Source organism: Salvelinus fontinalis, chromosome 4 (genome assembly GCF_029448725.1).
Source record: "Salvelinus fontinalis isolate EN_2023a chromosome 4, ASM2944872v1, whole genome shotgun sequence".
In the NCBI taxonomy this organism is placed as follows: Eukaryota; Metazoa; Chordata; class Actinopteri; order Salmoniformes; family Salmonidae; genus Salvelinus; species Salvelinus fontinalis.
This window is the reverse complement of record NC_074668.1, coordinates 45131998-45420355: the sequence shown is the minus strand read 5'-3', so window position 1 is coordinate 45420355 and position 288358 is coordinate 45131998. Positions and strand designations below refer to the sequence as shown.

Here is a 288358-nt window from a genome sequence, read left to right as displayed (position 1 = left end):
CAGTGGTGCAGCGGTCTAAAGCACTGCATCACAGTTCAATCCCAGGCTGTGTCGCAGCCGGCCGCGACCAGGAGACCCGTGGGGCAGCGTACAATTGGCCCCGTGTTCTCCGGATTAGGGGAGGATTTGGTCGGCCGGGATGTCCTTGTCCCAATGCTCTCTATCGACCCCTTGTGGCGGGCCGGGTGCATGGATGCTGACTTCGGTCACCAGTTGTACAGTGTTTCCTCTAACACATTGGTGTGGCTGGCTTCCGGGTTAAGTGAGCAGTGTGTCAAGAAGCAGTGTGGCTTGGCAGGGTAGTGTTTCGGAGGACGCATGGCTATCGACCTTCGCCTCTCCCGAGTCCATGTGGGAGTTGCAGCGATTGGACAAGACTGTAACTACCAATTGGATTTTGGGGAGAAAAATAACAACAACAAAAAAAATCTTTAAAAAAATCACCAAGTACAATTATTTATTTTCCAGTGGTGATGCTTCCTTTGTTCAAATGACCCCTGAGCAATCCTTTTGGTTTCTCCTGAGGATCCCAGGCAACTTTTGCGTGTTTCACTGTTTGAAAGAGGTTAAGATTGTGTTTTTCGCTCTTGAACTCCCGGTGATATTTTTGGTGGGATTTAAAATGGATGGTGCTTAGTGCGTCTGATTTGTGGGCTGAAGTGTGTGCGTCTGATGGAATATGAATATTCTGGTGGGGTAACTCTGCCACCGTTAACTGTAGTCCCACTGGTAGATGATTACCTTGACTAGTGGTGAGAACGCCCATCTGTCCGCTGTGCTTGTACACTTGGTAAGTGATATGGCTCGGCTATAGCTCGGCCATTATTTAGAAGAGGATAATAAACTTGTTGGCTAGATCGATTTGGATGCATTAACAGGGTCGATGCTCCGGACTCCAACAACAACAAAGCACTGATACAATCAGCAGTGCAAACACATAGGTTGTAAGAAAGGCTTTTTTGTCAAAAATCGCCATGATCTGCCTTTGCATTGTGTTAAGTTTGCAAAATGTCAAACTTCTCTCCATAAAGAGCTCGAATTACATACTGACCACACTGCTCGCATCGTGTGCGCTCATGTTGCAAAATAAATTTACACATACATGTTATTCAATCATTGCACCCACACTGTTTGCGCTCGTCAACGAGCGTTTAAGTAGCCAGGTGTTCTATTTGTGACGCTTGACGCGTTGCAAATCCCGCCTCTCCCATCTCCTCATTGGTTTGTAGAAGCATATACCCACGTGGGTGATTGAAAGATGAACTGAGGTCCACACTCCAGTCCAGTCGGTGGTGGTAATGCACCTTAAAGTTGGTTGCCAACCGCCAGAAAAAGTCCAAAGATGAAGAAGAAGCCTGAAGGAGGAGAGATTACTAGAAACAATCTCGGTTTACCCTTTTATCTGTGGATGAATTGCCGGAGTAGAGGACCTTGTGCATTTCAGGTAAAATAACTACCCAATGTTTATATCCCAGAACAAATTAGCTAGCAACAGCAAACTAGCTAAATTACCATAAATATTGAAATATTTTTGACCTGTCCCCAAATTAATATAGTAGGTTCAGAGTTCGTTTTGATATTTCAACCTGTGTCAACATCAACATGTGCGCGATGGTGGAGGCACGAGCGAGAGTGGTCTGGTCAACATGTTAGACCTTGATTTCGGCTCCTACACAGGTAAGAAATGCTAGCGGCCATGGATTGTGTATGTGTGCCATTCAGATGGTGACTCTATATAAGCAAGCTAAAGTTGTTAATGAATTGGCCATTGCACCCAGATGGATGGATGTCCCAAGTCTACAGAGAGCTACTTAACAGTGAACAACCTGACCAGAGAGGTTCAGGACCTGAAGAACAGTTTGCAGTTCTCCCAGGGTCAGCTAGATGAGTTGAAACAGGAGAACGGCAAGATGACAGCAATCTGTAAATCATTGAGAGAGGACATCAGTTCTGTGTGTGAAACCATGATAACAATGACGGACAAATCAGACCATCTCGAGGGACAATCAAGGAGGAACAACATGGTTGTGGATGGAATTGCACAGTCTCCACATGAGACCTGGATGGAGTCTGAGGATAAAGGGAGGGAAATTAAGATTGACCACAGGAAGATTAAGGTGGAGCACGCCCATAAGACTGGAAAATTAACCACCGGCCCAGCTGACAGGCCCACGCCGATAGTGGTCAAGTTCCTGAGATTCAAGGACAAGGTAGCTGTTCTGGAAAGAGCCAAGAACTATCTAGAACAGAAGAACGTATATCTTCATCAACAAGTACTTTCCTGAAGCTGTGCTATCCAGAAGAGGAAAGAACTGATCCCAGCCATGAAAGCTGCAGAGCACGTGGGGACGTTGCTTACATCCACTATGACAGGCTCATTGTCCACCCTTCCTCCCAGTAGCCTGGAGGGGATGAGAGAGCCAAGGTTATGGGTTTGTAGCTTCAACCACGCAGCACGCACACACCAATTGATTAATGGACTGCTGAATGTATATTTTTTTTCTCTTGCTTTGTTTGCTCTTTTCAGTATTATGTCTATCTCTGATAAGCTACCCAGGAAAGGACTGAAAATAGCCCATATTAATATAGAAATAAAGTTAATGAAATCAATAACTTCCTAACATCAGATAACAGTCATATATTAGCCATTTTTGAGACTCACTTAGATAATTCATTTGATGATACAGCAGAAGCAATATAACATTTATAGAAGAGACAGAAATGCTTATGGGGGAGGTGTTGCTGTATATATTCAGTGCCATATCCCTGTAATGCTTAGAGAAGACCTTATGTCAAGTGTTATTGAAGTGTTGTGGATTTAGGTCTACTTGGCACATCTAAAGCCTTTTCTTTTGGGGTGTTGCTATAGGCCACCAAGTGTGATCAGTCAGTATCTCAATAATATGGGTGAAATGCTTGATAGTGTATGTGATCTAAGCAGAGAGTTCTACTTTATTGGGGACCTGAATATTGATTGGTTTTCGTCAAGCTGTCCGCTTAAAACTTCTCTGGGATATGTGGGACGCTAACGTCCCACTTGGCCAAAAGCCAGTAAAAATGCAGAGCGCCAAATTCAAATAAATTACTATAAAAATCAAACTTTCATGAAATCACATATGAAAGACACCAAATTAAAGCTACACTTGTTGTGAATCGAGCCAACATGTCTGAGTTCAAAAAGGATTTACGGCGAAAGCACACCAAACGATTATGTTAGGTCAGTACATTGCTACAGAAAAATACAGCCATTTTTCCAGCCAAAGAGAGGAGTAACAAAAAGCAGAAAGAGATAAAATTAATCACTAACCTTTGATGATCTTCATCAGATGACATTCATAGGACTTCATGTAACACAATACATGTATGTTTTGTTCGGTAAAGTTCATATTTATATCAAAAAATCTGAGTATAGGCGGGACGCTACTTTCTCACTTGGCCAAAAGCCAGAGAACATGCAGAGCGCCATTTTCAAATAAATTACTATAAAAATCTAACTTTCATTAAATCACACATGAAAGGTACCAAATTAAAGCTACACTGGTTGTGAATCCAGCCACATGTCAGAATTCAAATAGGCTTTTCGGCGAAAGAAAACAATGCTATTATCTGAGGATAGCACCATAGTAAACAGAGAGAGAAGCATATTTCAACCCTGCAGGCGCGACACAAAACGCTAAAATAAAAATATAATTCATGCCTTACCTTTGACGAGCTTCTGTTGTTGGCACTCCAATATGTCCCATAAACATCCCAAATGGTCTTTTTGTTCGATTAATTCCGTCGATATATATCCAAAATTTATTTGGCGCGTTTGATCCAGAAAAACAACAGGTTCCAACTTGTGAACTTGACTACAAAATATCTCAAAGTTACCTGTAAACTTTGCCAAAACATTTCAAACTACTTTTATAATACAACTTTAGGTATTTTTTTACGTAAATAATCGATAAAATTGAAGACGGGATGATCTGTGTTCAATACAGGATTAAAACAAACTGTAGCTAGCCTTCTGGTCATGTGCCTCTAACAAACAGGACACAACAAGTGACCCTGATTTCAAAATGGCTGTACTTCTTCATTACACAAAGGAAAAACCCTCAACCAATTTCTAAAGACTGTTGACATCCAGTGGAAGCGGTAGGAACTGTAAGAAGGTCAATTAGAAATCTGTATTCCCAATGAAAATCCATTGAAAAGATAGTGACCTCAAAAAAGAAATCTGAATGGTTTGTCCTCGGGTTTTCGCCTGCTAAATAAGTTCTGTTATACTCACAGACATGATTCAAACCGTTTTAGAAACTTCTGAGTGTTTTCTATCCAAATCTACTGACAATATGCATATCTTATCTTCCGGGGATGAGTAGCTGGCAGTTGAATTTGGGTATGCTTTTCATCCAAACGTGAAAATGCTGCCCCCTATCCTAGAGAAGTTAAGAGGAAGCTTCTTACTATAACCAGCGCCTGTAATCTGGTTCAGGTCAGGGCCTAAAATAGTGTATAAGAGATCATACAAAAGATTTTGCTGTGACTCTTATGATGTTAAAAAAATTTGTTGGTCTGATGTGATTAGTGAGGAGCATCCAGACGCAGCACTTGATGAATTTAGGAAATTGCTTCTTCCAATTATTGATAACATGCACCTGCTAAGAAACTGACTGTTAGAACTGTTTAAGGCTCCATGAATTGAAGAGTAATTTAAAAACTGTATGGTTGAAAGAGATGGGGCAAAAGGAGTGGCTAATAAGTCTGGCTGCACATCTGACTGGCTGACTTACTGCAAATTGAGAAAGTATGTGACTAAACTCAACAAAAATAATAAGAAACTGTATTATGAAGCCAAGATCAATGATATAAAGAATGATGGGAAAAGAAATTGAAATTATGGGCAGAAAGAACATCAGATGGCTTATTCATGACAAAACCATTTGATGTCGCCAATTATTTTAATGATTACTTTATTGGAAAAGTGGGCAAACTTGGGCAGGAAATGCCAACAACAAACAGTGAGCCATCATAATCACACATAAAAAAAACGAATAATGAAAGAAAGGCATTGTAAGTTAGAATTTTAGTGTGGGAGAGGTGGGAAAACGATTGTTATCGATCAATAATGACAAACTTCCTGGAAGTGACAATTTAGATGGAAAGCTACTGAGGATGGTAGCTCACTCTATAACCACTCCTATCTGTCATATCTTTAATCTGAGCCTAGAGGAAAGTCATTGTCCTCCTGCCTGGAGGGAAGCCAAAGTCATTCCGCTACCCAAGAGTAGTAAAGTGGCCTTTACTGTTTCTAACAGCAGACCTATTGCCAGCTCTTAGGAAACTGTTGGAAAAAATTGGGTTTGACCAAATACAATGCTATTTCTATGTAAACAAATTCACATCAGCCTTTGAGCATGCTTATATAGAAGGGCACTCAACATGTACTGCATGACACAAATATTTGGTTGAAAGAAATTGATAATAAGAAGATTGTGGGAGCTGTATTATTAGATGTCAGTGCAGCCGTTGATATTAACCTCTCTGGGATAGATGGGACGCTTGCGTCCCAACAGCCATGTCAAAATGTAGAGCGCCAAATTCAAAAGAATTATATAAAATTAAACTTGATTAAATCACACATATAAGATATCAAATTAAAGCTACACTCGTTGTGAATCCAGCCAACATGTCAGATTTCAAAAAGGCTTTTCGGCGAAAGCATAAGATGCTATTATCTGATGATAGCCCAATGTAAACAAGAGAGTGTAGCCTATTTCAACCATGCTAGCGCTACTCAAAACGCTAATATAAAATATAAAACATGCATTACCTTTGACGAGATTCTTTTGTTGGCACTCCAATATGTCCCATAAACATCACAAATGGTCCTTTTGTTCGATTAATTCCATCCATATATATCCAAATTGTCCATTTATTTGGCGCCGTTGTACCAGGAAAAACAGCGTTCAATTTGAACAAAATCACGACACAATATCTAAAAAAAAATACCTCTAAACTTTGCCAAAACATTTCAAAGTACTTTTGTAATACAGCTTAAGGTATTTGTAAACGTTAATAATCGATCAAATTGAAGACAGGTCAATCTGTTTTCAATACAGGATATCAACAAACTCACGGAACATTTCAGGTCTTGCCCAAATCTCAAACATAAACAAACGACGTCCCTCCACTTCCGGGTCAATATCTTGTTCACCTCACTAAGAAAAAACCTTAACCATTTTCCATACAATGGCGACATCCAGTGGAAGCAGTAGAAACTGCGCATTTACTGATTAGAATTCTGGTTTGCCCAAAACAATCCATTGAACATAGAGGAACTTAACAATAAAAAAGTTAGTCCTCAGGGTTTTGACTGCTATATAAGTTCTGTTATACTTACAGATATGATTCAAACAGTTTTAGAAACTTCTAATTAATTATATGCATATCTTAGATTCTGGGGATGAGTAGCACGAAGTTGAAATTGCGCACGCTATTTTTCCCTAAGTGAAAATTCTGCACCCTATCATCAAGAAGTTAATGACCATAACCTGCCATATCGTGGATTCAGAGCTGTTTATCTAATAGAACTCAGAGGGTTTTCTTTAATGGAAGCTTCTATAATGTCAAACTTGTAACGTGTGGTGTACCACAGGGCAGCTGTCGAGGCCTACTCTTATCTGTTTTTACCAATGACCTGCCACTGGCATTAAACAAAGCATGTATGTCCATGTATGCTGAGGTTTCAACCATATACGCATCAGCAACCACAGCTAATGAAGTCACTGAAACCCTTAACAGAGAGTTGCAGTCTGTTTTGGAATGGGTGGCCACTAATACAAACCTGGTTTTAAAAAACAAATAAAGCAACACCTCACGGCACAACGCCTCTCCCCCATGTGACCTACTTGTTGTGCGTATGTACTGACATGTCTGTGTAACTGATAGATACACACACATACACACTGCATATGTGGCGGACCCCAGTAAGACTAGCTGTCGCCATGGGCGTCAGCTAATGGGGATCCTAATATATCAAATCAAATATATTGACAATTCAAAGTTCAATACAGGATTGTAACTTTAGCTAGTCCAACTAAGCTAGCAAGCTAGCTAATGTTAGGTTACCTCTAATTGAGAATCTTCCATTTTGTTGTGAAGGGAAACAATTTATGGTACTTCTCAGCTGTCGTCGAAATGGATTCCCCATCAGTTCAGCCTGAAAATCCCTCTTATAACCTTATTCACTGCATCATTCTTGATATCTGAAATCCACTAGTAGAATTTAGGTAAATCTCTGGTAGGTAGAATGGTGAAACACATTTTCACACTTGTTTGTAATTAGCACTGCCAAGCACAGAACAGCACACAGGCATGATGACAAACATTAGTGAAAAGCAAACTTAAAAAAAAAATCTTGCCTGTAGAAGTTCTGAGATTACTGTGTGCTGGTCAAAAGTAAACAACTCCATTATTCAAGTTTGTGGACATGCCCTCTCTACCTAGCGAGCGGTATCCGCGTTCACTATGAATGCCAGACTTTCTGGTTCACTATGAGCAGACAAATGCACAGGGAGTCAAACCTTCTCCATTGTACCAGTGAAAGGAAAATGTGTGAGTCTTAACTATTGGTTTGGATAGTTGTGATGTTTGTAATAAAAAGTTAATGTTGTTAATATAGTAATGCCTACATGCCGTGGCAGAGCCAGGGTGAAATTCCCTTGTAATGGACACACCCACAAACTCTGATATGTGGTATACGATGTGGTGCTGACTGCGGTGGAGCAGCTCTAGATTACAATGCCAGACCTCAAAGGAGCACGGAGTACTTGAAATCAAATGGCAAAATGCATTCAAAAGCTACTGGCAAAGAGATGACTGTCCGGTCCTGACCAATGATGTACATAAACCAGCGTTTACCACAAACTCGGTCCTCAGGACCACAAGGGTTGCACGTTTAGTTTTTTTCTCTAACACTACACAGCTGATTCAAATGATCAAAGCTTGATGATTACTTGACTATTTGAATCAGCTGTGTAGTGCTAGAGCAAAAACCAAAACATGCACCCCTTGGGGTCCCGAGGACCGAGTTTGTGAAACCCTGACATAAACCCTGGATTGCTGATGCAATGTAATGGCCACTGGTCAGCCATATTGGCACTCCCCAGAAGTGTTAAATGTCACACAGATAAAATGACAGGTATTTAAGTATTTTCTGTTGTTGTAGCGTGGAAAGTAACACAAGAAAGGATTTTATATATTTTTTAGTTTTTGCATTTGGTTCACAAAATATAATTTAAAAGTATATAATTGAAGTTGTCTGTAATAGAATAAACAAATGTGACAAACAAATGAAGACATTCATAAATGCAATAATATAGCTTCTGAAATACTTTTCAGAATGGTGGTGGTGTGCCACGATGGAGGCGCGGGGGGCTTCAAAACAGTGCCCCAGTCAGACATCTAGTGTATATATAAATCATTAGTCTCAACCCATGTTTTTACTAGCCTCGTGCCTGTGGGCCGTCGTTAATGTTGAGCCCTGGCTTGGATATATTTATTTATAAACTCTAAATAACTATGCATGGCTGGATAATGTGTCCCTAGCTAGCTAAACACGGCTGACTGAGCTGAGGAAGCTAGCTAGATAGCTAGCATTAGTGATTCAAAAGACACAGTTAGTTAGCTAGCTAGTGCTATTAAAAACATATATTTATGAAAACTGTTTCTAATACCGACTCAAAATGTGGTTATCTTAATGTACTCACCCAATGCTGAAATGTGTGCTTAGACCACTGAATCGGACCAGGGAACTTGAAAAACAAAGATAAGCTCAAATTTGAAGCCCATACACGGGTAGTTTCTAGCATTCACTCGCGAGACATTCAGAGATTTCATTACGGTTGAGCCAACATGTATTGTTTGATTCACTGGGCAGAATTACTCATTGAGTCAACTTCTCAACAATTTCTGGCTAGGTGACTCAATGGGGCAGCATATAGCCTAGTGGTTAGAGTGTTGGACTAGTAAATGGAGCTGACAAGATAAAAATCTGTTGTTCTTCCCCTGAACAAGGCAATTAACTCCCTGTTCCTAGGCCATCATTGAAAATAAGAATTTGTTCTTAACTGACTTGCCTAGTCAAATAAATGAAAACATGAAGAATCATGTCAAAAAATGTCAGTTGAATTCACCATTTTTCTTTTGAATTGACTTTGGAAAATGAGCTGAAACAACTAAAAGGTAAGGTTAATTTTTACAGTGTACACACTCATGTCATCCTGGGGGCTGTATGGGAAATTGATGTGCTTCATTTCACCAGCTATAATATCTGCAGTAGTAACGGTCCAGGCCCCCTAGAGGGCATGTGGTGCTGTATTAAAACTGTCCATCCTCCCCTGGCCTCACACAAACGCACACAAACACACAGAGACAAGTGCAAGCATGCACACATACACTAACACACACAAAGACGAGCCACACACACACATGCAGTGCCTTCAGAAAGTGTGTTGTGTTACAAACTGAATTTAAAATTTAGAAAATATTTTTTTCACCCATCTACACACAATACCTCAATGTTTTTAGAAATGTTTGGACATTTATTGAAAATGAAATCCAGAAATATCTAATTTACATAAATATTCACACTCCTGAGAAAATACTTTGTAGAATCACCATTGGCCGTGATTACAGCTGTGAGTCTTTCTGGGTAAATCTTTAAGGGCTTTGCACACTGTCACATTTACTACCGCTCCACTTCTCCAACGCTCAATGTCGCCAGTTGCCTCATCATTATGCACTAACTGTTTCAAAGTCACAATTGGCCTCATGGTGAAATCCCTGAGCGGTTTCCTTCCTCTCTGGCAACTGAGCTAGGAAGGACGCCTGTAACTTTGTAGTGACTGGGTGTATTGATACACCATCCAAAGTGTAATTAATAACTTTACCATGCTCAAAAGGATATTCAATGTGTGCTTTTTTATTTTTAGCTATCTACCAATAGGTGCCCTTTTTTGAGACATTGGAAAAACTCTCTGGTCTTTGTGGTTGAATCTGTGTTTGAAATGATCTGTTCGACTGAGGGACCTTACAGATAATTTTATGTGTGAGGTACAGAGATGAGGTAGTCGTTCAAAAATCATGTTAAGCACCATTATTGCACACAGAGTGAGTCCATGCAACTTATGTGACTTGTTAAGCAAATCTTTACTACTGAACTTATTTAGGCTTGCTCTAGCATTATTGAAAGCCTCTGTCATGTCTGGTGTCCTGGCCTCCCAGTGCACCATTGACCCCCCGGAGGTGGTAGCCAAGGGAACAACGGATTTACACAGTATAGTAAGCAGTGTTTATATGTGTTTGTGTGTTTAGACTGTGGGTTCGGTTCATACAGTATGGCAGACAGCAGCGACTCTTTTAGCCTGCCATGTTGGAGATGGAAAATACAGCAACAGTGTCCTGTAGGGCTGACACGGGCGGCACCAGCCTGCAGTTAAAATCACCCCAAACTCAAACAGTAGCTAACCAACAACAGAACGGGTGGCAGGTAGATGGCAATAAAGTAAAGCCTAAAAACACGTCAATATAACTTAAGGGGAGTTGGGTTTGATGGCTTTGAGAAGGAGTGATACTGATACAGTAAAACTTCCCCAACTCCGAGTGAACTCTGGACTTAATTGAAGTCTTCATAATAGTCTGAATAACACACAAAAACTGTTTTTTTCTGATTATGACATGTTATCTGTTGGTAGATGAAAAACAAACCAGTTTTGATCTGAGTGAGTCAGACCAGACACCCCTGACACAAGCAACATATTTTTTTATTATATTATTTTTATTATACCTCTGATGCACAGATTCATTCAACCCTACACACGAAACATAAAAAGCCAATATTAGCATGCACATTATTAGCACATGTAGATACCCTGAAGTAGATATGATGGCAAAAGTACATGTCTCACAAAGTGAAATATTTGGGTGGTTGTGAGATTGTATTCAGTCCTCAACAGTGGTGTGCTCCAGAGTGTTTCACCCTTTCAATTATTATTGTTTATCTGGAGGTAAGAGAGGAGGAGGGAAGAGACACAGGGCCTTCAGAAGGGAAGGATGATGGTGGAGACATAAAAAATACAAAGGAAAATAACAAGGATACAGTAACTACAACATATCTTAGACTAATAGGAATCTGCTTTATGCCTTTTATGTTTTGTCATTCTGACATAAGTCAATCAATTATCACTGAAACAACTTAGCTACAGTAAATGCATTGTTTACAGGGTTTACCTACCCTCCCTTCCTCCCTGTACTGACGCATCATTGCTCCCTCAGCACCAGTCATTGGTCTCATCTCTCCCCCACTGTATAACTGCCTTAATTTCACTGGACCCCAGAAAGAGTAGCTGCTGCCTTGGTAGCAGCTAATGGGGGTCCATAATAAATACAAATACACTGCTGAAGTGGTGCCTTGTATTGACCAACATTTATAAGCCTGCCTTCCCAACAACACTTTCAACTTGTAGTGGGATCTGAGGCCTGCATGCTAACAGTTTGGTTTTACTGGCATACAGCATTATGTGATCATTGTTTTACAAAAATGATGTGACACTGCTTGCTAAGTGCACGTTTGTTGTTGTGTGGATGTACAGTACACTAGAGCACAGTAAATGTATCCCCTATAGAGTGATGCACTCGGTGATGCACCCAGGAATCAGGGAAGACTACATAGAAAGAAAAGGTTCCATAAAGGGTTCTTCGGCTGTCCCCATAGGAGAACCCTTTTTAGTTCCAGGTAGAACCGTTTTGGGTTCCATGTAGAACCCTCTGTGGACAACCAAAGAACCCTTTTAGGTTCTAGAGAGCAACTTTTTTTTCTAAGAGTGTACTGTCATCATGATCCCATATGTCATTGCCTTGTGATTCACAACATGGTGTTGTGTTGTCAAGCTAGCCATGGTTCAAATCACCCCTTTTAAACGCTTACATTTAAAACCAGTACCATCAGATAACGATTCCACCCCACCATGGCTCACTCACTCACCCCTCACTAACGACATCTTATTTTGTTAGTGTGCTCTGCTAGCTTCAGGTCCTCTTTTAAAGGAAAACTCCACCCAAAAACTATCTTTGTTATTCGTTTAATTTGTTTGTTTATATAGTTCCAAAATGTTTTGCATGTCAGCAATCAAGTTTTCAAGATATATACAAGCAACGTTCAAAATACAGAAATACAGCTGGTATTATGATTTATTTCGCATCATATGATGCAAGATGCATCATACCGGCTGTATTTCTGTATTTTTAAAGTTATATACTGTATCTTGAAAACTTTGCTGACATGCAAAACATTTTGGGACTATATCAACAATGGACTAATGAAACAAATAACAAAATAGATTTTTTCGGGGTGGAGTTTTTGTTTAATGTCATTGGCAACTGTTTGGAGTAATTTCAACTGCAGCACACACAGCTCTGGGCTCTGTCAATATCAGAGGGGAAAGAGACTATGGTGAGCCATTTAAATCAGTTGGCTGTACCGTGGGGGAATGGGGAACTGGGTGTTCCCCCCTCCCGAGCACATGAACAGGTCTCTGCCATAGACTCAGCAGGACTCAAACCAATTTGTCTGACACACACACACACACACACACACACACACACACACACACACACACACACACACACACACACACACAAACAGCCAGTGTGCCGTCTAACGAGGCTGAAGGAGAGGAGGAACTTCAGCTGCAGAATCATCTCTGTGGTTCTGATTTGTCTTTTTCCTCAGAGGCTCCCCGAGGAAAATATTGTGCTCTGTGTTTGCTCTCTTTCTCTCTCTTTTTACTCTCTTTCTTTCTATCTCTTTCTCTCTCTCCATATTCCTTCTTTCTCTCTCACCCTCTCTCCTCCTTTTTCTTCATCTCTGTTTTTGCAGGCTCTTTTTATCTGGACGTGTATGTAATGTGACTGCTTGTGTATGCAGTATAGATCTGTTTGTGCCTGTTATATTCCAGTGCTGTAGCCTACTGTATAAGTTACAATTCTTCTGTCAGATCATCTTGGATAGTGTTTAATGTTTTTTAAAAGTGGATACCAAAATATAGACTACAAACAGAATTCAGCATAAACAACTGAGATTGTATGTTTTTGGGGAAATACATATTCAATCTCTCATTTGATGTATTAGATTCTGAAAACAGACGTAACCAAAACACAAAGTTATAATTTTAAATTACTTATAACATGAATTATTAGTAATACAATGTTCTAATATTGGATTAGCTGCCACCTGAAACAGTAGTGTGATGTCCATGTGAACACTTGGAAAGCTTTTTCCCAAAGGGCTGCGTAAATTGAACCATGTCGCCTTGCAAGACTTCGTTACTAAATTACAGAAAAATATTATATTTTGTACATGCAATAGATAAATGAGTATTCATAACCTTCCAGGTATACCCAGTAGTAAAAAAAGTATACAATTCAGAGAAGGGCCTATTTCTGGCTGTGAGCCTAGCATATGACAGATTTCTGGTTATTTTCCCGTGAGATGTATTAAGAGCAGATTGAGCTTATCAGCATGACCCAGATAGATGAGGTACAAGTGTTGCAGAGGTTGGTCCTACTTAATTCCACTGACTCATCCGGCTTTAGAAAAACGCTTTCATTATAAGGGGATACATCAGGCTGATAGGCCTCCTGCCTCCTGTTCCTTTCCTCCCCGGAGACAGCTAGCTCAGTACAATCCTGAAGTCTCGCGTCCCTCCCGCATTGCAATTCCAGCTAGCCTCAAGGAATGTGCGGCAGTTCCTAAAATTGGAACAGTATTCTGGGTTGTAGGGCATGAAATATTCAGTGGCTATATGACAAAAGATTGCCTGTGTTAAGGAGGGAGGGGAAATGACTGTGACGCTAACCTGCTCTAATTGAGCTTACAGCCAAACTGACTATTAAATATCCAAGCATGCAGTTGAAATGTTGTATGTTTTACAATAAACTTTCTACTGAGACATTTACTTTGTTAGTATTCATATCTTTTATTAGTTATTATTGTTGTTGCATTGTCGAGAAGGAACCTGTAAGTCAGCATTTTGTTGGACAGTGTATACTATGTGTATCAAATAAAATCGAATTGTATTTGTCACATGCGCCGAATACAACAGGTGTAGACCTTACCGTGAAATGCTTACTTACAAGCCCTTAACCAACAATGCAGTTCAAGAAAATTTGGTTAAGAAAATATTTACTAAATAAACTAAAGAAAAAAAGAAAAGAAAAAGTACCACAAAATAACAATAATGAGGCAATATACTGGGGATGCAGGTTAGTCGAGTTAATTTGTACATGTAGGTAGGGGTAAAGTGACTATGCATAGATAATAAACAGTGAGTAGCAGCAGTGTAAAAACAAAGGCGGGGGGGGGGGGTTAAAGGTAAATAGTCCGGGTGGCCATTTGATTAATTGTTTAGCAGTCTTCTGGCTTGGGGGTAGAAGCTGTTAAGGACCTGTACATATGACTAAAAAGTGGACGGTTATCTTTGTCTTACCTCTAAAGTAGAACAGGCCTGACTTGGTGTTATGAATAGGTTGAACCACGGTCCACGGGAGGCTATTAATTCCTACCTCCCCAAAGCACCACACACACACACACACACACACACACACACACACACACACACACACACACACACACACACACACACACACACACACACACACACACACACACACACACACACACACACACACACACTGTCTGTAATGTCTTTTTAGTTATGTGTCGCCCCCCCAGTAAGACTAGTTGTCACCATTGGTGTCGACTAATGGGGATCCTAATAAAAATCTACAAAATCTAAAGCACATGCACACACACACTCGCCTCAGTCACACAGTCATTTAAATAAGCCGAAGCCGTCAAGCGGCACACAGAGCTCCTAGCAAATACCACAGAGTGATTGAGCCGGAGAGATCATGAAAGTAAAAAGATAGATAGATAAATATCTTAAATTGAGGCTGATCCCATTCTCTGTATCAGGACAAATGTACCTCGGTAGATGAGGAGAGAAATAGAACACTACGTTTGGTGTTCTATTGTGAGTGAGTGAGTGAGTGAGTGAGTGAGTGAGTGAGTGAGTGAGTGAGTGAGTGAGTGAGTGAGTGAGTGAGTGAGTGAGTGAGTCTACCTTTGGTAATGTTAGACCATTAGACTGTATTCAGCTCTGTGCTGGGTGATTAAGTAGCTTAGATCTCTGCCATTGTTCAATGGAATAATGAGCAGTTCCAAGGTTTTCAACTGCCACTCACTCTGCTGGGGAAAAAAAGAGAGAGGAACTGTAGAACTTCAATGCTCCATCTTTATCATATCATCATCGCCTGATTTGAAAGGAAAGAAGAGAAATGCTTTTATGATTAAAGACTTTGGGGGGGGGGGGGGGAGATTGAGAAAATGGAGGCTGCCATTGCTATGAGATAGAACATGAACAGCATGGGCCCACCAATCCTACGTAAGAGTCATTATAGCTATGCCGTCAATGGATGGTTGCATGCCAACAGTTTCACAGCTTGAGTGTGTCTTTATGACTGTCAGTTTCACAGTGTGGTAATTGTTGCTTCTTCCTCTGTGTGGGAGTGTGGGAGGACAGTCACACAATGACATGTTGCCACCACCCAAGTCTCCTTCTCTCATTCTCTCTTTCAGTCGCTCTCACATGGTGTGACTCACAGGAAGCAGGGAATGTGACAGTGAATAAAAACGATTCCAGCTCAATAATGGGTTGAGAATGACACTCTGACTCTTGAGACTGTCGCCTGTCACACGATACCATGCTTTGTTCTCCAGTAACATTCTCCACTGCTCAGTCCGCTGTCTGATAGATTGAACCTCTTGTTTAAGGAAGTCCTTGTAACAGCAATCAATGTCTCTTAATTACAATGCATTGTGATGAGCTATGTGTCAGAGGGAATTTGTGAACAAATTCTCAGATCTCAATCGTTCCCAAACAATTCATTGGGCAACATGGTAAAACGCAGATTGATTTTCCAATGTTTATTCTGTGGAACATGTGTAGTTGGAATTTCAGATCTCACAAAGGTGTTTTGAGAGTGGTGATATAGAGCAGACTAGGGTGTCATTTTACCTAGCTGAGGAGCATGGTTAAATTGACACACAATCATCAGCACCAACAGCAGGATGCATGACCAGCAAATGTCATGCTGGTCAATTATACCTCACTAAATCAGTCTGTTTCCATTTGTCAGTATTTGTAAGCATAAATTGGTCCTCTTTCAGTAAAACCATTTTTTTTAAATCATGGGCCATTAAAATCTTACATTGTGAAGAACGGGAGGCCTTTTTGATCAAAGACTCATGAATAGAGGCTCCATGGTTAAGTCCAAACTATTTGCTAGAATTTTGTTTGAATGAATATGCTGATTAGATTCTTTGTGCACTGTAAACAACATGTTGCTAATCACAGTGATGTTTTTAGTTATCCTTGATACCTAGTAACCAGGTTTGAAAGAATAAGGACACACACAGACAGACAAAACATTTGCTGAATAATTACAGTAGAGTATCCTGCACACACATAGGCTCCTGCTTTGTCCGTTAGGGATAATTTGGAATGAACTCGTGGATACAATTTTTTATGTATCTGCGTCCAGTATAAAGGACGTGTTAGTGTTAGCAATTGCGCAAACGCTAGATACTTCCTTTAAACTGCATGTGTAGCAGTGTGATGTTGTTCCCCTAGATTACGCACCAAATTGCACACAAGGACCAATTCAAATAGGCCAGGTCAAGAGGGGATGTTAATAATCTGATAATAATAATAATAATTCAGTGTATTTTTTTATTTAATTACAGCTGCATAGCTAATGTTTTTATTTGGTGTACAAACACTTTTTCATACCAATATTGTACATACAAGTGATTGTAAAAGTTTTGTATATTTTGGTTTGGCCCATCGCGGGTTATCTGTATCCCCATACCACTTTATCATTCTCTTTTGCCTGACCCTCGGCTAGCAAGGTATGTTGTCCTTGGCTCCGAAACTGTTTAATATAAAACCGTCATAAGGTTATACAATGTACTGTTTTGCAACCATACGTTTGTTATAGTGTGGACAGTGTAGGAATTTATGTTAACAAGTTTCACAGAGCTCACTGACTGGGGTATCTGTTGTAACTTCTAAGTACTTGTGACAGTGGTTGAGTGAGTGTACATGTGCTCGCGCAGGTGCCGGATAGCTGTGACTGCACCAAGGGTAACGTGTGTGTTGTCTCTTCGTGTGCAGGTATGTCTTTTATTTTGTCAGAATTATGTTCTGTATAGTTTTACTTGTATATGCTGTTGTGCAGCGAGTGTGTGCACGCAGCACCTGTTAATTCCTTTTGGCGCTCTTTTGCCTGACCCTCGGCTAGCAAGGTGCCGGATAGCTGTGACTGCACCAAGGGTAACGTGTGTGTTGTCTCTTCGTGTGCAGGGCAAATAAAAAGATTTCAACGAGCAGACCATCAGTTGTGGCAGCGTCTTCATTAAGAATTACACAACGCAGAACGAACCACGCTACAAACTGGTGCCGCGACCTGCCGACTGGTTAGCTCAAGCTGACCACCGGAGCTGTGCATGTGGAGGAGCTGCGCGACCCGCGCATGCGCACTTGTTGATGGTTTGCTATAAGTGAATGTATACTGTAAATAGTGAAGGTGAATGTAGCATATTCACTAGATAATTGTATTGGCGTTTATTTGCATGTTTTGAGGGAATTTGTTTATTGCATTTTTTTTTGTATTTGTATGCAGTAAATTACATTGTAGTTTAGTTCTCTATTGAGCCATGGAAGACTCTCAAGTCCATAAGATGAGTTATGCTGGGGATTTTGGTGTGGTTAGTGTGGGTAGAGGGAGGGGTGTCCATGCATTTACACCATTGGTACAGTCAGCTCCTGGGAGTAGAGTGGCTGCTAGTCCTGAGTTTACAAGCACTGGGAGGGGTAGGCTGTTTACTCCACCTGACCAGGGTATCCCACCTCTGTCTCTTGATGTACCATTGTCCCCAGTCCTCAGTAATAATGGGACACCGAGTCAGCTTAGTGACCTTATTAAGCAGATTGGTTCAGAGATAGGAGAATCTATCAGAGCGAGTTTACTGCAGCCTGGGGCTTCAAGTCTTTCTCCTGCCCATTCCCCTGACCAATCCCAGCAGTTTCCCCTGCCTCAACAATGTGGGTCAACTTTAATTGATGCGTCCAAGCTGAATCTGGTTGTGAAGTCAGAGGTTAGTGCTCCACCTTTCTTCAGGGGTGATGGCTCAGATAAGTACTCTGTCCTGGAGTGGGAGGAGCTAATGGGAGTCTACCTAGAGAAGAGGGGTTACACTGGGTCTGAGAATGTTGGGGAGGTGATGTCTAGGCTCATGGGGAGGGCACGGGATGTGACCAAAGTCTGGATGCGTAACAACCCTGTTGTCACAGATGTTAAGGCAGTGTTCAGTGTTCTCAAGCAACACTTTGGGGATACTGTCTACTCAGGTATGCCATTAGCTGACTTCTATGCAATGAGACCATATGCTAATGAGGGTCCACTAGATTTCTGGATTAGGCTTAACAAAGCTGCAGAAGCAGCTGAACAGTACCTTGTAAGTGAGGGTAGAACCTTGCCCAATCAGTGCTCAGAGTTGGCAGTCATGTTTGTACGTAACTGTCCTGATAAAGAGTTGGCCCAAGTGTTCAAATGCAAACCCCTTCGTGACTGGACAGCCAGTGAGGTACAGGATCGTTTGGATGAACTGTTAAGGGAGCGTAAAGCATGTAGAATACAACTTTCACAGCAGGTGGCTGCTGTCTTCGACTCCCCCCAGGAGGAAGTGGATCCTGAGAGCAGACCTAATGTGTTATCTTTTTCTCGATGTGGCCGTGAACCAGAACAGGCCCAATCTGTATCTGAGGGTGGGACATTAGAGAAAGTTTTGAGTATGCTAGAGAAGGCTCTTGTCAGCAATACTCAGTCTGTGAACAGAGGGCCCCGTAAACAGTTCCCCAAACGTGAGCGTGAGTGCGCTGTCTGTGGAAGCACTAATCACTGGACCAAAGCTCACTGTCAGATGCACCAGCTGTGTTTCAAGTGCTTCTCTCCTGGCCACATGAGCTTTGACTGTAGTGAGACTGGGAAGCGAAAGAGCCCTGTATGTGGGCAGACTGGCAGGTCTCAGGAAAACTAGAAAGTCTCCATTCTGAGGAGGGCAATGTGAGGCAGTCTAATTTTTCCTCCACTGATGATGATATCCAATCTGTTTATTCTTATTTTTGTGAGTCAGTACCCAAGAACAACACAGTAATTTTTCAGAACACAATGAGAATTTCTCAGAATGACAGTTTGTTTTACACCACCGTGCTAGTACAGGATAAAGTTGAGCTGAAGGGGATGTTAGATAGTGGGTCCATGGCTACTACTCTGCGCGCAGATATTGTACCTCGGTTGAGGGAGGCAGGAGTGGTAGAGGGGAACTTTCTAGCTCCTTCAGACATCATACTGGTGGGTTGTGGTGGGACGCAAACTAGCCCAGTGGGCATGTGTGACTTGAAACTACAGCTTTATGGCTTCAGTTATGTAGTCCCAGTGCTGATTGTAGATGGGCAGGTTGATGAACTCATTGTTGGCACTAACGTGTTGAAGTCTCTGATTAGACAGTTCAAATCAAATGACAGCTACTGGCAGGTGGTGGGTACGCCAGGTCCCTCTGGACAGTGTGAGGACAGCCAGTTCCTGCGTCTCCTATCAAATCTGGAGAGATGGAGAGGAGACTCCATCCCAGATAAAGTGGGCACCATTAAGTTGAAGAGGGCAGTAACGCTCCAACCCATGAGTGAGCATCTTGTGTGGGGCCGCTTACCCCCAAAGACAAAACTCTCTGTGGGCAGTACTGTTGTTGTCGAACCCAGCACGTCTCGTTGTGTGAATCGACACATACTAGTAGGGAGAGTAGTTACGCCTCTGTGGGGGGATGGATGGCTCCCTGTGAAGATTGTGAATCCAACAACTTCGCCAGTTACCCTGAGACGAAATGCTAAAGTGGCAGATGTGTACCCTTGTATTGCATTGGAGGATTTTGATGATGTCAAGCAGAAAGCTGCTTACCAGAACGTGGCAAAAGCACAATGTGACAGCTCACATGGCAGTCTTACAGCCAAGAGTTCAGTTGATGGCAGTGTAGTTAATGGAAACAGTACACTGAGCAATCTTGGACTTCAAGGCCTGTCGGTTGAGGAGTGTCCAGTCTCACAGTTCTGGAAAGACAAACTTGTCGGTTTAATTGAGAAGTATGACACGGTGTTCTCTAGACATAGCCTGGATTGTGGAGAGGCAAAAGAGTTCTGCCATCGCATACGGCTGACTGATGACCGCCCATTTCGATTACCTTATCGTAGGCTTTCTCCAGCTGATTACCAAAAACTCAGGGAAACACTGGATGATATGGAGGAAAAGGAAATCGTCAGAAAATCCAGCAGCGAGTATGCCTCACCATTGGTGCTGGTATGGAAAAAGAATGGGGACTTGCGTCTATGTACTGACTTTAGGTGGTTAAACGCCCGCACAGTGAAGGATGCTCATCCCCTGCCTCATCAGGCTGATGTACTGGCGGCGCTGGGAGGTAATGCCTTCTTCAGCACAATGGACTTGACATCAGGGTACTACAATGTGCCACTGCATGAAGAGGATAAGAAATATACTGCCTTTTCCTCTCCTTTAGGTCTGCACGAGTACAATCGTTTGCCTCAGGGCCTTTGCAACAGCCCGGCTACGTTTATGAGAATGATGCTGACCATCTTTGGGGACCAAAACTTTCTAAGTCTCCTTTGCTATTTGGATGATCTGATGGTTTTTGCTAAGACGGAGGAAGAGAGTCTGCAGAGACTTGAGATGGTTTTCCAGCGGTTGCAGGAGCACAATCTTAAACTGTCTCCGTCTAAGTGCAAGTTTTTGAGGAGGTCTGTTAAGTTTTTGGGCCACATCATTTCTCAGGAGGGCGTAGCCACTGATCCTGCTAAGATTCAAACCATTTTGAATGTGACTGAGAGTGAGATGATGGAAGCTGATGGTGTCACTCCGTCTCCTAGCAAAATCCGTTCTTTCCTTGGTATGGTAGTATACTATCAACACTACATTGAGAATTGTTCCATGGTTGCTAGGCCATTGTTTCAGCTGACTACAGGTCAGAAGAAGCCTAGGAGAGGCAAGGGCAGAAAGAGGCCTGGTCCCTCTCGCAGGCTCACTGCTGCAGACTGGACTGCCGAGTGTCAACTCGCTTTTGAAGCTTTGAAAGCAGCACTAGTTGACCAGGCACTGCTGGCTCATCCAGATTTTTCTCAGCCATTTTTGCTTTCTGTTGATGCATCTACTAGTGGTTTGGGAGCGGTACTATCCCAAGTGCAAGATGGGAAGGCCATAGCCAGGCCAATAGCTTTTGCTAGTAAATCTCTTAATCATGCACAATCCAAGTATCCTGCTCACCGGCTGGAATTTCTAGCCATGAAATGGGCCATTCATGATAAGTTCAGCCATTGGCTGCGAGGGCATAAGTTTACGGTGTGGACCGACAACAATCCACTCAAATATATTCTTACAAAGCCGAGACTTGATGCATGTGAGCAGAGATGGGTTGCAAAGCTGGCACCTTTTGATTTTGATATCCAGTACATACCAGGGCCCAAGAATGTCGTTGCTGATGCTTTGAGCAGAGAGCCATTTGTCCGCCCCAAAGTTCTGCACCGACTGACAAGAATTCCATATGATGTCCTGCTGGAGGAAGCCAGAGGTCTTCGACTGGATGATGTACAAGACATGTTCCGTCTCTCCTGTGAGCAGCCCGAGGCTGGCTGTGGAACGTCTATGGCTCCTGGGAGTGAGTTGAGTAGAGCTGGAGACGATGTCAGTGGGTTGGTTTCCTGTGAAGAGGTGTCTGCTGTCCTCCAAGCCCATCGCCGATGGGATGATGGTGCCACAGTGAGGTCCGTTTCACATGTGCAGCACCTTGAGAAGTTGATGTCCATGGGTCAGAGCCCTTTACCTGTCCTTACACACAAGGAGCTGTATGATAACCAGTCACTGGATCCTATCATCAGCAGAGTAATGTTCTTTGTAGATAGAGGCCGGCGCCCATCTAGGAGAGAGCGAGTCTTTGAAGCTAAAGAAACAGTTTATACTCTAAGACAGTGGGGGAAACTCACCACGCGGTTAGGGATTCTGTATCGTGTCTCAAAACACCCAGTGAGTAAGAAGAAAATATTCCAGTATGTCGTACCTGTGTCTTTGAGAGGCCTTGTGTTGAAGGGAGTTCATGATGATGCTGGTCATCAGGGTCAGCAGCGCACATTGTGGCTCACGAGACAGCGGTTTTACTGGGAATCTATGGAGAAGGATGTCAAGGAATATGTGGCCCACTGTAAGAGATGTGTGTTGAGTAAAGCACCTGAGCCTGAAGCAAGAGCCCCACTTGTCTCCATTGTGACAACGGCACCTTTAGAACTTGTGTGTATTGATTTCTGGACTGCCGAAGATTCAAACAACAAGTCTATTGATGTGTTAGTAGTGACTGATCACTTTACTAAGCTGGCCTGTGCGTATCCATGTCCAAACCAGTCTGCTAAGACTGTTGCTCGTGTTCTCTGGAATAATTTCTTCTGCATTTATGGGTTCGCTGATTGCATCCATTCTGACAGGGGTGCAAACTTCGAGAGTTTACTTATTGCAGAATTACTTCAGTTATCTGGTGTTGAAAAGTCCCACACCACACCTTATCATCCCATGGGTAACGGTCAAGCAGAACGTCTGAATCGCACACTGGGTGGGATGATTAGAGCTCTGCCAGCTAGGTCTAAGGCTAAATGGCCTCAGATGTTGAACACATTGACATTCTCCTATAACTGCACTGTTCATGAGACTACTGGGTTTCCACCCTTCTTCTTGATGTTCGGACGCACCCCTAGGTTGCCGGTAGATGTTATGTTTGAAAGTGTGCTGTTGGATGGGGACACAGTAGATGTGGATAAGTATGTCCAGTCTCTGGGTGAGGATCTGAGAGAGGCCATGACATTGGCCCAGCAGCATGCCAGTAAGCAACAAAAGAGACAAGCCGAGGTCTACAACAGACGGTCTAAGGGTCACTCGGTGCAGAAGGGAGATAGAGTTCTACTTGCTAACAAGGGGGAGAGGGGCAAGAAGAAACTGGCTGATCGCTGGGAGAGTGTGGTGTACATAGTGGTTGCAAAGAACAGCTCACTGAACACATATCGTATCCAACACCCTACCACTGGACGCATCAAAACTGTGCATAGGAACCTGATTATGCCAGTCAACTTTCTGCCTTTACCTTCGTGGGAGGAACCTGAGGGTCACGGATCTCTATCGAGTGGTGACGTGATCTCTGAGATGTCTGCAATGTCCAGCCAAATGGATGGGAGTGACGCCAGGACTGTCCACTGGGTAGCAGGCCTTCCTGAGTCTTCTGGGAGGATACTCCAAGAGGATGGTGAAGTCCCGGCTGATGGAAGTGAGGTGGAACAACCGTATGAAGTCCCCTTAACCTGTTGGGGATGGGGGCGCTGTTTAGACTATTTATGCTAATGTGGCTAATTTTTTAAACGGCTTCCCACAAAATCCTTGATCGTACAATATGCATATTATTATTATTATTGGATAGAAAACAGTCTATAGTTTCTATAGGAGTTGAAATTTTGTCTCTAAGTGGAACAGAGCCCATTCTACAGCAATTTCCCTGACATGGAGTCAGATTTGAGAAACGTTGGCCACTTTTCTGAAGTCATTTAAAAGGGCTCTGTCGTTGCTATGACTATACATTTACATTTACATTTAAGTCATTTAGCAGACGCTCTTATCCAGAGCGACTTACAAATTGGAAAGTTCATACATATTCATCCTGGTCCCCCCGTGGGAATTGAACCCTGGTCCCCCCGTGGGAATTGAACCCACAACCCTGGCGTTGCAAGCGCCATGCTCTACCAACTGAGCCACACGGGACCACTATACGGACACTTCTTACGTCTTCCCCTGGATGCCTTTACGTGATGACGATTCCAACGGGCTCGATTGCTCGTTCACAGGCCCTACAAATGAAAAAAACCTTTAGCTAGCAAGTCTTTTCTTGCTGCGTAACGCGCGTGGAAGACACCGACCCTCTCCTGTTCCAAGCGTTAGTTTAGCCTGTTATATTTCTCCGGTCATCTTTTCACTCGTTATAGGAGTTACAAACATCACAAAGTAGTTAATTTAAAGCGTTTTATAGCAATTTATATCCGTTTAGTGCGATTTTGGGACTATTATTTTTGCAACGATGTGAAAAGTTGGACACGCTTTTCAGTTCATCCCGAACGTAGTTGACATTTCCACATGGCAAGAGGACAGCTTTCCACCAAAAGACGATTTCTCCCAAGAAAGGATCCTTTGCCCAAGATACTGATGGAAGAACAGCTCAAGGTAGGACATTTTTATTATGATAAATCGTGTTTCTGTCGAAACATTTTAGTGGCTTAGGACGCCATGTTTTTTGACGTAGCTTCGCTTGGCGCAAACTGTATTGAAAAGTAAGGATAAATTAAAAAATGTAATAACGCAATTGTATTAAGAATTAAATTGTCTATCAATCCCTGTCCACCCTATATTTTTTAGTCACGTTTATGAGTATTTATGTATAAGAGTAGATCACTGTCTAAGTGGCGCAAGGACGTTTTCTTTACCAGCTTGTCTACATTTCACATTGTCTAACCATGATTTTGGTGGCTAAATATAAACATTTTCGATCAAACTGTATATGCATGTTGTAATGTGATGTTACAGGAGTGTCATCGGAAGAATTCTGAGAAGGTTAGTGAAAAAATTAATATCTTTTGGCGATGTTGACTTTTATCGCTCACTTTGGCTAGAATCAATGCTGGGCTGCTAATTGCTATGTGCTAAGCTAATATAACGATTTATTGTGTTTTCGCTGTAAGACACTTAGAAAATCTGAAATATTGTCTGTATTCACAGGATCTGTGTCTTTCGATTCGTGTATGCTGTGTATTTTTACGAAATGTTTGATGATTAGTAGTTAGGTAAACACGTTGCTCATTGTAATTATTCTAGTCCATTTGTGATGGTGGGTGCAATTGTAAACTATGCCATCTACCTGAAATATGCACTTTTTTCTAACAAAACCTATCCCATACCATAAATATGTTATCAGACTGTCATCTAATGAGTTTTTTTGTTGGTTAGGGGCTATAAATATCTTAGTTTAGCCGAATTGGTGATGGCTACTGGTGTTGGTGGACAAATAAAAGATGGTGGATTATGCTAATGTGTTTTTAGGTAATAGATGTACATCTTTACATATTGTGTCTTCCCTGTAAAACATTTTAAAAATCGGAAATGTTGACTGGATTCATAAGATCTGTGTCTTTCATTAGCTGTATTGGACTTTAATGTGTGAAAGTTAAATATTTTAAAAAAATATTTTTTTTGAATTTCGCGGCACTGGTTTTTCAGTGGGGGGGGGGGGGGGGGTGCCGCTAGCGCCACGCTGATCCTAGACAGGTTAAGTGAGGTGTGCTCAGCAGAAGTGGACCAGAGAGATATCCCCGAAGCCTACAAGAGTTCTGATTGCGAAACTCCATTCAGTGTGGATGATGTTACCTTGGTTGAAGATGCTTCGTCAGTGTGGTCTGTGACAATCTACCAGGATTCTGATCAGTCGTCTGACACTACTAGTGTTGAGTCGGTAACTGAAAGTGTGCTGGCTCCGGAGATGCGGATCTGTAGTACTCCCCATCCTGAGGTTAGACCTCTGAGCAGGGTTAGTGCTGTCTGTGACATTCCTGCTAGGTTTGTGGGTGAGGGTGTTCGGACTAGACTGGGTAGACTTATTAAGCCAGTGGATAGGTTAATCCAAACTATGTCTACACAGGAAATGAAACAGTTCTTGTTTTCTCAGTGACGGTAGGATATTGCCTACCTTTTCTTTTGTAGGAATGTATGAAATCTAAGCATGTCTTAGAATGATTTGTGGGTTTGTCTAATATATTTGACAATTCATGTAACTTTGTGTGTAGTCCATCGGCATAAAATGTATATGGCATTTTTCATATACGGTTGAATAAGGGATTAGCTACCCCTTATTTTTCCTAATCCTTCGCGGGATAGCTTTTCAGCTGATCGACCATTTGTGGGTCTAGAATTAAGGGACTACACTGGGTTACTCTGTCGCCCTGTGGGTGTGAATTTTTTTTCTTTCTTTGCTTTGTTACCTTTGAGGTAATGTGTTTTGTTTTGGGCCTATAATCTAGTGTAAAACAGTGGGGGTGAATGTAGCAGTGTGATGTTGTTCCCCTAGATTACGCACCAAATTGCACACAAGGACCAATTCAAATAGGCCAGGTCAAGAGGGGATGTTAATAATCTGATAATAATAATAATAATTCAGTGTATTTTTTTATTTAATTACAGCTGCATAGCTAATGTTTTTATTTGGTGTACAAACACTTTTTCATACCAATATTGTACATACAAGTGATTGTAAAAGTTTTGTATATTTTGGTTTGGCCCATCGCGGGTTATCTGTATCCCCATACCACTTTATCATTCTCTTTTGCCTGACCCTCGGCTAGCAAGGTATGTTGTCCTTGGCTCCGAAACTGTTTAATATAAAACCGTCATAAGGTTATACAATGTACTGTTTTGCAACCATACGTTTGTTATAGTGTGGACAGTGTAGGAATTTATGTTAACAAGTTTCACAGAGCTCACTGACTGGGGTATCTGTTGTAACTTCTAAGTACTTGTGACAGTGGTTGAGTGAGTGTACATGTGCTCGCGCAGGTGCCGGATAGCTGTGACTGCACCAAGGGTAACGTGTGTGTTGTCTCTTCGTGTGCAGGTATGTCTTTTATTTTGTCAGAATTATGTTCTGTATAGTTTTACTTGTATATGCTGTTGTGCAGCGAGTGTGTGCACGCAGCACCTGTTAATTCCTTTTGGCGCTCTTTTGCCTGACCCTCGGCTAGCAAGGTGCCGGATAGCTGTGACTGCACCAAGGGTAATGTGTGTGTTGTCTCTTCGTGTGCAGGGCAAATAAAAAGATTTCAACGAGCAGACCATCAGTTGTGGCAGCGTCTTCATTAAGAATTACACAACGCAGAACGAACCACGCTACACATGCAAAGACATAAAAATGGTATCCACAAGTTTATCTGGCTCTGGGGAAGTAGATAATGCACCTCATTGCCAAAATCCTGAACTATCCTTAAAATGTTGGTTTATTTACAGGGACAGACCAATTGTAGGGCACTGTCTCCTGTGCTGCTGTACAGATTCAACTGGCCTTCTGCTCATACACACTCACACTGATCCAAACACACACTCTCTTGCCTCATTGACAGGCTTAGCAGAATTTTTTAAAAACCTTTTAACCTTTATTTAACTAGGCAAGTCAGTTAAGAACAAATTCTTATTCACAATGACAGCCTAAGAACAGTGGGTTAACTGTCTTGTTCAGGGGCAGAACGACAGATTTTTACCTTGTCGGCTCGGGGATTTGATCTCGCAACCTTTCGGTTACTGACCCAACGCTCTAACCACTAGGCTTCCTGCCACCCCGAATGTGCCCATCCATGCTGTGTTTGTGCCTGATTAAGAGTGTGAGTTACTGCCAATGCCAGGGAAGTGCGTGTGTGCGTGCGTGCCAAGGAAGTCCTCGTCCAGGGCTTTTTTAAACAAAAGCCCCTCGCCAGGACCAGAGGTTAAATACCCATTTAGATAGGCATGGGTAATGGCCGAGTGAGTGTGATTCTGTCTGACAGAGTTAGAGGCTGCATAACAAATGGCAGCCTATCCCATAGGGCTCTGGTAAAAAGTAGTGCACTATGTAGGAAATAGGTTGCCATTTGGGACACAGTGTAGTTTAACCTCTAAATGTCTACTAAGCTAAGATATGGAATTATTTTAAGATGGTCATACCAAGTAACATGTAGCTATTTGATTTTGAATTTTAGGTACAAAAAAAATCTTTACAAATTATAGGATTTTAAAAGGCTCTTCTCTCTGTTCAAGGACATTATTATGAGACTATGGTGACCTCACAGTGGTAACCAGGACAATAAAACAACCCTAAAACACTATCAGTGTAGGCTACATCATCATGGAGACAAATTCACTCACTTTTGGTGGTGCCTCCAGCATTGTTTTGTGTTGTTCTGAGAACTCAAGCTTTGATGTCGAAAATCAGAGACTAGAATTCAGTACATACTGACAGCAAATAAAATGGAGAGCTCAAAACCCCCAGTTCAACGTATTTGTCTGTCAGTCTGTCTGTTGCTGTAGTTGTGGTGTTGGCTGCCATTTCTGTGTTGTTTTTGTCAGTATTTTTTAAATCCCCTTTAACCCTGTCTGGATAAGAAGTAGTCCTTTCTCTCGCTCTCTTCTCTCAGCATTCAGTAATTTGCACAATCACAACCCCTTGCATCTCTGCACCAAACTCCACCAGAGGTGAATACATAAATGCCCAAACACTTGCTCCAAACTAGAGCAGCATCCCAAACGGCACCCTATTCCTTAAATAGTGAACTATTTTGCACCTATTCCCTACAAAATACTGTATTATATAGGGAAAAGGGTACCATTTGGGAAGCAGTCTGGGAGTCTTATCCTGTTTCTTTCACATTAGACAGGGTCAATGAGGAAGACAGACCTTTGTCTGGGATGCCAGGTCCTCATGGGGATTAATCAAAACTTTAGACCTGCACAATAAACTCTAACAACACTCCTCGGCGAGAGAGAGAGAGGCGGTTCTGAACAAATTGATAAACGCCTATCAAGAAGACAGCAACTGTCTGGCTGCCTTAATGAATTATTTATCCCGTCTACTCTATTCTGCTCCTCCTCGTCAGTTGGTTCGTTCTTAGCATTCTGTTTTGCTTTACATGAAATCTGATTTAGCCGCAGATTAAATTCAAACTCGCATGCAGCCCACACTGTGAATGGGGAATTATATTTTCCCACAAAAGCCTGAAAGCAGCTCAGCAAACTACCTCAGATTGGAATGTGTAATTGGAAAACGGTAGGGCTTTTAAAAGGTAATTATGCCTAATTGTCTCTCGGTTTCTTCTTCAGTGCTTGAAATGTGGTCCCATCAATCACTCAAACAAGCTCCTCTGTCTCTGTTGTGCATCTTCAAATAGACTCATCCACTCTTTGAGAATAAGAAGACTGGGTAAAAAAAGGAAAATAAAATAATCACCTATTACATAACATCGTGTAGTTTGATGAGATCAAGGGAGACAACGTCTGTCCCTGGCCCAGGGTTTTCCTACCAGAGGTGTGGACTCACATAATTTAGACTCCAGTCTGACTCCAGTCACAAATTTGATAACTTGAGACTCGATTTGATAGAAAATAAAATAACTTGAGACTTGACTTGAACTTGGAGCCTTAAGACTCGAGACTGGACTTTGACGAATTGAAATGATCCTTTCACTCATTTTGTGGCAAAGAGTCTCCGTGGACTACTCTACACGCCCCCAGAAACAGTATCGCATTTGCAACCAAAAAAACTGATTGGCTAGTGAAACGCAAATTCGGGCCTCTGATTGGACCAGTAAACTGTTAATCTACACTGTTCGGGTGCCCTAGCTCAGTGAGGTTTTGTGGGGTTGCAAGTGTGAAACTAAATGGGAAAAATCATTTTTTTTACCAAAAATATTTAAATAGGCTACCCACAGCCTACCATTTGTATTTTATATGTATACCCTTACTTATTCGATCTGGTCACTAACATAGGCATTGCACTAAATTGTTGTTCACCAATGACCAGTCATCAGCATTGGAACGCCATCGCTGGCGCACATATCCAGATTAGTGACCAGAAAGCGCTTGTTGAGTAGCCTACCTATGTTAATATTATCCATATGAAGTACCGTTAAGCAATCTGCTACGGACGCATCTTTGCCACAAAGAATTATAATTTTTTTTGTCGTTATTGTTCTGAACCCTATCGTCGTTAAATTCTCATCTATGCTTCAGAACCACAAAGTTGCGCGTGTTGATTGTTTACCAATGACCAGTCATCAGCATTTGCGGCAAAATTAGGCGTGGATATCCAGATTAGTGACCAGAAAGAACGTTTCATTTCTTCCAGTTTTACCTGGCAGGAGCATAGTAGTGGCAACGAGCACTCTGCAAAGTGATGGCATGGTGCAGACAGAACATTCTTTCCATCCAATCCTGCAACCTCCGTTTAGTCCGCTACAAGTAAACCGTATGATGTTGCTTGCTTGAGAAAGGACATAATATATCCCTAGATCATATTGGCTGCTAAAATGAATTACTTTCAACTCCAAATGCAGATGTAAAACACAATTTATTTCTAGGGCCTATCTTGTATTTTGATAATGCATCACTATTTATGGCTGTAATGACAGGCCTTAATTTGCGAAGCGATTGTGCGCGTATGTTCGTGCGTGCACACGTGCAGGTGGATGCGTGCTTGAGACCATGGTTGTGACAAACCTTTTTTGACTTGCCCTTTCTTTTGGCTTGACACAAAAGGTCTGTGCACAGCCCTGGTACTGGCAATCGGTCTAAAGACAACTGTAACGTCACACTACCTTCAATACTTATGGGATGAAGATGTAACATATTCTGGCAAATTAATTATGATATTTGTGAAGAAAAAAATGCTACAGACAGACCATGTCTTCTGTCCGATCCTGCAACCTCCGCTCCATACAGTTAGGCCATATTATCCCGCTTGTCCCGGACGGCTGGACTACAGAGAAGTGACAATGTGATATTGACCACTAACATGAATGACTTTAAGGTCAAAATGCAGGTGTAAAACGCTGTTTATGTATGTTCTTGCGTTTTTTAAATGCATCACCGTTTATGGCTGTAATGAGAGGCTACATTTGTCCAGCGATTGTGCGCACGTGTTTGCTCGGTGCACGAGTACATGTGCACGAGTACTGGTCGCAAACTTTGAACCACTCCTTTTTGGGGATAGCTGGTCAAAAAGTTTGAAAACCACTGAGCGGGTGCAGCACAACCTCAAATTTTAGGGAGAGAGGATTGCCATAAATGAATACGCAGTTTCAAAAAAATGTGGTAATCAATAATATGAACCGTTTACTTTGCATGTTCAACAGCAATGGGGCATCAAGCAACAATTACTAGCGTATGTCTTCTGGTCTTTTGGTATGTCAAAATTGCTTGAAATGTATAATTTACTTATGAAGATTGCATTTGGAAATTGTTGTTAAAATGTATTGTTAAGTCATCAAAATGAGTTGTAGACAACATAGTGAAAAGGGCTGTCTGGTAGCCTCAATAAGTAGACAAATATTTGTAGTTGAACAAGTCATTGCCTGTACAGATATATTTTTACTTGACTTGATTTGACTTGACTTGCTCTTAGAATGCACGACTTGGACTTGACTCGAGACGACCCGTTCTACTTGGGACTCGACTTGGACCTTGTGACTGGAATAATAGTGACTTTGTCCGACCTCTGTTGCCAACCACCCACCCATGGGTCTCTGTTTGATCACAAGGTGTTATCATCTGGATTCCATATGATACAATTGGAGGGAAAGGCTCATGGCTACATTATAGAACTATGGAACTACATTATGGCATTGGATTGGATTGTTTGTGGGCGAATGCATTACAGATGGTGATTAGATTGTTTGTTTGTACTATGTGAACAAATCCCAGTTACCGTAGGGAACATAATCAAACACGTATTGGATATCTAGGATCCTTAATTATGCATGAACATTGCAATATATAGCAATGCTGTGCAGTAGCCATGACGGGCATTATATTACAATGTTATTACTATGCAACTACATTGCTGTAGTGTCTACTTATAGCTGTTTTAGTTTTGCATAGGAGATGACAGTCTTGGTCTGACTCTGTTGCTGCGTTTCTTCCCGAATAACTTATGCAACCATTACGAAAACTGATGGCCGGTGTGATATTTCTAAAGATTACCGTGCGTTGTGCTTGGCTATTGTTTCGGCGGATTTATATTTATATAAAGAGGGGTTGTGGTTGTCAGTGATAACAAATGCACTAACAAATACCTGGACAGCGTGCCATTTGGAATTCATTTAACAGGCAAGGTAAAGATAAACTCCCCTGTCTGGACTCTGGTCGGTAAATCACGGAAAAGAGACAATGAATTAAACAGGTGAAGAAGTCGGCTCTGAAGGACGGACAGCACCAATGCAGACCTGGGTTCAACTATTATTTGAAATCTTTCAAATAGTTTTAGTGTCTGCTCTAGTCTGCCTTGAATATCAGATGGACACGGTTTGCAGTTCTCAGACTGTTCTATTGGTTCTGTTTAGCCATGCAAGCTCAATCAAGCGCAGCTGAAGTATTTGAAATTGATTTGAATATCATTTGAACCCTAGACACTGTATATTCATCAGAGCCCAACGTCCTGCCGACAGACACTATAGGTCACTGCTCACTCCGCCAAAACGTCACCACGCTGTCCTTTTGGAATTTTAGTGCAGTCAGCAGTACAGAGTAAGACAAATATCTCACATTTACATCTCTGGTTTCTGAGGATTCAATTCTAGGGAGTCATCCAAAGGACACAATCTCCTTCAATCATGCGGTGACCCTGAGGAGAGGAGAGAGGATGAACAAAGGAAAAGAGGCGAGTGAAGTAAAGAGCACATACTGGAAGGAATATACAAGCCAGGCTTATCTTGACCATCTGGGTTTGTGGTATGTGGGCCAGACCAGCTACTGTACTGTACCTCTGTCATCTGGAATAGACCTAGCCTTTTTGGAGGAAACATAAGTCTGGCAAATGAACCTATATAGACCCACTCTGTCTTGTGGTATTGTCAGGATTTTCACAGTGGGTACAACATCTCCTATGCACTTCCTGATAAACTCATTCACCGTATCGGTATACGTGTCGATATTATTTTCTGAAGCTACTCTGAACATGATCTGCGTGATCAATAATGTAAATCATTATTTTGATATTTTGGTAACCCGTTGTATAAACGTGATAATGCCCTCGGAGCCAGTGTGTCACGTTCTGACCATAGTTGTAAGGGTTGTGTGCAGAGAAGTAGTGGAGTGAAGCGCAGGACACAGGTGTTGAGCGAAACCACAGCGTTTACTCAAAAATTCAGCAAAATTCCTCAAATGGAATAATAACAAACACACACGTAATAACAACAACCACTAACGCAACACACAATCACGGACAAAACAGAAATGAATGCCAGAGGGTTAAATAGGGAACATGATAGGGGAATTGAAACCAGGTGTGTATAATACAGACAAAACAAAACGAAACTGAAAAATGGATCGATGGTGACTAGAAAGCCGGTGACGTCGACCGCCGAACACCACCCGAACAAGGAGAAGGGCCGACTTCGGCGGAAGTCGTGACAATAGTTCTTTTGTATTTTCTTTGTTTTAGGATGGTCAGGGCGTGAGTTGGGGTGGGCAGTCTGTGTGTTTTTCTATGTTGGGGTTTTGTGTTCGGCCTGGTATGATTCTCAATCAGAGGCAGCTGTCAATCGTTGTCCCTGATTGAGAATCATACTTAGGTAGCCTGGGTTTCACTTTTGGTTTGTGGGTATTTGTTTCCGTGTCAGTGTTTGTCGCCACACGGTACTATTTAGTTCGTTCACTTCGTTTATTGTTTTGTTCCAGTGTTCTGTTTTGTTTATTAAAAAGACATGAACACTTACCACGCTGCGCTTTGGTCCGATCCTTCTTCCACCACAGACGATTGTTACACAGTGTTTGGGATGTGCCAACATATCCTCCAAACACCAGCTTCTCGGGCATTATCACTTAAATAGCTCAACCTATTGGCTACAGCTGAAAATAGTGTATAGTCTAGCTGAACCTACGGCCCTGTCACTTTGATTCAGACATTGTTCAGGAATCTCATGTCATGGCTTTGTTGGTGATGAATTGATTTCATGCGCCATGTCATTTTTAAAGCGACAAGTCATTTACATTTTCCCCTTTTCAATTTCTGAACTTGAATGTGCATCTTAGAACTTGCTCTGGTTTTCAGTGCAGTGCAATAGAGATGTTTCATTTTTAATAAGCAGCAATGATACACTCTTAGAAAAAAGGTGCTATCTAGAACCTTAAAGGGTTCTTTGGCTGTCCCCATAGGATAACCCTTTGAGGAACCCTTTTGGTTCCAGGGAGAGCCCCTTTGGGTTCCAAGTAGAACCCTTTTGGGTTCCATGTAGAACTCTCTGTAGAACGGGTTCTACTTGTAACCCAAAAGGGTTTTTACCTGGAACCAAAAAGGGTTCTCCAATGGGGACAGCCAAAGAACCATTTTTGAACCCTTTTTTCGAAGAGTGTACTGGGCTCATTTGCGAACAGTATAGTATTGAGTGGCTGTCGGGAAAATGAATTGATGGCAGATGATGATCACTCAGATAAGAGATACAGATGTTCTTCTAAATTGTATTCAATTCTATTTGCAGAAGATATGTCAGCAAATTCGTTGAACTGAAGAAGAAACTAAAGTAGTGCAAATACAGAGAGTCACTTCAGATCCATGATATCGCCATCTTTACAGAAGATCGTGCTACAGTTCAAACTTGCTAAGCAGGTTCATACATGATGCACCTTTGAGTTGGAATAGTACTGTATGTGAAGTGTGGACATGGAGACATGAAAATACTGTATTTCCTCGAGTGATAGATAAAAGGGTTCAACCATGGGTTGAATTGGAGAACAATAGATCATACTTCCTGTTCTTGTAATGGGGTGCGTAACTGGTGGCAGTGAAGTCAGACGCAGGAGAGCAGAACTAGGTAATAGCCGGAGCAGTTTAATATCAAAACCAACAGCATTAAGAATAAACCAACATGGGTACAAAACCCGACCCGCACCAGTAAACATGTGTGTACAAGCACTTACAACAAACAATTCCACACAAAGACATGGGCGGAACAGAGGGTTAAATACACAACACTTAATGAGGGAAATGAGAACCAGGTGTGTAGGAAAACAAGACAAAACAAATGGAAAATGAAAAGTGGATCGATGATGGCTAGAAGACCGGTGACGCCGACCGCCGAACGCCTTCCGAACAAGGAGAGGAACCGACTTAGGTGGAAGTCGTGACAGTTCTAATTCAAGTGACTACCTCACACACACGGTCATTACCAGTGGCAGTCGGTGACATTTATATTCACTGTTTATCCCCGTTTTTTCCATTTGCTTCCGTTTAAGAAAGATTTTTCAACATAATCGGCGGAATGAATACACCACTAATCACACTTACACCCCTGAACACACTTTCATAGCAGCCACATACAAGGAGCAGGAACATTTTGCTTAAAGTATCACGTTTCAGGTAAGACCCAGATGCAGACAATGTTGAAGTAACAACAGTTTATTAATCGATCAGAGGCAGGCAAAAAGCAGGTCAAGGGCAGGCAGAGGTCAGTAATCCAGATAGGTGGGGCAAAGGTGCAGGATGGCAGACAATCACAAAGACAGATGAAACAGATTAGGGTGTGACACGTTGGATAATTCCTTCTATATTCTATGCACTCTCCTCCTATCACCTTTTTTTTTCGCTTCTGGACTTCATTGCACAATACATCAGCTTTCTGTAACCAGGCGGTGGAAAAAAATTCCAAGCCAAAGCATTATATCATAACCGCTAACCAGAGCCTATTTCATCGTCACCATATCAGCTAACGATGTTAGTAACATCACAGTCAACATAGCTGCTAGAACTAACTCATTAGTAAACCTGCTACAATCATGTAGTACAGTGTACAGTCAGCAAGCAGTTTAGCAATTACACTGGCGGGCCCCAGTGGCAAATTAATAAAACCAAAAGCTTACCTTGACTTGGAAGAGTTCCCGTGTTGGATAGCCATAGCCAGCTAGCTAACTTAGCACACCTCTATGTTTGAACTAGGTGTTTGAGTAGGCTAAACTAGCTAGCTGCATTCGCTAGCTACAGTAAGTGAAAGTGAAAAAAATACAACTAAATCTCTCTTTCTCTCTCTCTTCATTTTAAAAGATTTTTTTTTTTTTAACTGTTCAACAATTGTCTTTATCTCTCTTTGAGTCAGCTACTCACCACATTGTATGCACTGAAGGGATAACTAGCTGTAGTTTATGCTTTCAGTACTAGATTCATTATCTTTGATTGGGTGGACAACATGTCAGTTCATGCTGAAAGAGCTCTGATATATTGAAGGACGTCCTCCAGAAGTTGACATAATTACTATGTTAGTCTATGGAAGGGGGTGAGAACCATGAGCCTCCTAGGTTTTGTATTGAAGTTAATGTACCCAGAGAAGGACGGAAACTAGCTGTCCTCTGGCTACACCATGGTGCTACCCTACAGAGTGCTGTTGATGCGACTGTAGACCTTCTTTGCAAAACAGTGTGTTTTAATCAATTATTTGGTGACGTGAATATATTTAGTATAGTTTTATCTAAAAAGGATAACTTTAATGTTTCACTATTTACATTTTTATGAAATTCACTGAGGAGGATGGTCCTACCCTTCCTCCTCTGAGGAGTCTCCACTGCTCATTATGCGGTTTAGAGGAGAGAGCAGACTAGGCATTGGGGACATCCTTATGGCTCTGTAAATAAGTGCCAGAGTGACGGCTGGCTCCCAGATCCCTGCTCCCTGTCGTGCATGTGTACGGCTCCAGGTGTGAGTTAGTTCTCCATGCTGTGGGCTTGGGGGAGAGGCTTTACCAGGCTTTACAACCTGCATGTTTGCTTTGTACCTCCAGGAGGATGGATGGATCCACAGATTGTGATGGAGGACAGATGTAACTGACAACCAGCGTGTGTCAGCTGGGTGAGGAGCCTCTGTCCTGCGTCAGGCCTTTGTATAATCACACGGAGCTCACACAGAACTCTTAACACTACGACTAATGGACAATGTTGCTTCAAGTGGTGGAAGACACACGTATATACTGTATATATTCAAGACTGAGTTTTACTCCCAGCTGCCTGCTGGGAGGATGGATGGATCCACAGGTTAGGATGTTAGACAGAGGTAAGTGAAAATGGCACCCAGTCGTTAATGGGTGAGGATGTAACTGACAACCAATGTGGTTCAGCCGGGTGAGGAGCTTCTGTACACACACACTCTCTCTCCATCCTCTATGGGATTTCGTATCGGCAGTTCCATGGCTTGTACAGGCATGACAGCACTGCATGGACGCCCGTGGATGCAAACTAGGAGATGATCCTGCTACTCTCTGTCTCTGTCTGTCAGTGGTGTTGCTGTTCTCTGGCTGTCTGTGAGATCTCATGTGATATGCATATAGCCCTATCCCAGCTCTCCCTGAGGCTCTCCCCATGGGTCCAGTGGTAGATGTAGGACCGTTTTCCTGGACATAGATTAATCAAATAAAATGTTATTTGTCACGTGCGCCAAATACAACAAGTTAAGACTTTATCGTGAAATGCTTACTTATGAGCCCTTTCCTAACAATGCAGTTAAAAAGTAAGAACATTTACAAATAGATTTAAAAAATAGTAACAATAAAATAACACAATAAAATAACAATAATGAGGCTTTATACAGGCTATATACAAGGAGTACCGGTACCGAGTCAGTGTACTGGACTACGAGGTAGTTGGGGTGATTGATTGAAGTACACTGCTCAAAAAAATAAAGGGAACACTTAAACAACACAATGTAACTCCAAGTCAATCACACTTCTGTGAAATCAAACTGTCCACTTAGGAAGCAACACTGATTGACAATAAATTTCACATGCTGTTGTGCAAATGGGATAGACAAAAGGTGGAAATTATAGGCAATTAGCAAGACACCCCCCAAAACAGGAGTGATTCTGTAGGTGGTGACCACAGACCACTTCTCTTCCTATGCTTCCTGGCTGATGTTTTGGTCACTTTTGAATGCTGGCGGTGCTCTCACTCAAGTGGTAGCATGAGACGGAGTCTACAACCCACACAAGTGGCTCAGGTAGTGCAGTTCATCCAGGATGGCACATCAATGCGAACTGTGGCAAAAAGGTTTGCTGTGTCTGTCAGCGTAGTGTCCAGAGCATGCAGGCGCTACCAGGAGACAGGCCAGTACATCAGGAGACGTGGAGGAGGCCGTAGGAGGGCAACAACCCAGCAGCAGGACCGCTACCTCCGCCTTTGTGCAAGGAGGTGCACTGCCAGAGCCCTGCAAAATGACCTCCAGCAGGCCACAAATGTGCATGTGTCTGCTCAAACGGTCAGAAACAGACTCCATGAGGGTGGTATGATGGTCCGACGTCCACAGGTGGGGGTTGTGCTTACAGCCCAACACCGTGCAGGACGTTTCGCATTTGCCAGAGAACACCAAGATTGGCAAATTCGCCACTGGCGCCCTGTGCTCTTCACAGATGAAACCAGGTTCACACTGAGCACATGAGCACATGTGACAGACGTGACAGAGTCTGGAGACGCTGTGGAGAACGTTCTGCTGCCTGCAACATCCTCCAGCATGACCGGTTTGGCGATGGGTCTGTCATGGTGTGGGGTGGCATTTCTTTGTGGGGCACACAGCCCTCCATGTGCTCGCCAGAGGTAGCCTGACTGCCATTAGGTACCGAGATGAGATCCTCAGACCCCTTGTGAGACCATATGCTGACACAGGCACATTTGTGGCCTGCTGGAGGTCATTTTGCAGGGCTCTGGCAGTGCACCTCCTTGCACTAAGGCGGAGGTACCGGTCCTGCTGCTGGGTTGTTGCCCTCCTACGGCCTCCTCCACTTCTCCTGATGTACTGGCCTGTCTCCTGGTAGCGCCTGCATGCTCTGGACACTACGCTGACAGACACAGCAAACCTTTTTGCCACAGTTCGCATTGATGTGCCATCCTGGATGAACTGCACTACCTGAGCCAGTTGTGTGGGTTGTAGACTCCGTCTTATGCTACCACTAGAGTGAGAGCACCGCCAGCATTCAAAAGTGACCAAAACATCAGCCAGGAAGCATAGGAACTGAGAAGTGGTCTGTGGTCACCAACTGCAGAATCACTCCTGTTTTGGGGGGTGTCTTGCTAATTGCCTATAATTTCCACCTTTTGTCTATTCCATTTGCACAACAGCATGTGAAATTTATTGTCAATCAGTGTTGCTTCCTAATTGGACAGTTTGATTTCACAGAAGTGTGATTGACTTGGAGTTACATTGTGTTGTTTAAGTGTTCCCTTTATTTTTTTGAGCAGTGTAGTATGTACATGTAGGTAGGGGGTGAAAAGCATAAAGTCCGGGTAGCCATTTAATTAACTGCTTAGCAGTCTTACAGCTTTGGGGTAGAAGCTATTCAGGAGCCTTTTGGTACCAGTGTTTAATAGTCACATGTACAGGGTTGCAGGTGTGATTGCCGGGTACAGTGAAAATCTTGGGCTCCGAGTTCCAACATGCAGGACTAAGTGAAAGTAAAATAATGAAAAAAAAGAATAGAAATAGAAATATACACAGTACGAGTCAAGTTTGGACACACCTACTCATTCAATGTTTTTTATTTATTTTTACTATTTTCTACATTGTAGAATAATAGTGAAGACATCACAACTTTGAAATAACACATATGGAATCATGTAGTAACCAATAAAGTGTTAAACAAATCAAAATATATTTTATATTTGAGAGTCTTCAAAGTAGCCACCGTCTGCCCCTGTGACATTGCAAATGTTAACCTGTTTAAAGGTCTTACTCACATCGGCTACGGAGAGGGTGATCACAGAGTTTTCTGGAACAGCTGATGTTCTCATGTATGGTTCAGTGTTGCTTGCCTTGAAGTGAGCATAGAAGGCATTTAGCTCATCTGGTAGGCTTTCGTCACTGTGCAGCTCGCGTCTGGGTTTCACTTTGTAATCCGTGTTAGTTTGCAAGCCCTGCCACATCCGACGAGTGTCAGAGCCGGTGTAGTAGGATTCGATCTTAGTCCTGTATTGATGCTTTGCGAGATTATTTAAGTGTCCAGATTTGTGTCACGCTCCTTGAATGCGGCAGCTCTAGCCTTTAGCTCAGTGCGGATGTTGCCTGTAAGCCATGGCTTATAGTTAGGTGGGGACTACGCCGTTGATCCACTTATTAATGAAGCCGGTGACTGATGTGGTAAACTACTCAATGCCATCTGATGAATCCTGGAACATATTCCAATCTGTGCTAGCGACAGAGTCCTGTAGTTTAGTGGCCGCTTCATAGGACCATTTCCGTATTGAGCGCATCACTGGTACTTGCTGTTTGAGTTTTTGCTTGTATCCAGGAATTTAGAGCACAGTGTTATGGTCAGATTTGCCAAATGAAGGATGAGGGAGAGCTTTGTATGCATCTCTCTGTGTAGAGTAGAGGTGATCTAGAGTTCTTTTGCCTCTAGTTGTATAGAAAAAACAGCTTGATTTATATTTTCCATGTCCTTGTTCAGCCACGACTTGATGAAACATAGGATATTACAGTTCTGCAGATCACGGTGACAGGATAGCCTTGAATGGAGCTCATCCAGTTTACTTTCCAATGATTGCACATTCGCCAATAGAACGTAGGGTAATGGTGACTTATCCACTCGCCTTCGCAGTCTCGTTAGATATCCCGCACGCCGACCTCTATGGGGCTGCTTCCACCTCCTCCAAGTGACGGGGATTTGGGCCTGGTCTGGATGAGCATTATATCCTTCGCCTCCGATTGGTTGAAATAGATCCAAATCGAGGTTAGTAATCTCGGTTTTGATGTCCAAAAGCTCTTTTCGGTTATATGAAACGATGGCGAAAACTTTATGTACAAACAAAGTTAGGATCAGCGAAAAAAGAAAAAGAAAATTGCACAATTGGTCAGGAACCCGTAAAGCGGCAGCCATTCCCTCCGGTGCCATTATATAACCCTGTAGTCCTAGGCTAAAAGACACTATGGATGGAGAATCTCCATTTCAACATGGTTCTTGTCGATTACGACACAATGGGCAAAATTTGAATCAAATGTGGAAAACTGATTGGATTTGCAAAAAGTCATGAACGTAAATCCAATGACATTGTGAAATGTTTCATATTCAAGGTAGTTGACAACTCAAGCAAATGTAAATCAAAACTAAACGTCGAACTGACGTCTGTGATCAGTGGGTAGGCTTAATCTGTGTCCAGAAAACCTACCCTTCACTCATTTCGCTTCGTAGCAACCCAAACTTTATTCTCTCTGAAACTGGCCTGTAGTGTTTAAATCTGTATCCTGGTAAATTACAGAGTAGAAGTAAAACAAATCAGGTAAGTAAGCAGTGTGCTACTGAAGCACACCTGCCCATAATTTGTAGCGTTATGCATAATGGATTTATAATAGCCTCAAACCAGAGAGCAGAGATAAAGAGCTGTAGAGCTTGATATAAGAATAATGCTTGTCTGTTTGTCTTCCAAAATGTCATGAGAAATAGAGCTAACATAATTGAGGCAAGGGCATTCAAGATTCATTCAAGATGCAGCTAACTACAGCTTATTTATATCAAACCATAGTAACATTGCAAAAATCAGAAACTTTGTCCAAAGATTATGCCGAAGAATTAATCCATGCTTTTGTTACTTCTAGGTTAGATTACTGCAATGCTCTACTTTCCGGCTACCCGGATAAAGCACTAAATAAACTTCAGTTAGTGCTAAATACGGCTGATTGAATCCTGACTAGAACCAAAACATTTGATCATATTACTCCAGTGCTAGCCTCCCTACACTGGCTTCCTGTTAAGGCAAGTGCTGATTTCAAGGTTTTACTGCTAACCTACAAAGCATTACATGGGCTTGCTCCTACCTATCTTTCTGATTTGGTCCTGCCGTACATACCTACACGTACGCTACGGTCACAAGACGCAGGCCTCCTAATTGTCCATAGAATTTCTAAGCAAACAGCTGGAGGCAGGGCTTTCTACTATAGAGCTCCATTTTTATGGAATGGTCTGCCTACCCATGTGAAAGACGCAGACTCGGTCTCAACCTTTAAGTCTTTACTGAAGACTCATCTCTTTAGTAGGTCATATGATTGAGTGTAGTCTGGCCCAGGAGTGTGAAGGTGAACGGAAAGGCTCTGGAGCAACGAACCGCCCTTGCTGTCTCTGCCTGGCCGGTTCCCCTCTCTCCACTGGGATTCGCCGCCTCTAACCCTATTACAGGGGCTGAGTCACTGGCTTACTGGTGCTCTTCCATGCCGTCCCTAGGAGGAGTGCGTCACTTGAGTGGGTTGAGTCGTTGACGTGATCTTCCTGTTGGGGTTGGTGCCCCCCCTTGGGTTGTGCCGTGGCGGAGATCTTTGTGGGCTATACTCGGCCTTGTCGCAGGATGGTAAGTTGGTGGTTGAAGATATCCCTCTAGTGGTGTGGGGGCTGTGCTTTCACAAAGTGGGTGGGGTTATATCCAGCCTGTTTGGCCCTGTCCGGGGGTATCATCGGATGGGGCCACAGTGTGTCCTGATCCCTCCTGTCTCAGCCTCCAGTATTTATGCTGCAGTAGTTTGTGTCGGGGGGCTAGGGTCAGTCTGTTATACCTGGAGTATTTCTCCTGTCTTATCCAGTGTCCTGTGTGAATTTAAGTATGATGTCTCTAATTCTCTCTTGCTTTCTCTCTCTCGGAGCACCTGAGCCCTAGGACCATGCCTCAGGACTACCTGGCATGATGACTCCTTGCTGTTCCCAGTCCACCTGGCCGTGCTGCTGCTCCAGTTTCAACTGTTCTGCCTGCGGCTATGGAACCCTGACCTGTTCACCGAACGTGCTACCTGTCCCAGACCTGCTGTTTTCAACTCTCTAGAGACAGCGTAAGCGGTAGAGATACTCTGAATGATCGGCTATGAAAAGCCAACTGACATTTACTCCTGAGGTTCTGACTTGTTGCACCCTCGACAACTACTGTGATTATTATTATTTGACCATGCTGGTCATTTATGAACATTTGAACATCTTGGCCATGTTCTGTTATAATCTCCACCCGGCACAGCCAGAAGAGGACTGGCCACCCCTCATAGCCTGGTTCCTCTCTAGGTTTCTTCCTAGGTTTTGGCCTTTCTAGGGAGTTTTTCCTAGCCACCGTGCTTCAACACCTGCATTGCTTGCTGTTTGTGATTTTAGGCTGGGTTTCTGTAAAGCACTTTGAGATATCAGCTGATGTATAAAGGGCTATATAAATACATTTGATTTGATTTGATTAGTACCTTTGACCTTTTTGTACCCCAGGGAACAACACTGTACCCTAACCTAGCCCTAATTTTGAGTGTGTGGATATACAGTGCCAATAGAAAATCTACACCCCTTTGAACCTTTTTCACATTTTGCAGCCTTAACTTTTTATCTAAAAAGGGATTCAAAAAGAACATTTTTCCTACAGATCTACACAACCTACTCCACATTTTCAAAGTGAAAGTTCTAGAACCTTTTCCAAATTAAGAAAGAAAATAACTGAAATATCATAATTGGATAAGACTCCACCCCCTTGGTGGAAGCACCTTTGGCAGCCATTACAGCTGTGAATCATTTCTACAAACTTTGCACAACTCTTAGGGTAACATATATCCATTGTTTTTATCAAAATTGCTCAGGCTCAGTATATTTGGTTGGGGATCATTGATATTTAAACCACTCATGAACACTCAACACCTCTTGGAAAACCATTCTGGTGTGTCTTTGGCATGCAATGTCTTTGTAATTGTCTCTCTGGAAAACAACTATCCCATGGTTAGGTTTACAGAAGACTGAGGCATGTTTTCCTCAAACATTTTACCGGGACTATGCTCCTTTCAAATTTATTTTGACAAACTCCCTAGTCCCTGCCGATGACAAGCATAACCATAACATGATGCACCACAATTAAAATGATCAATGAAATCACCATTGTTCTGGAAAAGATGCGTCTGTAGCAGATTGCTGAACTGTATTTTATATGGATAATAATGTAGGCTACTCTGTTTTTTCCAGGCAAAACTGGAAAAGTTAAACAAGTGCTTTTTGGTCATTAATCTGGATATGCGTGCCAATGCTGATGACTGGTCATTGGTCAACAGTGAAGATGCACAACGTTTTGGTTCTGAAGCACAGAATAAATGTTTTTGAAACAAGAATTTGGTGCAATGCCGTAGGCCTATGTTAGTGACCAAATCGGATGAGCAAAGGTATAAATATAAAATACAAATGGTAGGCTATATGTAGCCTATTAAAATATGTATGAAAAAAATTACCCCCAAAAACCTTCTTGTGACCCCAACTTAGAGAACCACCATGCTAGCCATATGACCTGTGTTGATTGAAAGTTTGCTGGTCCAATCAAAGGGCAGAGTGTGAGTTTCACTAGCCAATCGCTTGCACGTTTATTTTTTTGAAGTGCGATGCTCCTGCTACTGTCTCTGGCTGCGTGGAGAGTAATCCACAGAGACTCTGTGCCACAAAATGAGTAACGAAACTTTACAAAACCTGGCCAGATAATTTCAAGTCTCAAGTCAATGTTGAATCTCAAGTCTTGAGGCTACGACTTGGCTAAGTCCAAGTCTAGTCTCAAGTTATTTTATTTTCTATCAAGTTGAGTTTCAAGTCATCAAATGTGTGACTTGAGTGAGAATCAGAAAAGTAGAGTATAGTCCAGTACAGTACAGCAGTGGTCGGACCCACAGTTTGGGAACCACTGCAGGTGTCTAGGTGGGTCAAGGGATGACATGTTTTGTGCATTGCAAAAGTACAGTAGAGTAAAGTAATGAATAGCAAATTTAGTGTTCTGTATTATACCCTATTTTAATGTACTCTATAGAACGAAACTGTACTTTACTCTACTGAATTAAACTATACTGCCGACTGTATTACCTCCCAAGAGATTCTCTTTGGTTATAGTCACAGCCGTGTATATTCTCCCTCAAGCCGAAACCACGGCGATACTCAAAGAACTTCACCGGACCGTATGCAAACTGGAAACTACATATCCTTAGGCCGCATTTGTTGAAGCTGGGGATTTTAACAAAGAACATTTTAGAAAAACGCTACTGAAGTTCTATCAACACATTGACTGCAGTACTCGCGCTGCTAAAACACTCGACCACTGCTACTCCAACTTCCGGGATGCCTACAAGGCCCTCCCCCGCCCTCCCTTTGGCAAATCTGATCACGACTCCATTTTGCTCCTCCCTTCCTATAGGCAGAAACTCAAACAGGAAGTACCCATGCTAAGGGCTACTCAACACTGGTCTGACCAATCAGAATCCATGCTTCAAGATTGTTTTGATCACGCGGACTGGGATATGTTCCGGGTAGCCTCCGGGAATAACATTGATGAATACGCTGATACGGTGACTGAGTTTATCAGGAAGTGTACAGGAGATGTTGTACCCACTGTAACTGTTAAAACCTACCCTAACCAGAAACCGTAGATAGATGGCAGCATTCGCGCAAAACTGAAAGCGCGAACCATCACGTTTAACCATGGCAAAGTGACTGGGAATATGGCCGAATACAAACAGTATAGTTATTCCCTCCGTAAGGCAACCAAGCAGGCAAAACGTCAGTATAGAGATAAAGTGGAGTCGCAATTCATTGGCTCAGACATGAGATGTATGTGGCAGGGTCTACAGACAATCACGGACTCCAAAGGGAAAACCAGAAAATGCCTCCAGACGTCTTGCTTCAGGACAAGCTAAACACCTTCTTCGCCAGCTTTGAGGATAACACAGTGCCACCGACGGGGCCCGCTATCAAGGACTGTGGGCTCTCCTTCTCCGTGACCGACATGAGTAAGACATTTAAGTGTGTTAGCACTCGCAAGGCTGCTGGCCCAGACGGCATCCCTAGCCGCGTCCTCAGAGCATGCGCAGACCAGCTGGCTGGAGTGTTTACGGACATAATCAATATCTCCCTAACCCAGTCTGCTGCCCTCACATGCTTCAAGATGTCCACCATTGTTGCTGTACCCAAGAAAGCAAAGGTAACTGAACTAAATGACTATCGCCCTGTAGCACTCACTTCTGTCATCATGAAGTGGTTTGAGAGACTAGTCAAGGATCATATCACCTCTACCTTACCAGACACCCTAGACCCACTTCAATTTGCTTACCGCCCCAAAAGATCCACAGACGATATAATCGCCATCGCACTGCACACTGCCCTATCCCATCTGGACAAGAGGAATACCTATGTAAGAAAGCTGTTCATTGACTATAGCTCAGCATTCAACACCATAGTACCTTTCAAGCTCATCATTAAGCTTGAGGCCCTGGGTCTGAACCCCGCCCTGTGCAACTGTGTCCTGGACATCCTGACGGGCCGCCCCCAGGTGGTGAAGGTAGGAAACAACAACTTCACTTCGCTGATCCTCAACACTGGGGCCCCACAAGGACGTGTGCTCAGCCCCCTCCTGCACTCTCTGTTCACCCATGACTGCGTGGCCACGCATGTCTCCAACTCAATCATCAAGTTTGCAGATGACACAACAGTAGTAGGCCTGATTACCAACAATGATGAGAAGGCCTTCAGGGAGGAGCTGAGGGCCCTGGAAGTGTGGTGCCTGGAAAATAACCTCTCACGCAACATAAAAAAAAAACAAAGGAACTTATTGTAGACATCAGGAAACAACAGAGGGAGCACCCCCCTATCCACATCGACGGGACCGCAGTGGGGAAGGTGGAAAGATTCAAGTTCTTCGGCGTACACATCACTGACAAACTGAAATGGTCCACCCAGACAGTATGATGAAGAAGGCACAACAGCGCCTCTTCAAACTCAGGAGGCTGAAGAAATGTGGCTTGTCACCTAAAACCCTGACAAACTTTTACAGATACACAATTGAGAGGATCTTGTCGAGCTGTATCACCGCCTGGTACAGAAACTGCACTGCCCGCAACCGCATGGCTCTCCAGAGGATGGTGCGGTCTGCACAACGCATCACTGGAGGCAAACTTCCTGTCACAGGAAAGCCAGAAAGATCATCAAGGACAACAACCACCCTAGCCACTGCCTGTTCACCCCGCTATCATCCAGAAGGCAAGGTCAGTTTAGGTGCATCAAAGCTGGGACCGAGAGGCTGAAAAACAGCTTCTATTTCAAGGCCATCACACTGTTAAATAGCCATCACTAGCACATTAGAGGCTGCTGCTCTATATAGACTTGAAATCACTGGCCACTTTAATAATGAAACACTAGTCACTTTAACAATGTTTACATATTTTGCATTACTCATCTCATATGTATGTACTGTATTCTATCCTATTCTACTCTTAGTCTATGCCGGTCTGACATTGCTCACCCAAATATGCCTTTATCCTTATTTCCATTCCTTTACTTTAGATCTGTGTGTATTGTTGCGAAATTGTTAGATATTACTTGTTAGATATTACTGTACTGTTGGAGCTAGAAACACAAGCATTTCGCTACAGCCGCAATAACATCTGCTAAACACGTGTATGTGACAAATAACATTTGATTTTTACTGTACTCAATTGTACTGTACTCTACACTATTAAACTGTACCGTACTGTACTAAACTGTGCCGTACTGTACTGTGATTTTCAAACTTGTGAAACATAGAATAGAGTAGAATAGAGTAGTCTATGATTCGTTCAGATTTGGATCTGGTCTGCAAATAAATAAATACTATCCAGCATGCTTTACATTTATATTTTGGTCATTATTCAGATGCTCTTATCCAGAGCTACTTACAGTCAGTGCATTCAACTAAGATAACTTCTTAAGGCTAGGGGGTGCTGTTGTCACTATTTATGGTAATCGTGTAATTTTTGAAACGGCTTCCTACAAAATTCTTGATCGTACAATATGCATATTATTATTATTATTGGATAGAAAACAGTCTATAGTTTCTATAGGAGTTGAAATTTTGTCTCTAAGTGGAACAGAAGTCATTCTACAGCAATTTCCCTGACATGGAGTCAAATTTCAGAAATGTTGGCCCCTGTTCTGGAGTCAGTTTTAAGGCCAATGTTATTCCTATGAGTATACGGACACTGCTTACGTCTTCCCCTGGATGCCTTTACGTGATGACGATTTGAATGGGGTCGATTGCGCAATCACAGGCACTATAAATAAAAAAAACCTGTAGCTAGGAACTCTTTTCTTGCTGCGTCATGCGCGTGGCGGCCACCGACCCGCACTTGTTCCAAGCATTAGTGTAGGGAGTAATATTACTCTGGTCATGTTTCTACTCGTTATAGGAGTTAAAAACATCATAAGGTAGTTAATTTAAAGCGTTTTATAGCAATTTATATCCGTTTAGTGCGATTTTGGGACATTTATTTCTGAGACGCTGTGAATCTCTGGGCACGCTTCCAGTTCATGCCGAACGCAGTTGGCATTTCCACATGGCAAGAGGACAGCTTTCCACCAAAAGACGATTAGACCCAAGAAAGGATCCTTTGCCCAAGATACTGATGGAAGAACAGCTCAAAGTAGGAACAATTTATTATGATAAATCGTGTTTCTGTCGAAAAATGTTAGTGGCTTAGGATGCCATCTTTTTTGACGTAGCTTCGCTTGGCGCAAACTGTATTGAAAAGTAAGGATAATTTTAAAAATGTAATTCCGCGATTGTATTAAGAATTAAATTGTCTATCAATCGCTGTCCACCCTATATTTTTTAGTCACGTTTATGAGTATTTATGTATACGAGTAGATCACTGTCTAATATGGCGCACCAACATTTTCTCACCAGCTGGGCTACTTTTCCCATTGTCTAACCATGATTTTGGTGGCTAAATATGCACATTTTCGAACAAACTGTATATGTATGTTGTAATGTGATGTTACAGGGGTGTCATCTGAAGAATTCTGAGAAGGTTAGTGAAAAAAATAATATATTTTGGCGATGTTTACGTTATCGCTCTCTTTGGCTAGAATCAATGCTGGGGTAATGTTTGCACATGTGCTATGCTAATATAACGATTTATTGTGTTTTCGCTGTAAGACACTTAGAAAATCTGAAATATTGTCTGTATTCACAGGATCTGTGTCTTTCGATTAGTGTATGCTGTGTATTTTTACGAAATGTTTGATGATTAGTAGTTAGGTAAACACGTTGCTCATTGTAATTATTCTAGTCCATTTGTGACGGTGGGTGCAATTGTAAACTATGCCATCTACCTGAAATATGCACATTTTTCTAACAACCTATCCTATACCATAAATATGTTATCAGACTGTCATCTGATGAGTTTTTTTCTTGGTTAGGGGCTATAAATATCTTAGTTTAGCCGAATTGGTGATAGCTACTGGTGTTGGTGGACAAATAAAAGATGGTGGATTATGCTAATGTGTTTTTAGCTAATAGATTTACATCTTTACATATTGTGTCTTCCCTGTAAAACATTTTAAAAATCGGACATGTTGGCTGGATTCACAAGATCTGTGTCTTTCATTAGCTGTATTGGACTTTAATGTGTGAAAGTTAAATATTTAAAAAATATTTTTTTTTTGAATTTCGCGGCTCTGCCTTTTCAGTGGGGGTGGGGGGGGGTGTGCCGCTAGCGGAACGTGTGTCCTTGAAAGGATAAACAACATATCACCGTCATAGCAAGAAAAAAAATATGTAACTGTTAATGAGTATGTTATTGTAGTTGAAGTGTTCTGTGGGTTTATTCTCTAGGTTGGACTACTTTGAACATTACCGCTGCCAGTTTTAAAGCTTTTGAAAAAGCTACCATAAGTACATTTGACAGCTGGGAGGAACTCTAAATATCCTGTTTCAATCTTCAGCTGGCTCCTCTTTCCTATATTAAGCTGCTTGAAAAATGACGCTTACTTAATTGAGAATGTATGTGCTGTTGAAATTTCTATGTACAGACCTATTTTCAACGTCCGAAAAAACGTATTTTCAACTTAGAGTAAATACGGATTTTAACCTTTTAATTCAGCACCTAAAATGCACCTAATGTTAGCTGGATATCTACAGTACATCTCCATTACTGGAAAAAAAAATTATGGAAAAGGCAGATGCCACATCCATCCTCATCGAGCCATTCCAATACCAGACATTATCTGAGAATCACGTCTCCAGATGAATGGTGAAATAATGCAGTCTGGTGCTGCAGACACTTGCCTGCTATCTGCAGTGTCTCTATCCAGCACTAACCATCACTGTATTCCCGGGCCCAGCTGATACCTTTTTGATTCTGTCTGTATCAAAATATAATTATGGCAGCCACGCAGTGACATTATTGCTACCTGGCTTTCTATTTTACCCAAACAACATGAGCCCTAGAATATAAATAATAAACAAAAAAAAGCTAACTATATTTGTACTGGAGGTAATGAAATAATTGAATCCAAGACAGAGGTAAAGTTCAGACTAGACAGGCTTCTCCTCTGAGCCTACAGTGCCATCTAGAGGCCGACTGGGGAATAGTCTCATAGAACTCATTGATCCGTATGTATGCGCATGTGTACATGTTTTCCTACACCATCAGGACCAGAATGTCCTGATAAATCACCAGAATATCGTGACAAGGTAGGATTTTTTTTTTTAAGGGATTGGGGTTAAGGTTAGAGTTAGGTTTTTTGTGTTGGGTTATGGAAAATAGGATTTTGAACGGGAATACATTCTTACTCCCCAAAAAGTCCTGAAATGTACATTTAAAAAAGCGTGCTAAAATGCGCACTAGCCTACGTCCATGTCTAAATGGGGGAAGAAACTACCTCTTCAAAAGAAAGAGGTTAAACGGGCCGATGGAAAGATCAGAGTCCCGGGGTTGTTGTTCATTCCAGGGGAATGTAGCCTAGATAATGTTATATTATGCCTGGTGCCACAGAGGGTTTGGTCAGGGCACAGGCTGCCCAAAGGTGCCTCAATGCCCGCTACGGGCCCCTACGTCTGGCAGCTGCACCGTCGTCCAGATGGTCCCCTGAATAATGAGTAGAGATGAGACACAAACAAACAGAGAAACACATTCACACACACTCACTCACACACTGTATATGCACACAGACACACAAACATACACACATGCACACACACACACACACACACACACACACACACACACACACACACACACACACACACACACACACACACACACACACACACACACACACACACACACACACACACACACACACACACACACACACCGGCCTTCCAGCCTGACAAGGCGAGAAGCCATGCACAAAGTTTTATCAGCTTGTCGACACCAGCAGAGTGATAATCCCTCAGCACATTGGAGAGGCACTGCAGATAGATTTTTCTTTGGTATCAACTCAAAGGGCAGTATGTTTCAGGCCTCCCTAGGTACGCTGTTGTCTCTCTCCTGTCTGTATCTGCGAACTGCACTTTCCCTTACACATTTAAGACTCGCATCCTCCCTCTCTCCCCTGATGTTTTGTCGCCAGGCTGGGCACAAGGAACCTTTCCTGTATTGTTAACTAAAATGACCACCCCAGCCTGCTTTCCCTCCCTCCCTCCCTCACAGACACATACAGGCGCACAGACACAGACACACCATTAATGCCACCTTCCTCTCTCCTGAGTCTTTGTGTACAGGTAGTCAGAGTTTTTCTGTATTGTCAACCACAAGCCTGCTCTACCTGACACACATGTACAAGCATGCACATACACACACATACTCTTGTACAAACACACAGCCTCTTCCACCCTCCCCTCTCCTTCCCCTAGGCACCAGCTGTTAGAGCCAGTTGTTGTTCCCGTAGACTCCATAATGGTTGTTGGTGTTTATTGCTGGCAAGGTTTGAGATTTCACTGACTGGCCACATTCCCGGATAGTGGGAAAAACTCCAGGGAAACGGCAGCCATTTTAACTTCCCTCCTCCCTATCTATCTCTTCCACTCTGCATTCAGTGCTTGGTTGGTCTGTTTTCTTTTCTTCTATGACAGTGGTGACATACATGCTGTTAAGAGTGACAGAACAAGAGTTTCCCCTCCCTCCGCTGGGATTCTCTGCCTCTAACCCTATTACAGGGGCTGAGTCACTGGTGCTCTTCCATGCTGTCCCTAGGAGGGGTGCGTCAGTTGAGTGGGTTGAGTCACTGACGTGATCTTTCTGTCTGGGTTGGCGCCCCAAGTATGCTGTGCCGTGGCGGAGATCTTTGTGGGCTATACTCGACCTTGTCTCAGGATGGTAAGTTGGTAGTTGAAGATATCCCTCTAGTGGTGTGGGGCTGTGCTTTGGCAAAGTGGGTGGGGTTATATCCTGTCTGTTTGGCCCTGTCCGGGGGTATCGTCGGATGGGGCCACAGTGTCTCCCGACCCCTCCTGTCTCAGCCTCCATTATTTATGCTGCAGTAGTTTATGTGTCAGAGGGCTAGGGTCAGTCTGTTATATCTGGAGTATTTCCCCTGTCTTATCCGGTGTCCTGTGTGAATTTAAGTATGCTGTCTCTAATTCTCTTTCTCTCTTTCTTTCTCTCTCTCGGAGGACCTGAGCCCTAGGACCATGCCTCAGGACTACCTGGCATGATGACTCCTTGCTGTCCCCAGTCCACCTGGCCGTGCTGCTGCTCCAGTTTCAACTGTTCTGCCTGCGGCTATGGAACCCTGACCTGTTCACCGGACGTGCTACCTGTCCCAAACCTGCTGTTTTCAACTCTCTAGAGACAGCAGGAGCGGTAGAGATACTCTGAATGATCGGCTATGAAAAGCCAACTGACATTTACTCCTGAGGTGCTGACCTGAGGCACCCTCGACAACCACTGTGATTATTATTATTTGACCCAGCTGGTCATCTATAAACATTTGAACATCTTGGTCATGTTCTGTTATAATCTCCACCCGGCACAGCCATAAGAGGACAGGCCACCCCTCATAGTCTGGTTCCTCTCTTGGTTTCTTCCTAGGGAGTTTTTCCTAGCCACCGTGCTTCAACACCTGCATTGCTTGCTGTTTGGGGTTTTATGCTGGGTTTCTGTACAGCACTTTGAGATATCAGATGATGTAAGAAGGGCTTTATAAATAAATTTGATGTATAAGATTGCAGGTTTGTTAAAAAGTCACTGATGCTGGGCTTCAGCCACTCTCCTCTATCCTTTTTGATCCTCTCCTGTATCATAGCAGGGGTTTGGATTGTTTGTGAGAGAGAGTGGCTGCCGCACCACACAGCACAGTACAGCACAGCAAAGCATCGACAGAAAAGGAAAGTTTTAATTGGCTACATGGAACACAGCTATGTTTTGTTGTTCTCTGAAAAAAATATAGACTTCAGTAATACTGAGGCAACACCTGAAACAAATACCAAAACAGTAAACAGAAAAACTGGGGATACGTCCCAAATGTCACCTTATTCTTTATATAGTGCACTACTTTTGACCAGGGACCATAGGGTTCTATATAGGGAATACCCACTGGGCAAAAACTGGTTGAATCAACGTTGTCTCCACGTCATTCAACCCCAAAATTCATTGTGATGATGTTCAATCAATGTGGAAAACTGATTGGATTTGCAAACTCACCCAACTGTTAACCTAATTCCAATGACAGGAGGCCATATTTTGTTGAATTTACGTTAGCTGGCAACTCAACCAAATGTAAATCAAAACTAGACGTTGAACTGACATCTATGCCCAGTGAGTAGGGTGCCATTTGTAGCTATTATTGAGTTAATTAGATTATATCTGTAGCACAGGGGACAATTTGTCAGTAAACTTGGGAGAGAACATTGGAGTAGGAACCCTCCCTCCTCGAAATAAAATCAGCATCATAATCATCTGTTCTGAGATTGGGCTTTTTTATAAATATGCTTATTCATTCAGTGTGACGGTGGTCACACAGAGGGTGGAATGTTGAACAGATTCCTGTTTCAATCAGTCAACTGTAGATACATCCCAAATGTCACCCTATTCCCTATATTACCAGGGCCCATAGAACTAGTATATGGGATAGGGTAGGGTGCCATTTGGGACGTACCCTGTGTGTTGCACCATTTCACGAATAATTATTCAGATGAAATGGATTTTATTCACCCTCCTTCTGAGCTTTCCTGTATTTTTACAACGGGGAGTTGGGAGGCTTTTTGTTATTTTGTATTATGCAGCCCCCCTGGGTATACTTCAACAACTCCAAATCCCCCACAATAGCCTCATGAATGCAGAGGTAGTGGTATTTTATTTGTTGGGCTCTCTGGAATTCACTGTCGTAAAGAAAATGAAATCCACTTGATACAGGGCCTTTTGGATCATTTGCCTGCCAGTAATGCTCGGTAATAAAATGAAATATGACAGGCCAATTTAATTACGGCTTCAGGAGGGCTTGTCTTCCCTTATAGTATAAATATTGAATCAGGGCTTCACTCTGCCTCTTTTCAAAGCTCCTCTCCCTCACACACACTCTCGCTCTCCCTTCTTCTCACTTTCTCTCTCTACCTTTCTCTCCAAGCACTTGGTCTATCCCTCTCTCTTCTCACTCTCCCTGTCCCTCCTCGCTGTCTCGCTCTCCCTCCATCTCTCCTTACTTTATCTCTATGTCTCTCCATCTCTCCACTTCACTCAGTATTCAGTAAACACCAGGTGATGGTGATGCATATCATGCTGTTTGTGTGTGTGGGGGCCAGCTCAGGGGTCTGCTTTGAAAAGTCTCACACTCATAAGATTCCACCAAGGTTCTGGCCAAGCTGAATGTGATGATACCACAAGTCAGTATGCACGCACCGTGCTGCCCATCGTAAAATACACACCATACCCTGACAAAACACACCATTTCCATAGCAATATGCTTTAGAAAATGTAAATGGTGCCACTCAGGGCATAGGCACACCTTTAGAGGGGACTCAGAACAACCGGTGGGGAGGAGAGCTAGGAAGGCTCTACAGTAGTGTGTTTTGTGTGTGTTTGAGAAACTTCACACACAGCCTCTCATCATCCCTCAGCAGTGTGTCTGGACTTCCATAAACTCTTTGACCCCTCCGCTCTGCCATTCCCTCCTGAGTGTACAGTGGGTCAGACTCACAGTAGACCTCACCTGTCGGAGAGTCTCTGTGAGAGCTTCCCCGTTGAGAGGCATAGGCCTGCTTATGCATTCACTGCCCATGTATGCGTGCGACTGCCTAACCACCATCGCCATTCAGAGGAGAAGAAGAAGCTTGCACAAAGGAAGGTTGCGGACGGAATGAAACACAATGAGCTGGAGGATGGATGCCCTTTTAATAATTGAAATAAAGACACCACACACAGACACACACATACCACAGGCATGCTATTAGGGTGCTTCCTCTCTAAACCTGTCAACCCGTTCGCTCTCAGGGTACTCAAACTTCCAGTTCATAATGACTCACATGTGAATCATTACAATATAGCCTTAAGGGTGACATGCCAGCTTGACGCATTGCCAGCTTGACGCATTGTTAACACCATGTCGCAGAGCGAGCAGAGACAGGGGCCTCATCCCAAATGGCACCACCCTATTCCCTACATAGTCAAAAGACTCTGGTCAAAAGTAGTGCACTTTGTAGGTAATAGGGTTCCATTTGGGACGTATCCAGGACCTGCCAGAGGATTAAACTGCCTAACATAGAAGGTCACGGGGGGCCGTCGACGTCGCGCTACAATCCTATTCAGATGCCTACCAACTCTGACTGTCAGTACAGGCAAATGTAAATGTGTAGTTTGAAGTGTACATGAATGCAAGCCTACTTCTCTTACAGGGTGGCATGAGTCGTTCATAGCAGTAGCAGTTCTATTTGTCAATTACTCGTTAGATCTCACTTATGGGTAGCGTCCCCTTTTAGGGACAGAGTCTAGGAAGAGCCAATCACACGTCTGCCGTAGAAAGACAGGAGCAACGGCCAATAGTGGACCACTCCACTTCCCATATAAGGGGACGTAGTCCGCTCCTCTCTTAAATTTTTTCATCCTCCTTTACTAATTCGATTAAGATCCTCTACTCTCTCTCACCTATCAACTTGGGCCTGATTTTCCCGATAGCGATGGAATGTAGGCTTACTAGTGTTTTAACAATGCATCGTTCCTACAATGGCCGAAGATGTAACATTCATTTCCCAAAACACCACGCGGAGAGAAGGGTCGCGAAGTGCATCTTAGGAGCATGTATCGATACCGATAGGATCAAAAGAAAGGGAGTGCCGCTCTCAGATCAGCTTTTTCGATTCAAATCTTTCCTTAACATAACTATTTCCCAATACTGATGTGCAATATCTCCTAGAGAGGTATTACCACCTACGGCTGCAAATATTGAGGCGGCTCATTCTCATGTTTACCCAATAAAAATGCACTAAATCACCGATTGTGCACGTTAGGCTACACAAGTTAGGCTACACATCATGAAATATATTGAGACAAATTACAGACAGTAGCCTACAAGTGGCAAAACAGAACTCAATTGATTGAACATGAATGTATTTCAATATGATTGCAATAGGCCTATAGCCTACTGTTTATATTTGAATATAGTCATCTCGGGTTTTTGTTTGTATCAATTACAAAGACATTGACAACTTTGTATTTTGTAGTCAACTTTGTTCTGAAGTTATCGGTGGTCACAGAGAGATGGATAAACCATGTGATTCTATGTTTAGCAGAGTTCTTCTGTGTATAAAGTGAGGCGGGATGGCAAAAAAGCATCTAACAATGCACTTCGATGTTTGCACTTACGATTGGTCCTAGGCAGGCGTTAGATTAGGAGCGGTTTCAAGTGCAACGTAAGAGATTTAACGACGCTCCTACAAAGGTTCTAACAATGAGCTTAGCCTTAAGATGCTTTTGGGAAACTGGGCCCTGGACCTCTGCTCACCTGTTCACAGGTGGACCGTTAAGGACTCTACCACCGAGCGTAGGACAGCAGCTTCTCGTCGAGAAGATTGAGCTCACACTCTGGCTCAGCTAGCGCCACACAGCTAGCTCTCGTGAAATGCTTATGTTTCTAGCTCCAACAATATCTAGCAATACAATAACAATACACACATAATCCAACTTTTTTTTTTTTAAATAACAAGAAATTAAGACGTACTGAATCAGAACAAGCAATATCAGAACGAGCAATGTCAGAGTCCGGATTATAAATATATTTGTATGTGAATGGTGTGTATAGACAGTATATTAATAGAAAGGGTATGTATAGCAGTAGTTATATAGGATGAGCATTGACTATAATACAGTATATACTGTACATATAAAGTGGGTAAAACCGTAAGTAAACATTATTTAGGTGACCAATGTTCAGTGACTATGTACAGTGCATTTGGAAAGTATTCCGCCCCCTTGACCTTTTCCACATTTTGTTACGTTTACAGACTTATTTTAAAATGTATTAGAAATAAATAACTCCCCTCATCAATCTACTCACAATACCCCATAATGACAAAGCAAAAACAGGTTATATTTGGGGAGTTTCTCCCATTCTTCTCTGCAGATCCTCTCAAGCTCTGGCAGGTTGGATGGTGAGCGTCACCGCACAGCCATTTTCAGGTCGGGTTCAAGTACGGGCTCTGGCTGTGCCACTCAAGGACATTCAGAGACTAGTCCAGAAGCCACTCCTGCGTTGTCTTGGCTGTGTGCTTAGGGTCGTTGGGAAGTTGAACCTTCGCCCCTGTCGGAGGTCCTGAGCAGGTTTTCATCAAGGATCTATCTGTACCTTGCTCCGTTCATCTTTCCCTCAATCCTGACTGGTCTTCCAGTCCCCGCCGCTGGAAAATATCCTCACAGCATGATGCTGTCACCACCATGCTTCACCGTAGGGATGGTTCCAGGTTTCCTCCAGATGAGACGCTTGCCATTCAGGCCAAAGAGTTCAATCTGGGTTTCATCAGACCAGAGAATATTGTTTCTTATGGTCTGACAGACCTTTGGGTGCCTTTTGGCAAACTCCAAACTGGCTGTCATGTGCCTTTTACTGAGGAGTGGTTTCTGTCTGGCCACTCTACCATAAGGCTTGATTGGTGGAGTGCTGCAGAGAGGGTTGTCCTTTTGGAAGGTTCTCCCATTTCCACAGAGGAACTTTGGAGCTCTGCCCTTCTCACCCGATTGCTCAGTTTGGCCAGGCGGGTCAGCTCAGGAAGAGTCTTGGTGGTTCCAAACTTCTTCCATTTAAGAATTATGGAGGCCACGGTGTTCTTGGGGACCTTCAATGCTTCAGATATTTTTTGGTACCCTTCCCCAGATCTGTGCCTCGACACAATCCTGTCTCGGAGATCTACAGACAATTCCTTCGACCTCATGGCTTGGTTTTTGCTCTGACATGCACTGTCAACTGTGGGACCTTATATAGACAGGTATGTGCCTTTGAAAATCATTTCAAATCAATATAATTTACCACAGGTGGACTCCAATCAAGTTGTAGAAACTTGATCTCAAGGATGATCAATGGAAACAGGATGCACCTGAGCTCAATTTCGAGTCTCATAGAAAAGTGTCTGAATACTTATGTAAATATGTTATTTATGTTGTTTATTTTTAATACATTTGCAAAAATGTCAAAAAAACAGTTTTTGCTTTATCATTATGGGGTATTGTGTGTAGATTGATGAGGAAAAAATTACAATAAGGTTGTAACGTAACAAAATGTGTAAAAGTCAAGGGGTCTGAATAATTTCCAAATGCACTGTACATAGGGCAGCAATCTCTAAGGTGCAGGGTAGAGTACTGGGTGGTAGCCGAATAGTTGTCTAACTTAGCTACCTGATTCATGCTGCTCATTCCCGCCAAGGTGGAGGAAAGGAAAGAGACTTCTGAGATTTGGATAGCCACACTAACTTCTACTTCATCACAATCCCGGATCCGGGAGCACCCCCATCAGTAAAAAAGCTGACTAGCATAGCCTAGCATAGCGTCACATGTAAATACTAGCATCTAAATATCATTAAATCACAAGTCCAAGACACCAGATGAAAGATACACATCTTGTGAATCCAGACATCATTTCTGATTTTTTAAATGTTTTACAGGGAAGACACAATATGTAAATCTATTAGCTAACCATGATAGCAAAAGACACAACTTTTTTTTCCCAACATTTTTTTCCTGCATAGGTAGCTATCACAATTTTGACCAAATAAAGATATAAATAGCCACTAACCAAGAAACAACTTAATCAGATGACAGTCTGATAACATATTTATTGTATAGGATATGTTTTGTTAGAAAAATTTGCATATTTCAGGTATAAATCATAGTTTACCATTGCAGCCACCATCACAACTCTCACCAAAGCAACTAGAATAACTACAGAGACCATCGTGTATTACCTAAATACTCATCATAAAACATTTCTGAAAAATACACAGTGTACAGCAAATGAAAGACAAAGATCTTGTGAATCCAGCCAATATTTCAGATTTTTAAGTGTTTTACAGCGAAAACACAATATAGCATTATATTAGCTTACTACAATAGCCAACCACATAACAGCATTGATTCAGGCCAACAATAGCGATAACGAATAAACCAGCAAAAGATATACATTTTTTCACTAACCTTCTCAAAACTTCTTCAGATGACAGTCCTATAACATCATATTACACAATACATATAGAGTTTGTTCAAAAATGTGCATATTTAGCGGCACAAATCATGGTTATACAATGAGAAAAGTAGCCAAACTGCCAACAATATGTCGGGAGAAATCTTGGGAGAGGCACCTAGTCTAATCTGTAACTAATCCTAAACTTGACTAAAAAATACAGGTTGGACAGCAAATGAAAGATACATTAGTTCTTAATGCAATCGCTGTGTTAGATTTTTAAAATTAACGTTACTACGACATACAGCGTGCGTTAAAGTGAGACCGCACTGAGATTAATGGCGGAATAGTATTTTTACATTTTTCAACAGAACAACGAATTAACATCATATATAGTTCTTACTATTTGATGAGCTCCCATCAGAATCTTGGGCAAGGTGTCCTTTGTCCAAAAGAATCGTTGCTCGGTTGTAGATTGTCGCCTTCAACGTTGGAATTAGCAGTAAACATTAGCCATGTGGCAAAGACATGTCCAACTCCCTAAAACGCAGCATAAATAAATATCCGAAAATTGCAATATAATGATATAAACTGATATAACTCGGTTTAATATAACAACATTATGATGTCTTTAACACCTATATCGAATAAAAACAGAGCCGGGTATATCTAAGGGCTATAAAGGGAGCTTTCTATCACAACAGCCAGAGGTCCTTTCTGCGTCAGAGCGAAGAGGACAAAGGACGGACCACACGTTTCCAGCCCATTTATAAGCTCTCAGATCTGTCTAGAAACACCATTTCAATTCTCACTATTCGCTGACATCCAGGGGAAGGCGTATGCAGTGCATCTCAACCAATAGAAGAGAGGCAGATTTATAAGCGGATCTCAGAACAGCCAGCAGAATTCAGCATTCTCACATCCTCATAGGAAAATTGCTCTAGCTCCAGTTCTGTTTTACTCACAGATATAATTCAAATGGTTTTAGAAACTAGAGTGTTTTCTATCCAATAGTAATAATAATATGCATATTGTACGAGCAAGAATTGAGTACGAGGCAGTTTAATTTGGGAACAAAATTATTACAAAGTGCCTACAGCACCCCCTATTGAGAAAAGGCTAAGCTAACCTAGCTAGCTGATGAAGAATGCACAGTGTGCTTGCTGTGCTCTTGCTATAGTTAAGCGATTAACCCTCGAGGTGAACGCTAGCTAACTAAACGCCAGGACTAGCCGGCTGCACAGTTAAGCATCAGCGAAAGCACACGACTAGAAATAGCTCTCTCTACCTACACGGTAGTATTCTTCTCTCACCTAGCTTACCAGTGCTCTTGCTGGGCATGCTGACCGGTCCTACCTTCCAGTACTGCGGCCTTGAACGCTCTCTAGGCTGTACAGCAACTCCACCTTGCGGTGCTCTCTGACTTACTGCGTGCCATTTATAACAGGTTTGGAGCCCACTCCACAGAGTCATGGCTACCGCTTCCCCTTGTGAGGATAACCCAAGCCAGGCACCGGAGCCCCATCTCTGCCCCTGTGGCCTTCGCATCCCAGAGAAAGGTGTCCACCCTCTCTGCTTTGCCTGTTTGGGACGAGAGCATTCTCGAGAGGCAGTCGATTACCCAGAGTCTTGTCTGCACTGCAGCACAGTGTCTAAGGTTAGCAGGAGAAGGATACTAAAAAAGACAGCTCCTGCTCCACTGGCACCCCCACTTCTGAGCCACCCCACAGGGTAGGGGACAAGAGCTCATCTGTACCCAGCTGGGCAGAGGTGATGCATAACCTTGATTATCTTCCTTCATTTACTGAAGACATGATCTCGGGAGAGGGGAGATGACAAGGCTCATGTTAATAGCAGCCTCTCCAACTTTGAGCCAGAGGATGGAGAGGGAGCCCCCGCTTCGTCTTTCACAGGCACCTGCATCTGTCCCCAGGCGCCTCGCCAAGCGCAAAGCTGGTGAAGAGGTCACAAATCCCCCCGGGATTACAAGCTCATCGACATCTGCAAGCAAGCTGCGGCCAAACTCGCAATCGAATGGCCCAATGTCTCTTTGGACCAAGGGGGAGGCAGGGATTTGTACGATGGGAGAAGACTCCCACCACAAACGACCACGACCAAACTTAGCATTCCGGTGGTAGCGTCTTGCCTAATGGAGGGAAAATGTTCCTAGGAAAAGCCTTTTTCCAGTAGACTAACCCCAAGTGGTTCCCCTACCCTGAACATGCAGGGTATGGATGAGTCCGGTTTCCATAAGCCCCCTCCGGTGAAGCCCCCTTTGGCTAACTACCTTAACACTTTTCCGCCACCATTTTGTCATAACCGCAGCCCATTCGGTCAGAGCACTTCTTAACATGTCCACCTTACTTTTGGCTTATCAAGCAGAGCTGCTGGAAAACACGGCAAGGCAATGCACAGCTGACCCTGCTATGTATCTGTGTCATCACAGATCTCAACCTCTGCTCCTCTCGGGAAGCTGTACAGAGTTATGGTCGTACCATGAGCGAGGGCCCTTTGGCTGGACATAGCCAGTCTTACGGTCAGGGTTAAATCTGGATTTCTGGAATGCCCCTATTACACACAGTGGGTTGTTTGGAAAACACGTCAGAAATGCAAAATCCGTAGGACGGAGAACAACGTCTGCATACCCCGCAGTCCCGGGCCCTGTGGTGGATCACAAATGCCCCATTGGGGGTGTTTGGAAAGGGACAACGGATAAGCCTCAAGAGCCCTAAAATCCTGGCCTCGCAGCGATATATTACTACCCAGGCGAAGCCCCACACCCAGGGTCGACCCGGACACACAGTCCTTCGCTGCAATCACTACAAAGTTCTGACCTCTCAAGCAGGTTAGCGTTTTTCATCATGAATCTTGTTCTGAATGCAGCTTTACAGTCATAAAATCTCATTTTAAATCGAACCCTAACCACACTGCTGACCCTAATGCATAACCCTAACCTTAAATGTAGACTAAAAAGCACATTTTTACAACATAGGCCAGCTGCAAAGTCAAAATTGGCTATCTAAAGGGAAATCACTCAGTTCTGCCTCCAGGACAAGACTCAATACAATGAACGTCAACACGCAGCTTTTTAGGTGCTCCCTACCCTACCCTCTCTCCAGTTCAGCAAAGACTTCTCTCCCCACTCGTTGATATGGAGAATTCCTCTACGTTTGTTCTCTTTTTGCACTATACAGAAGCTCTTATTTTTGAACTAGCCACTTGATTTTGTGTCATTGATCTACACATAATACACCATAATTTGTAAGTCGCTCTGAATAAGAGCGTCTGCTAAATGACTTAAATGTAAATGTAATAATGTCAAAGTGGAATTTTGTTTGTAGAACATTTTTTTAAGTTAACTAATTAAAAGCTGAAATGTATTGAGTCAATAATTATTCAACCCCTTTTTATCACAATACATAATAAGTTGCATGGACCCATTCTATGTTCATTAAGTTCATTAATTTAAGTGCAGGTGTTTGTTTACGCACAAGCACATATGTACGCACGCACGGTTGCACACACACGGACAGACACAAAAATGTCTGTAAGGTGCTTGTCAGCAGGTGGTAGCCTACTAGTATGAGTTCAGTAAACACACTACGTGATGAATTGTGCATGTGGTGCTCCCAGGTAAATATGGTTAGACAGCACTGTAACCGTTTCCTACAGCTGCTTGTTTCCATGCCAACCACAGCCCCTGCTCTGCTGCAACTTTACAGCACGATAAACACAAAAGGCTGATAGTTTAATTCATTGTCCTCCTTCTGTTACTGATCTGGGAAGGTGAGAATGTATAAGAACAAAGTGACAGGAGAGGAAGAGAAAAGGTGGCTTTATTGCAGTCCATTGTGAATTTTGCCTCAATGTCCTAGATTTAGTGGTTGATCTTTGATTCTAAATGCAAACCTTGTGAGTTGATTGTTGACTGCATAACATAACATGTATGATTTCAGTCCATGACATTCATGAAAAACTCATACCTTATTTGTTCAGTATATATATACCCCTGTCTGTGTGGACTTTGTGTGTGTGCGAGCTTTGTGGAGACATGTCTTATCATGTTATGAGAACATGGCCATGTCAGACCTCACGGCAGGTATTGAATTGATGTTTTACGGGGCGGCACGGAAAAATAAAACCTTGGGCTTTTCCTCTGCCTGGTTGCCGTTATTGCATTTGACAGGACAGTGACCACATAACTCAATCCTGTCAACACTCAAATTGAGGCCCTTGAGAAAGTGTTCTGCCATTGACCTGCAAATTCTTTTCTGAGCCTTGTGGCCAAGACCATGTTTGCTCACTTCACAGTTGTGGGTTGTGTGCAGATTTGGGTTCAAATAGTATTCGTTCTCTTTTCAAACACTTTGATCGTTCGATTGAGCCTGCCTGAGAATGGCAGATGACAGACTTTGCACTGTTGTGACTATGTCAGTGTCGCAATCACACCAGGCAATCTCAATCAAGTGCAGCTGAAGTATTTCAAAGAACACAAATACTATTTGAAACCCAGGTCTGGTTGTGTGTGTGTCAGGAGGGTGGGATGTGGACTCTAGCCTTTCTAGTGTGCTGCAGAATCAGGATGCTGAAAATAAGCGACGAAGCCCTGGTGATGCTACTTCAGTCTTCAGATGTACTTTTTTGCCAATCATTGGAGTAGAGCAGAATTAATCACTCTTAGAGCTGCCAGTTCCCGTCAGCCAGAAGCAATCCATCTCTGAACCGGCATCTGTAATTTGGCAATAACTGTTCTTTTGATTAATTCGCTGACTGAAACGGGTCCAGGACTTCCAGGAGATCAGCGACAATGACAGATTGATGATGCGTATCCTTTAAGTCAATGCCCTCAAACTTCGCAATGATTGGGCTATATAAAAGATATTAGAGATATATGTTGTAACCCCTTAAATGTGATGATGTATGGATCACTGTGTTGGATGCTCCTTTGTAGCGTGGGGGCCTGTACTTCAAATGCACTTTGTCAGCGGAAGGAAGCTTCAAGCTTGTTGCTTCTTCAACAGACACACTTTATCATTAGCCTCGAGCTGTGACTGAGGGCTGAGCTGCTGAGTGTTAGTGGGTGTCTCAAATCACACCCTATTCCCTACATAGTGCACTACTCTGACCAGAGCCTTAGGTGTTCTGGTCAGAAGTAGTGCACTATAAGGAATAGGGTGCCATTTGGGACACACATAGTGGCACTGGAGATACTTTACAGCGTTAGCTTGTTGTGTTGCGTTTTCAGATGTTGCTTTCTTGTTGCTGCTGGAAAGCACAATTGGTGACATTCCTCAAGCTAACCACGTCCCTCCTGTCTTCCCAAAAGTACAGAAAGGTATTTAGGTATTAAATATATTTGCGCTATCCCACAGTGTTTCTCAAAAGAAAAAGCAGATTCTCTTCACCCTGATTTTTTTTTTTTTTTACAAAATTCATGTTCACTTCAATCCCTCCCCCTCTCAAGAGATTGCAGGGATGGAAAACATTGCTGATGTATTTTGTCATATTTCATTTGACCAGACAGAGAGAGAGAGAAAGAGCCACACCCCCCAACCTTGGGGATGTTTGTTTTAAACACCTGGCATGGCTCTGAATTTTTCACAGACAAGGCCATTTACACTGTGAGAGGAATGTGAGATTGCCTCACTTCCACTATGAATGAGTCATAATAAGTGGTGTGGCAACATTGGGATTCATCAGCCACTTCAGTCAGTCTACTATGGGAGATATACACTAAGTGTACAAACCTGCTCTTTCCATAACAGACTGACCAGGTGAATCCAGGTGAAAGGTATGATCCCTTATTGATGTCACTTATTAAATCTTCTTCAATCATTGTAGATGAAGTGGAGGAGACAGGTTAAAGAAGGATTTTTAAGCCTTAATACAATTGAGACATGGATTGTGTATGTGTGCCATATAGAGGGTGAATGGACAAGACAAAAGATTGATCTGCCTTTGAACGGGGTATGATAGAAGGTCCCAGGCTCACCAGTTTGTGTCAAGAACTGCAACGCTAATGGGTTTTTCACACTCAACAGTTTCCCGTGTGTATCAAGGATGGTCCACCACCCAAAGGACATGCAGCCAACTTGATACAATTGTGGGAAGCATTGGAGTCAACATGGGCCAGCATCTTTGTGGAAAGCTTTTGACAACTTTTAGAGTCCATGCCTGGATGAACTGAGGCAAAAATCCTAAAATCATATTTATCTAGTTCGGTGGAGACCCGAGGAATCTCAACAGTTAACCAACCCTGTGAACGGGTTTGTTATATCATGTTTTTATAAAATAAATGAGGTAAGTCAGAAGCTTGTATAGTAGAGCTTTGTAAACAAAAAGGGATTCATGAAGTGATCTATGGGACTTTAATGAGGACCAGCCAACCTTTTGATACAGGATGCAGTAATGCGTATCAAAACGATCACCTGTGATAAAGCGAAGGGCGCTATGGTAGACCGCGTCCAAAGGTTTAAAAGTAGTGGCTGCTGCATTCCAATAAATGTGTCACCATAGTCAAGAACTGGCAGGAAAGTTGACTGTCCTTCTTGCCTCCTGCTGTTCAGGGAGAGACATGATCTATTTCTATAAAAGAAGCCTAATTTAAATCTCAGCTTCTTAGCTAGCTCATCCGTATGTTTTTAAATGTCAAATTATTATCAATCCAAAAGCCCAGATATGTATAGGCAGGAACCTTCTTGATGAAAGAACCATCCAAGTGTGTAAGACATCTGAAATATTTCTGAGAATTAGAAAGCAGCATACATTTAGTTTTTCCCGCATTAAGTACCTATCAACAAGGAGTTTCTGCAAGAAAACAAAATCAGATTGCAGCTCCAACATAGCCTGGTCAGCCGTAGGGGCAATAGCATACATACGTGTCATCTGCATACAGATGAATGTAAAAGGTTTTTGCAGATAGACCAATATTATTTATATAAATAGTAAATAGGACAGGTCCCAAAAATCGACCCCTGCAGAACACCTTTAGTATTATCGAGGTAACTCCACACCATCAGAAAACAAACGGTGTCCTATCTGACAGATAGTTCCCAAACCACTTACAAGACGCCTGGTTGAGGCCCATTTCAGACATTTGAATGAGTAGGGGATGGTTGACAGTATCAAAAGTCTTGGATAGATCTACAAATATGGCAGCACAGTGATTCCTATGATCTAAGCAATTTAATATAGAATTTAAGACAAGGGTATCTGCTGAAACGGTGCCATGTCCAGGTCTAAAACCAGATTGGTACTCATTAAAGGGATACTTCGGGATTTTGGCAATGAGGTTCTTTATCTAATTGCGCAGAGTAAGCATGCTACCAGATATCCATAGACTTCCAGTCATTGCACTAATGCTAGTTAATATTGGCTCGCAAAGCTCCGTCTAACTTCCTTCATACTGGACAAAGAGAAATAAAAATGGTATCCACAAGTTCATAAGACTCTGGGGAAGTAGATAAAGGGCCTCATTGCCAAAATTCTGAAGTCTCCCTTTAAGAACATAATGTGAAGTTAAATAAGTTCTTAGCTGAGAGTTTGCCAGTGATTCTAATACTTTTGCATGGCAAGGTAGTTTATAAATTGGGCAGTAGTTATCTAGGTCAGAAGGATCCCCACCTTTGTAAAGGAGGAGGACATGCACCGCCTTTCAGATCTCAGGGACAGCACCAGATGCAATTGTTAAATATAAAATGTGGATCAATGGATCTACAATGACGGGGGTGGAAATGGATCAAGCGAATCAGCTACTGTAGATTTCTTTACATCAATGTTTTGCAAGGCACTTACATCATTGACACAAAATGGTTCAAATGAAGAAAAAAAAGACTAAGTGCCTGGAAGTGCATCATTCTCTGCTATTTGTTTAAAGGTGAATAAAGGACTCCCTCTAGTGGAACTTGACGTATTTTCAGAAACCAGTCTTTCAAATAGATGGCCAGCTGAGGCAAAACGGTTATTAAAAGCACCACAAATTTAATTTTTGTCTGTTATGGGAACAGAGCCTGTCATAACCTGCTGGGGCAATGAGGGGATTGAGGGTTTTTTTCTCCAAAGATTTGTCCAGAATTTAGATAGATTTCCACCACTCTTAGATACAAAATTCAAGAAGTATGTTGACTTTGCTTTTCTAACCAGAGTAAGACACGTATTTCTCAAATGTCTGAAGGACTGCCAGTCAGAGGTAGAATCAGTCAATCTTTAGCCCAAGCAAAGTTTCTTTGGTGAAATCTTTCAGGCAATTCATGCATAAACCATGGGTTAGACCTGTCCTTTAACCTTAATCTCTTATATGGGTCATGCTTATTTTCAACAGAGTCAAACAGAGCGGTAAAACATTTAAGGGCCTGATCCAAATCAGAGATAGATGACCTGGGAATCATGCATCCCCAGGTCATACAATAAATGTTGCTCATTGAAAGTTCAGAAATGTCTCTTTGAAATAATGCGCAGGTAAGATTTCGATAGCATCTCTAATGCAGACAATGGGACAATCGTCACTGAGCTCGTTAGCAAAGATTCCATTGGCTGTATACTTATGAGGTGTGTTTGTCAGAATGATATACAAAAGAGTAGATTTTTCAGCATGTTTCAAGTTGGTTTAGATATCAGTCGAGTTAAATTTAGCTCAGTGCAAATACATTTCAGTCTATGATACTGGCGTCAACCAATCCAGGTTAATATTAATAACTCAGATTTAGCATAGTTACACAGCAAGTCAAACAATTGGCTATGAACAATTAGGAGGGCGATAAATTCTCACTAACGTTAGTTGGGCATTATACAATAAAAAACAAAATGGTAGTATACCCAACGAAGAACACAGCATCATGAAAAGAGAAGAGGTTCAAAAGGCTACATCAGAGCCACCGACTGACACCACTGTGTAGGTAGAGGATGTCGGAAGGTAAGGAGAGAAAAAGGAAATCTCTCTCCAGGGGCAAGAGATTACCACACCACTACACCAAAGGAATGGCTGGTGGTTGTTTTTATTCACACCTCCAATTTCAATCACCTTCAAAGGATCCTGGGGGGAAAACATTGTTCAAACAATATCTCAGAGGTTTCAATGGAATGTCAAAGTACTGTTAGATCCCTCTGAATTTTCCAGATGCACCAGAAGGCTGCTGCTCTGCCAATCTTTAATTAAAATCTGACCCGGAGCTCCCATAGGGAATACACCCTCTTCAGAGGAAAGAGGTACGGTGATAGTCACCACTCCAGCTATTTGATACTTGTTATTATTGAATTTGCAGTGCCCATCTTGTTAGGGATCAATTTAGGTACAGCCCAAATTTCATCAGATCTTTCTATTGATTGGAATGCAACGCAGGGTCACCCACAGTCACCTTGTGATCATTTCTAATAGAGGGAAATAGAGAACCAGGATGTTTTTCTAAACCAAAAGTATCCTAGTATTTATGATGTGAAGATACAATGTCGCCAAGAAGGTGTTAGGTGCCTGCATGCCACTTTCCTTCCTACCACAGCATCAAAGGCCTTTAATTGGTGCTGTCTACATCAGGTAGTAATTCAATATGATTTCAGGAGGAACACATAGGAGATTTTGGAAGGGTTATTGCCTAACAACTGGTTTTTGGAGGGTGATTACACGTTCTGGGAAGGCAAGGGGATTTAGAAATGAAGTGACGGGGCCTGAGTCACAGAGCAAACACACACACACACACACACAGTGTATTCCAACTGGTAACGTGTTCTGCCTGATTAATCTGAAAGGAACCACCAGCCTGCTGCAGTGAGTCTCTCTTTCTCACTCTCCTCCCCCAGGAATACACTCCTCACAAAGACAGCCTGCAGTGTACAAAGGGGCCTGATTGTGCTGTATTTCGATTTGACAATATGAATGTGTTTTAAATGGGAAGAAATAACCCCTTGACAGGCTTCATATTTGTATTTATTATGGATCCCCAATACAGCAAAATGAAGGCAGCCATACAACTTTAAAAACATGACAATACATTCACAACACACTGTATGCCCTCAGGCCCCTACTTCACCACTACCACATATCTACAATACTATGTGTATGTATAGTGCTTATGTTATCAGGTGTGTATATGCATGTGTTTTGCCTGTTTGTGTTGCTTCACAGTCCCCGTTGTTCCATAAGGTGTATTGTTATGTTTTTTTAATCTAATTTTACTGCTTGCATCAGTTACTTGATGTGGAATCGAGTTCCATGTAGTCATAGCTCTATGTAGTACTCTGCGCCTCCCACAGTCTGTTCTGGACTTGGGGACTGTGAAGAGACCTCTGGTGGCATGTCTTGTGGGGTATGCAAGGGCGTCCGAGCTGTGCGCCAGTTCAAACAGACAGCTCGGTGCATTCAACATGTCAATACCTCTCATAAATACAAGTAGTGATGAATACAGTTTAGTGAATGATTTGTCCCAAATACAATGATTTTAGTTAAATTATGTAGGACTAATTTATTCCTTGCCACCCACTCTGAAACTAACTGCAGCTCTTTGTTAAGTGTTTCAGTCGCTGTAGTAGCTAACATGTACAGCGGTTGCTCCACTAAAAGTTTTCAAGGGGGAGTTAAAGCAATGATTACGCTTTTGGGTTCTACTGTGTCTCTAACTGACAATGAATGAGCGACATAAACCTAAATAGAAACTGATCATTGTGCACGACTTCAGTACTACCTACTAAAACTGTTGTTACACTAAGGTTTTATTATTTTATTTTGTTCTTACTGTAGGCCACTCCCGACCGGTCACGTTATACAGCGCCTGGGTGGCACAATGGTCTAAGACACTGCATAGCAGTGCAAGCTGTGTTGCTACAGTTGCTGGTTCAATACACGTGCCGCCCTCAACTGGGAGACCCATGAGATGATTGTAGGTTTTTGGTTTCTCTCCCTCTAAAAACAGAAATAAATAATTATAAATAACAAACTGGCTTTACTTACAAATTAGTAACAATGGCTCACCACATGTTCAATGGCCTTTTTCCTCACTCATTTTACATTATTTGAAAACAAAATCTCCAAAATATATATTTTTTTAAACAAAGCAATTATTATTAATTTAGAATTATATAAAAAGCCTGTTGGATATTCTCACAGATATATTATTAACCCTGTTATTAGCAGGACAATATATATTGGTCATGGCTCCCGAGTGACGCACAATGGGATTGACTTTCAGTTCTCCAGCTATATCCACTGAAAGCCACTGAAATGTTCAAGGCATGAGGGCAGGGGGCATGGGATAGGCCACAGAGCCGCGCACAGAAGACCGACCTAGCCCATGGGCAACACTTTAAGGGGCATTGCACTAATAATGGCGCTGACGAGGGAAACGTTCCCGCTGGTCTGTTAGTGCCAGTCTGCATGTTCAAAATAGAACAATGTAAGTAATAATGGCATCTTTATGCTTTCGTTAATAAAATAATGATAAAAATACTCTTTCAAAATGCCAATGTTTATTTAGTTACGGATCCATAACGAATTACTATGGGAATAAATATCACTGAATTACAGAAATATCCTCCAATCCTCTATATGTAATTATTGGCGGAGAGTCATGTCATATTTTTCGATATACCGTAGGCGACATGAGTCTCACTAGTGTTGAGTAATGTGCTGTTAAAAGTGGTGTAGGTCTTGTTTATTTAAAGAGCATATTGAAGTTAGAAGCAATAGGATTTGAAGCAATAGCCTACAACTATTTTAGCACCGTTTCGCGCTGCTCTGAGACAAGCATGTGGACTGGTCTTGATAAATCAATGAGATTTTTATTTTCACTGAATCTCCGTTTCGGTATTGTTTAGACTAGAATTTGAAAATTAGGATGTAGAAATGTTATGCTCTTAGTGTAACCTTTAACTAGGCAAGTCAATTAAGAACATATTCTTATTTACAAGGACAGCCTACTCCTTCTTCCTCATCGGGGAATTGAACCCCGGTCTCCTGCGTGTCCGCACGACACGGAGATTCTTTAGCTAAATAACCCAGTACTTTACTCCCGACTATCACGTTGTACAGCTCCATATTTTACGTTCCATCCTAACGGAAACCCAAATTCTTATTTTCAAGGACAGCCTACTCCTTCGTCGGGGAATTGAACCCTGGTCTCCCATGTGCCTGCATTCTCTAGTACAGCCACCATTGAAGGCTATCAAATGCTTCACAAATATGCCCTCTGGTGGTCAAACTAGCACTAACTAGCATTAAGAATACCAGTGGTTCACACTTAAATAACGTGCCATAGAATTCTGCAGCACCATGCAAGCTGCGCCGCAGTACGCTGCAACTTTTAAAGGACGAACCACTGTATAGTGTTGAGTAATCCGCAAACAGACACACTGGCTTTACTCAAAGCCCGTGGCATGTCGTTAGTAAAGATTGAAAAAAAGTAAGGGGCCTAGACAGCTGCCCTGGGGAATTCCTGACTTTACCTGGATTATGTTGGAGAAGCTTCCATCAGTTGTGCAGCCAGACTTTTCCTTTTGCCTCATCCCTCTCAGCCATACAATTTTTTTATTCCACATAAATCCACAGGGATTGAATCATTTTTACAGTCATTTTATTAATGGGTGCATGCTTATTAGTAAATGGAATAAGCAATTTCATAAAAGTGCAGCATCTGTTTGCTCCTCATTACACACCACGGACCAACAAATATTCTTTACATCAACAACATAGGAATCACTACAAACTTATTGTATGACCTCTTATACACTATATTAGGCCCAGTCTTTGGGACTTTGGTTTTCCTAGATATGGCTACTATATTGTGATCACTACATATGATGGATCTGGATACTGCTTTCAAGCAAGCTTCTGCAGCATTAATAAAGATGTGATCAATACATTATGATGATTTCATTCCTGTGCTGTTTGTAACTACCCTGGTAGGTTGACTGATAACCTGAGCCAGGTTGCAGGCACTGGTTACAGTTAAACTTTTTCTTGAGTAGGCAGCTTGATGAAAGCCAGTCAATATTGAAATCACCCAGAAAATATACCTCTGTTGATCTCTCATACATTATCAAACATTTCACACGTGCTATCCAGATACTGACTGTTAGCACTTGGTGGTATATTGCAGATTCCCATAAGAACGGGCTTTAGGTGAGGCAGATGAACCTGTAGCCATATTACTTCAACAGTATTTAACATGAGATCCTCTCTAAGCTTTAGAGAAATGTGGTTCTGAATATAAACAGCAACACCTCCACCCTTGGCTTTTCAGTCATTTAAAACCTTGTATTTCTACCACTGTATCAAAGCTATTATCTAAGTGAGTTTCAGAGATAACAGATGCCATTCATATTCTGACTATTAGCAAATTATTGATTAAGCTACATATGTTAACGTGGGCTATTTTGAGCACTTTCCTTCTGGGATGCTTACTTGTTTTCATTGTTTTACTAGGAAGCTTAGCAGAAGTAGATATGCTAATGTTATTTGTGTTAGTGCAGGGTGCGCTGCACACAGTGGACTTCCTACTAGGGCACACTGCCTTAGTGCTAACAGCATAAATCTGGTTCATAGGCACATGACTACTGCATACAATAGCTGTAGGATCAGCAGAGGCATTCAGGGCAGTTATAGGGACATATAATTGGGTTACTTACATGTGTCTACCTAAGCCCCTGGTATCATGTACATTTGCTGAAGCATTACGACAACTCACCGTCACAATGGTAGGGATTAACGGAGCTGGGCTTGGGTCATTGACAAGTCCTTGTCTCAACGCAGCTTTATAATGTTGTGAAAGGATCCATGAACCCAAATTATTTGGGTGGATCCCATCCTACTTATAAAATGTGTTTTGTTTCCAAAGGGTATCACAATTGTCAATAAAGGTTTCACCCATTGATCTACAATAATCACATAGCCAATTGTGAAGACAGAATCCTGCTAAAGCATTCAATTCCACGATTCATAGAGGGCACATATAATGGGTCTTTTATTAGAGTCGATCAGAGAGTAAATCAGCTCTTTAAAATCCAGGTTCAACTGTTCTGAGCTGCCTTTCGTAATGTCATTAAAACTCGCATAGAAATCGATTCTATTGTAGTCCATGTCCTGAAGTAGTACATTCGGGAGCAGCTTAGTAATGTAATTTAATCAAACTCTGGGATAGGACATTGTTTTTGCACCGGGAACGGTCACATTTCTTACCATGGAGATGCCCAAAATCTCCGGGCCTCTTATTGTGAGTGTAGAGTGCTTTGTGGAAGGCCGCTGCCTTCGGCTTCCCCGGCTCATGACATGCGACCAACGTTGATGGCCTTGCTCTTCTTGCTGTGCTCCTTCGACTCTGCTATCAGATGGGGGAGCTCCGGGCAACACTGGCCAGATGGATAACGACAAGGCAGATCCAACAAGTGCGACCGCCGTCCAGCCACCGGCATAGAAAAGGTAAACATTCCACTCTGCATTTTCCTGTTTCTTACGTAGGCTGGCGACCTGCGTGATCAAGGAAGCTACCGCAAGTCTATAATCCTCGGCAAGCAAACTGCCGCCACATTGGAACTCTGAGTGATCCGGTTTGTCCCGAAACAAAGCGTAGTAGATACAGCTTCTACAGCACTGGAAACGTTCATTTATTTCTCCAGACAATGAGGGCTCCATTGCAAAACTCATCTGGGACTAATTTTGTCAGCTATCGGCTATCAGTTTAGCGGCTCTGTCAAGCAGGCTTCGCCCTGTCTGTTAAGCGGGATTCCGGGACAAAAATACCAGTTCTAACTGTTAAAAGCTAACCGCGTCGTGGAATTCACACAAAAACAAGTTTGGTATTTATAATTAACGAATATTGGTTATGTTTAGGTCAAAAATGTCAAACAGTGTTTCCAGCATACAGCGTTCAGCTGCGCACCCTCAAGACTTGAGATCCTCAGTCTACAAGATAATGGAACAGCAGGATAGGGGCAACAGCTCGAGTCACAACAAAATAAATTATAACATTGCGGATAAAGTTCGGAATGACACATTTCACGTGTAGAACATCTAAAGACCTGTATCACTACACTGAGAGCTTTGTAGTTTCTAACAGGATGTATTTGGGTGTTTTTGGAGACTTGGTTCATGTTATTTCAGGACCCTCATACTACACAACGATGAGGTGGTGATTTTTGTTTCTCAAAAACAAGTGAAATCATTAAAACGGTGACTGGACCCTTCTATAACATCCCATTTACATAAAAAATAAAGATTTGCTTGTTGAAAAGAAAACTTTCATTTAAGACCAAAATGCCAATTTTTCTTTCATGACTTTTTACGATAAAGCCAATTTTGACTTTGCAGCTGGCTCATCTAGCATTAAAATTCATTACAATAAACGTCAACCTGTGAGCCAGGTTCCCTTCACGTTGAAAACAGACCCGGACAGTGTTTTTTTTTGTTTACACAAAGTAAAAAACATAACTGCAGCCAGATACAATAGAGAATGCAATAGAACGCCTGTGGTCATGTAAAAAAAAAAAAAATACTGTAATTGTAAAAACAACCCCACAACAAACGGTGAACATGAGTTGTAATCTAAAGATTCAGATCGCATATCATATATCACTGCATGTCAATGTTTACAAGCTTCCTATGCCTACAGGGCACCATTTTGATGGCACTGGTAGTACAAATTATGCACTGACAAACCACTTATTAATCTTATGCAATGATCCTATCATCCCACTGCCACAACTTCCTATCTGTGTTTAATGTTCCACATTAGAGGGGAAGTGGCATAGAGTATCAATAGCTCAAAATATGTTCAAAATGTTCCTTTGTAAACAACAACAAGGTCAGGGTCGACAAAACAGATGCACTACAGCTTGAGTCCAGTCTAGTGCTGGCAGGAGTTCACTTCTTTGGCCTAACACTGTGTTGGGGTCCAGGGCCTCATGGCTAGAGCCGGGATGGGTGGAATAACAAAGACATATATGCACTCAGTAAGAAGTAATGCCATATTCATGAGAAGAACATAACAGTGAGGGAGGCCATGTAGTGCCATATTCAAGAAAATAACAGAAAGTGATATGATAATAGGTTGGAGGCAGCATGGAACCTTTAACAGTGGCAGATTATGTAAGGGATAAAAGCCAACTTTCTGTACATTACCTTAGAAACAATGGACAACGCAGTGGGATGAGGTGGAGCCGGGTCCCTTGCCCGAGTACACATTCACTGGTAGAAATTACATGTTTTCATTGATTTATTTTTTTAAGTAAATTCAAACCTTTCCATCCTCCCACCAAACCTGATTGATAGTCCATTGCCAAAGACGTGACCCAGTTGTTCATTCTTTCTGTTCTACATCTATGGGCGCAACCCAGTGGTTCGTTATTTTTAATTTGGTTGCCATGCTGTCAGGCAACGTTCTCATCCATTGCTAGCTGGCTAGCCAACTACGGCTTACACAGTCAAGTCAACCTCTGCAGCCAGAATAACAGCAAAGTAGCTGCATTTGCTTTTATTTAAGCTGTTTTCTAGTGACATTAATTTGGATGCATCTATAACAATGAGCTGATGATGCACAAATTTGCCTGGCAAAGAAAGATTTTCCTTCTCGTCAGGACACTGTTCATTACGAGATCACATTGTATATCAAACCCAATATGAAAACACACACAAAACATGCTGTGTAGCTACGGTAACAGATATCCCAGCTGTTAAATCAGAGACTGATGAAGATAGACTATTACCTGATAATAAGACTGGTGGTGTTCTGTGAGGAACCAACCACACAGCTAAATTCACACTTAAGTCAAAGGACCAAATTCATTCTCCATTGGTCCAGACCTCAATCATAGGGTTCTCTTGTACCCACTGTACTCACCAAATACTGGTCCCCAAAAGGAGCAGCAGTGTCAGCTAGAGTTATATGAGTGAATATGATCATTTTACATTCCTTGTTCTGCCACCATTTCCAATATCAGTGAGCCACACTGGCAGAATCTGTATTTGTGTGTCCAGGCTGATAATTGGCTGTTTCACCTTTGGTTTCTGTCATTTCTGTGAGAAACTTACAAGGACCATCCATTTTTTTTTTTTTATCACTTTCAGTTAAAACCCTGAGCTTGCCAGTAGCAGAACCAAGGAACCGACTAGAACCAAGGAGCCGATTAGATAGACAATAGACAAGCAAACAGTCGCCAAAATGTTTTCCCTTTCTACTAAGTCCAGGTGCCATGAAGCAGCAGGAAAACATTTGATATTTTTGCTCCATTTCCTTTCCCACTCACTGCCACTAGCTAAGCCTACCTTTCTTAATCTAAAGCCACATGCACCTAGTTCATTCCACCATGCATTCCCATCCAAGTCAATTTTGCCCCCCCCCCCCCCTTTTCTTTCAAATTACATTTCAAAGAGTCCTTGGAGACAGCAGTGGCCTGAGAGTTGGTCGATCACATTTTCTCATTAATATAGTGGCGCCGTAGATGCCTTCTGATTACAGCATGAATAATAAATAGGCCACTGCTGAGTCTCCCTCCAGTGGGTTAAGCCCTACTGTTTAATTCACGGTCAATCCAACAGTATTAGGGAAACTGCTTCTCCACAGCGGCAAATGGAACACGACATTGTTGTTCCAGGCTTAATAAACAACCAGTCAAGTCCTGTAACTGTAGGGAAGGATATTCTCAGAGAATCAGTCAGGGCTCATGAGAATAGTCCTGTGGCGTTTTACATGCTGTTTCGGTTTGACATAGATTTGAGAAAGTAAACTGTGTTCCTTAATAGCGGTTTCAGATTGTGTGTTGAATGTCATTACATTCACAAATGAATTGGTCGCTATATCTTTATGGTTCTGGTTCTAATAGTTGCTTGAGTGCCTGTGTGCCATTCTTAAACGAGTCCATTTTCCATTTAGTCTGACAAATCACATAACTAGATCTGTATTCACGTGGAGTTCCATAAAAGCATAAATAAACAAAAGGGAATCAATTTAAGCTTGATTTTCCACACTTCAATCCACTGCAGATGAAAAAACAACAAATACAAAACAAGTGTCTGGGAGTGGTCCCTAAGCGACGGCTTCACTGGCTCAACATGCAGTTCTTCATTAACTAACAATTACACGGAGATCTGAGGGCTTCTGAACATGCAGCTAATCTTTATTTATGTCTGATTAACATAATATTAATGGAATATATATTACCAGTCAAAAGTTTGGACACACCTACTCATTCAAGGGTTTTTCATTATTTTTACTATTTTCTACATTATAGAATAATAGTGAAGAAATCAAAACTATGAAATAACAAATATGGAACCAAAAGAAAGTGTTAAACAAATCTAAATATATTTGAGATTATTCAAAGTAGCCACCCTTTGCCTTGTTGACAGCTTTCGCTCAACCAGTGTCACCTGGAATGTTTTTCCAACAGTCTTGAAGGAGTTCACACATATGTTGAGCACTTGTTGGCTGCTTTTCCTTCACTCTGTGGTCCAACTCTTCCCAAACCATCTCAATTGGGTTGAGGTCAGGTGATTATGGAGGCCAGGTCATCTGATGCAGCATTCCATCACTCTCCTTCTTGTTCATATAGCCCTTACACAGCCTGGAGGTGTGTTGATTCATTGTTCTATTGAAAAACAAATGCTAGTCCCACTAAGCGCAAAACCAGATGGGATGGCGTATCGCTGCAGAATTATTGGTAGCCATGCTGATTAAGTGTGCCTTGAATTCTAAATAAATCACTGACAGTGTCACGAGCAAAGCACCCCCACAGCTTGTCCTCCATGCTTCACGGTGGGAACCACACATGCGGAGATCATCCGTTCACCTACTCTGCGTCTCACAAAGACACGGAGTTTGGAACCAAATATTTTCAAATTTGGACTCATCAGACCAAAGGACAGATTTCCACCGGTCTAATGCCCATTGCTCGTGTTTCTTGGCCCAAGCAAATCTCTTCTTCTTGGTGTCCTTTAGTGGTTGTTTCTTTACAGCAATTCAACCATGAAGGCCTGATTCACATAGTCTCCTCTGAACTGTTGATGTTGTGATGTGTCTGTTACTTGAACTCTGAAGCATTTATTTGGGTTGCAGTTTCTGAGGCTGGTAAATGCTAATGAATTTATCCTCTGCAGCAGACGTAACTCTGGGGCTTCCTTTCCTGTGGCGGTCCTCATGAAAGCCAGTTTCATCGTAGCGCTTGTTGATTTTACTACTATTTTATTACTATTTTACTACACTTGAAGAAACTTTCAAAGTTTCAAAGTTTTTGACATTTTCCAGATTGACTGACTGTTATGAACCCCTTTGGCCCTGCAGTCTAGGGGGGATGGAAACGAGACCCGTAACATATCTTATGCAAATCATAACAGTGAGAAGGAACAGTGGGAACTAAAAACGACAGACAACCTAAAATCTACCGTCAAACACTGAGCTGGACCCAAGGAAAGAAATAATAAATATCCAAAAAACCCTAAGCTAGTCTTACCTGCTTCAATAACCGCTAGCTAACTAACCAATAAAATACTGTGGGTGGTCCACCCAGTTCTAACTAGGGTATGTAGACAATGTTTTCCTACGGGTAACGTATGCCCATGGGAGACTTGGCTTGGTATCCCCTTTTCCCACCAACAAACAAACAGTCATACACCACAACAATACATACTCACAGGATAACGGACAAATGTGACATGTAGGCACAAAAACAAAAGAGAGATAGCTCAATCCAAAGAGAGATAGAGAGTTTGGGTAAACAACTGACTGGGGATGTGGAAAGGGGATGTGATTGGGTAAGGGAAAAGGAGCAGGTGTGTCTTCAGTGGCGACTGATTGGCGACTGATGAGTGACCCCTGTGACTAGGGCAGAAGGAAAGAAAACAAATACACATACAGGATACTTGTATCCGTAACACTGACCTTCATGTCTTAAAGTCATGATGGACTGTCCTTTTTCTTTCCTTATTTGAGCTGTTCTTGGACTTTTATCAAATAAGGTTATCTTCTGTATACCACCCCTACCATGGCACAACACAACTGATTGACTCAAAAGCATTAATTCCACAAATTGACTTTTAACAAGGCACACCTGTTATTGAAATTATTATTGACTACCTCATGGAGCTGGTTGAGAGAATGCCAAGAGTGTGACAAAACTGTCATCAAGACAAAGGGTGGCTACTTTGAGGAATCTCAAATATAAAAGATATTTGATTTGTTTAACACTTATTTTGGTTACTACTTGATTCCATGTGTTATTTCATAATTGTGATGTCTTCCCTATTATTCTACAATGTAGAAAATAGTACAAAATAAAGAAAACCCCTTGAATGAGTAGGTGTGTCAAAACGTTTGACTGGTACTGTATATGTGGCATACATAAATAATGCATAATCTTTCTAATTATGTGAAGGGCATCCTTTTGGTTCAGGCGGAGAAAGGTATGTGCTGCTATTTTTCCTCCAGTATTTTCAAGGAAGTATGTCTCCTGCTACAGGTTACAAGGGGTATATTCTCAACTCGCATCACCCCGTGTGACTCAACAACAGGCCATAATAACAAATGCTATACTGATAGGCAAGATAATCATATCTAAACTTTGTGACTGTGCAGTATTTAAATAACTGACAATTACATGTCTGTTTGTCATAGTAAATGATGCATTTAATTTAAAGAGATTCTCTGATACTTTTTAGTCAGTAGTTCTGAAAGTAGCACTCACAATCCAAAAGTGGTCCCACATCATTGCTCTCTCTCTCCCTCCCTCTCTGATGTGTCCACTGAGCCATTGGGCCCACCCTGCAACCTCATTGCTAGCTGTCACTCCAATGCGAGGGGCTGAAGCTCATTGGCTAAAATTCTAATTGCTAGGGGCTGGCCCACGTGGGGAGAAATATAGGGAAAAAGGCACGGCACAGCTTTAAGAAAACAGTCGCTTCCCAAAGTGGGAGGTTTAAAAATACTTTCTTAGTCACCAAGTACCGGAGCATGTCTTTTACTACACCAGCTTAACCCTCCAATGTTGTTACTGTATTCTTTACGGACACATCTATTGCGCAGGAGATAGTTGAGTTAAAAGCTTTTCATATAATATAAATAAATATAACATACTCAATAATTGACTTTTGAATTGATCCATCACACAAAAATGATGGCAACGTGTAACCTATTAATATTTGACATTTATTATTATACCTGAAACTTTAACAAATACTGTACATAATAAATAAATACTAATTGTATTATTATAAGTATTGAAGACATTCAAAACAGCTTTAAAAAGACCCAAGACGTATCAAAACAAAGTCAACAAAGTTTACATTAGCTCTGAAAGTTTTTCCTTCACCTTGTCTTCAATGCTCGCAAAGTATTTCATTTGTGAGAGAAGTGCTTTGGCAGCTTGAAGCTCTCCTGTTGAAAAGAAAAATACTGTATGTGGAGCAAAAAGAAAGTTGAACCATGTGACTCACAAGCACATGTGAAAGCATCTGAATTAACACCATAAGACTGAAGTGAGTAGGAGGGAGAGAAACCTAACACTTTAGTGGCTGAGGGCAACATACCTTTGTGCAGCGATGCATCTATTTGTTCAGTCAAGTCTGTCAATTTCTCTGCAAGTAAATGGGGAGAAAACAGTTGAAATACATTTTGCATTGAAATGCATTATGGTACAATTTCCAAAAATCACATCCGTGAGCTTATCAAAGCCATTACTGGAAAAAATAAACAATACACTTATTAATTTAGTTGAACTCACTTCCTGCAGATTCAAATCAACATATTCATGAAGTGAAATTAGTAGGCTGAGTAAAATGATTATTTTAACCCACACCTTTCATAGAGGCACCTATCTTGTCCGTTTCTTCTTTGCTCTGTGCCTCATCCAGTGCTTCGTTATCTCCATCAATGCCATAAGAAACATAGGATTGGCCCCATTATCCGTCCCCTCTATGTGCATGATCTTCAGCTCCAGCTGAAATAGAAGCAGGAAGTCACTTACAATGACTGATTCAACCTTTCCGTTTTATGACATGGAAGGAAAGACAACATTCCACCGGTTGTCACAGATAGCAGGCAGTCACATAAAAAGACAGGATTCAAACTGTTCATTTTCCGACATTGAAGGGAACAACACTCCACGACTGTCTGGGATGCTACAAAAACAACCAATTAAAAGTCTAGACGAACTGATGGAGGCTTTGTGCTGCTGATTGCTATTTAGGGGGTCAAGGCTGGGTAAATGTAAAATACGTTGTGACAAATATTGCTGTTAAAATGGTTAGGCTACATATATACTATTTGATTAAATTGGTTTTTAGAAAAGGGACTTAAGTGAAATGGTGCAAACATTCATTCAAAATGGGTCTATTTTAGGGCTCTCCAACCCTGTTCCTGGAGAGCTACCGTTCTGCAGGTTTTCCATCCAACCCCAGTTATTGGAATCAGGTGCGCTAGATTAGGAGGGTTGGAGAGTAAATAGACAGTAGCTCTCCAGGAATAGGGTTGGAGAGCCCAGGGGACTCATTTATCAACCTTGCATATGCACAAATGTGTGCATAAACCACGCGTGGGATAATTTCCATGCAAAGTGCACATATGAACGTTTGCTTGACAGTGTGCGTAAATTTATGCACAGCCGTGAGCATGCGTAAGCACAGTGCCAAGTGGTAGAATAATCTGAAATAGCCGAATCTACTAATTTGAAGGGGTGTCCACACACTTTTGTATGTAGGTAGATAGATAAAGTTGAAGTAGGAAGTTTACACCTTAGCCAAATACATTTAAAATCAGTTTTTCACAATTCCTGACATTTAATCCTATTAAAAATTCCCTGTCTTAGGTCAGTTTTTATTTTAAGAATGTGAAATGTCAGAATAATGGTAGAGAGAATGATTTATTTCAGCTTTTTTTCTTTCATCACATTCCCAGTGAGTCAGAAGTTTACATACACTCAATTAGTATTTGGTAGCCTTGCCTTTAAATTGTTTGTTTAACTTGGGTCAAACATTTCAGGTAGCCTTCCACAAGCTTCCCACAATAAGTTGGGTAAATTTTGGCCCATTCCTCCTGACAGAGCTGGTGTTACTGAGTCTGGTTTTTAGGCCTCCTTGCTCATACATGCTTTTTCAGTTCTGCCCACAATATATTCTATAGGATTGAGGTCAGGGCTTTGTGATGGCCACTCCAATACCTTGACTTCGTTGTCCTTAAGCCATTTTGCCACAACTGTGGAAGTATGCTTGGGGTCATTGTCCATTTGGAAGACCCATTTGCGACCAAGCTTTAACTTCATGACTGATGTCTTGAGATGTTGCTTCAATATATACACATAATTTTCCTCCCTCATGATGCCATCTATTTTGTGAAGTGCACCAGTCCATCCTGCAGCAAAGCACCCCCACAACATAATGCTGCCACCCCCATGCTTCACGGTTGGGATGGTGTTCTTCGGCTTGCAAGCTTCCCCCTTTTTCCTCTAAACATAACGATGGTCATTATGGCCAAACAGTTCGATATTTGTTTCATCAGACCAGAGGACATTTCTCCAAGAAGTACGATCTTTGTCCCCATGTGCAGTTGCAAAGCGTAGTCTGGCTTTTTTATGGCGGTTTTAGAGCAGTGGCTTCTTCCTTGCTGAGCGGCCTTTCAGGTTATGTCGATTAGAGGTCGACCTATTAATCTGAATGGCCGATTAATTAGGGACGATTTCAAGTTTTCATAACAATCGGAAATCTGTATTTTTGGACAACGATTTGGCAGATTTTTTTTTTTTTTTACACATTTATTTAACTAGGCAAGTCAGTTAAGAACACCTTCTTATTTTCAATGACGGCCTAGGAACGGCCGTGTTCAGGGGCAGAACGACAAATTTTTACCTTGTCAGCTCGGGTATTCAACTTAGTGTATGTAAACTTTTAACCCACTGGATTTGTGATACAGTGAATTATAAGTGCAATAATCTGTTTGTAAACAAGTGTTGAAAAAATTACTTGTGTCATGCCCAAAGTAGATGTCCTAACCGACTTGCCAAAACTAGTTTGTTAAAAAGAAATTTGTGGAGTGGTTGAAAAACGAGTATTAATGACTCCAACCTAAGTGTATGTAAACTTCTGACTTCAACTGTATGAATTGCACCCCCCACTCTTTAACATGTCTCCTCCCCTTCATCTACACTGTTTTAAGTGGATTTAACAAGTGACATCCATAAGGGATAATAGTCCTCACCTGGATTCACCTGGTCAGTCTGTCATGGAACGAGCAGGTGTTCATAATGTTTTGTACACTCAGTTTATATTCTTTTATCAGATCAAATTTTAATCATCACATTCTTCATTAACAACAGGTGCAGAATACAGTGAAATGCTTACAATAATGCAGAGAGAGAGAGAAAATAGAGATATTTGAAAAGTAATAACATGTAATAATAAAAGTTATAAATACACGAGTAATGCTAACTTGGCTAATATATACACGGGATACCAGTACTGAGCCATTGTGCAAGGGTATGGGGTAATTGAGGTAGATATGTACATATAACTAGAAATAAAGTGACTAGGCAACAGGATAGATAATAAACAGAAGCAGCAGCTTATGTGAAGAGTCAAAACATTTTAGTGCGAAAGGTTCAATGCAGATAGTTAACCAAATAGCTACCCGGACTAACTATTTAGCAGTCTTAGGGCTTGGGGGTAGAAGCTGTTCTGGGTTCTGTTGTTTCCAGACTTGGTGCATCGGTACTTCTTGCCGTGCGGTAACAGAGAGAACAGTCTATGACTTGGGCAGCTGGAGTATTTGAACATTTTTAGGGCCTTCCTCTGACACTGCCTGGTATAGAAGTCCTGGATGGCAGGGAGCTCGTTCCCAGTGATGTACTGCACCATACGCACTCCTCTCTATCATGCTTTGCGGTCGGGTGCCAAGCAGTTGCCGTACCAAGCGGTGATGCAGCCAGTCAAGATGCTCTCAATTGTGCAGCTGTATAACTTTTTGAGGATCTGAGGGCCAATGCCAAATCTTTTCAGCCTCACTACAATCCCGTCGGTGTGAATAGGGGTGTGCTTGGCCCTCTGTTTCCTGTAGTACACAATCAGCTCCTTTTTCTTTCTGACGTTGAGGGAGAAGTTGTTGTCCTGGCACCACATTGCCAGGTCTCTGACCACCTCCCTATAGGCTGTCTCATCGTTATCGGTGATCAGGCCTACCACCGTCATGTCGTCACGAAACTTAACGATGGTGTTGGAGTCGTGCACGGCCATTCAGTTGTGGGTGAACATGGAGTACAGGAGGGAACTAAGCACAAACACCTGAGGGGCCCCTGTGTTGAGGATCAGCGTGGCAGATGTGTTGTTATTCAATCATTTCATCCAAACTGCTAGCACGCATCAACGAGCGTCTGCGTAGCCAGGCACTAAAATAGAACTTGGTTTTAGGTGATTGAAAGATGAACGAGCGCCACACTCCAGTCCATCTGGTGGTGGTAATGCACTTTAGAGCTAGCTAAATGTCCATGAATGTTTCATGTGTGTTTCAAGCTGTCCCCAAATTAATATAGCTGGTTCTGGTATTTTAACCTGCATGTCATGAACGCATCTGGTGTGGCTAGACAAAATCAACACGCAGAAGCACGGAGCCGGTTTGGTCAGCATGTAAGCGTGAGAACACAACAGTTCACCTGACAAGACTGAATCCAAACATTACACTGTTGAATTTATGTGCATTTTACATTGACTGTACTTTTCACAGCATTTGTTGAAAAAGAAAGCTGAAAAATACTCTGGATACATTCAGTAACATAATAATAATACAACATGTGGGGTAGGTGCAACATAAGACCAAACAATTACAAGGGTTTGAGTAAGAGGACTAACTGTTGTCTCCAAGGCCACACACCTCTCCAAAGTGTGCACAGTTCCAAAGCAATTTCAATGCACTTTGATGACCCAAGAGAAGAGCCTTCAGCTATTAGTTGCCTTTGTTTAGCTCTCCTAGCTGTGCAATTAGGGAACTAAAGCAAGGACATGTTTTGAACACAGCCCTGCATCCCCACCATCACACAATTACTGTTGTTGTTTACGCAAGTCAAAAACGGTCCATTATAAATTGTAATCTGGGTCAGTTGGACATCATTTGGAAGCGTATTCTATTGCCAACATGACAAGCTAAGCTATAAAATAAAATCTTTCAGTGTTAGGCTTTCACAAGGCACTTCAGAGAAACAGATGGTAATTTTGGTGTGCATAGAATAAAGTTTTTCCGCAGCTAATTTTCTTCATAATATGACAAACAGGCCAATTCTGTTCAGGACAACCCAAGGTTTGACGCCATGTCATCATTGAACCTGTACATCAAACATAGCTATAATAAATGTTGATAACGTAAATAGCATGAGTTTAATCATATGGAAATGTTAAGTGCATATTTGGACTCACAGGTGTGTGGTTTTCTTGTATGACATCAAAGCGGTATTTATTATAATCCTCGACATCTCATGTTTCAGAACAAATCGAGTCCTCTTGATTTACACCATCTCGCTCACTCAGACAACAAAACATTTGCAAAAGTATCCCAGTTAGCAGGAGGAATGGGAGCATCTTCCTTTTGAGGGTGGTCCTCACATGTGGGTCGTTCCATTTGAATTTGATTACTTTATGATCGCACCCCTTTGGATTTGAATGAAACCTATACATATTTGCCCATGGTAGAAGTGGTCAGAATGTGACTTTTTGGACCTGAATGCCAAAACATTCAGGAGATAGAGGTGCTCAACGTTGCATTCTCCACAATACTGTGAGACAAGTCTTCATCACTGGAAAATATTTACTGCTATTGTCAGAGATGTTGAGGAGTGAGCTGAGGTAGAGTGGGGACTTGCCTATGAGGGACTTGTAAATAAAGGGCCAGTTGACCAGGGTGTTAATGTCACAGTGATGAGTGTTGAAGGGGGCACTGGTAACGAAGTGGATGCACAGCAAATTCTCCAGTGTTAAATTTATATTGAGAGTGTTAAATTTAAACCAAATCAAAAGTAGTGGGTCTGATTGAAAAGTGCTGGGGCAAATGCTAGCTCGCCACACGCTTGCTGGCGACCCTGCTGTGCTGATCTTTGTAACGTGGATAGATGGAAATTGCCCCACAATTCTACAAATGAAGAAACATATCGTATATGTACGATCTACTATCTCAAGTGAGCATCTCGAAATGTTGATTTCTGTATATCGAAATATCAACTAGTATCTCCAAACATCAAGACAGTATTGAATAAAAAAACATATATAAAGAATAGTGGTGGAAATGGGCTTCCACACTATATTGTTTAATATTATATGATATTTAGATTCGATTATTCCTCCGTTACTGGATCTAAAATAGGTTTCAGTGTCTGAAATGAAAACCCTTGCCTAACTTGTTCAAAACCTTTATCTACTCAAAATCATGGCCTTTATGAAAGTCCTAATGGAAACCTATATAACCCTAGTACTTGCCTCAAAACTCAGAAAATTACCAAAACCCCAACCCAAGTACTCCCAGCCTTACTTCTGGAAACTGACAAGACCTCAGCCCTCTGTTCATACCATAGTTTTCTGGCTGAAATTGTCAGGGTGTAGAGACCGCTGGAGCTTCAGGTATGTTTTCTGCAGCCTTTGGGTATCCATTGCAAAGGTCTCGTCACTGAAGAAGCAATGGCAGGACAGGTTAAGCATCCATTGTACTACCTTTGGGTTTATTTAGGTTGTGACAACATGTGAATGCAATGAGTGTGAGCAAATTAAAGGGATAGGAATAGGCAACCTGGTGTCAGAGCACTTCGTATTATGTACGTAAATCTGAGATGCTCCATTTAGTACGATACGTTACATTTTGTATGGTATGTATTCATTTGTGGATGTCCTTCATCCAATTTTTCGTATGATATGTTACGAATTACAATTCAAATGATAGGTTACGAGTTTGCAAAATGTACAATATGTTACGAATACATATATTTTTTTAAACAACAATCATTTGCAAAACGTATGATATGTTACGAATTTCAATTTTTGTGGCTAACGTTAGCTAGGTGGCTAATGCTAACGTTAGCTAGTTGGATAACATTAGCTACGTTAGGTTAGGGTTCAGGTTAGGAGTTAGGTTAAAGGTTTAAGGTTAGGGGAAGGGTTAGTTAAAGGGGTTAAAGTTAGGGGAAGGGTTAGGTAATATTCTAAGTAGTTGCAAAGTAGCTAAAAAGGAGTAAGTAGTTGAAACATAGTTAATTAGATAAAATGCTAAAGTGATGAGATTCGAAAACACGCAACCTTTGTTTGCTAGACATTGGCGTTATACACCCACCCATCCACCCTCCTTTCATTTTAGATTAAGTAACCTTCTTTTTTATGTAACTATACCAAACATAACATATCATACTAATGTGAGTGTCCCGGATTTAAATTGACTAAATTACGTCTAGTCTATGAGACCAGGCTGGGATAGGTTGTGTGTGTATGTGTGCACAAACATAGTTTATGCTTTAGAAATGCGATATGATCACTCACCAATCCATAATCTGGAAGAAGGATGCTCCCTCATCTGGAGGCTGGACAAAATTACAATTTAAACAGAAGAAGGCTGGAGTTTGTTCAGCAGACTGTCTACAGTTCAGCTTTACAGACGCTGTGCAGAAAGTAATTTCCAGTGAATTGACATGTTTCACCTTACTTTCATTCTGTGATCTGAAATCTATGCCGTTTTGTGCCTAGTGTCCTTACTGCTAGTGAAGGTGATCGAGTTGTTGCATAGTTTGGATAAAGTTGCTGTGATCGAGTTGTTGCATAGTTTGGATAAAACATGGATTAGCTCGCTGGTTATGATCATCTAAAAACATAGCCATTGAGCATTTCCTGGAGAAGCATATGTTTATTCTTCTATGGTGTGACAAGCGACAAAAAGCGTACTATTGCCACCTATTGGAAACTGGTATAGCTGCAGGCTGCAGTGCTCTGTTAAAGACAACAGATGAACAGAAGACAAGCTAGCCACATACCAAAATGTATTTCTGCAAGCAGCTAGCCTGTGGGGAGCCAAACTGAGTAAGTTTTCTAATAACTAGACTCTAGTTAGCTAAAACGATATTCAACACAGGCCTTAATTCTCTGGAGTTGTTTGTACTTATGCCGATCGATTGAACGTTCGCGTGCTGGCTATGCTAGCTAGCTAACAAACATGCTGACAAATGTCAGCTAGAAAGCTAAGTTAGCCAACTATATAGCTATCTAACCATCTTAGCTATTTTAGTTGCAGTAGTAAACTAATGTGATGCACGCTATCACTGATATGATAACATCAAACAATGGCTAATTACCAGTCGACTATAGCTAGCTAGCAGTTGAACTTCAATCGTCTGCGCACCATAGACCCCACAGATAGAACAATGCGAGACCGGTTTTATCTGGCATGACTTGGCCAGCGAGCATGGTGATGTTAGCTAAGCTAGCTTTGCCATTAATTTAATGACAAGACAAAGGATAGCTATCTATTCACCGTAGAAATTGCATTTGTCGTTAGAATTTTTATTAGACTATATATAATATTACTTGTATCATTTTGTCCGATTTTGCAAACTTCATCTCACATCATCAGACTGCTGAATAAACTCCTGTTAGCTATGTCAACCTTATGGTGTCACCCTTCAAGTGCTTAACATGTTTTCTTAAGGAATGGGATGTTAGACTTATGTAAGCTTAAGCTATTCGTGTTATACACAAATATAATATTTTAAAGTCTGTTTGTCTGATAGGTATTAACTTACATACGGTAACTAACCCCAGTGCTACCAGACATCAGGAAAGAGTTGCTTGCTAGTCCTAATTATTCTTCTATTTTTCTTTTGTTTTTAGATCAGCCAACCACCCATTCCTATGAAGATAAAAGAAACCTGGGCTCATGAGGATTGCTGGGCACACACCGAGTGGGATATCCACCAAGCACTGGAGTACAGATAACACTGCACTACCACCACTGTGGTAAGAGCATCAGATGTCTTGATACCTGCACAATTCACATAAATCAGGCTAATCTCACAGAGATGTTGTCTAGACATATTAATTTACTCAGTTTTCTATTGTCTCTACAGTACTCTTATCAGAATGTTTGTGTACTTTGTAGAATATGAATAGGAAGTTGAGTCATATATTTGGATACAGCCCCTCGCCGAGTGCTGATTTAATTGTGGTAATAATGGCCCTGTAGAAAGAAGTCTTACCACTAAATGCTTTTTATCAGCACTCTAATGGGATGTCTGGTCTCATAATAGGGTGAATTGGGCTGAATTGTGGTGACATTGTGTGTGGGAGTAGACTTATATCGGAGGTCTGACTGAGCTGAATTAGGCTGTGGTGGGCCGGACAGGCGACAGACTTCTCATCTCCACAGGAAGTCTGTTCTGTCTGTCTTCCTTGCTGAACAGATGAGGGGCCGGGGTGGTACCCTACATTCTCAGGAATTTGTTCTTTAGGTAATGTTCCAAAAACTTTGCAAATAACAGAGTTGGCAATAAAGAAAGCACATGTGGATTCTCCAATCCTACCGCATTATATGTACTTTATTCTTTATTGGCATACTTGCAGCAGTGTTTTTGGAACTGGTTCTAAACAACTAAATAACATGTTCCTGAAAATATAACCTAGTCTAATGACCATCCTGAGAGGAGAAGGGCCATTAGGTGAGGGCCGGGGCACAGCCAATGTTCCTCCCAGCAGGGAGACATCCAAGGGTAGGAGACACGGGGTACAGTGTTAGAGGAGGAGGCAGCGCTGGCTGTCTCCAGCCCCTAAGGTAAACAGGATCTTGTCCTGAAGGTTGCTGGAGTGCTCCTCAAGGCCACTGGAGACAATATCCTGGGTGTTATTATCGGAAACGACTAAGAATAGAGAGAACGGTGGTTGTCGTGCTTTTGGTTTGTGTTTTGACCAGACGAGCCAAAATGGAAGATTCCGCTATAGAAGTGTTACGGTTGTGAAGATAATGTCCTGGAAGGGAGTGGCACGAGGTGGGCACATGGTAATTTGATTTTGATGGTAAAATGTCTGAGATTTTTCAGCCTGTCTGTTATAGAACTTTTTAAGATTGAGTTGTAGGCCTACCTCTAAATAGAAAATACATATTTTGTAAGCTTTTCACAAATGGAGACATAATGTTCTACTGTATTTTATTCCAGATTTTGTTAGTCTTATTTTTTTTTATATATGTGATACTGGGCATATAGAATAGACTACCTAGACTACAAATAAATGTACTCATACGTGTTATTCGATCATTTCAACCAAACTGCTCGCACGAGTCTCCATAGCCAGGCGCTAAAATAAACTTGGTGCTATTTGAGATGCTTGATGCGCTGTAAGTCTCGCTTCTGCTATCTACTCATTGGTTTTCACGAGCATACTAACCCACGTGGGTGATTGGAATATCAATGAGGAGAGACTAATCAAAGAAAACGAACTAACTAGGTTTCTCAAATAGGGTCACCTAAAAAGGATCCACCTAAAGGACCTAATGTGTTTCAGGTAAAATAACAACCCAATGTTTATCTCCCAGGACAAATTAGCTAGCTAAATGTCCATGAATGTTTCATGTGTGTTTTGACCTCTCCCCAAATTGATATAGTTGGTTTTGGTATTTTAACCTCTGTGTCATTCATGCGTCTAGTGGGGAAAGACAAAATCAACATGCGCGCGATGGCACACACGGGGCCTGTTTGATCAAGGTGTCAGTGTTTGTCTTTATAATTGAAGTGATTTACAAGGTGGACCACACACTTAAATGACTAATCTAACCTCTTATGAATTAGATTACTGCTAAACTGACTTTGGTCTTCTGAGACAACGTGTGTGTTTGCCGAGGTAATAAAAATGCTGTCCAATACCTGCCCTATGGGAGTTAGATTAATTGGACCTGCTTGACATTGGTGAAATCAATAGCAAAGCAAACTCCAGTGTAAAGCATCAGAGATTCAGGTGTTAGACCATGCACGTGATTGTCAGTCTTTTTTCATTTCATTGCTACACCTTTCAAATGAATCATTTGGTATTTTCTGATGGATGACCTATCATGATGCCATTGATTTATGTTGCTGCCAGTACAGGCTATGTAGTACACATCACATTCATTCAATGTAGAATGCTTATCTTCTCTTTTTTTTTATAATGCCAGAGGCAAGCTATGGTAGACTTCATTGATTTGAGTGTTAAATGGCTTAAAGAATGTAGCCTGTTATTAATTGCAGTAGCTAATCTGTTGCATATTCCATACCATTTTTGATGGCATAATAAATAGGGTCTTACAATAACAAAAATATGGAATTTCAAATTGGAGGTGGAGGCCACCATTATAAATGGCAAGTATTTCAGCAAATGTCTTGCTATTCTGTAATTTGATAATAAGAAAAGTTGAACAGAACGTGCTGCGTTTCAAAATGCATACTATGGCGAGTATGGACGTCAACTGTCATTTTTCAAGTGCGATTCCAAACGTAAGTACGTGAAAAGGCAAGTATGTACTAAGTTTACCGGAAGTTCCATAAGCGTACTTGGGAGGTCTGGAAAACAAAGCACGCATGGGAGCATACTTTTTCATTCACTTCGCGGGGAGGCTATCCCATAACACCTTACGGCGCAGCAAACATTTTTCAAACTTCTTAATTAATGGCGGACTAAAGTCCCGCTTGGGAGATCAATTTCAAGAGGATTAAGAAATACTTTTGTAAAATGTAAGTCTTGTGTTTTTATTCAACAAATTGTTAAAATGTTAAAATTACTTTCTTATGAATTTTGAATTCAAATGTTGAGTCACTGGTGTTTATCAGCCTGATGGCCACGATAGTTAGCTCGTCGGACGTCATAGGTAGCTAGCAGGCGATCTTGTCCTGCTAATCAGCTGTTTTAGAGATTAGCAACTAAACTAACTAACCGTGAAGTTGGCAGTATGTCAATTGTGAAGATCCAGACATTTTTTGAATTTTTTATCCTGAATTGGTATACTTGCTAGCCAGCTAATGACAAATTCAAATAGTTTTTTGTCCGTTTGTTCTCAGGGACAGATAGCAACTGATGCGTTAATTTTACTCCATGGCATTGTCTTGGCAGGACAAAAGTCATGCCCGATGGTTTGGATGTAAGACATTTTAACAACTGATTAAAAACTTGGGAAATGCAGCTAGATGTGTTCTGTTCAATCTAGGCTTGCTAGCCAGCCAGCCAAGTTATTTTTGCTTTCTTTCATGATTGTTCAATACATGCATGTAGTGTCTGTTAACTAAGGTTAGGTTAACTTAATTCTTGTTACTTTCCCCTCCCCTCTTGTGTTGCATCATTTGCATATTAAGAAAATGGGTTGAATTATCAACTAAAAGTAAATCGGTGACCACCTGATCAAGCCTATGAATATTCAAAACTTTTTACAAAACCATTGCACATTTGTAAAGGTAGCTGTTTCTCAGCATCTTGAACCAGGGGTGTGACCATGAGTCCAAACTAAAACGAGAGATTCTATTGGACAAATTCAGGTAGGTTCCGCCCCGTTTTGTTCCGTTTAAGAAACGTTAAGAATCGCCAGAACGAATTCACCCCAGCACAAAAATTTGAGCAGGTTAATCCCCCCCCCCCTTATGTTTCTGCTCTGTTCTCCTCAGGTTGAAGCACATCCCACCCTAACACCTAGACACATGTAAAGAACTTGGAAACCTGCCGTCCACCAGAACAATCACCCTATCCCAGGAGTTTAGTCAGGAGTTCATTTAGCAGTGTGCAACATCACTACAGTAGATCCATACATGTTATCTTCTATCATGTAACTTATGAAGCTCATTCTAAAATACAATGAGTTCTCTTCTAGGGGAACTTCACAGTGTGCAAGTTTTTATTCCTGCCCTGCACAAACACCTTGTTCAACTATTCGTGGTCTGCAATTTACAGGAAAATAAATAAAAGCGACCATATTTATTCAAAATAACAAGTGTTGATGTCTCCCCACAATTCTGGTTTTGAGGCTCGGCATCTGGGGGCTGCAGTTAATCTGTCTAATTCCCTACAAGGAGAGAGACAGGCATTCATAATATTACAATGGTGTAATTATTTAATGTAATTCCTGCTTGATATGCATGCATATAATTAAAGTGGACATTGTCCTTTAATACGCCAGTGTTTGTTTTCTATCCAATGCATTTAGCTTACACTAGGATGAAGTGGCCTTCTAATCTAGTTGTATTGTATCATATCGCCTATCATTTGGTTATCAATGTATAAAGTGAATGTAAAACCAAGTTATCTTGAACATCGTATGCATGGGTGTTAGTTGTATGAATTTAGCACTGAAAGCCTGCTCATTAGAAATGTAATGTTAGATTCGCAGTGAAACACAAATTGCCAGAATATTGATCAGTCTTAAACTGTAAGCAAAATAGTTTATTTCGCTTTTATTTTGTTTTGCTTCAAGCTTACCTGTCATACGTCCACAACGATGTAGCAGCAGACCAAGTAATGTGCGAGAGGAGAACCCCACATAAAATATTGATTCTGGTCGGTGTTAGCTTAATTCACTAACACGTACTGAGGAGAACGATTCTGTGAGAACAAATGTAGCTAGCTGTCTGCATGGTGATGCGGTTTCCTGTTTAGGTCAGTCACACCGAAATCCGTTTCAAGTTTAACCGATTTTTTTTAAATTATTTTTTTTATTTTTTAAGCACTGTGCGTTCTCCATTCTAGACAGTATGCTTTCTCAGGTGTCCTTGGAAGTTCACCCTTGAAAGAACTGGTGAACGCAGGTGCGCATTTTGAAACATGGCCATACTGTATGTCATACTACTCTCCCCTTCCCAGGTAAACCATGATCCCCATCACTGAGCTGCGTTACTTTGTAGACTGTCAGCCTGCTTACCGTATCCTGAAGCCATGGTGGGACGTCTTCACCGACTACATCTCTATCGTCATGCTCATGATCGCCGTGTTCGGGGGCACGCTGCAGGTCCGTGAGCGGATATTCCCTTTTTTCAATGTACTTTATCTTATTTTTGTCCAGCTCTTGTTACATTTCAAATTAATCTTGATTTGTTATATGCACAGGAATTAAATGCTTATTTTGCTTTTTTCGATGTATCTAAAATCCTCTCGTTTCATTCTGCAGGTCACTCAGGACAAAATGATCTGCCTGCCCTGCAAGTGGGTGGTCAACCAGACCTGCAGGAGGTATTTCAATGCCACCCTGTCGGGCCCGCTGATGTTGGAGCCCAAAGGGATCCAATACAACCTGGACCGCCACCAGTACAACTACGTAGACGCCGTCTGCTACGAGAACCGCCTGCATTGGTTCGCCAAGTACTTCCCCTACCTGGTGCTACTGCACACGCTCATCTTCCTGGCTTGCAGTAACTTCTGGTTCAAGTTCCCCCGGACTAGCTCCAAACTGGAGCACTTTGTGTCGATTCTCCTGAAGTGTTTTGACTCTCCCTGGACCACCAGGGCTCTGTCTGAGACGGTGGTGGAGGAGAGCGACCCCAAGCCGATGAAGATGAATGGCTCAATGGATAAGAAAGTGTCGTGTATCAGCGAGGATGTGGAGGCTAGCGTCCCCATGCTCCAAAGGACAAAGTCTCGCCTGGAGCAGGGTATTGTGGATCGCACAGAGACAGGCGTCCTGGATAAGAAAGAAGGTGAACAGGCAAAGGCCTTGTTTGAAAAAGTGAAGAAGTTCCGCATACACGTGGAAGAGGGAGACATTGTGTACAGGCTCTACATTCGACAGACTATTATCAAAGTCATTAAGTTCATTTTCATTATCTGCTATACAGGGTATTATGTGCACAATATTCAGTTCAGTGTGGACTGTAGTGTGGATATAGAGAACCTCACTGGGTACAGCATGTATCGTTGTGCTCATCCTCTGGCCACGCTGTTTAAGATCCTAGCTTGTGTCTACATCAGCTTAGTGGGGGTTTACGGATTAATTTGCATGTATACCCTCTGTTGGATGCTGCGGCGCTCGCTGAAGAAATACTCCTTTGAGTCGATACGAGAGGAGAGCAGTTACAGCGACATACCGGACGTAAAGAACGATTTTGCTTTCATGCTGCACATGATCGACCAGTACGATCCGCTGTACTCCAAACGCTTTGCCGTCTTCCTGTCTGAAGTGAGCGAGAACAAGCTGCGGCAGCTCAACCTGAACAACGAGTGGACTCTGGACAAACTGAGGCAGAGGATCACCAAGAACTCCCAGGAGAAGCTGGAGCTGCACCTGTTCATGCTGAGCGGCATCCCAGACACCGTGTTTGATCTGATCGAGCTGGAGGTAGTTTGTGTAGAATTACCAGTGTTCCTTGTTGGCTGTGCCTTTGTTTTTGTCTTTCTTTTCAATGTCTACACTGTAGCAACTTTGTGATTTGTTGTACAGTTTAGGAAAGCACTCGCACATATGAGTCAGCTTGTTGCAGGTGTGTGGGAATAAATTAGGTGATAGAAACTAGCACATTGCTCTTGCCTGTGTGTGTCACTTCAGTTTATTGGGCTTTCGGCACAAATGTATTATTATTGATGATGTTCTAGGTGCTGAAGCTGGAGCTCATCCCAGACATCACCATCCCTCCAATCATCGCCCAGCTGGTCAACCTGAAGGAGATGTGGCTATACCACACCCCGGCTAAGATCGAGGCTCCGGCCCTGGCCTTCCTCAGGGAGAACCTCAAGTCCCTCCACATCAAGTTCACAGACATCAAGGAGATCCCTCTGTGGATCTATAGTTTGAAGAACCTGAGCGAGCTGCACCTGACGGGGAACCTGAGCGCAGAGAACAATCGATATATTGTTATTGATGGGCTACGGGAGCTGAAGAGGCTCAAGGTAAATATTCACTTTTACAGACTAGCACACTCATCGATGGTCCTTATCAGTGAGGCATTTTTGTAGCACCTACTATTGTTATTTTAACTGCCTTGTATTTTTTTTCACTCTACGTACATAGAGTTTTGAGTTTTCTCTAACACTATAAAAATGCTATATACATTTAAATGCATTTATTATTAAGGTCCTCCGGCTGAAGAGCAACTTGACCAAGCTGCCTCAGGTGGTGACGGATGTGGGTGTGCACCTCCAGAAGCTCTCAGTTAACAACGAGGGCACCAAGCTGATGGTTCTCAACAGCCTGAAGAAGATGGTGAACCTGACTGAGCTGGAGCTGATACGCTGTGATCTGGAACGCATCCCACACTCCATCTTCAGCCTGCACAACCTGCAGGAGATTGACCTCAAGGTAAGTTTGTCATTGCTGTTTGTTACGATCAGTGTACTTTTTATGTGTTCTTGCAAATATTATGTGATTTTCTTGTTTTTAATTCATCTTGCTGATTTTATTATGTAAAGTGCCTTTGGTTTCTCGGGCACATTAATTATAGTCCTGGACTAAAAACCATGCTCAATGGAGATTCTCATTTGGAATCTTTTTGTTGTTGTCCAGGGCTAAGCTTAATTTGTGTCTGGGGAAACTGGCACTGGGTGTTTTGAAAAGTATGAATAAAATGTATTATTATTGTCATCATTGAAGGACAACAATCTGAAGACTATCGAGGAGATCATCAGCTTCCAGCACCTGCACCGTCTGGTTTGCCTTAAACTCTGGTACAACCAGATTGCCTATATTCCCATCCAGATCGGCACCCTCAACAACATGGAGAGGCTCTATCTGAACAGGAACAAGATCGATAACATCCCCAGTCAGCTTTTCTATTGTCGTAAGCTACGCTTCCTGGACCTGAGCCATAACAACCTCACCTACATCCCAGCAGACGTGGGGTACCTGCAGAACCTCCAGTACCTGGCAGTCACAGCCAACAGAGTTAGTGCTTTCGTTTTCAGCTTTGGTTTGTTGTACTAGACATTTCTGATGGGTTATAAATACAATTTATTCTGGATTCATTATTTATGAGGAATGTGTTGTCTGTACTGTAGTTGTGTTTACTTATCTGAGAACTATGAATCAAATCGCATTAAAACAGTGATTTGTGTTTCATTTATTTGATTGGGTTTTCTTAGTCTGTTATAACTAGGTTTAACTCCAGATGTTTTGTCTGATAATTACAGTTTTACACATTGCAGTGTTTGTGTCACATATCCACCTGATATTATCTTTCTATCTGACTTCTCCCTTTTTTCTACCTCTACCGTGTTTAGATTGAGACCCTGCCCAATGAGCTGTTCCAGTGTAAGAAGCTCCGTACTCTGAACCTGGGGAATAACTGCCTGATGTCTCTGCCGTCGCGCTTCGGGGAGCTGACGGGGCTGACCCAGCTGGAGCTGAGGGGGAACAGGCTGGAATGTCTGCCCGTAGAGCTGGGAGAGTGCAAGCAGCTGAAGAGGACGGGCCTGGTGGTGGAGGAGGACCTCTTCAACACCCTGCCCACCGAGGTGAAGGAGCAGCTGTGGAAGGTGGACAAGGAGACAGCCTGAACAGATAGGGGTTGGAGGTGGATGTTAACTCCGTTGAAACGGACACAGCCAGGGCCCCTGGAGGACTGAGGAGGACTACACAGACCCAGACAGCACACTAACCGAGCAGGACCTGCTCACTTTGACTGTACTCTACTGCAGGGCTGCTTTTCAAGGGAATCTATGCTAATGTCCCACCGTCATGCTACTTTTTTCCTGCAGTAACAGTTGTGAAATGCAGTTTCAAAAGGGACATTGGTAAGGAAAAGTGTTAAGTTTTACAAGATGTGTGTGCATTGAATGAGATCAGATGTGTTGCATATGAGATTGCAAAATGCAATATTCCTGTAAGAGAAAGGACTTCCATAATTAGCCAGCAGAGGCATTTTCTGGTGGGCAATGTTATTGTCATTCAGACAGGGTATATTATCTTGTCATATCGTATTGTAACCCATTTATATAACACAATGCAGTAGACTACCCTTGATCCAGATTCTCTAGGGTGCTACGGGATGGTTAGAGATTTACGGAACGGGGACATGGAGAAAAATGGGGGGAAGGCTTCAGGGCCATGCTTTTTACATTTCAGGTGCGGGGAGGGTTTAGTATTATTTTTTTTTATCGAGTCCTTTAATTGATCAAATTATGTTTTCTCGGTTTTAGAATGAGTTGCTTACTATATAACGATGTGTGCCCGATGCCGCCCCAAAACCCTTATTCTCCTCTGGGCACCCAATTTCAAGTGACCTATAGTTTATTTGCTGTGATCCCAATCAAATGATCCATTGCTTATAGGCCTAGGCTATACGAAGTGCATGCTTGGAGAAGCACAGGGCAAAGTTATATTTGTAAGAAAATGAACTTCCTGAATGTTTTGCGCTGCTCTGATGGTGTAAATTAAACTAGACTACACTGCATTACACACTGCAATGGATATTCCAATCAAGAACCCCGGCCTGCTCTTGCTGATCAAAACCTTTTTGTGCTGTCTAAACAATGGCTGTGCTGTGCAAGGTGGCAGTACAGGAGGCGAGTCAGATTTCTTCTGAAAATAATTTTTCATTCCGGTAATTTGAGTAGGCCTAATTCATTTTGAGTCTTCATTTTAATTTAACTTTACTAACAAGAGGGCTTTGTTGGAGCCTATTTCTTCCTATTTAAGAAAAAGAGGTAGGCATACCTGTCTGACAGACGAAATCATAGGATGTTATAAATAGATTTTCTCGGCCAGTTCCCCCACCAACCATGCACTCTTTAAAAACCTCTGTCAGTGAAGGGCTTGGTGTGTTAAGTGAAAACCACGGCTCGAATTGAGGGGGTATGTGAGAGTTTCCCATACCTTTTGTTAAAGAAAATGGAAAAAAGCATAGACCTACCCTTTTTTTATTTAAAATAAAATAAAACGGACCCTATTATATAAAGCAATCTATAATGGTGCTTTAGTCCGTGATGCTTTATGCTAGAAACAAGCTGTAAAATACATGGAAAAGACGAGACTCCGATGCATATGGGGATATATTTGGTTTGTCTCTATGACATTGAGGCTGAGCTACAACCATCTATAGCCGACGAGACAAAAAAATTGACTTTGCTTGGAAAGTAATCTAATATGTGTGATTCTGTCGCTATCAATTGAGCTATTAATTTTCTGTAAAATGTTTAAACTCACAACAGCTTTTAGGGAAGTATGCAAGGTCAACGCATTCCTCTGACACAGCAAAACACTTGAGTAAGAGGAGCCTGCTTGTCATCAGAAACGTGGATTATAACACAGCTGCAATGATCATTACTATGGATGAAGACAAGATTAACAAAATATGGTCTTATGACAAAAGTACAACAGATACATCATAGGAATGATAGCTGGCTATCGCTATGTAAACCTGGCATTGTATGTCAATCACTAACTACTACAGTGTGCAATACTACCTTTGCTCCTTCTAGCCAAAGGTTAATACAGTATGATCCCCCGAAAAGGGGATTCTTTTAAATAGGCAGTACATGGACATTTTCACATTTCAGTTAATGGGAGGAGAGATGTGAATAAGAAGTCAAGAAGATTTAAAGGGATTTATTAAAAATATATATATTGCACTAGATGGAGGAAAATCATCTTATCTACAGGTAGAGGATAGTCTCGTATTACACAGTTGGACAAATGCACAAAAAGCACAGTGTGTAGGCTATGTTATTGGAGGTTATTATGAAATGCAAATGTCCTCAGCAATGCTGGCGTAGACAATCAACTCTAATTTCATGGTGTATTTTCAGTGACATTATGCATGTTATAATGGAATTATGTACATATTATTGCTAGATTACATAGAAAGTGAGACAAGACTAGCAGTAAGGACCGGATTAAGCCTAGTCCAGGACTAAAAAGCATTCTCCGTCTCAATGGAAATTCTAATTTGAAAGAGGTTTTTATTCCAGGACGAGGCTGAATCCGTCTAGGAAACCGGCCCTAGATGAGTCCTGCCCATCGAGCGTTGGGTGACTTGAAGAAACTATCGCCATATGTCCTGTGCAATGCCGTTTTCAATATGGAAACTGCATTTGATGCACAAGGTGTTTGTTGAAGTCTGAATCAATGTGTCATCCCATAGAAACCCATTTAAATCTTTTTTTTATCTACTCTCACTCACTCACTAGCCTAGCTCACTAAATCAATCTTATTGAAGCCACTATTTTTAGGTCGGTTTATTGAGTGGTAAATGAAATGCAAGCAATACTTTATGATATTAATTTGAAAAACTGTCACACTTAGACATTCCGTTTTTCTTCAGTGTTGATAGCTATTAGTACAGTACACCAACACCTTCTCAGGAAATTGCCATTCAATTTTATCCTTGCATCCTTTTGTTGCCATTTTTTTTAAATATTCCACTCAGTATTTTGATGTTAATTTAACAGTTGTTATACCACACATTTTTATATTTCTATACTTTTTGAAATGTTGTGTTCTGGTTTTTATTAGCATTTAATATAAGAATTGCTGGTTCGAAATTGTCGAACTTTGAATAAAATATATCTGAAATCAGACATCACATGGGGCAATTCATTTCTATGTCTTCTGTTTGTTAAATCGGTATTATTTCAGAATTTAACTATGTTAAAGGTTTCTTTTGGTTCTCACTTGAATTAAGAGTATCGAAGGAAAGTATGTTTCATGTAGTTCTGTTTTTAATCGTAATTGTCATCATTTCCAACATGTCATTTTGACACTATTATTTTTAAATCTCATTACTTTGTTGAAGACTGACAACCCCAGTTTTACTTTTCATTCGGACACAGTGACTAGCAGTCAGTGTAGCAGCAGTATTACATTTATTATTTAAAAAAAATTAATTTAGCACTTTTAGACAATAACCTTGCTATTTTGTTTAAATGACATGAATGTTGTGAACTGTGTGTAATCCTAATTACCCCCTTAAGCATTATCACCATTCCCCCCTCCTTTACTCTTTCATTCCTGTTATGAAATTATAGTATAATAAATGTAATTATGCACATACTGGTCTCATTTTACCATGTGTTTCCTGAATCAATTTGTTTTGATAAATTAAGTGAGCAAAAATCAAGAGGCTTTATATGGTTATGAAATTAGTTTTTTGAAAAAGAGATTTCAGATTTTCTAATAGACGTTTGAACATTTTGTACTTTGTGTACAGAGAGAACCAAAGGTCTCAGCACATGTAAGGAACTTGACAAAAACATTATTTCATGGTGTTTCATTACTTTAACAGAACGTTTCCTTTAATGTTCCCTATTTTTTTTTGGTAATGTTCTTGGAACCTTCGCCAAGTGGTTTGACATGTTTTCATATAGTTTGAGAACGTTGTTCTTCTGTGAGAATTTCAGTACTTCAGAATGTTTTCTGCTCGTTTCGTTATGGTTCTATTTGAAGTCATGTTTTCAGAACATTAAGAAAACTTTTGATAAAACCCACAACACGGTAACATTCAGAGAACGTTCGAAGAATGTTATTTAAATACATTTGTAGTCGGTTCTCAGCGTCAACACAACTCTATCCTTGATCTTGTTAAGTGTGTTGGCTGCACCCACTAATTGGTCACACCTGACCTTAATAGTCATTTGTTTCCTTTGAAATGGGGTCTGTTTGAATATACTGAAATGAACAGCTTTGCATGAGTAAAAAACAACATAGCATGCTAGCTCCATACTGGTGGCACAGTGGACTAATTCCATGGCTAGAGAGCAAAATATCATAGGTTTGGAATCTCACTGACACCAATGCCACAATAAAAAAAGGAATGTGTTTGCATATTTAATGCCTAAGCAAATTCCTTTCCATATGTCCTGTCTGCTTGGAGTTCAAAACAGTTAAGCTAGCAGTGTTATTAAACGTCTTATTGTAACATTTAGTGAAAGTTTTAAGGAAGTTATTTAAAAAAAAAAAAAACTCAAAATAACCTTTACATTTTGTTCCCAAAGATTCCCAGAACGTTATTGAATTACCTTCAAATAACCTACAATTTCCGTTCTCAGAACGTTAATAAAATCTCCCAGAAAATGTTTAGGGACCAGAGTAAAATGTTCTCAGAACCTTCCTGCAACCAAAAAAGTGTCATTCCCAGAACATTCAGATTTACCGGTCAGGCAGCCCAGCCTCACATTCAATTCGCGCATATATGTACAAAATGTATTTCAGCAGATTTCGTGCGTTTTTGTGCATTTTTGGGGTGGTTCAATTCTTTTGAAAATACACGAATTTCTGTGCTACTTAATTCGTGCGAAAATACACGAATTTCTGTGCTACTTAATTCGTGCGAAAAGACACGAATTTAACCAGTAGGCGACACACAGTTGATGAAATCCTGTTAAGACAGACAATCAGGTGAGAGGTCCTAACTAGTCAATGATCTAAATTTATCAAAACTTGTAGACACTGTAGCCTTTAAGGACTGGAGTTGCACACATGCCATAGAACAACATGAACAAGGAAGTGACAGACTAATAGTGCAATGTTGGTAAATGGTGACAGACTGACTGATCTGCAAGTAATAATAAATATGTATTTATTATGCAAAGTGATTTGTAGATCAGTCAGTCTGTGTGGAGAAGGATGAAGACCTTTAGTGACGTGCAGGACATAGTAAAACACACACGCTATCAATGACATGCAGCTTTTGTCATAGACGGGGGAGGTTACTATGTGAAGGAATGTGTTAGGATTGGAAGTTTTCTCTTTATGTTTCTTTTGAGATGGTATGGCCTCTGAGGACCCCCAAGACCAACTGGATGAGGCTATTAAAATGGCAGAACGCCTTGCTGAGGAGCTCAACCCAGAGAAGGACCCACAAGCCCAACTGGACGAGGCCATTAACGAGGCAAAAAGACTGGCTGAGGAGCTCAACCCAGAGAAGGACCCATAAGCCCAACTGGACGAGGCCATTAACGAGGCAAAAAGACTGGCTGAGGAGCTCAACCCAGAGAAGGACCCACAAGCCCAACTGGACGAGGCCATTAACGAGGCAAAAGGACTGGCTGAGGAGCTCAACCCAGAGAAGGACCCACAAGCCCAACTGGACGAGGCCATTAACGAGGCAAAAAGACTGGCTGAGGAGCTCAACCCAGAGAAGGACCCACAAGCCAACTGGACGAAACCATTAACGAGGCAAAAAGACTGGCTGAGGAGCTCAACCCAGAACGGGTAATGTAACAAGTCGTACATTACCGGTAATGTAACCCCTACAGCTCCCATACGTGCATAAATATTCCCAACACAACCCCAGCACCACAGCGTTATGATTTATCATTGCTTTTTATTTGTCAAAGTAGACCCCACATGGCACAAATGTGAATTTAAACATAGACTCCGTGATATGATCTGAACACGGGCATCAATGATGTTGCCCATTGAGCATGAGGCACAAGGGTGCACTAATTAGCACCCATGTGAACTTCTACACGTGTTAGCAGTGTGAGTGAGCCAGAACATGGGTCTACTGCAGGTGCCTTTCCTCAGCTGACAAATCACTTCACCTTATGTGGAAATAAAATGATTGCTTGTGCTCCATATGTGCACAAGCGAGCCATGCTTGTGGGAGAATTTTATTAGTGGGCCATCCATGATAATTGAAATGCACTTTTTAGGAAAATAAGAAGAAAAAGACAAACAAGCCTCCAGGGATTAGGTTCAGATGGAGACAAAGGGATGAGAGAGGACAGATTGTTTCTCAAACCAGGAAGGCAACTACATCCACTTCTTTTGGTGAGTTTCATCCCGTCTAGGTGTTTAATTTTATTGATCCCTGATCTGACTTTTTCCTTTCAAACATAATGTATCATAATATATCAAACTTTTGTTGCCGTGCCATAGGCCGGTCTAGTACCATCTACCCACAGCACATAATATATTACATGCAGGTCTGATCCCACCTTTCCCTTTCCCTAACTGTTGTCTCTGATGAAAATACATATTTAACGAAAGGAGGGTCAGAATTCCAGCAAATCTTTAGAATTGAAACCTTTTTATTACCAATTATTTCAGCTCCAAGGGCCAGTACATCAAGAGCCAGACTAGTGCAACATTTAGGGCCAGTCACTGAGGAAGAATCAGGTATTGATGAGCGATTGAATATATTAATCTATACAATTCCTTGTTATTCAGTGGCCTTGTAATTAAATTATTGTATTTTTATTAAATCTAATTGGTAGTTGAAACAATAACAAAGCACACTCCCCATCCCCTGTTTTGGTTAAAAGCTGAGTGATGGGGTTGGCGAAATGTAACCACTTGAATTTATTGAGAGAGCTTTTATTGCAATAACTTACCATCAATGTTATTAAAATAATAGTTTTAACCATATAGCATTAATATAAATCCAAAAATGGCTTTATCAACTTCTGAATGTTTTTAATTCTAACTCTTTCCTTTTTTGCATATCTTATTTTAGAGACGAGTACCAGTGGTTTGGAATCCACTCCAGTTTTAAACATTGATGAAGAAATATGTATGTTTAAATTGTTTTACTTTCAAAATTGGGGTCATCTTGGTGTTACTGAATTATACTGCACTACATCTTTATTTTGACAGTGATGCAACATTTTTAAATGTGTCTCCAGAATTTCGGATTTGAGATCAAATGTTTGATATGAGGTTACAGTACAGAATGTCACCTTTTATTTCCGGGTATTTTTAGACTTTTCTGATTTCCCGTATCGAAATGAAGGCACTTTATATGTCTAGTTGCAAGTTTTATTGGTCGTATGTACAGGATACTGATGGTAACACAATCCAACGAAATGCTTACTTGCAGGTAGCTTCTCGACAAAGCAAATTAAAATGCTGGAGTGTAGAGACAAATTCAACATTTTAGCATCACTGTCCAAATACTTATGTAGGGGAGTGCAATAATAACATCCTGACAGAGCTTTTTCTTCCACATTTCCTTTAATATGAAGCAATCTGCCATTCCACATTATGGAATTATTCTTAGTTGAATTCATTCAAATCCACTATTGGAATGTTTACACAGCGTCGTTCCTTTTGTAACCACTGTCTGTAATTGTGGAAGCTGGAAGCATTTGCCTTTGAGGAGAGTTTACTCTGTAGTCAAAATACACTGAGTGTACAAAATATTCCTAATATTGAGTTGCACTCCCTTTTGCCCTCTGAACAGCCTCAATTCGTCAGGGCATGGACTCTACAAGGTGTCGAAAGCGTTCCACAGGGATGCTGGCCCATGTTTCCCACAGTTGTGTCAATTTGGCTGGATGTCCTTTGGGTGGTTGACCATTCTTTATACACATGGGTAAATGTGGATCGTGAAAAACCCAGCAGCGTTGCAGTTCTTGACACAAACCGTTGGACCTGGCAGCTACTACCATACCCCTTTCAAAGGCACTTAAATATTTTGTCTTGCCCAGTCACCCTCTGAATGGCACACATACACAATCCATGTCTCAATTGTCTCAAGGCTTAAACATCCTCCTTTAATCTGTCTCCTCCCCTTTATCTACACTGAAGTGGATTTAATAGGTGACATCAATAAGGGATCATAGCTTTCACCTGGTCAGTCTGTCAGGCAAAGAGAATGTTTTGTACTCAGTGTGTTGTTGCTGTTTTAAGAATATTCAGAATTTTTATTTGACGATGGGATCACATTCTATTGTTTGATATTCCAATTTAGACTTTACTCAACATTTTGGTCTGCCCTGTAATTGAATTTACTGTAGAATCAAAGCTGAGGTTTTTGGCTTGTCACACCATAGATTGTGCAGAGATATATTTGCTGTCACCCACTTACAGCCCTATGTGCATTTTAATATATTAATTATATCATATTCTTAATTGAATCATTTTCCCATTTTTGTGTTTTCAAAAAAGCAATACTTCATAGAGAAATTAACATCCTCCTAGCTGACTTAGAAGACCCTGAGTGTTCAAATCCTGCTGTGCCTGGTGCATCACACAGTTGGAGTGTGAGGAAGGAACTCTCACAGGATAGGTGGAGGGAGTCCAGGCCTGAGATTGTAGATTCTCTGCTGGCTGCAGAGCATGCTTCTCAGAAGATCTGTCAGTCATGCAATGTGAAAAGGGCTATTCTGCGATGTAGAGACTGTCTGCCGAAACAGCTTTACTGCGAAGACTGCGATGTCTCTACACATGCAAAGTTCCCCCTGCACAACAGAGAGTCCATGGTCGAGGGGTTCTACACGCCCCTTCCTCCAACTACAGCCATATCCCTCCACAGTGATGGGAAATATGCACTTCATGAACAGGGTGTGTTTAAAAAGAAATTGCGGCTGATTGTATTATATCAAAGTTCAAATGTATTGTTGTTTATTGTTGTATATAAGAATTGTCCCTAGATTGTTTCTTACCATTGGATGTACCAGAGGTGATATGTGTTTGCCTGACAAGCACCATCCATGTTGGCCCTGGGAAACATATCATCCTCGTAGGAATAAATGGTATGTGCAATATCTACAAGAACCAAACAGTGATGTAGCAATGTACATTGTAGCAAAAAACATTAATTCAGACTAAATTTTTTCCCTCAAGGTTGCTACAATGTCACAGTGCCTGTGCTTACCTGCACAACTTGTCTTAGCACCTGGACAGCAAACTTGGCAGATCTGATAAAGAATGGGTACTGGCCTGCCACTGTCAACTGTGACACCATATACCAGGTAGATCTGTTCAGCTCTTTTGAGGAGCTGAAAGTGTCACCCCCAGGAATGTCCCGTCTGGCGTTTATGCGGATTTTGGAGCAGCGAACTGACTACTTTGGCAGGGTAACAATCAATTATACTCAGCTTTACCAATGTATGACTTCAGGTTAACTATGTTACATTTTGTTACAACACTTTGTGTAACATAACTTTATTTCCAGTACTATAACTATGTTAAAACTTCAGATCTCTTGCTACAGTATGTGTTAGCCTCCTGCACCACTGTCCTGCCATGCCCCTTATCTGTGCCACTCTTGCTACAGTGTGTGTTAGCCTCCTGCACTACTGTCCTGCCATGCCCCTTATCTGTGCCCCTCTTGCATCCAATATTTCTGCTCTTTACAACATAAATACTCGTCTTACTTTTCCATTGACTTTCACCTGCTTTGCTGTCAACACTATGTACTGGCCCTACTTTAACTCAAATCCAGTCAGCCATAGTGAATTATAGTATGTTTTGTTTATACTATTGTTGTAAGTTATTTAATATATTTTCTATATGTATTTTTCCCTTACCAGAACGGACTGATCTGTGGGGACACTTTTCAAAAAAGCTTCTTTGAGTGGACGTACTGCCGCTCTGAAATTGATCAGGTCTGTGATATACAGTACTTTGACTGCCCAGCCTGTTCACCCAGCATGCTTGCAGTGTCAGTGGACGGGAACAAGAAGCTGTATCGATTCAAAAAAGGGTATGTAAAACTATTCTTAATTTATCAAATAACACCGTACTCTATATCATTTAAACAATCCAAACAAGGTTTGCCTTTTCTTTGTCCAGTGTGAATGTTTTCAAATGCAGTTGAGGTCATTCTTAGCTTAAATGTTTTGAGTTTGTAATGAAATGAATTATCAACATTGTCAAGTGTCCCACAATCAGTTACTGAGGTTGATTGCTATTTCATGTCGCTTATTTAATGTTTTTCACTTATCCTTTCAAGGACTGATGACAAGGGATTCTTTGATGGCGTATTTATCTGCAAGGATGAGGATGTGTCTGACTTTGTCAACTATGTCCATACAAAGACTAAACATGTACGTTTCCTGTGTATCGTCTAATCTGTGAAATAGGACTGGCCTCGGGCCATCTGACTCAAAGGCAGACTCGTTATACACTATTCCAATAAAAACATATAATTTTGGAGAGATGGTAATCCTCTCTTTTCAAGTCCAGGGTCGTTACACCACTCCCTCTGTTCAGAAATGCAATACACTTTACAAGTGCTTCTTTTTGACAGTCAATTTCCAACTTCTGATCTCCATTGTAGGGAACACAGGGGGTAGCTCAGCGCCCTCAGCTAGATTTTAAAAACCTAACCACTGTCCCGTTAACACTTCCCCCCACAAAACATTATTTCTACCTATACTCTTCTACTCCCTTGCCTAGGGTTATGGAAAAGGGGTATGTGGAGCATCCCAGTGGACAGCAGCTAAAGAGTCGTCAAGGAAAACAAACAACAAACTTGATGAAGAGGGACTGGAAGTTGCCGTCTGCCGCCACGGAATACTTCTAAGGAGCCTCAACATGATGCGTGGAGAGATATTTGCGTACCCACTGTTCTTGCAGAAGGAATTGTCTGGCAGCAGGAACATACAATTCATGTGTACGGATGTGATCTGCAAATTTTGGTCAGGATAGTTATGAATTTGTTACCAAAAGCAGTAGGAAACTACACAACTACACTCCCACAACCAAATGTGCTAGCTGCGAGAGCTTGAGACATACGTTCTAAATGTTTATTTATATTCCTTTTTCCTCTTTGCACCATCGGTTCAGCTCTGAACTCCAAAACGGGGTGTAGTCCAAGGTTACTGTCACAGAGCTACTGGCAGTGCCAGGCTAAATATAACATAGTAAAATAAGATATTGATTAAAACTGTTTATTTAAAAAATGTTTAGTAAATGCAGCAATGGTTCTCAGCAATATAAAAACATCTGAACACCTGTAAAAAGAAAAGGACACATGAGAGTTTGTGGTCTCGCGCCTATTCATTTGATTTAAAACTCAGACACTTTTGTAGGATTGTCAAACGTTTGCCTGCTGACAGTACTTGGCACCTCTGAACAGTGTCGGCAGTCAATCTCTTTGGTGTTCACTCAGCAAAGACCCAACAATCTATATAAAACCTTGATTGCTAATGCTATGTATTGGCCATTGAGAAGCTTTGAAGCCACCAGTCGGCCATAATGGTACACCCCAGTAGGAGCAGTCATCCATAGGAATCAAGGGTCGGAACCGGTTCAGGGAACAGAACCGAAAACTGGAAAATAACTCAATTATTTGAGGAGCTGAAAATGAAAGTGATCTATACTGTTCTGGAACAGAACCATTATTTCAAAAGCATGGAAACCGGTTAATAACGTTTTTTTACATTCCAGATTTTTTTTTCAGTCCCCACAAAAATCACAAAAAAGCACCTATGCAAAGTCCTCACTCTGTCACTCAGAAACGTATTCCAGCATCTCCCTGCCAGCTAGAAATCTTTGCCTATGGGTGTGCGTGTGTGTAGGCTAACTGAGCCTCCCCTCTGAAGCATATGTTACTGTAGCCTACTGATGATGTTACAAGCATAATTCAGAAATTAGGGAGAGATGTTTAATTAGAGAAGAATGGATTGACTTTTCCAATGCCAGTTAAGGCTACTATAGTTATCACGTTTCACATTGAATTTATTAAATACAAAAAGGTAAGACGTGTTTTTAATTCTAGTGCTCCTCTGCACACAAAAGCTTGTTAGCTGTCTTGCTAAAGTTTGCTCTGGTCCAGTGTTAAACCAACTCGGAAGTTCAAAGATTCTGCAATCTAGAATCCGTAGGTTCGTTACTACTGTGTCAATATCAACGATTTATATATACACTAGGTCTCTGATAGGCGGTGTTGTGTTGACGCCACGGTGCCTCCATCTTGGCACTCCCACACCATTGTAAAAAATATACAAATGCATTTATTAAAGTCTACATTCGTTTTTGCCAAATTTATTATATTACAGACACCTTTATGCATACTTTGAAATTATATTATGTGACCTAAACATACAAATACAAAATAAAAAAAGATATAACATTTTCCTTAAAGTATATATTTTTTAGATTACTACACCAATACAATAACAAAAAATATTTAAATACATGTAATTTTGACCTTAAAACATTTTATGTAAATGCTGTAGAAATGCCATTCTTCCCTATGGAGGACCGCGCCTACTGGTGAGTGCCAATATGGCCTACCGGTGGCTTCAAAGCCTCTCAATGGCCAACACAATAACATTCCAGGGTTTATATACATCATTGGTCGGCCCCCAGCAGGTACCGCTTTTGTTTTAATAACAAGAGAAGGAACGGCTTGCCACTGTGATAAGTACCTGTTGGCAGTGAGATTCTCTGTGTGTTTCATGCTTTAAGCTACAAACTTTTGTTTGCGGCTCCGCTAGATACCCAGCTAGCACATTTGGTTCCTTGGAAGTTGTAGGAATGTACTTGTTTGGTTTCCCATTGGTTCTGGGAATGAAGCCATACTTTTCCTGACCAGTAAAACTGCACAACTGCACAACAGAAGTGAATTCTGGGAAGTACATTTTTAGGTTTCAGGGAGGTTCTGAGACAGTTTTACTATGGTTCCCTGAAAGTTTTCTCGGGAGGTTTTATTAACGTTCTCTGAACGGAAATTATAGGTCATTTGAATTTTATTAAATAATGTTCTGAGAACGTTCTCTAAACATTGAATGTTTTGAACAAAATGTAAAGGTTATAGGGAGGTTTTTTAATAACTTCCTTAAAATGTTCACTGAATGTTTAAATCATACTTTTAATAACACTGCTAGCTAAGGTTAACTGTTTTGAACTCCCAAGCACAGACAGGACACATGGAAATTAATTTGCTTAGGCATCCATCACGCAATACCTATAATCTTCTGTTCTCTATCCATGGAATTAATTAGTCCACTGTGCCACAAGGATGGAGCTAGCATACCATGTTTTCTTTTTACTAATACAAAGCGGTTCATTTTAGTCTATTCAAACAGATCCCATTTCAAAGGAAACAAGCACTCATTAAGATAATTTGTGGCCAATTAGTGGGGCCAGCCAAGACACCTGACACTTAACAAGGTAGAAGATAGAGAAAGTTTTGTTAATGCTGAGAACGGAATCTATATATTTTTTAACAACATTCTTAGAACGTACTTTGAACATCACTAGGGTTTTCTTGTGGTTTTTCTTGAAAGTTTTATTAATGTTCTGAGAAAATGACTTTAAATAAGACCATGAGGAAACCTGTAGAAAATGTTATGCTGAAGTACTGAAATTCCCACAGAAGAATGTTGTTTCTTAACGTCCTCTGAACTATTTGAGAACATTCCTAGAACATTAAATGTTATTCAATGTAACCATGTTTGAACTTTTAGGAAACATTCTGTTGAAAGTAATGAAATACAAAGAAAATAAAAAATAAAGTTAATAAAATAAAGGCCTACCACTCCTCTTTCTATTCTGGTTGTGCTGTTCTGTGAAGGGAGTAGTACACAGCGCTGTACGAGATCTTCAGTTCAAAGCATCACCCAGGTGGATGCTACACTGTCGGCAATGGAAGATCGGCTACTATGGAGGAACTGGGAACATCGGACAAAGCAATGGGCCCCGATGGCCCTGATAAAGAGCTCCTGGCTTGTCTGACTTTCTCATTGGCTGCGCCCTCTGCTCAATCCATGTTGACTTTTCCGAACTGCCTAAACTCCATTCGATTTCCATCTTTAATCTGTTGTTAATTTATGAATAATGTATTATGTTAACAATAAGACCACAATGGAAAGAAGTTTAAAAATGTTTTTGTGTTATCCTCTATGATTTTTAAATGCATTGTATCCACTGACCATCTCCAATCCCACCGTACCTTCTCCGCTGTGCAATCCGGTTTCCGAGCCGGTCACGGGTGCACCTCAGCCACGCTCAAGGTACTAAACGATATCATAACCGCCATCGATAAAAGACATTACTGTGCAGCCATCTTCATCGACCTGGCCAAGGCTTTCGACTCTGTCAATCACCATATTCTTATCGGCAGACTCAATAGCCTCGGTTTTTCTAATGACTGCCTTGCCTGGTTCACCAACTACTTTGCAGACAGAGTTCAGTGTGTCAAATCGGAGGGCATGTTGTCCGGTCCTCTGGCAGTCTCTATGGGGGTACCACAGGGTTCAATTCTCGGGCCGACTCTTTTCTCTGTATACATCAATGATGTTGCTCTTGCTGCGGGCGATTCCCTGATCCACCTCTACGCAGACGACACCATTCTGTATACTTCCGGCCCTTCCCTGGACACTGTGCTATCTAACCTCCAAACGAGCTTCAATGCCATACAACACTCCTTCCGTGGCCTCCAACTGCTCTTAAACGCTAGTAAAACCAAATGCATGCTTTTCAACCGTTCGCTGCCTGCACCCGCACGCCCGACTAGCATCACCACCCTGGACGGTTCCAACCTAGAATATGTGGACATCTATAAGTACCTAGGTGTCTGGCTAGACTGCAAACTCTCCTTCCAGACTCATATCAAACATCTCCAATCCAAAATCAAATCTAGAGTCGGCTTTCTATTCCGGAACAAAGCCTCCTTCACTCACGCCGCCAAACTTACCCTAGTAAAACTGACTATCCTACCGATCCTCGACTTCGGCGATGTCATCTACAAAATAGCTTCCAATACTCTACTCAGCAAACTGGATGCAGTTTATCACAGTGCCATCCGTTTTGTTACTAAAGCACCTTATACGACCCACCACTGCGACCTGTATGCCCTAGTCGGCTGGCCCTCGCTACATGTTCGTCGTCAGACCCACTGGCTCCAGGTCATCTACAAGGCTATGCTAGGTAAAGTGCCGCCTTATCTCAGTTCACTGGTCACGATGGCTACACCCACCCGTAGCACGCGCTCCAGCAGGTGTATCTCACTGATCATCCCTAAAGCCAAAACCTCATTTGGACGCCTTTCCTTCCAGTTCTCTGCTGCCTGCGACTGGAACGAATTGCAAAAATCTCTGAAGTTGGAGACTTTTATCTCCCTCAACAACTTTAAAAATCTGCTATCCGAGCAGCTAACCGATCGCTGCAGCTGTACATAGTCCATCTGTAAACTACCCACCCAATTTACCTACCTCACCCCCTTACTGCTTTTATTTATTTTCTTTTCTGCTCTTTTGCACACCAGTATCTCTTCTTGCACATGATCATCTGATGATTTATCACTCCAGTGTTAATCTGCTAAATTGTAATTATTCGATTTATTGCCTACCTCATGCCTTTTGCACACATTGTATATAGATTCTCTTTTTTCTACCATGTTATTGACTTGTTTATTGTTTACTCCATGTGTAATTCTGTGTTGTTGTCTGTTCACACTGCTATGCTTTATCTTGGCCAGGTCGCAGTTGCAAATGAGAACTTGTTCTCAACTAGCCTACCTGGTTAAATAAAGGTGAAATAAAAATAAAAATAAAATAAAACATGAGGTTGTATTATGTTTTTTTCTTTTGTCAAATAATTCAAATCGTACATATCCCGCGTCCGAAGCTACATCCATAATCGGTAGACCGTTCTGATTGGAGAATAAACAAGAAACTATGAAAATCAGTTTTTAGCTTCTATGTTTTGTGCTAGAGGTCTGGTATTGGGCCAACACACATGCTAAACACATTCGGTAATTCAATGCTTGCAGCTTTGTTAGTCCAATAATATTATTTTGGTTTGAAATATTACTTGTGTTTTACATTTTGTACCAAATAAAGTATTTTTAATAAAGTGTGTTTTAATTTTTCCATCATGTTGATAAACTTGAATCGCCTTCGTTTGTGAAATCCATAAAGAAATCTACATTCTGCCATTTGTAGTCTCATTTTGATGACGTCGGAAACTTGCGTAAATAACTTGGGACGGAGTTGCTAAACACTGCCACGAGTGAACTTGACCGATTTCACAGATTTAAACCTGGTTGTAGTCATATAAAAGCAGTCATGGCTTCAGAGGAAGGATTTAAGGTGAGTCAGAATGATTTGTGCATGCTCATGTTAGATTAGCACACTGTCAAACGCTGCCTATTGCCTTATCCGTTTGCTTAAATCTGTTGTAAACTCGACGAAAGCACTATATCCAAATGAAACCTTCATTGGACCTTAATGTTTTTGTTTACATTTATTTTTTGTCTCTTTAGGTATCATCTTTGAAAGGCAAAGTGACTCTGATCACAGGTGCCAGCTCGGGCATCGGGGCAGGGACAAGCATCATGTTCGCTAAGCTCGGTGCCTTGCTCGCATTGAACGGGCGCGACGTGGAAAACCTCACCAACATAGCCAAACAGTGCACGGACCTGGGTGCTGCCGAGGTACAGTCCAGTGTGCAATTCATGTCATTGTCATGTTGATACAAAGTAACAGATCGTTTACGCTGACATGGTGTAGTATTTGTTACAGAGTAGCTAACTATAACGTTCTACATTCAGTCCAGTTGGGTGGGTTGTCACTATAATAGAATGGTCTAAATTAAAATGTGCAAAATCCGCACCGAGGTAAAGACTCCGGTTGGATATTCGCCTGTAGCTTTCCTTATGTGCACCAACAGCAGTTAGGGACTGTCAACATAGTGATAAATCAATTTTTTCAAATTTCAATAGCTCTTTAACCATTGCTCCTAAAACTTTAACTGGTTCTAGGTAACCCGATGGCGCACATTGCGCACACTTTTTTTTTTGTCGATTTACATCTCGCACACTTTTAAATTACTTATTTACATTTTTGAATTTCAGTAGTCCTTGGTCATGTAACCTACTGACCTCAAACAAGGTTTAGAATGTCCACTGACTACCCTTCTATATTGCAGACCCTTCAGTTTGTCCCTTTTCATCTCACATGATTTTAATTTTTTTTTTCTCCAAATTTAACATTTCATAAGTTCCTTGGTCTTGTGACCTACTGACTTCAAACAAGATTCAGAATGTACACTCAGTGGACCTACACATTGCACACCCTTTAGTTTGTCCATTTTCATCTCACACGATTTTAAATGAGCTTTGTAATTCAATAGCTCTTTGGTCATGTGACCTACTGGACTCAAACTACTTTCAGAATGTCAACGGACTGGCGGAGACTGGCGCCGTGAGGCATCCAGTGCGGTAACGCGACCGATCCCGGAGAAGCTGGCGGAGCCCCGGGGAGAGTTCTCTTTTATTTTTGACGTGCAGGGTTCCCTGGAATAGGTTCGCACCGAGAGAGGGGCCCAAGCTCTGGAAAGTGTTGCGGTTTCGGTGCCGTCCGGTGAGCACTCCCTGGCACTTGAAAATCCAGGGGAGAGGGTGTAAATCTTACGCCAGGCCGTACCCATGTCCGCAGCAGGTCTCCAAGGTGAACAGCCTCTGACAGGTGGGGAGTTTGACTGGGGAGGTGCACCTGTCAAAGGGTAATGCAGGTGTCCTAAGGCGAGCTTAGGGAGGACATAAACTTCCCGTGGAGCAGAAGGGCAAAAGCTCGCTTGATCTTGATTTTCAGTATGAATACAGACCGTGACAGCGAGGCCTCACGATCCTTCTGAATTTTTGGCTTTTAAGCAGGAGGTTAAAAGGTTGGATTGGGGAGCCTGTTTTGGGTTACCAGGTGCACGTGGTTCCTGCCAGCGGGACTATAGACGCCATGGAGGTTGGATTGGGGAGCCTGTTTTGGGTTACCAGGTGCACGTGGTTCCTGCCAGCGGGACTATAGACGTCTTAGTAATTCCAGGGAGAAAGCTATACTCTAAGGCCAAGGGAGAGGGGTGTTGACCGGGTAGGGAGAGTAGGTGTGGAGGTCTGTAGTTCCAGGGAGTAAGCTATACATTCTCAGGCCCAGGGAGAGGGCGGGCAGGGAGAATAGGCCTGGAGGCCAGGAGTCAGAGGTCACCAGGTCAATGGGGGTCAGCCTGGAAGTCAGGAAGGCCCAAGTGAATAGGTGTGTAAGTGACACGGTCCTTCAGGGGGGCAGAGCAGGCAAATGAATGTAAAATCGTGTGAGATGAAAATGAACAAACAAAATGGTGTGCAATGTGCAGGCCCACTGATTTGACATTCTGAACCTTGTTTGAAGTCAGTAGGTCACATGACCAAGGAGCTATTGAAATTCTAAAGTTTACAAAATTAATGTAAAAACATGTGAAATGAAAATGGACAAACTAAAGGGTGTGCAATATAGAAGGGTAGTCAGTGGAGATTCTGAACCTTGTTTGAGTCCTGTAGGTCACATGTCCAAGGAGCTATTGAAATTAAAATGTGAAGGAAGTTTGTACTTTGTTTGCGCTGCCTAACTAATTCAACTAGGAATCCAAAATTCTGCTCACATTTCCATGTTTATTAGCTTTGCAAAGCAAATTAATATCCAAATCGTGAAAGTAAGACCTGTGCAATGTTGTGCGCAATTTTTCCAACATCATGACACTCTTTTGGAGTCTGTGGCTCAAGTGGTTTGAAAGCTATTGAGGTTAGAAAGCGTGAATATCTGTCAAATATCCAACTTGAAACTGTCTTTACCTTGGTAAAATCCGCCCACTACTGTTTTTACCTTGGTAAAATCCGCCCACTAGTTCCCGTGGCGAGCTATATCGAATGCTCCTAATTGCAATACCTGTATTATGACAGTACCACACCAACAAAAGGGATGAATGAGTAACATGATCTGTCCATTGCTGCCCACCAGCCCTTGCTTGTACCAGGGGACCTGACTAACGAGGACACCGTAAAGAAGACAGTGGAACTGACCATTGCCCGCTTTGGCCGGCTGGATGTGCTGATCAACAGCGCTGGCATTCTGGCCATGGGCAGCATCGAGACAGGTGACCTGGCTCAGTATGACAAGGTCATGAACGTCAACGTCAGGTAGGATTAGCAGACCCTATAATATCCTGAAGAATAGACTTCATGATAGACTGAAGATTATATGTAATGTAGGGCCTTGAATGACATATCTAGGGCACCACAAACTACAAAGAAGCTTTCATTGGATGAAGCCTGAAATCTATGTTCTGTGTTTATTAATTGCAGTGCGTTGTTATGCAAAATCATGTACGAGACGATCATGTCAGTATTTTTCAGACACTAACATCTCTACTTGGACTGTTTCCCCCCTCTTTTCTTTCTGAATGTTTTTGTTATTCCACAGATCAGTGTACCATCTGACTCAGCTGTGTGTGCCACACCTCATCAGGACTAAGGGTTCTATTGTCAATGTGTCCAGTGTCAACGGGCAACGATCAGTAAGTATTAACAGACCATCGGGGGGGGTGTGTGTGTGTTTCTTTGTCATTCTTTTGTAACGGAGGCAAGTCAGACTCATGCTCTCATGATGAGATGGCCCTGCCTTTGACAAAAAATCAATAATCAGTGTCACCTGCCCGAAATGGAAATGTACTCCTAGCCTTATGGTTAAGATGTTGGATTCCCAAACAGGGGACTGAGCTTCAGATTCCACCTGTGACACTATTCCAGTATGATTTCTGATGCACACAATGGTAAATTTGTTTCTAGTTCCCAGGTGTCCTTGCCTATTGTATGTCCAAGTCCGCTATTGACCAATTCACACGATGCATAGCACTTGGTAAGAACGATTTTGTTTTTCTCCCATTCACTTTTCATTCTTTTATCTGTAATATGTATTATTATAGTGGGTGAAAATAAAGGAGATACTCATACGACTCATATTTCTCCCAGAGCTAGCGTCGAAGCAAGTGCGTGTGAACTCTGTCTGGTATGTCAAGTCTATGTTTTGTTACTTAATTATTATTTGTTATGTAGTTATTACGACCATATTGATCTCTCTCTCTCTCTCTGTGTTGTCTTTCCCCTTCCAGTCCTGGTGTGATCATAACAGATGTCCACAGGAGAGCAGGGCTGGATGAGGAGCAGTATGCTCAGGTAACCTACTATGTTATACAGGGACCTAGCACATTGTTTTACAAGGTTGTGTTCACTGGCTGGGGTTCCAAAATGTATGTATTGTAAAATGTCAATGTTTAGAGAGCTCATTGCTTACTATATGACAGAGAATGTTGTCAGTCACCTAGTTATAATGCAATATTTTTCTGTCTCACTGAACTCACTCACTTCCTCCCCCCCCCCCCCCCCCTTCAGTTCCTTGAGAAGTGTAAGCAGACCCACGCTTTGGGGAGACCAGGTGAGGTGGAGGAGGTGGCCCATGCCATAGCCTTCCTGGCGTCAGATGCTGCCACCTTCATTACCGGGGTCAACCTACCTGTGGATGGGGGGCGCCACGCCATGTGTCCAAGATAGTATCCTGTGACATGATCATTGACTGGCAGCCAATACAAACCTGAACTGTCTCACTTGGTTTGTGTCATTTAAAAAAATGTGTATGTTTGAGTCTAGACAGATATAATATAATGAAATGTAGAGTATGGCCTAGTCTAGGGCTATAAAAGTGAAATAATGTCAAGATCCTTTAGTTCTTCTGTTTTCAACTAGATGACTGTAAGCTTAGATGGGAGATTGGGTTTCAAACTGGAACATGAGTGCCCTCGTGGTGAAGATGTAAAGTGTAAGAGTTTTTACACTTTAAAAGGGAAACCTTTCATATTTCAGTTGCAATAATACGTTAGCTATTTTACAACAACAAAAAATCCTCGATGTATGCACTATGATAGTAATGAATTCAATCTTTTATTGACAACTTTTATTAAATACTAACTCCGTTCAAGGTGTCTTTTGTAGCTAACAATTTTAAATGTTAAAACGCAATGATCTTCTTGGGTTTCAAATATTTATTGAACACCTGAATGTTGAAGAAAAGGAAAGTGAAAACTAGAAGCTGCAATATGTTGAAGCAGACAGAGGATCTGCAAAGATGAATGAATGAGCATTATAACCACTAATATCTATCCCTTCCCCCTAAACAAAAATATGCTGTCTCACTCAGATGTGTTACAGTAACGGAAGAAATGCAAATGGAGGGCTCTGAGTTGTGTGACGAGAGGTATTCTGAGTTTATGGTTGGTGTGATGAGAGGTATTCTGAGTTTATGGTTGGTTGGTCTGTAGAGTATCACAAACATGGTCAACAATAAGGTGTAAAACAGTAAGTGTAAAAGCATTAAACGGTCTAAATACAGTACAGTTTTGAGAAAAAAAAGAAGATAACGAAATCCATGAAGCCCCAAAGTTATGCAAAAAATAAAAATAAAATTAAAAAAATGCTCTGATGATGGGAAGTGTAATAGATGACAAAGTCGCAAAACCCATAGACATTAAATAACATAAATTAGCATGTTGGGATCCACTGTATACGACAAAAAGCTTTGCATAATTATATACATTTCAACAAGTAATAAAAATAAGACCTAAATCTCCAATAATAGCTTCAGACTCGTACAAAGGGGATACAATAATGATGCAGGGGGAAAACGCTGTTTTGTTAGCTTGAAAAGTGAATTTGTTTAAAAAAAAAAAAAAATTGCATTCATAATGTATAAAAAAAGATTCCCTTTTGAAGTATAAAAGGCATGTAGATATATTCTGTCAAGATTAAACAAGACCCACCACAGGAGTCAGTTAATTATTTTAGCACAAGGTATCAGGTGTCATCTCTGTTTCTCTTTTAGTTGAAAGCACCATAGCTAGATGAGAGATGGGAGGTAGACAGACTGACACTCTTCTGGATCCACTCTCTTACCAGCTTCAATTCACTTGACTAGGGAAACGCACATCAGAAATGTTTGTGTGTGAACGCAATAGTTTTTTGTAGACTGGTGGGCATTTCTTCTGCACCAAGTCACAAGGACAAGTCGATTCATACCTCATCTGCAGACTAGGCAGGAGAAGATGGCTGGAAAGCATACACCTGTGGATGTATGCTAGGAACTCTTCCTACACCTGAATGTTATGTTACTATTATATCCAATGTTTTGAGATCACTGTAAACCTGAATTGCTTTGAAAAGTTGCAGAACAAGATGTCTATTGCACTTTTCTATTAAGATATACATATAACATGTATAAATAATATGTGTGTGTGTATGTATGACATTTAACAAGGTAAGATGTACTGTATAATCGTTCCCTATTACTTTATACATCTTTCATTACATGTTGAGTGCAGACCATGAAAAGGAATAATTTAAAAACGTTGTCCAAGTGTGATGTCAGAAGAGAGATTGTCATATTATTTTCTCTCACTCTGGCATTCAGGGCTCATACTGTGCAACAGTAAAACAAGTCCCTGAAAGAAGCCAAAGCTTAATATCTTCTCCTCAGGCAGGCGGTAGGAACTATAGTGCGAGATGCCCCAGTATCTCTGCAGTTTCTCCTGGTCAGTCCCTCAATGGCGCCCCCTTTCTGTTTCTGCAGTCCGAGCATATGCTGCAGGGTAAGGGACCTGACCTGCCCTGCATCTGCTGATGGGCCCCGGTATATGGGGACAGGGAGCCCTTCCTAACCTCCACCATCCCACTTAAGTCACTCCTATGAGGAGGCTGTGTATGCAATGTATTTTGGGCTTCTATAACAACAGGCCTCTATAGGAAGCACACAGGGCCCACCTCTAGGTGGTAGTGCGAGCCAAGCTCTGTGGCTGGTAGGTTATACACGTCCAGGATGGGGAGTAAGTTGGGGTCCTGGGTCTGGAAGATGAAATGGGTCTGGTGCCAGTGGCCATCTTTGATCTGAAAGACAAGGAAGTTGAGATAAGAGAACAAAATAATTTGAATATTGGAGCACAGATTATAAAACATAAAATGCAGAGACGGAACAGTATTTGTTCATGCTTTACACTATTTGCAGATTGATATGAAATACAGTGCCTTCAGAAAGTATTCAGTCGCATCCCTTGACTTTTCCAGAATTTTGTTGTTACAGCCTTAATTTAAAATGGATTTACTTCAGATTTGTCACAATTTCAAAGTGGAATTATGTTTTTTAAATGTTTTACAAATTAATATAAAATGAAGAGCTGAAATATTTTGAGTTAATAATTATTCAATCCCTTTGTTTTTGGCAAGCCTAAATAAGTTCAGGAGTAAAAATGTGCTTAACAAGTAAGTCACAAGTTGCACAGACTCACTCTGTGTGAAATAGTGTTTAAAAATATTTTTGAATGTCTACCTCATCTCTGTACCCCCCACACACACACAATTATCTGTAAGGTCCCTCACTCAAGCAGTGAATTTCAAACTCAGATTCAACCACTAAGCCCAGGGGTTTTCCCCCAATGCCTCAGAAAGAAGGGCACCTATTGGTAGATGGGTAAAACAAACAAAAAAAGCAGACATTGACCATCCCTTTGAGCGTGGTGAAGTTATTATTAGTTACACTTTGGATGGTGTATCAATACATCCAGTTACATAAATAATACAGGCGTCCTTCCTAACTCAGTTGCCGGTGAGGAGAAAAACCGCTCAGGGATTTCACTATGAGGCCAATGGTCACTTTAAAACGGTTACAGAGTTTAATGGCTGTGACAGGAGAAAACGGATGGATCAACAACATTGTAGTTACTCCATTATACTAATATAATTGACAGAGTGAAAAGAAGGAGGCCTGACAAAACAAAAATTCCAAAGTATACATACTGTTTGCAACAAGGCGCTAAAGTAATACTGTAAAAAAATATAGCAAATTCAATACATTACCAAGTACCACTCTCCATATTTTCAAGCATAGTGATGGCTGTATCATGTTACAGGTGTGCTTGTAATCATTAAGGACTGGGGAGTTTTTCAGGATGAAAATTAAACAAAAAACAGCTAAGCACAGGCAAAATCCTAGAGGAAAACCTGGTTCAGTCTGCTTTCCACCAGACACAGATGAATTCACCTTTCAGCAGGACAATAACCTAAAACATAAGGCCAAATATACACGGGAGTTGCTTACCAAGAAGACAGTGAATGTTTCTGAGTGGCCGAGTTACAGTTTTGACTCAAATCTACTTGTAAATCTATGGCAAGACCTGAAAATGGGTGTCTAACAATGACCAACAACCAATTTGACAGAGCTTAACATTTTTGAAAATAATAATGTGTAAATGTTGCACAATCCAGGTGTGGAAAGCTCTTAGAGACTTACCCAGAAAGACTCCGGTCTAATCGGTGCCAAAGCTGCTTCTACAAAGTATTGACTCGGGAATGGAAATACTTATATAAATGAGATATTTTCTAAACATTTGCAAAAATGACAAAAAACATGATTTCACTTTGTCATTATGGGGTATTGTGTGTAGATGGGTGAGACATAATTTTTTTTATTCAGGCTGTAACACAACACATTGTGAAATAAGTCAAAGGGTATGAATAATTTCTGAAGGCACTGTACAACTGGGTAATTACATTCTGGTTAGATAAGTAATAATAGAGTATCCTTATTACATGGTATATTGGCGCATTTATGCAAAGTGTTGCAGAGCAATCTTTGACTGGTCAACATACCCAGCAGTCATCCCTCACTATGTGGGGCTCTAAGAGTCCTCCAGCCTGGATCATGTCTCCACTCCAGGCCTTGAAGCGCACAGCGGTGGGGGAGGGCTCCAGGGAGGAACTGTTGGCCCACACGGGGACGTTCAGGCAGTGGATGGTGACGTGTTGCATTGCCTCAGAGCTCAGGAGGTGGAGGAAGTTCATTTGGATGCGACCTACACCAATCTCCAGCTGCAGACCGAGACAAACATCAACTACCGTTACAATTCCATCTGTAGTCTCTTGTGACAGACGAAACACCAGCAGGCATGCAAGATTTGGTTCTAGATGCCGAGATTACTAAAACCCCGAAATCCTATTTGAATTTAAAGGTTAGGGCTTGTCAAAAAGCCACAAAAGCCAGGAAATTCAAATGAGCCAGATATGTGAGAGCAATAGAAGTTGATGCTGACCTTGGATACTGTGATGGGTTTCAGACAGGTCTGTCCGCCGCTGCTGAAGTTACACGTCACTTCGATTGTGTCAGCTGAGCAGCCGAGGTTTGGGTCGATCCAGTAAGTGCCTTAAGGGAGGGACAATAAACTGAGTGAAAAGGGATTTTGGATACAGGAGTAGTGTAATTTCACCAGAGTGGACACGTATTGACAGCTGAGTTCTGAGGGGCTATGGCAAGGATGTAGTGCTTTTGGAAGAGGTGTCACTAGCTCCGTCAGGTATATAGACTTATTGTTTATGTCGTGGTTATAGACCATATGAGCCCAGAGTTTTTCCTTGTCAAGTCACGTGCAGGTTAAACTATTGGCCCTAGGATCTAGTAACTGAATAAATGAACCTTATATTTTTCTGTGGAAATAATGTCACGGCTTTTCATGTCTTTCAGTCGACATAAGTTCCAACTTCCTTACCATCGTTCATCCTCTGTTCACAGTCCTTGAGGTCTCGGCAGATGCGTGCTGGGTTGTCGCGGGTGCCTAGCGGGTTCTTCAGGCTCTGGATCAGTGTGCTGAGGTAGTGGAGGGTCTTGAAGATCTCTGTACCCTGGTGGTCCAACATGGGCAGGTCCACGACATGGTAACTCTAGAATGGAATGAGGACAATGGTCACACAGCACCAATAGGAGATAAATTGCCACTGTATAAGGCAGACACATGATAATGTGCTAAAATGTATGAAGACAAAGTCAACATATGGCCCATAATCATTGCTTTGTAAGAGACTTACTTCAGTTTTGTATATTTAACTCCATATAACGGGCACCATTATTTGATGGGCACAACATTTTACACACCAACATTAACACACACAATTATCCTCTAGCCACATTGATGAATTCCCAAGGGATCATCTCACAGAGTACTCACCTCTGACCTCAGTGCAGCATGGGAATCAATAATGACTTGGAAAGCAGCTCCAATAGCCTCCTTTCTCTGAAAGAGATGACAAAATGACACAGTAAGAAGACCACCCTGGAACACTTACTTTCACGCCTCCTCTTCATCCTTCCTGAGACGGTCAAGTTTTAACATAAGGGTAAAGCAGACTTACAAATGTCAGAGAACCAGGGAGACCCTAGAAATCAAAGGAGGGAGGTTTTTAATGTATTGTACAGTCATAGTACAGTATACAAAATTATTCATATTAAAATTAGGTTAACACTGCCACAGAGTAACATAAATAACACAGAGGACTTACTGGGGGCCCAGGTGGTCCACGTGGACCAGGAAGGCCCCTTGGTCCTTGCACCCCCTGTTTATGAAAAGAAACAGAAACACGATTGGATTAATAAACCCCAAATACCCTAGACAATAATACTCCAACTGGGGACTGGTCTTGACCAATCAATATCATGGATTTCATCATTTAAACTCCTTTACCAGGAGAAGCAAAAGCAGCATCAACCAGCAGTCATCTCTCACTGTCTGAAATTATTCCACAACAGAGGAGCACTAAGGGAAATGAAAAGGGCTTTGGGCGTCGAAGCTAAATGTACTTTAAGTAGTGTGCTCTCCATACTAAGCATGGGTTGTGTCTGAAATGGTACCCACTATATAGGGAATAGAGTGCCATTTCAGATGCAACCTCTGTCTATAGGGGATAGGATTCATCAAAGATATGGACACGCACCGTCTCCCCTCGACTCCCTTTGTCACCTTGGGGTCCCTGATGGAGAGAGAGAAAAGAAAGAGGGGAAATCCCTCCATTATTGCCAAATAAGAGAGAGGGTTAACATGTTTTGCATATCAGAAGGTATGAGATATAATGATGTACATACTGGACTACCACTGGGTCCGATGATACCAACTGGGCCTATGGCACCAACATTGCCCTGGAGAGAGAGAAAAGCCATGGTGATAAAGTAGAAATATAGGTAGATATCTGACAAGGCAGTGACAATAGCCTGAGAATCATTTTTACCTGGCCTAACCAGGGGGGAAAAATGTATTTGTAGTTACAGCTACGGCCCAGAGTTTTCCCTGTTCAGGTATAAACTCAGGATCATAATGTCCACATTTTTTCTTTTCTCTTCTTACCATCAATCCATGTGGCCCTTTTGGTCCTTGTATCCCGGCTGGGCCCAGATCTCCTGAAGGTCCCTATGGAGATACAACAGCCAGGTCACTCGTTATACAAGTCAGTATTCAACGTCCATCCATGTCTGAGGATGTCAGGAGATGGGGAAACTAGCCCCTAGAGGCAACAGTGAGCGCTTTTACCTTCAAGCATGTTTCGATTTTGCTAGGGTGTTGTGGACGGGGAAGCATTTGTCTTCCGATTCCAAAGGTTGCAAGTTCGAATCCAGCGATAAAAAGTTGTTTTTGATCTTTTTGTTTCAAGCCTATCACAAACCTTAACCCTTACCTTAACCATTCAGAGTTAATGCCTAAACTTAACCTTAAACACTTCACTTTGGAACAACTTCGAAATTTGATGTTTGAGGAACATGGATTTAACGTCTAATTCTGACATGAGACTGAGAACTTGTTGGATACAAATACATGTGTTGCCAAACATATGTATTATCAACATGTGCACACAATGCACACTGAATGTGAAGTATGACGATATGGGCTAAATGAGTGGAAGATTGCACCATATGGGTATATCATCTGTTTATCATCCTCTGTTGTGTGACACTGTATATCAAACTGAAACAGTAGGATCATCTCCAAGTGGAGCACTGGCAGTCATACGACACACTAAATTACTGCCTAAAAGTTCAGTAGAAAAAAAGCCTGCTAACGTCTCTGTTTTCTCAGCTGGCCAGCACCTGCAGAGCAACATCACTACAGAGTAGCAGAGTAACAAAAGTTATGGCGTGTTAAGTGACGTTATGCGTGGGTGCGTTAAACTTATTGTGGACCGTTCTTCTGTCCCAATGCAGCAGTCTTTAATTCTGATTTATTCCTTTCAGAGCAAAAAACTAAAAATGCTACCAAACCGTTTGAGGCTTTAAATTCCTCTCAAGCTCTCTAATAATCTCCAGACAATCTCTGATTTACCACTGAAAATGGGTTAAGCTTTTTGCCATTGTTTTATCAGAACCATATTTTTGGCCAATTGAGAAGGAGAGGGTCCTTCACTAGAGACATTTAATTATTTAAAATATTTATGCAAGTATTAATTCAAGAGCAAGATGTGTTTGTTGTGTTTCATTCATACACCATTGCAGGATTTTCTCTGGATCAAAAAAGGGCTTAGGTGGTGGGTGTGGCAGGGGGCGTGGTAGGAGGCGTGGCAATGAGCGTGGTCGGCCTTTGCGTGGCTACATTTGAAAGCACATTTTAGAGGTCTCTTTCTTGGCGCTGCAGAGAAAATGTCAACATTTTAAGCCAATTTCCTGCAATTCTACAAATTTCTTCCTGGAGCTGAGAATTTGTTTTGCAGTTTAAAAGCTAACTTCCTGCAACTCGACACATTTTGCCATGCAACTGAGAGAAAATGTTGCAGTTTTAAATTTCCTGATATTCAATATAATGTGCCATGGAGTGGAGATAATATTTTGCAGTTTTCAAGCTAATGTTCCTGCGATTCTATACATTTTGCCATGTTATCAAGTTTTGCTGTGTTCTTTTGCTCAAACATAACACAATTAATACTGCTGAATTAATTGTTTTTGGAATTTTCAATTCTCCCTGGCTGTCTAGCTTTTATTTTGGTGATTGTTAGTTGTCACTAGATTATATTCTAAAAAAATATAGACGTCCATTATCTTCTCTACATACTTTATATCTGGTTTTAGTCGTTTAAGTTGATACTTAAAACATTTTTCCATCCCGAAAATGAATATGAGAGAGAAAGAGAGAGAAAAAGAGAGAGAGAAAGAGAGAGAGAGAGAGAAAGAGAGAAAGAGAACAACCACAATTAGTGAAAGAGAGAGAAGCTTCCATTAAAGAAAACCCTCTTGAGTTCTATTAGATAGATAGCTCTGAATCCACAATATGGCAGAGGTTGAAAAGCCATAACACATACTTTTTTCAACAACAGGCTATGGTCAATAATATCAAAGGCTGGACTGAAATCTAACAGTACAGCTCCCACAATCTTCTTATTATCAATTTCTTTCAACCAATCAGTAATTTGTGTCAGTGAATGCCCTTCACTATAAGCATGCTGAAAGTCTTTTGCTAATTTGTTTACAGAGAAATAACATTGTATTTGATCAAACACATTTTTTCCCAACAATTTGCTGAGAACTGGCAGAAAGCTTATAGGTCTGCTGTTAGAACCAGTAAAGGCCGCTTTCCAACTCTTGGGTAGCGGAAATACTTTGGCTTCTCTCCAGGTCTGAGGACAAAGACTTTCCTCTAGGCTCAGATTAACGATATGACAGATAGGAGTGGCTATAGAGTCAGCTACCATCCTAAGTAACTTTCCATCTAAGTTGTCAATGCCAGGAGGTTGGTCATTGTTGATTGATAACAATCATTTTTCCACCTCCCCCACACTAACTTTACAAAATTCCAACTTGCAATGCTTTTCTTTCATTATTTCAATGTGTGTGTGTGAATATGATGGCTCACTGTTCATTGTTGGTATTTCCTGGCCAAGTTTGCCCACTTTGCCAATAAAGTAATCATTAAAAGAATTGGCAACATCAAATGGTTTTGTGATGAATAAGCCATCTGATTCGATGAAGGATGAGGTTGAATTTGTCTTTCTGCCCCTAATTTCTTAGCCAAGAGAGACTGGCATGCGTAGTATTTATATCAGCCCGCTTCCTGGTCACAGACACCTTCAAAAACAGGTAGGGGTGTGGAGCAGAAAACCCGTCAGTATCTGGTGTGACCACCATTTGCCTCATGCAGCACGACAACATCTCCTTCGCATAGAGTTGATCAGGCTGTTGATTGTGGCCTGTCGAATGTTGTCCCTCTCCTCTTCAATGGCTGCGCGAAGTTGCTGGATATTGGCAGGAACTGGAACACACTGTCGTGCGCGTCGATCCAGAGCGTCCCAAATGTGCTCAATGGGTGACATGTCTGGTGAGTAAGCAACCCATGGAAGAACTTTTTGTGTACAGAACCTGACAACATGGGGCTGTGCATTATCATGCTGAAAAATGGGACGATGGCGGTGGATGAATGGCATGGCAATGGGCCTCAGGATCTCGTCACGGTATTTCTACTGTAAATACATTTGTACACAACATTTGAGAGAAATAAGCTTTTTGTGCGTATGGAACATTTCTGGGATCTTTTATTTCTAGTTAATGAAACATAGGACCAACAGTTTACGTGTTACGTTTATATTTTTGTTGAGTATATATATATATATATATATATATATATATATTGCTTTCCACACCTGGATTGTGCAACATTTGCCCATTATTCTTTTCAAAATTCTACAAGCTACGTCAAATTGGTTGTTGATCATTGCTCAACAACCATTTTCAGGTCTTGCCATAGATTTTCAAGTAGATTTAAGTCAAAACTGTAACTCTGCAACTCAGGAACAGTGCTGTTGCGGTGACCGTATTACCGCCACATCGGCGGTCACAATCCATGAAGGCAGTCAAATTCCACATGACCATTTAGTCTCAGTAATTAGGAATCCAAAGTTCTGATGCTGCTGTTGGTCATTAGTAGCCTGCCAAACTTGCTGACTGCCTGGTACTCAGCACTCTTGTCCCTCTAATCACTCTGACATCAATGCAAATGTATTCAAAAATCTAATCAAAGACTTCATGAGAACCCATGAGCTAATGTTGTGCAACATTTCTATAGGCTATGCAATTGTGTGAGAAAACAGAGTGATGGCCTCTATTAAAAAGAGGTTCCCATCAGCTTTCTATAGGCTCGGACTACTATATTTAGTTCTCAACTTTCCTAATATTAAGCATATTGTTTATCTTTACAACAGGAGTATAGCCTACCTGGCTGGCATGAAAATGAACCGTGGGAAAAGTCATTTTTTTGTGACTTTTTTGAATCATAGTTGCACACCTCATGTAGCCTAGCCCATAGTCCTATATGTTTTGATAAGGTTTGTATCGCAACTAAAGTGGCCAAATAACTTAAAATTAAGCACATTCATCTGCTTTACAAGGGCTGTAGAGCCTAACTGGCATACAGAAGCAGCACATGAGTTTATAGCCTACTGCCCTGTGCGCATTTCTGCGCTTATAAATGTGAAGAAATACCGTAAAAATGTATAAAAATTTTAAGCTAAACGTTCTGATCTGTTGCGTAAGCCTCATTGCATAAAACCGTTTTTTTATGCCAATGGTTGTATTAATTTGGGATCTATCACAACTGTCCTAGACTATGTTTGGAATATTTATTTTATCACACAGAATGAGTCAACTTTTGTACTATGGGAATAGTAGATTGACATAGGCTAGTGCTTTTGCTGTTCGTTAGGCCTACTCATCTTGTTGGCTGATTTGCCCAAAATATAACGCTTCAGGACAAAAATGTAATTGCTTTGCCACATTTTTTGCAGTATTACTTTAGTGCCTTGTTGCAAACAGGATGCATGTTTTGGAATATTTATATTCTGTACAGGCTTCCTTCTTTTTACTCTGTCAATTGGGTTAGTATTGTGGAGTAACTACAATGTTGTTGATCCATCCTCAGTTTCCTCCTATCACAGCCATCAAACTATGTAACTGTTTTAAAGTCACCATTGGCCTCATAGTAAAATCCCTGAGCGGTTTCCTTCCTCTCCGGCAACTGAGTTTGTAGTGACTGGGTGTATTGATACACCATCCAAAGTGTAATTAATAACTTCACCATGCTCAAATGGATATTTAATTTAAATTTTTATTTTTACCCATCTAGCAAAATGTGACCTTTCTTTGCAAAGCATTTTGGGCTCCCAAGTGGCGCAGCCGTCTAATGCACTGCAAGAGGTGTCACTACAGTTCCTGGTTTGATTCCAGGCTGTATCACATCCGACCATGATTGGGAGTCCCATAGGGCGGTGCACAATTGGCCCAACGTCGTCCGGGTTTGGCCGGGGTAGGCCGGCATTGTAAATAAGAATTTGTTCTTAACTGACCTGCCTAGTTAAATAAAGGTTACATTTAAAAACATTTTTATAATAATTGAAAACCTCCCTGACTTTGTGGTTGACTGTGTTTGAAATTCACTGCTCGACTGAGGGACCTTACACATAATTGTATGTGTTGTGTACAGAGATGAGGTAGTCATTCAAAAATCATGTTAAACTCTATTATTGCTCACAAAGTGAGTCCATGCAGCTTATTATGTGATTTATTAAGCACATTTTTACTCCTGAACTTAGGCTTTTCATAACAAAGGGGTTGAATTCTTATTGACTCAAGACATTTCAGCTTTTCATTTGTAATTAATTTGTCAATTTAATCAATTTTTAATTCAGGCTGTAACACAACAAAATGTGGAAAAAGTCAATGGGTGTGAATAGTTTTTGATGGGACTGTAATTAGATTAGTCCATGTCTGAAAGGGGAGCTGTTGTTTTAGCACCTGATAATGCCAAGCTGTTATTGTGTTATCTTGCACCCTTTGCACAATAAATAAAGTTTTATTCTCAGTGTACGTTTTAAGCCTTTAAGAGCACAAGGTGACAGCCAGCCTTGTCACACCCACGTTTACGGCTTAGGTCGTCCTTGTGGGGGAAACTGAATTGTTTCATTCGATCATGTGACTCAGGTGGGAGATGAAAACGGAGGGAAGTGTAGCGTACCTTTGGTCCGAACATTCCGAGAACCCCTGGGTACCCGGATTCACCTGTGTCACCCTGAGGAGAGGAGAGAGAAACATCTTCATCTTCATCGCCAGCATCATCACATATTCTCGTCATTACCGTAAGTCTATGGTCATTACTCATTACCAACCAAATAACCTTTGAGTTACAGATGCAAACGATGACAAACCGGTTTGGTGACCAAGAATTTTCAGTCAAGTGAGACTGAATAGGGCTACATAATGAGCAACTTCTTCTCTGACTCCGCACTATTGCTATGTTACTCACAGGCTGTCCTTTGGGCCCCTGGTGACCCTGTTTCCCTGGCAACCCCATTCCACCAATGTGGCCTCTTTTCCCTGAAGGTCCAGTTTGGCCTGGGAGACCCCTCTCTCCCTGTGACAAACGCACACATGGACAGAAACCAGTTTTAATGGAATAACAAGCAAAGTGCATATTCCTTTGTCTCAACACCTTAAACACTGTCAAACATGATAAACATGATGGGTCTCTATAGTTCATTGGAGCATGTTCTCTTCTCTCTCACCTTCGATCCAAAGAGGCCCTGATCGCCTGGAAGCCCTGGCACGCCCGTTTTACCGTGTTTTCCAGCTTTGCCGATAATACCAAACTCTCCGTCGTCCCCTTGCTCCCCCTGAGGAGTGAACACACAGAGCTGATGATGACTGAAGCCTTACAGAAAACATAACTTGAGCATTAAGATGCATTGATATTTTACGAGCCAACTTTTTAAGAGTGTTTCTCGAACAAGCGCGTCGAGAGAACGTTCGCTATACGTTCTTTGTTAGACCATGCTTCGATACTGATAGGATCGAAAGAAAGGAGTGCTGCTCTCGGATCAGCTTTCTCCATTTAAATCTTACCATAACATTAGAACTATTCCACAATACTGACAACGAATCAGCTCCTAGAGAGAGATTACCACCTATGGCTGCAAATAGGCTATTGAAGCAGCTTATTGTGCTTACCCAATAATAGTGCACTAAATCATTGCACACATGTTATCACACATCATGAAACACATTGAGGCAACCCTTTTTTGTGAGTACATACCGTGCATAATTGCAATAATGACTATAGTTGCTCTGCGAAACTCCATATTTTGGTGAGTACCAAATGTATTCTGATGTTATAACATCTGCAGAGTAGGTTAATGGGACTTTGAATTGAAGGATCCTGAGTGTCAGGATCTCCTCAAGCCCAGGTACTGGTTCATTGTAGCCTATGTATTTATTAACGCAGTCATCTCGGTTTTCATTTGAAGCATCATTTTATCCTTCACTTGTTTGTAGCAATTGCAAAGACTTTGCATTTTTAAGTCAACTTCGTTCTGAAGTTATCCGCATTCACAGTCAGACGGATAGCTTAGATATCTTGATTCTATATTCAGCGGAGATCTTCTGTGAACAAAGTGATGTGGAAGGGCAAAAAAAGCATCTGACGATGCACTTTGGCTGCACTATGAGTGTTCTGGATCACTCGTAGACGTGCAACAGTTTTTAAGAGTCATGTTACCAAAGAAAGGCTCTGGGAAACACCTTGGCTACTAAAGATACATTCTAAGAACGTTCTAACGATGATCTTAATGCTACAAAGGCGCTGAGAAATGAGGCCCTGGTCATTTCATTCTCAGTGAGTTATTGTCTGTTCTTACCATTACTCCTTTGTCTCCGTCTTTCCCAGGATGGCCGTCCATTCCAGGCTGGCCCTCAAGGCCTTCTCTGCCCACAACTCCCTTTGGGCCAGGATGACCCTCTGGACCCTAGAAAATACACAGAAAAAAGCATATATACTGTATCATAACCTGCATTTTAGTACATAAGAAATCCTGCTATGCCCTCCGACGAACCATCAAACAGGCAAAGCGTTAATACAGGACTAAGACTGAATCCTACTACACAGGGAAACACAGCCGTGAGCTGCCCAGTGACACGAGCTTACCAGACGAGCTAAATGACTTCTATGCTCGCTTTGAGGCAAGCAACACTGAAGCATGCTTGAGAGCACCAGCTGTTCCGGACAACTGTGTGATCACGCTCTCCGTAGCCGATGACCTTTAAACAGGTCAACATTCACAAGGCCGCAAGGCCAGACGGATTACCAGGACGTGTACGCAGAGCATGCACTGACCAACTGGCAAGTGTTTTCACTGACATTTTCAACCTGTTCCTGACCGAGTCTGTAATACCAACACGTTTCAAGCAGACCACAATAGTCCCTGTGCCCAAGAACACCAAGGTAACCTGCCTAAATGACTACCGACACGTAGCACTCACATCTGTAGTCATGAAGTGCTTTGAAAGGCTGGTCATGGCTCACATCAACACCATTATCCCAGAAACCCTAGACCCACTCCAATTTGCATACCGCCCAAACAGATCCACTGATGACGCATACTCTATTGCACTCCACTCTGCCCTTTCCCATCTGGACAAAAGGAGCACGTGGGAATGCTATTCATTGACTACAGCTCAGCATTCAACACCCTAGAGCCCTCAAAGATCATCACTAAGTTAAGGACCCTGGGACTAAACACCTCCCTGTGCAACTGGATCCTGGACTTCCTGACGGCTGCCCCCAGGTGGTAAGGGTAGGTAACAACACATCTGCCACGCTGATCCTCAACACGGTGGCCCCTGAGGGGTGTGTGCTCAGTCCCCTCTTGTACTCCCCGTTCACCTATGACTGCATGGCCAAGCACGACATTAAGTTTGCCGACAGCACAACAGTGGTAGGCCTGATCACCGACAACGATGAGACAGCCTATAGGGAGGAGGTCAGACACCAGGATAACAACCTCTCCCTCAACGTGATCAAGACAAAGGAGATGATCTTGGACTATAGGAAAAGGAGGACCGAGCACGCCCCCATTCTCAATAACGGGACTGTAGTGGAGCAGGTTGAGAGCTTCAAGTTCCTTGGTATCCACATCACCAACGAACTGTCATGGTCCAAACAAACCAAGACGGTCGTGAAGGGGGCACGACAACGCCTATTCCCCCTCAGGAGACTGAAAAGATTTAGCATGGTCCTCAGATCCTCAGAAAGTTCTACAGCTGCACCATCGAGAGCATCCTGACTGGTTGCATCACTGCGTGGTATAGCAACTGCTTGGCCTCTGACCGCAAAGCACTACAGAGGGTAGTGCGTACGGCCTAGTACATCACTGGGGCCAAGCTTCCTGCCAACCAGTACCTCTATACCAGGCGGTGTCAGAGGAAGGCCCTAAAAATTGCCAAAGACTCCAGCCACCCTAGTCATAGACTGTTCTCTCTGCTACCGCACGGCAAGCGGTACCGGAGTGCCAAGTCTAGGTCCAAAAGGCTTCTTATCAGCTTCTACCCCCAAGCCATAAGACTCCTGAACAGCTAACCAAATGGCTACCCAGACTATTGTTATTTATTTATTGTTTACTTCAGTTTATTTAGTAAATACTTTCTCAACACTTTTTTCCCACCCTTAAAACTGCATTGATGGTTAAGGGCTTGTAAGTAAGCATTTCACTGTTGTATTCGGCGCATGTGACAAATACAATTTGATTTGATTCAATCAATGAATCAATCAATTCAATTAGGTACATGTTGCATTGCTTTACAAACTAGGTGTCCCACTTACCAGTGGTCCTTTGGTCCCAGATTCCCCTTGCTTCCCCCATTTGCCTTTCTGACCCTGGAGTAGATCAGAGTAAACAACAGTCAACAACCAACTGTGACAGGATGTCATCATACCATAGGTTAAATCAATCACACTGTGTCTGGTTCAAACCGATGTCATGGTGTAAAATGAACAGGTGTTATGGTATACAATGACACTGGATACTACAGATATGTTGTTACTTGTCAAGGTCTTTTTTCCTTACTTGATCACCTTTGGATCCTTTTGGCCCCTGTATTCCCCTTGATCCAGGATGTCCCTGCAACAGGAATGCATGCATGATGAATAACTGGATACTGTGTTTATGTGGATACTGTCAGTGTAAGTAGTCACATATTAGCAAGTCATAAACATAACCATTGGCTCACAGGTAGTCCAGTTGCTCCAGCCTTGCCTCTTTCTCCATCCACTCCTTGCTGGCCCTGAGAAGTAGACGTGTGTTAACATATCCACGCATGAAGCAAGTTTATTCAAGTAAAGTAACTTTCTTCCTAGATTGGTTATTACCCCTATTTTATACAGTATATCCTGGCCAATGAAAGAATAACGTCAAACGATGTCCCACTCACTAAGTATCCGGGGTCACCTGGTTCTCCTCGGTCTCCCCTGTCTCCAGTAGGACCCTTGTTTCAGATGAGAAACATACACAGTAAAGCATATAGATAATTAGCTAAAGCAGCACACCAACACCAAACACTGCTGTAGGCGGAGGGATACATGATGTGAGGAACTCACTCTGTCACCTTGTGGACCAGGAGGGCCTTCCACCTTACTGTCTTCCCCCTGTTCCCCCTGGAAAACATTATACAGGAAAACAAATGTATTTTTTTATGCATCTTATGTATGATCATTGCTGCAAAACCAATTTGCCTCCAGGACAATACATTTAAACTTCAAACTTGAACTTGAAACTGTGTAAGGTGAAATTATGTGAAATGTAATTGGACTCCAAAACAATGGAGTATTCAAATAAATCGAGGGCTTTTGTTGACAGTAACCAGCAGCTTCCAATTAAATGGAATCAAGATGGCATTAAACGTTCCAGTGACTTTACAGGGATTGATGAATGATGTGGGATGCTTGTAGTATTATATAGTGCATGTGCTGTGTATGTGCTTGGTGATATAGAAGAGGAAACAGGGGAGAAGGGATCCAAAACATAACGATTTATGAGCAGTGGCACAATTTGGGTCTCATTAGAAAGTAAGCAAGGTTGTCAAATGTCATTATGAGTTTATCATTGTCGGTAAACAGGAAACTGCTTCATATCGAAGTCCTATTCATCTCAACTGTACCATGATTGATCTCCTGAATAAGGATGACAAGGAGTATTCCAAAGCAGTTTGTGGCCAATGATCTACGTTTGATAGCATGCCCCCTGAGTTAATGAGATGTGCCTTGGTGCATGTCATCAAACAATTATATTTGATCACTTCTTGCAGGATTAGCAAACTATAACAGCAACACAGGCAGTGAGATCGACTCTCTCAGTGTATGCACACATGCAGCTATTGCCAATGGGTAGGGCCCTAAAGTGTTGTACCTACCTAGTCAGGAAAGACGAGCCATACCAATTTGTTATAACAGGATATGTGGGACATAATGTGGATTGACCATAGGACAGACAGACGAAATAACATACAGTGTTGGGTCAATCATCATTAAACCCAAACCTTCACAGGCCATGAGTCCAGACCCACTTGGATAGTAGAATTTGAGAGAGCTATTACAAACAGACATGACTGTGGGAAGTGTACCTTTTCACCTTTTGGTCCAGGAGGTCCCAGTGGGCCCTGTCGTCCTGTGTGGCCCTAAAATAACAGATAGTGTAAGTCATCACGGAGCACAACTCAATACTTTTGACTTAGTTTGGGCAACCTATCGTGCAAAATATCACAGACGACAATGCTCTCTATTGATCAATCATCCGACTATCTTTAGTTTTTCTAGATTCTACAAAAATCTCAGTAATATTGAGTCAAAGACACCTAAATCAATGATATAAGGGTCATTCTTACCTCATATCCTGGCATGCCTGGTTCTCCTTGTTGGCCCATTCTACCCGGGGAACCCTGTGAACATCAGATGATCAGTCTTAGTGACCTACAGCATTAAGAAACCTCCACATCAGAGTCAGATCTGTAGAAGAGCCTTACCACTGGTCCAATGGTTCCTCTCGATCCTTTCGGCCCGACAAATCCTGCCTCTCCTTGTTCACCAATTGGCCCAGTCTCTCCCAGGTGACCCATATGACCCTTGCTGCCCTGGAGAAGGGTCGCCAAAGAGCAGGCATACAAAATTAGCAAAGGTCACCTTTCAGTCACTAGGAAGTGGTGTGTGGATAGTTTTACTATGTCTACTGTCCATTTTAAAACTGCCCATTGGCTGAGCACTTTAATCATAGTGCGGTGGCTTGGAAGGCCATTGACCCTTATGTCCGTTGACCACAATTACAAGCAGTCATCAAACTTTCTTTACAAAACAAGACTATGGTAAAACGACTAACAGGTTTCAGGGAATTAAATGAGTGTCAGACGGAGGCTTATGAAATAACTGCAGGCACTGAGCTGATATACAGTACATACCTTCTCCCCTGGTTTTCCTCTTTCACCAAACTTGCCAGGTTTACCCTCCTGACCCTGGGAGACATGAGTCAATAAACCATTACTTGAACTGCAATAAACATATAATAACGTATGACGAAGACAAGGCAATGGTTAGAACAATGTCATAAGCAGTTTGCTTTCTACTCAAAGAAAGTAAAACAATTGTTTGTTGGAGAGACAAAGAAGGGTTATGAATCCTACAGTATTTGGCACATAGTAGACTACATTGGTCACCCAACAACCAGTGAGTTAAGTCATCAGTCTGACTTACGTGAACCTGAGAGTCAAGTACAGGAAATGTAAGGCTTATATTTCGTAATGTAATAATCCTACGTTTGTACACTCACCCTCAAGCCCACTAAGCCAGGAGGTCCAGGAGAACCTTCCTTTCCTTTCAGTCCGATCTCACCCCTCTCTCCTTTACCGCCCTCAGGTCCCATGTCACCCTTCTCGCCCTGAGCACAGAACCATAGGGAAGATGCACTCAGACGGGACCAGATACAATACTTCACTGGTGTAGATCTTGGTGGCAGTAACAAATATTCAAATAACTTTGAAGGCCGACGTGGAGAAGTGTTCCATGTGATCAGCAGTTGAATATGGTACAGACGTGCATCTGTGAGTTTTAAGGCGTTAATCCACTGCACTCATAGGAGAGTTGTCCTGCATCGTTTGACATTGGTAATATGTCGATTGCAGGAGATAGGATGATGATGTGTGTGTGTGCGAGCAAGCGCTTCTGTATGTGTGTGTGTGTGTGTGTGTGTGCGTGTGTTCATGCACAACACAACACTTACTATCCAGCAGCTTGGCTCAGATGGATATGAAATCTCCTTGTGCTTCTCTGAATCACCACTGTATTTCTATAAGAACTCCTGACAGACGGAAGAGCTCAAAATAGGCCAGCTGCCTATTTATTTTCACTCTGTGTCAACAGCATACAGTACATATACAGTACTTGAGTCTGACTGAAAATAACTGTCATTCCAGCTAAGTGTACAGTACAGTTCATTAGCTTCATATGAATATGGCTTTGATGATCTGATAAAGGTTTGAATCGCCTTCTCTTGTGAATGGCTGATTGAAATAGTGAAAGTTATCATAAAAACGCCCTCTTGTGATTTACACAAAAGAATAATTGGCCCAGCGTCGTTTGGGTTAGGGGAGGATTTTTGCGGCCAGGGATGTCCTTGTCCCATCGTGCACTAGCAACTCCTGTGGCGGGCTGACACGGTTGCCAGGTGCACAGTGTTTCCTCCGACACATTGGTGCGGCTGGCTTCTGGGTTAAGTGGGCATTGTGTCAAGAAGCAGTGCGGCTTGGTTGGGTTGTGTTTCGGAGGACGCACGGCTCTCGACCTTCGCCTCTCCCGAGTCCGTACGGGAGTTGCAGCGATGAGACAAGACTGTAACTACCCATTGGGGAGAAAAAGGGGTGGCACCAAAATTGTTCACTGATGTCAAAGTTTATACAGGCAGCCCAATTCAGATCTTTTGCCAATTATTTGTATATCTGATAACTATCTGATTTTTTCCAGAATGTGTAAACAAAAAAAACCCCACATGGAATCTGGACTTTTGACTTCCAATTTATATCACCTTCTTAGGGTGGCTGTGAAAACACAGCCAAAGAGACAATGACCGTCAACTCTTGGCCGAGACTTTCAACTAAAGCTAGTCATTGGGATGGATCCTATTACCATAGTGTTATCTCTTACCTTAGGTCCATCCGGTCCACTCTGTCCTGCCTCCCCATCGATTCCCATCTCACCCTGAAGGAGAGGAGGTTTCAGTACAAGTTAATAAGGCCAATGTTACCACTAGAAGAATCACTGACACGGGCACAAGTGAACTTTGGGGTACCCACCCTCTGTCCGATGAGGCCCTGCTCTCCGAGGTTTCCTGCTGGTCCAAGGGAACCCTGTCACACAGGTCAATAACACACTAAGCACATGGACACTTAACACAGGTCAAAACTACACTAAAACACATGGATTGTGTGGCCTATGGACATGCATACAGTAGATTGATATACAGACTATTACTGGTTCTGTAAGTTATGGCATTGGAAAGTGAGACGTTGAGTGACCCTTGATTGAAGTGCTGTTGAATACATCAACTATTTTTCTGAGCAGTTGAGGGTACTATCTTACCTTCTCTCCTGGTTCTCCTGGCAATCCCCACTCCCCAACCTTTCCAAGGGGACCCTGTCATATAAAAATCCCCATTGACAATCAAATTAGACAGCTTAGTGTTCAGGCTCCAATGACCAATGCCTATGTGCATGGCACACTACACAAGCAATTACAATAACCTATAGAAGCCACAATACTACTGTTTGGCATGTTTATGGAGTGTGGGGAAACTTACCTTGAGGCCCATCTCTCCCAGGGGACCCATTGTTCCTGGTGGCCCAGTTGGTCCCTAGGATGATAAGACCGAGGCAGTGTAGTGATGATTGACCACAAAAATACATAGGCCTATGCAGCCCTTATATCATAGTAACTACACTTGAATAACTAAGTACATTGCGGATAAAAACGACACTAGAATTACTAAGTACATTGTAGATAATAAGCAAATGTACGGGAACACAGCAAGGATAGAAATGTGAAACAGGCAGCAAGATTATAATGTGAAAGAGGCAGCGAGGATAAAAATGTGAAAAAGACATTGAGGGTAAAACATGGAGTGGTGGAGATAAATTAATCTAGACTTGAGATCCAGATCAGCTCCTACTGCTAGAGACTTAGAACACAGAGCCAAAGCTTTTGTAGGCTATGTGGTGGAAAAAACCCAATGTTCACATAAAGCTGCCTCTCTGCCTCTGCAGGAAAGTCCTGAGTAAATCATCGTATCTTACAGTATCACTGTATCTCTCTCTCTCGCCATAATGCAGGATTAGGCTTCCCTGGGCTACTCAACCAGCAGATGCTGCACCATTTGAGGTATCGGAATGAAGACGTACTGTAGATGTACACCGAAGTTTACAACACATGGAGATGCAGATATTTTGGGAAATTTCCACTAGTCACTTCCTCTCTAAGTTGTTGGTTGGATCCAATAACCCCTGGTTTCAAGTAGAGGAGCAGTAGAGAGAAACCCAAGGAAGGGTATTTGTATGGAGACAATGCAGTAAACAAAGTTAGGGGAAGTAATGAAATCAAAGACAGCTTTCTGGCTTGAAGGTGAAATATAACGCTAACCTGATGTGGCATTAAGTGTTGAGCTCTATAGGAATTTAAACACAGGATATATCTCCCATATCCCTGGCTGGGCCAGAGACACTTAGGACTGACAAGGATTTGGCAGATAAACCCTACAAATATTTAGACATAAAAGGACTTACTAGCTCTCCTGCTATTCCTTTGGCACCTGGAGGTCCTGAGAGTCCTTGGCGACCCTGAAATAATATAAACCCAGTTATTATAAATGCAGATAGCATTTAACTAAGAGCACAGGAAGACATACCATTTCCACTATACACACCGTTTTTATACCCTATTTCATGATATCCAATTGGTAGTTAGTCTTGTCCCATCGCTGCAACTCCCGTACGGACTCGGGAGAGACAAAGGTCGAGAGCCTCCTCCAAAACACTACCCTGCCAAGCCGCAATGCTTCTTGACACACTGTTCACTTAACCCGGAAGCCAGCCACACCAATGTGTCGGAGGAAACACTGTCCAAATGGTTACCGTGCCCTGTGCATGCACCCGGCCCGCCACAGGAGCCGCTAGAGCATGATGGGACAAGGACATCCCGGCCAGCCAAACCCTCCCCTAACCCAAGATGACGCTGAGTCAATTGTGCGCCGCCTCATGGGTCTCCCGGTCGTGGCCGGCTGCGACACAGCCCGGGATTGAACCCGGATCTGTAGTGACGCCTCTAGCATTGCAATGCAGTGCCTTAGACTGCTGCGCCACTCGGGAGGCCTATTCAGACACAGGTTTAATGTACCAAGTGCTACTCACAAGCCTCTCTTTTCTCATAGCTAATGTTTGTCCACAAACCCATAGCAACTCTCAACTTCATATTCTTTATATATTTTCCCCCATATTCTTTATATATTTCCCCCCATATTTTACCAGGTAAGTTGACTGAGAAAACATTTACAGCAACGACCTGGAGAATAGTTATACAACTGCATGCCCTACATGCTACACACAAGCCTCTCTTTTTCCATTGCTAATGGTTGCCCCTCCAACCTGTGTCCACCCTAAAGGCATGATTAACCTAAAAGAGCACTCTGTTAGCCCCAATCACTTACTGGAAATCCTTTAGGCCCAGCTTCCCCAGGCTCCCCAATATTTCCCTGGAGCAAAATAGCATGGAGAGAAATAAGGGTTGAAATTAGTATCAAGCACATAATATGGTCATTAAGCAGAAACATTATGGTTGTTTAGCAGACACATTTATCCAAAGTGACGCACGGTTAACATCACACTCTAACTAAATGAGCCATTGGGCCATTGGAACCTCTAATGAAAATGTGTTAACACGTTGAACAGGATATGAATGGGCACTCATAGTCCTACACTATTCATTACCAGTCAGGAAATGATGTGAACACTAAATGAGGGGTAAATGCAAAGTAAACATGCAAAGTAAGGTAGGAAAGACTATACCCAAAAGCCCACGAGTTGAACGTAGCCATGAGTAGGAGGGTATGAGCAAAAACTGTTATTAAAAACATAGTGATCTTGAAATTGCCTGTACGTACCATCTCCCCTGGGAAGCCAAATTCTCCTGGTGGACCATCAGGACCCTGTAAGAAAACACGTGTCAATCTCACTTACAGCTTCACACACTTTACACATAAGAGCTCTTGTCCTAGATTCCCCCCCTTGTGTAAAAAGTGTCCTTCAGATGTTGAAAATAATCAAACTATTTAAAGACTTGTGAACAAAGCCAATTGAAAAACTCTTATATGGACATATTTAAGTATCAATTTAAGACCTAAACCAATGCCGCATTGCAGTCCATAGCCACGTGAAGTAGGGGTGCTGAGGGTACTGCAGCACCCCCTGATAAATTGAAATAATTTTGCCAAATTATACTGTATAATTACTCCTGTCTGAACACTGACTGAATTTGGGCAGCATGCTCGCCAAATATCGAACAACTTGTTGCGTTGCAGCCATACAAATATTATCCATAGAAGGGTTTTGGCTCACCCTGGCAATTTGACTGGTAAACACATGGGTACATTCAAAATGGCTGCCAGTCCTGACTTGAATGGGCACTTTCGTTCTGTGGATTCTTTCTATGCATTCTATATCTCTTCGTACTTTCAGTGAATAGCAATAGGCCTTTCACAAATGTCTAAATACAATTTTGGTAGAGCAAATGCCTGCTGCTGAAAAGAGAAGACTAATCTGTCAGTCGAAGATACCATTTTTTTCTCACAACAATTCACTGATTTTGAAAGTAGCTCAGGCCCATCTTGAGACCATCACCAGTCAGAAGCCTAGGCTACGCATACTCATGCTGTCTTCATCATTGGGTGAGTCAGTGCCACTGGAAAGTTGATTTAGTAGCCTATAATATACAGTATATTTTCTTCTAATATTGTACAATCTGTGTCTACCTTTTTTTCATTAGCCCCGGTCCAGGTCAAGACCAGTTCATTTGAATTGATCTGTTTGACAGCGTTAGAGTAGCCACTCATTTCAGTCATTTGTGTAGTATAAAAAAATATTCTGATAATGTATTTTGTCACGTAGGCCTAAATGACACAGAATTGCATGATATGCGTTTATAAAGACACACCCAACTCAAAACATCTTCCCGCGGCTGTGGCAGTATCCATGTTTTCCATTGGCTGTGGCTAGTGTGTTTCCGTAAAGGAATGAGGAAGTCGTAGCATTCAGTAACTGAGTCAGGTCAGATGAAGTGGAGCAATGGAGCAGAAATACTGTATTATGTAGCCTTTGATGTAGCCTTTGACATATGAGCTTTGAACTTCATCCTCACCTTTCCGCCAACTGACCCCTTCTCCCCAGCTGGACCATCAGGACCCCTCGGACCCTGTAGGAGAGAGAGGGTGTGAGGGAGAGAGGGGGGAGGGAGAGAGAGGGGGGGGGAGCGAGAAACGAGAAAGAGAGAGAGACAGAAAGAGAGAGATTCATTCATGAAATATGAAGTATTCTCTTCTCCATGAAGGGCTCTTCGGTCAGAAAGGCTTTAACAAACGTCCAAATGTTCACACTTAAATGTTCCCATCCTAACGGCAGTGTCAATTGGGGAAAGTGCTTAAAAACACAACTCCGTGGTTGCTGAGAAGAAAGAGTTATTATTGGAGACAGAGGGAGATGTGACTGTGGTTGGTTCAGTAAACACTAGTGGTTTTCCCTATACAATGCACACTGATGTCGATGTTCTTTTTCCCAAGACCAGCTATTGTATGACCATGGTATTCAACTGAACATTCGGGAACAGTGTCACACAGAGAACACATGACCTTTACAAGACTAGAGTCTTACTGCTGACTAATCATGACCTGTCATGACCTTTCCATCTGACTGCTGACTAATCCTGTCATGACCTTTCCATCTGACCCTACCAATTAGATGTGAATGCCTATACGGCTCCATACTAGGATCACTGTGGAAAAAACTTAGTCATATAATTGAATGGTTTCACAAATTCCTATTCATTTTGATAAAGAATTGAAGAAATTCTATCCATGTGCCTCGGGGATCTAGCATGAGTCCATAGGATATTAGATACTATTCTGAAACTTGAAAAGTTGATAGATGGATAACCACAGGGGAAATAGGAGGTCTGGGAGCCATATCCAACAGTGAATTGGGCTCAGAGTAGATAGTACTGCTAGGACAGCCCTGATATCCCCAAAGACATTTCATTGATCTTGGGAGTTTCAGCAGTCCAGTACATCTGCTGATGAGGGTACTATACTGCATGGCACAGGAACAGACAAGAATGTAAATACAGTCATACAGTTTGCTGAGTTCTCCCATCTGTCTCTCTCTCTTTCCTCTCCCGGAGGACCTGAGCCCTAGGATCATGCCTCAGGACTACCTGGAATGACAACTCCTGGCTGTCCCCGTCCCCAATCCACCTTCGTGCTGCTGATCCAGTTTCTGTGGTTCTGCCTGCGGTTTTGGAATCCTAACCTTTTCACCGGTCGTGCTACCTTTTCCCGGACATGCTGTTTCGACCCCCTCCTCTCTCTCTTTACCACACCTGCTGTCTTGACCTCTGAATACTTGGCTATGAAAAGCAAGCTGATGTTTACTCCTGATGTGCTGACCTGTTACACCCTCCATAACCACTGTGATAATTATTTGACCCTGCTGGTCATCCATGAACGTTTGAACATCTTGAAGAACGATCTAGACTTAATGGCCATGTACTCTTATAATCTTAAGCCAGCACAGCCAGAAGAGGACTCGCCTCCCCTCAGAGCCTGGTTCCTCTTTAGGTTTCTTCCTAGGTTCCAGCCTTTCTAGGGAGTTTTTCCTAGCCACTGTGCTTCTACATCTGCATTGCTTGCTCTCTGGGATTATAGGCTTGGTTTCTGTATAAGCACTATGTGACAACTGCTAATATAAAAAGGGCTTTATAAATACATTTGATTGATGGGAAATGGCCGGCCCTGTTTCTTTTGGAGCAGAGATGATCATGACGCTGACGATTCTTCCCTCACTACACTGGTCCATTCTCTCCACTAACAGGGAATGACATGATTCGTTCTGCATCGTATCTAGTCAACCAGACCATGTGTTACTGCTGTGTCCCTCGATTATTTTCATCTCTGTGAATGCTACGGCTCTCGGTCTTAGAGCCTGGATGTACGGTTGAGGTCAAAGATTCAAGGTGGCCAACATGTGCTTGGTAATTGCACACATAGGATTCGACGAAATGCATCCCTTGAGGATTGACGAGTCATGAAGATAACTCACACCAGAGGGGGTTAGAGTCCACGACAGAGCTGAATGTATAACCGCCTTGTTCCTCTCTAACCTAATTCAAAGCCTCACTGTCCAACCTCAACATACGCAGCAAACACACGATTAACAAAGGAGGACTTGGAATGATGCTATTAAACGGTACTATCTGTTGTTGGAGAAGTACTCTTACTATCCTTCTCTCAGACATAAACGGTATGTCTAATCTCTCTCCCCAGTGCTGCTGTGGTATTATCTGGCAGAGTCAGGGCAGATCTTTGTTTGTGGTACTTCCCTGCTCTATATAAGATATGATTGTTTCACTCCGTTCTTTCTCAGACACATACTGAATCTATCATCTCTCTCCCCAGGCTGTTGTGGTACTGGCTTCTGGAGTCATTGCAGATCTTTGTTGGTGGTGCTTTGCTGATCTAAAGGATATCACTGTCTGGCAGGGTTTGGGTAAATCTGTATTGGAGGGACTTTATGAATACTGATTTATGAATACTGATATACTGTCAGAAGATTATTGCACCACTAAAGAATCTCTGCCCCTTTTCCATCGCTTAATGTGCCACATCTGAGTTTAATTGCATTGATCTTCTATGGTTCATTTTTATAGACCTTTTTAGAATGAACTGCTATTATAGGTTATTAAGTATTCAATCTGTGAATACTTAGAATAGTAAACAAGTTATGCAAAATGATTAAACAATATCCCCAAATTATACCACTTATGCATATTAGAGAGATCAGTCACACAGTTGAGCAGTCCTACAGTGCAATAAATGGTGAGGTAACCCTTTATCCAGGCAGTATGTTGTAGTATATTGTACTTTGTTGTACTATTTTGGTTCTCTCACACTAGCATATCTACTGTATAATGTTCAATGAATGTTGTGTCCAGATTTCCATCTAAATCAGTGGTTGCTAACTGGCTGATCACAATTGTTGGCAGCAGGTGCACTTGATTTAGAAGCCCTGTGCACCAGGTAAGCAAATTGTACCCATTTTGAACAATTTAATTTGTCTGAAAAGACAAACTCCGCCTACCTGGCGCACCGGGAGATCTGTGGCTAAATCGTGGATGCTTACTGCGCTGGTCAATTGTATAGCTCACATCACCGTGCCTACAGAGCATCCAGGACCCCGGCCACAGATAAGTTTGATGCTAGCCTACGTAAGATTTGATTTAAAGTTTTAAAACCATGACCACGGAGAGAGACTGTCAAACAATACAGCAAAGAGCTGCTGTTTTTATGAGTAAGTTCATGTTAAAGTTTTTATTCAGCACTTTTAACACTGTTTTTATTCAACACTATTCCAAAACATAAAACACTCACGCAGCAGCTGCAGCTGCAATTAATTAGTAGCCAAGTGTATCGATAGGCCTGCATTTGTATTATTATCAGCAGCTCGTCTATTTTAATATTGAGGAATACTTCACTTTCTCTGGTCAGACCATCGGTGGAAAGGAAGGAGAGAGCAGGGACCGTGAGAGGCAGACCCTCTGCTGCTCTCTCCCTCCGCTGAGACTAATGCCGTGTTCAAAACAACTGGGAACTCAGAACCCTCCGACCTCCGACTTCAGTGCGTTCAAGACAACTGAGAACTCGGAAATAACGAGATTAGACTGGGAAAAATTGTTTTGAACAGTCCTCCAACTTGGAATTCCAAGTCGGAAACTCTGGCATCTTTCTAGAACTCCAACTTTCCGACCTGAAGATCACGGACATCATGATTTGACCTTGTTTTGTTCGGAGTTCCCAGGTGTCTTGAAAGCACCATCACCATTAGATGCAGATACCATCAGTCCAGTAAAATAAAAAAGCTAATTATTTCAATTTAAGCTCTGCAGTGCCTCGCAAGTTCTACACCAACTTATCTATTTTGTTATCAAAGCTCGAGCCTTTAACACAAACTCCGGGGAGTGGCCAGCTGAGTATACGACTGTATCATATCCATATAAATGGATGGGAGAGGTTCCTACTGCCTGAGCATTGTTATTGATGTAAATTCAGAAACGCATTGGGCCAGGGATTGAGCCTTAGGGTACTCCCTTGGTGACAGGCAGTGGCTGAGACAGTAGATTTTTTGACTTTATACACTGCACTCTTTGAGAGAGGTAGTTAGCAACCCAGTTCAAAGACCCCTCAGAGACACAATACTCCTGAGCCAGCCCACAAGAATGGAATGGTCTACCATATCAAAAGCTTTGGCCAAGTCAATAAAAATAGCAGCACAACATTGCTTAGAATCAAGGGCAATGGTGACATAATTGAGGATCTTTAAGGTTGCAGTGACACATCCGTAAGCTGAGTGGAAACCAGATTGCATACCAGAGAGAATACTATAGACATCAAGAAAGCCAGTCAGTTGATTTCCAACACTTTTGATAAACAGGGCAACATAGAAATAGGCCTATAACAGTTAGGATCAGCTTGATCCCCCCCTTTAATAAAGGATGACCTGTGGCTGCCTTCCAAGCAATGGGAACCTCCCCAGAAAGGAGAGACAGGTTAAAGAGTTTGAAGATTGGCGATGAAGTCACCTTGAAGAAAGGGTCTAAACCATCTGACCCAGATGTTTTTTGGGGGTCAAGTTTCAGGAGCTCCTTTGGCACCTCAGACTCAGTGACTGCCTGCAGGGAGAAACGTTGTAGCGGGGCAAGGGAAGAAGAGGGAGAAGCATCGGGGATAGTCGCATTAGAAGGGGTGGGAGGAAATGTTGGACAGGCAAGGAGGCATGGCTGAGTCAAATAGGAATCCTGGCTTAAATTAAGTGGTGATTAAAGAGCTCAGCCATGTGCTTCTTGTTAGTAACAACCACATCAACTTTAAAGGACATGGGCAGCTGTGAGGAGGAGGGTTTATTCTCCAGGTCTTTAACAGTTTTCCAGAACTTTTTGGCGTTAGACCCACAGAGAGAGAACTGCTCCTTAAAGTAACTAACTTTGGCCTTCCGGATAGCCTAAATGCCCTTATTTCTCATTTGCCTGCCTAAACCTCATTCCTACAGCACTATTTTATTCGGTAAATGTAAAAAAATTTAAGTCATGTTAAAAAAACTATCTGAGCGGTAGATTTCGGCTTGCTTTTTGACTGCGAACGTGATCTTGGCTCAGAAAAGGTTGGGGACCACTGATCCACATCAATGCCACCTTGTGTTACACAGCAAGTTCATAACAACCATAACAATTCATAGCAGAAAGTACAGATGCTTAAAGAGGAAACCTTATTCCTTACCCTCCTGCCTTTGAGTCCTCTGATCCCGCCGAGACCCCTTGATCCGGCTTGGCCCTGCAGGAGGAACACAATTAAATGACGGAAGGCAATGACGTTACAACACTCACTGAGATGAGTTGTAGGACTGACTAATGAGAGCTGGACTGGGTCTCCAGGATGCCAGTGAATGCCATCCACCCCTATCATGACCAAAGAGCTGAGATCATGCACTTGAAGGACATGTGTTCAGTCATGCCTGTAAAAGAGATTCTATTGAGATGAAGCTTGTCATTTTATAAAGAACACCTGTTCAGAAGTTGAAGAGTATTTTTCACCTTTTAGAGTAAAGTACTCGCCTGCTGTCTTCTGTGCAGTTTGCTAAAGCAGCTCTGAGACAGTCTGGCATGTCTTGCCACAACTTGTGTGATGTCAGTGCACGGCGTAAAGGGACTAGAGACATGTAGACATGCTATAAAGGCAAAGGGTGGGAGCTGCATTAGCTTTAGCCAGAGGTACTAAAGAAAAGTTTACAGCTGCCTGTTTGAGTGACTGACTGTCACTCTCACTCCCCATCAACAGAGGTATGTGCTAGGAGGGATTTCTCCCAACCGCCCCTTGTGTGAAAAACTCTGTCTTTGGTCTCCAAATGAGCGAAGAGTAAAAGGACTTAGCAGTGTCACTTTGTGGGCCTCGTTACAGACCTTTATTGGCTATGTTTACGTAGCTGGATTCCAAACAAGAAAGGCAACAGACTTTTGAAGAGCCAGAATGGGTAGTCGACTTAGAGTTCTAGTCTGACCTTGAAAGACACTTTAATAAACTACATTCACTCTATGCCAAGCTGATGTGCCAAATAGGACACAAGTTCTAACTTGAAGTCTCATTCAGTTTGTGATTCAGTTTCTGTTTACAGCAGTGATGTCTTGCTTCTGATTTCATTCTGCCATGCTGTATTTTATTTAACCTTGATTTAACTAGGCAAGTCAACAAATTCTTATTTACAATGACGGCCTACTCCGGCCAAAACCGAACGACGCTGGGCCAATTGTGCGCCGCCCTATGGGACTCCCAATCACAGCCAGATGTGATAGAGCCTGCATTCGAACCAGGTACTATAGTGACACCTCTTGCACTGAGATGCCGCGCCTTAGACCGCCAAATGCAAATTACAAAGGATGGTATTTTAGAGTAGTATTGGTGTGATGGGGTTTGTTCTTGTAAATCTGGAGGGCACAGGATGTTTAAAATGGTACCATAACCTTATGGGCCGGTTTCAAAGACCCAATTTAAGACTACTCCATGGACAACAAAAAAATCTCCATTGAAAGTTGTTTTTAGTCCAGAATTAGGCTTAATCTGGGTCTGGGAAACCGGTCCTACAAAGGTAAAGTGAGCAGGCTTTACTTACTGGTATCCCTAGAGGTCCAGAGGGGCCACACTCTCCAGGAGTTCCAGGATGACCCTGATAGACAGACAGAACACCACAACACCATGAAGACATCCATCATACTTCAAACCCATTCAACCCCTTTTTTACATACTCTAAATAATACTGAAAGTGAACTGGTGACTATTGACAATATGTTGTCTGTTTAACAATTTCGATGCAATGTATCTATTCGTAGCCTGCATGATGTGGCTGACTGGACAGTTTGTTAGTTTAAGTACTGAGTCATACTGTATCTGGCCTACTCCAGTTCTCCTCAATAGCTCCATCCTTATGTTTGTTGTCGTACAATAAACAGCTTTGAGTAAAAACAACTAAGTTGACTGAGAACACATTCTCATTTACAGCAACGACCGCGGGAATAGTTACAGGGGATAGGAGGGGGGATGAATGAGCCAATTGGAAGCTGGGGATCATTAGTTAGCCATGATGGTATGTGGGCCAGATTGGGAATTTAGCCAGGACACCGGGGTTAACACCCCTACTCTTACAATAAGTGCCATGGAATCTTTAGTGACCACAGAGAGTCAGTACACCTGTTTTACGTCCCATTCCGAAATAACATATGATTTGACTATGTTGTGAAGATATATACAAGTAATTGACAAAATAAAGGAAACACCAACAGAAAGTGTTTTAATTGGGCTTGATCCACCACAAGCCAAAACAGCTTCAATGCGCCTTGGCATAGATTCTACTGGAGGGATGCGACACCATTCTTCCACGAGAAATTCCATAATTTGGTGTTTCGTTGATAGTGGTGGAAAACACTGTCTTAGGCACCACCCCAGAATTTCCCATAAGTGTTAAATTGGTTTGAGATCTGGTGACTTATCAAACCATTCAGTGACCAATCGTGCCCTGTGGATGGGGGCATTGTTATACTATGCGTGCATAGCCATGGCAGTCAAAATAATGGCCAGTCCAAAATGTTTATACATGACCCTAAGCATGATGGGATGTTAATTGCTTTTAATTAACTCAGGAACCACACCTGTGTGGAAGAACCTGCTTTCAATATACTTTGTATCACTCACAAACTCAAGTGTTTCCATTGTTTTGGCAGTTACCTGAAGATACAAACAATATGGCACCTCCAGCTGTCTTTCTGCTGTGTAAGCAAATGTTTCTGCTTCTACCAGAGAGTAGAGAGTAGATTTAAAAATAACTTATTTGGAAACTTCTGCACACTTAGATCCAACATAAATACTATTCTCGCTACAGTTCATCTCAACATGAAGTCGGCCAGTATGACCTAACAAAAACGTAATTTCATACAAGATATACGAGCTCAAAACATAACTCTTTTTCAATGATACCTATCTTAGTACCCCATTCCTTATCGCCAAGCCCCCACATGGCACCCTGTCCTAACCCTAGACCCCCACATGGAACATTACCCTACCCGTATAGAGTTGAATGCCCCTGGGAAGAGAGACGGGGTCCAGACTTACTCCTTACCATCGCCCCCTTTTCCCCTGGCGGTCCAGGCAAGCCCATCTCCCCACGGTCCCCCTGGGAAAACAAACGTAATTATAAGGACCCTGTATTACATAAGTAAGGCCAGGAGTTTTTCCTGACCACATGACCTGACTAGGAAAAACTCTGGGCCTGGAGTTAGTCCTAGTCAGGTCACAAGGTCAGGGGAAACCTTCTGAATGTATTCATAACCCTTGACTTATTACACATCTTGTTGTGTTACAGCCTGAATTCAAAATGGATTCAATCTTTTTTTCCCCTCACCCATCGACACACAATAGCCCAAAATGACAGTGAAAACATGCTTTCAGAATTATTTGCACATTATTTGCACACTCTTCAAGCTCTGTCAAGTTGGTTGTTGATCATTGCTAGACAGCCATTTTCAAATGTTGACAGATTTTGAAGCCTATTTAAGTCAAAGCTGTAACTATGCCACTCAGGAGCATTCAATGTGATCTTGGTAAGCAACTCTAGTGTATATTTGGCCTTGAATTTTAGGTTATTGTCCAGCTGAAATGTTAATTTGTCTCCCAGTGTCTGTTGGAAAGCAGACTGAACCAGGTTTTCCTCTAATTTTGCCTGTGCTATTCCATTTCTTTTTACTCCCTAGTCCTTGCCGATGACAAGCATACCCATAACATAATGCTGCCACCACCATGCTTGAAAATATGAAGAGTGATACTCAATGATGTGTTGTTAGATTTGCCCCAAACATAACGCTTTGTTATCAGGTTCAAGTTCTTTCTTTGCCACATTTATTGCAGTTTTACTTTAGTGTCTTATTGCAAACTGGATGCATGTTTTTGAATATTTTTATTCTGTACAGGCTTCCTTCTTTTTACTCTGTCATTTAGGTTAGTATTGTGCAGTAACTACAATGTTGTTGATCCATCCTCAGTGTTCTCCATTCACAGCCATTAAACTCAGTAACTGTTTTAAAGTCAACATTGGCCTAAAGGCAAAATCCCTGAGTGTTTTCCTTCCTCTCCAGCAACTGAGTTACGAAGGACGTTTGTATCTTTGTAGTGACTGGATGTATTGATACACCAAAGTGTAATAACTTCACTATACTCAAAGGTATATTCAATGTCTGCTTTTTTCAAATGTATTTCTTTCTTTTTTTAAATCACATTTAACACTATCTGCAACGTATTATGTGACTACTTAAGCACATTTGTACTTCTGAAGTTGTTTAGGCTTGCCATAATAAAGGGGTTGAATACTTTGACTCAAGACATTTCAGCTTTACATTTTTTATACATTTCTAAACATTTTGAAAAACATAATTCCACTTTGACATTATGGGGTATTGTGTGTAGGACAGTAACCCCAAAATCTCAATTTAACAAAATGTGAAAAAAGTCAAGGTGCTTTCTGAAGGCACTGTATATCTCAAGACAGGAAGCAATCCCAGCAGGCAAAACTGGTTGAAATGACTTAATTAGAACCAGATTACAACTGTCTGTAATAACATAATCTCAACCAGTTTAGCCCGCTGGGAAAGTAGAACAATAACATATATGAATCAGATTCTCTTTCAATATGACAACATAAGATATATGACATGAGAAGTCTTCCTGTAATGTCTAACGTTAAGATGCACATCTAACCTTTTCTCCTGCTAGGCCTGTCTCCCCAATAGGCCCGATAAAACCCACAAGTCCCTGAAGAGAGCAACACAAGAAAAGACAGTCAAAGTCCTGTACTTACACCATTGCCTTTGGAGCAGTGGGGCAAAAGCAACACACACACACACACACACACACACACACACACACACACACACACACACACACACACACACACACACAGAGTAAAGTAAACAAACAGAGAGAGACAGAGAGAGAGAGAGAAGCTTTTACCCTCTCTCCAAGCTTTCCGACCTCTCCGGTTATTCCCGTCTCACCCTATAGCAGAAGACTGAATTAGCATTTCATAAACAGATTCAGACCTTTTTAAAGTTCAGATCCGCCAGAGAGAATGTGGTGAGAGGCCAGTTCACCTGGTAGTAGAAAATGTATGTCAAATTTACACAGTTAAATAAGACTTTACAGGTTGGGATAAAGAGAGACAGAAAGAGAGAAACAGGCCAAGAGAGACAAAGAGAAACAGGCAGAGAGAGCCTGGGAGTCCATGTTTAACGACAGATGACAGTGATAGTGATAGATTCAGGTGGCGAGAGAGAGACACTCAGCCAGTTGAATGGTGCATCATTTTAATAGGATCTGACCTTCAATCCTTCGGTTCCTGTTTCCCCCGGGAATCCATGCCTTCCAGGTCTGCCCTGAACAGAAGACAAACATGAACCATAGTACAGTACTTCATCAGATTCAGAGTGAGTAATAGTCACATGTACAGGTTTGCAGGTGTGATTGCAGGGTACAGTGAAAATCTTGGGCTCCGAGCTCCAACATGCAGGACTAATTTTAATAAAATAATGAAAATGGCAATAAGAAAAACAATCTAAATAGAAATAGCAGTATATACACATCATAACAACTGTAGCAGGTTCCTGTAGAACACTGAGGACCCTCAGGGACAGGCTGAATTTCTTCAGAATCCTGAGTTTGAATAGTCACTGTCGTGACTTCTTCACCAAGGTGTCCATGTGGTTACATAATTAATTGTAACGATGTGCGCTGAGAGTCGGGAAGCAAGTTCAGGGAGTGAGTGTTTTAATAAAATAAACAGAACCAAAGGGAGTGACATACAGTTGAAGTCGAAAGTTGACATACACTTATGTTGGAGTCATTAAAACTAGTTTTTCAACCACTCCACAAATTTCTTGTTAACAAACTATAGTTTTGGCAAGTCAGTTAGGACATCTACTTCGTGCATAGCACAAGTAATTTTTCCAACAATTGTTTAGACCTCTACAAGTCTGGTTCATCCTTAGGAGCAATTTTCAAACACCTGAAGGTACCACATTCATCTGTACAAACAATAGTACGCAAGTATAAATGCCATGGGACCACGTAGCCGTCATGCCGCTCAGGAAGGAGACGCGTTGTGTCTCTTAGAGATGAATGTACTTTGTTGCAAAAAGTGCAAATCAATACCAGAACAATAGTAAAGGACCTTGTGAAGATGCTGGAGGAAACAAGTACATAAGTATCTATATCCACAGTAAAACGAGTCCTATATCGACAGAACCTGAAAGGCCGCTCAGCAAGGAAGAAGCCACTGCTTCAAAACCGCCATAAAAAAGCCAGACTACGGTTTGCAACTGCACATGGTGTCACGATCGTCGTAACAATGAAGAGAGGAGGACCAAGGCGCAGCGTGATAACAGTACATCTTCTTTTTATTTGAAGACGAACACGAAACGAACACTGACAAACTATACAAAAACAACAAACGACCGTGAAGCTATAGAACGAAAGTGCAGACACAAGCAACTAACGTAAAGACATAGACAATCACCCACAACCTACCTAATGACTATGGCTGCCTAAATATGGCTCCCAATCAGAGACAACGATAGACAGCTGTCTCTAATTGAGAACCAATCTAGGCAACCATAGACATACAAACACCTAGACTGAACACTGCCCCATAAACATACAAAAAACCCTAGACAATACAAAAACACATACATCCCCCATGTCACACCCTGACCTAACTAAAATAATAAAGAAAACAAAGATAACTAAGGCCAGGGTGTGACACATGGGGACAAAGATCGTACTTTTTGGAGAAATGTCCACTGCTCTGATGAAACAAAAATAGAACTGTTTGGCCATAATGACGATCATTATGTTTGGAGGAAAAAGGGAGAGGCTTGCATGCCGAAGAATACCATCCCAACCGTGAAGCAATGGGGTGGCAGCATCATATTGTGGGGGTGTTTTGCTGCAGGAGGGACTGGTGCACTTCACAAACTAGATGGCACCATGAGGCAGGACAATTATGTGGATATATTGAAGCAACATCTCAAGACATCAGTCAGGAAGTTAAAGCTTGGTCGCAAATGGGTCTTCCAAATGGACAATGACCCCAAGCATACTTCCAAAGTTGTGGCAAAATAGCTTAAGGACAACAAAGTCAAGGTATTGGAGTGGCCATCACAAAGCCCTGACCTCAATAAAAATCTGTGGGCAGAACTGAAAAAGTGTGTGTGAGCAAGGAGGCCTACAAACCTGACTCAGTTACACCAGCTCTGTCAGGAGGAATGGGACAAAATTCACCCAACTTATTGTGGGAAGGTTGTTGAAGTCTACCCTAAACATTTGACCCAAATTAAACAGTTTAAAGGCAATGGTACCAAATACTAATTGAGTGTATGTAAACTTTTGACCCACTGGGAATGTGACGAAATAAATAAAAGCTGAAATAAATAATTCTCTCTACTATTATTCTGACATTTCACATTTTTTAAATAAAGTGGTGATCCTAACTGACCTAAGACAGGGAATCTTTACTAGGATTAAATGTCAGGAATTGTGAAAAACTGAGTTTAAATGTATTTGGCTAAGGTGTATGTAAACTTCCGACTTCAACTGTATATAGGGCAGGTAATCAAGGAGGTGATGCATTCCAGGTGAGTCTGATGACGCGCAAGTGCGCGTAAGGATGGTGACAGGTGTGCGCCATAACAAGCAGCCTGGTGACCTAGAGGCCGGAGAGGGAGCACACTTGACATTAATCTTCTCTGAGATATGTACGCCATAGCGGCCCCGTTGTTGAGGATGGGGGCGTGTCCAGCCTGGTTCCTCCTGAAATCCACAATTAGCTCCTTTGTTTTGCTAACATTGAGGGAGAGTTTACCTGGCACCACACCGTCAGAGTGCCTGGCTCCTCCTCGTAGGCTGTCTCGTCGTTGTTGGTAATCAGGCCTAATACCGTCGTGTCGTAAGTAGAACCATAGTATTGTACCTTACAGTCACTACTACCAAATCTACATTACTACACATAATACGGTAAGTAGAAACTGGAGTCAAGACTTGATGTGTGTCTGTATTGATGTGTGCAAATTATGAAGTTTGCAATGATACTTTCATACAGCTCCATTGTGTGTCCAAGACGTGTCCCCTTACGGAATAATTCGTATACTGTCTTATCTTCCTGAAACCGGTGAGTGACGTGATTAATGTCTTTATTATTTTGAATGAGGGATAAGAAAACATTCCAAAAAGTTATTAGGAGCGCCAACAAAGCACTCAGCTTTCAAACAAATTTGGTGGAATGTCTTCCGCTATTGTCAAAGTTTAATATGCAAAAAAATCTGTGATACTTTTGTATTGTTTTTGCTAAAGCCTTTTTCCTGGCAGAGAATAGAAACGTCACTATCCCACTCTATATTTTTCATTGACTCATAAACAATTCAGCATCAAAGTTCCCTAATGCGTTACAGTATTAAAGGCCCAATGCAGACATTTTTATATTAATATGAAATCATTTCTGGGTAACAACTAAGTACTTTACTAACTAGGTTTCTCTCCATCCACAGTTTTTATGCAAGTAAAGTCATACCGCATAAAAAAAAATCTCGACAGCTGTGATGGAAACAGGACCTTTAGATACTCTTTCAGAAATGCCAACCGATAATTGTTTCGTTTGACACGGTGGGATCTTTTTGTGTCTGTAAAATGTATTATGCGATAAATGGCGATGGAAAAGACTTTATGATGATTATTATATCAATATTTGCACATATCGAAGTAAACTTGGAGTCACACAATGGTATGGTGTGTCATCCTGCCACCATGACTCGGGAAACAATGCAATTTACTGTATTAGGCTACAGATGTAAGTTGTGATGATCTTCACAGGGTGGTGAAACTGCACGGTGATGAGCTTGATGCTCCGGGGGTCTTATTCTGGAGACATGGTGGTCAATGCTTGACTACTGTATGACAAATAAAAACATTCTTGCACTTATCCATTCTAATCTCATCATGTATACTAGCCGCCTGCAATGTATCTGCAAAATGTTGGCTAGAGCGCAGGTGCCAAGACCAGAGTAGGCACATTTGCTATTTAATGCACCAGTTTTTCTGACAAAACTATTGGAAGTGTTGAAAATGCGATGGAAACACATTGTACTTCTGATTTTTTTTAAACAAAAGCGAAAAAGAAAATGTTGTGGTCACTACCTCATTGCACACAATTTGGTGGAAACACAGCACTGGTGGGAAAATGCAAATGTTTTCTTAATGCGGATTTTTGAACATTCTGAAAATCTGTCGACAATTGTATGGAAACCTAGCTACTGTAATGGATTTCCATTAAAATGGGCAAAAATATATTTTTTTGCCAAAAACTACTTCTCAAGCAAGAATTATGCTAGGATTGTCTGAGAGTGGTCTGAGTGGGGAGGAGAAATTGTCAGAGAGGTTTGGAATTGGCCTATTAACCAATTTACTGCATGTTGATGTCACCATGGAAAGACAAAATGTCCGTGCATGCAAACCTGCTGATTAGAAGGTCCTGTACTGCATTTTCAACCAGCAATTATCAGGAAATAACACTGATCACATTTCTTCACACTGTTACAGTCTTAGTTTCATCAGCTGTTTTCAATATGATATTTAAACACAGGGAAACGTAATTTTGACTGCACTGGGCCTTTAAAATATAATTGGATCAAATGTGTTATGTGTTATAATGAATCAGTATATTCAGTTAGTTGTGGTTTCCATCTTTTGAAGATGGCAGTGTAGAATCCTCTGTTATTTAATGTGCTTAGTCAGATGTATGAACTTCGGGTGACTCCAGATTAACTCTCTATTCGGGCTATGATGGATGCAAATTGGATGTCTCTGCAGGAAAATGCAGTACGGTGGAATCCAAGACTACTGTCTTCATCCCAAATGGCACCCTATTCCCTATATAGTGCACTATTTTTGACCAGGGCCACTAGACCCCTGGTCAAAAGTAGTGCACCTTATAGGAAATAGGGTGCCATTTGGGATGCACCCACTAACTGACACAATCAGAGGTTTGGCTTTCAGACCTAGCTTAATGGATCTAGGAGAAGAGAAAGAGAGAGTCTATCCTCATAGATATCCAGATGTTTATGATTATTTAGAGTAAGGAATGGGGAATCTATCTGTCTACGTTGGAGGAGTTTGACTTAACAAGCTCACAAAATATTAGGCAAGAGAGATCGAATAGTTATTATTTCACAACAGCCATTCCAACTGACGTTTTTTAAAATAAAATGTTCAGTATTTTAATTAGGCTTGACACTTACTGTCAGTGTTTAGCAAAATGGCAGCATTCCAAAAGCAACAACTTTAAAAATGAATGCAGGAAGCAGATATTTGGACAGTTTCTTATTTCAAAGAAATCATAATTCTCTAACTGGGATAGCTGACTAGGTGCATAAATGAGTGGCTTTATTTTCATTGGTTTAAAACCAGAAAGCTTTGTTTTTTATAATCCCATCTCTTCCAATGGTGTTGTTTTTGTATCACAGATGAGCACCATGTGGTGGTAGCACAGCAATTTTACTGACCAAACCGTTACCACAAATGCACAATAAGCAGTGAGCCATCTATCAAAATAGATTTTCTGCACAATAGACTGACAGCTAGCCAAGTGCTGCTGGTATGTAGCTAACCAGATCATAGTGATTCAGCTGGATTTAAACACGGACTGCAGCAAATTGCCTCCCACTCTGAAGTGTCATTGTTATGAAACAGGATTTTTGATGGTGGAGATGAACATTTGGGTGTTTTCATGTGCAAAGTGACCCATATTGTGTTTTCGGACTTCCTTGTTTTGGTTTTGAGCTGTCCAATCAGCACTCACCTCTGGTCCTGTTGGCCCAGGTGGTCCCAGTGGCCCCTCATCGCCCTGGAAAACAATATGGAGACAGAGGGTCAAGGCAGGGACAAAAGCACAATGCATAAAAAAAACACTTTGTATTTTCACTGGGCTATGTGGCAATGCCAGATTTCTGTCTTATCTCTTACATACATACTACATAGATAGCCAAAGTAAGACTAAATCTTGACATGTTTAGTAAATACAGAACACTAAAGACAATCCCACCTCTAGTCCAGCCGTTCCTCTAGGCCCTAGTAAACCTCTGTTCCCTGGCTTCCCCTGAGGAGAATGATACAGAATGTTAGATTGCGTAAGGAACCCATGTTGCTGTCCATGATGCACCACTGGCAGTAAAACAGTACTGGTCCCCAGCAGTCACCACAGTCCCCAGGAAAGGCCTCCAAGGTCCATGCGCCTGCTCCTTGCCACCCACCGTTCTTTGTATTCAGTAAAAACCAACTGAACCTCCCAGACCACTTCTCAACACTAAGGGCCATCATTGCTCATAGAAGTACTTGATCCAGCCGACTACGCCAAATGAGGATGTTAAATACACAACCATTGTTTTAAAACAAATGGTGTCATTCTAACCGACCGCATTGCCATGAACTATGTGAAGATGGAATCATCGCACCATCGGACATAAGACATTGATACACTACTAGATATGCAGAAAGATAGTGCCAGTATACATACCTTTGGGCCTTCAGGGCCGTTGTGACCTGGTGGGCCGATGTCTCCTGGGAAACCCTGTGGACAACCAGAGAACAGGTTGAATATAATCCATTACATGATGTCGCCATATAATGGCACTGGAGGACATGGCTGCCATGTTACAGGCTCCTAACCAATTGTGCTATTGTGTGTGTTTCTTCACATTATTTGTAACTTATTTTGAACATAATGTTTCTGCCACTGTGTCATATTACCGAAAATAGCTTCTGGATATCAGAACAGCGATTACCTCGTACTGGACAAAGATTTTTTAATTAACGAGTCGGACACAAAGGATTTACTTCAGACACCGGACAAGGCCCAAATCCCTGTCATTCGCATGAAGAAAAGACTAAGATATAGGGGTTATAGGTCGGGGTGCCTTGTAAGAATCCGAAGGCGAGTGTGTAACCCGCTTCTACCATCAGTCATATTAACCAATGTGCAATCATTGGATAATAAACTGCATGAACTCCGATCAAGACTATCCTACCAACTGGACATTAAAAACTGTAATATCTTATGTTTCGTGGCTGAACGACAACATGGATAACATACCGCTGGCTGGGTTTTCCGTGCATCGGCAAGATAGAACAGCTGCCTCCGGTAAGACAAGGGGTGGCGGTTTGTGTCTATTTGTCAATAACAGCCGGTGCACAAAATCAAATCTCGAGGTTTTGCTCGCCTGAGGTAGAGTATCTTATGATAAGCTGTAGGCCACACTATTTACCAAGAGAGTTTTCATGTATATTTTTTGTAGCTGTCTATTTACCACCACGATGCTGGCACTAAGACCGCACTCAACGAGCTGTATAAGGTCATAAGCAGAAAATAAAATGCTAATCCAGAGGCGGCGCTCCTAGTGGCCGGAGACTTTAATGCAGGGAAACTTAAATCAGTTTACCCTAATTTGTACCAGCAGGTGACATGTGCAACCAGAGGGAAAATAAACTCTAGACCACCTTTACTCCACACACAGAGATGCGTACAAAGCTCTCCCTCACCTTCCATTTGGCAAAGCTGACCATAACTCTATCCTCCTGATTCATGCCTACTAACTAAAACTATAGCAGGAAGTACCAGTGACTCGCTCAATACGGAAGTGGTCAGATGACGCAGATGCTAAGCTACAGGACTGTTTTGCTAGCACAGACTGGAATATGTTCTGGGATTCTTCCGATGGCATTGAGGGGAACACCACATCAGTCACTGGCTTCATCAATAAGTGCATCGTTGACGTCATCCCCACAGTGAACGTACGTACATACCACAACCAGAAGCCATGGATTACAGGCAACATCCGCACGGAGCTGAAGGGCAGAGCTGCCGCTTTCAAGGAGCGGGACTCTAACCCGGAAGCTTATAAGAAATCCTGCTATGCCCTCCAACGAACCATCAATTTGCAGTGCTAGTCGGATGTGGCAGGGCTTGCAAACTATTACGGACTACAAAGGGAAGTACAGCCTGAGCAGCCCAGTGACACAAGTCTACCAGATGAGCTACAGTGGCAAGAAAAAGTATGTGAACTCTTTGGAATTACCTGGATTTCTGCATAAATTTGACATAAAATTTGATCTGATCTTCATCTAAGTCAAACAATAGACAAACACAGTGTGCTTAAACTAATAACACACAAATTATTGTATTTCTGTTGTCTATATTGAATACATCATTTAAACATTCATGTGAACCCCCTAGTCTAATGACTTCTCCAAAAGCTAACTGGAGTCAGGAGTCAACTAACCTGGAGTCGAATCAATGAGACGAGATTGGAGATTTTGGTTAGAGCTGCCCTGCCCCATAAAAAAACTCACAAAATTTGAGTTTGCAATTCACACAAAGCATTGCCTGATGTGATCCATGCCTCGAACAAAAGAGATCTCAGAAGACCTAAGATTAAGAATTGTTGCCTTGCATAAAGCAGGAAAGGGTTACAAAAGTATCTCTAAATGTCAGTCCACGGTAAATCAAATTGTCTATAAATGGAGAAATTTCAGCACTGTTGCTACTATCCCTAGGAGTGGCCGTCCTGCAAAGATGACTGCAAGAGCACAGCGCATAATGCTCAATGAGGTTAAGAAGAATCCTAGAGTGTTAGCTAAAAGACTTATGGAAATCTCTGGAAGATGCTAACATCTCTGTTGACGAGTCTACAAAACGTAAAACACTAAACAAGAATGGTGTTCATGGGAGGACACCATGGAATAAGCCACTGCTGTCCAAAAAAAAACATTGTTGCACGTCTGAAGTTCGCAAAAGAGCACCTGGATGTTCCACAGCGCTACTGGCTAAATATTCTGTGGTCAGAGGAAACTAAAGTTGTGGTGTTTGGAAGAAACATACAACACTATGTGTGGAGAGAAAAAAAGGCAAAGCACACCAACATCACAACCTCATCCCAACTGTAAAGTATGGTGGAGGGAGCATCATGGTTTGGGGCTGCTTTGCTGCCTCAGGGCCTGGACAGCTTGGTATCATCGATGGAAAAGGAATTCCCAAGTTTATCAAGACATTTTGCAGGAGAATGTAAGACTGTCTGTCTGCCAATTGAAGCTCAACAGAAGTTAGGTGATGCAACAGCACAACAACCCAAAAGACAGAAGTAAATCAACAACAGAATGGCTTGAATAGAATAACATACGCCTTATGGAGTGGCCCAGTCAGTCCTGACCTCAACCCGATTGAGATGCTGTGGCATGACCTCGAGAGTGGTTCACACCAGACATCCCAAGAATATTGTGGAACTGAAACAGTTTTGTGAAGAGGAATGGTCCAAAATTCCTACTGACCGTTGTGCAGGTCTGATCCGCAAATACAGAAAACGTTTGGCTGAGTATTTTGCTGCCAAAGGAGGGTCAACATTTTATTAAATACTAAAGGGTTCACATACTTTTTCCAACCTGCACTGTGAATGTTTACACAGTGTGTTGAATAAAGACATGAAAAAATATTGTTTGTGTGTCATTAGTTTAAGCAGACTGTGTTTGTCTACTGTTGTGACTTAGATGAAGATCAGATAAAATGTTATGACCAATTTATGCAGAAATCCAGGTATTTCTCAAGGATTCACATAATTTTTCTTCCCACTGTAAATTCCTTCTATGCGTGCTTCGAGGCAAGCAACACTGAAGCATGCTTGAGAGCATCAGCTGTTCCGGACGACTGTGTGATCATGCTCTGCATAGCCGATGTGATTAAGACATTAAAACAGGTCAAAATTCACAATGCCGCAGGGCCAAGCGGATTACCAGGACATGACCAATTGGCAAGTGTCTTCACTGACATTTTAAACCAGTCCCTGACTGTGTCTGTAATGCCAAAATGTTTCAAGGAGTCACTGTGCCCAAGAACACCAAGGTAACCTGCAGAATTGATTTCCGACACGTAGCACTCACATCTGTAGTCATGAAGTGCTTTGAAAGGCTGGTCATGGCTCATATCATCACCATTAACCCAGAAACCTTAGACTCACTCCAATTTGCATACCGGCCTAACAGATCCACAGATGACACAATCTCTATTGCACTCCACTCTGCCCTTTCCCACCTGGACAAAAGGATCACTTACGTGAGAATGCTATTCATTGACTACAGCTCAGCGTTCAACACCATAGTGCCCTCAAAGCTCATCACTAAGCTAAAGACCCTGGGACTAAACACCTCCCTCTGCAACTGGATCTTGGTCCTGACGGGCCACCTCCAGGTGGTAAGGGTAGGTAACAACCCAGCTGCCACGTTGATCCTCAACACGGGGGCCCCTCAGGGGTGCGTGCTCAGTCCCCTCCTGTACTCCCTGTTCACCCATGACTGCATGGCCAAGCACAACTCCAACACCATCATTAAGTTTGCCGTCGACACAACAATTGGAGGCCTGATCACCGACAACGATGAGACAGCCTGTAAGGAGGAGGTCAGTGACCTGGCAGTGTGGTGCCAGGATAACAACCTCTCCCTCAACGTGATCAAGACAAAGGAGATGATTGTGGACTACAGAAAAAGGAGGACCGAGCACACCCCCATTCTCATCCACAGGGCTGTAGTGGAGCAGGTTGAGAGCTTCAAGATCCTTGATGTCCACATCACTAACAAACTAGAATGGTCCAAACAAACCAAGACAGTTGTGAAGAGGGCACGACAACATCTATTCCCCCTCAGGAGACTGAAAAGATTTGGTATGGGTCCTCAGATCCTCCAAAACTTCTACATCTGCACCATCGAGAGCATCCTGACTGGTTGCATCACTGCCTGGTACGGCAACTGCTCGGCCTCTGACCGCAAGGCACTACAGAGGGTAGTGCGTACGGTCCAGTACATCACTGTGGCCAAGCTTCCAGCCAACCAGGACCTCTATACAGGCGGTGTCAGAGGAAGGCCCTAAAAATTGCCAAAGATTCTAGCAACCCTAATCATAGACTGTTCTATCTGCTACCACACAGCAAGCGGTACCAGGGTGCCAAGTCTAGGTCCAAAAGGCTTCTTAACAGCTTCTACCCGAAATCCATAAGACTCCTGAACAGCTAACCAAATACCACCACCCCATTTTTACGCTGGTGCTGCTCTTTGTTTATTATCTACGCATGGTCACTTTACCTCTACATATGTAGATATTAACTCGACTATCCTGTGCCCCTGCACATTGTCTCTGTACCGGTACTCCCTGTATATAGCCTGGTTATGTTTTTTTATTTATTGTTGCTCTTTAATTATTTGTCATTTTTCTATTTTATTTGTATTTTTTATTGTTTACTTCAGTTTATTTAGTAAATACTTTCTTAACACCTATTTTTTTCTTAACTGCCTAGTTGGTTAAGGCCTTGTGGGTAAGCATTTCACTGTAAGGTTGTATTTGGGGCATGTGACAAATAACATTTGATTTGATATAGGTCATGTGTAATCTTTCCACCCACACACAGATCCTTACCTCTTGGCCAGGAGGGCCAGGTATACCATCAGGTCCTTGGTCACCGGTCACCCCCTAGGAGAGAGATTTCAAAAGTGATAACCTAGTAGTTTATGACGCTTCACGCCCATTGTACATCTTTAGGCAGCAGACAAAATTCCTTTGTCCTCTCACCGTGGAGGAATGGAATGTATGATGGGCCTATGGAGAACCTACCTCAGAATAATAACATGCAATAAATGGACTTTGGGACAATATGTTTCGTCAGCCAAAATGGTAGTAATGACGATAGATGGAATATGAAAATTAATGTCATTTTTGTTATGTTATTAATAGTTAAATTACGACATTATAACGAAAAAATTGTAACTTGAAGAGTTTTCACAATGTACCTGATGTTTGCTTAACCTGTTGGGGATGGGGGCGCTGTTTAGACTATTTATGCTAATTTGGTAATTTTTGAAACGGCTTCCCACAAAATCCTTGATCGTACAATATGCATATTATTATTATTATTGGATAGAAAACAGTCTATAGTTTCTATAGGAGTTGAAATTTTGTCTCTAAGTGGAACAGAGCCCATTCTACAGCAATTTCCCTGACATGGAGTCAGATTTCAGAAATGTTGGCCACTGTTCTGAAGTCAGTTAAAAGGGCACTGTTATTGCTATGACTATACGGACACTTCTTACGTCTTCCCCTGGATGCCTTTACGTGATGACGATTCCAATGGGGTCGATTGCGCGTTCACAGGCCCTATAAATTAAAAAACCCTGTAGCTAGCAAGTCCTTCCTTGGTGCGTAACGCGCGTGCTGGACACCGACCCGCTCCTGTTCCAAGCGTTAGTTTAGCCTGTTATATTTCTCCGGTCATCTTTTCACTCGTTATAGGAGTTAAAAACATCATAATGTAGTTAATTTAAAGCGTTTTATAGCAATTTATATCCGTTTAGTGCGATTTTGGGACATTTATTTTTGAAACGATGTGAATAGCTGGGCACGCTTTTCAGTTCATCCCGAACGCAGTTGGCATTTCCACATGGCAAGAGGACAGCTTTCCACCAAAAGACGATTCCTCCCAAGAAAGGATCCTTTGCCCAAGATACTGATGGAAGAACAGCTCAAAGTAGGACATTTTTATTATGATAAATCGTGTTTCTGTCGAAACATTTTAGTGGCTTAGGACGCCATGTTTTTTGACGTAGCTTCGCTTGGCGCAAACTGTATTGAAAAGTAAGGATAAATTAAAAAATGTAATTCCGCAATTGTATTAAGAATTAAATTGTCTATCAATCCCTGTCCACCCTATATTTTTTAGTCACGTTTATGAGTATTTATGTATAAGAGTAGATCACTGTCTAAGTGGCGCAAGGACATTTTCTGACCAGCTGAGCTACATTTCACATTGTCTAACCATGATTTTGGTGGCTAAATATAAACATTTTCGATCAAACTCTATATGGATTGTGTAATATGATGTTACAGGAGTGTCATCGGAAGAATTCTGAGAAGGTTAGTGAAAAAATTAATATCTTTTGGCGATGTTGACTTTTATCGCTCACTTTGGCTAGAATCAATGCTGGGCTGCTATGTGCTATGTGCTATGCTAATATAACGATTTATTGTGTTTTCGCTGTAAGACACTTAGAAAATCTGAAATATTGTCTGTATTCACAGGATCTGTGTCTTTCGATTCGTGTATGCTGTGTATTTTTACGAAATGTTTGATGATTAGTAAGTAGGTAAACACGTTGCTCTAAGTAGTTTTTCTATTCCATTTGTGACGGTGGGTGCAATTGTAACCTATGCCATCTACCTGAAATATGCACTTTTTTCTAACAAAACCTATCCCATACCATAAATATGTTATCAGACTGTCATCTGATGAGTTTTTTTGTTGGTTAGGGGCTATAAATATCTTAGTTTAGCCGATTTGGTGATGGCTACTGGTGTTGGTGGACAAATAAAAGATGGTGGATTATGCTAATGTGTTTTTAGGTAATAGATGTACATCTTTACATATTGTGTCTTCCCTGTAAAACATTTAAAAAATCGGACATGTTGACTGGATTCACAAGATCTGTGTCTTTCATTAGCTGTATTGGACTTTAATGTGTGAAAGTTAAATATTTAAAAAAAAATTTTTTTTTGAATTTCGCGGCACTGGTTTTTCAGTGGGGGGGGGGTGTGCCGCTAGCGCCACGCTGATCCTAGACAGGATAATGTACGTTCTGTAAAAAATGTCCAGATCAAAGATAATGTTTTTGTAAAGATTAAATGTGTGAAGTTAGTTGTCTAAATTGGATCTGAGTCAAATTTAGACCTTGCCTCGTAACTAGTTACACCCAGAGTACTTGCCCTAAAGGCGGAAACGCCCATTTCTGACCCGAGGGTATAAAACACGCGAGTTAAGAATTAACATTATGACTAGGTGACCACGAGCTGCAGCCAAGGTCCGATTAGTTGTAACCCCAAAACGCAACACGAGGTTGAAGGCGACAAAAGAACCTTTTAACAATCTATGCTACGGATGAGTAGTTGTGTCTAAAAGGATGAATTCAAGCAGGACCACCCGGTTATTCTCTCCAAGGAATGCTTTCATTCCCACGCTGGAACCACCTATATGGCTGATTAGCCGTCATCAGAAGACCCCTCTTGAAGAACGAGGGAGAGGAACCAGACCACTAAGAGAAAGGACACTGCCATTGTTTGGAAACAATGGAAAGTTACAGAGTTACACCCGGTAACAACAGAAGTGTCGCCATCAGTAGAGAAGTCATAACTCGGTCCACGAGGAGATACCCTCTCGGAGACCTTCGACACGTAATTACATCATTATATTCGGACCCATAAGAGCGGCAGATCGGGGCAAGGTTAGGGTTAAACTAAGGATAGTTTACAAATATACCTAAGTGTGCTTTTCTCTCATGCACTCTCTTGTTTGAAATCCCCATTTTGTGTAACAAGTTTCATATTGTGTTGGCCTGCTAGGGACCTGTTTCATTGTAGTAAGTTCTAATCAATAGCCTAGACTGTGTGTATGTGTATCTTATTTATCGTTTTAGCTTGTTAGTAAATAAATAATCAACTCAATTGGTGTGGTACAGACTTATTTAGTGGGACTCGGGTTTGTGCAGATTCCCAGATTATGCGACATTCAGAATGAGACTGTAGAGGAAATTAATTAATTAGCGACTGTTGTAAAATCGATATTCTGATATTCATTAAGTTAATTTGGGAAATAGAAACTCAATAAAGCCAAACTTTCCCATGGTGCCTCAGGTTACTGAGTTAATAATTACCTGATTCATTTAATCACGTAATTATGAACAGTTAATTATTCGATGAACAGCAGTCGTCACATTAATCAATCCAACGCCACGACAGGTTAATGGACTCACCTGTTGCCCTGGTTTCCCTTGAATACCTAGCAACCCAGGTGAACCCTGGATACCCTGTAAAACAATGAGAGCACTTCTGTGAAAAGAAGTTATCCACAGTTAAAACCCAGACACAAAGACTCAGACGACAAACATCAGCACCATCTGTCAGGTGGTAGTGGAGTGAAATACCTTGTCACCTTGGAATCCATTCTCTCCTTGCTCCCCTGGAAGACCAACTTCACCCTGAAGAATGAGACAGGTTAGAAGGTTAAGAATACACTAACAAATGTACACTATAAATCCTAATTTCTATTGATGAGTACTATAGCCAGCTGTGGGCATGAGGCAGATCCAGCATGCCCAGTAGGCAGCTCTAGGGATGTCATCTGGTGACCTGTCGACTGCATAGGAGCACTGCACATCTGCCATTGTTATACACTTGCTGTACTCAGCAAATATGTGAATTTTTACTAAGAAAAGCACATATGTCTCAGTAGCTTATACATATATGTGATACATGGAGCACATAGCAAGCCCAAGCTCTAAATTTGCAGTGATTGATGATGAATGTCACCTTGTAGGCTTCGGAAAGTCTTTAAACTGTTCCTGAATCAGATTTCTAGAGATGTCTGTAGTTTTACCACATATAACCTCATCCCCAGAGAGCCAGCTAGTGGACGAGACTATTTGGCATGCATAATTTGATCTGATGGTTTATTTACGTACAGTAGGCTAATAATGAGGTATTCAGATCACCTTATCACCTTTCAGTCCTGGTTCTCCTGGATTTCCTGGTACCCCCTGAAATTTAACCAATCACTGATGAGCAAACAGGCCTGGTGTTGCCCCGAGAGAAACCCCTCTTGAGATTATGACACCTCCTGCATTGTATTACGCTTACAACATTTTGTAACAGCACGTACAGTAGACGTGAGTAAAGCAGTAGGTCAGTTACCTTGAGTCCACATGGTCCTGGCAAACCCATCATCCCTACAGGACCCATGTCTCCCTGCCACCAACAACACACAGAACACACACTTAGAACACTGTAGACGGAAATGCAGACCTACAGCTGTAGGACAATTATGTCACACACATTCCTAACATGTGTATACAGTAGTTAAGTTGAATGATAGAGCAAGAGTATTTCTCCATGTTCTTAATGGCAACATTTGGGACCTATATTTATCTGTTTATCATCAACAAGACAAATTATAAACTGGGTGGTTCGAGCCCTGCACGCTGACAGTCGTGGTATATCAGACCGTATACCACGGGTATGACACAACACTCATTTTTCCTGGTCTAATTACATTGGTAACCCGTTTATAATAGCAATAAGGCACCTCTGGGGTTTGTGTTATATGGCCAATATACCATGGCTAAGGTCTGTATCCAAGCAGTCCGCGTTGCGTCGTGCATATGAGCAGCCCTTAGCTGTGGTATATTGGCCATATACCCCCCCCCCCCCCCCCCCCCCCCCCCCCGGGCCTTATTGCTTAAATATAGACAGGCATCCCCAAACCAATCAGTGTCCTAGAGAGTGCAGTGGAGCAGAGTGACGGTGCACAATTAGAAAAAAAAGTGCTATCTAGAAGCACAGAGTGTTTTACATGGAACCACAAAATGTTCTACCTGGAACCAAAAAAGAGTTCTACCTGGAACCAAAAAGGTTCTACCTGTAAAGAAAAAAGGGTTCTCCTATGGGGACAGTCAAATAACACTTTTGGAACACTTTAATTCTAAGAGTGCACATGTCACATGGCTGTTTATACTCACAATGAGCCCGGGAACTCCATTAGGACCAGGGGCTCCCAGCTCGCCCTGAGTGAGAGTGAGAGAGAGAGAGAGAGAGAGAGAGAGAGAGAATTTCTCTCTAAGGTTATAGGCTCTATTCTAAACAAACACAGGCAGAAGAGAGGCACAGTGTTCCTTACGCTTCTGGGAGAAGGAAAGGGATAGACCCTAGCTCTCAGAATGTGTGTGTTGGTGTGTGTTGTCCCCTGTGCCCCCCCCCCCCCCCTGTTTGTGTAATCTCCAGCTCCCATCTCGCGGGTCAGGCCAGGCTAATGAAAGGGGGGCTGGCGCGACACACAGAGAAGGGCTTGTTGTCCCCGGTAACTACCCCACTGCTACGTGTCATGCCCACATCCTCTCCAGGTAGAGAGAGAGAGATACTTGATCTGTGAACTGAAATAAAAAAGAAAGCTGAGCAAGCTTGGAAAGAGCTAGTAAAGAAATCAGCAATAGAAAATCTAAATGGAGATTATATACCATACAGATGTCTGCTCTTTTAAAGGCAAAGGAAAAATGTTAAAAGTAAAGTAATGAGAGAATCACCCGAGACCTTGGTGGCAGACTTCTCAATACTATAGGGGAAGAAAACCACAATAAATGTCTTATTTCATACTGAGAGCCCCTCAGCCTGGCACCCTGTTGTGCACGAAATACCCAAAACATTGAAAAGGCAGACAGATAACAATTAATGAGGACAAACTGCCACTGCCTCACCGTTAACGTCAATCATATCGGCACCATCGTGGTCCAGGGAAAGCAGCCTGAGGAAATTCCAGGAAGACTTATAGTCCCTAAGAGAAGAAGCAAAGGAGCAAGCAGCCTCTCCACAGACCACAATCCAGGAGAAGACAACCCCTCCAAGCTCTGACAGCAGACTCGTCTCTCTAAGACTCTCCTACGACATCAAATCTTTCAGAAAGTCTATCTGTTCTCGAAAGAGACTTTTCTGAGTTCAGGGAGAAATCATTGACCTGCCAGAGCAGAAGCAGTCAAGAGCTGACAGAGGAAGACACCAGCCTGGTGACTCAGGGGAAACAGCAGCCCAGTGAGATCAGGGAGCTACAGTCAGCCACTAGAGAACTGGAGGAGGACAACCAGGCCCTCAGAATGTAAGTGCGTCGCCTGAGAGAGATAGTGGCCACCACTGTCGATCACAGCCACTTGCAAGACCTACAGAGAGAACTACAGGAACTGAAGGACGAGGTCATCAGGCACTAGCCCGGCCACACTGCCAGGGAAGAGTCATCAAGCTCTGGTGCCCCACCACATCCACTGCCATGGAGTTGCTCTCAGAGGACATTCAACCTCATCACCTCTATGACCACTTCAGCAAGAACAGAGTCAGGTTCTTCACAAAACCCTGAAAGACACTGCCGGGGACAGGTCCCCCTCCAATACCCACACCAAGCCCAGAGACTCTAATCAGCACTACAAGAGTCCCAGGGCCCCTCAACATCCAAGGAGCCACAAACTACAGGGAGCCCAAATTCCCACTGGCCCCAGTCACCATGCTGCTCCTGGTCCTCATGCCCCCCCACGAGTCATCCCTGACAGAGCACCCACCCAGCCAGCTAAAACAGGCAGTACAGAAGAGTTACGCAGTAGTGACTACAACAGTGTCCTCAGTACTGGACAACCAGAGCCAGATAAGAGACCTGTTGCTGTAATCTGCTTTAAGATACGCATACTGAACTAAAAACATACATCCACTACAGATGTCATCCAGGGTAAAGTACTATATGATATGTAGCCTTTTTTTATTGTTTAATTATTAAAAGTTTACACCTAACTATTATTTTATCCCCATAACATGTTATAACACATGATAACACCCACAATGATAACAAATTGGTTCACATATTAAGCATTCCACTGTTAAACACATAAAGGAGGATTTGAAATATAGCATCCTTAAGGATAAGCAGCTATAACATTCAGGTTTGTGGTCTTCAAACTTTGGTGTGAAAAGCTTCAGACCCAGACTTTGTAGGTACTCTAAAGTTTCCTGTTTCAGCATGACAATGCCCCCGTGCACAAGGTGAGGTCCATACAAAAAGGGTTTGTCGAGATCGGTGTGGAAGAAATTGACTGGCCTGCACAGAGCCCTGACCTCAACCCCATCTAACACCTTTGAATTGGAACACCGACTGCGAGCCAGGCCTAATCCCTAATGCCCGACCTCACTAAAGCTCTTGTGGCTGAATGGAAGTCCCCACAGCAATGTTCCAACATTTAGTGGGAAACCAGCAAAAGGGGGACCAACTCCATATTAATGCCCATGATTTTTGAATGAGATGATTAACGAGCAGATGTACACATACTTATGGTCATGTAGTGTATATACCCTCCACACATTTGTCCCAAAAAATGTCCACCAAACTCACAAAGGAAAAACATTTGCCTGTTTAATAGACTTTCAAAAAGCTTTTGATTCCATATGGCATGAAGGTATGTTCTTAAAACTCATTCAAAGTGGTTTAAGAGGCAATGTATATTATATTATTGATGTGATCTATAAGGAAAACCAATGTTGTATAAAGTTGTCAAGAAAATAAAACTATTCTTTGGTCAGGACAGAGGAGTTAGACAAGGTTGCAATATTAGTCCAATTGTATTCAATATTTATATAATGTAAATGAACTGACTACCATATTAGAACAATCTACATCTCTGGGACACCCTCAAATTAAAGTTAATTGTATATGCTGATTTATATTCTGACAAAATTATTACAAAATATATTTTCCCACAATTATATTACTCCTGTCTGAACAGACATAAATAAGACCATTAAAAATACTACACCAGCAAACATTATTTACTGTAGCCACAGAGGATCAATAGCTTCTACAATATTGCTGTGGATTAAGTTTTATTACAAGCACTTACAGTTGTGAAGGCAGCAATTTGGGCCGTAAGCGTGACAAATATATACTGAACCAAAAAATATAAACGCAACATGCAACAATTTCAAAGATTTTACTGAGTTACAGTTCATATAAGGAAAATCAGTCAATTGAAATACAGTAAATTTCATTAGAACCTAATCTATGGATTTCACATGACTGTGAATACAGATATGCATCTGTTACCTTAAAAAAGGATCAAAAACACAGTCAGTATCTGGTGTGACCACCATTTGCCACCATCCAATGTGACACATTTCCTTCGAATAACGTTGATTGTGGCCTGTGGAATGTTGTCCCACTCCTCTTCAATGGCTGTGCGAAGTTACTGGATATTGGCGGGAACTGAAACACGCCATCGTACACATCAATCCAAAGCATCCCAAACATGCTCAATGGGTGACATGTCTGGGGAGTATGCAGGCCATGGAAGAACTGGGACATTTTCAACTTCCAGGAACTGTGTACAGACCCTTGCGACATGGGGCTGTGCATTATCATGCTGAAACATGAGGTGATGGCGGCGGATGAATGGCACAACAATGGGCCTCAGGATCTCATCACAGTATCTCTGTGCATTCAAATTGCCATTGATAAAAAGCAATTGTGTTTGTCTGTAGCTTATGCCTGCCCATACCATAACCCCTCCACCACCATGGGGCACTCTGTTCACAACATTGACATCAGCAAACCGCTTGCTCACATGATGTCATGCTCGTGGTCTGCAGTTGTGAGGCCGGTTGGACATACTTCCAAATTCTCTAAAACGACATTGTAGGCGGCTTATGGTAGAGAAATTAATGTTCAATTCTCTGGCAACAGCTCTGGTGGACATTCCTGCAGTCAGCATGTCAATTACACACTCCCTCGAAACATCTTTGGCATTGTGTGACAAGGTGCACCTGTGTAATGATCATGCTGCTTAATCAGCTTCTTGATATGCCACACCTGTTAGGTGGATGGATTATCTTGACAAAGGAGAAATGCTTACTAACAGGGATGTAACAAATTTGTGCCAAATGTTTGAGAGAAATAAGCTTTTTGTGTGAATGGAACATTTCTGGGGTCTTTTATTTCAGCTCATGAAACATGGGACCAACACTTTACACTTTTGTTCAGTGTAAAACAGCTTGTTGCATTGTGGCCATAGACTGTTAAACTCAGTTGTACACCACCGATGGCTGCCAGTTCTGACGTGAATGGGAACTGCCATCTATGGATTATATTTATTTTGTTTGTTGCGGCTGTCAATCTGTCAAATGCCTACTGCTGAAAAGAGAAGACCAATCTGTCCGTAGAAGCCAACAATTTTTTTCACAACTTTTGAGCGATTCTGAGCGAACAGCACTGTTTTTCAAAGTAGCTTATCTAGAGATGGCTATTGGCCCAAGTGCATCGGCCATCACCGGTGAGTAGCCTAGACTTCATCTTCATCATTGGGTGAGTCAGTGTCACTGGAAAGTTTATTTATCTAGCCATGATTGGCTTATGGGTCCACTATGCAAGTAACCATTTAACTGTAATGTTTACACTTCCTGCTTCCTGTGCATGTGACAAATAAACATAGATTTGATTTGCTATAGCGTGTGTTTACCAGAGATGGTAATGTGAAGAACAACATGACCTGCATCAAAGTCTGATTAGGATATAGGCCAAGGACTAGATAAAGGGTATTTTTACCACTACTTTTTGCTACTACCTTCAACACTTTTACTCTTAATATTTGGATGTTTACTACACTACCTTACTCGGTGAATTTAGCACATGGCCTCACACGTGAATCCTTAAAGAGATGGGTGGGGCTAAGGCTTAAGAGGGTGTGAACTATGCTGCATGGGTGTAGACAAAGAGGTGCTCTCTAGTAGGTGTACCAAAACATCCACAGGCCATTTTCTAGTCTCTACTTTCATGTAAATAAATAAAAATGTAATGTTGCTACATATAACCGAATCAAGATGGTGGATCACATACAGTAACAGTCAAAAGTTTGGACACACCTACTCATTCAAAGGTTTTTATTTATTTTGACTATTTTCTACATTTTAGAATAGTAGTGAAGACATCAACACTATGAAATAAGACATATGTAATCATGTAGTAGCATAAAAAAATGTATAAACAAATCAAAATATATTTTCCTTGATGACAGATTTGCACACTCTTGGCATTCTCTCAACCAGCTTCACCTGGAATGCTTTTCCAACAGTCTGGAAGGAGTTCCCACATTCTGTATGCTGAGCACTTGTTGACTACTTTTCCTTCACTCTTTAGTCCAACTCATCCCAAACCATCTCATTGGGTTGAGGTCAGGTGATTGTGGAGGCCAGGTCATCTGATGCAGCACTCCATCACTCTCCTTCTTGGTCAAATAGCCCTTACACAGACTGGAGGTGTGTTGGATCATTGTCCGGTTGGAAACAAATGATAGTCCCACTAAGCGCAAACCAGATGGGATGGCGTATCGCTGCAGAATGCTTTGGTAACCATGCTGGTTAAGTGTGCCTTGAATTCTAAATAAATCACTGACTGTGTCACCAGCAAAGCACCCCCACACCATCACACCTCCTCTTCCATGCTTCACGGTGGGAACCACACATGCAGAGATCATCTGTTCACCTACTCTGCGTCTCACAAAGACACGACAGTTGAAACCAAAGATCTCAAATTTGGACTCATCAGACCAAAGAACAGATTTCCACTGGTCTAATGTCCATTGCTCGTGTTTCTTGGCCCAAGCAAGTCTCTTCTTCTTACAGTTGATGTTGAGATGTGTCTGTTACTTGAACTCTGTGAAGCATTTATTTGGGCTGCAATCTGAGGTGCAGTTAACTCTGCTGCAGAGGATAAGTTCATTAGAGGTAACTCTAGGTCTTCCTTCCTATGGCGGTCCTCATGGAAGCCAGTTTCATCATAGCACTTGAGGGTTTTTGCAATTGCACTTGAAGAAACTTTCAAAGTTCTTGAAATGTTCCTCATTGACAGACCTTCATGTCTTAAAGTAATGACAGAACTTTTGACTGGTACTGTATATATGGCGCCAGACCAGGTTTTCCATAATGAAAAATGTGGCACCTGACATTTGACCTGTAGCATTTTAATTTACCAGACATTTGAGAAATTTACTGGGTGCTTAACCTGATTAGGGCATCCACCCACAGTGCTCAGAATGACAGAAATCACATTTAGATTATAGTAATTCATCTTAATAGAACATGCAAGTCGGGGATGCCACAAAGTCCGTCCTTCAGATGCGCACTTTGAAGATGTTAGAATAACAGTCCACATTTAAATTCCCTCAGCCAACAAGACGAGTAACAGACAGCAAAATCACTAGCCTATGTCAATCTACTGTCCCCGATAGTAGAAAAGTTTACCTATTCTATTAGTCAGCTTGTCGAGAAAAATTGCCTATTTCAAACAGACTCTGGGACAGTTGTGGGACAATAGATCCCAAATTCATACAACTAGTTGGCCTAGGATACATTCAAAAAAGTTTAAAAGCAATGAATCTGATGCCTAAGATTAGGACATTTAGCTTAAATGTGTATAAATTATTAGGCCTATTTCTTCACATTATAAGTGCAGCAATGCACAAAAGACGGTATGCTAATGTTTTTTCATAGTACAATTAGCGGGAAAGAAAGTGTGTAGACCAATAAGTGTGTAGACCAATAAGCATGGGTCAAATGTTTTTCCATCGACTGGTATTCCATCAAGAATAGGCTAAAAAGCATTATTTCGCAATGGGATTTTTTTCTTCTTATCCTGAACAATTGGCCTGTGTGCCAGTTTTATTTATTGGCTTTTCAATTTTTTTTTTATCTGTCTAAAGACGGCTATTACCTGCTAACGGAAACCATGCACCAGACAAGTGACCGGGAACATTTTAACTTATCGAATATTTGAGAATTGGATGGATAACCCATTAAGCCGTCCACCCACACAGCCAGTGCCATCAATATATTAGGGATATTGGCCAAATGATATGGCATCCACTGTATGACTTTATTAAGGTAACATCAAAAGTAAGTCAAGGCAATGACTCCCAAAGGGGCACAGTGGTCTAAGGCACTGCATCTCAGTGCATCACTACAGACCCTGGTTTGATCCTGGACTGTATCACAACCGTCCGTGATCGGGAGTCCCATAGAGAGGCGCACAATTGGACAAGCGTCGTCCGGGGTAGGCCGTCATTGTAAATAAGAATGTGTTCTTAACTGACTTGCCTAGTTAAATAAAAAAAATGTTTATAGGGAAAATATGAAAAACTTACTTTGGCCAAAGAAAATGGCCCAACATATTGAAACAAAACACTTGCAAACTGGTTTAAACCTTCACAAATGTCACGTATACTCCCTCTCCGGTGCTCGAGGTCGTCAGGCTGCTCATTATTACGCACACCTGTCACCATTGTTACTCGCACAAGTGCATCATCAGACTCACCTGGACTCAATAACCTGTCTGATTACCTTCCCTATAAATGTCACTTCCTTTGGTTCTTTCCCTAGGCGTTATTGTTTCTGTTCCGTTGTTTCATGTCTGTACGCTACTCGTGTTTCTTGTTCCTTGTGTTATTTCTTTTTAAAAGCCACTCCCTGAACTTGCTTCCCGACTCCCAGCGTATACTTTACAACAAAGAAGTTTTGAACAGGCTATATTTCAGTAATTACCAAGAAAGGCTACTGCCTACCGTACCCAACAAATGACAGCAATAGGCTAATTATATTTATTTTACAGCAGGCCTACTTAACTATCTTAAACTAAATACGGAAAACACAATTCAAAACACAGATCAAACTTAATTTAGCGAACGGAAATGTCTCAACAGAATGAAACAAAACAGGTTCTGCATAGGATATTTAAAGAACTGGTTTAGATTTTTTTTTAAATAGGCTTAAAATAATATCAATGATATACAATATAATCCTGATAAAACAAATTACTAAAAATACAAAAACCTTTATAAATTAAGTTCCAAAATTGCATCCTACCTGAAGAGAGTTGCGCATGTGGCCATCATGTAAATGATGCAAACTGCATGAAATGTGTTTATGAAAAGCCCATTTTTTTCCCACATCCTGCTAAAAATTTTCCCCCATTGTATGGAAGTCCTAAAAACGCGTCTGCTCAACGGTAAGCTAGAAAAATGTGATTATAGATGCATGTAATGCGTTACTGTCTGTAGGGCAGAACTTGGGAGATTCCCTATAGCACTTGAGAAAAGACCTACCAAATTCTGGTGACCCTAAGCAACTGACCCAAAAGCACCAGCTAAATTAAACTATTCGACCACAAATAACAAAATTCAAACAAATACAAATCTCTAATCAAAATGCATACACTAATCATTGGCAAAAACAAAGAAGAAGAAAGACTATGTAAGCACTGTGGGTTGGGTGAAGTACAGAATGAGTCGCACTTCCTAGTCCACTGCCCAAAATGTAATTAAAGAGTTGCAGGATTTTTTGAACTGCCTGTTTAGGAGAAAATCTGCATTTTGTTAAAAGAAAATGTAGAGACGGTAGATCTTGCTGCAGATTATGTCCAGTTCTGTCGTAATATAAGAGAGACAATAGCTTCAGCCATGTCATACACATGAACCCTTGTATATTAAATGTGTCAATTGTTGCTGTTTATTTACTTTTTTCAAGCATAATTTTTTGTTATTGATATATTTTATTATTTTTGCTCAAACATATTGTTAATTTATGTGATACTTCATATACTGTACATTCCTCTGGCAACAGTGGCAACCACCCATTCATGCCAATAAGGCATTTATTGAATTGAGAGAGAGGAGGGGGGGGGGGGGCTTTTTTGAAAAGGGGAGATAGATGTTACGGAGAGGTGTTACAGACCAATTTTAAAGTGTGGTCTTCCGGAACCCTCCACCCTCCTCTCCTCTTCTAACTTCACTATGAAGGAGAGGTTATTCAGCCAACTGGAACTTGCCCTCACCTCGGTTGGAAAGACACATGGTGTTGGAGAGGTCCGCAGAGGTCAGCCAATCACAATATCACTATACAGCTGCCACTCAAGGAGATCTCAGGGTCAAACTAAGAGAGCAAATGTATCTGTATGGAAGACCGCATGTCTCCATGTCAAACCAGGATATTGTGTGGATAGAGTGGGATTAGATCTAAGGAATTGCTTTGGTGAAGATATTATTCCCCTTTTGACCCTTCTGAAGTACAGTATCCGCTTCGTTGCTTGGAGGGGAAAGTTCCCCCTACTGGACTACAGACAGCATGTCCATCAGTGAGCTGATTTTCCCAGTCGTCCCCAATTCAGCTACTGAGAAGTGCATGGGAGTGCATACTGCTCTAGAAATAGCCTACAATACCTATAAACATACTTGGCATGTGAGTACTCAGTAACACTTCATTACAGTGTTATAACCAATGTTCCATCAAAATGTTTCATCACTGAGCAAATTTCAAGTCTGCTGAGCGCAAACTTGATCGTTGCAAATGAAAATTCTGTGCAACTTCCAGTGCATTTACTGTGAACACAGGCTGTACCCACATTAAGCTAGTTTTAGCAATGGTCAATTAGGTGACTGTGGCTATTTGATCATAATGTAGGCCTACCAGAGTGGCCTACCATAAAAAACAATGGAGAAAATGCATCCCATAACACTTTAACATGAAAATAGCTGTTTTGTCATTCAGCGTACAGTAGCAGCCAATGTGTGGTTTTCAATGTCCATGAGACTTTTGAAAAGAACATGCAGGGCTTGACATTAACCTGTTTATACACTTATACACTTCAGACGGAGGTGACTGAAAATGTTGTGTTGTTTGACGCAAGAAACCACTTTACAAAATATAATGCATCATTATTCCCATAGCACTATTAACAGAGAATCAGACAAATTATGCTACCCGTAGCTTATTCAAGCCTGTCTCAAAATACAACACTGCCCCTTTAAGACAAAATAAGCTCTTTATCTGACTTGCTTTTCTAAGATGTCTAGAAGTGCACATATTTTTTAATCTTATAGGAAGCAATCCCTCCCCCATTGTTGACTACAAATGATCTATAACTGGGCTAATAACTCACTAACTAGCAAAGGATATGAACACATGTACAAATGTGCACACATCGCTACATGTAGCTCTCACTTTGATCTCAAAACAAGCGCATCTACTCACGACCGCTGATGCTGTAAAAACAGTCCAGTTCAAAGTGAATGGCACAGATCCATATATGGCAATGGTCTATTTGCATATAGGCCTACTGCAGCTCTGATTGGTTATGGTGCACCGGTCTATGTAGAGAACGTGCCTGAGTCATGCCTGTCAATGCAATATATATGCCTTTGTTATATGTTATATACTGCCTGTTTGGCCCTGTCCGGGGGTGTCTCCCGACCCCTCCTGTCTCAGCCTCCAGTATTTATGCTGCAGTAGTTTGTGTCGGGGGGCTAGGGTCAGTCCATTATCTGGAGTATTTCTCCTGTCTTATCTGGTGTCCTGTATGAATTTAAGTAATTCTCTCTCGTTCTCTCTTTTTCATTCTCTCTTTCTCTCTTTCTTTCTCTCTCTCGGAGGACCTGAGCCCAAGGACCACGCCTCAGGACTACCTGGCCTGATGACTCCTTGCTGTCCCTAGTCCACCTGGCCGTGCTGCTGCTCCAGTTTCAACTGTTCTGCCTGCGTCTATGGAACCCTGACCTGTTCCAGACCTGCTGTTTTCAACTCTCTAGAGACAGCAGGAGCGGTAGAGATACTCTGAATGATCGGCTATGAAAAGCCAACTGACATTTACTTCTGAGGTGCTGACCTGTTGCACCCTCTACAACCACTGTGATTATAATTATTTGACCCTGCTGGTCATCTATGAACATTTGAAGATCTTGGCCATGTTCTGTTATAATCTCCACCCGGCACAGCCAGAAGAGGACTGGCCACCCCTCACAGCCTGGTTCCTCTCTAGGTTTCTTCCTAGGTTCTGGCCTTTCTAGGGAGTTTTTCCTAGCCACCGTGCTTCTACACCTGCATTGCTTGCTGTTTGGGGTTTTAGGCTGGGTTTCTGTACAGCACTTTGTGACATCAGCTGATATAAGAAGGGCTTTATAAATACATTTGATTGATTGAATATAATCCTACTCCGATGCGTTCTGCCTACAAAATCTCTTGTATAGTTAGTTTTGCATACTAATTCTTGCACAGTTTATTTTGTTTTGGTATGTTGCATTGAAAGTGGATTATACTGCGTTGATTCGATCACAATTCCCACAGTAAAGGTAAACGTTGATAGTGTTACGAACGGGGAAAACTCTATAAAGTTGACTGAAGTTCAAACTCATGCTTCTCTGCCCGCACTGATATTTCTTCTAAGTGGCAGTCCCTGGGGAGCTAGACAGAACATTAGATATAACATATGTAATTACGCTGTAACAAGTATTGTAATTAATTTTAATAATTCATAGTTACACTAAACTAACAACATGAAACTGGTGGTAATTGCAGTCTGTAATTACAGAAATGTAACAACGAATGCTTGTTCAAGTTCCCGATAGCAACCGAATGCACATTTATTTCAGTCTGCACGAACCACATTGATGATACCCAGGCACCGGTCGACCTTTCGTTTGAAATGCATTGAAGCTTATGAGCGCTATTGCAAAAACGAGGGGTTTACATATACTGTATATATTTTTTTAAATAGTTAAATAATTGAATGCTACATTTGACCTTGAAAGCAACTGTAGCAAAGGATGGCAGGGCTTGACAACGGGTGAATTACTTTATTAAGCATCAAAAAACATTTTTAACACATTAATAAAAAGTTATGGCTCTTAATAAACAGTTATTCATAAAATTGTGAGCCCATTAAGCTTGGTTGAATAATGGTTAATAAATGCACAAAATGGTCGTAAGACAACTTCTTATTTCATCATGTAACCTTGCAAGGGTTTCACGATTGACGAACATTCTCACTTTTGGATGGGATGCATTACCGATTTCGATTAAATATTACTTATAATTACTTAAAATATGAGTGAAATAGTTTTCCTTCCATTTTTTTCATTAACTTCTCAGGGATATGTGGGACGCTAACGTCCCACTTGGCCAAAAGCCAGTAAAAATGCAGAGCGCCAAATTCAAATAAATTACTATAAAAATCTAATTTTCATGAAATCACACATGAAAGATACCAAATTAAAGCTACTCTTGTTGTGAATCCAGCCAACATTCAGTCAGAATTCAAATAGGCTTTACGAGGAAAGCACACCAAACGATTATGTTAGGTCAGAGCCAAGTCACAGAAATATACAGCCATTTTTCCAGCCAAAGAGAGGAGTAACAAAAAGCAGAAATAGAGATAAAATTTATCACTAACCTTTGATGATCTTCATCAGATGACACTCATAGGACTTCATGTTACACAATACATGTATGTTTTGTTCAGTAAAGTTCATATTTATATCCAAAAATCTGAGTTTAGGCGGGATGCTACTGTCTCACTTGGCCAAAAGCCAGAGAAAATGCAGAGCGCCAAATTCAAATAAATTACTATAAAAATCTAACTTTCATTAAATCACACACGAAAGACACCAAATTAAAGATACACTGGTTGTGAATCCAGCCAACATGTCAGAATTCAAATGGGCTTTTTGGCGAAAGCAAACGATGCTATTATCTGAGTATAGCAACAGAGTAAAGAAAGAGAGAGAAGCATATTTCAACCCTGCAGGTGCAACACAAAACGCAGAAATAAAAATATAATTATTGCCTTACCTTTGACGAGCTTCTGTTGTTGGCACGCCAATATGTCCCATAAACATCACAAATGGTCCTTTTGTTCGATTAATTCCGTCGATATGTATCCAAAATGTCCATTTATTTGGTGCGTTTGATCCAGAAAATCAAACGCGACTACAAAATATCTCAAAAGTCACCTGTAAACTTTGCCAAAACATTTCAAACTACTTTTGTAATACAACTTTAGGTATTTTTTTACGTAAATAATTGATAAAAATTGAAGACGGGATGATCTGTGTTCAATACAGGATTAAAACAAACTGTAGCTAGTGACCCTAGTTCAAGATGGCCGTACTTCTTCATTACACAAAGGTAAAAACCTCAACCAATTTCTAAAGACTGTTGACCTCCAGTGGAAGCGGTAGGAACTGCAAGAAGGAATCTGGATTCCCAATGAAACTCCATTGAAAAGAGAGTGACCTCAAAAAAATATATAGCTGAATGGTTTGTCCTCGGGGTTTCGCCTGCTAAATAAGTTCTGTTATACTCACATACATGATTCAAACAGTTTTAGAAACTTCAGAGTGTTCTCCATCCAAATATACTAATGATATGCATATCTTATCTTCTGGGGATGAGTAGCTGGCAGTTGAATTTGGGTATGCTTTTCATCCAAACGTGAAAATGCTGCCCCCTATCCTAGAGAAGTTAAGTATGTTACCCCAACAACAGAATGGTGTGGGCATATATAGGTCATAAAAAATATTCACGCAAGTAGACCACTGATTGGCCAGTTCATCCTCCTCTTAATCGCTGATTGGCCAGCTCATCCTCCTCGGGGAGATGACGACATGTTCTATGAGGAAATACAAAGCATTTGTTTGAGGTGGGGTTTTTGAAGTGTTTTTTTCTCCAATTTATACTTTGGCCACAAATACCAGTACAGATGTCGGATTTTAATATGACCCATTTCGTCACAGATTGATTGATGAGGTTTTGATGTTTGTGTGCTGTGCCTTTTTTTCTCTACACATAGTGTTGTGTGTTCCTTCCAAACAACACAACTTTAGTTTCATCTGTCCACAGAATATTTTGCCAGTAGCGCTGTGGAACATCCAGGTGCTCTTTTGCAAACTTTTTTGGACAGCAATGGCTTCTTCCATGGTGTCCTCCCATGAACACCATTCTTGTTTAGTGTTTTACGTATTGTAGACTTGTCATCAGAAATGTTAGCATCTTCCAGAGATTTCTGTAAGTCTTTAGCTGACTTTCTAGGATTCTTCTTAACCTCATTGAGCATTCTGCGCTGTGCTCTTGCAGTCATCTTTGCAGGACGGCCACTCCTAGGGAGAGTAGCAACAGTGCTGAAATTTCTCCATTTATAGACAATTTGATTTACCATGGACTGATTTTTAGAGATACTTTTGTAACCCTTTCTAGCTTTATGCAAGGCAGCAATTCTTTAATCTTAGGTCTTCTGAGATCTCTTTTGTTCGAGGCATGGTTCACATCAGGCAATGTTTCTTGTGAAATGCAAACTCAAATTTTGTGAGTGTTTTTTATGGGGCAGGGCAGCTCTAACCAAAATCTCCAATCTCGTCTCATTGATTCGACTCCAGGTTAGTTGACTCCTGACTCCAATGAGCTTTTGGAGAAGTCATTAGACTAGGGGTTCACATACTTTTTCTAACCTTCACTGTGAATGTTTAAATGATGTATTCAATATAGACAAGAAAAATACAATAATTTGTGTGCTATTAGTTTAAGCACACTATGTTTGTCTATTGTTGTGACTTAAAGATCAAGAAGAAGATCAAATTTTATGTCAAATTTATGCAGAAATCCAGGTAATTCCAAAGGGTTCACATACTTTTTCTTGCCACTGCATCTGACACGAATAACAAGTAACAGAATCAATTTCCTCAGTACCTATTAATGAATGAAGTTGACACCGACCAGAATAATTATCCAATGGTATAAGGTCCTCCTCTTGTATATTGCTTGGTCCATCATTTTGAACATGACAGCTAAGCTTGCATGCAAGATATCATACAAGCTACGATTTTTTGACATCGTTTAATGTTTACTGACTGTTTAAGAATGATTAATAGCCAGAATAGTGGTGTTTCAATGTAAAGCTAATATTGCATTAGAGCTGTTCATATTTTTTTTTATTTTCTAATGAGTAGGCTTGCTTTGTGATTAATTCACTACAACTTTCACAACCAAGCATATTATTAAATTACACCAATGTTCAAGATAACATGGTTGTATATTAATTGAAAACTAATATTGAATAGTGATATGATGTAATCTAAATAGATTATGCCTAGGCTACTGTATCCTAATGTAAGCTACATGCATTGGCTATAAAACAAATACTGGCATGTGATAAAGGATAACATAATTATATAAATGCATATCAAACAGGAATATATGTTCAATGAAATGAATACAGTATTGTCATATTATTGATACCTTTCTCTCTCCTTGCCGGGGATTAGACAGATGAACTGTAGTCACCGGATCCCCAAGCCCCATAAAGAAACGTGAAGACATCAACACTAAAAGTTCAAATGTTTATTGGTTTTCCTGTGTCTGTGTATGAGTCCTTAAAACACAGTCCATTGTACAAAATAAGTCATTTCCAAGTGAGGGATATAAAGAAGATTAACCTCCAACATTCATAAATTGTTCAGTACATGAGGGCAAATTTAGTCTTGACACCCATATGTTTTTTTTATAGACAGGACAGGAGTTTACAGGTTTTTGTTCCAGCCCTTGACTAATAGCATAATTCAACACATTTTTGTCTATATTGAAGACTTGCACACCGTGCAATCCGCTGGGACAGAAATCACGTCTGTATTTTAGAATGAGCTTTACAATGTCCTGACAAATCTGCATTATAAAAAATAGCATGGGTGAATCCATTTCTAATTTCAGTGCTGGTTCAAGTCGCTGAAGCCACAACTACTTTTATTAATGTGCAATCGTTTTGTTAACAGTTTTGTATATTTTTAGGCTTGGTATAGTTGTTTAGAGTAAAAGTAGAATAACTTAGCCTCTAATTTGAACTAGTAACACCAACCCCGATGGTGCAACACAATAGGGGATGAGAAAGTGGCAAGAGAAAGTTAGCTAACGTTAACTAGGTAAACAGACACTGCATGCAGGTAGCTAGCACAATAGACTCATCACCAGAATTCACAAATAACTTGGCTGGCTAAACAGAACACAGTTGGTTGTATTTCCTACGTTTTTTTTATCAGATGTTGTTAAAATGTCTTACTTCCAAACGAGTCGAGCAGGAGTGTTTTCTCCTGGCAAGCCACATTTTAAAAATGTTTTTTAACCTTATTTAACTAGGCAAGTCAGGCAAGAACAAATTCTTATTTTACAATGATGGCCTACTCTGGCCAAACCCGGACGACACTGGGCCAATTGTGCGCCACCCTATGGGACTCCCAATCACGGCCGGATGTGATGCAGCCTGGATTTGAACCAGGGACTGCAGTGACGCCTCTTGCACTGAGATGCAGTGCAAGAGGCGTCACTCGATGCAGTGCCTTAGACTGCTGCGCCACTCGCCAATGCAATGGAGTAAAATGTGATTACAGTCACTCAACAGTTGAATGAAAAATTCATATGACAATCATTTGTTGAACATTTTAACATCATTTGCTGAATAAATAAAAGTTAAACCTACATTTCGCAAAGTTATTACTTATTCTTCAGGAATATGTTATCCCAAGCGGGGACTTCTGTCCGACATTAATTATGATTATTATAATATTTTTTTCGCTGCACCGCTAAGTGTTATGGGATAGCTTCCCCGACTAAGGATACATGGGATTGGGACATGCCAATTTTGACATCCTGCCTAGAAATCCTGCCTCAAAAGGAAGCATCCTTATTATCGCCAGCTAATGTCTCGTTAAACCATCAATACGCACTAAATTCACCCGCACAGCTGATCTCAAGTGCAACGATTATTGATCACCTCATTATCGCTCCCTAAAAGAGGATGCCGGTGTCCTGCTTGCAAGTCTTTCAAGATATGTTCGCCCTCTGGTTGGTATTGTCATCTCAACTTATGTCATAGCCTAATGGAGACCAATATATATCTTGTGTTATTAAGATATATAAAATGATGGTTGTTGATGTGTATGGCTGCATTTCAGATAAATGTTTGTACATTTGAATGTTGCAGTAATAGGACCTAGGCCTAGTATTTGAGCGAGCGAGAGAGAACATTATTTTGATAGCAAGCCCTGATCCCAATTGACTGCCCTCACATGGAGAGAAAGAGAACTGCTCATTTTCAGCCACTCACGAGGCTGATCTGAATTTCCTGATGGATCACGCAAATTCTCTGAGAAAAAAGAGTGATCAAGTTAGGATCCGACATCCGTATAGGACTAGTCAACAACATTATTTGGATATGAGTTAACAGAATAAGAACTTTTAAAAGTGAGATTTTGACTGGGAAGTTAGTTTAAGGCAACACGTCAAGATCTGCCCATCTGCGCAATGCGCTCAAAATAACAACAACCTCGAACATGCCCACAATTTGTGTTTACACAGACTCCTAGTGACAGTGTGCAAAGAACCGGGATCAATAAGAAGGTAATGTGCAAAATCCAGACATAAGAGATTGCTGCGAAATAAGCAAAGTGTGGTAGAGTCAAAAACGTACAACCAGGAGAGAGTAGGTAGGTTTTCCATGCATTTTTTTTTGCTTTTTGTATACTTGTGGTAACTCACCTATGAGTAGTTCCTTTTCGATGTAAACACTAGCTAGTTTATTAATGTTAGCAAGCACCATTATTAGTATAATGCTAGCTGTGTACCATAACAACTAGGTAGCTAGGCCTAGCAATAGGCCTAAACCCTAAATGATAGAAATCATGATAATAATGATAGCAGACATATTGGAGGAAGGATTCTATACCGTCTCTGATTATAGCTAGCTAGTAGGCTAATTGTTGTGTATTTGCTAAATTGTCATACGTTATTTTTCTCCACCACAGATTTCCATAAGGTCTCAGAGTCCAGAAAGAAACAGATGAAGACAGATCTTTGTCGATTTCCTAGCCTATACACGTGCTAGCCTAGACATGTGCACTATCGTCTAGGACCAATGGTTCTTCAGAGGTCACAAAAGGGTTCTTTACTCTTTTAATGATATTTGAAATGTAGGGGAGGCGGTTTATTCAAATATTTGGGTGTGTGGTTTGCACACAGCTCTTTTTGTTCTTTATAGAAGCATTCTGCATAAAGGTTCTATAAAATAACCATAAAAAAGGGTTCTATATAGACCCAAAAAGGGTTGTAACCAAACCCGAACCGTTTTTGAATATGTAACCTGTTATATAAAAGTGATAATGCCCTCGAAGCCGGTGTATGGGGGATATTTTGGCACGGTTTGCCGGCCCTTGACGGACAATATACCCTCCAAACATTGGCTTCTCTGGGATTATCACTTAAGTACCCCTCAAGATACACAGGATTTAGCTCGTTAAAATTAAGTGTACAACTAGTAATTATATTTGACTTATACAGATAGTACTCTGTGGTGTACTAGTGGGTTTATCTTCCCACTTGGATGGTAAAGGAGACTCAGGTTGTCATAATGGGAAACATTTACATTAACTATAAGTCATTTTTAAATGTATAATCTGGGATGACACCCATATGGTAGACCCCAGTCAGAGAGGTTGACGTATATCTGATCTGTTTTTGTAATCTCAACCAAATTAACCCAGATTATACACTTTTGGGGTTAACTTCCTAGCAACAATGTGGAGATTTTAAAGAGTGTACATTTACGGGTTGGTAATTAGAGCATAGTGAGCCTTCAACCTTTCTAATCTTGGACACCCAGTGCAACTGTCCACAAGAGATTACAACCTTGTGAAAGTTGTTACTGAATCGGATGCTGAGAGTAGAAACAAAACACTAAATTGGTAAAAAGCATGGTAACCCGCATTTGTTGTACAACTCTGTAATTATCGACTGTAACAATCACAAGTTACATGCTGTTTTTATAGTGTAACTATGAATTATTACGTTTAACTACAATACTTATAGTGTAATTACACATGTTATAGTTATAGTGTAATTACACGTTATTACATTTTAATAAGGACCCCTTAAAATGTAGTGTTACCAGGTACTCTATGTCTCTAAGCATGTCAATGAATGAGCATACGTATGAATGTGCAATGATCCAGATATCACTGAGTCCACAGAAAGCCAAGTTAACAAACAGATCACCGACCATTTCGAGTCCCACCGTACCTTCTCTACTATGCAATCTGGTTTCCGAGCTGGTCATGGGTGCACCTCAGCCACGCTCAAGGTCCTAAACGATATCATAACCGCCATCGATAAAAGACAGTACTGTGCAGCCGTTTTCATCGACCTGGCCAAGGCTTTCGACTCTGTCAATCACCGCATTCTTATCGGCAGACTCAATAGCCTTGGTTTCTCAAATGACTGCCTCGCCTGGTTCACCAACTACTTCTCAGACAGAGTTCAGTGTGTCAAATCGGAAGGCCTGTTGTCAAAACCTCTGGCAGTCTCTATGGGGATGCCACAGGGTTCAATTCTCGGGCCTACTCTTTCTCTGTAAATACCAATGATGTCACTCTTGCTGCTGGTGATTCTCTGATCCACCTCTACGCAGACGACACCATTCTGTATACATCTGGCCCTTCCTTGGACACTGTGTTAACGAACCTCCAAAGGAGCTTCAATGCCATTCAACACTCCTTCCGTGGCCTCCAGCTGCTCTTAAATGCTAGTAAAACTAAATGCATGCTCTTCAACCGATTGCTGCCCGAACCTGCCCACCCGCCTAGCATCACTACTCTGGACGGTTCTGACTTAGAATATGTGGACAACTACAAATACCTAGGTGTCTGGTTAGACTGCAAACTCTCCTTCCAGACGCACATTAAGCATCTCCAATCCAAAATGAAATCTAGAACCGGCTTCCAATTTCGCAACAAAGCCTCCTTCACTCATGCTGCCAAACATGCCCTCGTAAAACTGACTATCCTACCGATCCTCGACTTTGGCGGTCATTTAGAAAATAACCTCCAACACTACTCAGCAAATTGGATGTAGTCTATCACAGTGCCATCCATTTTGTCACCAAAGCCCCATATACTACCCACCCCTGCGACATGTATGCTCTCCGGGGCTGGCCCTCGCTACATATTCGTTGCCAAACCCACTGGCTCCAGGTCATCTAGTCTATGCTAGGTAAAAGCCCCGCCTTATCTCAGCTCACTGGTCTCCATAGCAACACCCACCCATAGCACGCGCTCCAGCAGGTATATTTCACTGGTCATCCCCAAAGCCAACACCTCCATTGGCCGCCTTTCCTTCCAGTTCTCTGCTGCCAATGACTGGAACAAATTGCAAAAATCACTTAAGCTGGAGACTTATATCTCCCTCACTAATTTTAAACATCAGCTGTCAGAGCAGCTTACCAATTACTGTACCTGTACACAGCCCATCTGTAAATAGCACACCCAACTACCCCATATTCTTTCTTTTTTTTGCTCTTTCGCACCCCAGTAGCTCTACTTGCACATCATCATCTGCACATCCATCACTCCAGTGTTAATGCTAAATTTTAATTATTTTGCCACTATGGACTATTTATTGCCTTACCTCCCTAACCTTACTACATTTGCACACACTGTACATAGATTTTTCTATTGTGTTTTTGACTGTACGTTTGTTTATCCCATGTGTAACTCTGTGTTGTTGTTTTTGTCGCACTGCTTTGCTTTATCTTGGCCAGGTCGCCGTTGTAAATGAGAACTTTGTTCTCAACTGGCCTACCTGGTTAAATAAAGGTGAAATAAAACATTTAAAAATGTAAAAAGTCCAGAGCTCCTTCATGGTGTGGAGGGCTGTGGTATAAATTATCAAAGACCAAACAGTGAATGGCTTGTGGCACATAACTATGTAACTAACGGTAACACTTAATAACTAACTATGTAACAAAGTCTCAGACTGGAATCATTATCCGACCAGGACTCAGGAGGAGAAATCTTCAGGTCTTACTTCCAGAAAAAAAACAAGTAAGAAGTAATCAAATGCAGTGCGAGGTCTACATATTATCAATTCATCAAGTGTGACTTATGTTTAGCATGTCTTTCACCATACACATTTTGTGTGTGTGTGCGTGTGTGTGTGTGTGCATGTGTTTAGTTAAAGACTGCCTGGAGGCAAACAGCCATGGTGTGCAGTTTCGCTACTTCAGTGCACTCGTGAAGTGATCAAGTACTCTTAACTGCTGTACTGATATTATGTAAATCAGTCATTCAAATTCTGTAAAAAAGATTGTTTCTGTTGTTGTGCTAATCCTTGAATCCGAACAAAGATATTAAATCAAGTAGACCTACGACTGTATAAAAACAACAAGAGAAACCTTCAAAAAGACATGCTAAACCTAAAATAAAATAGTTTATTAGTATTTGTTTTCTCTTTGATTGAGCCTGCCTGAAGGGCCAGATGGGCAGTCATTGAACTTTCGGGACTATTCCTGTTGGTCCATTGTGCCAGGCAGACTCTATCAAGTGCCGCTTAAGTATTTGAAAGAAACAATATAAGCTGTTATTTGAACCCAGGTCTGGAGTGATGGACAAGGGTGTTCAAGGGGACAGGGGGAGACCTGCTGTTTCACTTACTGGGTTTCCGTCTGGTCCTGGTGGTCCCCGCTCGCCAAAGTCCCCGGGAAACCCCTGAGTAGACAAACACACAGAGAGGAGAGAACAGACATGTTATCACTCTGTATAGTACAGGGGTAGCACAGAGCTCTTACACACTATGGGAGAAACATAGAAACACAACAGTCTGCAATGCAGCAGGCAACCAAATAGCAGCAATAGAAATAGAATGTACTAGACCATAATTGACATGGCCAACCATTACATACCGTTATTTTCCCAAACCCAGAGTTGACCGTGAGAAAATGTTCTTGGAATATTAGGCTTCCGAGTATCAATCACATTGGTGTGGCTATTATCCACAAAGCTACAGTATTCCATAAAGTGCACTATCGTGTTTTATGTTGCTTAACATTCAGTTCAACACAGCAGCAGATAAAAACACCGTGACGATGATCATAATTATACTCATAGTGGGTGTTTGTTAATGTATGATTAACACATTTACCACTGTTTTGTTACTGTACATATTGACAAAATACACTGAACAAAAATATGAACACAGCATGTAAAGTGTTGGTACCATGTTTCGTGAGCTGAAATAAAAGACCCCGAAATTTCCATACGCACAAAAAGATGATTTCTCTCAAATTTTGAGCACAAATTTGTTTCCATTTCTGTGAGTGTGCCTTGCTTCTTTCCCAAGAAAATCCATCCACCTGACAGGTGTGGCATATAAAGAAGCTGATTAAACAGCAGGATAATTACACAGGTGCATCTTGTGATGGGGACAATAAAAGGCCACTCTAAAAATGCAGTTTTGTCACACAACACAATGCCACAGATGTCTCAAGTATTGAGGGAGCATGCAATTGTCCACCAGAGCTGTTGGCAGATAATGAAATGTTCATTTCTCTACCATAAGCCACCTCCAATGTCGTTTTAGAGAATTTGGCAGTACGTCCAACTGGCCTCACAACCTCAGACCACGTGTATGGCGTTGTGTGGGCAAATGGTTTGCTGATGTCGACTTTGCGAACAGAGTGCCCAATGGTTGCAGTGGAGTTACTGGCAGGCATAAGCTATGGACACTAACACAATTTCATTTTATCAATGACAAGTTGAATGCACAGAGATATCGTGACGAGATCCTGAGGCCCATTGTCGTGCCATTCATCCGCTGCGATCACTTCATGTTTCAGCATGATAATGCACAGCCCCATGTCTCAAGGATCTGTACACAATTCCTGGAAGCTGAAAATGTCCCAGCACTTACATGGCCTGCATACCCAACAGACATGTCACCCATTGAGTATGTTTGGGATGCTCTGGATCGACGTGTACGACAGCGTGTTCCAGTTCCCGCCAATATCTAGCAACTTCGCACAGCCATTGAAGAATGGGACAACATTCCACAGGCCACAATCAACAGCCTGATCAACTCTATGTGAAGGAGATGTGTTGCACTACATGAGGCAAATGATGATCACATCAGATACTGACTGGTTTTCTGATCCACACCCCTACCTTTTTTTTAAGGTATTTGTGACCAACAGATGCATATCTGTATTCCCAGTCATGTGAAATCCATAGATTAGGGCCTAATTTACTTATTTCAATTGACTGATTTCCTTATACGAACTGTAGGTCAGTAAAATCTTTAAAAATGTTGCATGTTGCATTTATATTTTTGTTCAGTATACATTCACATTCTCAAAACACAAATTCTTATCACCACTAGTCCCATGTTTCTCCACACTGCAGTTTTGTATGAACCAAACACAAAGGCAGCACTCAGTTAGCAAACTCCATCCCCTTTCGTAGAGGTTCGCGGGAATAAAACCCCAAGCAAGCAACAATTTCAAGCTGCACCCTGCAAACAAGCTCCTTGGTCTCTTCATTGCTAGTAGACTTCGTGCGGCGGTATGACATTCCATGGCTGAGTGTTTGGGAGGGCTCCATGCTGCGCTGAGCCTCGCTGGCAGGAGCCCTAACCAGCCTGGGGGCTGACTGGCCTGGCTCTGGATCTGCTGACTGGGCTCTTCCCTTTCCTCCTCCCGCCTCCAACTGTTCCATTATAGAATCAGAGAACAAGAGCCGCGATGCTCCGATAGGCTAGACTAAGGCTCTGGGAGGCTGAGGGTTCTGCTAGGCCACACGCTCAACGTGTGCTGCTTGTCCCGTTGCCAAGGTCAACAACAACCTGCTACTGCTTCAGCTTCGGTGTTCACCTTTCTCCACACACAGGAGACAAGCGCTGTAGTTAGTGTATGTACTGTCTGCATGATGAATGGCACTATTAGTAGAGGTCTTCTAGCCCCACAGAGTGGGATGGAAAATGTAACATTAGATGAAGCTATGGAGATCTCACAGGCAGTTCTATTATATGACATATTATTCAGATATATAGTCGAAATGTTTCTGTGGCAGGCAATCTTGAGTAAAGCATTAGTCAAAGATCTGGGGGAAAGTAATAAGTTGGTAATTGCTGCAATGTGATGCCATTGAAAATGTGGAAAACTCCACTTCTCTCCAAAACTCCAATAGTACACTCTTTAAAAAAAAGTTGCTATGAAGAGCTTAAAAGGGTTCTTTAGCTTTCCCCATCAGATAAGCCTTTAAAGAACCATTTTTGGTACCATGTAAAATCCTTTCCACAGAGGGTTCTCCCTGTAACCAAAAAGGGTTCTACCTGGAACTAAAAAGCGGTTTCTTATGGAGACAGCCAAAGAATCGTTTGGAACTCTTTTTTCTACGAGTGTACAGGTGTAAACAAAAACATATGACTCCTCCTCAGCTCTTGCATTGTTTTTAACTCAAAGGTGTTACTTGAAAGATTGTAGGTAGTATGACCTCTGCTGCAAGGTAATGCATCTGATTCCACATTCGATGAACTGTCATATGCAAGGTGCCACTGAACTTCCGCTAGTTACTGTGAAAAGATGCTCAGAGGACTGAATGTAAAGAGGCAAAACTAGCTACTGAAGATGAGAAGGAGAAGGAGGAAGGCTGGTATGGCGCCACAGAGACAAACACACCGAGATGCCATCGTCAAATGCAGAAGCAGCACTCTCCTCAACATCTATTGCTGTTCTGTGCCAGCTTTAGTTCTTGTTTCAATGACCATCATCAGTTTAATAAACCACTTCATCATGTACCATTGTGAAGCTATGCTTGGAAAAATATCTCTATTACATAAGTCATTGGGAACATCAGGATTTTCCATGTAAGCACAACTCAATATGTTTATGGGAGAATTGAAAATTCCCATGCAGGCGCCAATGAATATACTTCCCTGGTCTGTGGCTAGCTGCTCTGGAATTCCAAAACCAAAAGTTCCTTCACCACATTGCGCCAATGTAATGGACTTTGTAATAGTCTTTAGATGAACAAAATACAAAACACAGATATGCTCTGTGAACTACCCTTTGAATGAATGCCATTCAGATCTCAATGATATCAATGTTCAACATTAAATGATTAAATATATAAGTAGAACTTGGTGTTCATCATATGTAATAATATACACTGAACAAAAATATAAACGCAACATGCAACAATTTCTAAGATTTTACTGAGTTACAGTTCATATAAGGAATTCAGTCAATTTAAATCAATTCATTAGACCCTAAACTATTTCACATGACGGGGAACACAGACATGCATCGATTGGTCACAGATACCTTAAAAGAAAGTAGGGGCATGGATCAGAAAACCAGTCAGTATCTGGTGTGACTACCATTTGCCTCATGAAGTGTGACACATTTCCTTCGCATAGAGTTGATCAGGCTGTTGATTGTGTCCTGTGGAATGTTGTCCCACTCCTCTTCAAAGGCTGTGCGAAGTTGCTGGATCTTGGTGGGAACTGGAACACGCTGTCGTACACGTCGATCCAAAGCATCCCAAACATGCTCAATGGTGACATGTCAGGCGAGTAGCAGGCCATGGAGGAACTGGGACATTTTCAGATTCCAGGAATTGTGTACAGATCCTTGCGACATGGGGCAGTGTATTATCATGCTGAAACATGAGGTGATGGTGGCGGATGAATGTCATGACAATGGGCCTCAGGATCTCATCAAGGTATCTCTGTGCATTCACATTTTCAGCAATAAAATGCAATTGTGTTTGTTGTCTGTAGCTTATGTCCGTCCATAACATAACCCCATCATGGGTCACTCTGTTCACAACGTTGACATCAGCAAACTGCTTGCCCACTTGACGCCATGCACAATGTCTGCCTTCTGCACGGTACAGTTGAAACTGGGATTTATCCGTGAAGGACACACTTCTCCAACATGCCAGTGGCTATTGAAGGTTTGCATTTGCCCACTGAAGTCAGTTACAACGTCAAACTGAAGTCAGGTCAAGACTGGTGAGGACAACGAGCAAGCAGATGCAGTTTCTGAGACAGTTTCTGCAGAAATTCTTTGGTTGTGCAAACCCACAGTTTCATCAGCTGTCCGGATGGCTGGTCTCAGATGACCCTGCAGTTGAAGAAGCCAGATGTGGAGGTCCTGGGCTGATGTGGTTACACATGGTCTGCGGTTGTGAGGCTGGTTGGACGTACTGCCAAATTCTCTAAACCGATGTTCGGAGGCGGCTTAGTGTAGAGAAATTAACATTAAACATTCAACATTCATCTCTAGTGGATATTCCTGCAGTCAGCATGCCAATTGCACGCTCCCTCAAAACAGCTGAGGCATTGTGTTGCGTGACAAAACTGCACAATTTAGAGTGACCTTTTATTGTCCCCAGCACAAGGTACACATGTGTAATTATCATGCTGTTTAAACAGCTTCTTGATATGCCACACCTGTCAGGTGGATGGATTATCTTGGCAAAGGAGAAATGTTCACTAACAGGGATGTAAACAAATTTGTGCACAAAATCTGAGAGAAATAGGCTTTTTGTGCGTAGAGAAAATTTGTGGGATCTTTTATTTCAGCTCATTAAATAAGTGGTCCAACACTTTACATGTTGCGTTTATATTTTTGTTAAGTGTATAATCACTGGGATATTTGGCAATAGTGTCAATTGGTGCCATAGTTGTACTCCTTCCAACTCTTATCCTATATTTACTAATTATATACTGAATAGACTATGGAAATATACAGACTTATGACTCAAGGGGTAGCCAGCCATCTCCAGAGTGAAAAGACAAATCTTCCCCTCTGGTTGTGTGGAGGTTACCACAACATAAATCCCAGATTTATGGCTAAAGTCAAGGGGGGTCCATACACACTCAAGACTTCCTGTGAATAATAGACATGCCATGCCCACTAAATTACCCTAGACCTACAACTTCTAGGTATCAGAGAATGGAAAAAATAACAGTTGATTTCAAAGTATTGGAATTGTTATAAAAAGGTATTTTGAGAGAAAACTTTACCGGCCTACCCATCTTGCCCTTCTTGCCACGAACACCAGGAATACCCTAAGGAGGTAGAGAAAAAAGGGATGAAAGAAGGAAGGAAGGAAGAAGAGGAAAGGCAGAAGAGAAGAAAGAAAGACCAAGAAGAGGAGACAAAATGTAAATAATATTTCATGTTTATTTTACAAATAGATTATGAATGGTTCTTAAACATAGCCTACTAAAACCAATAAATAATATCAAACATGTCCAAAGAGACTCTCTCTACTATAGACTACAATTTTGCACCACTGGCCTGAGTCCTTCTGGGAATATGAGTCTATGAGTTCTGGTCAGGCTAATCCGAAGCAGCTCTTGCTCCAGCTCCTTAGCATTAGCTCCTGACTATTATCCCAAACAGTAGGGATGGCTGGAATTCCACCAGAGCTTGATCCTGTCCAAATATTGTGAGAAGGGCCTAGGGCTACTCCAGACATCTCTTGGTGGTTTGGTGGAGCGTGCTTACTGGCATTTCATCCAGTGTAAGCACCTTTATTTCACAAACTCACTAAGAGTCAGACCTGACAATCGTGACTGACAACTAATGCCCATAGGAGGGGTTTCAGCTATTGTGCATTTCCCCCCATAGGACTAAGACATGTACAGTAGGGTGTTGTTTGCCTTGCTAATGCATGTAGTAGTAGTAGTAGTAGTAGTAGTAGTAGTAGTTACAAGAGGTAGAAATCATCATTTTCTTGGAATGTAACGCTTTTAGTATCTTTGTCATATTCCTATTTTGAGTACTGTATTAAGAGTTATTCTGGACTACTTACTCTCTCACCATCAGGTCCAGGAAGGCCAAAAAGCCCCGCGATTCCTATGAAACCCTGCAAAGAGAGTTGTGGAATTGGGGAGAAAGGAGGAGGGGGGGGGGGGGGTGAAGGGAAAGGGGGAGGGGTGAAAAGAGGGTAGAGTTAGAGCATAGGAAAGAAGTGAAGAAAGGGATAGGATGAATGGATTGAAAGGGATTAGGGATGAGGAACAAAGAAAATACACATTAGAATGAAGTGCTATACATCTCTTCTTTGGTATCATCCCATCAGTGTTGCTTTAGTCATTTTTGGGAGTTTCTGTTGGCTCCAGGCAGGTGGCTCTTCATGAAGAACCAAGCCTTGAGGCAAGTGTATATGCCCATGGACTGCATGGTGCTGCCTTCCACGATGTAGTCCAAGGGCACATACCCTCACGTCAGGGATCTCTGATGAGTCCGGTCCAAGGGTGCTGCTCAGGGATGGAGGGTGAGAGAGATGGAGGAATGGAAGGAGGAGAGGGAGGAGAGAGAGGGGGAGAGCAGGGGAACTGAAGAACAACGGGTGATACAAATGTTAAAGGGAAAAAATACATGAACTGGACCATGTTGAGTTTCAGATTAGCTATACAAGCAACAACAACAACACCAGCAACAACAATTTACATTCAGTGAACAAGTGATTCAAGACAGTGTTCAACAGAAAGTATTTTCTTGCTAATTGCTTGTACAGTACTTTAAATGTTTTGTTGTACCAACATCACCATAACATCATCACAGAAAACTCTGCAATTGTAATCATACCCAGCTAGCACATTTGGTTCCTTGGAAGTTGTGGAAACATATGTTTTTGGTTTCACATTGGTTGTGGGAATGAAGCCATTTTCTGACCGGGAAACTGAACGTTTTTTAAACAGAAGTGAAAGAAGTGAGAACAGAATTGAAAATTTTGCCTGTTCTGGAAGAAATTAAAAAGTTAAGTTACATGGAGATTCTGAGAACATTTTACTCTGGGATGTTTTATTAACACTCTGAGAAGGGAAGTTATAGGTTATTTTTAGGTTTTTGAATAACTTCCTTAATGTTTCATTAAGACTTTTAATAACCCTACTAGTTTATTTTGGGTTAACTTTTTGGAAGCACAGATGGATATTCATTTCCTTAGGCATTAGTCATGTGAACACATTTATTTTTTTATTGTGACACAGCATCAGTGAGATATGAACACATCTGTTCTCTTTCCATGGAATTAATCCACTGCGCAACCAGGATAGAGCTAGCATGCCATATTTCATTGAATTTTTATGTTAATTTTAGTACATTTGGGGTATTTTATCCCCTTTTTCGTGATATCCAATTACAATCTCATCTCATCACTGCAACTCCCCAATGGGTTCGGGAGAGGCGAAGGTCAAATCATGCGTCCTCCGAAACATGACCCGCAAAACTGCGCTTCTTTACACCCGCCCGCTTAACCCGGAAGCCAGCTGCACCAATGTGACGAAGGAAACACCATTCGCTAGTTCTGTCATTGTACTAAAATTCCCACAGAAGAATGTTGTTTCTTAAAATTCTCGGAACAATTTAAGAACATTACTTTAATCAGAACCATAAGGAAACCCGTAGGAAACGTTATGCTGAAGTACTGAAATGCCCACAGAAGAACGTTGTTGTTAAATGTTCTTGGAACTATTTGAGAACATGACTTTAAATAGAACCATGAAGAAACCAGTAGGAAACGTTATGCTTAAGTACTGAAATGCCCACAGAAGAACGTTGTTTCTTAACACTGAACTATTAGCGAGAATTCCCAATGACAAACTAGTTGGAAAACATTCCTAGAACATTACCAACATTGAAATTAAATGTAACCATGTTTGAACTTTGAGGAAACGTTCTGTTAAAGTAATGAAATAACGAGAAAATAAAGTTTTTTTTGTCAATTTCCTTAAATGTGTTAATAATATTCCAAAGCCAAGCAACTATCCTTCACCATGTCCAGAAAGTTCTGGGAAGATGGTATGCAAAATAACCATAGGACGACTGCGCTCTAACCAAGCTCTAAGAACGTTATGTGCTAGCTGGGTGGTGAGTTAACAGGGCTGTCTTGGACAAATGGCATTTATATCATGTATATTTTTTTGTGACCACTCTGGTTCTATTGATTCATATAACATGCTTTTCACAGTTCATTTAACACAGCAATTGGCAAGAGAGTCTGGAACAAAGTCATCTTCAGAGTGGGGTGTACTTTACTGTAAAAACAGAGGAATTGACTGTATGGCATTTATCTTTGTCTGTATACACCTTACTGTGAATCTGACCTGGGTTCAAATAGTATTTGTTTCCGTTCAAATACTTTGAGCATTTAATAATATATGCCATTTAGCACAGACGCTTTTATCCAAAGCCACTTACAGTCATGCGTGCAACCATTGTACATATGGGTGACATCAGCGGGAATCGAACCCACGACCCAGCCTGTCTAGGGTATCAGATGGATGGGTTTTGCACTTTTGGGACTCAATGAAGTGTAGCTAAATTATTTATAAGAAAACAATGAATACTTAAACCCAGGTCATATCCATGTTACATGGATATGTTGAGCATGCAGGCACTTTGGCTGACAGTGATGCTCTTTGGCCATTGAGAGAAGTCAACATCTTCTAGTGATGACTGTATAGGCAGTGTATTTATACCGTGAGTAAACAGAACATGATAAAAATCTAAACAAACAGGGCTCATTTAGTAAGTAGGTTCATCCTGTATATATCAGTCTATGATTACAAAGATATAACATATCAGAGGGATTGCACTAAAACACTTAAACAGAACAAACAAGACATATCTTGAAAAAAGGATGAACCATTTACAGTACAGTACAGAGATAGTACTTTGTTAATGAACATTTGTAGATCACTCACCCGGACTCCTTTAGGCCCCATAATTCCAAAAGGTCCAGGTAAACCCTACAGAAAAAAAGCATACCAAATGACATTAGAAATGCATTTAGATAATGCATTCCCTAATGCATACAACCCTTTCAATGTACAGATGAAAGTGTAAGTGGATTGGACTCAAATTGGGATTAGTGCTTTCACCATAATAACCGAGTGACAATAATTGGTGTTGGCTGAATAATTCCAAGATGTGTTTACCGGCATGCAGATCCGTGGAGTGATAGTCTCCAGTATGTCATCTTGAAGATGAGCAGGCCTTAATGAACACGGACTCTATTTAGACTGTCCCAACTCCTAAAGGAGACCAAGTGGGCCAGTGATTCACAGTCTACAGATGGAAGGGGGTGCTCAAACCTAATCCATCACTCTGGAGTGTGTATCCAGCTAGGGCGTTACAGCAGTGTGTGCGAGTGTGTGAGTGCCCGCCCGTGTGTGTGAAGTTTGTGTCTATCTGGGGAGTTACAACAGTGACAGAGCTAGAGCACCAAAGGAACAAAGACCCAGGCCTGAACTCTAAGCTAATATAAACATGGTGTAACAAGCCGAGCTGAGAGCTATTTCCCAGCTGCGCGCTTATGTCGGCGGCTTTACAAATGTGCGTTCTGGAGAGGAGGGAGGAAGCATGTTTTACAGTGCAGAGAACCCACATACTACTCAGCAAAGAGGGACTTGATCAAATGATTTTCTCAAGAGGCAGCGCTGAATGGAACTCACAGTGTCAGCTCCTAAAGACTGACGAAAACGTATTTGCATTGAGGGAGCAGCTTACATGAATCACAGTTTAATTGCAGTCACATTACTTGTTCAGTAAAGGTATTGCTTACTAAGTAAAAGGCTTTGGCACTTTATTTTAGTCCAGGGGCACCAATAAGCAACCAAAAATGCGCAACCCTAATCCTGACACAGGTGCTCTTGACAGTCTTACACTTGTGTGTCACTCGTCCAAAGACTCTCTTTAGTTCAATCCCCTATAAAAGTCTCAACAGGTTGTACTGTTTCCATTCCCAATCCCAATCCCAATCCCAGTGCCACTCTCTAACCACTCACTGAAATGGGCTGAGTGTGTTTGGTGTGTGTAGCCCTGCTTAGCCTTTCTGTAAAAGTACTGTATGGTGTGTGTGTGGACCCTTAACCAGCACTGCAACACTAGATTTACTGCACCTGCCTGCCAGGATAACCTTTGGCCCCTGGGCTTCCGTGTGCCCCTCGCTCACCCTGCAGAAAGAGAGAAAAGAAGGAGTGAGTGAGACAGAAGACAAGGAGTGAATAGCTGTCTCATGCCACAATAGTGGCATTCCAAATTCCAGCTTCCCTGGCTTTGAATTGAATCTGTGTAGTATAGGAAGAGAATAATGGAGAAAGATGAATTAGGCACTTTATAAAGAGGCTTTGTGTGGTCAGCAGTGCGTTTGGAAGGCAGCAGAACCATTGCTGATATTGGCTCTATCTACAGTATAGGCAAAAAATTGCCCAAAAATATAATCAATAAAAATAGAATGGGCGTCCCCACTCAAGTCAATGATACCGTAATGGGTGGAATGGTGGCCATTGCAAGTGTACAAATAGGAGCAAAGCAGGAAGTAAAATCAGGAAGTAAATGCAGGAAGTGTTTCCATCAATATGTGCTCTGATTTGTTACTTAAACTCAATTCGACATAACAAAAAATACATTCCATTGCATGAGCCACATCAGTTAACATAATTTGAATGAACATTCTACATTACCATGGGCATCACAATACCAGGCAGCCATTGCAAGTGTACTTATTAGTTTACCAGTCAACTTGCCAGGGTTAGAGGTTCCAAGCCTGTTCTATTGATTCTATTTCTATGCGTGTGTTCGTAATTTGGCTCAGAGTGTGCTCTGGGAGTTCGTAAATTCAGACCAGTGAATTATAAGTGAAATAATCTGTCTGTAAACAATTGTTGGAAAAATGACTTGTGTCATGCACAAAGTAGATGTCCTAACCGACTTGCCAAAACTATAGTTTGTTAACAAGAAATTTGTGGGGTGGTTGAAAAACTAGTTTTAATGACTCCAACCTAAGTGTATGTAACCTTCCGACTTCAACTGTACCTGTTCTTACCAAAACAAATGTGAAAAAGTATTTCTCCACTAGTTGCACAATACATGACTGTCAAATACTATTAGTGTAAAATGTTGAAATATTGATATGTACATTTAGGCAATTCTTGAAGGTCTGTAACAGTTGCCATGATAGATAGCCATTGATATATTGCCCCGTGTAGCTTTTGGAGAGACAGAAGATATATGTAGTTGCCAACCTAAGTGTATGTAAACTTCCAACTTCAACTGTACTTCCCAGCCATTGCGTTAAGGCTGGTTAGCATTGGGTCGCGAAACTGCGTGCAACTTCCTTCATACTGGACACAGAGACATAAAAATGGTATCCACGAGTTCATCTGACTATGGTGAAGTAGATAGAGAGCCTCATTGCCAAAATCCTGAAGTATCCCTTTAAATAGGCCAATGTTCTTCCCTGGTCAGGCCATGTGGTCAGTGAAAACTCCACGCTCTTTGTACTGATAGTACACTACAAATTGCACATTCTTCAGTACACAACACTATTTGTAGTTTTTTAAGGAATCTCGGGGAGTAGTGACCTTAGGGTGTCCAGACTAATTGGCCCACTTTAAGCTCTGCCAGAAACTACATTTCTCTGGCCAAGATTCGCAAGGTACTAATGTGTTCATGTGTAACATCCTCCCTTCAGAAGAAGTAGTGTTTTTCTCTCTCTCTCGCTCTCTCTCTCTCTCACTCTCTCTCACTCTCTCTCTCTCGCTCTCTCTCTCTCTCTCGCTCGCTCTCTCTCGCTCTCTCTCGCTCCCTCTCTCTATCGCGCTCTCTCGCTCTCTCGCTTTCTCTCTCTTTCTCTCTCTCTCTCTTCAGGAATTTATGTTTTGGTCTTCACGGAGCAATGTGTTCTGACAGCCGAGCCATAGCTTAAGCTTTGTTGGGTAAACAGATGGAGAGTCTTTTGTCTGATGTATTCCACTCTAACAGCAGTGGTTCAAACTTCAGACCCAGTCAGGTAGACAGACACATTAACACCAGTAGAGATGGAAAGACGGCAGCTGTTAGAATAACCACTGAAAAATGTACAACCGTATGAGGATGTCATTCATTATGCTAAGTTTTATGTAACTGCATTGTTGAAGCTGTCCTATATGTTTATGTATTGTGAAGTGGAAATTATTGATAAGATATGATCACCGAGGAAAGATAAATGTTATTCTCATACAATAGAAAACAGAATACTCACAGAATCTCCTGGTAGACCGGGGGGACCAGGGTGGCCTTTCTGTCCCTGCAGAGGGAAGACATTAGACAACTTTGAATGGATTTTATTTTGATCACCTAACTCCCCATAACATGTACTGATAGGCTATGCTTCGTTTCAATTGCTGTATACTACCAAGATACAGACTCACATGTACTCAATCAGAGCCCTCTGGAAAAAGAGGATGATAATATTAACCTCCCGGTAGAGGATATGGAGTTTCTGATGATCACACTTCTTATGTAAGTCTACAACACACACACAGCACTGCAGGGTGCTGAAATCCCGCCCCTCCTCAGCATTTTAATCGTGGAAATTCCTCACATCATTAGCTTGTAAAGGAACTCATAAACTGTTTATTTAAGAAGCTATGGATGATTTGGCTTAAATAAACCAAAAACATAAACAACAACATACAGCAGGCCATTAATCACCCTTAAAGCTGTGAAATTGTCTCAGTATACACTACACAGGTACAATGCTTCTATGTGCAGCACACTACAAATGTCAAATATCCTTGATTTATGCATATTACATATTCTAATATATTATTAACATTGTTGATTACATATAGTTTTAAAGTGGTAGCTATTCCAACATCATGATTTGCATAGGCTCTTGAGGAACTCATACACCTATGTAAGCTACAAAACTGTCAGTGGTCAACCTTAACATGTGATGACAATACAACATAACAAATGAACAGGACATTTACTCTCACGGGTGGCCAAAAAATAAAAGCCACGCCCCTACCAAGACACGCCTCCAGTCTTCTGATCTGTCCCGCAGGGTCATATCTTAATAACCCAGCATCAACAACCCAACCTGGCTCTTTTTAAATAAAACAACCCAACTAAGTGACCCAATGCCTGCAACCCAGCAGTTAGTTCATCCAAACAACCAAGCATTTGTAAGAGTGTATGCTAGGTTGAAGATACTGTAGCTACAGTGCATTCGGAAAGTATTCATACCCCTTGACATTTTCCACATTTTGTTACAATACAGCCTTATAAAACTTTTTTTTTTAAATCATTAATCTACATCTATACCCCATAATGACAAAGAAAAACTGGATTTTTTTTTAGCAAATGTATTAAAAATAAAAAACTGAAAAACCTTGTTTACAATATTATTCAGACCCTTTGCTATGAGACTCGAAATTGAGCTCAGGTGCATCCTGTTTCCATTGATCATCATTGAGATGTTTCTACAACTTGATTGGAGTCCACCTGTGGTAAATTCAATTGATTGGGCATGATTTGGAAAGGCACACACCTGTCTATATAAAGTCCCACAGTTGTCAGTGCATGTCAGAGCAAAAACCAAGCCATGAGGTCGAAGGAATTGTCCGTAGATCTCAGAGACAGGATTGTGTCCAGGCACAGATCAGGGGAAGGGTACCAAAACATTCCTGCAGCATTGAAGGTCCCCAAGAACACAGTGGTCTCCCTCATTGTTAAATGGAAGAAGTTTGGAACCACCAAGACTCTACCTAGAGCTGGCCGCCCGGCCAAGCTGAGAAGGGCCTTGGTCAAGGAAGTGACCAAGAACCCAATGGTCCCTCTGACAGAGCTTCAGAGTTCCTCTGTGGAGATGGGAGAAACTTCAAGAAGGATATCCATCTCTGCAGCACTCCACCCATCAGGCTTTTCTGGTAGAGTGGCCAGACGGAAGCCACTCCTCAGAAAAAGGCACATGACAGCCCGCTTGGAGTTTGCCAAAAGGCACCTAAAGACTCTCAGACCATGAGAAACAAGATTCTCTGGTCTGATGAAACCAAGATTGAACTTTCTGGTCTGAACCCCAAGCGTCACGTCTGGAGGAAACCTGGAACCATCCCTACTGTGAAGCATAGTGGTGGCAGCATCAAGCTGTGGGGATGTTTTTCAGGGACTGGGAGACTAGTCAGGATAGAGGGAAAGATGAATGGAGCAAAGTACAGAGAGATCCTTGATGAAAAGCTGCTCCAGAGCACTCAGAACCTCAGACTGGGGGGCGAAGGTTCACCTTCCAACAGAACATCGGCCCTAAGCACACAGCCAAGACAACACAGGAGCGGCTTCGGGACATGTCTTTGAATGTCCTTGAGTGGCCCAGCCAGAGCCCAGACTTGAACCCAATCGAACATCTCTGGGGAGACCTGAAAATAGCTGTGCAGTGATGCTCCCCATCCAACCTGACAAAGGTTGAAAGGATCTGCAGAGAAGAATGGGAGAAACTCCCCAAATACAAGAAGACCTGAGGCTGTAATCGCTGCCAAAGGTGCTTCAACAAAGTACTGAGTAAAGGGTCTGAATACTTATGTAAATGTGATATTTTAGTTTTTTTTTTCTTTATAAATGTGTCATTATGGGGTATTGATGAGACAAAAAAACGGTTTAATCCATTTTAGAATAAGGCTGTAACGTATCAAAAAATTGGAAATAGTCAAGTGGTCTGAATACTTTCCGAATGCACTGTAGCTAGCAACCTAAGCCAACACCTAATAATTATCCTCGTAAACAAATTCCATTACCATCACAATAATCTTTTCGGAGTTAAAACACGCTAAAGTCATGTAGTATAATTGGGAAAGGGGGATACTTAGTCAGTTGTACAAGTTGTCTTCCGCATTTAACCTAAAATCTAAATCAGAGAGGTGCGGACGGCTGCCTTAATCGACATCCACATCTTCTGCGCCTGTGGAACAGTGGGTTAACTGCCTTGCTCAGGGGCAGAACGACAGATTATTAACTTGTCAGCTCTGGGACTCGATCTAAGCTCCTACCCGCCAGGCTACCTGCCGCTTGGCTTGACAGACAATGTTGTATTATTCAACATTGCTATTAAAATAGTACTCATATAGTAATGGGTAATTGTTTACAAGTTGCTAGCTATCGCATAAAGCCATTGTCATATTTGCATCTTTTTCTGTCTGGGAGTGCAACAAATCCAACGGCGGAAAAAATTCAAAGTGCTCCGCATGCGCCAGCGAAAAGGTTCCTCCAGGAACCCTTTGCTAGATTGAAATATTAAAATATTCCTCCAAGAACCCCTCAACTAACCAAAGGTGCAAATATGAACCCACTGACTGCAATGGTTTCTTGAAGAACTCAAGGGTTCCTCAAGTCACCCCTAATTCTAAGAGTGTGTACAAGTGCAATACTTTTAGACAATAAGTAGTCCGCACAAGGCTTTGGCATGCTTTAACACTAGATGGTACTTACACCTTATTCTGAGAAACATACTATAAACCGTAGTATGAAAATGCCCCGAGGCCTACTGTCAATCAGTGTATCAGGGGACAGTTTGGAAACAACGAGCTGCAGTAGCAAGACTGAGGGCACTTCCGTTGTTTCAGAACCTGCAGATCTGACTCCTGAGGTACTTAGCTGACAAACTCCTGGGGAGACAGAGAGACAGGAGTGTATCCCCTGTGCATGTGTGTGTGCATGTGTGAGTGAATGTATCCCCTTCAGTTGTGCCTGTGGCTGTCACTGCAGGCTCCTGCTAATTAGCATGCCTTTCAGCAGCAGCAGCCACACTGAGTAAACCACTGCATGCCAACACCACCATAGAGACAAATACACCAAACACCACAGCACATATTGCCAAGTCCCACAGTGTTACGCGGAGTGGAACAGGGGAACCCCAGAGCAGACTCGGACGAGGAGACTGGGATAAAGTAACCAGGGTATTTATTGAAACACAGGGGGAAGATGGAGTGCAGGTCAGGAGAAGCTCGGGTGGGTTGCTGGATACCAGGTGCGGAGGCTGAGGCTGAAAGCGAGAGGGGTTGAGACAGAGTAAGAAGGTCCGGAGGGGAATCGAAGGGAGTAGTAGAGTGGGGAATGCAGGACAGAGTAGCAGGATGACGATACGTGGAACTGGAGACAGGGACCAGAGTCAGAGTGGGCAGTACTGTAGCGGAGAGGAAAACAGCATCAGGCAAGGAAAACAGGCACAACAGGATAACAGGATCTGCATAGTAACAAACGGCTAGAAACGTAGACTGATTGAGCAGAGATTACAATCTGGCAGCGTGGAAGTGGCAGGGCTGAGTATTAGTAGAGTTCTTGATTATGGAACAGATTGCAGCTGGTGGGGATCTGCTCTGACTCCAGCACACCTGTCTCCGCCCACACATTCACACACACACAGAGAGAGAGAGAGAGAGAGAGGGAAAGAGCACTGCGGAAGGCGGCAGGTCAAGTAGACACAGGAATAGCAGTAGAGGGCGTTGCAGGAGCAGATGTGACACACAGTTTACATACAGAGATGTTGAGATACTTCTATGAAACCCAGTCGTTGTCTTCAACGGGTGATTCAAAACAGAAGGCCCAACAGATTATTATTATTTTAGTTTTTTTTTTACAAATAATCACTGCAACCAATGAGCCAGCACTTGAAGACAGAGGTAACCATTTCCCAGCCTCAGCAGTCCTTGTCTGTGTCCCAAATGGCACCCTACTATATTCCCTTTATAGTGCACTACTTTTGACTAGAGCCCTACGGGCCCAGCTCAAAAGTAGTGCACTACAAAGGGAATAGGTTGCCATTTGGGACTCTGTAAATCTGTTCTATAAAAGCGTCACTACCCAGCCCCCTAGAGCAGAGTAAAAAGTCATGGCTGAGCCACTGCACAACCATGGACAAGGGAAGGGGGGAAGAATGCGTCTGAGTTCCAGAGCCAGCGACATACAGCTGAGTATAGTAAAAGGAGGGAAATGCTGCAGTCTCTGAGAGTCCATGCCAGAGAGACAGAGGAGAAGAGGAGCAGTGTGTGAGCATGTGTCTGAATGTGCAGTCCCGTGCACATAGCCATGGCTCACAGCTCCAGAGAGGAATATTGGTACTCTCTCATTCAAGATGAGTTATTTATTAGACTAGCGGATGTGTAATCCATGGTCCTATTACAAACATTTGCCCAGTTTTGCATCTGTTGGTATACATTGGAATTTTTATAATTTCAAGGCAGAATGCAAATGAATTTTTGCGAATAGCGCAGTAAGGTATTGTATAACCCCTCTTCTATGAAGCAGTAAAATAACTTCAGCAGACAGAAAATATTCTTTCCATTGGATTTATATATTTTAAATGAGAAACTGGTTTCATATTCTCAACTATTTCATCCCCACTATTCAATATTGACTGTGAGAGGGATTATTAGAAAATATCATTTTGCACAAATTACACCTCTACATCAACATCTCCTGAAGAAATAGGAAACCTAACCAAGGCCCAGCCACCAAAAGTGTCAGACCATCACCTACGTATAGTCTGGAATATGAGAGGAAAGTCTAGGAGGAAAAAAAACCTAGTATCTAATAAAAGTAATTCCACCGTGCCAATGCCATCACGGCTGGGCTGGCTGTGGAAAGAGCAGGGTCGGCCAGGACCAGACCCATGTGAGCACGCACGCACGCACGCACGCACGCACACACGCACACACGCACACACGCACACACGCACACACGCACACACACACACACACACACACACACACACACACACACACACACAGCTCCAACACCGTCCAGATGCTCTACATCACAGGTGTCAAACTCATTCCACGGAGGGCCGAGTGTCTGCGGGTTTTCGCTCCACCCTTGTACTTGATTGATGAATTAACATCACTAATTAGTTAGGAACTCCCCACACCTGGTTGTCTAGGGCTTTATTGAAAGGAAAAAACAAAAACCTGCAGACACTAGGCCCTCCGTGGAATGAGTTTGACACCCCTGCTCTACATAGTGTGTCAGTTTCCCCACCGCCTGACTGCAGGGTAACTTCGCCCATTACATCTTTTACACATTTCTCACCAAGGGAGAGGCTCTGCCAGGGACAAGGGCACGGGGTACAACTTCAAGGGGGGCGAGGGGGGGGGGGGGACTAGATGTTTAGGTAACAAATGCACCATTTAACTGCAACAAATGTAAAGTGTGAGATTGTCATTGCTTTACACACTATCGTTTTATATTCCAGCAATGATGCAATTTAAAACATACATAGTAACTGTCAGTCACTTCCCTTTATAATGGAAAAAAAGAAACGCTATTTTCCCATAAACTCCTCTTTCCATTACTCACATCATACAGGCAGCATTCCAAATGGCACTCTATTCCCTATGTAGGCTCTGGTCAGAAGTAGTGCAATAGGGAATAGGGTGGCATTCAGAAAGTAGTGCAATAGGGAATAGGGTGCCATTTACGACGCGACAACAGAGAGAGCTGAAAGAGTCCCCCCTCTTGCCTATTGAGATCAGAGTCTATTTTAGAGTGAATGAAACAACCTTGACTGTAGCCTAGACCGGATGGTCTTTCACCGTCAGCTTGTCCTATTACGTAACAGATTGTTGTTACGCCAGGTTTAGACTTTACTGCTCTCGTACAAATGTGTCCAAAACAGACTACATGAGGAGTGTGAGTGTTGCTAAACAGATCATTACGGAGCCGGTGATAACGTCTAAATTAGCAGCCGATCAGCCCTCAGGTTAAATAGTGCAGCCATCTGTCACTTCAGGTAGACTCGACCATAGGCTCAACGTCTCTGAAAGAAAACAAATACTATTTGAACCCAGGTCAGCACCAGTTGGTTCGAGGCCTAAAGTTCCCCTGGCTGTACTGTACTCAGACTTTCTTCCTGCATTCACAGATTTCTTCTCCCTCTGGCAGCGGACCATGCGTGGAATAACCATGAATCACTGCCTGCCAGCAGTAATTTAGGAGAGGTAGTGTCTCCAAGTCTTTTTCCACCAGCTTTCATTGTATTTTCTGGTAATGAATAACATGTGTTTGCTGTAAGGCAATCAGGTAACTTGAATGTAATATTTTTTGCAATGATGTTTCAAGTAAAGTTTTGTGTTGAGTCTTGTCAAAATCCATACAGCTAATTATGTCAACAAATAGCTGTATCCCTAACATGGAATAAACTGTGTGTGTGTGTGTGTGTGTGTGTGTGTGTGTGTGTGTGTGTGTGTGTGTGTGTGTGTGTGTGTGTGTGTGTGTGTGTGTGTGTGGGTGTGTGTGTGTGTGTGTGTGTGTGTGTGTGTGTGTGTGTGTGTGTGTGTGTGTGTGTGCGTGTGTGTGTGTGTGTGCACGCATGTCTATGTGTGTGGTTGCATGTGTGTGCGTATCTGCTCATGCATGTGCCTGCGTGCATGCCTGTCAGTGCATGATGAGTATGTGTACGTGTACGTGGGCACGGAGCAGATTTCCTTCTTCCCACCTGCGTGTGTGTAATAGTCTCCCATGGTAAGTGATTAAGCTGTATTACAAGCCCAGGGCAAGGCCAGGATGGAGTGAAGCCCGCAGAAGTGCATCTTAAGACAATGACTCATGGATGAACACATACTGCATGTACACTAGCAATAGGATATGTGTAAATTGAGTTGAGACAGTACATGAAAAAGAAGCTCCGCAACAAAATGCCATTAAGATTTCAGCAGAACACTACTGAGTATTGAGGACAATTGTCAAAGAGAGGGAACTACATCATGTATTTTACACTGCATGTGATTCCCACTGTAAATCATTCCCGCCCAAAAAAGACTCTCCTCAATCGCCCCCATCGTGTTGGAAGCATTGACGATGAGGTCACAACTCAGCTAGTATATTCCAATCCAGCTATTCCAGAGTGTGAGCCTGAAGAAGAGTCGGTCTGAACACAGGTGCACTAATTTACAGTACTACTACGCCTGCACAATGTTAGGCTCCTCTCCAAACAAGAGAAGAAACATCCCGTGAGAAAAATGCTCTTGGCTTCGGGTCCTCCTAAACAGTCCTTTTTGAGAGATTCCTGCTGAACACTGCTCATAGGGATTTAGGACTGGGGAGGCAGGGTCGGGGTGTAGCGTATGATTTAGTGCACTTCAATATGGTCCTCTGGACTCATTCGAAGAATCCGATTCATACAGTATCATGTGTGGCAGGATTAAGGGTAAAGTGGTTTCCTACCTTTCTGCTAACTTGACCAGTCAGTCCAGGGGGTCCTGAAGCACCACGGTCTCCCTAGAAAGATATGAATGAGTTACACAGTATATACAGTTAAGTCAACTTCATACTCTTCATTCTCAGGCTAACTGTAAAGTAGCGAAGACATGTAAAACCAGTGATCTCCAGTCTCTGTGAACATGTCTCTGCTACTTTCGTTGCTGCCTGCCAGTAAGTCATTTCGGACAATTGAAAGAATTGGGTTATCGCAAAGCGGGTTTCCATTTTCTCGAGTAACTCTCTACGACCGAAGCAAAATTCTCTGTAACAGATAACTTATTACATTATTGAATTGTGACAGTATCCGGTATTATTACTTTAGCCGGTGTTACACTCTCCTTTTCAGAGAACGACAGAGTGAAACATGAAACACAAGATGCTCACTCTTTCTCCTTTTGGTGCTCTGCCAGGTGAAAGGCCAGGGTCTCCTTTTCGTCCCTTGAACACACACACACAGAGGCAGAGAGAGCAAAAAACAAACGGTTTAGTTTAGACAGATTCCGCTGATTCCCATGACGTCTTAGTCTCCAAATAACGAACAGATGTAGATTTCTGAAATATTTAAAGAAGGTTCAGGAGGGAAACTTCCCCTCAATAATATTAATTGCTGATACGTTTTGGTGCAAGCTGCTTCGGCAAAGGCCAGATGTTGATTTCTCCCTTATACTTAGACTTAAAGAGCCTACTCAATGTAATGAGTCAATGTGAGGTCTAAATATAATAGCTTTATTAACATGTTCTCTACCAGGGCATTCAGAACTCAAGCACTAAAGTTTACATGAAGGCCTACGGTACTCACTGTTGGTCAACGTTAGTGATCCGGTACACACACAATAGCTTGACGTAATAGTGCATTTACACATTCTCTGCAAAGCTATGCTGTTGAATCACACAGAGGTGGAGCATTACAGTAGACACGCTTGCATGCAGTGTAAGGGAGGGAAAGGGTTCACACACAATAGTAGCAGTTGTATTTACACAAGACAGAGTCCATTAATATTTCAGTTTACAGCAAGCTTCTGAAAAGCCATTGGGAGTGACCAGGCACATTCCTTGTCCTTTTCAGGCAGCAGTGGGATGTTGTCTGACTGCTTCTCTACTCCAGGGAACTGGGAAGTGCTTACTTTTAAATCTTACTACTGTACCATAAAGACGTCAGACGCTATTAATCTATGGCCTCAATCATATATAAAACCAGGACCCTTGTGGGGGCCCTCGTAATGACCTTTAATTTATAAGTAGGGCCCAGAGTTTTTACTGGTCAAGTCAGGTGGAAAGGAAAGCAACCCACAACACATGTTAATGGAGCCATTCAAGGATTAACACAGAAACATTTGCAACCAGCTGTAAAATATGTGTTTGTCAAAGGAATTGGATAAAAAGGAAAATGATTTTACAAACACTGGGCTTCTGAACAAACACTGTATGTGAGTAACATGTATGAATGCTCTCCTGCAGTTAACGACTTTCTCCTGTGTGCCTACAATAAAAAAGGTTGGGGAGCAATTTACATCTCCACCTCTGAATGCAACAGGCCTATTTCAGCAGGTACTCTAGCAGTCACACTCCTGTGAAAAGGCATAAACGGACACAAAATAATACAATTATTCTACAAGGTTATTTATTGATGGTGGAAATATAAGCTTCTCCATAATCACCATTGCACCAATAAATTCAAAATTTTCATATAAGCCCCAACATGGCATGAAAAGGGTATGTGTCCCAAACAGCACTCTATTATCCTTGTAGTGCACTACTTTTGACTAGAGCCCTATGAGCCCTGGTCAAAAGTCGTGCACTATGTATAGGCAATAGGTTGCCATTTGGGACAGGCAATAGGGTGCCATTTGGGACACTGCCAAGGTCTTTCTTTAAATGTCCTCCAGAACGGCCTCACCTGGACAAGACTAGGGAAAGGAGGTTGTAACTGGTGCCAACATCTACAGTCAGGAACATTGTAGGATTTCACTGTCCATCACTCTCTTTTATCGGAGAGGAAATTTAAAACAACGTGAAGCAGTTTATTTACACTTGAGGGCCAATTGTACATAAAAAAAACAAGTTATTTAATTGTTTGTCTTAAACTCTACAAAAGTCAGCTTTCTCACTCTCACTGTCTTTATCAGAAGTGTCACGGGCACAGTTCTAAGAGGACAAGACCACATACTGGGTAATTGCACTGGGGTTGTGTCAGAAGAGACAGGGGTTGCACACACATGAGCTTTTTCCATCTTTCCAAAGTTGCGTGTATATAGAGTAGGTCAAAGTGAGATGGACTACCTTTGGTGACGCGCCAGCTCGACTACTTCTCTCTCTCTCTCTCTCTCTCTCTCTCTCTCTCTCTCTCTCTCTCTCTCTCTCTCTCTCTCTCTCTCTCTCTCTCTCTCTCTCTCTCTCTTTCTCTAACTGTCTCTCTGTATCGCTCTCTCTCCTTCTCCCTCGCTTCCTCTTTTTCCACTCTAACACATAAATAAGAGTTATGGTGGTATGAACATGGGCTCCGGTCAAAAGCTGGTATCGATTACGTTTTACTATTGTGAACATGGAGTGGGAAAATGCCCAGTTGAAAATGAATGTGGCCATAAGGATTAAGTACGGAACAATAACATGAAAATGTTTCCATTCTCGTTTAGTAAGTTGTTACTTGTGAATTCATAAAAGACACAGTCAACAGTCTGCAACAGTTGTGGAACAGAGTGTGGAACAGTAGGCTATGTTTTATGACTGATCTGGGTGTACATGTAGTGAATTTTAACAATATATACACTATCTATACATCAACTATACATTAGCTATACATGCCAGGGACATTCAAAGATGTCGTTCAATTACAGTAACCTCCGAATGTACTGGCACCCTTGATAAACATGAGCAAACAATATTCTAAAACTGGTTGTTTGGATCCTGGATTGCTGCTTGGCCGAGCAGCGTTCCAAGCCGTGCAGTATTGGCCATCACAGACACACCTACAGTTTGTCTGCTAACAGTTCCATCTGAAAAGGATCACTGTGCCTCCATCAGAATATCATGTTCATGTCGCTGTCCGAATAGTCTCTTGTATTTATCTCGACTCGCACATTATTTCCCCTTTGCTTCCAGCCTAGCATTTAGTTTGGTACAGCCAGGGTTAATATACTGTATGCCTCGCCATCTGCCTGTCCGACCTCGGAAACAACGAGGTCGGACAGATCTCTGTAGTACCATACATAGATTGAACATTGCCCAGACAAGACAACTTTTTCGGAGCCAGTCGAAATCACACATCAACGTCATTATCGTGGACATTCCAACTAAATGCCAATAGAAAAATAATCTCAAACAAAACGTAATGCAGCTAGTGTACGGTCTCATTCCAGGTTCAATGTATGACGTGACCGAGTTAGCTGAGGTTGGCTAGCGCAAGTGATAAGAACTTTATCCAGCCTGCATAGCAACCGTTTTGTATAGAACGGACGACCAGTCCAAAGATTTACTAAACCTTATTGTTCTATCTGTGACCAGTCCTTTTGCCTAGCACCTACAGTTGAAGTCGGAAGTTTACATACACTAAGGTTGGAGTCATTAAAACTCGTTTTTCAACCACTCCGCAAATTTCTTGTTAACAAACTATAGTTTTTGCAAGTCGGTTAGGACATCGACTTTGTGCATGACACAAGTCATTTTTCCAACAATTGTTTACAGACAGATTATTTCACTTATAATTTACTGTATCACAATTCCAGTGGGTCAGAAGTTAACATACACTATGTTGACTGTGCCTTTAAACAGCTTGGAAAATTCCATAAAATTATGTCATGGCTTTAGAAGCTTCTGATAGGCTAATTGACATCATTTGAGTCAATTGGAGGTGTACATGTGGATGTATTTCAAGGCCTACCTTCAAACTCTGTGCATCTTTGCTTGACATCATGGGATAATCAAAAGAAATCAGCCAAGACCTCAGAAAATTAATTGTAGACCTCCACAAGTCTGGTTCATCCTTGGGAGCAATTTCCAAACGCCTGAAGGTACCACGTTCATCTGTACAAACAATAGTATGCAAGTATAAACACCATGGGACCACACAGCCGGCATACTGCTCAGGAAGGAGACGCGTTCTGTCTCCTAGAGATGAAAGTACTTTGGTGCGAAAAGTGCAAATCAATCCCAGAACAACAGCAAAGGACCTTGTGAAGATGCTGTAGGAAACAGGTACAAAAGTTTCTATATCCACAGTAAACGAGTCCTATATCGACATAACCTGAAAGGCCGCTCAGCAAAGAAGAAGCCACAGCTCCAAAACCGCCATAAAAAGCCAGACTACGGTTTGCAACTGCACATGGGATGGGCTACAGGACAATAGGCAAGCAGCTTGGTGAGAAGGCAACAACTGTTGGCGCAATTATTAGAAAATGGAAGAAGTTCAAGATGACGGTCAATCACCCTCGGTCTGGGGCACCATGCAAGATCTCACCTCGTGGGGCATCAATGATCATGAGGAAGGTGAGGGATCAGCCCAGAACAACACGGCAGGACCTGGTCAATGACCTGAAGAAAGCTGGGACCACAGTCTCAAAGAAAACCATTAGTAATACACTATGGATTAAAATCCTGCAGCGCACGCAAGGTCCACCTGCTCAAGCCAGCGCATGTCCAGGCCCGTCTGAAGTTTGCCAATGACCATCTGGATGATCCAGAGGAGGAATGGGAGAAGGTAATGTGGTCTGATGAGACAAAAATAGAGCTTTTTGGTCTAAACTCCACTCGCCGTGTTTGGAGGAAGAAGAAGGATGAGTACAACCCCAAGAACACCATCCCAACCGTGAAGCATGGAGGTGGCAACATCATTCTTTGGGGATGCTTTTCTGCAAAGGGGACAGGATGACTGCACCGTATTGAGGGGAGGATGGATGGGGCCATGTATCGCGAGATCTTGGCCAACAACCTCCTTCCCTCAGTAAGAGCATTGAAGATGGGTCGTGGCTGGGTCTTCCAGCGTGACAACGACCCGAAACACACAGCCAGGGCAACTAAGGAGTGGCTCCGTAAGAAGCATCTCAGGGTCCTGGAGTGGCCTAGCCAGTCTCCAGACCTGAACCCAATAGAAAATCTTTGGAGGGAGCTGAAAGTCTGTATTGCCCAGCGACAGCCCCGAAACCTGAAGGATCTGGAGAAGGTCTGTATGGAGGAGTGGGCCAAAATCCTTGCTGCAGTGTGTGTAAACCTGGTCAAGAACTACAGGAAGCGTATGATCTCTGTAAGTGCGAACAAAGGTTTCTGTACCAAATACTAAGTTCTGCTATTCTGATGAATCAAATACTTATGTTATGCAATAAAATGCAAATTACTTAAAAATCATACAATGTGATTTTCGGGATTTTTGTTTTAGATTCCGTCTCTCACAGTTGAAGTGTACCTATGATAAAAATTACAGACCTCCTCATGCTTTGTAAGTAGGAAAACCTGCAAAATCAGCAGTGTTTCCAATACTTGTTCTCCCCACTGTATATATATTACTTATTAAACAAAATATTTTTCTCCTTGTATATGTATTAGTATAAAATAATATAATTTCCACATTTAATTTAGCATACAATATAGCTCAAAATTTTTATCAAGGGTGCCAATTATTTTGGAGGTGACTGTACATTACCAAGCTCTCCAGACCATCTTAGAGCATGGTGAGAACCCGAAAGAGAGAAGCTATTCATTCTCACTCATACACTATCACTTATATCAGTCTCTATATTGTCCCTCTAATATTGTCCCCAATCAAATAAATACATACCTTAAGTCCAGGGGGTCCGGGGTGACCAGGGTTTCCATGGGGACCAGGAGGACCCTGCAAAACAGGAAGACACAATGTTGAGGAAAATTAAGATTAAGGAGAAAATGGGTTCATCAACCACACATTTGTTTCAAAGGAGTCACTGGAATCACTGTCTGAGTAATGTTACCGCGTGTGGAGTTTCCACTCTCTGGTCAGAGCTGAGCTCGCTCTCTCTCTCTCTCTCTCTCTCTGTGTTTCTGTAGGTGCTCTGTGGGCCATATGCCAATGCCTGTCTGTCTTTTTGTATTTCTGTCTGTCTAACTGTTTCTCTGCCTGCCTGCCTGCCTGTCTGAGTTATGACATATGGATGTGATTTTCCTCATCACTTTTCCACCAGCATCCCAGAAGCTCACAGAGCAGAGTGAAGGCAAGGCCAGTCACCCATTCCTATAGTCACAGTGGATACTCTGTCTCTCTTACAGGTGTTGTACCACAAACGGTGGGTACATGTATACTCCTTTTGGACCAGGCCTGCCAAATGTTTTAGCAGGGGACAAACTAAATATAACAACCAGATATAAATCCACTGGTGATTAATGGTAGGATAAGTCCTTTTGGGGAAACAGAACATAAATTCCAAACTAACCAAGTCGGCCCCATTCAACAGGGACAGGGACCAATAAGACTAGGGCTGTGCGGTGACCATATTACCGCCACGCCGGCAGTCACGAGGTCATGAAGAAAATCAAATTCACAGTAATTAGGCTTCTCCAAGCTCTGATGCTGGTGATGGTCCTTAGTAGCCTACCAAACTTGCTAACTGCCTGGTACTCAGCACTCTATTGTTCCTCTAATCACTCTGACAATCAATGCAAATGTATTTTGAAAATCTAATCAAACACTTCATGGGATCCCATGAGCTCATGTTGTGCAACATTTCAATAGGCTATGCAATTGCACAAGAAAACAGAGTAATGGCCTCTACTAAAAATAGGAGAATCAGCTTTCTATAAGCTAGGCCTACTATATTTATTTCTCAACTTTCCTAATATTAAGAACATTACTTATTTACAACAGGAGTATAGCCTACCTAGCTGGCATGAAAATAAACCATGGTGGAAAGCGTACTCCATTCGCTATCTAGGTGCATAGATGACATGTATTTTTTTCCCTGCTGACCCTGATAATAATGGTCCATTCTAAATCAAAACAAATTATAACACATATATTATTTAGTGTATGTAAAGACAAGATTAAATGAAGAATAGTCTGATGGGTGACAATATTAACCTATCACTTGTGAATGATATATTATCACTTGAGAATGATGCCCAGCATAAGAAACAATGGCTTATTTTGCGACTTTTTCAAATCATAGTTGTTAATGTAGCCTAGCCCATAGGCCTATATGTTTCATAAGGTTAGTATCACAACTAAAGTGGCCAAATAACTTCTTAAAATTAATCACATTAATACACTTTACAAGGGGTGTGTAGCCTAACTGGCATACATAAGCAGCGTGTGAGTTTCAATTTTGGGGAAGATCATTTTCAATATAAAAATGCACCTTTATAACAAAAGCATTACATTTCGATTTAGAGCATTAAAGAAATTGAATAATGAACGTATCAGAGCAAACCAGAAACCTTTCAATATATACATTCAAACAATACTTTAGAACCATTTAAATATAATACATTTGGTTGTGCGGGAGTATGGTAGATGAAGGAATTAATCTATCTTTTTAGACTGTTAAGAGTATTTATCTGGTCAATATGTCAGTGTATTATGTCTGTTTGTAACAGTGTGTTATATGTGAACATGTGATCGTATTATAAATTGTATTTTAATGTTTAAGGACTCTTGGAAGATTAGTCCAAATGAGGACTATGCATAATTGCATTTGTCACTTTTGATAATGGTGTTTTCTGCTAATGGAACATTCGCGCTCATAGCCTACTGCCATGTGTGCATTGCTGTGCTTATAATGTGAAGAAATAGCCTAATAGTTTATCAACATTTTAAGCTAAACGTTCTGATCTGTTGAGTCAGCCACATTGCGTAAAAAGTTTTTTGGATGCTAGTGATTGTATTAATTTGGGATCTATCGCATCGCAGACTATGTTTGGAATATTTTTTTCTCGCACAGAATAGAATAGGTTGATCTTTGTACTATGTGGGATTGCAGATTGACATAGGCTAGTGCTTTTGCTGTTCGCTAGGCCTACTCATATTGTTGGGTGACGAAAAGTAAATGTGGACAGTTTTTCCAATATTTTTAACATGCACCTCGAATTGGATAAGGACTCGCACAGTTGCATCCCCGATGTGTCTGTCTTCACTTTTAGCCTGTGAGAAAGACCCGGTCACGTGATGGAGCGTGCAGCACTCAGGGAGAAGCGCACATTGGCCACTGGCCGCAAAAGGCATGGATGTTTTTAGGGTGCATTACAGCCACACAAAGGGTATTCCGCCATGATATTCTTGGCTATATGAAGTGGTTGTCAATTTACTGATGTAGTGCGTACAGCCTGCGCAAAAAAAACAAAGTAGAGCTCAAGGAACTTTTCAAATCCAAGCTGGCGTAGCAGTGTAGACGTCTTTGTCCTGTCGTGTCCCGTGTCCCTTGTATATATCTTTTTACATCTTTTTCTTCGCATATCTTTTAAAAATACTTTCTTAAACCTCAACTTCTAAATACTCTCCTGCAACCCGCCTCACCCAATGTGGCGTGGATCTGCTTTTTTCTAAAGTATTTCTATTTACTTCTGATCTGGAATCCATCTACTGAAGATAGCCAGCTAACTGCCTACCAGCTATCAGTTAGCAAACCATTGCTAGCGGTCATCAGCTAACCTTTAGCTCGGAAAGCTCTCGCTAGTTCGAACAACGTGACTAAAACCAGAGCATAACGGACCTATTTCTCTCCATATCCCCGGATTCCTACCGCAAACTCTGAACATTTTCATCTGGATCTTCGCAACTAGCTAACCACAATCCCGGGTGACCACTCCTGGCTAGCGTTTACATCCCGGAGCAAGCACCAATTAGCCTGAAGCTAGCCCGGCTAGGGCTCCTGTGCTACCACTGAAGCCCACTCCTGGGCTACAATATCCGGACCCCTTTACTGCCGGTACGGAGCACGGAACCCCGCCGATCCTCTACGACTGGAATACCGACATAATCTGCCCGAGGACTCCAACAGGCCCCTCAGGCGTGACGCCCGCTGAAGGCCCATCCTGCTAACCTACTAGGCCTGTTAGCTACCTAGAGCTACCTGGAACCCTGCTAATTCCACGACTGGTCTATCGACGTCACCGCACAAAGAGGCAAAAACAGACTTCCCCCCCAATCGCGACGTCCCCCAAAGGCTAACTTGCCTGCCCCGGTCTGCTAACTGCTAGCTTATCTTGCAACTAGCGCAGCCAGGAAGCTAGCACCAGTTAGCAAACACAATTCTACAATTCACAACCTCTCTTTCGCCATCGCTATCCGGCTTGGATTCTCTGTCGACACGACCACGTCTGGTCTGCAGACGTGCCCTCAACCGGTGCCCTCAACCGGCCTCCGTCTGAGCAGACCCCCTCCGTCTGAGCAGACCACCCGCCGGGCTACTAACTTTAAACGCGTGCTAGCTTAGTGGAGGCCTCACTGCTCCATCTACGGCTGCCCCCTGGACACTATGATCACTTGGCTATATAGCTGATGCCTGCTTGACTGTCCATTAATTCATGGTACTCCATTCTGTTTATTTGTGTTTTATCTGTCGGCTCTGTGCCTTAACTCAGGATCTGTGTGTAGTTAATCCGACCCTCTCTGCCTAGTCGTCGCCATTTTTACCTTCTGTTGCTGTGTTAGCTGACTAGCTGCTGTTATCTCACCTGTTGTTTTAGCTAGCTCTCCCAATCATGACCTGCAATCACTTTATGCCTTATTGTATGTCTCTCTCAAATATCAATATGCCTTGCATACTGTTGTTCAGGCTAGTTATCATTGTTTTGGTTTGCAATGGACCCCGTAGTTCCACTCTCCGTACCTCTGATACCTCCTTTGTCCCACCCCCCACACATGCGGTGACCTCACCCATTGAGACCAGCATGTCCAGAGATACAACCTCTCTTATCATCACCCAGTGCCTGGGCTTGCCTCCGCTGTACCCGTGCCCCACCATACCCTGGTCTGCACATTATGCCCAGAATCTATTCTACCACGCCCATAAATCTGCTCCTTTTATTCCTTGTCCCCAACGCTCTAGGCGACCAGTTTTGATAGCCTTTAACCGCACCCTCATCCTACTACTCCTCTGTTCCTCGGGTGATGTGGAGGTAAACCCAGGCCCTGCATGTCCCCAGTCACCCTCATTTGTTGACTTCTGTGATCGAAAAAGCCTTGGCCTCATGCATGTCAACATCAGAAGCCTCCTCCCTAAGTTTGCCTTACTCACCGGATTAGCACACTCTGCCAACCCTGATGGCCTTGCCGTGTCTGAATCCTGGCTTAGGAAGGCCACCAAAAACTCTGAGATTTCCATACCCAACTATAACACTTTCCGTCAAGATAGAACTGCCAAAGGGGGAGGAGTTGCAATCTACTGCAGAGATAGCCTGCAAAGTTCTGTCATACTTTCCAAGTCTATGCCCAAACAGTTCGAACTTCTAATTTTAAAAATTAATCTCTCCAGAAATAAGTCTCTCACTGTTGCCGCCTGCTACCGACCCCCCTCAGCTCCCAGCTGTGCCCTGGACACCATCTGTGAATTGATCGCTCCCCATCTAGCTTCAGAGTTTGTTCTGTTAGGTGACCTAAACTGGGATATGCTTAACACCCCGGCAGTCCTACAATCTAAGCTTGATGCCCTCAATCTCACACAAATCATCAAGGAACCCACCAGGTACAACCCTAAATCCGTAAACAAGGGCACCCTAATAGACATTATCCTGACCAACTTGCCCTCCAAATACACCTCTGCTGTCTTCAATCAAGATCTCAGCGATCACTGCCTCATTGCATGTATCCGCCACGGGTCCACGGTCAAACGACCACCCCTCATCACTGTCAAAGGCTCCCTAAAACACTTCTGCGAGCAGGCCTTTCTAATCGACCTGGCCCGGGTACCCTGGAAGGATATTGACCTCATCCCGTCAGTTGAGGATGCCTGGTCATTCTTTAAAAGTTACTTCCTCACCATATTAGACAAGCATGCTCCGTTCAAAAAATGCAGAACCAAGAACAGATATAGCCCTTGGTTCACTCCAGACCTGACTGCCCTCGACCAGCACAAAAACATCCTGTGGCGAACTGCAATAGCATCGAAGAGCCCCCGCGATATGCAACTGTTCAGGGAAGTCAGGAACCAATACACGCAGTCAGTCAGGAAAGCAAAGGCCAGCTTTTTCAAGCAGAAATTTGCATCCTGTAGCTCTAACTCCAAAAAGTTCTGGGATACTGTAAAGTCCATGGAAAACAAGAGCACCTCCTCCCAGCTGCCCACTGCACTGAGGCTAGATAACACGGTCACCACTGATAAGTCCGTGATAATCGAAAACTTCAACAAACATTTCTCAATGGCTGGCCATGCCTTCCACCTGGCGACTCCAACCTTGGCCAACAGCCCCGCCCCCCCCGCTGCTACTCGCCCAAGCCTCCCCAGCTTCTCCTTTACCCATATCCAGATAGCAGATGTTCTGAAAGAGCTGGAAAACCTGGACCCATACAAATCAGCTGGGCTTGACAATCTGGACCCCCTATTTCTGAAACTGTTCGCCGCCATTGTCGCACCCCCTATTACCAGCCTGTTCAACCTCTCCTTCGTATCATCTGAGATCCCCAAGGATTGGAAAGCTGCCGCTGTCATCCCCCTCTTCAAAGGGGGAGACACCCTGGACCCAAACTGTTACAGACCTATATCCATCCTGCCCTGCCTAGCTAAGGTCTTCGAAAGCCAAGTCAACAAACAGATCACTGACCATCTCGAATCCCACCGTACCTTCTCCGCTGTGCAATCCGGTTTCCGAGCCGGTCACGGGTGCACCTCAGCCACGCTCAAGGTACTAAACGATATCATAACCGCCATCGATAAAAGACATTACTGTGCAGCCGTCTTCATCGACCTGGCCAAGGCTTTCGACTCTGTCAATCACCATATTCTTATCGGCAGACTCAATAGCCTCGGTTTTTCTAATGACTGCCTTGCCTGGTTCACCAACTACTTTGCAGACAGAGTTCAGTGTGTCAAATCGGAGGGCATGTTGTCCGGTCCTCTGGCAGTCTCTATGGGGGTACCACAGGGTTCAATTCTCGGGCCGACTCTTTTCTCTGTATACATCAATGATGTTGCTCTTGCTGCGGGCGATTCCCTGATCCACCTCTACGCAGACGACACCATTCTGTATACTTCCGGCCCTTCCCTGGACACTGTGCTATCTAACCTCCAAACGAGCTTCAATGCCATACAACACTCCTTCCGTGGCCTCCAACTGCTCTTAAACGCTAGTAAAACCAAATGCATGCTTTTCAACCGTTCGCTGCCTGCACCCGCACGCCCGACTAGCATCACCACCCTGGACGGTTCCGACCTAGAATATGTGGACATCTATAAGTACCTAGGTGTCTGGCTAGACTGCAAACTCTCCTTCCAGACTCATATCAAACATCTCCAATCCAAAATCAAATCTAGAGTCGGCTTTCTATTCCGGAACAAAGCCCCCTTCACTCACGCCGCCAAACTTACCCTAGTAAAACTGACTATCCTACCGATCCTCGACTTCGGCGATGTCATCTACAAAATAGCTTCCAATACTCTACTCAGCAAACTGGATGCAGTTTATCACAGTGCCATCCGTTTTGTTACTAAAGCACCTTATACGACCCACCACTGCGACCTGTATGCCCTAGTCGGCTGGCCCTCGCTACATGTTCGTCGTCAGACCCACTGGCTCCAGGTCATCTACAAGGCTATGCTAGGTAAAGTGCCGCCTTATCTCAGTTCACTGGTCACGATGGCTACACCCACCCGTAGCACGCGCTCCAGCAGGTGTATCTCACTGATCATCCCTAAAGCCAAAACCTCATTTGGACGCCTTTCCTTCCAGTTCTCTGCTGCCTGCGACTGGAACGAATTGCAAAAATCTCTGAAGTTGGAGACTTTTATCTCCCTCAACAACTTTAAAAATCTGCTATCCGAGCAGCTAACCGATCGCTGCAGCTGTACATAGTCCATCTGTAAACTACCCACCCAATTTACCTACCTCACCCCCATACTGCTTTTATTTATTTACTTTTCTGCTCTTTTGCACACCAGTATCTCTTCTTGCACATGATCATCTGATGATTTACCACTCCAGTGTTAATCTGCTAAATTGTAATTTCGATTTATTGCCTACCTCATGCCTTTTGCACACATTGTATATAGATTCTCTTTTTTCTACCATGTTATTGACTTGTTTATTGTTTACTCCATGTGTAACTTTGTGTTGTTGTCTGTTCACACTGCTATGCTTTATCTTGGCCAGGTCGCAGTTGCAAATGAGAACTTGTCCTCAACTAGCCTACCTGGTTAAATAAAGAAAATAAAAAAAATTAAAAAATTAGAGTTGCATCATGCAGCCTTACAATGTATTAAATCTAAATATATAGCCCAACCTTTATAGAACAACGAAAGTTACATTATTAACTCTAAATTAAGCCTTTACGAATACGTATTTATTTGTTAACCGCGCAACACAGAATAGCCACATGTGTGCACTCCCTCAAATCGTTTGTAGAAAATATCCTTGTCACGACATCCACCGAAGGTAGCTCCTCTCCCTGTTCGGGCGGTGCTCTGCTATTACGGCTTTCATATTCCTCCTCCTCGGACGAGGAGAGGCAAGAAGGATCGGACCAATTTGCGGAGTGGTTAGTGTCCATAATTTATTAGCATCGAACTGAACACTATATGAAGCAAGATAACAAATAGAAAATCAAACCGACAAACAGTCCCGTGTGGCACAACGACTACATGGAAGACAAACACCCACAAAACACACGTGAAACCCAGGCTGCCTAAGTATGATTCTCAATCAGGGACAACGATTGACAGCTGTCTCTGATTGAGAATCATACCCGGCCGAACAGAAACATCCCAACATAGAAAATCAAACATAGACAAACCCACCCAACTCGCGCCCTGACCAACTAAATAAATACAAGAAAAAGGAAAACAGGTCAGGAACGTGACATAACCCCCCTTAAGGTGCGAACTCCGGGCGCACCAGCATAAACTCTAGGGGAGGGTCTGGGTGGGCGTCTGTCCATGGTGGCGGCTCTGGCGCTAGTCGTGGTCCCCACCCCACCATAGTCAAACCCCGCTTCCGTGGCCTACCTCCCAACGCCCACCCTCCATGTCAATCCCACTATACCAAAGGGCAGCACCGGACCGAGGGGCAGCTCCGGACTGAGGGGCAGCTCCGGACTGAGGGGCAGCTTCGGACTGAGGGGCAGCACTGGACTGAGGGGCGAATCCTGGCTGGCTGGCTCTGGCGGATCCTGGCTGGCTGGCTCTGGCGGATCCTGGCTGGACGGCTCTGGCGGATCCTGGCTGGACGGCTCTGGCGGATCCTTGCTGGACGGTTCTGGCGGATCCTGGCTGGACGGCTCTGGCTGATCCTGGCTGTACGGCTCTGGCTGGTCCTGGCTGGACGGCACTCGCTGGTTCCTGGCTGGACGGCTCTGGCTGGTCCTGGCTGGACGGCTCTGGCGGATCCTGGCTGGACGGCTCTGGCGGATCCTGTCTGGACGGCTCTGGCGGATCCTGGCTGGACGGCTCTGGCGGATCCTGGCTGGACGGCTCTGGCTGGTCCTGGCTGGACGGCTCTAGCGGCTCCTGTCTGGCGAAAGGCTCTAGCGGCTCCTGTCTGGCGGACGGCTCTAGCGGCTCCTGTCTGGCAGACGGCTCTGAAGGCTCAGGACAGACGGGCAGCGCTGGGCAGGCAGGCAGTTCAGACAGCGCTGGGCAGACAGACAGTTCAGACAGCGCTGGGCAGACAGACAGTTCAGACAGCGCTGGGAAGGCAGGCAGTTCAGACAGCGCTGGGAAGGCAGGCAGTTCAGACAGCGCTGGGAAGGCAGACAGTTCAGACAGCGCTGGGAAGGCAGGCAGTTCAGACAGCGCTGGGAAGGCAGGCAGTTCAGACAGCGCTGGTAATTCAGGCAGTTCAGACAGCGCTGGGAAGGCAGGCAGTTCAGACAGCGCTGGGAAGGCAGGCAGTTCAGACAGCGCTGGGAAGGCAAGCAGTTCAGACAGCGCTGGGAAGGCAGGCAGTTCAGACAGCGCTGGGAAGGCAGGCAGTTCAGACAGCGCTGGGAAGGTAGGCAGTTCAGACAGCGCTGGGAAGGCAGGCAGTTCAGACAGCGCTGGGAAGGCAGGCAGTTCAGACAGCGCTGGGAAGGCAGGCAGTTCAGACTCAGGCTGCGCTGGAGAGGAGGAAGGCTCTGACAGCGCTGGACAGGTGGGAGCAGCTGGAGAGAGAACCCGGAGAGACAGCCTGGTGCGGGGGGCTGCCACCGGAGGACTGGTACGTGGAGGTGGCACCGGGTATACTGGACCGTGAAGGAGGACACGCGCTCTTGAGCACCGAGCCTCCCCAACCCTACCAGGTTGAATGGTCCCCGTAGCCCTGCCAGTGCGGCGAGGTGGAATAGCCCGCACTGGGTTATGCTGGCGAACCGGGGACACCATCTGTAAGGCTGGTGCCATGTACGCCGGCCCGAGGAGACGCACTGGAGGCGGCTTCATGACACCCGGCTCGATGCCCAACCTAGCCCGACCAGTGCGGCAAGGTTGAATAGCCCGCACTGGACTAAGCACGCGTACTGGTGACACCGTGCTCTTTACCGCATAACACGGTGTCTGACCAGTACGACGCCCTCTCACTCCACGGTAAGCACGGGGAGTTGGCTCAGGTATCCTACCCGGCTTTGCCACACTCCGCGTGTGCCCCCCCCAAGAAATGTTTGGTTCTGACTCTCGGGCTCCCAGCCGCGTCGCCGCGCTGCCTCCTCATACCAGCGCCTCTCTGCCTTCGCTGCCTCCAACTCCGCCTTGGGACGGCGATATTCCCCTGGCTGAGCCCAGGGTCCCTTGCCGTCCAGGATCTCTTCCCAAGTCCAGGAGTCCTGGGTTTTTTCCCGCTGCTGTTGCCGCCCTTCTCCACTCCGCTTGGTCCTTTGGTGGTGTGTGTTTCTGTTACGGCTTTCATATTCCTCCTCCTCGGACGAGGAGAGGCGAGAAGGATCGGACCAATACGCGGAGTGGTTAGTGTCCATAATTTATTAGCATCGAACTGAACACTATATGAAGCAAGATAACAAATAGAAAATCAAACCGACAAACAGTCCCGTGTGGCACAACGACTACACGGAAGACAAACACCCACAAAACACACGTGAAACCCAGGCTGCCTAAGTATGATTCTCAATCAGGGACAACCGTTGACAGCTGTCTCTGATTGAGAAACATACCCGGCCAAACACAAACATCTCAACATAGAAAATCAAACATAGACAAACCCACCCAACTCACGCCCTGACCAACTAAATAAATACAAGAAAAAAGAAAACAGGTCAGGAACGTGACATCGGCGGTCGGCGTCGCCGGTCTACTAGCCATCACCGATCCCTTTTTCCTTTTCTGTTTATTTTGTCTTTGGTTCTTTCACACCTGGTTTCATTTGCCTTAATTTCCATGTGTATAATTTACCCTGTTGCCTGCCTAGGTTTGTGCGGGATTATTTTATTTGTGATGTAGCTCGGTTAGGTTGTGCCCATTTTTTGTTTCACGCATTTAATAAGCGTGTGTTATTTAGGAGCTTTGTTTGTTCCTCCTTGCGTGATTAACGGGTTCCTCTGTTGTCGAGGGCGTTTGACTTTTTGTATTGTGCCATACCTGTAATTGGTGGACTTGACCATTAAAAGTACGCATTTCAGACATCTCTGCTCTCCTGCGCCTGACTCCTTCACCTAACTCAACACTGTCACAATCCTTTCTATTTTATTCAGCTTTAAATTTTATTCTTCATGCTATAAAATAATGCCACGGAATTCTAAGCAAATGTTGTCTGCTAATTGAACTAGTGTAGCCCACTTGCATTTGGCATTGCCACATCAGGACCTAACATAAGGACAACTCAGAGTATGCTATTCTGTTCTTCTGAAATAGACTTCTGAAATAGACCTGTCTAAAATAAAGAATGAATTTATTGGGAAGGTGTAGGCTATATTACATGGATTAATTAGACTTTTTTTAAATGTTCCAAAGGTATGCATCACTTGATTGTGTGGAAGCCAGGAGATGCTAAATGTGTTTATGTTCATTACTGTCAATTACCGTGAGACTGACAGCTATTTGCTTGACAATCACCAGCTGACAACATTTTGTGACCGCCACAGCCCTAGATAGGACCCTTTGTAAAATAGCATAGTGAAGGTGTCTTGTGAGTAGCCTGATAAAAAAAAAATCAATATTAAATTATGTTGGAGAGAGATTAACTGCAGCGTTTAGACAACATTGGACGTGCTGGGGTTATGTCCATCACAAGCACCTCTGGTTACAGGGATGATGACAGTTGAAGTTAAGACTTAAATGTGTTGATTTAGTTGTACATGAAAAGAAATGATCTAAAAGCATTCTTGAGCACAAAACCCTCTGACTCCCCAGGTTTCCTTTGTGGAGGAGAGAAGAGATAGGGGGGAATTCATCTCAACCACATCCAGAGGATGAGGAGAGACAGAGGAGAGACTGACGAGGGACTGACAAAAGACAAAAAAAGACAGTGGAGAGACAGGGGATGGCCAGGTGCAAGTGTGTGGCTAGTAATCCCGCCTGTCTCTGTTATTATCTGTGCTTTATTATCAGCCTGCAGAAAGGGCAGCAGCCCACTCTCTCCTCCACATGCTGCCCTGTCCCCTTAGCCCCAGTCCCAGCACGATAGCTGCACACAGCCCACTGGCTGGACATATGGAGACACTTACCAGAAGCTCATCTACAGATTTTCTCTATTCAACCATTCAGTGCATCTCACTGGATTTGCATTAGCTTGATATTATTAAAACATATGGAAATCATTATCTCCAAATACAAAGAGGAGAAAAAAGAGAGAGAGAGAGAGAGAGAGAGAGAGAGAGAGAGAGAGAGAGAGAGAGAGAGAGAGAGAGAGAGAGAGAGAGAGAGATACAGAGAGAGTGAGAAGACAGAGAGAGACAGAATGGTGGAGAGACAATATCGTTAGAAGTAGACACACATGCAGAAAGTAACAGGTTAGTTTACACATGGTGCAAGTAATCGGAAGGTAGAGATATATGGAGATATGAGAAGAATTACTCAGTCTATCCTTCAGCCATGCAGTGTGTGGCCTGACATGGGAGGAGTGATCCTCTGTTCTCTCCTGAGTCCTGATAGTATTCGCAGTGATCCCTGTAAAAAGAGGCCTTTGGCTAGCATACAAGGGAAGACCTCTGCCCTGAGTGTGTACATCACACACACATCAGGTCATGCCTAACACATTCGTCACATGCACACACACACACCCATACACACACAAACACACCTGACTCTCTCACCTTGGTCTGGTCCTGACCAGGTTTATAATGTGGACCAACGATTTTTAAAGGGGTGACGCGTAGAGTGTTATATTCTTTAATAATAATAATACTTTACTAATAATTATTCTATTTTAAGCGCTTTTCAAGACACCCAAAGTCACTTTAAATACACAAGAAAATCAGCAGGGTAAAAGGCAATAAAATCACACATTAAAATAAGTAAGTAAAGTGCATTCGGAAAGTATTCAGACTCCTTGACTTTTCCCACATTTTGTTACGTTACAGCCTTATTCTAAAATGTATTAAATTGTTTGTTTTTCTGTGCCTGGACACAATACTGTCTCGGAGCTCTACGGACAATTCCTTCGATCTCATGGCTTGGTTCTTGCTCTGACATGCACTGTCAACTGTGAGACCTTATATAGACAGGCGTGTGCCTTTCCAAATCAATCAATTGAATTTACCACAGGTGGACTCCAATCAAGTTGTAAAAACATCTCAAGGATGATCAATGGAAACAGGATGCACCTGAGCTCAATTTCGAGTCTCATCGCAAAGGGTCTGAATACTGAATACTTATGTAAATAAGGTATTTCTGTTTTTGTTTTGTTTTTTTAAACCTGTTTTCACTTGGTCATTATGGGGTATTGTGTGTAGATTGACGAGGAAAATGTATTATTTAATCAAAAGTGAATACATTCTGAATGCACTGTATATTCAAAGTACACTAAACATTAGACAGAATAAAAAATGGAGAAGACTAAACAAGATGACAGGCTAACCAGGGAAGTGAATTAGACAGAGAGTAAAAGCTAAGACAACAGATAATCAGGTAAGCCTGTATGGAGAGGTGTGTCTTTAGTGTGGACTTGGAAATGCGTATCGATTGTGAGGTTCTGACATGGAGAGAGAGGGAGTTCCAGACTTGGGAGTCTGCACTGCTAAAAGCAGTTTACAGCCCATTAATACAGAACAGACATTCTAACACACGCTGAGGCCAAACGGATCGGAGAGAAACATGACGCCTGGAGCCAGATGACTAGAAGTCAGATAACAGACTTCTCAACGCTCGATTGTGCTCTACAACACGAGTGTTTAGAAATAAAAGGGGAGAGAGTATGTAGATCACATGAAATGACATCAAGGAAGTAACATAATGAAACTGTTAAATACAGTTAACTTAATATTGCAGTGGTTGGTTTTTCCTGGAAGAAAATGTGTGTGTACTGTATAAACAATACCCCAAATGTTATAAACAGTGAATGGAATGCCAGTACAGTGCTGAACGGCACTACGATCGACCTGCATCAGCATTCTGTCAGAACCCACTGATATGCAGCTCCCCTTGGAAAGAACAGCAAAGACCTGATTTGGACCCAGGAACAATAATTTTGACATCCTCTTCAGTGGCACTACCAGGCTTCACTACACTCAGTTTCACTTTCCTTTCTACAGTCTTTTCTTCATGACACAGTGAGCGTAATAATTCAATTAGCATGCTAATGCCCTTCCCTCACTCCATTCGAGGCCTACTGCAGCTACTGCACTGCTAGCTACTGAACTACACAATATACCACCTTCACACTGCCCCTGCTGCCTGCACTGCACCGAGGGTCAGTTCCCTACCACAAAGCCCCCTTTGACTGCAGCCCAGGCACCAGGCCTTTCCCTATAGGGCTGGGTGATATCCTCCTCAGGCAGGGATTTCTTTGAGCGCTAGCCGGCTAGCCGCCCGCAGGCTTGACGACTGGGCTGAGGAACGCAGGTGTGATGCTATCACGTGTCTGAAGAGGAAGAGGTGGAGGAGGTAGTGGTGGAGGTGGTGAGACTGTCTACCCAGAGTCAGACATGACACCTCTCTGTCAAGAAGAGATAGCGCTTAGCGAGCTCAGCAAGCTAGTGAGTTTGCTCACGTTCACACAGCACCGACTGCCACCAACGCTACTACCTACAGAAGCTGAGCTGTGAAGATAAATGGGGGATAGTTGTACGTCTAGACGGCTCGCGTGTGCGCTCTCCCTGTGTGTTGAGCGACGGTTGCTGGATTACATATCACGTCTCTGTGTCAAAGGTGAAAGGTCAAATGAGACCGAGGGCTTCTTAAAGCTTAGGTTTCACGACTTGCTTCAGTCCTGTGAAAACCGTTTCCATAATCAGTATCCACCCTCCAGAGCAATCAAGGACTGTTTCAGAAGGTGTACGAGGGCCATAGAAAAGAAGTGGCGTCTTACTGCAACGCCATTGCACTATTTCAGCGGCGGATCGTGTCTTCGTCCAGATCAGAAGAATCAAAGTGGTTCCTTTGTGTTTCTGTTTGCTGAGCCAAAGAGAAGAGATATCCAGATCCACTTGACAGGCGGGCAGAAACTCAACCAGTTACTTTAGCCCATCATACAGTCTTGGGGGGGCGAATCTTAACTTGCACTTCAAGTCACATTTTCACTTAGTCATGCATTGATGTCAATTGGAGACTAAGTGAACATTTGAGGATTCGACCTGCCCCATACGGTATAAGATATTGCACCGCCAAATCACTCAAGGATCCTTCATTCCATAGTGAATTGTAGTGAGTGGTCTAAGGCTCTTGATCATGAATGAACTGTATGGAGGTAGTGTACTGGAGGGAGGTGGTAGTGAGCACTAGGTTAGCTCTTAAATGAATTTAATAAGATGGGGACAAAGCCCTCTTTCTTCAGTTAAAGTGATTGGGTTCCCACAGCCTACCCCTCTGAGGCCTCGTCCCAGCCCCCAGCCCAGAGACACAGGGCAGGCATAGTAGCACAGTCTCACAGAGTAGGCAGGTACCTTAGCTCCTGCCCACGCACATACAGTACAACCTAGCCAGAGGGCATCTGTCTCTTTCTTAACTCACTTCCTGTACTCCATCCTTGACATCGATTTATCCCAAACACAGAAGACACAGTATCTTGTTTTTCAAAAATAGAAAATCCCCGACAAGCCAAATAAGAGAAGAGCTGATGCTCTATCTTACATTTCTACTCTTGATCCACTGATCAACTAATTTCCTGTGATACTGATAGAACTCTGCTGGGGGTGGATTTAGTCCTGCTTAAAGTCTTTACTGAGCATCTATTTTAATATGACATGGCTTAGATGGGTTAACATGGGCTAGATTGAAAGTGCGACAGCTACAGATAAAAGCATTACCCTATGAGGTCACAGAGAGTCTAACCCCGACGACAACAACAACCGTCAGAAAGAAAAAACATCCACACGTTTCTGTTCATAATAACAAACAAACTCCTACACTGTTCTCAAACGCAGTCAACGATTGAAAAAGAGGTCCCCAAGTGGAGAAGACTGGCAATAGCGAAGGATTCGATTTACACCGCCAACACACTGAAGATACTCATACAAGTAGCTAACCTAACATAGAAGCTAAGTGAAAATGAAGCACTAGCACTGTATAAATACCTGATAGTATGGTATTTTCATACGAATCCAGAGATCTTTATCTCAGTTTTGCATAACGTACTCATTCTTTAACACCTGAATTGCTCCTATATTCCCCATACCTTGAAGACCTTATGTGATGAACTCAATGACTAGGTTTCACTCACTCATTTGACTTTGGTGCCATTGACTATCATAGTGTTACAGCTATTTCTTGTTCTCCAGCTTTAGAGGCATACTTTGGCAGCAGACGAACAGTGTGATCAGAGCCAATGGAAACTAAACCTAGGATGATTTATGCTCCATAATCCAAAGATGTTATTGAGTACTTAATCATAATGCTCAAAAAGCCCGTCTGTTTCAAGTCACTATTAATCAAATTAAATTAAATCAAATCAAATGTTATTTGTCACATGCACCGAATACAACTGGTGTTGTAGACCTTACAGTGAAATGCTTACTTACAAGCTCTAACCAACAATGTGGTTAAAAAAATACCTTAAAAAAATATGAATAAGAAATAAAAGTAACAAATAATTTAAGAGCAGCAGTAAAATAACAATAGCAAGGAAATATACAGCGGGAACCGGACGTGAATGTGCGGGGGCACCGGTTAGTCGAGGTAATTGAGGCAATATGTAAATGCAGGTAGAGTGATTACAGTGACTATGCAAAGGGAGGGGGGGGGGGGCAATGCAAATAGTCTGGGTAGCCATTTGATTAGATGTTCAGGAGTCTTATGGCTTGGGTGTAGTATCTGTTTAGACTTGGCGCTCTGGTACCGCTTGCCATGCGGTAGCAGAGAGAGCAGCCTATGACTAGGGTGGCTGGAGTCTTAGACAATTTTTAGGGCCTTCCAGTGACACTGCCTAGGATAAAGGTCCTGGATGGCAAGAAGCTTGGCCCCAGAGATGTAATGGGCCGTTCGCACTACCCTCTGTAGTGCCTTGCGGTTGGAGGCCAAGCAGTTGCCATACCAGGCAGTGATGCAACCAGTCAGGATGCTCTCAATGGTGCAGCTGTAGAACCTTTTGAAGGATCTGAGGACCAATTCCAAATCTTTTCACTCTCCTGAGGGGGAATAGGTTCTGTCATAACCCCTTCACTAATGTCTTGGTGTGCTTGGACCATGTTAGTTTGTTGGTGATGTGGACACCAATTAACTTGAAGCTCTCAACCTTCTCCAGTACAGCCCCATAGATGAGAATGGGGGCGTGCTCGGTCCTCTTTTCCTGAAGTCCACAATCATCTCCTTTGTCTTGATCAAGTTGAGGGAGAGGTTGTTGTCCTGGCACTACACAGCCAGGTCTCTGATCTCCTCCTTATAGGCTGTCTCGTCGTTGTCAGTGATCAGGCCTACCACTGTTGTGTCATCGGCAAATTTAATGATGGTTTTGGAGCTGTGCCTGGCCATGCAGTCAAGAGTGAACAGGGAGTACAGGAGCGGACTGAGCACGCACCCATGAGTGACTCTGGTGTTGAGGATCAGCGTGGCGGATGTGTTGTTACCTACACTTACCACCTGGAGGCGGCCCGTCAGGAAGTCCAGGATCCAGTTGCAGAAAGAGGTGTTTAGTCTCAGGGTCCTTAGCTTATTGATGAGCTTTGAGGGCGCTATGGTTTTAAACGCTGAGCTGTAGTCAATGAATAGCATTCTAACATAGGTGTTCCTTTTGTTCAGGTGGGAAAGGGCAGTGTGAAGTGCAATAGAGATTGCATCACCTGTGGATCTGTTAGGGCAGTATGTAAATTGGAGTGGGTCTAGGGTTTCTCGATTAATGGTGTTGATGTGAGCCTTGCCCAGCTTCAAAGCACTTCATGGCTACAGACGTGAGTGCTACGGGTCAGTAGTCATTTTGGCAGGTTACCTTAGTGTTCTTGGGTACAGGTACTATGGTGGTCTGCTTGAAACGTGTTGTTATTACAGACAGACAGGGAGAGGTTGAAAATGTCAGTGAAGACACTTGCCAGTTGGTCAGCACATGCTCGGAGTACACATCCTGGTAATCCGTCTGGCCCTGCGGCCTTGTGAATGTTGACCTGTTTAAAGGCCTTACTCACATCGGCTGCAGAGAGCGTGATCACACAGTTGTCTGGAACAGCTGTTGCTCGCATGCATGTTTCAGTGTTACTTGCCTCGAAGCAAGCATAGAAGTATTTTACTTCACCTGGTAGGCTCGTGTCACTGGGCAGCTCTCGGCTGTGCTTCCCTTTGTAGTCTGTAATAGTTTACAAGCCGCTTCCCTTTGTAGTCTGTAATAGTTTACAAGCCTTGCCACATCCGACGAGTGGCAGTTCTACTCTTTAGCTCAGTGCGGATGTTGCCTTTAATCCATGGCTTCTGGTTGGGGTATGTACGTAAAGTCAATGTGGGGACGACATCATTGATGCACTTATTTATGTAGCCAGTAACTGATGTTGTGTACTCATCAATGCCATCGGAAGAATCCTGGAACATATTCCAGCATCTGCTTCATCTGACCACTGTTATTGACCGAGTCACTGACTCTTCCTGCTTTAATTTTTGCTTGTAAGCAGGAATCAGGAGGATACAATTATGGTCAGATTTGCCAAATGGAGGGCGAGGGAGAGCTTTGTATGCGTCTCTGTGTGTGGAGTAAAGGATGTCAGAGTTCTTTTCTATCTGGTTGCACATTTACAATGCTGGTGGAAATTTGGCAAAACGGAACTAAGTTTCCCTGCATTAAAGTCCCCGGCCACTAGGAGAACCACCTCTGGATGAGCGTTTTCCCTGTTTGCTTATGGTGGTATACAGCTCATTGAGTGCGGTCTTAGTGCCAGCATTGGTCTGTGGTGGTATGTAGACAGCTACAAAAACACGGATGAAAACTCTCTAGGTAGATATTGTGGTCTACAGCTTATCATGAGATACTCTACCTCAGGCGAGCAAAACCTTGAGACTTCCTTAGATATCGTGCACCATCTGTTGTTTACAAATATACATAGACCACCACCCCTTGTCTTTCCAGAGGCTGCTGTTCTATCCTTCCGATACAGTGTAAAACCCGCCAGCTGTATGATGTTCATTTCGTCGTTCAGCCACGACTCGGTGAAACATAAGATATTACAGTTTTTAATGTCCCGTTAGTGGAATAATCTTGTACATAGGTCATCGATTTTATTTTCCAATGATCGCATGTTTGCCAATAGAACGGATGGCAGTGGGGTTTTACTTGCTCGCCTAAGAATTCTCAGAAGGCAGCCCGACCTCCGCTCCCTTTTTCTACGTCTTCTCTTTACGCAAATGACGGGGATTTAGGCCTGTTCCCGGGAAAGCAGTATATCCTTCACGTTGGACTGGTCAGACTCGTTAAAGGAAAAAGCTTCTACCAGTTCGTGGTGAGTAATCGCTGTTCTGATGTCCAGAAGTTATTTTTGGTCATAAGAGATGGTAGCAGCAACATTATGTACAGAATAAGTTAGAAGATAAGTTACAAACAATGTAAAAAAAACTAACAAAATAACACAGTTGTTTAGGTAGGAGCACGTAAAATGTCAGGCATCCTCTCCAGCGCCATTCTAATGGTGTTATTTGTATGTATTGATGTTGGAATATAGACAGTACAATGGATCAGACAAGGGAACAGGATCCACAGAGCTTAGCATAAAGAAGGTAGCTAGCTACAGTACGTGATTCTGAATAGAAAGAAAGAGTGAAGGATGGGAGTTTTTTTTAATGAAGCTTGCCTGTCATTGGTTATAGTGCATAGGTTCTCAATCTTTTTCATTTCGAGGTTCACTGAAACTCCCACTTCCTGGTTGAGAATTACTGTTTGAGTGTACACCAAGAGAATCAGGAATACAACAAAGAGAAACTCACCCGTGACCCACTCTTCCCTGGCATCCCTGGTTTCCCAGGAGGTCCTTGAAGTCCCTGGAGAGGGAACATAAAAGATGTCAATGAATTAAAGCAGGAAGTAAGAACACTAACCAACTGTTTACAAGAAAGGGCTTGAATTGATTGATTGAATCCACGTGGGAAAACAGTGCTTGAATAAAAAGAGTTGTGAAAGAACTTGAGAGTTGGAAATGTAACATGCAATCCACATGATGACATGTCACTGCTAGGTAAGCTAATTGCCTTCATTAGCCTTAATTACGTTGGCAGTAAAACACCTCTCCATCCACCCAGTACTGCTATACTTGGCAGCCTCAAAACCTATTTTCAGAAATTGCATATCGAAACAAGGCTTCGTTCATTTCCTTGCTTTTCTCGGTAGGCTATTACATTCAGTACAGCTTAGGTCTTTGGTTTAAATGTTGGCAGAGTCACTGAGAGTGTATTGTTAAGCCTGCTACGGCTCACTCCCACTGAAACCAATATTTTACCAGTTCCAAAACCACTACAGTGCTTGGATATGGAAGTGTGAGTCATTGTGCTGGAAGCAAGCAGGGGGTCCTGGCCTGGACGGTGGACCAGGGCCTGCGTTGCTCGGGTCCAACCACAGCCACTCTTGTTAATTACGGGCATCAGCTAGCTTTAAACCAATTACACACATGGATTAGCCCAGCTCTCAAAGGTCATTGCTAATGAGGGGTCAGCCTCTACAAATCCAAGCAGTGCAGACTATTGGTTTGAAATGTTAGGTTTGGTTCTCATTTCCACATTTCCACTAGCACCAGGCTCATAAATACACAGAGGAAAGAGGAAATGAAAAAAAACAGCTTAATATGACATTCGGTTTTGTTAACATACAGTAGGAACTTAATGGTGTACATATAACATACTTGCTCTGGAGAAGGCTTGATATTTCATAGAATTGTTGATATTTGGACACTTTAACTACCCTACTAAGACTTTAACTTCTACTAACTTTTTGGGGGGGCTTTTTTTTCGGAGCTGGAGCTGAGTCTGAAAATGCACCACAAGACTACTACAAAGACTTCTTTAAACGGACATTGAGACAAGTCTCTATTGAACAAGCCTGTAAGTACCCATTGAGGAGACCTGTTCTCGGAGAGTGCTGCTGGAGTACAGTGCTGAAAGAAGACTGTTTATGCTCTGGTGTGGTCCACAGTTGAAATGACACTGACAGCTTGAATATATCAACGACCATTGTGGGCTGTGGGCCTTGCCAGGACCCATGTGTAGCCGCACAGATGCCAGGCTTGCACTGCAGTGGGGTTCAACAGTGTTTGAAGACTACAATAGTCAGACTGGCGGTCACAAACTCACACGTGAGTAAGGCCCTCAAACGAAGATTGGCGACAGTTCTATCAAAATTCCAGTAAATTTGTAGAATTGCAATGCAATGAAGAATATCTACTCTATAATTCTACTGACACGAATAGAAACAAATTGTAGTTGTGTGATTTTTCCGTTCTAAATTACAGAGTTATTCTAGCTGGTGTAAACCTAGGAAAACAGACCTGTGTTTCATAGCAGCGGAACTTGAAAGGCATTCTTACACATTATCATGCCAGAAGAGGAGACACACACTAGGCCTAGATCCTGGTAACGTCAACCTTGACCAAGCATGAGGAGGATAGATCCAGCTCTGCATCAGCTAGCTCTCCAATAAACCTGTTTCTCACAGCTTTAGGTGGCTATGACGTACATAGCAGTGTGGATGCCCTCACTGCAGAAGTACGACCGAGGCTCTGTGGGCCTCAGTTAACAATGGAAAATGTGGGGGAAAACGTCATCAGTACCCAAGGCCAGTGAATTTCTTCACAGCAGGGCCTGCATAATGTGCATAAATTTATTCAATATAGCAAGTAACAGCCATTATATATACATCCAAAAATGAGCTATGCCATACTTTGAGTACAATGAATGGTCTGAAAAGGTCTGACAAAAATATCTGAGATTTAGCTTTGAACAGAGTTAAGGGCAGACATTGACATAGTAGCCCAAGCAAGTGTGATCAACTACTACATCAACATAAAACATTGTGAGAAGATTTTTGATCGCTTTGGATCTTGACGCCACAATATAATACATGAAAACATCTGAAATAGTCTATGATGAAGGCCAAGAAGTGTCTGAAATGACTGATAACTCACATTTCATGAGATCTTTCAAAAACAAGCAAAGCCTCAAGCCTGCAATCACATCTGGGCACCATAACATTGCAAGGTTCCAACAAGAACAAATGACCTACACGCTATGAGCTATCAATGGTCTGTTACGAGCTGGACAGTCATGCTTGTTATAGTTTTGAAAGCTGTTCAAACATCTGACATGAGTCATAAAAAGGTAATTTCTTAATACAATGTGAGTTTGCTTTCTTGGAAATCCATGTATAATTTTCATTGATTTCCCAAGACGAGAAAGACACTTCCCAAGACACCACAACCTCCACCAAAACCTCCACCACAACCTCCACCACAACCTCCACCACAACCTCCACCACAACCTCCACTACAACCTCCACCACAACCTCCACCACAACCTCCACTACAGGCTTGAAATCCCAACACAGGTTTAACTCAACAAAATGGACCAGAATCGTCATTTTAACACACTCAACAAATCCCATCCCGAACCCAACCACCAAGCCAAGCATTCCTTGCACTTCATATTAGAACCCCAAGCACTTCATGCGACGTATGGTTGGTTCCGAAGCTGTCAAATGTTTCAGAGGTGCTTCATCCACCATGACCTTTGAACCTGCTCTAAAGGTCTCCATTCTTCCTACAGTCACACACCCTTCTGGGAGGAATCTCTCACCCCGGCGCCAGGCCCTCAGTTCAGACACACAGACCACTGGCTGGCGGGGCCCTTCTGTGGGCCCGACTATTTCTACCCATCCCGCTAAAAAGGAAATCTCACATTAGCAAGCAACACTCTGAAGAGTAGCTAGCACCGGCCCACAAGCCATTTATACTTGATAAGGGGGGGGCGCTGGCGAGCAGGCTATAGGGTAGGTCACATTTTGTTGAGCTCCTGCTGAATTACTAGATAGAAGAATAAAAAATTAAAAAAGACATACTGTAGATGAAGCCTATGCAATGTGTTCCAATAAACAGAACAGATGCAGATCCAATAAACAGAACAGATGCAGATCCAATAAACAGAACAGATGCAGATCCAATAAACAGAACAGATGCAGATCCAATAAACAGAACAGATGCAAAACTGAAATCCAGATTAACTATTAAAAGTGACACTTCTAAGTGACACCACACAGACAGGGCTCAGGGGGGCACTTCGATGTCTGTAACCCATGGAAGGACTTCATGTCAGGGGCTTCTAAAGAGGGCTGAACCTACTCCACCCACCCAACCCCCTACCGCCTCGCCATCCACAGAGCGACTTAGCGTCAAGCTCCCTGCTTGTTTTAACATAACGGGTGGAGAAGGGATTTTCGGGGCAGAACAGTACAGAACAGCTCCCAAAGCTCAGTGTGAAATATATCAGGAGTTTAAAATATCAGCCTGCTGCCACGTTAGGAGTCTCTCCTGTACATTAAATATATACATACTGTACATACACACACCAGTGGAGGCTTCTGAAGGGACAACGGCTCATAATAACATCCAGAACGGAGCAAATGGAATGGCATCAGACACCTGGAAACCATATGTTTGATGTATTTGATACCATTCCAATGATTCCACTCCAGTCAGTACCACAAGCATGTTCTCCCCAATTAAGGTTCCGCCAACCTCCTGTGACACACATCTCTATTTAAAAACATGTTCTTACCACTGGTCCCGGTTCTCCCTTTAGTCCAGGTGGTCCCGGCCCAGCCAGCAGTGAGAACTGGGTCGGTTCCAGGTCCCAGGTTTGGAAGCCATCTGTGGCAGGCGGAGTGACAGAGATAAACAAGGTGGGTTTGACAGCCTCCACACTGGTCACTCTGGGCTCCGGTTTCTTTGCAGCCAGCACGGTCAGCTGCTTTCTCTGGATGTAAAGGATGGAGGTGTTTGAGTTTGAAGAAGAGCCTTGTTTGGATGCTGCCGTGGTTTGGAGGTCTGGCTTCTTCTTTAGTGGCCGGGCGGTGGTGTAAAGGGCTGGTGCAGCAGCCAATCTGCTCCCTGTGGGTTTTGGGGTTTTAACACCAGGTTCCACCGCCATGCTCTTTTTAGCACTGCTGTCGCCACGGGATGTTGGCTTTGGGGATGTTTGTGTTCCGCTGGTCCGGAGGGGTACAGTAACAGTTTGAGTCTTGGCCACTAAGGGGTGCTCTAATCCTGGCCTGGCCATTGTCGGTGCGACAGACGCAGGAAGGGACAGGGACATAGTTCCAGACTTTGGTGTGACAAAACTCTCACGCACGGAGAGGGTTGGCGCCACTGTGGGGCGGTTGGTCGGGACAACAAGCTTAGTCCTGGTTCTGTCCCCAGTCAAGACCAGACTAGGACTCTGGACTTTCCCGGTAACCTCAGTCGACAGCAGAGGAGTGTTGAGGGTGACAGTAAAGTTTGGGTTGGAGGGGATCAGAGGTAGCAGGGGTGGGAGATTTACAGGCCTGTAGGTGTCGGCCTCCCTGCAGTGTTTCTTTATGTACTTACAATAGTTATGAGCTGCCTTGGCAGAGGGGTAAATATCAAACTGGCAAATGGAACCCTCAAACTGCACTGAGTTCTGGGCCCTCTTACCCAAGAGGAAAGAGCCCTCGGGATCCAGGGCCTCCTCTTTTTTAGAATGCAGATCTGCATGTACACTAGTCTTCCCACAAGAAGTATATAACGAGACTCTCTGGCCTCGGATGTCCAGGGCCAGGCTGTGCCACAGGCCATTGTGAACGTCATAGTCAAAATGGACAAAGTCCTTCTGGCCAACGTAGACCAGGACCTTCCCCGGGATGAACTGGACCCCCAGCTGCAGTCTCTTCCTCTTGGACAGGACGGTGAAGAGGAAGGCGCTGTTGATGCGGTGGGAGCTCAGGCTGAGGATCAGAGAGAGGTTGGTGGTGGGATAGGAGGCAGTGGGGAGGATGGAAGACAGGGGGGCCTGGATCCGGGCCCGCTGGGTGAGGATGACCCCAGACTTAAAAGGGATGACCCCCTGGGGAGCAGCACGGGCCCCTGAGGATGATGAACCCCCTCCGGTCCTTGTCCCTGTGAGCCCCAGCTGCTGTAAGACGTCCACATCTACAGAGAACCAGAAGAAACACACCATCAGACACATCACACAATGGCCATATCTACAGAGAAAGAGGACAGAGACACACAGATCACAGACATCCCACCATGTCTACATCTGTAGACAAGCAGAAGAAACACACCATCCGACAAATCACACAATGTCACACATCTACAGAGAACCAGAAGAAACACACCACAGATCACACAATGACCACATCTCATACAGTAGGAGTGCGAAACCTATCCAGACAGTCTAGACAGAGAATGGAAGTTCAATAGGGTTAAAAAGTGTTCCAAAACTAGCGTGTTTTAGACACAAAGACTCAACATCAGGGTGCTTATAGACAGTTCACAGATGATGTCAGATTACTGGTTGCAAAGGTGTGATGGGACAGCAAAGTGGCATGGTATTTATCATGATGTTTTGTCTTTTCTGTCTGCCCTCACGAAAGAAGGAGTGAGTTAGTGATGTGGACTTGACGTTCAGCCTTCTTTACAGGATTTCTGAGAGACAGAGAGCCTCTTCTGAGTTGCAAAATGTAAATAACGTGTTTGGTTTAATTCAGTAGTGGCATTCAAACGTTGTCAAAGTCATAGACTGCCAATATGGTCCATCAATCACGGCATGCTTTAAGCAAAACAACAGTGAAGATGCAGGGACAATCTGAGAAGTATAGTTTGATTGTGAACAATGCATTCATTTTCTGATACCAGACATCACTCATGCACTAAAATAGATGGAGAATGCCTTTCTGATACCTTGTGGACAGTGTTCATTGTATTCAAGTACAGCTGCAGGATCAACTCATTTTATAGTCTTATAGTCCATGGGCCAAAGTTATTTGTGGAATTTCTTTCCTTCTTAATGCGTTTGGGACAATCAGTTCTGTTGTGACAAGGTAGGACATTAGACTGGTAAAAATCTGTCCTTGGTCTGATGAGTCCAAATTTGGGATTTTTGGTTCCAACCGCCGTGTCTTTGTGAGACGCAGAGTAGGTGAACAGATGATCTCCGCATGTGTGGTTCCCACCGTGAAGCATAGAGGAGGTGTGGTGATTGGTGGTGCTTTGCTGGTGACATGGTCTGTGATTTATTTAGAATTCCAGGCACTCTTAACCAGCATGGCTACCACAGAATTCTGCATCGATACGCCATCCCATCTGGTTTGCACTTAGTGGGGCTATCATTTGTTTTTCAAAAAGACAATGACCCAACACACCTCCGGGCAGTGTGAGGGCTATTTGACCAAGAAAGAGAGTGATGGATTGCTGCTTCAGATGACCTGGCCTCTACAATCACCCAACCTCAACCCAATTGAGATGGTTTGGGATGAATTGGACCGCAGAGTGAAGGAAAAGCAGTCAACAAGTGCTCAACATATGTGGGAACTCCTTCAAGACTTTTGGAAAAGAATTCCAGGTGAAGCTGGTTGAGAGAATGCCAACAGTGTGCAAAGCTGTCATCGAGGCAAAGCGTGGCTACTTTGAAGAATCTCAAATATAACACATATTTTGATTTGTTTAACACTTTTTTGGTTACTACATTATTCCATGTGTTATTTCATAGTTTTGAAATCTTCACTATTATTCTACAATGCAGAAGAAGAAAAAAAGAAAAAACTCTTGAATGTGTAGGTGTGTCCAAACTTTTGACTGGTACTCTATATATATATATATTTCCATACTATGAAATAGGAATAATACTGTGAAATTGGGAAAATTATGATAATTCCCTTTTAGTGTAAGAGCTGTTTGAAAACACCACCTGAAATTTCAGCCTATTTTTGTGGGATGGAGTTTTGGCCTACCTGGTGACATCACCAGGCGTTAAATTAGTTGATAGACCAATAAGAAAGAGAGCTCCAAACCTCTCTGCCAATAACAGCTTGTTTTTAGTTTTCCCCTCCCCACTCAGAACACTCCCAGATAGTCCTAGCAAAATTGTTTGTTGAGAAATTTCTCTTTGCTATGAAGCAAATCAAACCAAAGTTTGTTTTACCATTTTCAGTGAAAACAATAACAATAAGGTACCCACTGTTTCTCGGAAATGATTTAATGTTGATCATTTGAAAATTGCACCTTTAACAACAACGGATATCCACAGATCTACAGCGCAGACAAAAAAAAAAAGTATATTTTCTTTGTCTGGAAATAATATGTTCTGCTGAGTAAAGATGACTGTAAGAGGAGGCCAGATTTAAGGGTTATTAAGTTGTATTGTGAAAACATTACAGTAGCTTGGATGTTCCATGATTTAATTACATCTTATGGGAATGAATGGAGGTTAAATATAATTGTTGTAACCGTATGCCAGTTACAGTGCTTTGTTTAAAGTGTTAATTATTCCATCAATATTCTATATGTGCAGATTTCAAATCAGGTGAATTGAACTAAAATATAATTTCTAGGGACAACCATGACTCCTTAACCAAGACTAGAAATACTCCATAGTGAAAGTTTGAAGTTTGATCTGCCATCATCTTTTTATTTAACCTTTATATAACTAGGCAAGTCAGTTAAGAACAAATTCTTATTTACAATGACAGCCTATCTACAGGGTCAGCCCCTGGAGGGTTAAGTGCCTTGCTCAAGGACACATCAACAGGTTTTTCACCATGTTGGCTTGGGTATTTGAACCAGCGACCTTTCGGTTACTGGGCCAACGCTTTAACCGCTAGGCTACCTGCCGCCTCTACTAGTAAGAAATACATTTTATTTTAAAGCAGCTTTACTTACAGGAGATCAAATGGTCCAGAAAATGTCTAATAAATCAGATGAGTTGTTGTAGCAAAACTTTCAACACTTGTTACAGCATTGTCACACCTCACTTGGGTTTAAATAGCTGATAGGAGATAAACCAGATACAGTCCAGTCCAGTCTCTACGCCAGGGGTATTCAACTCTTACCCTATGAGGTCCGTAGCCTGCTGGTTCTCTGGTCTACCTGACAACTAATGCACTCCCCTGGTGTCCCAGGTCTAAATCAGTCCCTGATCAGAGGGGCACAATGAAAAAACGCAGTGGAACTAGCTTCAAGGTCCAGAGTTGAGATTGAGGGCTCGACACTGTTAAAATAGCATGACTCAAAACACCTTCATTGTGAATATAAAACCATGAAAAGTCATGCACCTAAGCCGAGATCTGGTGTTTGGAGGGTGTTTGGATGTAAAACCCAATTTATTAAGGGTTGTGATACACAGAATGTGTTTGAAAACAGAATGGATGTACTCTGAAACATCCACTCGTTCTTCAATCTGAATATTGGTGTTTTTAAGAGAGTGTTTTGAAAAACATTTGCGGTTTCAGTGCATCTAAAAAGCAGCATCAAAACACATACAATCAAATGGTTTATAAATGCAAATGGTTTATAGCCTAAATATTGAATGATGATCATTTTCAATCAATATTTGACAACTTATTGTAGGCTATTACAGTTTGCACATTAGTTTCCAGTGATCAAGAGGCAGAGCTGTCATACAGTATTTTTCCCACAACTTGTTAACAACATAAAGAAGATGGATATGTTGGAACTAGTGGATATATGGACGCTTAAATATCTGGATCTAGTGAGATATACATGGCGGAGGCTCAGTCAAGCTAGTCATCTTGACAACTTTCTTGTGCCCTTCTCGCTGGCACCAAAAGTTTAAACAGTGTTGATAGGGGACATAATGCGGGCGGACCATCAAATAACTGGCAAATACATTACTCTTACAGAGTTTCCACATGGGAGAAAATATTGTAAATTGAATCAAAGCCTATTGGATGATAACATGTTTTTGACTAGGACAGAAGAATTTATAACATACTTTTTCTAACATAACGTAGGTACAGCAGATCCCTTTATTGTACGGGACACTTTTAAATGTGCCTTTGGAGGCCATGAAATTCAATACTCATCTTTGAAACAAAAGCAATTTAGTTCAAAAGAGTTTATATTAACAAAGGAAATAGAAGGACTAATAGTGCAGATAGATAGCAATACATAAGTTAGAGGAAAAACAAAAAAATTGAGGAACTTATTCAAGAAAGATCAAGTGTAATATATTTAAAACATCAAGCCAACTGGATGGAATATGGGGAAAATGCACCAAATTATATTTTTTAATCTTCAACATAGAAATGCTACCAAAAATAATTTACTGAAACTTGTTACAAATGACGGAGTAACCCATGATTCACCAAACAAATCCTAAAGAAGACACTGGAATCTGAATAGTTTTCCTAGGGTAGACAATGGCACTAATTATACTGCCAGAGCAAGCAAAAAGGCAGTAACTGCTCATTTGGTCGAAAATTAGTTAATGTCATTTTTCCTACATTAAATGCATGCTTAATCATGTGGACAAGTATCCTGCCTCTATTGTATTGTGTTTTGGGGGAAATGGGGGTCATGTTAGCAGTAACTGCATAAAGTTACTGTGAAACCAAGGTAAATAAAAGCCATTTTTTCTCAGTTCCACATCATGAGCAGTTACTGTTTTTTTGCTTGGTAGAGCAGTATCGGCTACTACAGTTGTCTGGCCCATTGTGAGATTTAAATGATGTTACAATCAAAATATTTAGGGCTATGTAGCAGAAGTAGCATGAGGTAACATACATAATGTGGGCATCTGATATTTGTGTGACAAGGTGGATTTGTATCTGCTTGTCAAGACAATGACTTAGTCCACTCAGACAGTCTTCAGGAATCAACGGTTGAACTGAACCACCATTGTTACATGACCATGGACTTAAGTCAATATTTTTTTGCTGAATTCTTGAACTTCTCTCAAGTCTAAATAGATGGGTTGATTGTTTAGCAACGAAACCAATGTGCGTGCAACTACGGGGCAAAACAGACGGGATTGACTAAGATTGTTGACAACATGTAAACTATATTTTGTCGCCAATGTTTATTGAAAACATAAAGACATTTGCACAATGAGCACTTGTGGTCTATCAAATACGCTATATCGTTACAGTTGTTGGTTAGCTAGCTAGAAAAATCAGTCAAAATAACTCTAAACAAAACATGGTATCAAGAACAAGATGAAACTAGTTGAAAGGAGGCCCGACTTCCCAAGTGGCAGTTTCTTGTCATTGATGGTAGCTATCTGGCCATCCACAATCACAACAATTAACAAACTTCTGCCCCATTGAATCGTGCGCATCATTTTCGTGACGTTGTCAGCTAACCCATCTACAGGGCCTATGGAGAATATTTTTGTGGTATTCCACCTTTATTTGTTCTATTCATTATTTACACAGATTAGAAACAGAGGAGACAGAGAAGAAGTGGGACAGATTATTTAATCTGCAACTTCTGTGGCAGTAAAATGTCACCTTTTGTAATGTTACCCATTCAAGCACACGTTTCATGTGAGGAACTTGTTAATCCCATTGAGCTAAAGCCTGGGCCCCCATATCAGAAGACAAATCTTTTGATTAAAAGCAAAATGTGAACTTCAAACATTGTTCTGTTGTACTGTTCAGAATTCCCCAAGTCACGGGCAAGGAGGCGGATGAACCCTCTACTAGCAAACTCTATTGTTAAGTATAAAAACAGGCAGTTTTGCAGGCACCTCCCCTTGGGCCATGAGGTGGGTGTAAGATGGCGGACAGGAAAAAAAATTGAAAAGTGGAAAATGTTGAGTGAATATGGAGTGGTGGATCACACAGAGGTTTTGGAAGAGGTACAAAAGGAAATTGAAAGTTACGAGAGTGAGGATGAATTAACTGGCAGGTGCGGTGAAGACTGCCAAGCTTGAGCCTCATCCTGATGATGAAAAAGATGATTCTGGCCCAGTGGGAGTGAGATTTTTGGAGAGAATGGATACATGCCTTCTGGCAGATCCATACAGTATGTGTTGTCGGGTTGGGTGGAGAAGAGGTTGAGGAATGTTGTGTCGGTGAAAGAGAAGTGGAATCTATTTTTGAATTTTTTATTATTCCTGCCGGCCAGAGGGAGCATGCTCTCCGCACCACGCGATTGGGGACAATAACTGTGACTTGCTTTCCTCTCTGGAGCAGGGCGCTGTTGAAAAGAGTGATAACTGGAATGGCGTTAAGTGGATCAACTGAAGTTGAAGATTCCCGGTGCAGTTTAGTGCGGCACAGACCCAGTGGACAGCTTGGTGAAACAAAGACACTGTCTGTACTACTGAGTTTTGATGAAGTCTTTATCAGATAGAGTTAAGTTAGGATTTGTCCGTTACACTATGAGCTTTTGTCCCAAATCCATTAGTGTTTTAGGTGTCATGTGGCAGCAATGTGTAGGATGACATGAGACAAAGGAATGTGTAGTATCGATGGAAACAGTTGTGTGTGTGTAAACTTTATGGGTAAATAAAAAGGGGACCATCGATCTCTACCAGAAGCTTGGCTGGTGCGTAAAAACTGCAAATTCAGACAAACAAAAGGTGTAATAGGTCCGCACTAAACTGTATGGGTACCCATTGTGCTGGAGATCAGAGGTGTCCGTGAGAGAAAGGCAGCTTGAGGTTGCCAAGGTCAGAGTAGTGCAGAAGATGTCGTATGCTGAGGCAGTGAAGAGAGTAGTAGAGGAAGATAGGGTCCCTTACCCTGGACCTAAGAGGATCCCTGTGAGTAGGCAGAGGCCAAAAAAGAGTGATAGGAATAGCATGTGCTTCAATATGGTTGTTTTTCTGGCATTCATGGCCATGGTTGCCAATTGTACCGCAGGAATGGAACATAAATCAGAGGATAGATGTTGTGGTGGCAGCGGTAGAGAAGTACTTGGGTATACACTCCTCCTGCAGAGGAGTTAGAAGATGTTTTGAACAATAGTGTCCCATCCTCCCAGGCTGCTAGCCTGCAGTAGGATTAGAGTGTACCAAAGTAGTAGAAATGGTGAGGTTTTAATTGCTGCAGGGTTAGTGGGTAAGGCTATTTTTTTCACAAAGTGTAATGAATTCATACTGCAGAATAGTAGGCTGATACACAGCCAATAGAGTAGGTAGCGTCATGCACCTATATAATTATTATTTTGGGGGACCACCATAAAACTAAAGAAGTCACCTCCCCTCAATATGGGTCCTTCACGAATACAGAGAGGTGAGGGCACACCAAATACTCAGGTGAAACTCTCCAAAACAATCCAAGAAAGTATGCGTCAAGGAAAACGTGAGTATCACATTGAAGAAGTCAACAGAAAAGGAATTCACAAGGAATTCAACAAGAACATTTGTTTTGTGTAGCATGCTAATAGTCCAAGTCAAGCAGCCATTTTGATTAAATGATCAGTTTTGTTGATGCTACATGTTGGCTGGTAAATTGATACAGTACGTCATTGTTTGAACCTTGCTTGCATTCATTTTTTTAAATTAAAATTAACCCTGATTTGTAGTTAAAACTGCTGGCTTGTTTTCCTACTAGCTTAATGAGCTTTATCTATTGTTTGATGTTTGTCCCACATGTTACATGCTACACTAAATAGCCACTGCAATTAAGCTTGTTCTAGCTTTGGCTTACTATGCTACATGTTATTGCATCCCACTTTTGACATTCATATTGTTATCTTGTTGCTATATTTGCATAGTTTTATTCATTATGTATTTGCATATTGCTATTGATATGTTTAAGTATTGTATACTAATTTAGCAGTTTACATTATAACAGTTAGTTACTAATTATGCATTTGTGTACTGTCATTATTGCTCTCCCTGCAGAAAACCATATTAGCCACCGGCTGGTCAATCCTATCCAAAGCCAATCAAGGATCACAGACTAATGCCAACTGAACTGCAGTGGTGTAGAGTACTTAAGCAAAAATACTTTAAAGTACTACTTAACAAATTTTTTGTGGTATCTGTACTTTACTATTCTATTTTTTTAAAGTTTTACTTCACTACATTCCTAAAGAAAATACTGTACTTTTTACTCCATACATTTTCCCTGACAGCCCAAAGTACTAGTTACATTTTGAATGCTTAGCAGAACAGAAACATTTTGAAATTCACGCACTTATCAAGAGAACATGAGATCATCCCTACTGACTATGTTCTGGCGGACTCACTAAACACAAATGCTTAATATAAGGAATATTACATTATTTATACTTTTACTTTTGATACTTAAGTATATTTAAAACCAAATACTTTCAGACTTAGTCAAGTAACATTTTACTGGGTGACTCACTTTTACTTGAGTAACTTTCTATTAAGGTATCTATAGTTTTACTCAAGTATGACAACTGGGTACTTTTTCCACCGCTGCTGAACTGTTAATCGTCAATCATATCATGTAACTCAACTGTACTGTGATTGAATCCATCTGAATATAATGTATATATGAATATATCTGAATATTATAGAGCCCCACAGTGGAGGTGTCATAATACCCATAAAACATAGCGTTCAAACAGGGAAATGGTTCCAATCGTTTTTCCACCATTAATTTTTCCCATAGAAACACTTCAAATAAGGGCTGTGTTTCGTGTAGGCTTTCCCTGGCGTCACGTTTTGATAACCTTTGATAAATCTCTCTCGGACAAGGTGACTTTTATCAATATATTCGACTCTATTTACTCTCAGATAAGCTAATTAGCATCAAAGTAGACATCATGCAAGACTGCAAATCCCTGCAAGCTCCTGGACGTAATCTCTAGCTGACACCTTTGCTCACAGGTATTGTGCCCATTTAAAACTTGCACAAGACAGTTCACAAAATTGTCAATTTAACCCTCCTGTTGTGTTCGTTCATGTTAATGAATTCTGTGTTCCCGGTCCAAAATGAACGCCCCATTATAGCTGATTATGAATCCATAATAATACATATACAGTATTATCACCTAATGTTGTGTTAGATCTTTTTATCAACTTAATTTCTTGTGAACATTACAAGTTTTTAACTTCTATTTGATATTTATGGCCTGTAGGCCTCATTGACCTGAGCTCATACAACTCGTTTTTGAGTAAATAAAAAGCATAATGTATGGATTATTTTGGCTATAACAAATGCTCAGATGAAACATTTTGTGCTATTTGTCACAGACCACTTTGTGTCAAAGTTTAACAAGGACTCTCTCCTCCTCACCAGTGTCATGATCAAATATATGATCAAGAGCCTCACATACAGTATATTGATTGGTCATTGTGCTGCCACAGAATGAATTGTGAGCAAGGCCTCAAAAAAGATTTATATACCAGAGCTGCGAGAAAAGTTCTATATATTATTGAAACAATGTTGCGATTGTTTGTGAGAATGCCAACAGGTGTGTTCTATTGGGGAAAGGTTCTAGTGGGGGTTGCCATGGAAGCCAAGAAGGAGAGTGAGGTGTGTGTGTGTGTGTGTGTGTGTGTGTGTGTGTGTGTGTGTGTGTGTGTGTGTGTGTGTGTGTGTGTGTGTGTGTGTGTGTGTGTGTGTGTGTGTGTGTGTGCTCAAACACACATGCGTGTGGGGGTCTGGGAAAGGAAGTGTGTCCATCTGATGAATGGGCATGTGGCTGAACTCATTTTTATACACTAATTGTAGTCTCACCCATTCATTTCTAATGACCGGTCATTAGAACACCACACACAGGTGTACAAAAGTTAAATAAAACACCCAAAATGTTATGAAAATCATCCAAATGTATTTTGTGTGTTCAGATGCCCTGTGAGGACAAAGTCATGGAACCTTATGACAATTAGATTAAATTAACTACATTTTTCAGAGAGAAAACTTCGGTCCAATTCAACCGGAACACAGCAGGAGGGTTAAAGAAATGTAGCCAATGTATACATTACTAAATTTAGCTGACATTAGATAGACAATCCAGAGATTCTAACCTTTGCCTCGATTCGGCAGTCTCGTCCAGATCATCATGGCATTTGTAGTTCATTATGATAGCCACATTAGCAGCTAATTAGCGTTTCATTTCTGGGGGGGTTAAATACAGGTGAATATATTGATAAAAGTCACCTTGTCCTAGAGAGATTTACACGGTTATCAAAGTGTCACGCCAGGGTAAGCCTACACAAAACCAGACCTTTTTTAAAAAGTGTTACTAAAATCCCCTATGGGAAAAATGAACGGTGGAAAAACAATTGGATCCCTTTTTTCTTGTTTGACCGCTAGGTTTTATGGGTATTATGACTCACACTGTGGTACTCTGTCATCACAGGAGGTTGGTGGCACCTTAATTGGGGAGGACGGGCTCGTGGTAATGGCTGGAGCGGAATCAGTGGAATGGTATCAAACACATGGTTTGATGCCATTCCATTTACTCCGCTCCAGCCATTATTATGAGCCGTCCTCCCCTCAGCAGCCTCCACTGCCATATTCTCTTGATTTTGAAGAATATGATAAATACCTTACAGATCTTAGAACTGTCATACTTTATCAATATACCATGTGAAAGACCTATTAATGTTTTGTTGTTATTGGATAATTTGCAAAGAAAAAATAAAGCATTTGATGCTTTAAAATCAGGTCTTGAAAAAGTCATATGTACTCATTAATTATTATCCTGGACAATCTTATTCATTTGTATTTTCATAAAGCGATCTTTTCTGGTGTCTTTTATTTGAGAATAATACTTAACATTTGACCCTTTGGTGTTACCAATGAGGAGTTTATCAACACACACGGTGTGACACACCATATAAGAGCAGGGAATACAAAATAAGGGACTCCCATTTACAGTATTTGGAAACTCCAGAAGAAGGGATATAATTCTGCACTGGACAGGATTTGAAACACCATTATAGTGTTTTCAACATTTTCCAGTAGCTTTCCCAATCTCTGGCAAGGTATTGCACAACTCTTGATTAAGTGGTGTTACAACACCATGTCATGTTCCAGAACATTTCAGGATTATGTGTTTTAACAACTAGCAAAGTTAAGGTTTTGTCTCCCTATCATTGGTGGCAGCTCAGTTGCCACTAGTTGTTGTGTTACAAAACACTTTTAACAGTGTATGGCTCACCTACAGTAAATGGTGTATTGCTTTATACAAATCATCTCTCCTTCATCTCTGTCTAACATGGAGTAATGTAGCTGAAATATGGTACCGTAATAAGCCATCTGGTTACCACCAGGTACAGTGGTTGTACCATGCTGTTTGAGGCCAATAAAGGCTGAATCTGGTGTTTAAAACGTCTTAGATCAGCATTAAAACAACCCCTGTTTCTGCAGCTTGGTCTAGAAGAAGCGCTGCCGCCCCTACACCACACATTGTCCCTGGAGGGAGTAGTTTGATTGCTGTTTATGCCACTCACTTTCTGTGATATCTCTTTCTCGTCAATCTCCCCATCTCTGTATCTGTCCCCCCCAAAAAAATGTTTAACTCTCTGCACCAGGTTGAAGTAAGGTGGTTGAAACGGTTAATCCTCTTTGTGACCCACATAAAGACTACAGTACATGGCTTCAGATGTGAAAGTACAACTTCCCCTTGACTAATGCAAAACAAATGTGGGCAACAGTCAACTAAACACTGAGTTGAATTATAGTGCTACAATAGAGAGGAAATACAGAACAGTACAGACACTGCAGCTATGATTCTTAAGGGCTGTTGAGCCATAAGTCATGTTCGGGGAGAAAGAAGGGGGTGGGCTGTACATTATGCAGCGTCCCAAATGACACCCTATTCCCTATTTGAAGCACTACTTTTGACCAGGGCCCGTAGTGGTGCACTAAATAGGGAGTAGGGTGCCATTTGTGACATTTCTATGTGCAGCCAAGTGGGAGGCAGGGAGGGCATGATCACTGGACAGACCCCCCTACACATGGAAAGGACATCAAACTGAAGCTGAACTTGAAGACAAGAACAAAAACTTACTTCATCAGCAGAATATCCCATGATACCGTAGCTTACAATTATCTGTATAATGGTTCTGAGAGATTATTTTACAGTCTGCTATTTACCTAATAAGTGCACATAAAAGATGCATGATGAAATGTAATAACATAATAGGAGTAAGTAGTCTGATATAGGAAGGGGGACAGTGAATGCCAAAACTCTAGGTTTGACCCTATTACATCCAGATCTCCACAAACATCCTTTATTAGAAAATCTTGGCAGAGTTCCACAGTAAATGCAGCCGTTGCATCAGAGACAGAAGAGGGAAGGATATCAGAAGATTCAGAAGGTATAATCCCCCTAGAATCTTCAGTACACATCTCCCACTCCCACAATAGAACAGAGAGCGTTTTATCTCCACAATCTCTCCACTTCCACACCAGAAAGAAGTAAAGGAGATAAAGCCACTACTGTTGGAGAAAGGATTGTTACCTCTCTCAGAATAAACATGCTTCAGTTGAGCCTCTAGACAAGACAGACAGACAGACAGACAGACAGACAGGCAGACAGGCAGGCAGGCAGGCAGGCAGACAGACAGACAGACAGACAGACAGGCAGGCAGGCAGGCAGGCAGACAGACAGACAGACAGACAGACAGACAGACAGACAGACAGACCCGACCCGACCCGACCGACCCCTGTCACAGTTCATCCTCAAACAACTTCACGAAACACGTTAAATGATAAAGGACTTATGTTTGGAAGGATTGAATGAAGTAAAGCTGTTTCAGCTGGGTTATGATACATTTTACAGTCCACATTTCACCACTTTACATTAAATCATACACGTTTGGCCCTAGCCCTTTACTAGGCTGTACCAATTCGACACTGACAATATGCAATACGATATTCTGCTGTACAGCTATACTAACACTCAATAAAAATACATGATTGGATTTCTAAATCCTTACTTCAGAATGAAATAATGAAACCTCACCTTCAGGGTGTGCTTGAGCTAGCCCCAGGAAACAGGTACAATAGAGAATAGTCCAGAGTTTTAGAATTCTCCTGTGGGGTAGAGAGAGAATATGGTTACACACACTCATCCATAGGGAAGTGGTGGAAAAAGTACTTCATTTTCATACTTGAGTAAAAGTAAAGATACCTTAAAAGAAAAAGACTCAAATAAAAGTTAAGGTCACAAAGTAAAATGCTACTTGTCTAAAAGTATTTGGTTTTAAATATACTTAAGTATCAAAAGTAAAAGTATAAATCATTTAAAATGTCAAACCAGACAACACAATTTTCTTGTTTTTTTAAATTTCAGAGGCAGTAGGGATGACCAGGGATGTTCTCATGATAAGTGCGTGAATTAGACAAGTTTCCTGTCCTGCTAAGCATTCAAAATGTAGCGAGTACTTTTGGGTATCAGGGAAAATGTAAGAAGTAAAAAGTACATTATTTTCTTTAGGAATGTAGTGGATTAAAAGTACAAGTTGTCAAATATATAAATAGTAACATAAAGTACAGATACCCCAAAAAACTACTTATTTTTACTTAAATACTTTACACCACTGCCATAGAGTATAGGTTATAACAGGGTTTGTAGAAGGTTTATCAATTCATTTCTGCACTCGTTTAATCCTTTCCACATGGCAGATAATCTGACCCAAAGGGGGGGGGGGGTAGGTGAGTACTGCTCCCCCTTAGTCTCCCTCTGACTGCTTTGCATCTGAGCCCCTATTCCCTATATAGTGCAATACTTTTGATCAGAGCACATAGGGCTCTGGTCAGAAGTAGTGCACTACAGTGCATTCGGAAAGTATTCAGAACAATTGACTTTTTCCACATTTTGTTACGTTATAACCTTACTCTAAAATTGATTACATTAACTTTTTTTTCTCATCAATCTACACACAATACCCCATAATGACAAAGCAAAAACAGATTTTTTGTCATTTTGCACATTTATAAAAATAAAAAAAATACAGAAATACCTTATTTACATAGATATTCAGACCCTTTACTATCAGACTCAAAATTGAGCTCAGGTGTATCCTGTTTCCACTGATCATCCTTGAAAAATTCTACAACTTGATAGGAGTCCACCTGTGGGAAATTCAGTTGATTGGACATTACCTGTCGGCCCAACAGCTGACAATTGCATGTTAGAGCAAAAACCAAGCCATGAGGTCGAAGGAATTGTACGTAGAGCTCCGAGACAGGATTGTGTCGAGGCACAGATCTGGGGAAGGATACCAAAAAATGTCTGCAGTATTGAAGGTCCTCAAGAACACAGTGGCCTCCATCATTTTTAAATGGAAGAAGTTTGAATCCACCAAGACCCGCCCGAGAAAACCGAGGAATTGCGGGAGAAGGGCCTTAGTCAGGGAGGTGACCAAGAAACCAATGGTCACTCTAACAGAGCTCCAGAGTTCCTCTGTGGAAATGGGAGAACCTTCCAGAATGACAACCCTCTCTGCAGCACTCCACCAATCAGGCCTTTATGGTAGAGTGGTTAGATGGAAGCCACTCCACAGAAAAAGGCACATGACAGCTCACTTGGAGTTTGCCAAAAGGCACCTAAAAGACTCTCAGACCATGAGAAACAAGATTCTCTGGTCTGATGAAACCAAGATTGAACTGTTTGGCCTGAATGCCAAGCGTCACGTCTGGAGGAAACCTGGCACCATGCCTACGGTGAAGCATGGTGGTGGCAGCATCATGCTGTGGGGGTGTTTTTCAGAGGCAGGGACTGGGAGACTAGTCAGGTTCAGGGAAAGATGAACAAAGCAAAGTACAGAGAGATCCTTGATGAAAATCTGCTGCAGAGCACTCAGGACCTCAGACTGGAGCGAAGGTTCACCTTTCAACTGGACAACGACCCTAAGCACACAGGGAAGACAATGCAGGAGTGAGTGGCTTCGGGACAAGTCTCCGAATGTCCTTGAGTGGCCCAGCTAGAGCCCAGACTTGAACCCGATCGATCATCTCTGGAGAGACCTGAAACTTGCTGTGCAGTGATGCTCCCCATCCAACCTGACAGAGCTTGAGAGGATTTGCAAAGAAGAATGGGAGAAACTACCCAAATACAGGTGTGCCAAGCTTGTAGCGTCATACCCCAAAAGACTCGAGGCTGTAATCACTGCCAAAGGTGCTTTAATAAAGTACTGAGTAAATGATCTGAATACTTATGCAAATTTGATATTTCCGTTTTTTTAAGACATTTGCAAAAATACAAAAAAACTGTTTTTTCTTTATCTTTTTAGGGTATTGTGTGTAGATGGATGGGGGAAAAAAACAATTTACTCGATTTTAGATTAAGGCTGTAATGTAACAACATTTTGAAAAAGTCCATTTGTGACACAGCCTCTGACTAAGGCCTCCCATGGCTTGTAATTGCAATACACCCGTCAATGGTTCTTAGAAATCAAGGAAGCAAAGATAAGGGGAAAATTAGAAAAAGTCCTTCATTTACAAGGGCAGGGGGAGACAAACATCTGGAAACATCAACACTAAGAATCTCAACACACTAAATCATCAGTCAGCACTTCCAGTTCAGAGTCAGACAGTGACGTCACATACATAACGAGGTTATATTATCCTGTGAGTTTGTTTTTCAGTACCATGACTACGTACTTCAAACTTAAGATACGGAAAGTGGATGTGGCCAAAGGATGAGTCTCAATGATGGACTGGGAATATCACTGAGTAGTTTTCAGCCTGGATGTTAGCCTGGATAAGTGTTGGAGTCCATCAAGACCAAAGTGTAAAAGTGCATGTTATGCCTGTATTTGGTTTCGCCAGCAATGCAGTATTCACCAGCAATGACTACTTGAGCTGGATGAGAATGCTTTACAATATGTGGTTACGGCGCAGCTACTTGTCCACAATCTGAAAAACTCATTGACTTCTGCGGTTTCCTCTTACAGAGTGAGGCCTCTCAATGACCTGCAGGCCTGGAGATTCCAGCCAGGCAGCCAGGGAGGCAGGGAGACACGGAGTGCTACTCCAGCGCCCAATAACAGCAGAAAGTCACCAAGTGACCACAGGCTTATTACACTTACTACTACGATAGTCACTTCTACATCCTCAGCTTTCTGCACCTTTGCCTCATTCAATATTTTAACACTACATTCAACATTTATATTTGCAGAAGAGCGTATAAGGCATCGAGGTTTGCTGAGTTGTGACGACAACTAGTTTGAATGTAATAAACTCAGCAAAAAAAGAAACGTCCTCTCACTGTCAACTGCGTTTATTTTCAGCAAACTTAACATGTGTAAATATTTGTATGAACATAACAAGATTCAACAACTGAGATATAAACTGATCAAGTTCCACAGACGTGACTAACAGAAATGGAATAATGTGTCCCTGAACAAAGGGGGGGTCAAACTCAAAAATAACAGTCAGTATCTGGTGTGGCCACCAGCTGCATTAAGTACTGCAGTGCATCTCCTCCTCAGGGACTGCACCAGATTTGCCAGTTCTTGCTGTGAGATGTTTCCCCACTCTTCCACCAAGGCACCTGCAAGTTCCCGGACATTTCTGGGGGGAATGGCCCTAGCCCTCACCCTCCGTTCCAACAGGTCCCACACGTGCTCAATGGGATTGAGATCCGGGCTCTTCGCTGGCCATGGCAGAACACTGACATTCCTGTCTTGCAGGAAATCACGCACAGAACGAACAGTATGGCTGGTGGCATTGTCAGGACGTTCATCTCATGATGAGCCTGCAGGAAGGGTACCACATGAGGGAGGAGGATGTCTTCCCTGGAACACACAGCGTTGAGATTGCCTGCAATGACAACAAGCTCAGTCCAATGATGCTGTGACACACCTCCCCAGACCATGACGGACCCTCCACCTCCAAATCGATCCCGCTCCAGAGTACAGCCCTCGGTGTAACTCTCATTCCTTCGACGATAAACACGAATTCGACCATCACCCCTGGTGAGACAAAACTTGTCAGTGAACAGCACCTTTTGCCAGTCCTGTCTGGTCCAGCGACGGTGGGTTTGTGCCCATAGGCGACGTTGTTGCCGGTGATGTCTGGTGAGGATCTGCCTTACAACAGGCCTACAAGCCCTCAGTCCAGCCTCTCTCAGCCTATTGCGGACAGTCTGAGCACTGATGGAGGGATTGTGGGTTCCTGGTGTAACTCGGGCAGTTGTTGTTGCCATCCTGTACCTGCCCGCAGGTGTATTGTTCGGATGTACTGATCCTATGCAGGTATTGTTACATGTGGTCTGCCACTGTGAGGACAATCAGCTGTCCGTCCTGTCTCCCTCTAGCGCTGTCTTAGGTATCTCACAGTACGGACATTGTAATGTATTCCCCTCTCCACATCTGCAGTCCTCATACCTCCTTGCAACATGCCTAAGGCACGCTCAGGGGACCCTGGGAATCTTTCTTTTGGTGTTTTTCAGAGTCAGTAGAAAGGCCTCTTTAGTGTCCTAAGTTTTCATAACGGTGACCTTAATTGCCTACCGTCTGTAAGCTACCGTCTGTAAGTGTCTTAACAACCATTCCACAGGTGCATGTTCATTAATTGTTTATGCTTCATTGAACAAGTATGGGAAACAGTGTTTAAACCCTTTAAAATTAAGATCTGTGAAGTTATTTGGATTTTTACGAATTATCTTTGAAAGACAGGGTCCTGAAAAAGGGAGTTTCTATTTTTTGCTGAGCTTATGATAAATTGATGAATTGTGTATTCCCCCACCCACTCACTGAACTAGCCAATCAGCAGAGTGAGATTTAAGAATACAAAGTTTTGTAATTTTTTAAGAACTCCGTCAGGGTCTCAACTAGGGCTGTGGCAGTCACAGATTTTCTCTTGTTATGTCAGTCACTTAGCCAATGTCAGCAAAAAAAAATCCAATTGCTAAATTAGTTTAGCGGCCAGCTATCTAAACTTGTTATCATGGTCGAATTACCGGCCGGGGTGCCCACATCGATTTTGATAGTCAGTTTCACTCAGATATCATATTAAAAACATTTCTCTCTGCCCCATGGCAAAATGTGTAGAATTGCAGGAAACTTGCTTTAAAACTGCAACATTTTATCTACACACCATGGCAAAAAAAAAAATGTTGCACAAATTGAACTCTAAAACTTAAAAAAATGTCTCTCTGCTGTCAAGAGGGGTGCCACTAAAATGTTTTGCTCACAATGTGTGTGTTTATGGGTACGCAGACCCACGAGCAACTTCGGCCCGTTATGATGAGTTCAGATTTTTTTTGTGGCCCCCATCGCCATCAAAGTGTCCATCCCTGCTCTAAACCATCCAAACAACTCACGCCCACAGCGTTCATTTGTCAGCAGTGCACAACTGCAGAGCGTTCATTTGTCAGCAGTGCACAACTGCAGAGCGTTCATTTGTCAGCAGTGCACAACTGCAGAGCGTTCATTTGGCAGCAGTGCACAACTGCAGAGTTTAAAAAAGGGGAATGCTTACACTTTTAAAAGAAAATGTTTTGATTTGGAAGTTGCCAGGCACAGTATGAAATCCAAAATGTGTTATCGCTATCATTAATAACTATAATAATTATTGATAGTATATAGCCACCAGCTCTACCGGAATCCAGAACACTTTTCATAGGCTATTCAACTTTTCTCTAACAATGTTTCTGCAAGCAGGGCCGGTTTAATGCAGGGCCTTACAGGGCCTGAAGTCCCTGGGCCCAGTCCCGTGGTGGGCCCAAGAGGTAGAAAAAACCACAAGATGTTTCAGGAGCCCGTTCTCAATGAGTGTACAGCCTGCTGCTGCTCTGCTAATCATCAGATGCGGGAGGAGAGGAGGTAGGGGGCACACGTGGGTAACTGTGGAGCCCTGCCTTGATTGGGTAACTGATTAATAAAATGTTTTAAATAAACTGCATAATAAATAAATGTGACTGGGCAATTGTCTGAGTCAGGGGCAGGCACAAGTCCACAGGGGGCCCAAGAGGCAATAATAAAATCAAATAAATCACATAATTTTTTTCATTATTATTTTTTTATACAACCACAGGAGCCCGTTCTCAATGTTCAAAATATACCAGAGAGCATAATTTAGCCACAGAGGATCGATAGTTTCAGAAAAATGACTGTGGATTACATTTTATCACTAGCACATACAGGTAACTGCCAAAATAAAGGAAACACCAACATAGTGTCTGAAAGGCGCTGCATGGTCAACCTGATGTCAGCAGTGGCCGTGCAGCATTTACGCTGATACGGCCTCTGCAGAAGTCAGGGCTTTCATACGTCTTGCGCTTCGCGGAGCAGGGCAGAGCTGTTGTGAGGGAAGTGAGTTTGTGTTTATACAGGACCTCCTTCCCCCACCTACCATCAACCAATCATGTCAATGCAGAGCTATTCGGAGCCCTTCGCATTGTTACAACATTTGGGAGGCACGCGGCGATGCTGTACGGAGCTCCATTTGGCCTCTTGCGGAGCCTCCTGAGGCATGCATTGTGTCACACCCTCCATATGGACCCTCCAACCACATTTTTGGATCAAGCATAAATTAGCTTTTAAAGTGTGTTTGTCCACCACCTGCTGCCAGAACAGCTTCAATGCGAGTTGGCATAGATTCTACAAGTGGCCCTAAACCATGCCAGGAAAATGCTTTTGGCAGATACCGGTTGCCTACAGTCGGGAAGGCCGCAATTTGGCCAGCATGCTTGCCAAATATACAACTTGTTGCGGTGTGGCCATAGACATATAATCAATCCATGGGAGGGTTTTGGAACCTCTTATCCTGGCAATTTGACTATTAAACTCATGGGTACACTAGCAACGGCTGCCAGTCCTGACTTGAATAGGAACTGCCATCTATGGATTATATGTCTATGGTTGGTTGTGGCTGTCTGTTGGCCTTTTGCAAATTTCAAAACACACCTAAAACCTAACACACCTAACTCTTAACCCCTGGGAAAAAAACATACAGTTTGGAAATGCCTACTGCTGAAAAGAGAAGACGTGTGAACCAATATAAATAAAATAAAAATATCAATAACCCAATTTTTTGCAAACAGCAGCACTGTTTTTCAAAGTAGCATCATCTTGAGATAGGCTATTGCCAAGACGTGTGCATCGGTCATCACAGTGAGTAGAAGCCTATGGCTTATTCATCATCATTAGTTGAGTCAGCATGCCACTGGAAATTGTATTTAGTAGCCTACATAGCATATATATATATATTGTATATTAACTCCTAATATTGTACAATCTCTTTGTCACTTCATTGGCCTGGGCAATTTTTTGTTGAATTAAAGACCAGATTGATCTCAGTTTGTCAGTGTCAGAGTAGCCACTCCTTTCGGTCATTTGTGTGGCATTAAATAAGATTCAGCTAATGTCTTTTATCATGTAAATGACGTCGAATTGCATGAAGTTCATTTTTAAAATGCCCATTTTTTTCGGACCCTGCTAAAAATGCCTCTCCTCAACAGTAGCCTAGGACACATGACAAGTGTTATTATGGCTTTATTAAAAGGGCTTTTTCTTCAACAAATCACATATAAAAAAAATTTTTGAAGGAACTCCGGCTTTCAACTGACTCTTGAAAGTTGTAATAGTAGGATGCATTTTCAAAATTGGGTAGTGCATCACCAGTTTTCCTCTTGTCATGTCCGTCAGTGCATACCTTAGAGCAGGGTTTCCCAAACTCGGTTCTGGGCCCCCAGAACCAAGTTTGATGGTGAGTTGGTTATTTGAATCAGCCCCAGGATCGAGTTTGGGAAACCCTGCCTTAGAGAGCTATTTATAACTTGTCAGAAATGTCCAGATCAACTAGCCCATGTCAGCTAGATTTTGTTGTAATATTTGAGTCACTCAAATATCACATGAATGCACATTAGACATGACAAAATGTATAGAATTGCTACAAAAAAAATTGCTTTAAAACTGCTAAATGTTCTCAGCACCCCGTGACGAAATATGTAGAATTGCAGGAAATAGGTTTTAAACCTACAAAATGTTCTCTCTGCCAACAAGAGGTGTGTGAACAGTTTGTGTCATGAACAGTGCTTGTGCCCACAGAAATATAGATCCCCAATGCTGGAAGGGGGGCTTCTGTAAAAATGTTTGGGAACCCCTACTCTAAAATATAGGCTTGTAGTTCAGACAAATAACGTGTTTATATCATAGCTGAGAAATCCAAAATGAAAATAGTAAGGAAAAAGATTAGCCCACACATTGGGATCACATAATAGGGATCATTCATTCATTGACACAGACATGATTCCCACTTTGTATTCTTGTGTGCTCTCAAGAAAGTGAACATGCATTTCTTCTGGAATGTATGGAAACGCATTGGAGTTAAAACAGCTGCACAGATGTTCAGAAGTGAGTTAAATCATGATCAATTTTATAGATAAGAGATGAAGGGGAGAGCTGTTTTGTTTGGATAATTTGTACTCACCCCCCAACTCCAGCTGTTTTGAGTTTGGAGTACAGGGCATTGTCCGGCTCCATAGCGGTTACTTCATTCTTTCTTAAGAGTTTTTACAACGGTCCAGAGTGGCATGAGACATACGCAAATCATTTCCATTGCAGCTGATCCTTAAAACTTCGAAAGGGAACCAAAAAAGCACCGGTAATAAGAGATCAATAACGTGTCTTCCTCCTTTCTCAATGTCGTTCCGTTATCTTCCTTCAGGAGTTCTTTACATAGAAGAAACTTCGACCTACAGAGCTCCATCGGAGTGTTACTTTTCTGCGCGAAAGAACCGACTCCAGGTAAATGTCTGTGGGGAGAAGTACAATCTCTTACACACTCATACGAGCACGGTGAAATGAATGTATGGCGACCGCCTTGTACGCCGACGTTTCTAATATACAAGATATCGTGGAGTGAGTGAGGGAATTCTCTGCTCGGGACTCAGAGAAACACACCTCCTTCTTTCGCCTCAGCTGATATTGAAGGAGGAAACAAATGTAACACACATGAATGGTGTAAATAAGAAGAGACATTTCATTTGAAGGTGTGTATTGCTTGCAAAGCTAAACCTTCTAAAATTGCACTTTTCCTTAGTAAGTAGACCATGTATGCAGATTTCATTTAGTGCCATACATGACCTAGACCTCTGACTTCATCAGAATCAGTCTTGTCAGCCTGGTCTCATAGACTAGACTTAACATAGTAAACGTAAATCCATTACCCTCAAATTAGTATATGTTATGTTTGGGATGGTTACACAAGACAGAAGGGCACTTAATAAGGCAAAAACGAAAGTAGGAATGTTGGTTGGGCATATAACTTACAACCCAAAAGTTGTGTGTTTGAATCTCATCACGGACAACTTTATAATGTTAGCTAATTAGCAACCTTGCGACTACTTACTACTTTTGAATTACTTTGCAACTACTCAGCATGTTAGCTAACCCTTCCCCTACACCTTAATCCTTGAACCTAACTCGTAACCCTAACCTTAACTCCTAACCCCTAGCATAGCTGACATTAGCATTAGCCACCTTGCTAACGTTAGCGACAACAAATTAGAATTCGTAACATATCATACGTTTTGCGATTTGTAACAATTTCAATTCATAACATCATACAAATTGTAATACATATCATATGAAATGGATGATGGACATGCACAAATTAATACATACCATACCTATCATACTAAGTGAGTGTTGGATTTACTATGTTACGTCTACCCCTGAGTCCATGTTGGCCTTGTCTCTGGATAGGTAAGAGTAGCCTTCAGCTGTCCAGTTATTTATGGGCCAGGTGACATGTCTAGACTGTAGGCAGCTGCATGGCTGATTGTTTGTTTACCCAGCACACTTGTTTTGTCTGGGGCAAGGTGCCTGGTGCCACCTTGGTGTTTCACTTCTCTCCAACACAGCAAATGTACATTTACATTAGGGGAAATGTAAAAGAGAAACAGGTATAGCTATAAAAAAAAAAATCAATACCTGCTACAAAATAAAGTATCTCCTTATTCCTTCTTAGTCCTTGCAGTACCAGGCTAGTTAGATAGTGTATTGTACACCAGAAAATTTTTGGTTGTTTCTACGTTCTCCTGACAAAATGAAGAGGACTACCATGCATGCCTGACAAGCTGACAGTGACGATTTCATTGCTCAGGAGATTTCCCCTGAAGTTACGAGTTGCCTGTCATCCTTATCCTGTTCTACAAAACCAGAGAGCCAATTGCTACGGCGAAGTCACAGTCAAATGGCGGGGTGGCGAGATGCCTTGAATGAAGAGTGAACTGTGCTGCCTGCCTGCAGAGGACATGCTCATCTCCCCTGTTGACCTCCTGCCTCTGCTTCCAACTTAACTGTCGCTCCCATCTGTTGCAGGCTTGAAACACCCAAAACGTTAAACTCGGGCTCAAAATCAAACTCCAGACCTACTCTAACATATATCTGTATTATTTGATTCGTGTTTGTTTGCTTTTTCAGGTGCTTTGAGATAATATTTGTAATGAACAGCGCTAGAGAAGTTGAATCAATTATTATTATTTGTTTTATTTATTTTTTATTGTATCCTGTGCTGTTCACTGACTTTTTAGTGTTCCAGGCCATATAGCTGCCTATCCACCCTGCCCACCTTACCTACAGTCAGTACTGTATGTACGCTCATGCCTGTGAGCCGGAGCCAGTGTAGAGCTCTGCTGCTTACTTAGCCTAAAGGCCGGCAGATGGCGATATTGAGTCGTTTCAGTCTTACCATCCAAACGCATTGTATGCAGCTGGCAAATACACTCCTATACCCCGTGGACCGGTTTGAACCGAAACATTCTCCATTTAAGCTGCAAAGGCATCGATTTCCTCCTTAACTAGATTTATTGGAGAGAAGGTGATAAAAAAGGGGGAAATATGCAGACATTATAAAACACAATTTTCCATCACAATACTAAAGTGGCTAATGCCTAGGAATGCGAGTTCCAGAAGTAGCGCAGGGCGCCACATCAGGAGTACTATTAGCCACTAGCATGGTGGTGGAAAATGGTGTTTCATAAAGAAAGTATGCATGTTTTCCCAGTTTTTTTTCTGCCTTGACATTATCTAAGGAGGAAATCGATGCCTTTGCAGCCTGAATGGAGAATGTTTTAGGTACTAACCAGTCCACAGGGATACAAGTGTATTGCCGGCTGCATACAATGCGTTTGGACGGTAAATTGAAACCATCAATCCAGATTAAATGTCGCCATCTGCTGGCCTTTCGGATACTGCCTACCCTGCTCCTGCTGCTGCTGCAGTCGTGTGCTGTGAAATTCCTCTGTCCTCATTGACCCGCCCTCAACAAACACGCAGTGACAGTGTCCAGTCGAGCTCCAACAGAGCGCCGATTCAGCTCCCTGCAACTGGATCCCCCGTTCCTGAGCCTGGGCTCCCAGCACACAGAGCCCCTCACAGTTCTCCACTCACAGCCAGCTAGGACTAGGTGATGCGTCCCAAACGCCACCCTATTCCTTATATAGTGCACTACTTTTGACCAGCTCTGGGCACAATAAAGGGAATAGGGTGCCATTTGGGATGCATGCCAGGAAGAGTGCACACCACCTTGAAAGAGCACATCCCATGTACCTGTCTGAGCTTACATGTCTGATGGTAGATTTTGTTACTTCAAACTTTTATTTCGCAGACAATGGAGGCAATGTCCGAGAAGTCGAAGCAGAGCAGACACAGCAGAGCAGTTAGGTTTTGAGTGTTGAGGGTTTTTTGTTTCAGCACTGTAGGTTTGCGATGAGGGATAGCTTAGGTTTCTGTACGTAAGTCGTGAGAGCAAGCAAACTGAGAATGGATCAACATTGTAGTTACTCCACAATACTAACCTAATTGACAGAGGGAACAGAAGGAAGCCTTTACAGAAAAAAAATATCCAAAACATGTCTCCTGTTTGCAACAAGGTAGTAAAGTAATACTGCAAATAATTTTGCAAAGCTATACATTTTTTTTGTCCTGAATACAAAGTGTTATGTTTGAGGCCAATCCAATACAACACATTAGTGAGTACCACTCCATATTTTCAAGCATAGTGCCGGCTGCATCTTGTTATGGGTATGCTTGTAATCATTTCAGGATAAAAAAGAAAAAGAATGTAGCTAAGTACAGGCAAAGTCCTAGAGGAAAACCTGGATCAGTCTGCTTTCCACCAATTCACCTTTCAGCAAAACAATAACCTCAAACTCAAGGCCATATCTACACTGGAATTGCTTATCAAGAAGACAGTGAATGTTCCTGAGTGATTACAGTTTTGACTTAAATCTACTTGAAAATCTATGGTAAGATCTGAAAATGGTTACCTAGCAATGATCAATAAGCAATTTGACAGAGCCTGAGGAATTTCTTAAATAATAATGGGCAAATGTTGCACAATCCAGGTGTGGAAAGCTCTTAGAGATTTACTCAGAAAGACTCACAGCTGCAATCTCTGCCAAAGGTGCTTCTACAAAGTATTGACTCAGGGGTGTGAATAGTTATGTAAATGACATATTTCTGTATTTTATTTTCAATAATTTTGCTAACATTTCTAGAACATTTCTACATTTCTAGAATAACATGTCTTCACTTTGTTATTATGGATATTGCATGTAGATGGGTAAGAAAAATAAAATAAATCATTTAATACATTTTGAATTCAGGCTGTAACAAAACAAATGTGGAATAAGTCAAGGGGTCTGAATACTTTCTGAAGGCACTGTAGCAAACAGCTCAAACAAATATCATACAGTAAAACCAGGTTTTTCAAAGAGTGAAAGGCCAAAACCTGGAGGCCAATTTATATATAAGTGTTTTATGAGTTGATTTTCTACCACTAATCACATATGACTGCCATGTTGGAACCCCTGTCTTTAACTATTGGCAGGTGTGGACGACTCTGTGATCATTCTTTATTCCAGACTAGGGAGGTAATGGAAGTCATCTGGCCGTCAATACCCTGCTATTACAATGGAAGGTAGAAGTTCCGTGTCTGCAAGAAATTGGAGGATTTTTCCTGCAGACAGAGTCAATGTGTATGGCCAGTAACCCTATACCCTATCTGTCCAGTGTCCATATGGATCACATGCACATACTAGACCAGTCATGTATAGAATTGATGAGTTGAATTGGATTGATATACAGCGGGATCCAAAATTATTAACACCCCTGATAAAGATGAGCAATAATGACTGTGTAAAATAAATAGTTCAAGTACTAAGCTATTTGTATGCTCCAAAAATGTGAAATTCTATTATTTTATATGAATACAATTGCTCAGAGAAAGAGATTTTGTTTATCTTCAAAAAGTTAAAGATTCTTATAAATAAAGTAGTCAAAAGTGTAGTATTTGGTCCCATATTCCTGCATCAAGCTTGTGACTCTACTACAAACATTTTCAGTCCGTTTTGGTTGTATTTCAGATTATTTTGTGCCCAAAATATTTTTTATTTATTTAACCTTTATTTCACTAGACAAGTTAGTTAAAAACAAATTCGCTCTAAATAATGTATTGTGTCATTTGGAGTCACTTTTATTATAAATAAGAATAGAATATGTTTCTAAACACTTCTACGTCAATGTTCTACCATGATTACTTATAATCCTGAATGAATCGTAAATAATGATGATTGAGAGTTACAAAGGGTCAAATATCATACCCTCAAGACTAACCTATACTAACCTCTCACCATTACCAATAACAGGGGAGATTAGCATGTCTTGGGGGTATGATCTTTAACCCCCTGTTGCTTTCTCACTCATAATCTGAAACACACCCAAAAACATTGCAAATGCATCCAACAAGTTTGCAGTCACAAGCCTGATGATGATTTTTGCTAAGATCCTCATTAGCCGACGCCAATGGCAACACCTAGTCTTCCTGGGGTCCTACACATAACGAAAAAGACAACAACTTTAAAATGTACATACATTTAAAACATTAACATAGACATTACAGACTTACACTACCGTTCAAAAGTTTGGGGTCACTAAGAAATGTCTAGTTTTTGTGAGAAAAGCACATTTTTTATCCATTAAAATAACATCAAATTGATCAGAAATACAGTGTAGACATTGCTAATGTTGTAAATAACTATTGTAGCTGGAAACGGCTGATTTTTAATGGAATATCTACATAGGTGTACAGAGGCCCTGTAACGGTTTTCTTCTGTGGAAGAAGGAGAGGACCAAAGCGCAGCGTGATTAGTGTTCATCATGTTTAATAAAAGACAGTAAACTGAACACTTCCAAAATACAAAACAACAAACGTGAAAACCGAAACAGTTCTATCTGGTGCAGACACACAAAGACTGAAAACAACCACCCACAAAACCCAACAGAAAACAGGCTACCTAAATATGGTTCCCAATCAGGGACAACGATTGACAGCTGCCTCTGATTGAGAACCATATCAGGCCAAACACAGAAAACCAACACAGAAATAGAAAACATAGATTACCCACCCAACTCACGCCCTGACCATACTAAATAAAGATAAAACAAAGGAAATAAAGGTCAGAACGTGACAGACCCATTACCAGCAACCATCACTCCTGTGTTCCAATGGCACGTTGTGTTAGCTAATCCAAGTTTATAATTTTAAAAGGCTAATTGATCATTAGAAAACCCTTTTGCATTTATGTTAGCACAGCTGAAAACTGTTGTCTGATTAAAAAAGCAATAAAACTGTCCTTCTTTAGACTAGTTGAGTATCTTGAGCATCAGCATTGGTTGTTTCGATTACAGGCTCAAAATGTCCAGAAATAAATAACTTTCTTCGGAAACTGATCAGTCTATTCTTGTTCTGAGAAATGAAGGCTATTCCATGCGAGAAATTGTCAAGAAACTGAAGATCTCGTACAACGCTGTGTACTACTCCCTTCAAAGAACAGCGCAAACTGGCTCTAACCAGAATAGAAAGAGGAGTGGGAGGCCCCGGTGCACAACTGAGCAAGAGGACAAGTTCATTAGAGTGTCTAGTTTGAGAAACAGACACATCACAAGTCCTCAACTGGCAGCTTCATAATAATAAATAGTACTCACAAAACACCAGTCTCAACTTCAACAGTGAAAAGACGACTCAGGGATGCTGGCCTTCTATGCAGAGTTGCAAAAGAAAAAGCCATATCTCAAACTAGCCAATAAAAAGAAAAGATTAAGATGGGCAAAAGAACACAGACACTAGACAGAGGAAGATTGAAAAAAGTGTTATGGACAGATTAATCAAATTTTGAGGTGTTCGGATATGTCTGTTGCCCAAAATAAATTCAATTCAATTCAGTAACAAAGAAGAACATTCGTGAGACGCAGAAAAAATGGCCAGTACAGTCACCGGATCTCAACCCTATTGAGCTGTTGTGGGAGCAGCTTGACCATATGGTACGTGACTTCCGGCGCCGACATAGATGGCAGCCTCGCTTCGCGTTCCTAGGAAACTATGCAGGTTTTTTTTTTTTATGTGTTATTTCTTACATTGGTACCCCAGGTAATCTTAGGTTTCATTACATACCGTCGGGAGGAACTACTGAAATTAAATAGTAACGTCACCTCACCATCATTACGACCAGGAATATGACTTTCTTTGCTGTGTTTTGCCTTCCACCCAGGACAATGGATCTGATCCCAGCCGGCGAACCTAAACAACGTCGCCGTAAAAGGGGCAAACGAAGCGGTCTTCTGGTCAGGCTCCGGAGACGGGCACATCGCGCTCCACTCCCTAGCATACTACTCGCCAATGTCCAGTCTCTTGACAACAAGGTTGATGAAATCCGACCAAGGGTTGCCTTCCAGAGAGACATCAGAGACTGTAACATTCTTTGCTACACGGAAACATGGCTCACTCGAGAGACGCTATCGGAGTCGGTGCAGCCAGCTGGTTTCTTCACGCATTGCGCCGACAGAAACAAGCATCTTTCTGGTAAGAGGGGCGGGGGGTATGCCTTATGATTAACAAGACGTGGTGTGATCATAACAACATACAGGAACTCAAGTCCTTCTGTTCACCTGGCTTAGAATTCCTCACAATCAAATGTCGAACGCATTATCTAACAAGGGAATTCTCTTCGATTATAATCACAGCCGTATATATTTCCCCCAAGCAGACACATCGATGGCCCTGAACGAACTTTATTTGACTCTATGTAAACTGGAAACCACATATCCTGAGGCTGCATTCATTGTAGCTGGGGATTTTAACTTCTTATGGCTGAAGGGGCAGTATTGAGTAGCTTGGATGAAAGGTGCCCATATCAAACGGCCTGCTCCTCAGTCATAGTTCCTAATATTTGCATATTATTATTAGTATTGGATAGAAAACACTCAAAAGTTTCTAAAACTGTTTGAATTATGTCTGTGAGATTAACAGAACTCATATTGGCAGGCAAAATCCTGAATTGAAATCAAAACAGGAAGTCAGAAATCTGAGCCTGTATGTATTCACCAGAGTCCCTTAAGAAATCCACTTGAGTTATGAATGATGTTGCACTGCCTATGGGTTCCACTAGATGTCAAACATCAATAGAAATTCCAATGAGACTTCTATGATGTTGTGGGAGAGAATGATAGCAGAATCAGTCAGGTGTCCATCAAGCAGCCATTTTCTGATCATGCTTTTTTTTCATGGAAGTCACCTACATTCCATTGCTCACGCAGACAAGAACGAATACTCCGGTTGGAACTTTATTGAAGCTATATGTTAAAAACATCCTAATGATTGATTCAGTACTTAGTTTGAAATGTTTCTTCGACCGGTAATATCACATTTTGAAGTTTTTGTCCGATATAAAGCTGACCAGAATTAGCGTTTGGACATGTTTACCAAACGTGCTAACAATTGGACATAAATAACGGATTTTTTCGAACAAAACAAACATTTATTGTGGACCTGGGATTCCTGGTGTGCTTTCTGATGTAGATCATCAAAGGTAATGGAATATTTATCATGTATTTTTGTGTTTATGGTGACCCCATCTTTGCAGCTGTGGTATGCTACTTTTGAGCGCCGTCTCAGATTATAGCGTGCATTTATTTTTCCGTAAAGTTTTTTTGAAATCTGACATAGCGGTTGCATTAAGGAGAGGTATATCTATAATTGTGTATAACTTGTATTATCATCTATATTTATGATGAGAATTAGTCCCGTGTAGCTCAGTTGGTAGAGCATGGCGCTTGCAACGCCAGGGTTGTGGGTTCGATTCCCACGGGGGGCCAGTACAAAAAAAGTATGAATGTATGTACTTGTAAGTCGCTCTGGATAAGAGCGTCTGCTAAATGACTTAAATGTAATGTAAATGAGTATTTCTGTTGAAACGATGGGCTATGCAAAGTCACTTGATGTTTTTGCATTTAGTGAATCTAGTCGCCTCAATGTAAACTCAGATTTTTTGATATAAATATGAATTTAATCAAACAAAACATGCATGTATTGTGTAACATTGTCACGTTCTGACCATAGTTCTTGTGTGTTTTGCTTGTTTTAGTGTTGGTCAGGACGTGAGCTGGGTGGGCATTCTATGTTGTGTGTCTAGTTTGTCTGTTTCTATGTTTGGCTTAATATGGTTCTCAATCAGAGGCAGGTGTTTTGTGTTGTCTCTGATTGGGAATCATATTTAGGTGGCTTGTTTTGTGTTGGGGTTTGTGGGTGGTTGTCTTCTGTCTTTGTGTTCTGCACCAGATAGGACTGTCTCGGTTTTCACGTTTGTTATTTTGTATTTTGTATAGTGTTCACGTTATCGTCTCTTTGTTTATTAAACATGTTGAACACTAGCCGCGCTGCATTTTGGTCCTCTCCTTCACCAACGGAAGAAAACCGTTACAGAACCACCCAACAAACTCGAACCAAGCAGCGTGGCTACTGGAAGCAGCGGCAGCAGCAGCAGCAGGAGCTAGCAAAGCAGAGTGGCTGGAAGCTCGAGAGGCTCCCCAAAGAAATTCTTGGGGGGGCATACGGGGCGTGTGGCTGGGTCAAGTGGGAGACTTGAGCCAGTTCCCCGTGCTTACCATAAGGAGCAGTTGGCTAAATTGAGGTACGAGTCGGAGAATGTGGAGGAGTTATTGGACAGATTGGAGGAAAGTGAAAGGATGGGAGATTATCAGACATTCGATGAGTTGTTGGTGATATTGGAGGAGAGCGAAGAGAGAGAGATGTTGGTTTGGCGTAGTATACACGGTACTCGCCCTGAGGTGTGTGATTACCGTGGAGAGCGGGAGTACGGGCAGACACCGTGTTATGCGGAAGAGCGCACGGTGTCTCCTGTACGGGTGCATAGCCCGGTGCGGTACATCCCAGCTCCACGTATCGGCCGGGCTAGATTGAGCATTGAGCCAGGTGTCATGAAGCCGGCTCAACGCATCTGGTCTCCAGTGCGTATCCTCGGGCCGGTGTACATGGCACCAGCCTTACGCATGGTGTCCCCGGTTCGCCAGCACAGCCCAGTGCGGGTTATTCCACCTCCCCGCACTGGTCGGGCTACGGGGAGCATTCAACCAGGTAAGGTTGGGCAGGCTCGGTGCTCAAGGGAGCCAGTACGCCTTCACGGTCCAGTATATCCGGTGCCACCTCCTCGCTCCAGTCCAGTACCACCAGTGCCAACACCACGCACCAGGCTTCCTGTGCGTCTCCAGAACTCTGTTCCTCCTCCACGCACTCTCCCTGTGGTGCGTCGCTCCAGTCCAGTACCACCAGTGCCAACACCACGCACCAGGCTTCCTGTGCGTCTCCAGAACTCTGTTCCTCCTCCACACACTCTCCCTGCGGTGCGTGTCTCCAGCCCGGTACCACCAGTTCCGGCACCACGCACCAAGCCTATTGTGCGTATCCAGAGCCCTGTACGCACTGTTGTATCTCCCCGCACTAGCCTTGAGGTGCGTGTCTCCAGTCCGGTACCACCAGTTCCGGCACCACGCACCAGGCCTACTGTGCGCCTCAGCAGGTCAGAGTCGGTCGTCTGCCCAGCTACATCTGAGCTGCCTGCCTGCCCAGCGCCATCTGCGCTGCCCGTCTGCCCAGCGCCGTCTGAGCTGCCTGTCTGCCCAGCGCCATCTGAGCTGCCTGTCTGCTCAGCGCCGTCTGAGCTGCCCGTCTGCCCAGCGCCATCTGAGCTGCCCGTCTGCCCAGCGCCATCTGAGCTGCCCGCCTGCCCAGCGCCATCTGAGCCGTCCGTCTGCCCAGCGCCATCTGAGCCGCCCGTCTGTCCCGAGCCATCAGAGCCGCCCGTCTGTCCCGAGCCGTCAGAGCCGCCCGTCTGTCCCGAGCCGTCAGAGCCGTCTGTCAGTCAGGAGCCGCCAGAGCCGTCCGTCAGTCAGGAGCCGCCAGAGCCGCCCGCCAGTCAGGAGCCGCCAGAGCCGCCAGCCAGTCAGGAGCTGCCAGAGCCGCCCGCCAGCCAGGAGCTGCTGGAGGCGCCCGCCAGTCAGGAGCTGCTAGAGCCGCCCGCCAGTCAGGAGCTCCTAGAGCCGCCCGCCAGTCAGGAGCCGCCAGAGCCGCCAGCCAGTCAGGAGCTGCCAGAGCCGCCCGCCAGCCAGGAGCTGCCGGAGGCGCCCGCCAGTCAGGAGCTGCTAGAGCCGCCCGCCAGTCAGGAGCTCCTAGAGCCGCCCGCCAGTCAGGAGCTGCCGGAGCCGCCCGCCAGTCAGGAGCGGCCAGAGTCGCCCGCCAGTCATGAGCTGCCCGCCAGTCATGAGCTGCCCGCCAGTCATGAGCTGCCCTCCAGTCATGAGCTGCCTTCCAGTCATGAGCTGCCCTCCAGTCATGAGCTGCCCTCCAGTCATGAGCTGCCCTCCAGTCATGAGCTGCCCTTCAGTCCTGAGCTACCTCTCTGTCCTGAGCTACCTCTCTGTCTTAATATAATGTATATACTGTACTCTATATCATCTACTGCATCTTGCCATCTTTATGTAATACATGTATCACTAGCCACTTTAAACTATGCACTTTATGTTTACATACCCTACATTACTTATCTCATATGTAACGGCATTCAGAAGAAGACGGTGAGGACCAAGGTGCAGCGTGATACGTGTTCATATTATTTATTTGAAACAGAACACTAAATACAAAATAACAAAAGGAATAACCGAAACAGTTCTGGCCGGTGATACAAACACTAAACAGAAAATAACCACTCACAACTAACAGTGGGAAAACAGGCTACATAAGTATGGTTCTCAATCAGAGACAACGATAGACAGCTGCCTCTGATTGGGAACCATACCAGGCCAAAACGTAAAAATACAAAACCTAGACATACAAACATAGAATGCCCACCCACATCACACCCTGACCAAACAAAAAATAGAAACATACAAAGCAATCTACGGTCAGGGCGTGACATCATATGTATATACTGTACCCGATACCATCTACTGCATCTTGCCTATGCCGTTCTGTACCATCATTCATTCATATATCTATATGTACATATTCTTTATCCCTTTACACTTGTGTGTATATGGTAGTAGTTGTGGAATTGTTAGGTTAGATTACTCGTTGGTTATTACTGCATTGTCGGAACTAGAAGCACAAGCATTTCGCTACACTCGCATTAACATCTGCTAACCATGTGTATGTGACAAATACAGTTTGATTTGATTTGATTTGATTTAAGAAGTGCCCATCAAGTCAATCCAATTTGTGGGAGGTGCTTCAGGAAGCATGGGGTGAAATCTCTTCAGATTACAAATTGACAACTAGAATGCCAAAGGTTTGCAAGGCTGTAATTGCTGCGAATTGAGGATTACTTGACGGAAGCAGTTTGAAGGACATAATTATTATTTCAATTAAAAATCATTATTTATAACCTTGTCAACGTCTTGACTATATGTTTCCTATCTTATTGCAACTCATTTCATGTATGTTTTCATGGAAAACAAGGATATTTCTAAGTGACCCCAAGCTTTTGATCGGTAGTGTATATATAAAAAATATAAAACATCTACCACAAGTAAATACACAAATAAAAAAAATAAACAATACAACTAAAGAATAATAATGAGTGTAAAGTGTCGAGTGCGTGTTTGTGCATCATCAGTTACACATACATGTCAGTACATACCAGGGTTGGGGTCAATTCCATTTCAACTACAGTCAATTCAGAAAGTACACTGAAGTTCCCATTCCAATTCTCTTCAATGCTTTTCAATGAGGAAAATGTGGAATTGGAATTTTGTTTACTTTCTGAATTAGGCCACATGGGGGAGAGGCGTTGTGCCGATGAAGTCTTACTTTATTATTATTTTTAAATCAGGTTTGCTGTTCACTTGCACTATATGAGATGGAAGGAAGTTCCATGCAATCATGGCTCTATATAATACTATACGTTTCCTTGAATTTGTTCTGGACCTGTGGACTCTCCAAGCTATATGTAAGTTGATTATACAGACAATTTGGAGTTTAACACATTCATATTTATCACAAAAAAGAGCCAAGCAGCGTGGAAGTAAAACACAAAGTTTTTTTTTAAACTTTTTTTTTTTTAAACTCAAAAGAAAGTCAAGTGCATGTTACTGAAAGTGGGTGACTCACGTTCTCCCCTTGCATACTAAGTCAAGCAAAACAAACTTAAATTAGTGCCTACCTTGACAGACAATCTCAATCTCTCCTCTACTTTGTCCCAAGAGAGACAGACATGTATACTTTTGACATTAGCCCTCTGTGTACATTGAACGGCAAGATCTGCTGCTCTGTTCTGGGACAGCTGCAGCTTTTCTAGGTCCTTCTTCGCCACTTGACCATATCACTGGGCAATAGTCAAGATTGGATAAAACTAGAGTGTGCGGGATTTGTTTGGTCGACTGTGGTGTTAAAAATGCTGAGCATCTCTTTATCACAGACAGACCATCTTTACAACAATCAATATGCCTTGACCATGACAATTTACAGTCTAAGGTGACACCAAGAAGTTTAGTTTCCTCAACTTGCTCAACGGCCACATTAATCATTACCAGATTCTGCTGAGGTCTAGAACTTAAGGAATATATCAAATACAATGCTTTTAGTTTTAGATATATTCAGGACTAGTTTATTACTAGCCACCCATTCCAAAATTGATTGCAACTCTTTGTTTAGGGTTGCAGTGATTTCACTAGCTGACGTGTATAATGTTGAATCATCAGCGTACATAGACGTACAGACTTTGTTTAAGTGGTAGATATTTTGTAAAAATAGAGAACCGTAAAGGACCAAGACAGCTGCCTTGCTGAATTCCACATTTTACATGTATTATATTAGAGAAACTTCCATTAAAGAAGACCCTCTGTGTTTTACTGGCTAGATAGCTCTCAATCCATAATATGGTAGATGTAAAGCGATAAAACATATGTTTTTCCAATAACAGATTATGTTCAATCAGTTACTGCTCATCAGCAACAACATTACTGCTCATCAGCAACTGTTCTGTCTATGTTATCTCTACACATCCTAGTCTAGCTTTACCCCCCCCCCCCCCCCCCCCCCCGCCAGGCATCTTCTATCAGGTACAGCAGTCGTCTCATGTCAGGTTAGTATGATAACAATGGGAAGTCTTGTAGGATTATCACAGATACTTTTGTTTTTACTCCCATGTCTTTAGGAATTAGGCCCAGCTGAAAGCCTCTATCTGGACACAACTGGATCCAGTATGGCATCTCATTAACATTTACATTTACATTACATTTAATACATTTAAGTCATTTAGCAGACGCTCTTATCCAGAGCGACTTACAAATTGGTGCATTCACCTTGATGATATCCAGTGGAACAACCACTTTACAATAGTGCATCTAACTCTTTTAAGGGGGGGGGGAGGGGGGGGTTTGGAAGGATTACTTTATCCTATCATAGGTATTCCTTAAAGAGGTGGGGTTTCAGGTGTCTCCGGAAGGTGGTGATTGACTCCGCTGTCCTGGCGTCGTGAGGGAGTTTGTTCCACCATTGGGGGGCCAGAGCAGCGAACAGTTTTGACTGTTTTGATCTCCCGACGCAACACTCTGTTTATCCATTCCATACATTTAAACAGCACATTTGGAGAAAGTATCTATTAATTCGGAGTGAAAAAGTGTGGCATCTTACCTTACCGTGTAAATATTGACGTGTAAGCCTATATTGAGTTATGTGTTAAGCTAGCTAGCTAACAAGGAGTGTCTAGTTGGCAGAAGAGAAGAAGGGACAAAGAAGGGACAAAGTGGGACAAAATAAGGACAGAAGAAAAGGGAAAGGGGGGAAAAGGGACATTAAGGTGAAGCAGTCCTCTAAAGACACAAAATACAATAATACAAGAAACAACACTTCTATTGCCTCTCCCTCTACGATACGCACTTCCGGGTTGGAGCGAGTAGTTGCATTCCGCTTTGCTCCACAGGTAGTATAACATTTCATTTCATTACAGTACAACAGTTTGATTTGTTTGATCTTAGCTGGCTACATAGGCGTCTTTGTATCCAAGATAATTGTGTAGTCTAGAGTAATTGTCGAGGTTACCTAGCCAGTTAGAGATTACCTAGCCAGCTACACATTCAAACAAAGTCAACAACGCAGTCACTGCTAGCTAGCCTATTTCACCAGCCAGCAGTACTATATCATTTTAGTCAATAAGATTTTTTGCAACGTAAGCTTAACTTTCTGAACATTCGAGACGTGTAGTCCACTTGTCATTCCAATCTCCTTTGCATTAGCGTAGCCTCTTCTGTAGCCTGTCAACTATGTGTCTGTCTATCCCTGTTCTCTCCTCTCTGCACAGACCATACAAACGCTTCACACCGCGTGGCCGCTGCTACTCTAACCTGGTGGTCCCAGCGCGCACGACCCACGTGGAGTTCCAGGTCTCAGGCAGCCTCTGGAACTGCCGATCTGCGGCCAACAAGGCAGAGTTCATCTCAGCCTATGCTTCCCTCCAGTCCCTCGACTTCTTGGCACTGACGGAAACATGGATTACCACTGATAACACTGCTACTCCTACTGCTCTCTCCTCGTCTGCCCACGTGTTCTCGCACACCCCGAGAGCTTCTGGTCAGCGGGGTGGTGGCACTGGGATCCTCATCTCTCCCAAGTGGACATTCTCTCTTTCTCCCCTGACCCATCTGTCTATCGCCTCCTTTGAATTCCATGCTGTCACAGTTACCAGCCCTTTCAAGCTTAACATCCTTATCATTTATCGCCCTCCAGGTTCCCTTGGAGAGTTCATCAATGAGCTTGACGCCCTGATAAGTTCCTTTCCTGAGGATGGCTCACCTCTCACAGTTCTGGGTGACTTTAACCTCCCCATGTCTACCTTTGACTCATTCCTCTCTGCCTCCTTCTTTCCACTCCTCTCCTCTTTTGACCTCACCCTCTCACCTTCCCCCCCTACTCACAAGGCAGGCAATACGCTTGACCTCATCTTTACTAGATGCTGTTCTTCCACTAATCTCATTGCAACTCCCCTCCAAGTCTCCGACCACTACCTTGTATCCTTTTCCCTCTCGCTCTCATCCAACACTTCCCACACTGCCCCTACTCGGATGGTATCGCGCCGTCCCAACCTTCGCTCTCTCTCCCCCGCTACTCTCTCCTCTTCCATCCTATCATCTCTTCCCTCTGCTCAAACCTTCTCCAACCTATCTCCTGATTCTGCCTCCTCAACCCTCCTCTCCTCCCTTTCTGCATCCTTTGACTCTCTATGTCCCCTATCCTCCAGGCCGGCTCGGTCCTCCCCTCCTGCTCCGTGGCTCGACGACTCATTGCGAGCTCACAGAACAGGGCTCCGGGCAGCCGAGCGGAAATGGAGGAAAACTCGCCTCCCTGCGGACCTGGCATCCTTTCACTCCCTCCTCTCTACATTCTCCTCTTCTGTCTCTGCTGCTAAAGCCAATTTCTACCACTCTAAATTCCAAGCATCTGCCTCTAACCCTAGGAAGCTCTTTGCCACCTTCTCCTCCCTCCTGAATCCTCCTCCCCCTCCTCCCCCCTCCTCCCTCTCTGCTGATGACTTCGTCAACCATTTTGAAAAGAAGGTCGACGACATCCGATCCTCGTTTGCTAAATCAAACGACACCGCTGGTTCTGCTCACACTGCCCTACCCTGTGCTTTGACCTCTTTCTCCCCTCTCTCTCCAGATGAAATCTCGCGTCTTGTGACGGCCGGCCGCCCAACAACCTGCCCGCTTGACCCTATCCCCTCCTCTCTTCTCCAGACCATTTCCGGAGACCTTCTCCCTTACCTCATCTCGCTCATCAACTCATCCTTGACCGCTGGCTACGTCCCTTCCGTCTTCAAGAGAGCGAGAGTTGCACCCCTTCTGAAAAATCCCTTCTTTCTTTTCTCTCCAAAACTCTTGAACGTGCCGTCCTTGGCCAGCTCTCCTGCTATCTCTCTCAGAATGACCTTCTTGATCCAAATCAGTCAGGTTTCAAGACTAGTCATTCAACTGAGACTGCTCTTCTCTGTGTCACGGAGGCGCTCCGCACTGCTAAAGCTAACTCTCTCTCCTCTGCTCTCATCCTTCTAGACCTATCGGCTGCCTTTGATACTGTGAACCATCAGATCCTCCTCTCCACCCTCTCCGAGCTGGGCATCTCCGGCGCGGCCCACGCTTGGATTGCGTCCTACCTGACAGGTCGCTCCTACCAGGTGGCGTGGCGAGAATCTGTCTCCGCACCACGTGCTCTCACCACTGGTGTCCCCCAGGGCTCTGTTCTAGGCCCTCTCCTATTCTCGCTATACACCAAGTCACTTGGCTCTGTCATATCCTCACATGGTCTCTCCTATCATTGCTATGCAGACGACACACAATTAATCTTCTCCTTTCCCCCCTCTGATAACCAGGTGGTGAATCGCATCTCTGCATGTCTGGCAGACATATCAGTGTGGATGACGGATCACCACCTCAAGCTGAACCTCGGCAAGACGGAGCTGCTCTTCCTCCCGGGGAAGGACTGCCCGTTCCATGATCTCGCCATCACGGTTGACAACTCCATTGTGTCCTCCTCCCAGAGTGCTAAGAACCTTGGCGTGATCCTGGACAACACCCTGTCGTTCTCAACTAACATCAAGGCGGTGACCCGTTCCTGTAGGTTCATGCTCTACAACATTCGCAGAGTACGACCCTGCCTCACGCAGGAAGCGGCGCAGGTCCTAATCCAGGCACTTGTTATCTCCCGTCTGGATTACTGCAACTCGCTGTTGGCTGGGCTCCCTGCCTGTGCCATTAAACCCCTACAACTCATCCAGAACGCCGCAGCCCGTCTGGTGTTCAACTTTCCCAAGTTCTCTCACGTCACCCCGCTCCTCCGCTCTCTCCACTGGCTTCCAGTTGAAGCTCGCATCCGCTACAAGACCATGGTGCTTGCCTACGGAGCTGTGAGGGGAACGGCACCTCCGTACCTTCAGGCTCTGATCAGGCCCTACACCCAAACAAGGGCACTGCGTTCATCCACCTCTGGCCTGCTCGCCTCCCTACCTCTGAGGAAGTACAGTTCCCGCTCAGCCCAGTCAAAACTGTTCGCTGCTCTGGCACCCCAATGGTGGAACAAACTCCCTCACGACGCCAGGTCAGCGGAGTCAATCACCACCTTCCGGAGACACCTGAAACCCCACCTCTTTAAGGAATACCTAGGATAGGATAAAGTAATCCTTCTAACCCCCCCCCCCCTTAAAAGAGTTAGATGCACTATTGTAAAGTGGTTGTTCCACTGGATATCATAAGGTGAATGCACCAATTTGTAAGTCGCTCTGGATAAGAGCGTCTGCTAAATGACTTAAATGTGTTATGGTGAATGTGTGAGGTTAAGTACAGTTCATATTAGCACACCTCAGAGAGTGACTTAGTACCTTGACTTTTGAAACACTGATGAAGAACAAAAAAAACAATACTATGTTGTCATTTGTCATTTTCAGATGCATATTTGTATGTTTTTTTGTGCGTCCGGAATAGAGTAAAGACTTGAACATTTTAAGTGAATATCTCATGACGTCATCTGGTCTGCAGAGGAGCCATACAGACGCCATTTGGGTGGTATTCCAGGCATGTCAGGTGTTGCGGACGTCTGTGGTGAATAGATCCTACTTGTGAACGTGTGAAAGGGAAGAACGGTGTGCAGGCCGGCACTTGAGTGGTTGGTTAATGTGTGTGTGTGGTCATTCCTGTGAGGGGGCTACATACCAGAAAATGTGTTGAAATTGACAGCAATAAATATGGCCATGACTGTACTAAAACTATTTTAATTGTATTATGTACGACTAACAGTGACAGAGACCACTCTTAACGTGTTAGTGTTTTTTAGTGTATTATAATATCATATACATTTTTGAATTAAAGTACATTTTTAGATTTGTTCATGTGAAGTATATGTCTTGGACTTGATTAGGCCTACTCTAACTTCTTCTTGAGGGTCATGTAGAAAAGGTCTGTTGCATGTGAATTGTGTATACCACTGCTCTTAACAATGTAGTTAAGAAAAATGTTGTTGATATCATTCCACATAGACTTGCTCAAGAGAAGAGTGCCCACTGTGTGAGGTGGAAGGGGGAATGATGTCACAGCTGAGACGTTCGACCTGGGTGTTCTGTGGTTTTCCATCCCCCTGAGTCAGTCAGATTCAAGGCCAGTCTATCTACTGTATAAGACATAATCTTCGCCAGAGCTCACTGAACACTGACAACACACATGGTGTTGACCTCAAAGAAAAGTAGGGGTTGGGTGGGACCATACCCTTTTTCAGCCCTTTATTTATTTATTTATTTTTAATTTAAAGCTCTAGGTGGGACCTTCAAGGAGAGAGTCTTCACTGTACAGTAGTTTAACTCAATTTAGAAAAACTTTGAGGCCAGAAAGGTACACAAAGTTTTTTTTTTTGCTTACAATGGGTGTGGCATGTTGTGCTGTAAATGGGGTGTGAACGCTTTAATCCCAAAATCATTTCATTTACAAGCATTCCTAGTCTATAGGTACTGGTAAGTACAGTTGAAGTCGGAAGTTTACATACACCTTAGCCAAATACATTTAAACTTAGTTGTTCACAATTCCTGACATTTAATCCTCGTAAAAATTCCATGCCTTAGGTCAGTTAAGATCACCACTTTATTTTTAAGAATGTGAAATGTCAGAATAATAGTAGAGAGAATGATTTATTTCAGATTTTATTTATTTCATCACATTCCCAGTGGGTCAGAAGTTTACATACACTCAATTAGTATTTGGTAGCATTGCCTTTAAATGGTTTAACTTGGGTCAAACGTTTCGGGGAACCTTCCACAAGCTTCCCACAATAAGTTGGGTGAATTTTGGCCCGTTCTTCCTGACAGAGCTGGTGTAACTGAGTCAGGTTTGTAGGCCTCCTTGCTCGCACACGCTTTTTCAGTTCTGCCCATACATTTTTTATAGGATTGAGGTCAGGGCTTTGTGATGGCCACTCCAATACCTTGACTTTGTTGTCCTTAAGCCATTTTGCCACAACTTTGTAAGTATGCTGATGGTCATTGTCCATTTGCAAGACCCATTTGCGATCAAGCTTTAACTTCCTGACTGATGTCTTGAGATGTTGCTTCAATATATCCACATAACGTTCCTTCCTCATGAAGCCATCTATTTTGTGAAGTGCACCAGTCCCTCCTGCAGCAAAGCACCCCCACAACATGATGCTGCCACCCCTGTGCTTCATGGTTGGGATGGTATTCTTCGGCTTGCAAGCATCCCCCTATTCCTCCAAACATAACGATGGTCAATATGGCCAAACAGTTCGATATTTTTCATCAGACCAGAGGACATTTCTTCAAAAAGTACGATCTTTGTCCCCATGTGCAGTTGCAAACCGTAGTCTGGCTTTTTTAATGGCGGTTTTGGAGCAGTGACTTCTTCTTTGCTGAGCGGCCTTTCAGGTTATGTCTATATAGGACTCGTTTTACTGTGGATATAGATACTTTTGTACCTGTTTCCTCCAGCATCTTCACAAGGTCCTTTGCTGTTGTTCTGGGATTGATTTGTACCAAAGTACGTTCATCTCTAGGAGACAGAACGCGTCTCCTTCCTGAGCGGTATGATGGCTGAGTGGGGCCATGGTCTTAATACTTGTGTACTATTGTTTGTACAGATGAACATGCTACCTTCAGGCATTTGGAAATTGCTCCCAAGGATGAACCCACCTTGTGGAGGTCTACAACTTTTTTTCTGTAGTCTTGGCTGATTTCTTTTGATTTTCCCATGATGTCAAGCAAAGAGGCACTGAGTTTGAAGGTAGGCCTTGAAATACATCCACAGGTACACCTCAGATTGACACAAATTATATCAATTAGCCTATCAGAAGCTTCTAAAGCTGTTAAAAGGCACAGTTAATTTAGTGTATGTAAACTTTTGACCCACTGGAATTGTGATACAGTGAATTATAAGTGAAATAATCTGTCTGTAAACAATTGTTGGAAAAATGACTTGTGTCATGCACAAAGTAGATGTCCTAACCAACTTCCAAAACTATAGTTTGTTAACAAGAAATGTGTGGAGTGGTTGAAAAACAAGTTTTAATGACTCCAACCTAAGTGTATGTAACCTGTTAACTGTACCTGTTCTGATCAAAACAAATGTGAAAAAGTATTTCTCCACTAGTTGCACAATACATGACTGTCAAATACTATTAGTGTAAAATGTTGAAATATTGATATGTACATTTAGGCAACTCTTGAAGGTCTGTAACAGTTGCCATGATAGATAACCATTGATATATTGCCCCATGTAGCTTTTGGAGAGACAGAAGATATATGTAGTTGCCAAGTCATAGAGATTGCTGTGGTGACATTTGGATCAAACACAAATAAACTACTGTACATTGAAAGCATGTTCTTTTTGCCAAATATGAAACAGTAGCATGAGCCATTGTTTGTAAAACAGGCCCTTGGCATTTTCCAGTGAAATTACTAGGATACGGTCGTGAATAGAAAATGAATGGCAAAGTGGCATACAAACTTCCAATAACCTATATCCGGGAGTGGGACATGTCTCAATTTCAGATATTCACGTTTCACTGGTTAGTAATAAAATAAAATAATTGTATTGATACATTCTCTCGATATGAAGAAAACAATCTGACGATTGAATTCCAAACCTCAACTAGTTATTTTTTGTTTCAAACAAATATCCCCCAAAAGCCATCTATTAATATCTCTGAAGTCAAGTGTAGAATAGCTCCATTTTCATTAAGTGTAATGGATTTTCTATTTGTTTTGGTTTTACAGTACCCCAGTGCGTCATCGTCTGACCATTCTACACAGAGCCGGAGCCCTTATATAAATCACTGTACAGTGAGATCTTTCCAAAAATCTCTCCAAACCTGTCCCAGCCGGAGCCTTCATCCCTCCCCAGCCGGAGCCTTGGTGGTGGGTTGCCCAGCAGATAAACAGCCCTACCGACGGGAGAAATCTCACTGTAGCGCTACATCTTACAGATATATAGATCCCTTTCTCTCATCCAAGGCTTAGCCTGTCCACTGGCATCCTCTAGCTATTCTATGATGGCTGGGCCAGTTATGGGACAGCTATTTTTCACATACTGGATGGAGATCTTTCTTCTTGGGGTGATTATGATGAGGAGGAGGATGAGGAGGAGGAGGATGATTATGATGATCATGATGAATAGAGAACTTCATCATTTGTCAGGAGATGGAAGAGTTCTGTAATATCATCGTAACGGTTATGTGCCGATTTTGTGTCATCCTATTAATACCAGAGCAATATCAGGCATACAGTGTCAAATGGAAAACTTTTACTGCACGTTTTATTCCTGCATCCACTGAATGGTAAACAGGAATGCCTTACTGTTACACAACTAACTGATAGGCTACCGTAAGCACTGTCTCTGCTGGCTCTTCACGACACTTGTTAAATAATTATTTAGAGTTGAACGTAAACAACATGTGTTGGTCAAACGATGCCAGTAACATCTTATTGGCTCCGACCAGACAAAAACAAATGAGGCTGGTGTACGTGTAGAGCCAGTACAGTGTGAACCCAAATGGACCCAACAGAGGCTCTGCTGTTCAGCCACAGGTACTAGTCTATACACCGCCTCCAGGCCTCTGTACACACAAACACACTGACTGGCTCTTTAAATGGAGGGACTGGGAGAGACCAGGTCTACAGTACAGTACAGCACACACACACAAACACACACATACACACACACTCCATCCGAACCCTTTCCTGTTCCGAGACAGAGACAGAGGACTGACTGACCCTCAGTGGCCACACTGACCAAAGAATGGGCGTAAACCGTCCTCTTATGGTCCCTACTATTTGTTTATGGTGGTGCTGTGAATGGGATGGTTGTCTGAAGGTATTGGTATATTCTATTAACCACACTGGACAGTCACATTATTATGTCTGTCTTTTATTGAGTGTTTGATAGCATCCTAGTGTTTACAGTTGGCTGAGAGAGGTTAAGAGAAGATTTTAATTACTGGAATAAACCAACCTTATTTCCTCATCTAAACCTCATTAAACGTGTCTCAGTCAGTTTGTTGACATGTCTGTGTTTTGCTACTGTAAACCTACTGTAGAGTAATTCTGATTTCACTCACTACGGGCATAAACTCTCACCTGCTGCCCAGACAGACATCCACACATTGACAAAAGAGGTGTAACCAGCTCAGACATAACCATGAAAGGTAAGACGGATCCACGCACAGAGGTACAGAGAGAGACCTGTGTGTGTGCGTGCGTGCGTGTGTGCGTGCGCACGGACTGACTGACTGACTGACGAAAACTGAAGCTAAATGTTAACTCAGTCACTCACTCAACCTGCCATTTGAAACTAGAAAAATTGTTAATCGATTGAGGCTATGTTGAGGCCTATGTTGAATGGAGGCTGTTAACATCTATAAAAAGTAAGGTTTTGTTTGTTACAAAGATGCTACATTTGTTTCTGGGTTATTTTTCACTTCAAACTGTGTAATGTCTGTAATCATGATGAAGTCAATTACAAATACTGTACCCTGTAGATACAATACCAAGCATTAAATAGAAAGCATACCTGTAAATGCCTTGAAGATGAAGGATCTTTTATCGGGCCCTGTATTTGGAGAGAGAGCAGTTGAAAGAGTCTTGAGAGCCTTGTAACATTACAGTGGTCTGCAGGCAGCGAGAGAGAGCAGTTGAAAGAGCCTTGTAACACTACAGTATTCGTTTGAGGGCTGATTTAGATAACATTGGTGGGGAGACAATGGGGTCACTCATATGGGTCCAGAAAAGTCTGAATGTCTTATCTTTCGTCAGCGGATTACAGTCCTTCTCCTTGTTGACCGGGCTGGTTTAACAATAAGAAACAATGTTAATGCATTGGAGTGAGACAGTCATTTAAGTTGTGGGACATACAGACAAAATGAAACATGGAAAAATAGATAAAAATGAGTGCTCATATTTATTTAGCTGGGTTCCATTGTTTTCCCACCAAAGAAATGATGATACTTCCTGAATGTGGTTTCATTGTAGGAAGGGGTTGTTTTCTTAAATGGAGAATTACAACAAACTAACAGGGTGGAAATGGATATCAGGGACACACAGAAAACCTTAAATAAAATAAGATAATTTAACCAGGACTATAAAATAATTAAGATGGAGTTGAAGTATTTTATTAATTTATGACTTATATTTTCTCATGGAAGTTGATGAGTAATACCCAGGGACATGGCAAAAACGCCTACATCCACTGAAAGAAATGTGTTCAAAATGAATACAATTTCCTTTCAAGATCCATTTTTTTATGTTTCTGAAGTAAAGGTCAACTGATACATTTGACACTAAATAATTTGTGAGATTTTCTGGGGACAGAAAAGGCACTGCAGAGTAGGAATGACCCCTTTGACGATTAAGGTATAAAAAAAAAGCTCTGCTGGTTAGAGCACAGATGCATTTTAGTAGGCCCCTAAAGTGCCACTATGAAATTGGTTCAGAAATGAATAGAACATAACAATCTTTTGACTTTCCTATCAAAGCGATACAATATCCATCCAGGATCTATATGCTAGGTGGTATCAGAAAATAACTCTAAAAATTGTTAAGGACTCCATCCACCCAAGTCATGAACTGTTCTCTCTGCTACCACACGGCAAGAGGTACCGATGCACCAAGTCTGGAACCAACAGGACCCTGAACAGCTTCTACCCCCAAGCCATAAGACCGCTAAATAGCTACCCGGACTATCTGTATTGACCATTTTTTAAATCGTTTGACTCATCACATGCTGCTGTTACTGTTCGTTATCTATCCTGTTGCCTAGTCACTTTATCCCTACCTATATGTACATATCTAACTCAATTACCGCGTATCCTTGAACATCGACTCGGCACTGTTACCCTGTGTATATAGCTAAGTAAGTCACTGTTAATCATCCGGGTAGCTATTTATTAATTGTGTTATTATTTTTGAATTTTTCGATTATTTCTCTCTGCATTATTGGAAAGGGCCCGTAAGTAAGCATTTCACTGTTATTCTACACGTGTTGTTTACAAAGCATGTAATAAATAACATTTGATTTGATTTATGAGGAGTTTCACAGAACTGAAATAATAGCCCAGTGAAGATACAACAAAAGTTGTACAAAATGATTATCATGACTGAAAGAGCATGACGGGACAAAATCAAGTCAATATACACTACCGGTCAAAAGTTTTAGAACATCTAGTCATTCAAGGGTTTTTATTTTTTTTAAACTATTTTCTACACTGTAGAATAATAGTGGACATCAAAACTATGAAATAACACATATGGAATCATGTAGTAACCAAAAAAGTATTTTATAT

The 288358-nt window shown here is 42.3% G+C and overlaps 4 protein-coding genes and 1 pseudogene across 4 annotated transcripts; 3 read left to right on the top strand and 2 right to left on the bottom strand.

Moving 5' to 3' along the window:
• Positions 1 to 80495: 80495 nt before the first annotated feature.
• LOC129852882 (iron-sulfur cluster co-chaperone protein HscB-like) lies at positions 80496 to 90357 on the bottom strand (annotated as a pseudogene).
• Positions 88249 to 101298, top strand: lrrc8ab (leucine rich repeat containing 8 VRAC subunit Ab). The gene is made up of 8 exons (XM_055920335.1): positions 88249 to 88389; positions 89197 to 89322; positions 94174 to 94318; positions 94478 to 95641; positions 95896 to 96189; positions 96374 to 96598; positions 96890 to 97180; positions 97516 to 101298. Exons 3-8 carry the CDS (start codon positions 94181 to 94183, stop codon positions 97789 to 97791), a joined length of 2388 nt encoding a protein of 795 aa, XP_055776310.1. The 5' UTR covers positions 88249 to 88389; positions 89197 to 89322; positions 94174 to 94180; the 3' UTR covers positions 97792 to 101298.
• On the top strand, positions 98767 to 108620 carry LOC129852880 (uncharacterized). The gene is made up of 9 exons (XM_055918497.1): positions 98767 to 98803; positions 103359 to 103444; positions 103888 to 104005; positions 104285 to 104353; positions 104691 to 104747; positions 106124 to 106519; positions 106609 to 106710; positions 106802 to 107663; positions 108359 to 108620. The coding sequence occupies exons 1-8, from the start codon at positions 98767 to 98769 to the stop codon at positions 107080 to 107082; spliced, it is 1146 nt and encodes a 381-aa protein (XP_055774472.1). The 3' UTR covers positions 107083 to 107663; positions 108359 to 108620.
• Positions 108621 to 113867: 5247 nt separating this feature from the next.
• On the top strand, positions 113868 to 118318 carry zgc:101858 (uncharacterized protein LOC449555 homolog). The gene is made up of 8 exons (XM_055920334.1): positions 113868 to 114000; positions 114174 to 114344; positions 116680 to 116858; positions 117142 to 117235; positions 117507 to 117576; positions 117690 to 117726; positions 117830 to 117893; positions 118110 to 118318. Exons 1-8 carry the CDS (start codon positions 113977 to 113979, stop codon positions 118266 to 118268), a joined length of 798 nt encoding a protein of 265 aa, XP_055776309.1. The 5' UTR covers positions 113868 to 113976; the 3' UTR covers positions 118269 to 118318.
• Positions 118319 to 118636: 318 nt separating this feature from the next.
• On the bottom strand, positions 118637 to 263598 carry LOC129853869 (collagen alpha-1(XXVII) chain B-like). The gene is made up of 60 exons (XM_055920333.1): positions 263111 to 263598; positions 254694 to 254764; positions 240592 to 241982; positions 236761 to 236814; positions 216945 to 216998; positions 211562 to 211615; positions 211142 to 211195; positions 203190 to 203234; positions 201067 to 201120; positions 199870 to 199914; positions 196971 to 197024; positions 196177 to 196221; positions 190806 to 190859; positions 169461 to 169505; positions 168637 to 168690; positions 168438 to 168482; positions 167871 to 167924; positions 167700 to 167753; positions 164320 to 164373; positions 159382 to 159435; positions 158911 to 158964; positions 158668 to 158712; positions 153143 to 153196; positions 152775 to 152819; positions 152523 to 152576; positions 150892 to 150945; positions 149392 to 149445; positions 148005 to 148058; positions 142823 to 142876; positions 141570 to 141614; positions 141117 to 141161; positions 140197 to 140250; positions 139218 to 139271; positions 139001 to 139054; positions 138715 to 138768; positions 138566 to 138619; positions 137196 to 137303; positions 136828 to 136881; positions 136399 to 136506; positions 136261 to 136314; positions 136000 to 136053; positions 134978 to 135034; positions 134812 to 134865; positions 134611 to 134664; positions 134448 to 134501; positions 134204 to 134257; positions 132243 to 132350; positions 131115 to 131222; positions 130856 to 130963; positions 130568 to 130621; positions 124928 to 124990; positions 124669 to 124722; positions 124521 to 124556; positions 124089 to 124142; positions 123942 to 123965; positions 123758 to 123823; positions 123302 to 123473; positions 122849 to 122958; positions 122409 to 122627; positions 118637 to 120650 (listed from the first exon to the last, which is right to left on the bottom strand). The coding sequence occupies exons 1-60, from the start codon at positions 263161 to 263163 to the stop codon at positions 120504 to 120506; spliced, it is 5190 nt and encodes a 1729-aa protein (XP_055776308.1). The 5' UTR covers positions 263164 to 263598; the 3' UTR covers positions 118637 to 120503.
• Positions 263599 to 288358: the final 24760 nt, after the last annotated feature.

Excerpts from the sequence above, each read along its gene's own strand:
- LOC129853869 (XM_055920333.1), bottom strand. The coding sequence starts at position 263,163 with ATGGAGCCGGACAATGCCCTGTACTCCAAACTCAAAACAGCTGGAGTT. Across the intron at positions 199,915-201,066 it reads AAGGTTATCCTGGCAGGCAG|GGTTTACCTGGACCTTTTGG; the intron begins GTGCAGTAAATC and ends TTTTTTCTGTAG. Across the intron at positions 123,824-123,941 it reads TCCCTGGTTCTCTGACATTT|AGAAAGGAGGCTATTGGAGC; the intron begins GTAAGTCTGCTT and ends CATCTCTTTCAG.
- lrrc8ab (XM_055920335.1), top strand. The coding sequence starts at position 94,181 with ATGATCCCCATCACTGAGCTGCGTTACTTTGTAGACTGTCAGCCTGCT. Across the intron at positions 96,190-96,373 it reads GGGAGCTGAAGAGGCTCAAG|GTCCTCCGGCTGAAGAGCAA; the intron begins GTAAATATTCAC and ends TTTATTATTAAG. Across the intron at positions 97,181-97,515 it reads TGGCAGTCACAGCCAACAGA|ATTGAGACCCTGCCCAATGA; the intron begins GTTAGTGCTTTC and ends TACCGTGTTTAG.
- zgc:101858 (XM_055920334.1), top strand. The coding sequence starts at position 113,977 with ATGGCTTCAGAGGAAGGATTTAAG. Across the intron at positions 116,859-117,141 it reads GTCATGAACGTCAACGTCAG|ATCAGTGTACCATCTGACTC; the intron begins GTAGGATTAGCA and ends GTTATTCCACAG. Across the intron at positions 117,236-117,506 it reads GTGTCAACGGGCAACGATCA|TTCCCAGGTGTCCTTGCCTA; the intron begins GTAAGTATTAAC and ends ATTTGTTTCTAG.
- LOC129852880 (XM_055918497.1), top strand. The coding sequence starts at position 98,767 with ATGGCTGTGCTGTGCAAGGTGGCAGTACAGGAGGCGA. Across the intron at positions 104,006-104,284 it reads AACTACATCCACTTCTTTTG|CTCCAAGGGCCAGTACATCA; the intron begins GTGAGTTTCATC and ends CAATTATTTCAG. Across the intron at positions 104,748-106,123 it reads AAACATTGATGAAGAAATAT|CAATACTTCATAGAGAAATT; the intron begins GTATGTTTAAAT and ends TTTTCAAAAAAG.